A 238,086-nucleotide genomic window follows, 5' to 3' on the forward strand; every position below is an offset into this window, starting at 1 on the left:
TATTCAGCTGATCAGGCAAACGCTCATTCAACTCTCTTTTAACTGAAATTAAATCTGAGCCATTCAGGTACGAACACATCAGCGTTTGTGTTACTGTATGTGGCAGTCTGAGAGGCTTGAGATTAGGGTTCCTGATTGCTGAGCAAAATCCGAGGATAGAAATGTGACCTAATCGTGAGCTGAGCAATCTCCTTATGTCATTCTGAAAGGCAGTCGCACCTTTAGCATCAGTACTTGTACTCTCTGACTGCGATCAGCTGTATGAAGCAGAGAATGTGCTTCCACTAGTTTTGTGAACCAGGCTGAGTTTTAAAAAACTGACGACAGTTTCATTTCTTCTCTCAGAAAGATGAAGGTTATTAGGTTGTTATTATTAAGGTTATTATTATTACTACTTTATATTTATTGTGACCCACATTCACTTTTTACTTTTATGAAATTAAATATAAAATCAGTAAGAAATGAAATTAAGTTTGTCTAAAAAATAAAACATGGACTAAAGTGCATGTAGCGTTACAGGAGTTGGCCCCTAGCTTCCCTTCTTTTGTGATTACATTTAGGTCAGAATTCGAGAGTTAATATCGGAATTGGTTTGTTATTTTTGAGACATGATTTTATGTAGAAAAGGTGAGAAAACACTTTAAAATGGCTGACGTTAACATGTCTTCTGTCCAAAAGAGCAGCTGAGTTACAGAGACCACTTTTTTGTACATAAAGCGTCTGTTACGTGTCTGTTCTTGAAGAGGGAACCTTCCTTTGGTCTCCTTCTGTGGTTTCTCTTCCTTTACCCCTTTTTGTACTGTATATGCATATCTGACCGTTAATATTCAGGAACCTTGCTGATTATTGTTCTTTGAAATGACTAATTGATTGATTTATTTTTTTTGTTTCAGCATGAGATTTATTTATGGTAGAGTCATTATTTATGGTAGAGAGTCATTGCATCGCCATTCAAACCTGTGTGACTGGGATGTTTTACCTTAAAACTGTCACAGATTTGCAGTTATTTGTAGTACAGCTAGATGTGAGTACATGCTACAGTATATTTGAGACTTGGAAAACAGTAATATTAAAAAAAAAAAACAATGCACACAGATTTCTGTCTGATACTGTATCTCTAACTGCTGCACACGACCATTTAGTGTAATGTTGGGATTCAGCGAGCTGAAATTATAAGCTGATTGTTCATTTACACTCGTAATTGTACATGCACAGCCAATACTTCGCCTGCATGAGTGTGAACATCTTCACAGTTGGTGAAAAAATGGTTAGCAGTATGATAAAATGTGAAAACAGCTTTTGTCTTCATGTAATGTGGTAAAGGGTGGAGACGCTGGGTGTTGAGAGCAGCTGAGACATCCAGCTGACAGATTCATGATGAGCTCAGTAGCATTAGATCATAGTACATGTGCAAACAGCAAAATGGGAGAATTAGACAGCCACTGCTGTCAGCTATTATCCAGGAATTGACAGCGTTATGATGCTAATATCCATTAGAGCAATTAGCAGCAGCACACAGGTGACTTGCATTTCAGTTGGCAAGACCTTTTAAGCCTCAAAATATTCTTAATTTCTACACCCTGCCAAAGAAAAATCTGTATACCAGACGTAATGTAAGCAGTGGGGTGGAATTAAATAGAGCGTAAACTTAATTTCATGTTGCCACAATTCATTCTATTCATCTGGGTTTAATAGTATTGTTCATTTTCCTGCATATTTAGTGGTGAAGTGTTCATACCTGTTTATGTCTGGGGGGCATTAAGTCTGATTAATGAAATGACTCTATTCTCTGTGGTGTTTTAATCTATTCACTGGGAAAGTAAATGACAAGCCCACAGTATGTGCATTAGGATAGCTCTGGCACCAAAGGACAGCTGTCACTAAAGCAATTAAAGTGACAAAGGTTAATTAATTCTCTTCAGTTTTTACCTGATATGAGACATTCACAATGAGCAAGTTTTCATTTCCAGAGGAGTAATAGTGTTTTGAGGAGTGTAATTTATTTGTGACTTTAAAAAAAAAAAAAAAAAAAAAAAACAGCAGCCACTGTCTGATAGAGCCTTTAATATGTCAATACCTCACACAATACTGTGCCTCAGGACAGGTTCAGCCCCAGATTTGAAATGAATTCTGCAGCAGGACATGATCTGAAATGACAATTGGTTGTTGTTTTTTAAAGTAAGATACCTATTATTCCTTCTGTAGTAGCACAGACACAGTGTGATTGGTTTATAAATGAGCCATGCAAGGATGTTTTACACTTTACGGTTTAATGTAAACAAACGTCTTTAAGTGGAAAAATGAAGCTCTAGATTTTCACTGCAGTTGTGGGTCAAGTGGAAGAAAACCAAGACACAAATAATTACTATGCCAACCACCTCTGACACCACGAGAGCAGAACCCAAGAACTTTCTAATCCACCTAAATGTCAAAGCAACGTTCACAGCCCTCCCTCCGTGTGAATCTCTACAGGCTGCCAAAAGGCCAGTGGTTAGTCATCTGTTTACTCCTGCAGCTGCTGGGTGTCATTGGGACTCTGAAGGAGAAATCCCATGATTCTCTCTGCCATTTCTGACAGCTCCCGCCCAGACCACATTAATCAGGGATTGTGGGCGAGCTAGGGGATAGACGGCAGGCATGGATGGCTCCAGCCCAGGACAACTGAACCGAGGGAAAAGATCTGGGTCCAAAGATAACTTAGATACTGCTGGGTTGTAATGCTGTCGGTTTCATTCATATACAGAGAGCTTGTTAAACAGTTTCCCAAAGGATCGCTGTTTGTTTCTGTGTAAAACGGTGTCTTGAAGTTGATATAATTTTAATGTGCTGGCTTTGAAGAGGAGTTAAATAAACCCAACCTTTCCCAGTTATGCAAATTAGTGTCCAAATAAAAGGTTTGATGCCAAATTGAGGATATTAGATGATAGAGGTTGGTGTAAATGTAGTTTTTGAAAAGCTGTATTTCCTACGTTTTATTATGTAACTCTACTTTCCACATCCCTTCTGTTTGATCATTTCAGTGACTTCTATGGATGGTACAGTTAACAGAAGATTAGCCACAGTGCAGGAACCTGCTTTCATTGCCACAAAATATTGTCAGAGCTTTTAATTCTAATGGAACAGTTACATATAAGTTATTAATATTCCCAGATGCTGAACTTTTTTTTTTTTTTTAAATCTGTAATGTTCATAAATGAAAGAAACACTAAAACAGATAGATATTTGCAATTACTGTTAGAGGAGAAACACAAAATGCTGATTTTTGAGCTTTCATTAAATTCTTAAACCTCTACTAACTGATTTGGATAATTTTTAACCTGTACTAACTGATTTGGATAATTTTTAACCTCTACTAACTGATTTGGATAATTTTTAACCTCTACTAACTGATTTGGATAATTTTTAACCTGTACTAACTGAATTGGATAATTCTTAAACCTCTACTAACTGATTTGGATAATTTTTAACCTGTACTAACGGATTTGGATCATTTTTAACCTCTACTAACTGAATTGGATAATTCTTAAACCTCTACTAACTGATTTGGATAATTTTTAACCTGTACTAACTGATTTGGATAATTTTTAACCTGTACTAACTGAATTGGATAATTTTTAACCTCTACTAACTGAATTGGATAATTCTTAAACCTCTACTAACTGAATTGGATAATTTTTAACCTCTACTAACTGATTTGGATAATTTTTAACCTGTACTAACTGAATTGGATAATTCTTAAACCTCTACTAACTGATTTGGATAATTTTTAACCTGTACTAACTGAATTGGATAATTCTTAAACCTCTACTAACTGATTTGGATAATTTTTAACCTCTACTAACTGATTTGGCAATTTGGCGGCAGCACAACAATCTGTAAACACACCTCTTGACGTTAATCTGGCCACTCTGGTAGTTTTCAAACAGAGGACCTTTGGTATTCATCTGGGGATGTGTTTTTGGGTACCTGGCTATGGTGTTTATAAGTCTAATGTTAATAATGTTAATGATTCATCATGCATGTCTGCAGCTGCTCAATGCCCCGACACGTTCACCTGCTTGCAGCTGCTTTAAACCGTGGTAGTCAGAGCTGTAAAGGAGTGGATCAAATCAATAAAACTGAACAGTAACAGTAAAATGAAAATAATGAGCTAAAATTGCAGAGTCTGAGGGCTCATCACAATCAGCCACCCTGTCACATTACAGGGTCTATCGATCCATCGCTAATGTTAAAATATGGATTGGTGCAGCTTTAAGTTGTATTCAATAATACAACTGTAATTTCTGTCATCATTTCTGGGCCTTAAACAGTGCACTACATAATACGTTGCATTTACCCGCAGACAACATCAGTCAGGGAACAGATCTCTCTCTCAACAGCTTTCACACCAAACACTTTTGTGCCAGGCAGTTTACACTTGTAAGATTATGTGCATAATGAGGCTGCATTGTCTCAGCAAAGTGCTGCTTTAATTCTTTGAAGCTGAACAAACTGTCCCTGGCACATTTGGGCAGGGGTGGAGTGATATCAAAGTCACTTTATTGAGATGAAAGAACTGGCCCAAACGGCAAGACATTAGACATTAGTCATTCCTTCTTCTTGGTGACAGAAACATGCTCTCAATTTACGAGTCAGGTGCTTCCAGTGATTTCTGCCAGCCTTGTTCCTCCACATCATAAATTCCTCTTTATGCTCACTCATCCCACAGGCAGACTCCTATTCTTTGCCCTGCCTTGTCAGAAAATACACCCCATGTTGGCATATTGGATGGCGTCCAGGCTGCCATTAGCAGTTACTGTGTTGCGTATACCATAGCGTACACTGTAAAAGAGCACTGAATTTAAATAGACAGCAGTGATTGTGCCCCTAGGTGCACATTTGTACTTTTTTACAGGTTTTCTATCGGCGCTTTAATTCATTCTTTCTATGGTGTTGACTCTGCAGAGCTCGCACTTACACCATGTTCATTTGCTCTAAATGCTTCATGTGGAGCCACTGGCTCCCAATTTATGTAATGAAGGTTTAATAGCCAATTGGAACATCCAATATCATTAACAGCCAGTGTTAGTCTCATCCAGAATTTGCCTTTTTTTGATAACTAGAGGTGCACACGTTCGATAGGTGGAGTGTGTGATTAGCACCTGCTGCTTAATGCATGTCCTGTCTCCTCTGGAGCAAGAAACCACATTTTTACCACATCTTACATTTAAATAGTTTGTTCTGTTTCCTCATCAATCCTTTCTGCAACTTTCATATTGTCCTCTTCACCTGTTCTCTAATATCTATTTTTTAAAACTCTTGTGACCTTGCTTTTTCACATCAACCAGCATGTTAAATATAAATTATTATTCAATAGTTATTTTTGGACACTGCGGGGGCACTGTGGCTCTGATACTTTACTACTGGTTGCCTGTCATGTTGGTGATGCAGGAGATAAAAATTATTATGATCGACTTCTTGTGAGTCAAAGAAATGTGAGCAACATTTACATTTCTAAAATGGAAATTCAAAAAGGAGAATACAGCAGAATCAAAATAATTTAGATTTTTTTTTCTTAGAGCAGTGCAGAAAATTATCCTTTGTATTTCTGTTATCTTGTGTGTTTTTTGCAACTTTTACTTATTTATTGTGACATTCACTTGCCTATGTTTGATCTGAAGGACGCCCTCCATTTGTGTCATTGACTGCGCCCCATTCACGGCCTTAAAACACATAACACAATAAAAATAGCAGTATTTTTTTTTCTTTTTCATCCATAACATTTGTGACTTGATGAAGATTATTTCTGACAGCTGCAATAACATGAAAATATAGATGGACATTAAGTTGTTTACCATATTCAGTTCATGCATGGACATGGACGAAATTCCAACAGTAATATCAGAGAGGTATATTCATTCTAACAATCACACTGCAGAAAACAACACCACTCAAAATATGTTTGCTTTTTCCATTATGCCCTCTAATGCATACTGACAGATTCTTCTTATTTGCATTGACATTTACGTGTTTGCAATGATTACCAGAGACTGATTGAAAAAGACAGAAAGCATGATTGAGACGGAAATACACTATCAACATAAACAACTAAATTAGCAGGAGAAAACATTAATAAAATTGTTTTCTTGTCTTTGTGTGGAATCCACAATATTTACATAAATACAATCAGCATATTTTTCAGGTTGGCTTGAGACTTTCCTTTCAATGTAAGCAGCTATGCATATAATATGAGTATTGCAAGCCTATAAATGCTTCGCTAAATGCTCTCATAATACCCTCAGGGTAGGTCTTTTCATTGGAGCAATATCAGTCTTGCGACAAGGATATGTTAGCTGTAATAATGCCTGTCAGCATCTCAAATTCCAAGTGTCTTGACTCCATTTTTGTTCAAATAATTTGACATCGTTCAGGACCCAACAGCCTGTTTCTGCATCTTTTTTTTTTTTTTTTTTTTTTTGTTTCGCTTGTTTGGTCACATGATCACCCGGTGGGGAGGTAGGGGGTGTCACTGTGGTAGTTGTAGTCTGGGCACACCTTCTGCACCAGCTTATAGTCGGTGCTGTAGAAGGTGATAAAGATGCAAATGACTTTAAAGGGCTTGGAGCACAGCCAGGACACGTGGCTTTGGGTCTGCTCCTGTGGGCAGCTCTGCGAGGGGTCGTGGGCACACAGTGAGTTCCTGGTGCCCTTCTCCACCTTCTCGTACTCCACCCGGCAGTTAAAGAGCTTGGTGTCCTTGGTTTCCAGGGCTGTCTGCTGCTGCTGGTGGTGATGGTAGTGGTACTGCTGATGTTGCTGGTGGACCTGGAACTCTACAGCTTTGGTTGGAGGAACGAGTCCAACAGAAACATTGCCCTGACCGGTTGAATTATGGCGGAAATAGACGCTGAATGTGCCATTGCCATGATCCACAATTTTACCAGTGATAAGAAGGTTGAGCTTCACCGTCTTAATGTTGGAATGGAAATCGCCCCAACCAAACATCTTCTTGAACTTTCCGGTCTTGACGATTGGCCTCCTTTTTGTCCTGGATCGTGGGTCACGGGGGCTTGAAGCATTGTAAAGCCAGTTCCACTGCTCTTGTTTGGAGAGGGAGTCTGCGTCATCATAGGTCAGATCCAGAGAGGTGAAGTTCTCTTTACCATAGAGGGTCTGGGACAGAAGACGGCTGATGGAGAAGGCCTTGCTGCTTTCAGTCCAGTAGGTCTTCACTTTGGACTTTGAGCTCTCTCTTAAATCAGAATTTTCTGAATTCGTGGAATCTGCACTGCAAACCTGGAAAAACAAACACACACACACAAAATAGCCACTGGTTAGAACTTTCAGCAAGAGTTCATATCTCTGACAAGGCTGCATAACTCTCTTATTTACTTATTTATTTTTTAACTCAGACAATGTCATAAATGTTTGAGTGTATCTAAACTTGCACCAAAATGCATGTAGTTACAGACAATCTTGCAGATCGGCTGATAGTGGCCATGGATTTTGGAGTGTACAGTAAATTCTTTGTGGGAATAGTTGAGCTTGAGATAAGGATGAAATCTACTAAATTGAACTGTCTGATCCAGAGTTATATCCCAAACATAAGAAAAACAAACATATTACTCATCTGATAAAATGGTTAAAAATAATATTCTTTACGCTTAAAGGATAAAAATGCCCAGCCACTGTAGGAGCTGCAGCTCTTGACTGATGAGAACAAGGAAGGAATTCCTATGATCTTGTTAATCCGGTAGTTATTGTCTTAATTATGACCATGAATGTGTCTTATTTTAGGAAAATGGTCTGGACATAATTTGGTGTTTCTTGAATAGCAGGTGAAAATTGTAGGAGGAAAAAAAGAGTTGGAAAAATGAGTAGGCAAAAGTGATTTTCTGTTATTAAAATCCTCCACAAAATTAGAGGATTGTGCAGCCTTGACGGACCCACTCCTTGGGATAAATTCCATACACTACACTACATTAAAATTACATACACTGCCACCATTTCCTTTCAGTGCAGGAACATAACATCTTTATTTATTGAGGCAGGGTGTAAGCGTGAGATATCACATGGTTGATGGTGGTGGAGGTGAGGGTAGTAGCATGTCTGAGTTTTATACTGCCCCTGTCTTGTAGCAGTCCAAATTATGTTGGCTGTTTTTGTGCCAGTTTATTTGCTAGAACTATGGCCTTTCCTTCACCTTAGCCTCACTGCAGTTGCCATGCAGGCTGTTGTAGAAAATAGTGAAGAAATGTTTTTATTGGACATGGTCCAGTGCTTTGTCTGGCATTAGTGGTTGGTAAGCATGCATGATGAGTGCTCTGTAATTGAAATCTGGATTTTGGACAGTTGTGCTAACAGTCCACAACCGAGCTCCTCAGCAGCAGTAAGAAAACACCAACTACAGCAGACAACTTCATCCACAGGCATGTTTGCACCTACAACAAGTGATTTCAATGCTGTAACTAAGTTGTTCAGTTTGTGAAATACCTTGTGCTGGGCACCCTAATCAAGTTTAAGGTTATTCCTGCCATACATCGAAATGAATGAAGCCCTTCTTGGGTGCAGACGTGATGCAATGGCAGACTATTACCTGCTGAATGTGCCCTGAATGGATGATTGATGATTCATTCTGTGTCTCTCCTCTAACAATCACACCGATGAGATAGTGAAGACACCCCGTGCACCCCACAGAGACCCATGGCAGTGATGTCCAAACCCCAGCCGAGGAACGTGACAGCAGATCTATCTGGTCGAAGCGTTTACTTTTTGTACCTTCGCCCTACGATCAATACTCTGAAAATAAGGTCGTCTCTCATTCAAGAAGTTCACTGAATGACATTGTCGTACTGTCGGCCAGAGTGTGAACAGAGCTCTCACTGAGTAAACTGTCGAAGGAGCTGTGATCTTTCTCTGAAGCACACGTTCATTTCATGCACTTGGCTTCAGAGTGGAGGAGTTTAAAAAGATGGCCTCCAGTTGTTTTGAAGAGGCCTCGATGATGAATGACCTGATGTGAACCGTTAGTGGCATTGTGGAAACTTTGGCTTAGTAGTTGTTGTATCTTTCTCCCTCTGTGAATAGAAGAAGATAGCTTGTGTTTCTTTTTTTAAACACTACATGGTACAGAGATTGAAGCCTTTCAAAGCCAAAAAAAGACTGAAACTAGCCAAATTTGCAGATGGTTGGTTTTAAGAAGGGAAAAGGAAGCTGCACTTTCAGACAAAAATGTTTGTAGTGACAAGGTGAAGAGAAATATGAATTTTCAGCATTAGTCTTGTGCAGCAGAGCAGCTAAACTGTATTAATGAACACCTCCTTTTGCCTTTCATTGCTTGAAACAAAAGTCTGTCATGTTGGCTGGCTGGTGATGGATTGTAAAAAAGAAAAAGCGAGTGTGAGGATGAGAGAGGCTTCTTGTTCAGGATTTATTGGCACCATTATAGTGAAACATAAAGCTCCTTAGGATGTAAAAGTTCAGTGAAATAGTATCTTATAGACTGTCAGGCAGTTCTAAAGTCAATTATGACATTGTAGCTGAGTCTTTAACTTTGGGTTTCCAAATATTTCATGTTTATATATGCTTCAATTTTTTGAGGTTCATCTTAAAGTGATAGTCATTCAAATGAAAGCATTTTATAGGATCTTACAGCAACTAACTTGTAAGCACAGAACTTCAGACTTTTAAACACATTGTGTGTTGCAAGGTCAAAACAATGTTCAGACAAAAAGTGTTGAAGTTCAGATCAATGGGTGGGATTTGGCCGAACTTAACTAACACTGGTGAGTCTCTAAACAACTTTTGACTGATTATCCAAACTGTAAGGCCCAATTATTTTTCAAATGTTTTTCTATCCTGTTGTTAAAGGACTAGTCTCTGATGATTAAATGAAATATAATTTTCCTAGTGCAGTAATTACTGATGCTTCTCAGTAAATGGGTTTCAGTCTCAGTGGAGTAGGGGTATTTCCTAATAAAGTTCCTGCTTTGAGCTGGTTTAAATGGCTGTCAGGCAATAAGTGACAGTGCATGTGCAGATAGAACACTTTTAAGAGGGAGCTGTAATGAATATTTCTTAAATAGTGGAAACCAGACAGTGTTCAGAAGTCAAGTTTGGTTCAAGTTTTATCGTTTTGCCAACCAAAAAATTAGAGCCCATAGTTTGCTGCAACTTCAGGCTATGAATAATTTGTAAGAAGATGAGTACCTGCAATCAGGTTATTTTTTTCTTCCAAGATTATCAGAATTACACAGCATATCTGACGTGCGTGCTCAGTCATTATCACGCCAAATTCCTTGTTGTGGAAACTGGTCCTCTCGTCACCAGTGTTATGTATAGTCCCCAAACTGTGACATGCAATTAGCTTTCATCTAAAGCACCTGACAGTCTCTGGATTAGAGCACTTGGAGGCGCATTCACAGAGACCCCACTTCACGGATTAGAGCCCAACCTGTAATCCAGCCCGAGGAGATTAGGCAGATCAGAGGCAGTCCTGACTAAAGCAACGTTTATATTCAGAACACCCCGACTGACTGCACCAACACTCAGAGGGCCAAGATTTACCTCTCGCTGGCTTCAAAAACATGCAGGCGAGGCACAAAGGGAGCATGTGAGTGTTAGAATCATGAATGTGTTTGAAAGAGATACAGCAGAGAGAAAGGAGGGAAAGAGCAGTTGGATGAAGGACAGAGGAAAAAAAAACGACCCTGAGGACGTAAAGGTCAACGGTCACACTTTGTTAACTTTGGTTTTAACAGACATCGGTTTGTCAGTAATTAGTTTACTTAAATCTCAAATAAACAACAAATACTGTTTCCCACAGCTGAAGATCAAATTCTTCTATTGTTTATTAATCGACTGTGATCTCAGTAGACGCGACAGTTCATTACAGGTTGAGTAAAGCAATGAATTGAGAGCAGCTCAACCAAAGGGAGAATTTCACGCCTAGATGTCATGAATTGTCTTATTTAAATATTTTTCAACCTTCAGACAAATGATCCAATATTTCATAAGAGAAAGGGGAAAAAGATGATTAACACTTTGTCTCATCTTTCCCATTAACCATCTTGTGACCACTCAGGAGTATTTTGTGTGAGCACCACACTGGGAACCTCAGTGATGTTTACTACAAATCCTTTTGACTGTAAAATGGTATCTGTGATGTAAAGGTAAGACGGAAGGTCTGCAGACTGTACAGCTCACATTAAATTGGATTTTACAGGGCAATGTTTGGATCTAAGTGAGATCTGCATTACATAAAATGTGTTGTTGATCAGTTGTGGGTCAGACTAAAAGCAGTTTTAAGCTGAATGTATGATAAATTGTTATTGTTTTTTGTTGTTATTTTCTGCCATTTTATTGTTGGCATTAACCTGGTAATCAAGAAAGTCTGCAGATTAAACAGAGATGAGTAGTTGTAGTCCGTATATAGGCAAACACAGTTATCACTCAGGTGGTTGTGATCTGCATGACTAAAAGACAGATTACTCCCCAAGTGGACAAGTCAGAGCTTAGCTGTGTAACTTTGTGTAATACTCCCCACAGGGACAAACAATGTCAGGAATTTAAATTTAAAAAAATAGAGGAAAAATGTTGAGTCTACATCCCCAAAACCTGTCAAATATAATCCATGAATCGCCAAGTTATCCACGAAGGCATTAGAGTTGTAGCTACTGCAATGAAAAAAATATTAAAGAGAGAAAATAAAATATACTAATACACCACTGGCTCAAAATAGTGTTTCAGTAGTGAAAAGAAGTATAAACTAACAGAGCCAGAATTAATATTAATGCCTGATGAAGAACTAGAGAAAAACGATAAATCATGTTCAGTGCTGGGAAAAACTTAAATCATTCACACAGGAAACAATTAACTTTCATCAAAATTCCCACATAAAGAAAACAGTGCCAGTTTATGAGATTACCATGCCGTTTATAGTTTGTCCTGTCTGCTGATAGTCAGTATTTTTCCTCTTTATGTCGACGAGCCAATGAAAACACCAAAACCAATTCCTTGATCGTCCTAACAAGTGATCTTCTGTTCCATACCCCTCTAGTGTTGTCCAAAAATATGAACACACACACACACACACACACACTGTAGTTTATTTTGAATCAGTCCCACATAGACCATCTGACTGCTGTAAATACTCAGTAATGTGCATTAATCTGCAGTTGAAAATAGTCCAGACGGACAAACTGTTTTTTCTCCTTTGAGTAACGTTTCCTAAAAACTACAGTGAGCGTCTGTTTTCTAGCAAATTTCAGGAGTCTGATGTTAAATTACGCAAACTGCAGAAACCAGTTGGTGCCAATGCATCAATCTCAAACTTCCACCGATATTTGAAATTTATCAGCAAGTTTAAAGGTTATGTCATTTAGGAACTAACATTTACAAACATACTGGTATATTACTGTGCTGCTGATCTAGTTTTGTAGGTTTGGATTTCAGCGGTTTTAAGGTTAGATATACAGTGTTTTCTAAATGCACAAAATATTTTCAGCCAAAGTTTGCACAGGTTCTGTTAATGAGTTTTTTGTGACTACACACAGTCTTGATGTAGCAGATTAGTTATAGCATTAATAAACAAAGGATGTTTTCCAAAATTTTAGCAAATGACTTTTTATATTAATGCTTAAGTTAAAATATAAGCACATTTTCTGCTCATTGAACAAGAACCAAACAGAACTGTAAGAATAGAAGATGGAGGGGCAGACTTATTGGTGTGACTTTTGTATTTCCCAACATTCAGACGAAATCATATTAATTAGTTCCTATTTTACTTTCCTTTGACTTCATTTTTTTGACTTCAAGTTTTTCTAACTTTTTGACCTGCAGTTTGTTATGCAGGAGTGTCGTCCCCCCCCATATCCCTCAAACCCCATTTAGCTGTCTGTTAATATTATTCGCGGGTTCGGTGTAAGAGGCAGAATCCTTGACAAGATAACACAAGCAGCATCTGTATGCACAAGTCCTTTAGGAAACGACTCTCAGATTGCCAGATGCAGGATATAGGCTGTTGGACAAACCTAAATGCTATCTGCTCTTGGTGAGGCTGTGATAAGGCACAGGCGTCCGGCTCTTTGAAACAGGAAGATAAACAACCCCGGCTTCCCTCAGGAGCTCGGAGGATATTCTATGGGCTGGACCCCCGAACAGCCAACAAATTCCACCTTTAATTGAAGCACCGGAGGAGCCAGATGACTTGGCGGTGGGCTGTACACAAAACCTTGCAAAGAAGAATGAAAGTGTGTGTCAGTTTTCATTTCCCTGAATACTGCGGCTGCTGTTACTGCTGTGTGGGGAAGATTTGTGTGTGCGACAGTTCTAGTTTAACAGAGTTAGAATGGAGGAGGACTGGGCTGATAGCGGATTTGGGCTGCCACTTTGCAATCGTGATTGGATGCCCTGTGTTCAGAGTTCGGCTGCAACATCCAGAAGTTAACACAGTTTTTGTCCTGTAATAGTTTCTGTGTATAAATACTACACTGTAAAAGTTTGAAAAGGAGTTCTGCGGATTTATTTACTTTTCAAATTTTGGACATTAGACTGATGCTCTTATCCAGAGAGGCTTAAAGTGTGAGGAGCTATGAGAGTTTGACTCAAGGACATGTGGTTGTGCTGGGATCAAACCTGTGACCTTTGGGGTATGGGACAGTTACTGCAACCTCGGGCTTCACCTTGCAGATAAGGCTTATTTTAATCTAATTTATGATTTTGAAAGGGTTTGAGTCACAAGTCTACTATGACTCTTAACAAGGTTTATGAACGAATGTGCTTATTTTAGAACCACTTCTCTGTGTTTGAAAGAAATAGTCCTCAAGAACCGACAGTAGCTGAAGAGGCGTGTTGTGTTGATGCTGTCTTTAAGAGTAATTTCTGACTGGGCACTGGGATATGATTGTCGTCATAGTCGGTTACAGTGAATTTAAGTTGTCTCGCCTTGTGAGGTCCCCTGTAGTTGAGCTGATGGATCAACTCGGGGCATTTGACGCCCACTAAGAGTTTAGGTCGGTATTCTCCCAGTGATATCAAAGTGTTACCTGAGGGGGGTGAGAGATGATGACAAATCACAAGTGTGTCAAGACATCACAGGCAGCTGTGGATGGAGCCGAGTCCTATCACTGCAGCACTGCTTTGAGAGACCAGGGCACAATTATTACCATGACTTCTGAGGAGGATAAATACAGTACGCGGACAGACTGCGGGATATTAGAGCAGGGCAGTTTGGAGGAAGAGGAGGAGGACGAGGGAGAAAAAAAAAAAAAAAAAAACCTAGCCACCAGTTTTCCAACTTACCCAGAGGAAAAATGCATAATCATATTATTTCACACACGACTTGGTTCAAAGGCGGCCAAAATAAGTTTGTGAGGTTCCCATGGGTCTGTCAATCTGTTGAAGGCGCTGCAGGCAAAAGCTTAGGATGCACCGAGTACGAAACAATTATGATCATCCCATTAAAGCATAGCAAAGCAATTTGGCAGCCCAGTCTGGAAAAAAACACTTCCATCAAATGATGCTATGAGATCAACTCGCACTACCATGATGCTATTATACATATACCTCACACAATTGATTAATGCTTGTCTTTATATCGTGACAATGGGGGAATCCATGTTAGTTGATGTTATTGCTTCTGAAATCGAAGAATTCTTGTTCTCTTTCAAAGCAGGAAAAGGAGCGTAAAGTAAAAAAAGGGGGGGTGAAATGATTAGTGTGCTTAGTCAGCTGTGAAATTGAGTTTATGGTTTTCAAGACGGTGAATTCAATTCGATAATGGGTATTAAGTTGTAGAGAATAATTAATAGTAATTGACTTCTTTCCATCACTATGCAAATTAAACACAGATAACACCACAGGAGCTTTTTAAGGCCAGTGAAGTTTGTGCGGATTAAGTTTATGGAATTTTTGTTGGAGAGAGGAGTGGCTCCTGTTCTGCTTTGATTGCTTTGTTGACAGATTTATCAGTGGGTGAGGGGTTACTCTCTCTGAGGATTAAAGGAATTGGGTTGTCAGAAACTGTCAAGACATTGAGTTAGGAGCATTCTGGTATGTTTGTCATAATGGGCTCAGGCTGTTTCTTCGCTGTACCGTCAAATCTATTCTTATTGAATCCAATGTGGAAATGGGAGAAAGGAGGGGAAAATGCTGAGGGAGAAATATCTTGCGGGTCTGTGTGTGGGTGGATTTGTAAAGATGCAGATTTGGAAAGCTTGTATTCCTGACATTTGCTAATTTTTTTTGAGCAGTAAAACATTTTGTGGCTGTTAGATTTATCACCACAGGTATCAGTTAAAAAACATGCTTTTATACTAAAAAAAAAATCAAATACAAAATCACAGAGAAAAGGGAGAAAACAACAAAAACTAAATTCTGCTTTGAAATGTCTAGATCTTTAAATTCGCAGACAGCAGCTAACATGATCTTGAAATGATGAATTTCTGTTCGTTTACGCTGCAAAGTCCTTGCTTCTCCTAAAACTCATGTCCAAATGTCTCTCTGCAGACACTCCTCGATTTTCCTGCTACTAGATGAGTGCAATCACAGAAATCGTAGAGATGTTAGGAGATATGGAAATAAAAAGGTCAAATCAAAATGACATTTAACTCACCAGAGAGATGACTGACAGAAGCACAGCAGCAGCCCACAGACATGAGGTCTTCATGCCTCTTTGTGGAGCGTCTCCCGTCATGTCAAACTGTCCTTGATCTTCTCAGCCACAAAAGAATCTCCTTCGGACTGAGCCAGTATCAGCTGCTGAAGTTGAGGAGAAAGACGGAGTGAGGAAGGCTGTCCTGAGGCGGGAGAGCAGAGATGAATCTTCTCAGGCTCATTCAGGACGGTCAGATCTTAGGCTGCTGTTAAACGGGTCAAGTGATTGCTGGGGTGTCTTGATGCGGCTTCGGAGGCGCCGTGTGTGAGCAGAGGTGTTTGTACATCTGAGTGTCAGTGTGGACGATGTTTTATATAGCGGGCTGTGAGGTTCAGAGAGAGAGTGTGGAGGGGGAAGGGATGGAGAGAGAAACAGAGTGAGGAAGGGGGAGCAGAGGAGGAGGTTCACATTATAGACTTCGTGAAGCAACTTTTCTTTTAACGTCATCGGGGGCTGACATCTAGTGGCCGTCAGATGCAGTGGCTTCTCTTTTTCTGTGCTATGAACATCAACAGACATGAGAGTAGTTTATTTTTCTGTGGAAAAACTTTACATGGATATGAGCTTGTTATTTAAAGAAGCATTTTAAAGTCTGTAATTTCCGATCATTTCGTTCATTTATTATTAGCGGTGAGTGGACTACATCTGATTCATGATTCCCTTTAAAGCATGGTTGGTTATTGTATTTGAAAACATAAGTAAACAAAGTGCAGAAACTTTGAACACATCAGCCAGACATTGAGATAAATTAAGAAAATATAGTCTCCTAATGTCTAAATGTAAGATGTCAGTAAGATGAATGAGCTACTTTAATCATTTTCTTTAGTGATTTTTAAATATTTGATAATTGCATAGATTTATAAAACTTTGCCCATAACTACCAAAAGCTCAGAAGACAAACTTTACGTATAGTTTAGCAGATCTGGCCGCAATAAAGTAGGATTAAGATTTTTACCATACAAAACATGATTTGCGATGTCAAAACGAATAAATGTCAAATCCATTCAATAACAAACATTTCTGCTGAGTGGACTCTGGTGATGTAGCACTGGGCTTCCACAAAGTTGGGAACTTGATTATCAAAAGCAGAGGCTTAGATGTCCTGATTTGTAATCCGCAGTTTGGGTCAAGCTCCAGAATCAATAGGTCCAGTATAAGAGCTTGATAGCATCTCTTGTGTCTGCTAAACTTCCTGTCCCTTCCGTCCCTGCCCCCAGTTTGTAACATATGCTGTAATATAACTTCACTTTGACTCAAACTCAAAGCTTCCCCCAAATTGATCTCGTAATATTAGTCTTTGTTTTAGGACAGATCAGGCAAATAATTTACTGTTCCCCTAAAAGACTGATTCAGTGTAGACTACATATGGGGATTTGACTATTGCGATCCTTTAACCAGTTAAATCCATTATTATGGTACTCTTAGAGTACTCTGAACAACATGTAGTGATTTCTTTTAAGCATCATAATTTAAATGCGTTACACAACTAGTGACTTATGGTAATTCCATCTTAAAGAATAAGTCTAGTGAAACTTGTATTATCCAAAAATCTTTGAAGATCTGTAGCATAGAGCTCCACTGATGTCCACTGTTTTAAAAAAAAAAAAAAAAATTGCTGTCCTGCTGAGACTGTATATGTCTTCTTATACTAATTTGCAGCTGAAAATAGTCCTTAACAAATGGAGCTTCCTCCTGTTTGAGAAACCTTGGCTTCAAACTACAGCGCTTAGCTGCTTTAGGGAATTACCAATTACTAGACTGACTATACTGTACTGTGTTATTAAATGGTTTGTCCACCAGAGAGCACTGGCAAGTTAAATGTCCTGCTTAGGATGGATTTTGATCACAGTTCTGTCAAAAAACAAATGGAATCAGTTTTTATTTAGGTTTATAGTTTTTCAGACAGGATTTTTTTTAAACATGCAAATGTTGATTACTCTACATAAATTTTTATGCTCCTCTCAATTATTATATAGTCTTTTCATGGCGTTTGTTAAATACACAGATGTAGGTGTGTGTGTATATATATGTGTATATGTGTCAGGCTATAATGGAGAGGAGGATTATCTAATCACTTCAAGGCATTTGTCACATATATATACATCTATATGTATGTACAATGTATAAATGTGTCTATATATGGATATATATTTATGTGTATGCATATATGTTTTTCAGACAGAATTTTTTTTAATGTGCAAATGATATCAAGCTATAATGATAGGATTAATTAGTCACTTCATGGCATTTGTCACATTTCTATATCTATCTATCTATATATATATATATATACATATGTATGTATGTATATATATATATATATATATATATATATATATATATATATATATATATATATATACACACACAGATATATAATTATGCCATTATAGCCTGTGCTGTGCGTATATATATATATATATATATATATATATATATATATATATATATATATATACATACATACATACATACATATATATACATATACATATATATATATATACATACACACACACACACACACATATAATGGACATACATATTTCTATGCACAATATATATATATGCGTATTTAAAAAATGGCATGAAGTGATAAAAATTAATCCAGCTCAGTCTGACATCTTTTGCACATTGATGTATATATGTGTGTATATATATATGTACATATATGTGTATATGCATATATATGTATACATATATGTATGTGTGTGTGTGTGTATATATATATATTTATTCAATGTGCAGCAAAAGATGTCAGGCTATAATGAGAGTTGGATTAAGTTTTATCACTTCATTCTATTTGTTAAATACACATATATAATTGTGTATAGAAATATGTATGTCCATTATATGTGTATACATACACATATGTATATCTATATATATATGTGTCTATGGAAATGACTATAAGAGAAACCATCAGGGTTATCTTTTAATGCCATTTTAAGGATTTTCAATAGGATTTTCTTTGTTCTGTAGAATCACTGCCACTCGGCAGTTACTTGGGTACACTTATCCAAAAATCCTGCAAAAAAAAGGTGAGAATTTTAAATTTTTGTTGAGACTGTTTCAGAGGTTTTGATATATTTTGAAAGATGCTATTTGTGCTGCTGTTGAACTGTATTATGCTCCAGAAAGCAGACAATGTGTTGATTAAAATAACAGAATCACCTGCAGGATAAAAACACAAAGTACATCTTTCAAAAGACAAAACAGTTTAATCAACAAAAACTGAACATTATCAATTTAGGAAAAAGCATTTATTGTGCATCAAATAAAATTTAAAGAATGACCCACTAGCTTTATCTTAGTGTGTTTACAACCATGTCCTTATTTATTTTCAGTAATTCGTCCCATACATATAAACAACCTGTACAAAATGGCTGACCCTTTGACTTTTTCTGGTTCTTTTTTCACACCATACAGCTTGCATCATGATAATCATACACCCACTTTGCAATATTCAAACTAAACATTTTCTGTGCGATACAAAACAAATGTACACATACTTTGATATTTTTTTCTCCAAAAAAACAAAATTGATGTTATTTACAAATCCCACAACAAAAGTAAACATTCTCCACAGTTTGCTTTTACGTTGAACTCAGCAGAAGCATGTTCTTAACATGTATATATATTTTTTTGTACAGATAGTTTTTTTGTAAATATTTCACTTCATGTAGTGTCTCAAAAATGATAGAGCACTTATGATACGTTACTACATGAAAACCTTTTAATTATACTTTTGCTAAGTGACTTCAAACGAAAAGTAAATGTAGTCCTCTATGTGTGACATATGCCCCATTCAAGTATTAAATGTATTACAGGAAGGTTAGTATTTAGTTATTGTCAGTAAGGCAAAAATGACATTTACATGATGCTAACTGTTTTAAACATAGTGGTCTTTCCTATTGTTTAGTCACTGCAAAATTTCTGTTTCCACAATATGCTACTGTAGGTAAAAAAGTAAAGAATTTGAATTTTATCTGAATTTTTATGGTTAAAAATAAATTTAAATCAGGTGATTCATTAAAAGTCACCTGCTGGTATCATAGTTAAATCTTTAATTGCATCTGGGCAGAGATTAAATTATAACACTAGACAAAATTTACAAACCACAAAAGGTACTTTACTACAACCAAAAAAATCCAGTGGAGAAATAAGATCTATACATATATTTACTTGAGATTCACGCCTGTTTTGCAAAATGTAACACACCTTTTCCTGCTGCTGTCGTTCTCCTTTTGAATATTCTCATGTTGGAGTTAGCTGTTCCTCTGCTGTGTGGCTCTGTCTGTGGAAGAGGCAGTGTTTTATGGCAATAGAAGGTAGAAGTCACATGTGCATATCATGCTGCACTAATATAGTGCAATGTAGTGCCTGAAACTAAGGAAGGGTGGAGGCAGGCAGGCAGGCAGTAGTTTTCATGAACAACTGATTACAGGCTGTGCCTCGATCAGCATCATACAGACCAGTTTATCCCAAACACAGGCCTGTGCGCCTCTGAATCAAGCAAAAAAAAAAAAGAGGAGAAGAAATGACTCCCTTTTTGTTTGAAACTGTAAAAGAGATTTGAGTCAAAACCCAGTTGAGGATTGAGAAAAAGCAATCCAAACCTTTTTATGGAGATTTTCCTCTCCCTCTTTCTCTTCCCTGTGGTGACTTTTGGCAACATATGAACCATCTGAGCATCCTAAGCCTCCAGCTACTCAGCATTTTTAGGGACAAGCAGAAAAGCGTAGGGGGAAAAAAAATGGGAGCTCTCGCTGATGTGTTCAGAGACAGCTGGGTCTGTTTTTGCTGCATCTGAAAGAAGTCTTTACAAAATGTGGACTTACAGGGGGCAAAAAAAAAAAAATTTTTTAAAAATCGCCCAACGTAGTGGAGGTCTTGAAGGCAAAAGAAAATATATTAAATTTAAAAAAAAAAAAAAAAAAAGGAGAATGGGAGATCTACTTGAAATGGTTAAACCCAACCGGTGTCTCTGCTGGAAATGATTTTCTGTAATTTCTCCACTCTGATGTGTCCATTCACGTTGAAAACATCCATGTCCTTCACTGTAATGGCGTGATGAAGTGGGTCTCAGTGGCAGGTGAAGTGCTCGGTGAAGTGTCTCCTGGAGGACTACATGTCTGTGTCCCCGTCGTAGGCTAGAGTCAGAGGTTTTAGTCGGTTGTTTTGTTGCCTCTGTCTCTGAGGCCTCTTTGGCTTTTTGCTGTGGAAACAATAAAACAGAGTCAGAGTTGCACTTAGTATTTATTAATATTCTCAACACTCAAAGTGACGACATTACCGAAGAGCAACTGGTGTGAAGGATGTAAATTCACTATACTTTATTTGTAGTTTTTCAATTTATTCTGCAGCCCCAATATTAGCACATCCTCCAGTCTAATTATTATCATTTATTTCTCTTTTCCCTCTGAAATGCTGATCAACTAAGGTTTTAAAGTCTCTGCTTAGTCGGTGCGATGAAAACTGATGATCCCATGTTAATAGTTGGTAAAACTCAATAGTCTCTAATCTTTAGTCTCTAATTTCCTCTACATAATGGAAACCTTGCTAGTATCAACGAGTGTGGCCCATTTGATGCTTTTTTTTTTTAATAGCTTGGTCAGCTGATCTTGAAATCTGCACACCAGGGGAGAAATCTGACAAAAAAAACAACATAATTTTTGTACTTCTGTGAGGCATCAATACAACTGTAAACACAGTATTGCTGATTTGTATCTCACAGCATAATGCTGAGGAAATCTTCAGTATTTATGCTCTAGGGAATAATTAGTTGTGCTCTCTGTTGCATTATCCACTTTCAAGTGAGTGTCCTGCATCAGCCACTTCCTGGTTCTAAACAGTCCAATTATTGCTCCTAACCATGAAAAACTTTTCCCCAAACTTTCTCCCCAACCAGAGAACAAACACGTGTTATGTAACGGCCTCTGGGACATGGAGATGTTTTAAAAAGACAATTGGAAGAGCACTCTGAGGAATTTTCTCTGCACAGTTATTCTATGCAGAAGAAGAGCTGACATACCCATTGCAGACTAAACATAAACCGCCAAACAGTAATGATTTAATAATAATAATAATAAAAACCCTCTAAAAATTCAAAATATAGGTAAAATGCCTGTAAGAATTTCCCAGAGCAGGTGGACCTAAAAATAGCAATTACTATGTAAGTCGAACAGCAAATTCTCCATTTGACAAACAGGGACCAGCAAATATTCTCCATTACAGCTTAGTAAATGTTTAAAACAATACTTTCTGATTAACAGTGATTGTCTAATTGACTGATACTTTTAGCTGTGAGTCTTCCTATAGAAGAAAGTAGGTCTAATCAAACCCAATTTTATACACAAATCTCTAAACAAATAATATCAATGCATGTCTTGTAAAATGAGATCATGAGCTCTTAATATGAAAGGGTATGGGAGGAAAATAAAGGGGAACTTTGTCGTACTTCCTCTTTTGGCCACAAGAGGGAGGTGTGATATCACACTGTGTACAGGTTTTAATTAGATTTGTGGTACAGAACCACATCCCTGTGGTAATATGCAAATGTCTCCTTTATCTCATTTTCCAAGTCTGCTGTCCGTGTTAACAACGTGTATTGCAGCCTTTGGAAAAGTTGTTTTAACTACTTTACGTAGCTACACAAACAGTGACACGTCCATGAGGATGGAACACAATGTTAAGTCCAAACAATTATGTTTGGACTATACTCGTATAAATGCACAAAGTGATGTGCTTGTAGTAATTTTCCACAGGCTGGTGCTCTTGATGACAGTGGCTGAAATGTTACTGGGGGTTATTTTGCTACGCTAATAACCACGTTTATACCTCTTTGTAAAAAGGACCCATTGCTGATCTATATCTACGTGAGTGTACTCTCTACATTTGAAATGAGTTATTGCCAATTGTACTTTTATTTAATTTTATTTATTTAGCTCTGCATATGACAATTGAAAGTGTTTTATCTGGACTCATTCACCTTTAATTTAAGTTAATTTACTATACTCTTTGCTGTTATTTTAATTTTTGCCTATGTCCTTTTAACTTCTTTTATTTCTGTAAAGCACTTTGAATTACTCTGTGTATGAATTGTTTGCTACAAATAAACTTGCCTTGCCTAAACCAACTCAGCTCTTACCTGATTTAGAATAAAACTATGGTAAAATTATACTGAGGATTCAAAATAATGAATTATTAGTAAGAGACAATAACAATGACTCACTGGGTGTAGCTTTGATACTCTGTTTACCACAGCTCTCACTGAACCAGAAGCAGAAATCACTCAGCTACAGGTAGCTCCAATGAGCCGACACCAATCATCCTGACATAAATGTTTTTGGACTGTGGGAACAGTATCACCAGCACAGGGAGAACATGCAAACTCCACACAGAGAGGTCCCTGCCGGGTTACGAACCAGGAACCTTTTTGCTGTGAGGCAAGGGTGCTAAACACCAAGCCACCGTGCTGCCCCTATGTCATTTTCTAAACATTTAATTACATTAACTAACTGAGCTCAGTACTTCATACACCACTGCTTAGTATTCAAAATACTGTTTCATACAGTACATCTAAATATAAGTAAATTCCTGTTAAAACAGTGATTTGTGCATGTTTTAAGCATTTGTCAAAAGGTTCTGGTGTAAGCACAAATCAGGGTCCTTTTTAAAAGTAGGTATAAACATGATCTAAGGGATTTTATCTAAAACCTACAGGTAAACATCACCTATGTGGCCTGTAAGTGCTAAAGAAATCTACAAGGCCTAAAAAGTTTGCCCTCACCTGCACCAGCACCTTCACTCAGCTAGTCAGGCAGGACATGTGACACGGGTGCCACAGTGAAAGGTCAGGGACTGCAGGATGTGTCGGGGGTGAACCCTCCACATCCTCACTAGCTGCTGTTGCTTTGAGCCAGCTCTTTGCAATCAGGACAGGTGTAAATCATCTCATGTGCATTTTGGCCAGTCCCGACTGCTGTCCCATTGGCGTCAGACTCTTGGGCCTTAAGAGAGCGATGCACCTTGGCACAGTAGCTGCTGCTCTCACAAGAGGATGGCACGAAGGCAAAAAAGAAATGAAACAAATGTAATGTGGGGGAGGGGGTGCCTTAACTTACAGGAGGTGGGGGAAATGGGTGAGGTGGGTTCACGAATGAGGATGATGATCAATCATGATGATCAATAGGGGAGATTAAACTGGTCAACTCACCAAGCTAGGTATATCATAGACACTATGAATATGAGGAGCACAAAGGCTCCGGCTGCTACACCATACACCCACATCTTCAGCTTCCCATCTGTGGAGGAGGAGGCTCATCAGTTTTTCTGTTTACACTTCAAAACGCCACCAACAGCCACTAAAAGCTCCAACAATCACTCAGTGAAAGCTTCACAAAACCTCAGCACAGTTCACAATAACACAGCTCAGGATTTACAGTTTAAATTCATCATATTAATCAGGTATCAAGGAGACACCACTTAGTAGCCACTGGTTCTTACTGGTTTAGTGGAAAAAAAGACAACAGGGAACCAGAGAGTAATTGGAGAATCTACAGCAAAGGAGATTTTTACCAGAAGACTAAGCGCCAGTCAGGGTCAGGGTTGTATGCAATAGTCTGTCCACCACTGGACTAATTATGTTTTTAGTTGAAGTAAATGTGAATCTGGCAGCAAATGGACATGACCCAGACATGACATGTGCTTGAAAAACGTTTTAAATTATTCAGATTATCAGAATATTTGCAGAACAATTTGCTGCTGGCAATTGATTTTCAGCTTGTCTCAACTAATCATTGCAGCTCTATAACTAACATACTAAAATTGTTATTCCCTGACTTCAGTTTTGTTTCCTGGTATTGTACCCTGTAGGTGCCCAGTGTTTATGAATATACTGAAGAGGATAATTTATTTCTGCTTTGCTCTAATTGCCCATTTGCTACTCCCTTGTTCCCCGTCGTCCTATTCTGTGATTCGCAAAACAAAAGTGACCTGTAAATCGTGGGCTGTGTTATAAACCGTAACCACTGTTCTCGTTCTCAAAGGCAGAAACACACTTTAGGTGTCCCTGTAATTATGTGCTGTAAAAACAGGCAAACATTTGGAAGCTAAAGGGTACAGGGGTTATTCCATGTGATGGAGAATGACTGTGGAAGTTTAATCCCGACACATTAACTCTGCATCTGAACTTTTTATATATTTTTTTAGTTGTGCACCGTTAGACACAACAAGGTTCACACACATCTGTGAAAACGTTTGTGTCTTAGTGCAGGCACAGCTGCAAATATAAGTATGTCCAAGCTAATGTTAATTAGATTCTGTCAACACTAAATCTGCGAAACACAAACTGAAGCAAAGTGCAGTTGTTGTCGAGCGAAAACCTCTCAACTTTATGACTCAGCTTGCTTTAAGGATTACATGGATCTGTGCAGGTTGGCGCTGGGTTTCTCAAAGCCTTTCCACTTTTTAAAGACATGCTCAGAAAAGGAGGCTGTTTTTCTATCCAGCGGTTCAAGAGGAGATAGTTTCAACACAAGCTCCTGCCTTAAAACGTCCACATAAACACATTTCAAGTGGGAGCTTTAGAAATGAACTGTGTCTCTCCATCTTATCAGGATCACTGTCTACAATGAACTGCATTTCTGTTGTCAATAAAGGCTGAATTTTAACTCATTAGTGGTTCTTTGTGTTTTTATCTCTACTTCATAATGTTATAAAAGAGTATTCATGGTGCCAAAGTGATAGTTCCCAAAATATAAGAACCACTAAACTGTATCAGGGCCTCTCTTTGACTTCCTCCACACTTCACTTCAGGATTTTTGTCTGGTGGGTTTTGTAATTAGGATTTGACAACTGGAACCCAGTTTCTGAAGAGTACATTTAGCCTGAGTTAGTTCCCCTAAACATGACAGATTAAAAGGTTTTCACTTGACAGCAACAAAACACTTCAATAATTCTTTACAGCTGGCTGCATCTCTTATTTTATGTTTTTTTAATTTGGTGAATACTGTGAAAATAAGCTGTGTTTTGGGGAAAACTCATGAATTTAAACTTGCTGTGTGTGATGTGGTCTGACCTGGTCCGTAGGGCTGCAGGTACCAAGTACGCCCAGAGCGTCCAGGCTGGATGGTGGTGGGCTGGGTGGGGTTAATGGCACGACTGGTCTTCACGTCCCCCTTTTTGTCCCCTGCTGTGGGGATCTCTAGGATTGGGATGGGGGTGCACTGGTCCAGCTGCCCAGTGGGTGTCAGCACCTCAGTGAATCCCTCCTCGCACATGCAAACACCAGCCTGCAGGGGGCAGTGCAGAATCAGGATTGGCCACAGCTACATTTCATCGAGAGCGTTGAGCAGTGGGTGTTGACATGTCTATCTCATAAAAGCATCAGTTTCCAGAGAAAAACGAAACCATTTCAGACCACGGTTGCACATCGTGACCATGGTCTCTATTTCTACTAATACCAGTTTTTAATTGTTCTTAAAAGCCAGACAATATTAATGTGAAGTGCATTCAACATCCAGGTCTGGGTGGAAATGCTCTTTTAAGAAACTCCATGTCAACAGAGTCACACACATTCACCTGGAATGTTGCTTGTTTGCTGCAACATGCCAGCTCAAGGGCATTTTAACAGGATAAATGCAGGAAGGTGCTAATGCTGCTAATGGACTCCCAACCTGCACTCACTGGTTCACTGTGGTCTTGTGTATATGTGCAGTAAGCCATTACAGAACTAGAATCTATTCACAAGTGTAATTGTTTTTAAACAGACCATGATGTAGATTTGTCATGCAGGTCCGGATATTGAACCAGTGACCTCAGAGACCCTCAGCCCACTTCTCATCAGACCATTCTGACCTGCTTATTCTGTGGCTATAACGTCTATAACTCTACCAGCTGCTACACTGCTTGGTCCAACAACATACTGCACACACATCAAAATGGATAAAGCTGAAATTTAACAGCTACTGTATCTGATAGACAAACACTTTTCACATTTTCCATATTTTGATGCAGCAAAAGTGAGCCACACTATAGATAATTGCTTTTACATCTTTGTGCTGCCATAATTTAATTCTGTGTTGCATTCAAATCCATTTCTGGCAGCAGTGTGCCACAGTGAGTACAGAGGGCCTGTGCTTTCAGGTTTAGGTCTCGTGTTTTTTTGATTCTTTGTACCGTTTTATTTTGGTCTCCAGACAAAAATTTTCTATTATTCTTTTCTTTGTGATTAAATTGGTGATACAAGAACACGCAGCATCTTACCTCGCTGCAGAAAGACTTGGGCATCAGACAGGGAGGGTCACAGGAGCTGTTGTCCGTTGGAGGGTTCACTGGAGGACAACCTCCTACAAGAGACAATCAGAGGGTACAACATGTTTTTAAAGGACTATAATGTCCTGGTGGAGCCACTGCTTACTGCTGCACATTGGATATTTTCATATTAAAACAAGTTACCTATGATTTTTACTGAACAGCCTCATTTTTATATATATATATATAAAAAAACAAGCATCATTTTTAATAGAGGTGATGGAGCAAGATTTATTTTTGAAACTATTTTGGGTGAGTAACCACATGTTCATGTGCTATGCAGAGTTGAATAGCTGATGCCATCACCCACCACCTTCTAATAGAAATAAGTATGTCGTCATTCAGAACAGTGTGTCAAATTTCTGACATAGCTTGTGTAAATTTTCCCTCCTACATAAAACTGCTGAGAGTGGTTTAGGCTTAGTGCTGTGAGCAGATAAATTAAGATACACATTTATTATCGATACGTAAAAATACCAGGGGGCAGTGTTTCTCAAATATCTGAGCCTGTGATTCCTTAAAACAATCCAAAGTCAACTTGTGGACACTGTCAATCACTCTGCAGTTTTCATAATCAGTGATATGTGAGCTTGAGCTTTGGGAAGTTCAAATTCATTGACCAAACTAATTAATTGATTATTCAAGACATAACCAGCAGAGTAACTGATAATGAAAATAATGATTAGTTGCATCTCTGGATATTCTTAAAAACATGTACATTCACAAGAAAGGAGAAATTAAATCAAACTAAAAAATGGTAGAAAAATAATTTTTCTGTTTTCTCATTTGGTTCATCTCTGTCTGACTCGTTTTGGCATCACCTGGTAAACGCCTGGGTAGGCAATAAAAGTGTATTTATGGTTTTGATACATATTTACATATTTATTGGCACCAGCTAAGGACTGCATTTCATTTTGTTGTTCTTCTTACAATGACAGTAAAGATATTCTGATGGTTCCTTCATACGTCGTCCCAACCTCTGTGAACGTACCGCGAGGGAGCCTTACCTGTGACGTTGAGTCCATCTGAGCGCTGACACCAGATGAACGGGCGCGTGGAGTTTGGTCGAACACTGCTGAACCATTTGTACTCGTAACACTCGCCCCCTGACAGCAACATGAAAAAACAATCACGACTGTACAGTTTATAGTCTACAGTGAACAGCTATTAATGAGTCATGGATTAATAAAGCAGCTGCTAAATTATGGTTGTATAATAGGCTGCTGTCATATAATATTACTATCAGTGTGTCTTCACAGAAAGGTCTAGTTCACTGTTTTAATCTGCAGTAAGAGCTTTTGCTTAATGACTTTCTATCAATTATATTATGACTTTATCAATATCTCCATCAGTGCAGTAAATGACCATATTTCCCCATGGAGTCCTGTGTAACCAGTCATCAGTCCAGCCCATTCAGCAGCATAAATGAACAATTTAACCTTGAACAAAGAAAAGATCTATTCTCCACAGGCCTGGTACAGTATCACAGCTCCATCCGATGGCACAGCTCTATCTGCAGCTTTCATGGGACAATCTGTCTGCAGCTCAGTCCACTTCATCGCTTTATGTTCTTCACTTTTCTCATTTCTTTCCTTTTTCTTGCTGTGGTACAGCTAAAGTCGTTTTTCAAATGTGTTAAGTTATCACTGAATCACTCACTTCAGCTGCACTTCCCACCATCTTTTATGAGCAGATTGGATTTTTACTGCCACAGAAGCATTTCTCCAAGGAAGAGTCACTCTGGAACTAGCCACATTCACACACTAATGGAGGTGAAGGTGCCGTGTGATGTGCTGGCCAAACTTTGTAAAAGACATACTTTCTACGATCACCAAGTCCCATTCGTGGTGTCTGGTCTATTGGATGGATTAGCTCTAAATTTGACACTCGTAAGTTTGGAGGTGATTTCTTAACTGATTAAAAGTATAATTTGTCAAGTACTTGGGTTTCTGACCAAATACATGAGAACTACAGACATTCATCAGTGTTTACTGCTAATAATCAAATGTTAACATGCTAATACAGTAAACTTAAGATAGTGAACATTTGCAGTGCAAACATGCTTCAAAACATCTTTATAGTAGGGAGGTGATGTCATGGCTCCTGTGGCCCAGACACACCCTGACAGCAGAGCAGGTATGAGGGATTTTGGACGAGGCCGACCCTTTCAACCAATCAGACAAGGGCAAACTTTACTGTACTCCTCACACTCAAATTAGCAAACTCCCAATTCTGATATTACTGAGACAATGTGCAAGAACCAAAGGGCAACAAAGACAAAAGGAAAGACAAGAAAAAGAAAAGCACTTTAGTTTAGACCAGCAGTGTCACTTTCAGCAGGTGGGATGAGTTCAGAGAGAGAAGGAACATCCCAGTGGACAGTAATTTCACATAATTTAAGAGCTACTGAACAAACAATGACCCACAGTGCACAGGAAAATCATTTTTGATCCAATTATTTATCTGTTTTCTTCCAAATCTCAGGCCTGGCTGAAATAAACTAAATAAAAGATCCTCTCCTGGTATATAAAGCAGAATTTAGATTTTCTTCCCTTTTCCTCGTTTTCCTCCCCTCTACCCTCTTATTATTAATGTTGTTTTTAAGGTTAACATGAGCTAATACCATTATTCCGACTTCCAGAGCATCTCTGACTGAAAGAAACACTGAACAAACCTGTTCTATATGTATGTTTCTACATGCACTGAAGTATATACAGCAAACTATCCCCCAATCCTCACAGTGCTGTGTTTTTGTGGTTCACTGGCCTTGACTGGGACATTCTCCACCCTGAGTCTTGAGTGATGCTATGAAACCAGGTCAGGCTGGTGAAAATGGCTGTGGGGCTGTGTACAGTAGCCATGGATGGAGGAGAGGAAGACTGTGAGGCTGCTCTACAGACTGAGCTTATTGGTACTGTATGTTGAGCCTTTGTGGTGGTGAATCACAGCCCACGCTGCCCCTAATGGGTGATTAGCAGGCCTGGGGAGCTGCAGAGATCACAACAGTAATGAGCAGGGGGCTTTTCTCCGTTTGGAGCGCTGAGGCAAGAAATCCCATCTGGGAGAGTGCCAGTTAACGCAGAGTGAAAACACAGTGATGGTATCCATCCATCGCTTTAGTTTCTCAAATGATAGTAGCAATCCAGTGCTTTGGTTTATCTGAGTAATGTTTGGGACTTGGTGCCAAAGAGTCTCAGCAGCTAAAACTGTCATCTCACAGCAGGAAAATCTTCATCTTCATCCTGTCTTAAATCCCTTCTCCACAAACCCAACACGCCCTTCTCTGGGGGTTTCTACTGGTGTTCCAGTTTCCTCTTACTTGAAACATGCAGGTTCAGCTGGATAGGAGAATGAATAGCCTGCAGGTATGACCCTGAATTTATGTCTTTCTCAGTTAGCACTCATCTTATTTCCCTGACTGAGACTGACTTCAGCTCTCCATGATTCTGTGTATATTAGAAAAACTTGGGCAAGAATATGAATGAATTCACTCACGTTTGGTGCTAACAGCTGATTTGCATGCGGTAAAAGGGAGATTTCTTCTGGGAGAAAGTTGCCACTCACCGGTGCAGGGCTCGGATTCCCACGACTGGTCTGGACACAGCTGCAGGTTTTCAGGCTCCTGGGCCAACACAGCTCTTGAGCGAACCTGAACTGAGCCAAAGTCCACGCCAGCCCCTCTGACACAGATGCTCACACACGAGCTCCAGTCTGACCACTCCATCAGGTAGCACTCACCTGCAGATGTAAGGAGACACAACATCACTACAGCGCTTCGTTCCCATCCACTCTGAAAATTACCTCTGCAATTACACTGCCTACTGTTTTTCTGCACACTTGCTGGTTTTCTGGCAATCAGCATGCTCAATGAGCTGTTAGCAGTTCCTGTTTGCAGTGAGCCCATGGATGTACGGACAATTATCACTGGTTACTCACAGTTACACAACGATACTGAAGGAAACTTTCCAGGCAGATGCATGGACATTTATTTGCAGAAACCATCTGAGATAATGACATCACACACCCACCACTGTAATTTTAAGTCGCACCAAATGATTATTATAATTAGTTTCATGTTTATGTGTTAAGATTTGTTAAGTTTTGACTCTGTTTCACCTCACACAGTATTTCTTTCCCTCCACATCGTCCCTTCAACTCTCCTTTGGGGAGGCTTTTTTTTCTCTTTTGGCCTTGTCCATGTCTATTACAGAACATATTCTATAATTTCCCAGTGGTTAAAATACCATCTGGAAAGATGAGTTAAATTAGAGAGTAGCACAGTGAATATATTACTCCCCACATCCCCCTGTAATGTTAATCCTGTCTGAATGGGGCTTAGGATGGGAAACGTACAATGTGTTTTTAGCAAAGGAACACCCTGCTGGATATCTGTGGTTATGAAAGCCTCTATCAAAAACCTTCAACTCAAGACATTACAGCAAAATTATAGTTATATTAAATATCACAAATAATTAATGAGAATTCAGAGAACTGAAACTATTTTCATAACTGATTATTCCTCATGTCTTTTTTCATTTTATATCACGCTAAAATGAACATTTTTGGGTTTTGGGCTGCTAAGACAAAATAAAACATCTGGGGAGCTCACACTAGTCTACGGGAGCTGGTGCTAGGCTTTTTTTTTAATAAGGCAATACATAAAAAATAATAGCAATAATCATAAAAGATTCATCAATAATTAAAATAAGTTGGGTTAAGTCCAGTTTTGCAGTTTTAACAGGACATTTAAGATCTGAATTAGAATTTAAAACAAAAAATATCTCAACAGTAAAATCACAGCTCCTCATTTAAATCACTTTTATATTGGTAAATAAAGGTGAAGTCTTAACATCTAAGACCATCACTTAATGGTACAACAACCACACTCACATATTAAAGCCTTACATATAAAACTACATCACTCAGACATCCCTTCACTGTTGCCTCTTTCAGTCTGGACTTTTTAAAATAACCAACCAATGAGCTGTGAAACACTGTTGGGTCTTTCCTCCAGTCATATCACTAATCTTTTAATTTCCTGTAAGTCAGTGTGCACCCTCAGATGCTCAGACAGGGTGGCCCTTCTGCACCTTTTTGAGTTTAAGACCAAAAAGTGATCAGGTTTTTGGCATCAGGGCTGCTCTGCTGTGAAAGACGTGGCCAACAGGATCAGTTTTATCTCAGCATTCCCATCTAGATATACAAGGTTTATTTTTACCTTTGCTAGGAATAAACAGGTATAGAGAATTGGATGGATGGATGGATGATTTTTTGTCTTTTTATCATTTGTATCCCCAATCTCTTCTTGGTGGTGTTAAGTTATTTATTTGACTGTTAGACTTGTTTAAGTAAGATATAGTATCTGCACTGCACTGCACCAGCGTGGGCATCCCTGGTGGAAATCAGATCTGGCAGCACTAAGCCATTTTCTACCTATTTATCCATGGATGAGAACAGTTTAATCTGGGTCATACGTGAATGTAGGCAGCAGTGATGGGAATGTTTTTTATATATCATGTGATGGCAGGGATGTTTTGAAGAGTTTCAGGAAGAAGGTGTAAGTTAGCGATGCCGGGCGGTTTGGTTTTGATCATAGTTGACAACTGCAGCTCATCAAACAGCAGGGGAAACAGATCACAGGTCAAGGGTGGCAGTGCATAAAAGTGTGTGTAGTGTATATGTGAATGTATGTAACCTGCCAGAATCCCCAAGCTGTCCCCACTCCTGCACAAACAGCCCCTTTCCTCCCAAATCACTACAGTACCTCCCTGCACAGAAAGCAGTCTGTGTCTTTGATTGCTGCGTGATACTTCAGTGCTCCTGCAGCTTGGCAAAAGGGGTTGGACTGACTTGTTATCTAGGGCAGCGTTTCTCAGGGTTTTTTTTTTTTTTTCCATCTCAGGGACCGGCAGACATCTGATGATTTTTTTTTTTTTTTTTCTAAAATGAGAAATCTTCCTGTGGCAACACAAGCTACAAACTCTTAAAATATAAAATGAAATCAAACTGTGGTACTTTTAAGCAGGCAGTGAGCTGGAGAAAAGCTATCATTTTTCTTCCTCTGTATTTTAGAGATACTGAGTCATGGACGATCAATGATGAACTAAAATAGGCACGTAGCATTTTGGAAATGAACTCCACATTTGTATTTTGTCTTTCGGCACAAGTAAGGAACAATAATTCCCCCTTCAGGGACACCTGACACTGAAAATAACAGATTTATATTCCAGCAGCACTGTGTGAAAACACACTCTCGTTATCAGTGTGAATCATACAGCAAATTGGGGGATCAGCCTTCCAACCTTTCTTAGTGAAATGGTGCAGATTTGCCTTATTTCCCCCAAGGAAACAATCATGATCACCTCTCTATGTGCAGCATAACACTGAGAGAGCTTCTTCACAGAATGAAGAGCACTGTTGTGGTTGTGGAAGGAGCAGTCAAGTGTGGCAGCTGCAGACCTCATGCAGTCCAGCAGCTGTTGGGCAGAGCTCACCTGTCTGTCTGGTCTACACTGGAGGGCTACATGAAGCTCAGCAGCCGACAAGCCTCTACCACAAAACCCGACAAGTCATTAGACCTAACATCTGAAGTGATAATCCCATCTGTGGGATTTTTTCTTCCAGTGAGGGTTGACGTCCTTGGTGCTAAGTTGATATTGTTCTGTTTTCGTGCTACAGTGCTGAGATATCACCTGTTAGTCAAAGTCTGGTTAATAGGCTTCTATGGTCGTCTTTTGTTTTATATTGCTGAGTCCACAAAGATCCACTCCTCCTTATTTCTAATTAAAAACTGTTAGTGCTCCTGGAAAGAATCCATCACTAAGACCTGTGATACTGACTTTTGAACAACACTCTGCACACTGTGTATACCCTAAAGCAGCGTAATCAAACTACTCACAAAGACCCTACATGTTTATGAGCCATTCAGCCTGCAAATATTTTTCAGTCTTGTATCTGAGAGAAATCATTTTCCAATATCTGCATGTCAACATAAATAAAGGCTGTTATTCAAAGACCAGCTCAGTCTCATTGTAGGCACAAACAAGTCATGGCCAGATGCTAATAAAGGCTGAGTAAACAGAGAAGGAAATGACCTGTACTATAAAGCAATCACATCTTCCATGTTCACATCTCGTCTCGACAAATTCAAGTCAAGTCACACCACCGCAGCACTAATTCCATCAGTATCGCGTATCTTATATTCAACAATCTGCTGCTCTCAATCTGTTTTTTTACACAAACACTGTCACTTTCAATCACTAATTAATTCTGCTTCTACTTTGCTGTTTCTTTTTATTGCTATTAATCTGCTGTCATTCTAACCGCACATGTCCTGCAGAAATGTCAGTCACAGCAACTTAATGTTGAAAGAAAACTGTCAAAATAAAAGAGAATAAAAATAATGAGTAAGTGAGCTTTACTCCTGTAGTGAGGGGTGGAAATGTATAATACCCTGCATTTATCAAGGCATTGTGGAAACTTGTAAAATCTTTACAGCATCAACAGATCAGATTAACAAACAGGGAGAGGTCTTACTGTGATCAAATGCAAGAACAGCCTAATTATCTCTGCAGGTCCTTTAAATCCAGAATTCACATTCAGATAAATTACAGTTTCATATGAAAATGAAAACTTCATATGAAACTTAAAAACCAGGAAACAGACCACAAGGAAGCAGCAGCTCACTGGTCTCCTGAAAGTGATGTTTTGGAAGGTGGGGTAGGCGACTAAACACTGATCCACTTCTGGTTTTAAGATTCTCTTCGTTTTTTTTCTAAAGAAATTACTTTTACATCAGACTCTAAACTACCACACGGCTGTTGCTTCACAGCACAATGACTTAAAGGGATGAAACATTTGTACTGTATAATAATTAAACACATTTGGCTTTGTTTGGTCACGTATCGTGTATATCACACCAGATGTCCAGCTCAGCAGAAAGACTGTGCCAAGACCTAATCACTCACCGAAATAATAAAGCCATCCTGTGCAGGTCGCTCGTGAACTAACACTGCCAGCTTTGAGGGGTGGGCACCCACTGGGGTCACTCATGCTGAAAATGTGCACACATAAAACGCTAACACACTTTGAGTGTAAGCAGCCATCAAATGGCACAAGTTTCAGTCCCAGTCTTGGTTCAGGTTTTTGTTCTGCGTTTCATCAGTGTCAGCTTAACAATTATACATGTAGAGTTTAGGCTTTAATTAAACACAGGATTAAATATAGCTCAAACTCACTGTTTGCTAAATCATACTCCTGATCGTCCAGTCATGTTTTAATAGCCGCAACTTGGCACAGCAGGTCTGTCCATGGGGTGGTGTGTCTTTGTAATCGCCTTTGTAAAACTAAAAACACTGCACAGAAATCAAATGCATTCAAACTATGTATTAATCTGCTCAAAGTTAAACTGCCCTCAGTAGCATGTTCAGCTTACTGCCTTAAACAGTTAACTAACCAAGCCCAAGACCTGCAGCGTAATGCTAAAGGCGTCCTCAGGCAAAGCCAAAACATGTGGTTTGACAATACAAACACGTGACTGAGCTAAACTGTCGAACAGAAATCTGTCAGCACCAATTAGCACACGGGTCCACAGGTCTGCACTTTTCTGACATTTCCTATCATGGTACAATAACAGTGGAATCCTTTATTTCCAGTCATCAGGACACTGGTTACACTGACTGGTATTTGCTTTTCCTTTTTCATTTCCTTAGTTTAATTCAATTTACATACATATTTACATATTTGGAATTGATTTAAAATGTTGCTTCTATTTTTGTATTCATTTTAATGTATTTTATTTAATTGCTTTTTATGTAACTTTGTTAATCCCCAAGGGGAAATTTAGGATTACCTGCATTAACTGTATTAACTGTATCCAATCTTTTCTCCTCTTAGTCGGCGTCTCCATTCATACACGAGCTGAATAACTGCATGAAATCTATACTTTGTCATTTACAGCAAAGCAGATTGTTTATCCAGTGAAGTTGTATCTCATCTTGACATCTTATAAACCCTTAGGCATTTCATTCTCACCCACACAGATTATTGATTGCACCCCTTTTGTCTGTGTTATTTGATCTGTATGTGTGTGTTTTAATCACTTCGCTCTTTCTTCACTGTACAAATGGAATAAATTGAATTGCAGGGGTCATAGCTTTCATTTGGATTCGCATTTCAGTCTGTTTCACTGAAAGAGCAGGTGGTTCAAATATTGTTTTTGTTCCACAGAAAACAGAAAATAGCCGTGATAGCGGTGCCTCTGGCTCGGTCGGGCCCTTCAACAAACAACTAACAGTGCTGGCTGGTGGCAGGCCTGTGAGGGATCATCTTTGGACTGCAGCACCAGTGAAAAGCTCAGTGTGTTTTATTTACACACTTTATGTGAGACTTCTCACTGTGGGGTGAAAACAAGTGGCTTCTGACTTACATCTCAGCTGCTTTATGGTAAGAACTGGAGATAGACATCAAGTAAACTGGGACGAAATGTGAAAAACTGGAACTGACAAAGCCAGAATATGAGATGCAAATCTGCGAGTACACTACAGTGGAACATCTATCATGATTTACTTAGCACCCAGGCAGAGGGAGTCAAGGACTCTCTCTGAGTTGCTACCAGCAATGAAATACTGTAGTCCATTAATTCTGCCTTCAGGTAAGCTTCTAACTTTGACTTTAGAGGTCCCTAACAGACACTGAGTTCTATTGATTAGTGATGATACAGCCCACCTGGAAACAGCCCTGCTAAGTCAAATGAAATGTAATGGGTTACTTATATCTTTGTTAGAGTTCTGCTGCTGCTTTTATGGCTAAAACTCTATCTAAGCCTCAGCTTTTTACGGCTCCACAGACCTCACAGGGAGAATTGAGTCAAATTCCTCTACTGTAATGGTGAGTGCAATCATCTATGGATATGATTAATCTTAGATTTCACTATACTGTTGCAGATTCTACAGAGTCGACCAAATTCAAGTAACGTTGCATTAGGAGCTGATGCTACTTCTAGCTGCCAGATGAAGCCTTGAGCTGTCTTACAGGGACAGGCGTCCCATGCTAGTATTAAAAAAATCCTCCTCTCTGGGGACTGACTAAGCAGCTTGTATACCACTGCTACTGTTTGTTAAAGTGCCAGTGGATATACTGCTCCAGGATATCAAGGCAGTATTTTTGAGGCATATTTAAAAAAAACTAAATTGGAAAATAAATTCTTCTCGTTATCGAATCCTAATCATTGCATCAGCTTTGAATCATAGTGTGTTTCAGCATTACAAATGTCTCTAATCAAGTCAATCTGCCTTGATAATTGGACTGTGTATCTAGATACAAAGTGGATCTTCAGAGGGAGACACATGCACATACTGTCGATATGTTTGTCAAACCTACACCACTTCAGGGTTGTCAGAACATTGTTAATATAGTAAACCTGCTCCCACTCTCTCCTGTGCTTGCACATTTCTTTGCAGGGTTGCCCACACGGCAAAAGGAGCTCAGAATTTCCATGTTGTGAAGAGGATCATTACCTGGACAGGGAAGGGTACAAGCCTCTGTCAGTTTGATCTGCTTGTCTCCATCGACCGCCAGCTCCAGGCTGCTGCACAGCTCCTCATCCACCAGGCTGCTCTCGTCATTGCCAGAGCCGTCCGACACGAAGCAGGAAAGGTTTCTGTAGCGCATGCCATGTCCGCACACCACACTCTGACCGGACAGGAAAACCACAGAGGACAAAGGGGGAGGAGGAGACTGGTGAATTAACACAGTGACAGACACTTGGTGACAGGTTACTACAGGTCAAGTTTGCTTATGACTGGAGTTTTGTCTACCTGACATTTAAATGAATATTTTACTGATAAATTAAAGTTCCAAAATGACTGATGTGACCACTAATGAAAACACCACTCTAAATGTTAAGCACTGAGAATATTCATTACACGTTAAAGCTATTTAAAACTGCAAACTGTGACAAGATGACACTGTCTGCCTGACTCTTTATGTCAAAGGCACTGACGTTAGTCACTACCCCCTTATTGACCCCTATTATTGAATCAATACCCAGCCATGGGGGCAGGTGTAGTGTAAAAGCAGGTGGATGTTGCTGACATTCATTTAAACCTGTGTGTGAGTTTCTTAAATGAAAGAAAAAACCACCCACACATGTTGTGAACATCTGCACAAAGATGTTTGTTATTTCTCGCTCTTCTTGGCACCATTTTCATTTCATTCATCATCAGAAAAGAGGATTCTGTCATGTCATGGTGGACATACAGTAGCTTAAGAGTCTCTATTCTAATGCTTAAAAAGGACTCCTTATTACTGATAACTACATCTAAGTAAGTTTCTTTTAAAGATAAATCAGATAAAAGCTTACATTGAAATAAAGTTCAGAGACAAAATCAATGTTGTAAAGTCTACCATTAAAGACTTTTTAAAAGTTTAAAGTTATTATTTTCATGAAATCTGGACAGAGTATTTCTATTCTTTAGATCTCAGCCTACATATGGGGCTTTACTGTGCCGTTACACACATAAGGGATTCACATAAATATGCTGCAGCTACACCAAAACACGATTATAAGAAGATACTAGTTTTCTTTGGCTTTTTTTTTTTTTTAATACATACATGAATGTACTCATGTCTCTTGTCTGTCCATACTAAAATGTCATTTGTGGGTCAAAAACGAGACAACAACATTACCCTATTATATTTCAAATTTAAAAAAAAGCAGAAAATATCTATTTTCTTTCTTTTTGGTTTAAAACTAAACCATCTTAACTGTGGTACGACTAGGAGTAAGGAGATCACACCGAAGGAAACTCCAGACTATTATCTTTTCAATGATACTATTGACCTTCATGAGTTGGAAAGGTTTGTGGAATTAAAAACTTAAAAACTAAATTATTCAAAAGAGGACTCAAAAAAGGCAGAAATGCAATGCACTCTGAAGGGTTTTAAAATAAGGAGTGTGTTTGGCTGCAGTGCAAACAGACAGAACAGCATCATTTGCTGGTACATGGTAACCATGGGTGTCCTCAAATCTACTACAGCTGAGTGATTAAAGAGTAACTGCACCCTCACTCTCTGCTGGATGTAAAACCGGCCACTGCTCAGTGTAGAATGGGCAGAGTGAGTCAGAGCTAAGAGCCATGAAAACCTACTGTCAGACTCGTCTCTGCTCAGGAGATAGAGAGCCTGGTGGAGCTTTGACAGTCACTACAAGCATTTTTACAGAGAGAGTCACGGGGTGAGTTTCTGTGCTGTAGTAGATCTAGTAGTTCTACTATAAAACGCTGTCTGGGGTCTTTGGGGAAAGTGTCATTACGTAGCTGTAGCCCAGCTGTTTATCACCATAAATATACACACTTAGATGCTGCATGAGCTGCTGCTGTCCATTACAGTGATACATTACTGCAGCTGCAATACTGAACAGGCAATATCAAGCCTCGTAATATAGGTATGTGTATAAGTGTAGAAGGTTTGTCACAATTAACATAATCACAACACATCCATGACACCACAAACACTCCAGTATATTGACTTTTTGTCACTGCTGTGCAAAGAATGTTGGGAGAAGTGGGGCGGCGAAGGATCCAACAGTTGAAACCTTTGTTTCCCGAGGAAAGGAGGCCGCATTTCTCAGCTGTATTTGAAGAAGCCTTCAAAATGGGACAGCTTGTCGCAACTCTGACACAATCAGCCCGTGCTATTTTGCTTTAGTCAAAAATAAATAAATAAATAAATTAAAGATATTTTAGTCTAGTTTTCATTAATGACATCTTGAGTCTTTTCTTGCATATTTAATATAGAACCATTTTAGGGCCACAACTGTCACCACCTTTGTTGCTCTGACCCAGGCATGATACCCTTGTGATGGGTATGACACACATCACAAAGCCCTGTATGGTTTGTCACAGTTAAATTTAGTGTCTATCGGCCCTAAATACCATGTGTACTACTACATCTCCTTCACAGTCGTTTGGCTCCTGTCAGGCCAGGGTGGTGAAAAAGAGCCTCGTCTGTCATCACGTTTGAGAAGAGGCCAAAAGATTTGACTCAACTAAAATTTCTAATTCAGGCAAACAGAAACTAGCTGAATTTGAGCAGAAGGCTGCACAAATTGTTTATCAATCAGTCTATAAGTAAAGTTCACTATCATATGTGAAAACTCTCCCAAAGAAAGAAGGGGTTACAGAGCAACATGGCTAACACTGTCGTTTTCCTTTACTTAAAGAAGACTGTGGCTGTTGGACACTGGATAGATTTAATTAACTTGAACAAATGATCTATATTAATTGTGAGGGGTGAAATGTATCCTGATCTTCCCATAAACAACACATGACATTTTGTATTGTGTCATAAAGCATGGCAGCAGACGTCTTTAGTAATCTGATCTGGTGGCACACAATGCAAAATGAAGTATAGAAGCTGCCAGATTTCTTGGCAAAGGTATTACTTTCCAGTAATATATCAGCATTAAAGATGCATTACATTGATTTTTACTGTCCATCTCTCAAAATAACTGTATGAGCAGGGATTTGATGAGGTTGTTCATCAATAGTGAAGACTTCATTATTTTCCCAGGTGCTGAGATTTCCGTTTTCCAAAAATCCACTTTCTGGCTCAAACTCTTATGTGAATTGACCTCAACTGAGCCAGAGGCCTGTCGAAACTGTGTTAGTTATAGCTGACAGGGGTCAATAACTATTATTATTTAATGTCCCTTGATTGTGGTATCATGTTGTAATTTATCGACCTACCTCTACCCGACACTCGGACCAGGGGCTGTACTGCCAGCGGTAGCAGGGTCGGACAGGACAGGGCTTCCACTGCTCCATCTGAGAAGGGCAGGGCCGGCCGTCGCCCTGAGAGGCCTGAACCACCGACCGCCGTCTCCACATCTTGCCTGGAGAAAACACAAAGGAAGTGACACAATTTTTATGTTTCCATCATTCATTTTCCTCTGACATTCATGCATTTTCCTACTAATTTTCTTCTGAAGGTTCATAATCTACACTGATTACTGTGCATGCTGTTATTTGTACTGCTATGGCTGTACAGCCTAATTGTTTGTAAAGACATTATTGAATTTAGCAAAATTAAAACATCTCAAGGAAAAAAAAACAAAAACCCAAACGTGGTTCTTTCTGACCAATTGTCCACTCAGTATCAGACCATGAGGCGTGTGATTTAGCAGTGGACAGAAGATAAATGCTCTGATCTTTTTGTTTAAATATACAGGGTGCTAATTGGCTGTTATGTTATGGCACATGCGGTGACCATTACAGTTACTACACAGCAGTCATCCATTCCCTCTGTAAACAACTCATTTTAAAGGCATATGTCTTTGTCTGGGATGTGTTATGTTAATCTAACTGTGCACAATGGCACTGCACTTTTTTCTAAAAAGCCTGAAATACAGCACTTTGTCTCTGTCGTCTCAATTGTGTATTGGTTCACTTGAATAAAATAGCTTTTCTTCCACATCAATCAGCAAAATCTCTTTAAATAAATCCAATGCATCACAGTGTCTAACACCTCAGAGACCCTTCGATTTAAGATGCTGTGAATTAGCTAAAGAAAAAAAAAACCTCAACAAAAGACTTCAACACGCACATTTCAAAATAAAACCTTCCTGTCAACCTGTTTTAAACCACCTACTCTCAGATATCAGAGCCCTTCATTTGTTGCATATCCCACTTTCATTTTCACAAGGCCTAGCCAGCAATCTGTTCACCTCAGAATTCACCTTTGACAACCTAAAACACCGTCAACGCATAAAACACAAAGCAGCCTTCCCACACGCTCCAACACAAAAATGTACAACCTCATTTCCTATTCCAACAAGAGAACATCCCACACACACACACACACACACACAACAAATAAGGTCCCCTCTTGCTGCCTGAGCCTTTCCTAAACTTTTATCTTGTGTTCCTTGTGATTTAGCAACTATCTCTCTGCCCACAGCCCTGAGGAGCAGGAAAATTTAAATGGGAACAGCCAGTTCTGTGAACTGCCAGAACAACAGCCAACGTTAACAGGAGAGCAAATTTTTTGGTGTTCATTTGGCAAGACTTTAATGCAATCACTCTCTCTTAAATAAATATTTCCTCTCTTGTGCTTGGCTTTCGAGTCAGATGCCTCCAGCAGGAGGAGGAAGTGCCTGATATGGAACTTTCTTAGTTATTCAAGCACAATTTGCTGAGCGTTCCTGTTTGAACTTAGTCACAATATGCTTTGGTGTGAGTGACACAGAAAACAAATGATGCAGGAGTCAAATGGTACTGCACAGTATATGTGAAAATATTTTTAAAAATGTTATGTGTGCATGTTTTTTTACTTTTACATATACTGTAAGTACATGGATACATTTACAAATGTTGACTGTCATGTACAACCACAATCTTCTAGTCTCCTATTGGGAACGATAAAGTTGCATTTTCTGCATTTGAATATGTGTTTAGTTTATCTCATTCACTGAAGACACATGATGATGGATTTAAATATCATGTCCTACGACCAAAAGATGATTTTTCATGGCTGCAACATTTCACCAAATTGAAATATTCTTAATGTTATGTGCGCACAACATCAAAACTGGCAAAAATAACCCCATTTCAGCTGGATCACAGGACCCAGTTATCTGTTGCAAAGTGAAGATTTAAATCTAGATGTGTTTTGTCATCAAAAGTGTGAAGTGATGAAGCTCAGTCTGGCTAATTTCACACCAACTTTTACATCATGTCTTAAAAAAGCTTTACAGACTAGCTGTGATGCTAAGACATTGAATTATCTGTCCCTGACCTTGCATGTGCTCCTTTTCCCTTACAGTGCCTAGATTTTATCTCATTATTACACATGAAAGGTGCTGTATAAATAAAAATATAAAGTGTTTCTGTTGACTGACCACAGTGACGAGCAACATATTATTAAATTTACCTTCTAGTCCGCAGGTCTGCGAACACTCTGACCAGGCTGACCACTCCGACAGCTGACAGTTGACGGGACACTCGACCATACAGAAGATGTTCATCTGCCACTTCTTCTCCAAATTCAGCTGCAGCACATGTGGAATTGAAAGGAATAATTCATGACAAATCAATCCAGCCAGTCAGCAGCTTGACATCTCAGCACTACAACTCCCAGAAGCCTTTGTTCTGGCAGGGAGCAGATGACTGCTGAGCAGTATCAGGCCAGCAGAGTTGGAATATCAGAGCTGCTGCGAAAGTCATTCCAACACAAGGTATTTTTGTGAATGAGCCAGATGATGAAGTGGGCCAGGGGTTAAATAGCTGTAGGGATGACTTTGCCACGGCCCGCCGGCTACAATTACAGGGAGCAGGAGACATATTATGAATGAATAAAATGCTCAGTCTGAAGCAAGAACAAGTTTTGCATTGGAACACTACTGTTTATGTCGCTGTGGGCCTAATACTACAGCAAACATATTAGATTATATTCTAAGGAGTGAAGTCATTAAAAAAAATGAACGTGTCAAAGAAAAAAAGCAAAATTACACAAGAAACAAAACTGGAAGTACGAAAGGACACTTTCTGTGGTTCTCACCTCTTCACAAAATTTCATATCAACAGATTTGCCATCACTGCGAACACAGTCGAGCATCCGGGTCTTGATGCCGCTCCCACACACAGCATTAGGACTCAGCTGGCATGTACTCCAGTCTGACAAGAAACAAATCATATACACATTTACATTTTTGCTTACTGTTGATAACTCAGAGTGCATAATATATAATATCACAGATGCATAACATACTGCGCTTCAATTTTATGCTTTTCCTCTTTTCTTTCTTGAATAATGTGAAGCACTTTGAGTTGTGCACAACAATGCACCGTGCCAACAAACCAATAATACCAAAAATTCCCTCCAATATAACTTAATTGATATTCTTTGTAATCCAATACAATAATACATTGATGCTCAATACAGACACAGAGTTCTAGCACCAGCCCTGGAGCATAATCTGAGTCTGTTGCATTTCATTTCTTCATGTTACATCCAAATTATATGGAAGAAATTTAAAAAAGAAGCATTTATGTCACCACGCTTGGATGTCAGGGCTCTCTGAGCTACATCATCTCTCACCCAGTGAATAATGAATAATAATAATAATAATAGGATGAATAAATATGCAGTGAAAAATTAGCATCTATTATCCATCACTAATTTCATCTACTTTCTTCAAATAATAATTCAAAATAAATTTCACTGAAAATCCAATTCATGCTGTCAATGCTGGAAAGTTTTGCTCTTAATATAATTAGTGCAACTCAAGTCAGAGCTGTGTGCTTTTTCCATCAAAGGACACATCAGAGCTTTTAGGGCAAGTCTGAATCAAATCTCAAGGCATTTGGAGCACATCTAAAGTCTTCAGTCCAAATCTTAAAAGGTAAACTCCAGTCAGGATGTGCCTCTTTCAGGTCTGAACACCGATCATACACATATAGAATCACATGCCATTTGAAAATCTATCTAGAAAAACTGTGATAATACTGTTTTCGTTTGTCCTGTAATTTAGATTACGTTTAGTGTTTTGTTTTTTTTTTTTTGCTGAAAACAGTCCAGGCCAGAGAACCAGAACAACGAGCTGAAAGATGCTACACGGCTCAGTAGGGCTGAGGGGGAGCTGATCACAGCAGGTTTAAGTTTAATTCACATTCAGTTCCTGAATCAACAGTTTTAGCTACTTTTTTTTTAACACACAAGGGAGAACAAATTGGCCATATAAAAACAACTTTCAATTCAGTTTATTTGTATAGCGCCAAATACAATCATTTCACTTTACACAAAACCAAAACCCAACATATCTCTTATAAGCAGCACTGAGCGACAGTGAAGAGGGAAAACTGCCTTTACTGGAAGAAACCTCCACCTGCCTCCACCGGATACAGGAAGGAGTAAACAACAACAACAAACAACAACAAACACTGTGCAGGCTGGTGACGTCACTCACCGGCTAAGCAATGGCCGTCACTTCTTAGTATCGACTCGGCACTAAAACTATACCTGCTACCAGGTACTGTCCCCTAGTGGAAAACCAAAACAACAACAACAAAAAAAAACAAAAAAACAGAGTCCAGTCGGGTAGAGCCGAGCCGAGTAGTGCCAGTGGAAATTTAAAGAGCCACCGACTGAACGACGACACGTGGCTAAACATGTCAGGACGTGAATAAGAATCTGACCATATTTCCGATCAGCTTCAGACCAGACTCCATGTGGCTCTGGCCCCAGGGAACACTGCACTATACTCGCTAGAGTCTCTTAACGTGATGTTTCTGACTATGCAGCTGCTAATTACCAGAGTCGGTTTCTCAGAATCGGTTGGAAACCTGAACAGGCCGGTGACGAGCTGTGGGTTTCTGCTCAGCAGGATGTTTCCGTCCAACAGCCAACATGCTCCACACCCGCTGATATATAAGCTATGCTAGCGGGCTTTGGTTTGAAGGTGCGGAGCTTCCACTTATTACGGGTGTAATTCTGACTAAAGGATGCAGAGGAAAAACCAAACATGTGGCACCGAGCAGGAGAGAGGCCATGCTAGCAGCTAACTGAGCTAACGAGCGCCAAGTCTGGAAATAGCACGAAGTAGTGGACAAGAACGACGGTACTCGACTAGTACAGGGATATTTAACGCTTTCTAAGTTGTACAGAGGATCTAGTTAGTCTTTAGCTGGGTTAGACTGGAGCTAATCTGTAAACAACATGTACCGAAACACACGAACAACCGGAAGTGAATTCGCTTACCCAATAAACACGTCACCAACAGCCACGGTCGTTCGTTATTTTTAATATTCACACTCAGTAAATAATCGCAGGTGTATGAGTATGGATGAGACATTAAAATGTTTTTATATTTGTACAGTGCAATATGAGCTGTCAAGTAACTGCAAATCCCAGAACTCATTTCATTTATCATTTCATAATAGTTCATGACCACGTGACCCCGTGCTCTTCAAGCTGGCAGGTGTTTTACCACCTATAGCAAATATTTATCCCTGCTGGGCAGGTTGGTGCTGCTGATATGACCAACCTGGGTGCACGACTTAGATGGGAGTGGTTAGGAAATGGAGAGGAGGATGTGTTCAAGTCACAAACAGCAATTCACTAGTGTTCTGCTTCTGTATGTTTGTGATTAATGTAGGATGATGTTCTGGGACAAAGGAGAGAGAGATACTATTCAGATTCTTTAGATTTTACACTGTGGTTTAGCTCAGTGCTTCCAAGGTGAAAGTTGTTTAAGGTGTTATATGCTGATATACACTAGATCGTACAAAGCACAAACAACAGGATTCTTTTATTACATGTTAAATACTTTGTAGATTTTTGATCAGGGACACTGACACGGTGCATCACCCATGAAATTAATTACCAGCTACTGTACTTTGCTGACAAACTAAAATTCTCATGCTTTCACCTCACAGCGTCTGGATGGATCTTTAGGATGGATGTGCCATGCATTCAAATGAAGCAGATCACGGCCATATGCTAAGACTAACTTCAGCCTGCTGGATGACACACTTCTCCCTCTGCCACCCCTTTCTTCTACCACCACATCCAGAAAAGCACTGAAATGCCTTAAAGTGAAAATCCCATGCATGTTTTTTTTTTTGCCTGGAGACTCTAAATAGATTCTGGCTGGTAAAAATTAGTTGATAACAGATTACAACTTTGTCAGCAAAGAAATTGATGAAGATTTAAAACAGCTCTCTTAAATCCAAACAGGTCTGGCTGCCACCAGTATCCGTTTATGCCAGCATCATACACAAGCTGTTGGTCAGATAGTTAGTTGAATCATATCTTTTGAAAAGTAACCACAATTTAAAAGAATCAACAATAATCAGCCCATAACCAGTTTCCCCAATGAAACTCAAGAGCAAAGAGGATGAACTTTAGCCCCTGAAACAATTATATATAAAAAGTTCCATAGCTAAGGTATGTCGGTGCCTTTTGAACCACAGTGTTCATGCTGTTGTTCAAAACACTGCAAAAACAGGAAGGTTGAGCTGAGGTATCACTCATGAAATGTGCCATCCACTGACAAAGATGAGTGGCTGTTTTTAGCTGCAGTGAGCTAGTTTGCTAGTTCAACTTGGGGAATTGTGTCTCCTTCTGCCGAGGAGCTTTGTGGCACTCTGGGGACTGAAAATAGGCAGATTGCAACAAGAAAGAACAGTAAGACACAGAGAGAGATACCAAGAAAGGAGAGAACTGGGAAGGAACAAGCAGCTTGGATGGTCTCGGCATCAACAGTGAAAAACAAAGCGCTTTACCCAATAATAATCTCTGCTCGTATATTATGTACGTATACCCTAGGATGCCTGTATGGCACTGTTAACCCAGCAGCAGGGATTATAAGTCACGTCTCCCAGTGTAACACAAAGGGAAGACAGAGGAGAAGGCTGGGCTGGTTGAGAATTTCGGGCAACAGCAACGTAACAAAAATATTTAAACGTATAGGAAAGATGCCAGTCTCTTTCTGCTCATTTTTATGGAAATGATTTGTTTGGCTCTGGAATGAAATGTTGAAGAATAGTAGCCGCTGTGCTGCATGATATGGAAGTTTAGATTAGAGAGGACAGCTCTACAAGGCTGCCACCTCAAATCTCTTAGTAGTTTTGGAAATCTTAATGTTTAAAGTAAATCAATCATGTCTTCTCTGTTTTCAACCACCACCACCAGGTGCCACTGAGCAAGGCACTGACTCCACAGCGTCCGACAGGCTTTAACAAAACCATGCAAGGTTTGCAATTACCTCACCAGAAGAAACAAAGTGATAAGACTGGACTGGCACCAGAAAAAAAAAACAGATGAGTCTGTTATTGATTGCTACTCATTAAAACAAATGAGGAGCTCATTCAGAAATGCAGGCTGTGTTTGTGCTAATGTAAACAGTGGGTTTTAAAGCTCCCATTACAAGAGCTGTTCTCATAGTGGTGATTAGGTTAATGCTGAGAAACATTCAGCTTGACACACCCATGTACGCAGCACAAATACCTGCTCCATCCAGAATACAAAGCATGAGCAGTACTGTCACTGCGAGGAGAGACACTTTTACCAGACCGTTCAGACAGAAGCAGCTGAAGATCATGAATCATTTCACATTGTCTGACGTTTCCTTTACCTGTGATGTTGTAGAAGTAGTCGAAACAGTTGAGGTTCAGGCTGCAGGGCTCCTCGTCAGTCGTGTCCGGACACTGCCTCCCCACACTGGGCGAGCGCAGGGTGTAAGTTGTCCGCACTCGATTCTTAGTTCTGGTACAGGGCTGAAACAAAGACTCCTCATTAACATCTAGAGCATTTAGGCATGCATACATGATTAAACAGTCCATACTGCCGAGAATGATATAAACTGAATACAGCCACATCACTGAGTTGGAACCAAGTCGTAGAGCTTCTGCCATGTTAATGTCCATTTTATGTTTCGTGGACATTAAAATAGTTAATTGTGTGAATTCTGGATTACTTCCTGGTATAATTGGACACAATTAATTTAAGATTTCTTGTTGTACCATTATACAGTCTGCACACGCCTGGTCCTTTGGGAAAAAACTAAGATCCTTCCCTTCCTCTCTTTCCTGGCATTCCCAGAATGTGGAGTTTGAGTTTTTATCCAGCGGGAAATGGCAGGACATTCTGCTGGAACGGTAAAGTACCAGATTCTATTCAGTCACTGCTTGCAGAGGAGAGAAAATAACAGCCTTTGAATAACTCCATCCCTGGCACAATGAATAAAACATGTGAGAGGCCCCGCTGGTGCCACTGCAGATTCCATGTAGAGAATGGAATTGTGGGAAGTCAGTGTGTCAAGCACTTTGGGAGAGAATGGGGTGTGATTAACAATAGCCAGGGTGCTACTGTGAGAACAGCAGGTAAAACCAGAGCAGTTAAATGGCTTTTTACAGGAATCAGAGTTGTCGGAGGCGGAGGAGCTGAACACGATGTTCTGACGCCTTTAACATGTTTTTGCAAAAATGAGAACAAAGATTGTGTATGTGTTGTCGCCTGTAGGTGTGAGCTTTGTTGCTGTGATGAAACCGGGGGTCAGAGTCTCTTCACAAATCTCAGTTTGTAAGGTCTTCGTATTTCAGTGAGCTGTCTCAGGTGGTAATATAAAGGAAGATAAACTCCAGGTTTGATTCAGTTTCTCCTTAACATTAAAGCTGAAATGAACGTTTCTGAAATTCAATTCAAATCAATTAGAGTTTTACCATCAAACTGGATCATAAATTAATATGTTCCTAAAAATATAGCGTATTATGCTCAGCTTACAGTTATCTGCCAAATGAAAATGACACATTATTGGTCATATTTTTAGCCTGCACTATGTTTACCACTGCTGGAATTTATGCAGATGTGTGAGTGTGTATCATGAAATGTAAATTTGGAAACCTGCTCAGTCTGTGTCTTTATCATAAATCATCTTCCATCCCTGCTGAATGCACAGTGAGTACAGTGTAATATGGCAGATATATAAGCCATTTTCTCCCGCTTCCCAGTTCATATATCTCTTTTATTCCTCCTTGGTGGACAAGAAATAACCTGTTGACAAAGATTCACACAGTGCTCAAAATAATACAGTGCAGCTACACTTTGAATTCCTTAAGCCTCAGAAAAAACATTTCTGACAAGAAAAAGATATCAAGATAAATCTCAGTGGGTTTCGCTGATGCTCCCATATCTACTCTGTGCCAGGCAGCTGAGCTCCTGCTTTCTGCTCTCACCAGGCTGCAGCGGCTCCAGGGGCCCCAGTCACTGAGGACACAATCTTCTGGGCAGGGCAGTCGGCTCTCCCTGGCTCCCAGGGGCATCTCCTCTGGATCACATAGGTAGTCCTCCACGGGCTCCGATGGCCCGTCTATGGTGTTCAGCATGCATCTGTGGGAATGGAAGGGAAACATACTGAAACAGACCTTATTTTTAGCAAAGCAGATATTCTGCTTCAGAGAACAAAAGAGATGTTTGATACTTGACAAGCTACAGTATGTGCTTCTCACGCACTAGGAGTTCAATTTTTCAAAAAAGATAAAAAGTACAACCTCCTGGCTATAGTTAAAAGATTACACTAAATAAACAGATACAGAACATTATTTTTATGCATGTGTTTTTATTTTCATCTGAATTTTGGCCTCTCACAACACATTTTTAGAGTTTTCTCATCCAAATTACGGCTGTTTACACTCCAGTAGACACAATAAAGAGGAGGCCACAATTTTCACTCATCATTTCACTGGTTCGGAAAAACAAAACTTAGCTGTGGTCATTACAGTTTTTATTCACTGTGACTGCACATCAGCTATTTTAGCACCGAACCACCAGGAATCTTGGAAATGTGCTAAATGTCACTACAAGGGGGTACGGAGGTAATATGTTGTCTACCAGTCACATCCTGTACCTGTTTAGTTGTGTATGTGCTTGTATGTGTTTGTATGTAGTTTGTGAGTGTGTGTATGATAATTTACTTGTTTTAGAGAACCAAGAGGTTTTGTTTCATATGTCTAAGAAACCATCTACTTACTTTTTATTTAGATTATTTTATTAATATTGTGTAGAACATAAATGTAAAAGTCTGAATTCCACCTGTAAAGATCTGTCATTGAGATTTTACTGTCAGCTAACCCATAATAGACAGGTTAGCCGCGTAATTGAATTGTCATTGTTATGTTTTTCCAAAAGCATGAAACTTTATAAAATAATTAATTAACCCTTCAATCTACATTAACAATAAGAGACATGTATAACACAAACAGGACAGTCTGAGAAATACCTGACTTTTCTTGTCTGGACGCCTTCACCACAGTTCTCTTTCAAGTCCACGTTACTGACTTTCCACACACTCCAGGGCTCGGCCACCCACACATACTGATTACAGTCACTCTGACATGGCACCACCTCATATACCTGAGGGCAGAATAACCTTATTTGTGTTCTTAACATGCTCTTCATATCACAGACACTGTTAAATTCACACAGCAGGAGTTTCAGTTTTAAATGTTCTTATATAAAAAGATAAGCCTTGATGGGTGGGGCAAGTGACAATCATGATTTGTGTGGTCATGAGAAAAAGAAAAAGTGTGTGGTCTGCAGAATTAATTTTTTCATACATATTTCATCTTTTTTTTTTTAGAAAGTTTTGCCTAATACGCAGTGATTCTTTGGCTCAGCTCTCTGAGGTTTAACTCAGCCAGCGAGATTATTTCTGCTCCCAGAGCAGCTCTGCATCTGACAAAGTCTGTATAACTAGAAGTCCAATCCACCACAGTACCCTGTTTACTTACAGTGAGAATACTGCGACTGTGTACATCTATTTGTCTGTGACCCACTGACATCGGTGACATTTCACATCTGTGACTACATTACAAATAGCAGAGGAAAGTAGCTCTTACCTGGGCCTGTAGCAGAGTCATATCCAGAGAGCAATGGAGTGGATTAAAGGAAGACAGATGGATTAATGAACACATGCCAACTGTTCATATAACGCAGAACCTATGATAAATGCAACATTTTAGACGAAGTAAACAGAAAAGCCTCTGGTATAAATGTCTGTGTGAACAGGCCAGCACACACACACACCACCAGACACAGATCAACACAACCTTAATCTGCATTTGCTCATATTCATGGACCTGAAAGCAGTTCATTTTTAAAAATGATCTAAACCTTAAGGAATCAACTGGCCCAAACTGTCTGGACCTCGTCCACCATAATAAAAACAGTGGATAGGCTCCATTTATAGCAGGCAGCAATAATGAGGGAAAGGTAAAGCCCTGCAGACACAACCTTATTATTCATTAATAACTATTATTTTCTCCACTCTATGTAATTATATGCATCACCCTTGTAATTATAACTATATTGTAGCACAGTCCATAAATATACTTCCACCCTGGAACGTTTCAGTTTTGGTGTACGTACCTGGTTGATGTGATCTAGTTTGGGACACGGTCGCCCACCGTTGTAAGGCTTCTCTCTCAGCCACTTAGAGCGAACCTTAACTCCGCTGCCACAGGACTTGCTGCAGCGTGACCAGTTGGACCATTCACTGAGTTTACAGTCTGAAGGGCAGGGGATGATGCACGCCTCTTCAATGTAACCTGAAAGATGGACAAACACGACCGTGTTAGTGGGAATCAAATGTAATTTTATGGTGGTACTTCTGGTGTTTGGATTCTAACTGTCTAATGTGATTATTATTTGTGAACATCACAAGAAATACTCAAAAGACAAAGTGAGGATTTACTGCGTTTCAAGCTGTCAGTTGTTGGAGAAGTCTCTTATATAATATTACAAATGGAACAAGCATTCACCAGAAAAATGACTCTCAAGAAATTAGCTTTGAAAGTAAATCTGTGTTCTCCCTGCAGCCCAGCACCAGGATCTTAGACACCTTGAAAGGAAAACATCCATGACTGTTTCTTGAATATCGTTTTCTTTCTCCTGTATGAAACTACATTCGTTCATTTTCCCAGAGCTTAGTTTTTCATGTCGATCTAACAAACAACTATTAAAGTTAAAGGACTCTTTAAATGAGAACTTTCCCATCTGTAAGAGCACAGAAACCTATTACCGTTAGTTTATAAACTTATCTAAATGCACTTATTGATTTTTAGCCCAGTGGAATGAAAACAGGATCCACATCCATAGGCCTCATTTTAATGTCTGCTATATAAAAGCCTAAGAACATAGCAAGGCAGTGGCAGGTTCTAGCAGCAAGCTTCACTCTTTCAGTCCTTCTTCCTCAGCTCATAGGGTCACGCCACAGTCATCAGGGCAGGTTTTAACCATCTCGTGTGGCTTGTTAGTTGTGCTGTGTTTTTGGTATTTCTTCATCTCTGGGCTGTGATTTCCTCTGAGCTTGTTTTTTTTTCAGTACACAGGTCAAATGTGTTGAAAGACCCTATTCTTCCAAACCTTTAACTCTGTACAAAACAACATTTTTCCCATGATTCTTTTCCCTAGCTTAGAGCAAGCCTGTTTCGTAGATGGAACCTAATACAGTGCATCTTTCTGGCTTATGTAACAAGCTCTGGCCTGTAAATCGGTTTAGCATTTGATTAAGAAAATCGATGGGGTGAATGAGCCGGGAAAGTGGGGTGTCTCATTGAGTGCCTTACCACTTCCACCTTCTGATGTGGGCTCTTTCAGTCTGCTCTGCTTTTAGTTAGAGACATGTGGTGCTCCACTGACTGACAGGCCTGCTGTAAACACACTCCCCACTATAGCGAGGAATCCCACGCAGCCCAGTCAGTCCTTACAAATCACTGTTGTCAGTGTATCATGTGAGTATTTCTCTCTTTTCTGAACCTGGGAAAAGCCTGGATGAGCGCATATGTTTCTCTGTAGCACCATCAAGCTTGGCAGTGACAAAATGAACTACTGGGTACAAGCTGGTCACTGAGCTCTGCTGGAGCAAATAGGGGATAACTAAAGGCGGCAGCAGTAGTCATTCATATTATTTGTTCTGAATTTCTGAACAATGTTCCATTATTGATTTGAGCAAGTGACATCCCAGTCTCAAAGCCAGGTCATGTTCAGCCCCAGAAAATAACGGCTTTAAAATAAATAAATGAAGAAATAAAATCATAACTACAGCGTTTGGCTGCATTGGAGTGCTATTGAGAATTTAAAACACTGCCAATAAAGTCTAGTCTGGGTAATGAATTCAAGCGTCTAATGTTTATCTGACATTAGAACACAGCACAGCTATAAATACAGTGAGAGGATCCCACAGCTTGGGAAAGAGCCTGATGACTTTATAAAGGTAAACAGTAAAATTATGCAATTCATGTTGCTAAGCTGCTAAACTAAGTTGGTCAAACCCAGCATAAAGATGAGTGTGACATTTTTGCCAGATGATTTAGATTTTTATCACAGCAGTGACAGTGTGTTGTCAATTTTCTGAAGAGAATGTTTTTTACTTGTGTGGTGACCATTTCTTTCACTTAGGCTTTATAAGGTCACTGGCAATAATGGTTGTTGTACTGATGTTTTTTTGTTGATGCGGTGCAGATGTTGGTCCGACCACAGCCTCAGCACAGATGATGACGATAGAGGATTGTGGTGATGGTAGATAACAATGTATGGACGTGAGTGAGTCTATTAATGAGTCTGACAAACGAAGAAAAATAAAGTTTCCTTACACTTAAACTAATGTCACACTCACATGAGTCCTTTCAGAATAGATACAAGCCACTGTTTGCCTAAAGACACTTGAGTTAGATGGATAGTTGTGGCTTAAACCTGGACTTTAAGCTTGGCTCAGCTGGAGAGGATGGTTGAAGGGTGAACCATCCACCCACTCTGCTGGCCAAAAACTGAGCAGTAAGATTCCTTCAAGCTAATATGATTATAAAATAACAACTCCTCTTAATCCAGTCAGGACTAGAGTTCTGGCAGCACTTTGACACCAACAGTGGCATAATGATCCTCTCCGTACACATGCATGTACACACACACTCCTGCTTGACCTCCGTACACCCTGGAGCCCCTGAGTCTAGACAGCATCTCTACATGGGTTCAGCCTTTTTTCTGCAATAAGCTTCATCACCTTCAGCCTCCCACTGTAGCCCCGTCAGACAAGTCCACTTATTCTAAATCATGACAGAGTCATTAGAGGGTCCCTGACAGTGCAAACGCTACAGCGCCTCAGCCTGCAGTTCACTTGCAGTTGAACTGATATAAATGTGTTCTGTTTCTTTCCAAGCTGAGTGAGATTTTTGGGTTGACTCCAGGTAGGAGATCACTCCTGTTGCCTTTAGGATTCAGCCTGCGATCTGGCACATGTCTCTGCTGTAGTTCCCAAAGCAGTTGTCACTGCAGCAAGAAGCTTTCCTAACCACTGACTGCCCAGCTTCCCCTGAAATGTTAACAGTTCCCCTGCCCAACTAGCCCCTGAACCCAAGCGACACCTGGGATGTGGACTGAAATGGCACTAGAATGAGAAAAGCTTTCCAGATACAAACTAAATCTGTCAACATTTACAACACAACCGTGAAAACTGTGAAAACTGATAATTAATTAATTTTAAACATGTTCTGCTATTTTATCTCGGCACATACAAGACCTTACTTGCCTTTCTTGCATTTTGATAGCATCTTTAAACTTGAAAGGGAGAAACTGATGCAGAAATAGAAGACAACCACATTATGTGGCAAATATGGTTCAGAAGATTAAAAACCTGCACACTGATCCACTGGCCAAATTCCCTGAAGCTCAATACTGTAGCTTCTTTCAATCCCTGGCATTTATCCCAGAGACTTTCTAAACTCAGTCACATTTTAGTCTTTTCAAATTTGTAGAAATTGCTTTCATAAGTAAGAAAATAAATCTGGAGTTGCAGTAGGCGCAGCTGGGTTAAAAACTGGATGGGCCATGACATGAGACCAAGCAGTTTGTTACAAAAATGTATGTTATGAGTATGTTATGCTAATTCCTGGGATCACAGAAAATAACTAGAGGAATGAGTCGCCAAAAGCCTGAATGACCCCTTTGCTGTGTATTACTGACATTATCAGACACTGGTCTTAGTCCTCAGACCTTCACAGCACATTGCTAACAGGCTGTAACACTCAGCACAACATTAGCTCAAGTATATGGCGTAGGCTCAGCAAGATGTTCGGCCTTCAGCCGTGACCTTCATGGCCCCCTACAGCGAGTGCATTCCCTCCTCCTTCACCACGTCCTGCTAAGACGAGGCCGGTGTCCTCTGAGCCATCATGTAATATTAAGTTATAGCAAAGGCCAAAGCATCATCAATCAATTGTAGTCATTTAGATAATACATGAGTAATGTCAAATACATAGCACATAGCAGACTTATTACAATACTTCCCTATGACTGGGCCGTGGCTTTTGACACAGTGTCGTGGTATTTTATCATTCAAACAATGAATTTAGATTCTTGTTGAGTAGCTACTTACCTCTGGACACTGAATTGTTTGATTCATAGTTATACTGTTGAGTACAGTTCACTTTAATACATATGTCTAAACGTATCATTACACCACAATCTTTACTTGACAAGTTTGTGTTTTTTGTTTCACTCTAGTGCAACACAAACATGACGTCAGTTCTAACTTACATTTTTATGGTGGGCCAACATAATTTTAATCACTGTCTTGAATTAGTATGTTGAGTCTCGACTCCCCTGCATCTCAGTTTTGACTTTGTCTGGACTATACTGAACATGACAACATACTAATTAGATCTTCTTGTTGCTGACTTGTCATCAGTGCTCGGAACTAATAGAATCAGGACTTTGTCATTTGGATGTTACCCGCTTCTTGTTCTGTAGATTATTAGATCCCTAAAAGCTGAGTTTGATTGTACAGCTAATGTAAAATCCTGTGCTAACTCAAATGTGCTCTCAGGAAAAGGGCAGATTCAGACATATCCTCCCTCATGACATTTGCTCCTCCTCATTGAGGAACAAGGCCATCACAAAACACAGTTCAATGTACACGTTTAATGATAATCCCATTTTTGCTGTTGCTGTCTGTGCAATATGTGACTAACAATGGCACAGTTTGTCTGATTGACATCATGGCCGAGGGCACTGTCAGCTGCACAGATGAAGGACCGTGTCTCCTTCTCCATGCAGTTCAAAAGTGATGATGGCTGCAATGGTACAGAAACTAAAGGAAGGGGTGGCTAAGAGAACAGGGAATGAGTGACTGAATAAAGGTGATAAAAGAGACTTTTAATGATATGTCTGAGATCCACACTCACTAACACCAACCCTCACAAGTGTGTTTTTGTGTGTACCTCAAGGAACATTTCCTTCCTCTAAGCTCAGTGATGCTTGAAGATGAATGCATGGATGCACACACATACACCAATATTCATATAGGTGTAAAAACACACTGACACACACACACACACAAGCCCATCCTTACGATGTGCTCTTGTCACACCCACATTCAGATTATCTGACGCATATCTGAATCTGTGACTCACACAAGGAGACTAAAATCATGTTTATATATGCACAACACTGATGTATTCATTTGAACATCTCCCGCATTCTATTTCACAGCAATTTCACAAGGAGTTTCTGAGCCCAGATTCTTTGCTTGAAGTATTCTGGATCTAAGATAAGACTCTACAACAAGGAAACAAATGATTCTGACAGGAGTGTGCCAGAAAAAGGCCTGCTTACGTGAAATTAAGTATTCAAAATCAGTCGCTAACCTCCATGGGAGAGGCTCTTGTAGGTGCACAAACAAAATCTTTTCTTTCAGATGAATATTTAACAGAACAAAAAGTTATTCTTGCATCTGCAGCATTCCAGTGTGCTACAGTATGTTTCTCACCTGCAACAGAGATTGAAAAGTAAATCTGATTTACTACATCTCAAGACTTGTACTTCCTTAATCCAGGTCTGTGTCAGAGGTGACTACATCATCAGAGGTCAAATTGTGGCTTTGCACTTTTCAATTTTTTGATGAGTCATAAAAACATGACTTTCAGCCTCTTCCCACCTCCAGCACACATCAGAAAAGCAAAGGTGGGGTCTGTGCTAAACTAGCTCATTAGCACCCCCAATAAGCTTGCTAATGCTACAGAGTGTGACACAAAGAGGCAAACCAGGTTTTTGTCAATGTGTATCATAAAACTTAATCCTTACAAACTCACCAAAACTAACACCGACTCTTAATGTCTTCCAACCATCATGTACTGCTTAACCCGGAGGATCTGGGGGTCTGGACCCATCTCTACTGATATAGCATCATGCAAGCACCTGATTCCTCCTGATCTCAGAAGCTAAGCAGGGCTGGGCCTGGTTAGTGCTTCGATGGGAGACTGCCTGGGAATACCAAGTGTTGTACTTTCTCTCTCCTGTAGTTTATGCTCTCTGTACCATCCGCAGGTGTCCCTGGTCCTGGAGCTGTAAATTACTGATGTGCAGTTACTGGCCCCACCAACCTGCACATTGTTTATTTGTTGTTTATTGTTGTTGTTCTTCTCTCTCTGCTCTATCCACTCACCCCAACCAGTGGAGGCAGATGGCCGCCCAAACTGAGCATGGTTCTGCTGAAGGTTTCTTCTGTTAAAGGGATTTTTTCCTCTCCACTGTCACCAAATGCTGCTCATAAGGGTATTTGTTGGGTTTCTATGTGAAGTGTCTTGAGATGGTTCTATTGTATTGTCTTGCCTTTGGTGCTATACAAATAAACTGAATTGAAGCCCAGCTGACAATGGGTGAGAGGCGGAGTACATAGTGGATTTCACAAACAAATCTAACCATGTGGGAATGAACACACAACCAGTCTGTGCTACAGCCCCTCAGTAACCAAGCAGAATTCAGATGTGAACCCGAGCTATTTTTCCTTAAGTGTTCTAAATCCATATTATCGGAGTGGCAGCTCAGAGTGATTTGTTAAACTCACCGTGGCTGTTGCAGCGCAAGGTCTCTACCAGCCTGTTGTCCTGGTCGTAGCACACCATGGCCTGGTAGCGGTAGCCCTGTCCACACTCCTTGATGTCTCCCTGGACCTTCATCCCCAGGGTGCTCTCCACTCTGCCTCCTTCTGGCAGAATGCAGTCTGACCAGTTCCCCACTGGCTGGGCGTTGTACTTGTCACAGGGGCAGTACTGGGTCTCGCTCAGAGGGTACATTTGTGTGTTCTTGCACTTGTCTTTCCTCTTGCTCCTCCCTAAGGAGAGGAAAAGAACAGAGATGAGCCAAACTGCTTTTGCAGAGGTGACTCCAAAAGTCTGCTGGTGTGGGTGTATTTATGTCCATTAGGCTGAAGTGGCTGTGACTCCTAACGATTTGCTGGAGCTGCTTTCAAGACTGTGTTTAGTCACTGAAAAAAGGCTGGATGCTACAGGAGTTGCTGCCCTCCTGTTCATGCATCCCAAATGTATAGAGGGGGGCGGGGGTCCGGCAGCTCCTCATGATAGACTATGCTGACAAGACTGTTTCAAACAGAGAGCTCTTTTACAGAAACAGCTTGACATTTTTTTATCCTCAGACAAGTCGAGCATCGTTAATCACAGATCACCAAGCAAAGGAACTTTTTTCTTGGGGAAGTCAATCATTAGGAGTTGTCACAGTGATCATCAAGCAGTGAACAGTTTAATGTGAGTTTTCTGTGTTTGCTTGATCCAGTTTAATTCAATGGCAGATTTGGTATTTTACCCGAACTGATAAACAAAGAGTTAGTGTAACACAAAAATACAGCCAGAGACAAAAAGAGTAGCATTCATTTCTGATCGACTCATGAGTCTCCACAGGAAATACAGCTTTAGAGCACATGCACCTTCCATTTAAGTTCACTGTTGATCTGTTGAAGTATAGTATAGTGTGACCTGTGCAACAGACTGATTATAAATGATAACTTGCCTGTTGCCCTCTGTCGAGCTTTGGTCCTCTGTCCTGCTCACACTCAGTAGAAGCCGGTTGGCGTTGCACAATGTACAAACTTCTCATTTCCCAAATCCCAATTCACATATGCACGGCCCTCCTCCCTGTGGTAACACTAAGACCTATTTAACCACCTCTTCAAAGAGAGTTTATATGCATTACATGACCGCTCCACTCTTTTACACTCAGGTGAATGGATGAAAAGACACTCAACTTTCCCATCAGGGGAAAATAAAGCCATTCAAATCCACTTTCTCACAGTTTAAAGTTGACTTTTCCCTCCCCAGTAACTGCTTATGGAGGTGCACTAATGCACTGCACCACTCTTGTCAGTTTGCTTTTATGACTGTGATGTACAAGGCAACTGTCTGGGGATTCGCTGTTGGATAGCATATTGCAGATATGTGACTTTAATCCCACTGGACCCGGCAAAATCAATCTAAATAGATTTATGAGTGTGTGTTTAACTTTATTACTAGTCTCTGGGGGCACTGCCCACCAACATCACCCCCTCACCAACACTTAAACTACAGTGCAAACGGGTTCATCTAAAAAGAGTTCACAACAACCGCCCATGTTTATGTAGTGCCATGCTCTGTTCTTACCTATCAATGCCCTCTTTCTAGTGCGGACCCCCACACAGTCAGCTGTGCAGGACGAGAACTTGGACCAGTTGGTCAGCTGGCAGTCATCCTGGCAGGGGAGCTGACAGCGCTGAGTGATGGCAGGCATGGCCTTGGCAAATTTCAGACACTCAGTGATGTCGGCCTGTGTCCCGTCCAGCTGGCGACAGGACACAGCTGGAAGAATCGGAGGAAGTGAGGTCATAAAGGCTCCATTATATTGTTTAAGACATATGCATTTCAGTTGGTTTGAAGCCCACAAATCAATTCTTGTCCTGCTGTTCTTTCTTCTTTCACTAAAGGCTGTTACTTGCATTGCTGCAATATTTCATTTTTCTGGTGACGCAGACGTTCTGCAGGGCTGTTCCTCTACAGAGAAATCAATCTCTAAGCACATTTTTGCTGAATCCCCATGGGCACTGTTACTGGTTTGGAAAGCCTCTGTCTGGGTGTGCGTGAGGTCAGGGCTTATTTTGTGTGTGTATGTGCAAAAGTAGGAGAGAGAAGCATATGCTGTGTGTTTAATAGTGCCACTACAGTGTTGTTTAAGGACAGCCTCTCTCCAAACAGCAAAATACACTGTCAGAAAACACAGAACAGAAAAGACATTGTGTCTTGTTTGGTTTAAGTCAATGACAAAATTATTTCTGCCATTTACAAATGTCAGAGGTGTGAAAACAAGTGCAGAAGGGCCTGGAAATCAGCTGTCACATGGTATCATATCAGTGAACAGCTGCACAGAATCTGGAACAATGTGATGAGTCTGAGGTGTAATATCTTATTCTCCTAAATAAAGCAGTTCTTCTGTCTGTTAATGTAAGCTAGTGAAGAGGATGCAGAAATATAAACACTGTACTCGAGCTGGAACATAATGAAACTGATCATTCTGCATGACCCCCTGAAATTAGATTTTTATGAAAGCCTCCCAGGAATACAGGGTACATCCATCATCTATAAAAGGCAGGAGGAAATATGCTTTTAAAAAATAAGAGACACAACTCAAGCTGGAGGATCTGGATCATTTTCAATGTGGACTAAAAACCCACCAGTTATGGCCTGGTTTATATGTAGTCTTACCATTTTTATGATTCTCTTTTATGATAGTTCTGTCCTTTCTATTAATAATGCCATCAGACATATTTTGAATTGCATTTGATGTGTATGAAAGGTGCTATTATAAATAAAGCGTGAAGCCCATCTGAACAGGTGGTTGGGCTGTCTATGCTGTAGGACAGGTGCAGCATCTTCTCCTAAATTTCAACAAGAGACACTTGATTAAAATTGCATGACAAGAGTCTGAGGTGAAAAAAAGCCACAAACAAACTGTCAAACGAGTCTCAAGAGGCACTGGGATCAGTTGTGAACACATTTCCTTGCCAAATTTAGGAAGATTACAAAAAATAAATATAATGTAAAATAACCAGTTGTTGATGTTTTGGGGATGTCAGCTCCAGTTTGGGATCAGTGTGAGGATTTGATGTAGTAAATTGGCCTTTTCTCTAAACCTTAGCGCAAACCTTGTGGCCAGGCTCCAGATGCATCGCAATGAGCTACAATTTAATATACGGTGATTAGGAAGGGCTTAGTGAAGATGCAAAGTGAAACAGGAGATGAAGAGACGGGTTTCTGAACCTCTTGTTTGTAGACCTGGTCCACAGGTCTCTTGAGCACCAGGGCTGTCCTGTCTGAGGAACCAGGGCACCAGCTGACATTTCCTCCACTTGTGGGTTTTCCACCTGGAAGAAATTAGGACGGGAACAGTCAGTGTTGATGATTATATCACCAACCTGCACTTCAGTCAGCCAGTGAGCAACAGAATCCTGTGTACACATTAGGGCTGATATATCATTAGTTTTTCAGTCATAAATCATGATTATTTTCTATAAATTAACCACAAGCTGGAGCTAAAGATTGTACCAAACATTATAACTAACTGATCTTGTTTCGACATTAATAGAAACAGATAAAATAATGGAGTTGTTTCATGTTGAGGAAGAAAAAAGTCAGATCAACTCAGCAGATCAGCTCACATTTACTCAGATATTACAGTAGCAGCTTACGTCACATAACTCTGTAACATCTAAATTCCTTGACATTTAAAGCTGATGTTACAAATTTTATACCAGAGTACAATCCAAAGAGAAACTTGTGGCTCAGAGTGGCTATCTCTTAAAGTACTCCTGGCTTGTAGCAGGAAAGCTATCCACAAGAGGCTTGGACAGCAACTGTCGATGTAAAACTGCATGGAGAAAATGACCTTTACTATAAGACTGTAAAATACAGAAAAGACCAGTCTATATTCAGTCCTGTGTAAAATGTCACTACAAAAATGTCACAGTCTGGAATTGAGGAATTGACTTTTTAAATGATACATATAATGAAATTCTTACAAAATAATCCATTTTCATGGCAGGATTAACCTGTTAAGGAGCTTCAAATATTTACTGTGAGGATTCACATGATGTCAATAAAACTAGAGTGTGACATATGTTCACAAGGCAGGGACAGATAATAAGCTATTACTGCAGCACCCACCTTGCTCCATACTGTATTCCAGTCCTGCAAATAGGGTAATGTGCTTGTAAATAAATTAATTGCCACAAACAGTTGAGATGGATGAACCTGTGGCTTCTGGGGGCCCTGGGCAGGTGCTCACTTTCCCCAGTCAATCCTGATTAAAGAATTCATTAAAACACACTACACCACATCTACTGCCTCGCAACACCGCTCTCCAGTCCAACCATGCCGAGCCAATGAGTTGGCAAGAAGCACCGAAACTCAAAGCACCAATGTATCAAGCACTTTTTATTACTGTAATTTCAGTTCAATGAGCTAGTTGGTGAACAACCTGCTCATTATGCTGGTCGACAAGAAATAACAAGACTGTGCCTTTTTTTATCAAAATAATTCATCACAAACAAAGAAACATAGACATTAGTGAGTCTGGTGAGATTTACCCAGAATCATTTGCTGTATTAAATAAAGAAGAGGAAGGAGTTTAGGCCAAAAACAGCAAAATGATAAGTAGCTTGTGCTCCCAGAGTTTGTGTTCACTCTCTCTCTGGACCTTCTGCAGGTGTCCCTGGTCCTGGAGCTGTACATTGCTGATCTACAGTTACTGGCCCCAGCAGCCTGCACATTGTTTATTTGTTGTTTATTGTTGCTGTTTTTCTCTCTCCTCTATCCACTCACCCCAACCGGTCGAGGCAGATGGCCGCCCAAACTGAGCCTGGTTCTGTTGAGTTTTTCCTCTCCACTGTTGCCAAAGGCTGCTCATAAACGATGTGTTGAGTTTCTAAGTCCCTTGAGATGATTTTATTGTGTTTTGGCACTATACAGATGAACTGAATTGAACTGAATTACGTCTCAAGGTTTTTACCACTTAATAATCCACTTAAACTTAAAAACATGCAGTTTGCCAAAACCAGCATTATCTATTATTATAATGCTTTTACCTGAAACCTGGACAGACTTTGGGGACCTCACAGTCCCTCTCCTCCTCCAGCAGCTCAGGACAGTCCTGTCCTCCGTTGGATGGCAGCTGGATGATAAGACGTTTCCTTGATTGCTTTCTCTTCACAGCATTACCAGCTGAACAGACACAGACAGTTATTGAATTAAAATAAGAAATGTCTGCATGGCAAAGTGATGAGAAAAATGTCAAAATGATAAGCTAGGCTGCTCCGTTAATAGTCCTTGAAGAATAGACTTGAAGACTACTAATGCCAAATCTAATTGGATCGCCACTGTAGATAACGCACGTCTGATTATTTGTGATATCAAGCCCACAACAATGATGCAGAAAAATCCTGTTAGACCTTGAAATTGATTCAGATGTAATTTATGGTATTTACACATGTGGGGATGCACTCAAGAAGTTCATTAAGATGATACAAGTCCCTGGATAGTCCCGAACCTACTTTTAAACCGTTGGTTGTGGGTGGTGAGTAATTCTCTGTACAAGGTGAAGATATCAACAGCATCACATTAAAATTCAGAACCACTGGTACAGCAAGCTCAGAATGGAGAGATTTATGCCACAGTGTCATATGAGAAGGTTATCAAAATATGGACGATAATAATTTTCAGTCATAAATCAATATAATGTATTTGCCCCTGCTCAGAGGCTGGGGTAACGTCTGCCTGACAGAGGTGACCTCATCTGGATATTTTTTTTCTCCACAGCATGAGAACAACAACAATGGCACGCACTTGCTGTCACTTGTAGCTGCGGGAGAGTCGTTTTGCCGGTCGCACAAAAAGAGATCATCCCTAAGGTTGTCTTACATACCACTCTGTCAAATTAATTTGTGTTTAGTTTTTCCACACAGTCAATTTAAACTCTGTATATTGTACTTTTAGGCTGGGAAAGAGTCATTTTTGTGTATTTGATTATTATTGAAATTACAAACTCAGTCAGTCTATTTTCACACTAGGAACTGTAAAACTACCAAACCAAAACTGAAAACTACATTAAATTCAACAAACCTGTAATAAAACTGTTTGGCACATCTAACAAAGGGAAATAAAACCCTGAATGTTAAATAACAAGGACTCCTTTTCAGTGATCTGTATCACAGCTGGATCGTCTCTTTACAGGAGGTTGTCTTTCCACCCTACCTTCATCACAATTAAGAGGACATGGTGTCCAGTCACTGAATGGGGTCACGATACAGTCTTTCTTGCAGGGCAGCTGACACGGTCGCACCGTATTGGGCCGTGGACCGTCTGGACACCTAGAGCAGGACACAAAAAACACACAGCGCGGCCGTGGAGTAACACTGCTGGGAAATCTTTACACATTCACCGAAACAAAACTGGTCTGAGGCCAAAAAACAGCAGCAGATTCACGGCATCAGCATCAGACTAGGAAAGACTCTATTTTATTTATATCTAAAATCAATGGGTGTTGAACAAGAACATCAGGTATAACTCTCCAGCTCTTTGGAGGGAATTGTATAACACCCGAACACATCGTTTGGATACCTGGCCGTTTTAAAACTGCACCAGAAATTTCATTGAAAATCAGAATATAATGCAGGAGTAGAGCCTGTTCACTTTTACACTCACAGCAAGCAACAATTTAGAAAGAGACAAACGCTCAGTGCACAGTGAGCAGGAAGAGGCGCTGGCAACAGCAAGATAAAGACACAGTCAGAAAAATACAGCACAAGCGTTTGTGTAAGTCGCCACACTGAGCCCATAAAAATATATGGTCAAGAATCTTTTAATAACACTTACATTTATAAGACCAATACGTTTCGCTCAGTGCTTCAATGGCCTTATGAAAAGGCACCTTTTCATAATTAAAAGATCACTGAACTACAGTATATTATTATGGGCCATGTGTGCTGCAAAGTGTAAAACTCCAGTGACTTTCATACAGAAAGGACTCAACTGTCAAAAATATAAACCATGCATTCAAGCTTAATAAAGATCTCTGTAGTGGTTTAGCACACTAACCATCTGGGTATTGCTTGAATACAGAATGTAATTATTTGAGGCACAATCTAGGGCAATAAAAACTGATGAATACCTTCGTAATCACATCCAGTTTATGACTGATGTATGCCATCTGGCTGACAGTACTTGAAAGATACAGAGAATATCTCCCAACAGAGCAATGTAGGCATCAGAGGAAATGTTTAGCAGATCTACGTGTGGACAGTTTACATTCATTTCTTTCTGCCGAGGAAGCCATAAAACACAGAGCTCTTTAAGGCTAAAACCAGCAGAAACTCCACTGTTTAACTGGATTGTGCTGTCACTGAGGGATAATCCTTCTGGTGACACAGAATACAGGGTCAAGCAGTGTTTTTTTTCCAAGGGTTCAGGCATTTAAGCACCTAGAGACCCCTGTGCATACTACTGGATAAAGATTAATAGGTCGAGATAGACCTGCTGGAAGTCATCTTGCAATCTGATCTCTGCAACATTGCATCCCTGGTCTTGCAGTGGGATGTTGCCGCTCTGTTTCCTCATCCTATGGCTGACACACCGATCATCTGGCTCAGGTTTAATGTTGCTAAGGCTGAGTGTTCTCCTCTGGGCGTTGCTTCATCCTGGTTAGCATGGTGTTATTAGGGAAGCGATAGGGGGCCTCACAGGCAAAATGTAATAATGTAACTGCTACACAAGGAGAGATTTATTTTTAATACCAATAGAGCTAAATCCCTCTTGAGTGGAACAAATCCTCTGGTGTCGTCATACAAGTGAATGGCTCCCAGGCAGAAAAAAGAAAAGGAAAAAAAAAAAAAAAAACTGGGGAGACACATTTACATTCTCTAATGCTCATCTGCGTAAAGAAATGAACAGGGGTCCCTCTCGAAGTCACTTCAGCAGGATACAGGGCTGTTCTGGTCCAACCTGTGAAACGACCACAGAACAGTCTCTACACTAGACCTCTGTGTTAACAATGATTTTATCAGTTTATATATACATGCATATTAAACCTGGAGTCTCTAGTGATCAAGAAGCTCTTTATCAAGAGAAACCTGGCACAGAATGAAGTTTGGAGACAAAAATAGAAATGAAGAAATTTGCAATACCTAATTACAATAAAAGTGCCTACAAAACACAGATAAGAATTTATTATATAAGCAATATAATAAGCAGGAGACTGCAGGCTTATGAATCAAAGTTATTTAAGAAACACAAAATAAACTTTTCTTCACACACCTAATAGTTCAGCCTCAAAGTATTCATCAAAGAGGTAGCACAGCAGATGAAATAAGTGATCAGTTACTAACAGAGTTGTTTTAATCTGCAGTTAAAGGATTAAAGGTACAATATGTGAAAATTTTAGCAGCACCTAGTGGTGAGACTGCAGAATGCAACCTTCTGAGCAGATCACATCATACCCCACAGTCTGTTTCCAGGCATGAGGGCAGATACAGTGGCTGTCACCTTTAAAACGAAATGTGATTCCCTGTATACAGCCAGTGTTTGGTTTGTCCATTCTGGGCTACTGTAGAAACATGGTGGCACAACATGGCTGCCTCAGTGTAAGGAGACCTGCTCCCTATGTAGAGTTACAAGGCTCATTATAAGATTAAGAAAATGTGATGGTTGGTATTTTCCAGTGATTACACACTAATGAACATATTTATGAATATCATATTCTATTTCTGCTAATAGATTGATCTAAATACCACACAACCTTTAAATGTAATATTTATCAAATACATAATAGAATATCAGCTTGTTACCTATGAAGCTCAGTCGTTAGCTGTTTGTAAACTTTAAATAATCCCCTCAAATCTAAATCTAATTTCTAAAATGAATACAGGGATTATATTTAACTTATTTACTGATTCTTGATTCCTTCCAAATCTGCCTCAGTGATGCAGCTCTACAATATAAGATGCTTTGACACCAAGACCTCTTTGACAAAAACTGCAAATGTCTGAGGATGAACTACAATTTAACGCTCAGATCTTCAAAGCACGTGAAATAAAACAATATTCCTATTTCGATAAAACACTAAAAATACAACTTGCTTTATGCCTTTGATTCAGATGGAACACACTCTGAATACCAAACCTTAGTGGACTGAAATACACATTTCTGAAGTGAAGTGAAGCTTGCCTTTTAGATTTCACCTTTTCACTCACACACACACACACACACACACACACACACACACACACACACACACACACACACACACACACGCACGAGTAAATGTGTCAGACTGTCCTCAGCAGCAGGGCTGATTGTTGGGTTAAATGCTTAAAACAGACTGTATTCACATTTAGCCGAGAAGAAAACAGGTTTGTCCTGATTGAATTATGACTGCTGTCTGTCAGAGGCAGGTGGAAACATTAGGGAGGAGGTCAGGCTGTATGGCCGGGCATACTAAGTGACTTCGACTGGCTTTTTCACAGCCTGTCTCTGACTGACAGCAAACATTGGTTTTCTTCAAGAGTAACTACAATGTTTCCTGAGCATTACCAAACATTTGGGGCCTAAAACTAATCTGTCCTTAAACCTGCACTAACTGATCAACAAGTTTTATCCATGGATGTGAATGTGAAGTGTGACAAGTGTCTTCAAGACCATGGAGATGCTGAATAAGATCAGCTGGTGCAGTAAAGACTGAATGGATAGTCACGTCTGTCTCCAAGTCTGACACCTATATTTAGGTTTGTGTGGACTTGAATTGCTTTACATATAGCACAATGAGTTGACTCATATCAGGTTTCCACTCATTTTGGCGTAATTTTATTATGGCTCTGCTAATCATGGGTATTATCCAAATTTAGGTGATTAAAATGTAATCGCAGTCCAGTTTCTGTAGAAAAAAAAAACACACACACACACACTGTTGACAGAACATAATACCAGCCAGAAAACATGCAGCACAATGCTTGGCTAAAAGCTCTGTCGGTGGGGGTGTGAATCTAGTTGTAATATTGTCATTTATGCATTTTTCTTATTATGTATACATTTTGCTCATCCACTGTTTTCCTCCTTTGTTTCTCTTGTTTTCATGTTTGTCTTTAATATTCAATTATTTTTTTTTCTTTGGTTGTCACATTGACTTTACTGTTCTTTTGTAGACAAAAGGATTATTTACCAGGCGCTTGGGGTATTTTATCCTTACTGCATTATTTTCTCCTCTGCATTTTTTTTCTTTCTATGTCTTCACTTGTGTTTTCTCAATAAGGAAATGCAGTGCACTGAGATGAATGAAGCTATCCACTATCTCATAATGATGTTTAAATGTCATGATTTGCAGCGAGGCGAAGATACACACAACATGGCACTGGGAGCTTGTCCCAAAGCACGACATTAAGATGAGCAGCCAGGCTAACGCTTATGTTTTGCTTGCTGCTATTAGCGTGTTGAATAATCTGTTCGGCAAGAGGCTGTTTTCGAAAAATGAGCAGATGGTTGAGCGGGATCAAGAGAGAAGATTCAAAGCAAAGAACTGTCAGTAGTTTTAAGAGAGTACACACAAAAAACAAGGTCTGGTGGGAAAAGATAAGGCCTAATTAATTTCATTATCAAAATTACGGACTATAAAACAAGAACACTATTTGTTTAATTTAGCATAAATCGCCTGCAGTTCTTCAAGGACCCTTTCTGTGGTGTCTTCGGCCTCCGTCTCAAGGGCTTTTAGCTATCTATCACAGTCAAAAACAGGGAGTAAACACAAGCTCCATTAGAAAACACGGCAGGGGCATGATTGACTGGGCCTAATACAGCTACTGTTGAACATCATAACCATGAATCATTCAGTTTCCTTTTTCACAAATTCCACAGCATCAATTTGATTATACAAACACACATTTCGCACTATTCAGCACACAGAGTGTCAGAATCAATAAGCAGACCTTGTTGTTTTTTCCTCACACCACAACAGCTTTCTCGATAGGATGGTAGCAGCCCAAGCCTGAGGCACTGACACATTTGTTTCTGCTGTGCCTCTCAATTCTACTGGCCCCTGACAGTCAGTGTTTATGTGTGTGTATGTGTTATTTGTATGTGTGTGTGTGTGACATGCACTTGGTGAGGTTCACTGCCTGAGGCTGCAGGAGGAAGACAGCTCAGATACATCTGTGAACGAGACAGGGCACATCTGCATATGAAGGGTGCAGGCAGCCATGTTTGTTTCTTCTGCTGGGATCTCATGGGTGCACTGATCAAGAATACCTGCCAGTTGGACTCTGCCAGATGAAGACATGCAGGGCAGGAAAGAACAACTGTATCCAGTCACTCTTCAGCACTAGGCTAGAAAACGCTGCATCTGAGCAACAGATGGCCAGGACACCGGAGCGGTTTCATCTTTCTGCTGCTGCTTTGGTCAAAACATGTTTAAACCAAGGTCTTAGGAAAAGTGAAATGCATGCCACTGTGCTCTGTAAATCTACAGGGTAATACAGTGCACAGCGTCAAAACTTCTCGAAAGAAGGCACTTTAACCTTTGCACAACTACAGAGAGGTGACAAATTAAAAGGAAACCTGAATAAATGAGTGGAGAAACTCACAAATCACGTTATATTCTTCTTCACATAAACCAGATATCCAGCTGAACACCTATGGGAGTCTTCAGAGTGACACGTTAGACAATGCTCTCTATCTCCATCAGCATCACAAAACCAAATCTGGAAATACCCTTTGAAATAATAGCGTTTAATTCACAGACTTGGAGATTCTAAGGCCAAAGAGCATCAATGCTGTGGTGGAGTTTAATTTAGCACGTGAATATCACAGCTGTAAAACACTCTCATCTATCTCGTTTATCATTGTCTCTTAATCTGCTGATTCTTTTCTTTTTGCTCGACCATTCAGTTTATGAGAAGCAAGGGCATCGTATTATTATACAGTACTCAAAGGCCTGGGATTAGAACATTTGTGGCATTTTTCATGCAGAATGGCTTAAATTTGACAGAATAGTGGGCAATAATTTCTTGCCTTTTGTGAATTATCTCAGGGTGACACTTCTGGCATACACTACACAGCAATTAAAGGGATAATTTTTCATCTTCATGTTTGTCAATCCATTTTTGGGTCCTAGATGTTCAGATCAGTACAGGAATTAAATGTTTGTCTGAAAGCGTTATTGTCTGTTAATTAAATGTCTTCCTGGTGCTCCTGCTGGTTGAGAACAGATGATTCAGCCTTTTAGGAGTTCTGTTGAGGTTGATTATTATAGTGCCGAATGCAAGGTGCAAACAAAGTAACATCAGCTGCAGCCAAATGTTTTGTGATTCTGAGGAGTCTGGGATACATGCCATTGTGGTGTGTCACATTTGCACAAATAAAACACTGAAAACTACAGTTTCCTCACAGTAAAAACACAGCAATTAATGAGCATCCTGTTAAAACAATGAGTTCCTCAAAATAAAGGACGGAAAATGGAATTTGGCCTAGAAGGTCATACAACTGCTTCCTGATCTAATGCCTCTACTGCCAAGACATCAGTATTGTGCCGTCCAAACTTTTCCAGATCACTGCTAAAAAAAAAAAAAAACAGAGCCAATTTATGATGGGATTACAATGCTGTGCTTACAGTTCAGTTAGGTTTAGGCACAAACAGGACTTGGGAGGACCTGAGATTAAGTTTGAAATACTTCAATCCTGCATGTACAGTAATATATGTTTGTTATATATTGTTGAAACTGCTTAATGTTACTGCTATTAATCCTAATCATTGGCGTTTATGCTGGGCTTTGGCACCACCTATGTGTTTCATGCATGTAAATCTATACTGTTCCTTTGTGTTGCTCTGTTTTACCAGCCTCGGGACTACAGATGAAAATTAGCAACTATGCTGGCTCATTTACAGTCCGTACACATCTATATGTTATGTTGTTCATTAATGTGCATTGTCTCAAATAAATAAATAAATAAAACAGAGTGTCATATTTTTAAAACGGTTCCTTTCAACATAATAAATGAGTTTTATTGGCTGTGGTGTTGTCTTCTTTTTACAGTGATGCTCATGCATGTTGAGCACAGATAATTTGGCTTCTTCCGGCTGTTAATTGTCTCATGTTGCTTCAAAAACTTGCTTAGCACAGTGTTGATTGCCAGACATCTTTTATAACTGACAAGTGTGGCTAATTGGTAATCAACCTAATAGGACCATTGCAGTTGGCAGCGTTTGTCATTGTGAGTCGAAGAATCAAAGTCATTTCCCCTGGAGGTGTTCAGATTATTTTATATCCTGTATGTGTGTGTGTGTGTATGTGTGTCCTTGTTTGCTTACAGCCTGTTACTGGAGCCCTGCCAGCGACAGTGGCCTGAGGAAAACCCTCCTCAAGACTTTGCACAACAAGTTTAAGGGGCCGTAAAAGGCCATAGTGATGGACACTGAGCCATAGCTGAGAATGAAGAGTCAGAATGAGGGAAGCTTCTTCAGCACCATGGACAGCCCCGCTGGTCCATGAAGACAGGTGACAAGAAGCGTCACAGTGTGAAGAGAGGCTCCTGTTTGACAGCACTCACAGTATCTGTCATTCTCTGCTTTTGCCTCCAGGCAGATGGAAACTATGGCTGTGATGACACATCAACCTTTTTTCTCTGCTCTACGTACAAGTGGACAGTTTTTACTTTGTTGTGTTTTGTCCATTAAGTTCCACACTTCCCAACTAGAAGCAAATTATAATGTGCAAACAACATGTCTCAAGGATTTACATGATTTTAACTTAGGGAACAGTCTTAACAGTATTTTAAGATGCTGGGTTGGGAGCTGGGAATCTTGATAATACAAAGTTCCTGCCAAACTCTGCCAATCCATTTCACTGGGAAACCCAGGATTTTTAGGGTGTGTGCTCTGGTTGTTGAATGGAGAAAGGAAAAGATGCCTCCTCCAAATCTAATCAATGCTAACACACAATTGACATAATTACAGACATGAAATGTCTTTTTACAGCACTAACTGTTACAATGGCAGATTGCAATTCAGCTATGTGGTTAAATAATGTGAAATGCTGGATGAAGATGAGAAGTCTAAAGTTTTCCCATGAAGGTCTGTACAAAATGTGATGGTAATTCATTGATGAGTTGAAATATTTCAATCTAGACCAAAATAACTGACCAGCTGACACTGAGCAGCACCATCCAAGTACATCCAATCACACACAGCTACAACAAGGACTACATGACAAAGGCAATTCATGCAGCGGCTCTTCAAAAATCTACTGAAGTCTGTTGGCACAAATATCTCAGCAACTCGACAGCGATTCATCCATCACAATCAAATACATACATAAATAAATAAATAAATAACCACAGCCTTTAACAATATAAAAGAGAAAAAAGATTTCCCATGGTAACCTCATGTCAGATAAGTCACCTGAAAATGCTTCCTGAATTAAATGCTGTGCAGGAAGAAAATGCCAAACTCCTCCTGCCATATTTTAATAAAGTGTGTGACCTTCATTTGCCACAACCTCAGTCCCGGGGTCAACAACAATAACCGCCTGAACGGGTGAGGGTCCACTTTGAGAAAATTAGTTTTTTCAGTCCTCATTAGTGATACATGTTGTTCTTTTGCCCTTAATACAAATGAATCTTGATTATATAAAGTTATTGACCAATGAAAACAAAAGATAATGGAGGCAAATTGACTGAAACCTTTTTATGTCAGTTATGTGATTACCCTTGACGCCTCAACCCCTTTTACTCTCCAACTCATTAACTTGTGTTTGTCTCTTGCTCCAGCTTTGCCACTTTAAAACATAACATACATACATACGATAAAAGACATCCTGGACTTCGACCTCTATTCAGCAACTCCATAAGTGCAGAAGCAGTGTCTGGGTCAGCTGCTGAACCAGCCCCCACTGAACTGGACATTAATCTTCATTTTATCACATGGTTTTTGCTATGAATCACATTTGTCTTGTACACACACTCCAGTTCTTTAAATAATTGATGTTCCCAGCCTCTCCTCGCTGACAGCTACGCTCAGGAGGTTTAATACAGGAGAAAGAGTTTCCTGGTCTTAAACTAGAGAGTTAAACTGAATGAATAAATTGAACATACATAAGTAGGTTTTTCTCTATTTTTCTTTGGAGTAAATCATTCTACTTTGGGTTTTTACCCCTATATAATCTGATAGAAACACATCTACTCCTTTATCTGTAGTTGTCAAGTGAATCAGTCAAGCACAGCTGACACCAGACTGGAGCTGAACTTTCTGGCAGATGCTAAAGTAAACTTGACAGTATATTCTGATTCTGCCTCATGCAGTGTGGTCTTCAGAGCTAACCACAAACATCTTGTCTCTCATCTGCCTCATGATTAAATTGCCTTAAAGTATCATTCCCATTTAATTACTGTCATTATCATCAATGAGAAATTACCAGCGCCCCAAACGGCAGGGTTGATTAGGCTTTCAGGGACAGACAGATTATTTATTTATCTGTGGTCGCCTGTGAAGGGAAGATATGAATTGGGAGGTAACTTCATGTAGCGTCTGCTCAGCTTAGTTAACCAGCTCTGTGGCTCGTTGCTTCCTCTGACTTTACTCTCCTGCTGTCACTTTGCTTCTCACCATTTCCTGACTCTTCTTTGTTTTCTTAATCATACAGCACACACATCTGCATATAACGTTCAGTCTTATCACAGATGAGTTAGCCACTGATGTGTTTTCAAATAGACAAACAAAAAGTACCTAGTGTCTTGTCAGTGCACTGACTCATAACAGATGCTTAGAGATCACAGTTTGACCTAGCAATGTAAGAAATGTGTGCTTGAAGAATGACTCAATCCTTTTTCAACTCAAACAAAAGAGGTTCTTTGACAAATGGGTTCATACATCAAAAGGTAACTGAAGTTCTCCTTGTCGCTTATTGATGGAACGACACCTCTAGATTTCACTGAAGTGTTTCTTCTCTTAGGATGAAAGTGTCCAAATCAGTAAAATCAGCTGTTGTAGATGAGTTTGAGATGAAAATGGGCCTAATCTTGGAAGCTAATGATGGACATGTGACTGAGAACTGCTGCTAAAAGCAGGTGGATTTTGCCTCGAAGACGTAAGCAATCTTCACTTCAACACAATAACCCAGGAGCTGATTACATGCACCTAAAAATCCTGCAGGCAAGAAATAACCACAAAATCTAAATAGGCCTGCTGCTGCCGCTGCAATGTTTCATTGGAAAATACAGCCTGCACACCTATTTATGACACCGGAGCAGACACCAGTCAGACATAAAATAAGTCAGAGGAGAAAAATAGCTTACTTCTTGGGAGGCACCTGTCCTACATTGACCCGGACACAGATGACCTTGCGAGTCTGCATTCCTGTGGAACAGGTACCCTGACTGTTGCTACTGGCACGGACACTCATGGAGGTGTTGAGTGATGAAGAAGAGGGGTCTTCGGCACAGGGGCCCCAGGCCCCGGTCTGCCAGTGGTAAACTGTACAGGCATGTTCGTTACAGTTCCGCACCTCCTGAAGGGCACTGCTGTTTGGGCACAGGGAACCACCTGAGAACATCAAAACACAACAAGCATCAAAAAATGTATTAGAGGAGTAAAACCTGAACTAACCAATACTTTTATTTTTACAGTGGACTGAACGATGTGCGATATGAATCTAGTCATTTCTAGTGATGAACCAACAGAGAATTGTGCAGCTCACTTTAGCTCTGCAGACCTGTATCGAGCACACAGCAAACAGCAGAATAAACAACATTACAGATATAAAGATGTGTTTACACATCCCCCAGCTCTTTTCATGCAGGCATTTTTGGTCTGCAGCGACTATGCCTATGAGATCAGTTTAAATAAATCACTTCTACTTCAAGTCACAGGTCTGACTTTCAGTGTAGAGCTTTGGTGTGTACATCCTCCGTCTACTGTTTTCCCACCTTCTCTGTGCCCATCTCTCTCATTTCTTTTCCAAGGCTATAGATAGTCAGTCAGTTTTTGGGTCGATGAACTAAGACAGCCCTCTATCATTTAGAGTAACTTCTGAGACTTAGGGCTTTGTGCAAAGACCAAGAGGCTTTGTGGGACAGAATCCTTCACACCTGTATTTTGCTGTGAAGTTGACAGAGAGGCAGTGTAGACACAGTTGGGTCTGAATCACAGACTGCCAACTCAGACAAAACTCAACCTAATGGTTACTGAAAAGATTTCCTTTCTGCTGACTGCACCACGCCGCTTTAGCTGACTGACATCATGGCAATACTAGTCCCAACCCTGGCAGGACATAGCTCCTCAAATGTTCATGTGCTGCTGCTGAACAATGACTTCGACAAAAAACTGTAAAGGAGCAATGACTGACAAAGTGAAAGGGGGACACCAAACTAAGCCACTCTAGGTTATTTAAATGTATTCATGCTTGCATGACAATTTATAATTCACTGGCAAATGTACAATGAGCTAGAGCAATTGCCACTTACAGTAACATGCATCTTGAATATCATTTAGCTGATGGAAGTCAAACAGTAAGAGCCATGGGCTTAATAAAGTCCCAACATAATCACCATGTAATTAACTGCAGTTATGCTAAATAGGTCATTAATTATTCCTATTGATTTATCAAATATGCAATCCTATATAGGTGGCTGGATATTAATATCAACCCTGTATCTTTCAGCTTTGACTAGTTCCTGTAAGTTTTTCTTTCTTCATTAATATTCAACAACGAAGCTGTAAAATCTGCCAAGAAGCTCAAAATCTAATCAGATAATCGGCTCTGCAGGGGGAACCAGCGGTGGAGAGACAAAGCTTCTTCAGCTACTGTTGATGAGTGTGTGTTCATAAAAATCTGTCTGAACAGACAGCAGATTATAGTTTAATATAGTTATCTTTTGTATTTCTCAACCAAGTAAAGCAACTTCAAACACAGCTACTACTTTCTACTCTAAATTTAAAGATTTACCGAAAAGTTCTGGAAACTTTGGCACCCGTGAAAGACCTTTGATAAATACAGACGTTAGATATGTTAATGTGACAGGCAAGCTATGCACTACATAAACCAATGCTACAGCAGGACAACAGGAAACAGCTAAAACAGTGAAGCTATTTACCACATGGTGAACAAGCCTACACTGTATTATAGCTGCTTTAATAAATCTGAACTCTATTATAAGCTACACTAAAGTTATGTTAATGTACCAGTTTTTAGAACTAAAAACAGCTAACAGTTTTCATTTTGCTATGTGTTGACACATAGCTGAAGGTTTAAAACAGCTACCAGAAACTTTAATTACACGTTACCCTCCATCACTGTGATCCATGCCACAACCATGGCAGTGACTGTGAGGAAAACACACAGTCAGATAAGACACTGGAAGATTTTCTGCTGAAATGTTTGGTGACATGACAAGAAGACAGACAGATGGACAAGCAGACATAAACCAGAGAGAACAAGTATATGCACAGAAATGATCTTAGAAACAGATAAACAGTGAGTGTCAGGCAAGGAGATATACCAACAGAAATAATCACCAGGACAGATAAGCAGACTGTTTGAGATAAGGACAAATGTGCATGCAGACAAGTGTGAAATTCAGACATTCAGTGAGTGACAGCAAAGGACGACTTGAAAAGCCATGACTAAGCCAACATCCAGGCCTCATCTGCATATATTTCCATGCATGATGGTGCAGAACACTGTCAGCAGGTGGAGACTCACCTTCTCCGGCATTGTAGGCCAGAATGGAACGGGTCCTCATCTGTTTGCCCTCTATGGTCTTGCTGGAGCAGGTCTGAGAGCAAGTAGACCAGGGGGTCCAGTCACTGAGCACACAGTCCCTTGAGCAAGGCACCTCACAGGGGACAGGCTCTGGAACCGAGGAGGACGAGCAAAGATTTCTGTCCACCTCCCCTCCTGAAGAAAAAGGTGACAGAAACAAACAAGATCAACACTGGTAGAAAAGTTTAACAGACGTGGGCTGCCCTTCAGAGTAAAAGCACATATCACGTATGTGTACAACTCGCTAATAAAAAGTAAACTAAGGATAATATGTAATAACAGAATACTAATAATGAGGTTTCACTTTTGTAATAACATAAATACTGCAAAAAAAACACATGGGGAAACATCCATAGGTGAATGTGAAACGTGATATAAACATGAAGAGACAAGGTTCCTAGAAATACTACAGCCACATTTAACATCACTCCACTCAGGGAAACAAAAGTTATTATGAGACAACTGATGCTGAAACTGAGAAGATTCAGTCCCAATTAATCGTCATTACAGAAAAAAACATTTCTGTGTTTACAGGTAATGATTCTGGGTCTTGTTTTTATTTTCAAGGAGGGACAGTTTTGTTTTGCAAATAATGCAAAAGAAATGTTGGGTTTACTTTCTGGCATTTACCAATGATCCTTTCTGGGAAATTTTTTGTCGCAGCAAAGAAATGGATAGCCGAATATTACCATGCTAACACTGTGCAATAAGAGAAATCATCTAAGTCATTTTATAAATTACTAAAATGAAACCTGGATATTGGCAAGAGTTTTAGTATTAACCACTGTAATTATTACAGTTTTGCTCCTTCATTACTTTGTGGCATATAAGATGCTATAATTTAATGTCACCATTTGCTAAATTATATATTGATTTATTTATTAAACATAATGTGTTTGTGCCACCATCCTTTATTCACCAAATGTGTTGGGCAAGAGGCTATTTCCAGTGTCCTTATCTACAGTTTACTGACTGATTGATCGACATGTTACCATAGAAAGTCAAAACATTACAATCAATCACCTTTTTCAAAAAATACTAGTCACTGTACAAACGACCTTTGCCCTCAGTGGATACAAACCTTAGACATCAACATCAACACAGCATATGACATGTTTTTCTCTTAACCCATCAATGTGTAAAAAAAAACCACACAGACTTCATAAAATGACTGGTGCATGAAACAGTGTACTGGAGAACAGATGTTTAACATCATTTTTGCACTGGTTTGCACCTTCGTGTGTTCATTCTCAAAGTAATTTCCAAGTCTTCAACAATATATTTTGTGTAGACTGTAATTTAAGAAAAGAGCACATACACTATGAATGGTTTCCATGCAGCCATGCAACAAACCAACAACTTGGACAATGAAATAAATTTGGAAGCTAAAATAATAATCACACTCCAGCTACACTTCAGTACAGAGACAGTTGGTGCAGCTGGAAACATGAACAGCTGTGCATCTTAATTGATGGCGCAATGTCAAGCACACAGTCTCTTTCAAACTGCAGAGACATGTTTGTTTTCTTAAGACGTCTGTTCTCCCTAAGACAACCGGGGGAGGCTATTTTCCAGACTGGCACTTTGATCGTGTCACATTTCTAGTACAGAAAAAAGAACGTGCAGATGTGAAGTGAAGATTTGAAAGTAAGAACATGACGCAGAGCGAAACAAAGAGCTGCAAGTAATTATTCTCTGCCCAGGAAGTTACTGTAGTTTTGGTCCACCAGTGATTCAAAATACCTCAATTAAGTACTTCAGTACTGTAGGTAGTTTTGATCCGTTTAAATCAAATTGAAGTTTTTTTACGCTACCGTATTTACTTCTTCCACACTACATTTTAGGGGTAAATACTGTTCACATTACTCCATTCCATTCATGTTACAGCTGTAGTTACTAAGTACATTTCAGAGTAACATTTTTGAGGAGCCTGACATCCATATAATAAAAATATAAAGTAATTCAAACTGGCTCAAGGTCGAGCAGCTACAACAGCAACAGACTGTTTATCTACTGAGAGATGAGGAATAACAATCTGATCATGTCAGAGCAGACAGTCAGCTATTGGGTACGCATACTTTTGAAAGTTTGCTGTTAATACTTCTACTTCTGTACTTTTTAAATATGATTTTTAATACAGGACTTTCACTTCTAAAGAAGTATTTTTACATTGTGATACTGGTACTCTGCAAGTACAGGATTTGAATACTTTTTTCACCACTGCCCTTTTGACTCTTTGCAGTTTACTGGGATTTGATTTTAATATTTCTAGATAATGTCAATATAATTTAGTAAATAAACTCAAAAGGGTATTTTTGTTGTCCTCGGGCTGTGAAGTTGCTTTAAAATGGAACTTGCTAAGTAGAAGAGACAGTTTAATAAATATACTTGTCTGAAACTACAAACATAATCAAGCTATCTGGCATTAAAAATCCAAATTCAGAACAGCAAAGAGCAGCCAGCATTTTATCCACTGACATGTCTGATGTTTGAGTCAACATTATTCCTGGATTTACCTAAGCTCTGCTACTCCACAGAGGTAATTTGAAACATTTCACATGTATTTTTCATTTTGACAATTGAATATGATGCTTTTTATAGATCATTTGTAGAATATTCACACTGCTGCACTCTTGACTGTGGCTCGTCTCTATACGAAAGCGTCACTGAACACAAAAGAAGGGCTTTTTTTTTTTTCGCACTATTGTGCATGTTTTATTAACGACCTAGCATCAGTAATAATGAGGGGATTATGTTGACCCAGATATTTGTCTATGTTGCTTCATGTGCTGCCATAAACCAAATAGAGAATATTGCATTCTGTAAGTGAAGCACCCAGCAAGGTATAAAACCTCCAATGGTTGAATTGAAATTTCAAGGAAGGGAGAATCACTTGAGCTTCAAAAGTCAGACAGGGCCTGACTTCGCATTAAGATGTCACTGCAGTGAACCAATCACAGCTGAACTGAGGGAAGGCATGAAAATAAAAAGTGACAAGGGATCCGAGCAGTTTTTCAGCTTACACAGTGAAAACATGAATGAACAGAAAAGATGAATGAAAGGAAAACCTTTATGCTTGGTGTGCAGAGAAGAAACAACTTTCTGCAAAACAGAGCAGTTGTTCAATATGGGGAATATCAAGCAGCCATGTTTCAATAACATTTGTATCAAGCTTCGCCTGCTGTCTGGGGCCCAGCTGTGTGGCCTTTTCTTTTATGACTGGGACACACTTGGAGAAAATATACAGCTGACATCGCAGTGAAAAAGCTCTCAGGCGAAAAACAGAGTGAAAATCCAAACAGAACAAATCAATTTTCATCAGATGAGGGAGTGAAGGTGGGGGAGGGGATCAATCAACCGAAGTCAGGGGGGAAAGAACAGTGCAGAGTTTCTGTTACCACTGCAGTACAAGGGGGGAGTATCCATCAGACCAACCCCAGTGAATACCTGGAGTTGATGCCTGAACTGTGATTTGTGGGAGACGTTAGAAGGACAAATCAAGTTCTCTAGTGGGGAACACATAAACAAAGTCACTGCACGGGATCATAAAATGAAGATTTACTGAGTACATTTGGAAATGAATTAGATCCATAGAGCTGTAGCACAGTCTAAATTTACATGCTGAATAAACAAGCATGGTATGTTGTGTAGTACACAGCTTACCAGAAAAAAAACAAAAAACAACTGGCTAAAAATCAATAATGTGTTGTGCCTTATTTTGTATGACATTTCTCTTTAGCCTGAAGCAAATAGGAAATATGGAAAGAATCACTGCATCACTTCCCCTTATATTTAAGATTTATAGTAATAAAGAGTAGCAGTAAAAATCAGGAGCAGCAAAGGGCACAAGATACTCAGAGACCCAGGACCACGAAGGATTGATTTGATTTAGTGAGAGTAAGGTTTAATTGTGCGTGCAGAGAAGAAGACTGTAATGAGAGAGACAGCCTGAGAGAGGTGGCGATGCTGAATGAGGCAAGTGTTAATGTAGGAGAGTTTAAACGGAGGAAGAGAGGAGGGAGGAGTGAAGCAGAGGAGTCTGGAGAGAAAGTTGATGAATGGCGACCAGGGGTCCAGTCATAGAAATCTCCTCACGTACAGCGCTGTGCAGAAGAGTTGGAGGGTCAGTAGACAGGCAACTTTGAAAATATAGGATTTTTCATACAAGGTCAGACCTGCACTTCATTGCAAACAGAGGTGAGCCAAAAGCACAACGCACTCTAAGGATGACTAAATAGCAAGTAGGACTTTGCTTGAAAATGTCAGTCCAGAAACACTGCATCTGTAGTGCAGAGGTACAGTGGGTACGGAAAGTATTCAGACCCCTTTAAATTTTTCACTCTTTGTGTCATTGCAGCCATTTGCCAAAATCAAAAAAGTTCATTTTATTTCTCATTAATGTACACTCAGCACCCCATCTTGACAGAAAAAAACAGAAATGTAGAAATTTTTGCAAATTGATTACAAAAGAAAAACTGAAATATCACATGGTCATAAGTATTCAGACCCTGTGCTCAGTATTGAGTAGAAGCACCCTTTTGAGCTAGTACAGCCATGAGTCTTCTTGGGAATGATGCAACAAGTTTTTCACACCTGGATTTGGGGATCCTCTGCCATTCTTCCTTGCAGATCCTCTCCAGTTCTGTCAGGTTGGATGGTGAACGTTGGTGGACAGCCATTTTCAGGTCTCTCCAGAGATGCTCAATTGGGTTTAGGTCAGGGCTCTGGCTGGGCCAGTCAAGAACGGTCACAGAGTTGTTCTGAAGCCACTCCTCTGTTATTTTAGCTGTGTGCTTAGGGTCATTGTCCTGTTGAAAGGTGAACCTTCGGCCCAGTCTGAGGTCCTGAGCACTCTGGAAGAGGTTTTCTTCCAGGATATCTCTGTACTTGGCCGCATTCATCTTTCCTTCAATTGCAACCAGTCGTCCTGTCCCTGCAGCTGAAAAACACCCCCACAACATGATGCTCCCACCACCATGTTTCACTGTAGGGATTGTATTGGGCAGGTGATGAGCAGTGCCTGGTTTTCTCCACATACCGCTTAGAATTAACGCCAAAAAGTTAAATCTTGGTCTCATCAGACCAGAGAATCTTATTTCTCATAGTCTGGGAGTCCTTCATGTGTCTTTTGGCAAACTCTATGCGGGCTTTCATGTGTCTTGCAGTGAGGAGAGGCTTCCGTCGGGCCACTCTGCCATAAAGCCCCAACTGGTGGAGGGCTGCAGTGATAGTTGACTCTGTGGAACTTTCTCCCATCTCCCTACTGCATCTCTGGAGCTCAGCCACAGTGATCTTTGGGTTCTTCTTTACCTCTCTCACCAAGGCTCTTCTCCCACGATTGCTCAGTTTGGCTGGACGGCCAGGTCTAGGAAGAGTTCTGGTCGTCCCAAACTTTTTCCATTTGAGGATTATGGAGGCCACTGTGCTCTTAGGAACCTTGAGTGCTGCAGAAATTCTTTTGTAACCTTGGCCAGATCTGTGCCTTGCCACAATTCTGTCTCTGAGCTCCTTGGGCAGTTCCTTCAACCTCATGATTCTCATTTGCTCTGACATGCACTGTGAGCTGTAAGGTCTTATATAGACAGGTGTGTGCCTTTCCTAATCAAGTCCAATCAGTTTAATTAAACACAGCTGGACTCCAATGAAGGAGCAGAACCATCTCAAGGAGGATCAGAAGAAATGGACAGCATGTGAGTTAAATATGAGTGTCACTGCAAAGGGTCTGAATACTTATGACCATGTGATATTTCAGTTTTTCTTTTTTAATAAATTTGCAAAAATTTCTACATTTCTGGTTTTTTCTGTCAAGATGGGGTGCTGAGTGTACATTAATGAGAAATAAAATGAACTTTTTTGATTTTGGCAAATGGCTGCAATGACACAAAGAGGGAAAAATTTAAAGGGGTCTGAATACTTTCCGTACCCACTGTATCATTAGCACCAAACTCAGCTCCAGTAACCTCCCATCATCTACTTGAACCACGAGCCTGGATTCTCCCATCTCACCGTTGCTGTTGACGCACCGGACCTGCGGGAGCTGAGCGCCGGGGCCACACGGCTTCTCATCGTCAGGGACACACTGATCCAGACTGACCAGCTGCCAATCATAACACGAGGGCTCGTCACATGGCACCGCCTCCACCAGGTGTGGGCAGTTTCCAGGACCTCCCGTTGGCTCGTTGATGATCTGACGCTTCCTAAGTTTGAATCCTGCAACGAGACAAGAAATGCAAAGACAAAGGCTCTTTTACATCTGAATTACAGCAAATATATAAACAATATCTTCCCAGAACAATCTCAAGTGTATGAACAGCAGTAGTGGAAAATACTGCATTTTTACACCACTACATATATTTTGACAGTTTTAGCTACAAGGTAGTTTCAAGATTTTATAATATTTTACATTAAAAGCTCAGAATTCATTGTGAAAGATTAAATCTGTGGTTGGTAACTACTTGTTAGAAATTTCAAAAATAAATTGTGACAGGTTGCAACCCATAGTCACAGAAATTAAGAAAAATGCAAATATGTATATAAGTTTGAGTAGCAGAAGGAATTTTTTCTACATCATGACCCTTCAGGTTGATCTGGTGATCTGGCTCCTTGAAAAGAGCCTGACCCCCAGGTTGGGACACATTGGACTTTTACTTAAGTAAAAGTAAAAGTAAAAGTAAAAGTACTTAAGTAAAACATCTGTTTCAGTTATGTTTCTTCACAGCTGACTTTATAAAACAGCTTATAGACACTAATGGGAATATGAGGAAATCTCTTGACTTCCCCACTCAGACGGAGCTTGAGGCCGCCTGTCTGGTTTTTATTCCCAGTAATGTCACACAAACTGTGCAGAGAAACATTTGCTGACCAACCAAACCAAGTCATAAACAATTCAGCCTTTGACATTATTCTTTTAGTTTTAGTGAAACAGTGTTGATCACTTACTGTAATTGCTCTTTCACATACAGACGCTTATATCACATTAGATTTATATGTAATTTTGCTTGAGTATTTCAATTTAGTCAAACTATGAATTTAATGATTACACGGCTGCTAAATACTGCTAATACATTTTATACTAAATATGCAATTATAATGAGGCTGCAGTACTTCTTACAGAAATGTTATATTTCCTGAATATTTTTATAAGATAACCTCTGTAATTACATTTAAACATGAACTATTCATTGGACATTTCTGAAACTATACAATATAGAATTATAGCCAGTTTAAAAATCACAATAACATTATGCGATAGCTATAATGAAAAATACTTTCAGACTGATTAATAATGTGTATAAAAATATTATTGTTGTGTTGGATGGAGAATAGCAATAATAACATTTACCACAGCGTAAAAAAAAGCACCTAATCTTTTACAACCAGTTGTTTTGTTTACTCCAGTAAAAGCCACTGAAATAGCTTCTGCATAATAATATATTACTTCCACATTAAATTTCATACATTAGTGTACTTAATAGAAAGCGTGAAGGAAGAGGTCGGTGATTTTTCATCACAAAATAAAACATCAGTGCCAGAAGGACGGGCGGATGACAGATGATGGAGTAATTACTTACCAACATCGTTAATAGAGCAAAAAAAAGACAATGAATACATGTGAGAGGGAAGGGAAGGTGGTGAGTGTATTTACAAAAACCTCAAACACCACAACTGCCCTGAGCCAGTGGCAGTTACAGTCTTTAATCAATTCAACACAGTAACTTTGGAAAATAATAAAAATGATTAAATGATGCTTTTACACCATGATGTTATCTATTTGTACCGTGTCTTTGTACCTTTCTTTCCAGCCTGATCATCACAGTTTTCAAAGGTGCAAGGTCCCCAGGCACCCCAGGGTGACACCTCACACTCGATGGGACAGGGGATATGGCATAGCTGGGACCTGTTGGGGACTGGACCCTTGCACAGTTTGTTTTCCACTGGACAGGAAGCTGTGAGAATGAGCAGGACAGAACATAAAATAAAACAGCAGATAAACTGAATGTGTTTTTCTTTGATCCTATTCTGGTTTGTCTTTGTGTGAGGCATTTTTACCAGCATTACAATCAACACCAACAAACGAGACAAAACCCTTATTTACTTTTTTTTTGTGGAATTAAAATCCCTGAAGAGAGCAGATGAGTACCACAGTGAAAGAAAAACATGCCAGTGAAGCAGACATTATTATCCTTTTGTTTTGTTTATCGCCATCCTGTTAGCATGTCAGAATGATAAATTAGCAATGATTATCTTGTGCAGCACCTTGCTAGCAACATAAAACATTGTGTAGCCCTGCCCACAACTCTTAACGGCGACAGCAGAGAGGATTTAACAATATAACACTAAAACCATGAGAGAACAGAGACAATGTCTGGGCTCATGTTTATTTCATGAGGTGTAATTTGGCATCTACTTTCCCTAGTCGTGCAGTGTTGTATTTAGAAAGCCCTTTCCTTGATGCAACTGGTAAGTGCATGTCTGTCTGAACTCCCACTGTGGAACTTTTTAGAAATGAAAAGGAGAAATGCTCTTGCCATGCGAGGCACAGCTCTGTGACAGCTGTGCAGAATACATTCCTACATGTCTGGCGAACCTCGTCACGATAAATAGATTTGATGTGTGGTGTTTCTAAAGATACTGAATTTATGCATTTATGCATGCACATTTTGTATGTATGTCAGTGTCATTTCAAAGTAGTGCCAATGTTTATTGCAGTTAGGCATGCTGGGCTTTTTTCACCCTGTCTTTATTCAATACTACAAAGTGGAGACTGTCAGAAAATATGAGGCCAGGAAAGGAGGAAGAGCTTACGGTCAGAGTAAATCCCCTGGGTAAGAACTAGTTACAAATTATGGACCTTAAAGGAATAGTTTGGGAAATATGTTTCATATGTTTTCTTGCTGAGAGAAAGATGAGAAGATTGATACCACTCTCATGACAATATGGTAAATATGAAGCTAGCTGGGGTAACAAAATCCACCTACCCGCACCTTCAAAGTATGCTAACTGTACTAATCTGTAGTATTTTGGATCATGTTTGTTATCTTTAAACAAAAAGCCATCCTAGCTGTTTCCAGTCTCTGCTCAGGGCTGACCAACCTCTGGCTCTAGCTTCATTTTCTGAAGACGGATGCAAGAGAGACTCAGCAAGAAATCAAGTAAGTGTATTATACAAAATGTCAAACTATCCCTTTAAAGCACCAACTCAACAGTATAGCACCTCCACACGTCCAGGTCGTAAGTGGTGATGAGAGTGAGTCCAGACAGGAGCCGCCCTCAGCCTGGAGCTCCGTACTAAGACTGACACTTCTGAGTCTCCATTCTTTTGCTGCTACCCACACACACACACACACACACACACACACACAGCAAACACCTTAACATCCTTAACATGCACTCTCAAGACTAATGAACAACATAAAAATATAGAAACACTCTTTGTAAGTCAAACCTAAAAGATGCTAACACCTAAGAGCTTAACTAGAACTAAAGTTTATAGTCTGTAGTTTCACTTTTTTACACCAAGAAGTGTACATGCTGTACCGAACAGCAGAAGAATTTACCTCCTACACTGCAAAAATACTGGCATGTAAATTAAGCTCTGGGGAGCATTGAAAAAAACAGGAGAGCCATATTTGAAAAAATACTGTAATACAATATAGTGTCAAGTACTTTTGTCAAATCAGTATCACCTCTCTAGAGCCAGTGTCTAATTTTGTTTCCATCTTCTGTGATCAGCTCATGACACTGAGGTAGTCCTAATGTGAGCAGACTTAATTTGATGCTACTGGAGACTAAAGACTGAACTGGTACCATCTGTTGTGGTATCTGTTACTTGGCATATAGCAAAGTCCCCCCTCCTCAAAAAGGAATCCACCTCCTTCCTTTAAAGCATCAGTGGCGGCATGAAAGTTAAAAATACATGCATGCATGTTCTGAGGCTTGTCTCCACAAAGTATGAGAAAGGATTGATCTCCACTTTTCAATTGAGTGATCATTTTCACATACTTTTTACAGCGGATATTTGGTAATGCACACAAAAAATCTCTTCACATGTTCAACCTGAGGCACTTTATTTCCTGTTCCTACAAACATCCAAGAGCTTAAAGTCTCATATAGTCAGGAGAGCTGAATCATAATTCCCTCAGAACTGTAGAGGCAAAAGCAAGTGGGGCTTTTGAAATGCAAAATGGCTAATTCCTCTAACAAATACACTGAAAGTCAAATAGTGAGTTTGCTGAGCCACTGTTAATCCACGTCTTATTGGGGACCTACACTGACTGCAATCTTTTAACATCACTCCATTTGTGAATACAAAATTGAGGACCAGCAGAGTATTGGTCTCTGTGTGATAAAGAAAAAAAAACTCTCTATATATGCTGCTGCTGTATTAGTCCATTTTATAGTGTATTCTCCAGTGAGCTCATTTTTCTATTGTGCTGAACTGACAGCAGAGGAAAAAAAAGTCCCTAATGTGAGTGTGGCTTACTGTCTGCAGCAGTGGAAAATGCCTCGCGTCTCACTATTCGTATTCTGTTTATGGGAGAACAAAGTTTTCCTTATGGTCCCTTCAAACTGCTCTTCTGCCTGGATTTTTATGGGAGAATACAAGACTGTTGAAATACTGTGCATCACTTTGTTGAATTTGGCAACAACGCTAAACGCTTCAAGCTGGTTTGTAACTTTGTTGAAATTTGTTGTGTACACTTAATGTCTTTATAAATCTAAAGCATTACAGCAGTGAAGAGAACCTTCAAAGACTTGTTAAAATCAATGTTTGAATTATTTTGTTTTCTTTTTCCTTCGTGGCCCATAGTTATGTTGATAAGAGGAGAGGAGAGGAAAAACAAAACCATCATGGGGTAGATGAGGTTAAAAAGAGGAGATGAAAAGCTACAAGGAAGGAGAGAAGGAGAGGGGACAGGGATGGACGAGGAGAAAGGACAAGAACAAAGAAATAAGTGGAAAGAAGAGAGGAGACAAGGGCAGAGGAAATGTTTGGAAGGACAAGAAAGAAGAAATGAGAGCAGGAGAACGGAAATGAGGAGGAGGGAAAAGAAAAACAGAGATAAGTGGAAACATAGAAGGTATGAAGAAGAGAAAAATATGAGAAGAGGAGAAGAAAATAGAGGATGTGAAAGGAACAGAAAAATGGGCAGAAGAGAGGAAGGGAAATGAAGACAGATAGGGGTAAAATAGCAGAAAGGAGACAGGACAGGAAAAGAAACAAGGACAGAGAGAGGAGACGAAAAGAGGATAGTTAAGACAAGACAAAAGGAGAGAAGGGAGGAAGATAGAAGAGGAAACATGGATAGGGGACAAGACAAGGGTAGAAAATAAGGACAAAGGTGGAGAAAATAAGTAAAGGTGAACTGAGAGGATAAAAGAAAACAAGGATAGAAAAAAGGAGAATAGATAAATGAAGGAGAGGAGAGTGGACAAGGCCACCGAAGAGGAAAGAAGAAGGAATAAGGAGGAAGAGAGAGAAAACAAGGAGGGGAATATTGTAGAGAGGAGAGAAGGAAACAGATGAGGACAGAGCTGAGGGTGCTGACAATGAGAAAGAAATTGGAAAAAAGAGGAAAAACTAAAAGACACCTGGGAGTCATAAAGCAGGGGGAGGCTGGGGCTTTGTTATCAGCGTGACGAAAAACACCTACCTGTAATCTGGAAGGTGATAGAGAGGAGAGGGGGGACACTAGGCTTCTGCTGTCTTTGGGTCTGACCCGCTGCAATTACAGGGGAGATAGCACTATTAGCTACGCACACACCGAGGGGGCCGAGGCACTTATCAAAAAACACAGAGAGTGAAGGGAAACAGCACACCAGAGACTGGCAGACAACACTGCAGCAGCAACAGCAGGAGCTGAGCCTCATCACCCAGACTTGTTCACATTCAAACGCTCTAATGTTTCAGTGACACTGGAGGATCATTTCTGTTCGTGGTCCATCACCTTGACAGATGCAAAAAGCAACATAAACCGTTGGTGACCAAGTCATCGCATCAGGTTGGAGATGCTGTTGGTGGATCAAATGAAATCTGATTACAGTGTTTTTAACTTCAGTGCACCAGACGTATCTTGGCTCTTTGACATGATTTAACGTCTTTGTTTTCAGAGCAGCTAGTTTTGGTTTTATGGCTGATTTTTAGGGTGAACTGTGTTACTGTAGCAGTGAAGTGTCCCTATACAACCTATTGAGCTGCACTTTTCTTAGTTCAAAATGTCAGAACTAAGTGGTCACAAAAAATAGTATAAGCACATATAATCACAAACTATTGCTGTTACATTTCTGCTTGTGTAGAGATACAGAAAATATCACAGTCTAAAAGAAGTTTGTAGTTATATTTTAAGAGGCTAGTACTTTTCCCTGGATGATACTGATTTTCTCATTTCTAAGAAACATTGTGAATAAGGCCAAAATACAGAAATACTCCTTAAAATTCTTCACTTCCATCAACCACATTTGGTTGTCCAAAATTTTAATAGGCATTGATCTAATCCTCATATACAGTATGAACTTGAGAACCTGTAAAAACTTCTGTTAATGCACCTTTAATGGACTTTTAAAGTCAGTCTTCTTGTCAGATCCTGGGAAAGGTGACAAAAATGTCAGCTGCCACAAGGCTTGAAGTAGTGCTTCAGGGATCTTTATGCTCCTGAAACTGAGCATGCTCAAACCTGTAGTTATACAGTCTTAGCTGAGGGAATAATGCTGTGATACTGATCTAAGGTCAAATTGGAGCTACTCCTCCGTAAAGATTAGGGTTAAGATTTAGGAGGTGGTAAGCTGGTTCCAGATCTTAGCCTGAGGGTATCTTCCACCCTTTTTGCACGGTGATATTTATGCATAACACAGGGGAGAGAGCAGGCGCTGGTTGCAGTAAACTTCAGTCAGCCACTCTCTCTGTGGTATGCTGAAAGTTTACCCCCCAACGGAGGGAAAAGAAATCCTGTGCCAAGAAGATAAGAACTTGGTGCATGTGTATATGTCACGCACATTTTAGCACAGCCGACCCTGGAAACATCCCTCTTAACAGATCAGCACTAGCACGAGGGACATACGGTCCCATATAGTGTATATTAAACATTCTTCTCTCTGTTATACAATACACTTTGTCAGTGGCTACCAGACTCATTTTGCTTTAATTAGAACCAAAGGACTGCTGATCAATTCAGACTCTGAGGAGTAATGCAGCAGCATAGCAAATGTTCTGCCAACCTTCCATTCATAAGTCATTAATCACTAATTTATCCAGTATCACAAAAATGACTTTAAATTAATAACAAAACCATATGAAAGAATAAAATTTAATCTCCAACAAATTCATGCAAATAAATGTGAATTCTGATGCTGCCCATCAACACAATAAAACGCACAATAATGAATAAAGTCAGGCAGCACAAAAGAACCTTCCAGCTGCAGGTGCAATCACAAGAACCAGGTTGTTTCTTCCTAAGTTGGAGGACAAATAGAACTCGCTCAAAGCAGAAGCCGAAAAACACATGTGACTGTACTTTTATTTTGCGTGAGAGCAGCACTTCTCCACATTTGGCACAAGTGATGACTGGGAATCTCAGCTTCTCTTAGACTTCGTCACTCTCTCTCACGCGATCAGCACAGTTGGTCTCCATAAGCTTAGTCTCAACTAATGTCTTTAACACCCTCTTTAAGATGGCAGCTTTGACTCTAAGCTGGCTTGACAAGTGTCAGAGTGGAGGCCTTTGTGCTTGTGGTCATGGACAAGTCACAGCAGGAGACACAAGCAGACAAATCCCAGTTCTAAACAACTCCTGATTTAGTTTGGAAGGAGAAAAGGGCAGCAGATAAAAGACCGGTTTTTCTTTAATTGTTCAAACATAAAGCTGGAAGCTGACAACGTAGCCGCAGTGGGATATGTCAAGACAGAAGATTTAAAAATACTACAGTGACTATTAATGTATGTATGTCATTGTGTATTTGGACATTAACTGAGTCAACATCTCGGCTTATGTCTTATGTTTTTTCAAGCATCTGACATACAATTATCTGCTACCAGTCCACCCAGGGACTGCTGCTCCTCTACACTGTGTCGGGGAATTGGAGGATGTAAGTTGTCATGTAACAATGCTTGATCAAATTTGTCTGTATTACACTTGAGAATTCAGCTGATATGTTTCTGGCTATGCTGTGTGATGCATGTATGAAACTGTGGTGTTGACTCTGTTTAAAGCACTGATGGCTGACTGCCTCCTGAGATCAGTACAACTATAATGTGCAAAACTGGATTTCTCAACCAATTTACAAACTGCAGGAGACAGCAAAGGGGCAGGAGGGTGCCATTTCCACTGCTGCTTTTATTGAACACTGCATTTTGAAGGTCACGAATGTCCACTGATTCACTGATCTTTTTTTTTCTTGAGTTGGCAGAAGTTTGAGTGGCCTCAAGACTCAAAACCTTCTAAAAAAAAAAAAACCTTGATAATTAATTCTGCCCCAAATAGCAGCAATTCCTCCATAAATAAAACTATAAGTGACAATATATCAAATAAAATAGTATATTATTGGTAAAATCAAAGTTTTACAGTCACTGTTATTCTTTAAGTGTCCTGCTTCTTACCCTAACAGATATAGAGGGTAACTAAAGATCTGAAGCCAGATTTTTGGGGCTTTAACACTTTGTATGTGGTGCAAATGATACTGCTAAATGTGTGTTCGGACTGAACTGTAAGCAGATAGTAATATAATCAGTAGTGCATATTACTGCATATCAAAACAATGCAAAGAAGTGAGTGGGTGCTAACAGAAAGAAACATGCTCTGCAGATGCATACTCTTAAGTTAAAGTTTGCACTTATCCTGCGGGTTTTTGACTCCGATTCATAAACATATGGAAACTGGAGAAGTATGAGAGCAGAAAATAGCAGAGAGAACTGGAGTTCAAGGTAAGTTTTGATTCAGAGGCTAAGTTGTCGCAACAACATTTCACAGACACAGTCTGTGTCATCGCTGACTCATAATAGTCAGTGCCTATGTTGCCAACTACCTACAGTTAATGTAAAATAACCTGTGATGTAATGTAGTTGGATTTACTGGCTGTTTCACACAAATAAGCTCAGACTGCAGAAACATTTCAGTTGTGCAAATAATGTGAGGATAAGGTGGAACTAAACTAAACTAAACTAAACTAAAGTGATAGTTATATTCTTACATCTTTATTGACGTTTGACCTTCCAAACTATACAGTAAATGTAGGTGAATATTTGGTCCACGACATATATCTAAGCTTGAGATGTGACTAATGTGCAAATACATCAGAATAACATCTTCAGGCCTTTCATCCTGCAGGACGCTGAGGTATGATTTTAACTTTACCTTTGTCTTTTTCTCTCAGGTCGCTCAGGTACTTCAGAAACTCAACATTGGCCTGGACGCAGTAAACCTCTCTGGTCTGTAGGCCTCCTCCACAAAGCCCCGTCAGGTTGCTACGCCGACGGTCCTGTTGGCTTAGCAACAAGTCAACGCGGCAGTCGCTCCACTCCGTGGTTCTCCAGGTGTAACTAGAGAGAAAGAGAACGGGGCACAGCAGAGACAGAGGAACCAAGAGTGTGAGAGTTCTGTGTGGGTGTGATGTTGTGTCAAAGCACAGAGCATTAATAACCTTGCAGGACTAACTTTAGCACAAAAAGATGTGTCACACAGTTATAACCCAATTTATGCTTCCTATGAAATGGGCCTTTTAATTTAAAGTATGGCAGAACTTTGATGGATATGGAGATTTCCAACCCACCTACTTCTGTTTCTGTTGTTTATTTTTTTTATTTTTGTTTATTTTGGTCAATACTACTACTAATAATAACATTAGAAAATAATATTATTTACTGAAACTGCCATTGATATCATAAAGTTATAAAAAGATGCCTAAAACCATCAAATGTGTAAGGGGCCACATGTGACTGGTCTGACACAAATCAAAACACTTCAGGATGACAGTAGGAAGTATAGTGGCAGTGTGTAAAGATGCTATATGATAAAACAGAGGAAACAAAAGGCCATCTGTGAGTTTTCACTCTGTGTGTGTGTGTGTGAGTGAGTTAGTGCGACTCAAATATCCTTTGCAGTCTGCCTCCATTTGTCTTTACTTTGTGTCTGGCATGAGCCCAAGCACTTACACTAATCTATCTCCATATGCCGTCTCTTACACACACACACACACACACACACACACACACACACACACACACACACACACACACACACACACACACACACACACACACACACACACACACACACACACACACACACACACACACACACACCCAGGGGCCACCCAGGAGAGAAAAATAACTTGGTGATGTGAGTAAAGAGAAGTCAACAGGAAGTGTGCAGTGTCGGTTAGACTGAAAAGCAAATAGTTTGATTTTACTGTATTTTTGCCTGAGCTCTGTTTGAATGCAGAATGAACCCCTGCAGTGTGATTCTTACTCTAGCAGGGTTTTCATGTGGTAAGCAAGTACGAGGGTATTATCCTATCCCAACATACGATTGTATCTCTGTGAAACATGTGTTCCTGTCTAGTGCAAAGCTTTGAATCCCATATCTGCACTTTCACTCAACTTCAAAAAGCATCTGCTTGCTCCCTGCTGTACCCCCTGCATCCCCCTCCCCCCTCATCAGGAGGAACTCACGTGGGGCAAGGCGGTACGCCATCACCCTGAGGTTCACAAGACTCGGACTCTTCCAGTGGTGGGCACTCAGCACCCTCGTCCACTGGGAACTGGAGCACCTGTCTGCTCCGAGTGCGCTTTCCTCTGGGAGTCTCAGGGTCCATGCAGGTTTTGGAACAGGAGCCCCACTCGCCCCACTCGGTCACCTGGGAGTCCTTGGGGAGGATGCAGGACTGGACGGTCGGCGGCAGGTCCCTCAGGATGCATAAACTGGGAAATGAAAAAGAGGGTGGGAGGGGAATTCATGTTAAGCCAAGACTTCCAGGTAAAAATACAATGAAGGAAATATTCAAGAAATAGTTAATTGACCAGTGAAACCAGTTTGTTGTATTTACATTGTGTTATTTATACCAATTGAACAAATTAGTTATGAGAGATTTGCATGTAGTGGTAAGGAAAATTATTTTAGCTTTGAAAGAGCCAGACCAGCTATTTATCCCCTGCTCCCACTCTTAAATTGCTCCATCTTCCCATTCATCGAAGGTAACCAGACATATTTGTCAAACCATTTCTTTTCAGTTACAGTGAAATAAAGCAAAGAAAAACAAACAGCCAATCGTATCGTTTGAGAAGCTGGAACCAGTAAAAGTTTGGCATTTGGTTCTTTCTCTTAGCCTTTTATCACCTTTGGTAATGATTGTCTATTGACACCCTCAGTAGTTGATAAACTAATCGTTCCACACTTCTCCAGCTGCACTAAGTGAGGAGCCCAAACCTGAGAAAAGAAATGCAAACAATATGCAAACAATCCTTTTCCTTTCTTTTCATGTCTGTATTATCCTGTGGCTTCAAATGGTCACAGTCCATTTTTATGGTAAACAGAGTCGCACAGTGTGCAGCTTACTGACACCTCATTACAGCAAAGCCCCATTCTTCACTCACCTTTCACTGCCTCTTTAATATGTGCCAAGAAGCTTTAAAGCAGCGGTTTATGGTCTTTGAACATGTGAGAGAAATAGATATGTGACACCACAATTGATGTGCAAGGCTTCACTTTAAACTGTCTGCCGTCGACTGGTGCCACATTTGGTCATTAGCTACTTCCATTAGCATATACAATCCATAACCATCCTCACATTAGGAGTAAAACAGGAATGGTATGATGTGGTGTGTGTATCCCAAGGTCTTAAGTGTTAAAAAAGCTAAATAAAACCAAACAACCTCTGATCATTGTTCACACACATCTTTTGATCATCTAAATAGCATTTAGATGTAATGAATAACCCGTCCTCTTTAGGCCCCTACCGAATCATTAGAAATTTGTTCTAACTGAAGCCGACTGTTTTCTGCTGCTCAGTCTGGATGTCTTTCCCCTCGGGGCGATGCAGCTGACGAGCTATTAGTGCTAATTACAGCTCTGCTTCATTTAGAAACCTCTCATTTAGACGTTGCCACCACACTTCACCTCCAGCAACTCAGACTTGCGGTATACATGAGAAAATGTAGGAGCTGAGAATGAGCTGTGTGTGTGTTTTTTCTTTAACTCCTGTGTCTTTGCAGATTAAAAACACCTCTGCAGTCTTTGAAGTGGTACTGAAGCAACGCTGTGAAAAATCTTGTTTTTGTGCCAAACACGCCGGCTCATATTGCATCGGTAGAAAACAATGAGGAATTTAAACAGCGAATGCAATGCACTGAGGGTGATGTCTGGATTTCCTGTCTCAGATGGAATTTCTTGTGTTTTAAAAAAAGCCCCTAATGCAGCCAATGACCCATTTTCACTGCAACTGGATCCTTTGAGTCTTTGTCATTTGTTGCGTGTTGCCTGAGCATTTATGTGGAGATTTCAGAATTGCAAAAAGAAGTCATTATTTCTTCATCTCAGTCATTCAGACAGAATGAGGGCGCAATCATTCTGTATTTAAATAAATAAGGTGATGTCTGAAAAATGTTCATTTTTAAGTCTTTTGGGTTTATAAAGTAACTTGCAACAATGGAGTCTAAGGGCTTTCAGACAAAATAAAATCAGTCAGTAGGTGTTTCAACACTTGTAAGCATTTATCAAAACACTGTGCTGCAGAAATTGTATAAAAGCATAATTCTATGTGGGTCAAGTGATTAAAGAAGGTTTTTATAACTTGAAAGCTGTGGAGAAAGAAAAAGAAAACACTAAATTAGTGCATGGCACCATGGCTTTAAATGCAATGATGTAATGTGATACACCCCCTCAGTGGCACAGCACAAAATTCAAAAGGGCATGATGCATGTGTGATTAATAGGACACAAGTTATGAGGAGGTGGCCCATTTGGGTTGAGCCGAGGACTACGGAGAAAGTGATAGCCCAGCGACAGATGTTCGTCAAACAAAATTGGAAATGAAGTGAGCAAGATGTTCTGAGAGCGTCTGGCTAGAATGTGACTGGGTTACTGCTTCACTGGGAAGTTTGTTCCACTTTTCCAAAAGTGGCAAAAACAACGATGAATATTTCAGAACAAGAAATAAACAAGTCAAGGATTAATATTTATGCTCCTAAGGGCATGTGAGTTGTTTTCACAGTTCCTTTGAAATATTTGATCCGAGTCACTCTTGAATGCTCGGTGCCAACAAAGCATTAATGAATATATTTAGTTCATAATTGATCAAATCTTAAAGTACAGTGGCATGTGGCAGATATGTGAGGTAAATGGAGGTTTGCTCTACTGATATTGTCACCAATTCTTTCCTGGAGATCGGAGATCTGATGAAAGCTCCACCTCTAAGTTTCTGGGAGTTTTAAGTTACTGTCAGTCGAGGAAAAAAAAAAAGAGACGGCAGAACCAAGAGTCATCTTTTTGAAGAACTGCTGATAACCTTATGTCATCTAATGAAAAACTATTAGCATTATTATGACTCTCATCAATATATGTTGTGATAAGAGCCATAACACCATTTTTATCAGGTGTTTGTTGATTCTGGTCATCCGTGGTAGACGGATCTACCACTGCTATGGTTTGTAAGCTGTTTCTGGAGACTGAATTGTACCAGAGTGTTATAATAAGTTGTTATATTCACAGTAAAAGTGAGTGGGTCAGTTTCAAAACGCCTCCACAATTATATTTGAGCATCAGCTCATTTAAAAAAAGCCTCACACAATACTTCTTTTGATAGGCAAATACTACTTTAGCAAACATGCAGTACTGTGCAATAGAAAAAAAAATAGAAAACTGTAGAAAAACTAAATATTTTTTTACTTGTTACTTGATATAAAGTGCAATAAACAGAAAAAAAACTAAATCAAATGCATATTTGTTGTGACTACCCCTTTGCCTTTCAAACAGCACCAGTTCAAACACCTGCATGCAGTTTTTCAAGGTAGGTTGTTCTAAGCTTCTTGGAGAACTTGCCAGAGTTTTTCAGGGGATTTCAAATGTCTCAGTGTCTTCTGTTCCAAAATGTAATCCACTTGACATCAAGATCTCATATAATCTGTTGCAGAACCCCTTGTTCTTCCTGTTTAAGATCCAGCAGTCCTTTATGGTTCTGTCTGAAACTTCTAAACATCTAAAGTGACTAAGACCTTTTCACATTACACTACTTGATAATACATATTATAAATCTGACTTCATCTGTCTTGGTTTTCTTCTAGATAGATGCAAAATAGAGTCGATGCTCCTCCAGTCCAGAAGATGAGGGTAATCTATCTGCTAATGGCTAAAAGGCGAGGAGAAGCTTGTGTGCTTTAAGTGTTTACTTTCACATTATCCACCTAACAGCTGTATCCATGGACAAGATACCCCACACAGATACTGCATTCACAACGACACAAATCAGATAGATGTTATGCATGTTACTGTATGTGACTGCTGCTTTCTTCCTACCACTTCAGTCACACAGGGAAAGGCAACTATTTCTGCTGCAATTATCACAGGGCCCAAAAAAAAAAAAAAGAGAGAAATTGCATGTGTCTACTTCAATGGCCACTAACATACCTGGGATTGTTACAGATGTGTCTTGGAGAAATGGATGCATTCACACCTTAATAACATCTGGCTAAAGCACGTGTCAGATTTCGGTCTGTCAGTCTGTATTTACACAGAGATATCCAACACCACAGGACGGAAGTGAAATGAAAATGAAAATGTGACATTTCAGTATGTAAATAATAACATTAACCAGTCAGTGTAAATATATTTTTGACTTAAGGATTTTTGATTCAGCACATCCTGACTTCTATAGAGGAACAATTAGTTCCACAGAGAAAAATAAACTGTTGGACCTAAACTTTTAAACACCTCCTATAAGAGTTTATGTTTATTGTGCCTTCCCATCAGACGTGATGGTCTCTGCTGCTGGTGGCAGATTCATTTCTTGGGAGTAAATGTTTGATGTGCACTTCAGGCAGAGACTTCTGCAGAGAATGAGGGGAATTGAGAGCCACTTGATCTATCTTATTTTCAGTTAGAGTGTGGCTTTGTAGCTCACGGCAATAATAATGTCAGGGCGAGAGGTTAGATCCCACACGCCTCTACCAACACGAAGAATGGAAGGAGTGATACAGTTAAAGGGCGTATTTTTGATAATAGTGTTGACTGAAAGCATAATTCAAATCAAACAGTAAATGGATGGGTTTCTAATAGACGGAGCTCTAATTTTATATTTCATATTATTGTTTTTATCTCTCGGTGACCTACATCATCTTTTTCTAATGCTTCTTAGTTGTATAATTAATTTGACTTAATTTGAAATCAAAAACATACTTTCACTCAAATCTAGTGTTATTAAGCCATCAGACTAAACTGGCAGTTTTAATACAGTATCTGCATGACTCATTATATGATAAAATACATGTTTTTTAATAAGACTGAAGAGAGATCTCTACAAGCCGTAACTATTTGCTTTAACAAAAATTCCTGTAGTAATTGCCTTTTAAGCTTAGTAAGAAAAATGATTTTATGGGTGACATTTTGAATTGTTTCCTTTTTCATGAAACATATAATACATCTACAGATCCATTCAAAACCAGAATATATAATGCAAAAAAAAAAAAAAAAAAAAGCCTTATTTTGAAAATCAGCACCCAAAGGCATGGCTAAAATTGATCTCATGTTGTAAAATGAGTTACTTTGCCATCCTGGGAGGCTGACACCAAATATTCTGCAGTAGTTGTGCCTCATTGCTCTGACAGCAAGGCTGTGACATAGACACAGCTGATAAACATCTTCCCTGTGTGTCACTGCCTGACAGCGGAAGAAAATCTTTCAGGAGGACAAATCTGGCATCGTGTTCAGCTGTTGAACTGAATTAGAGACCGGTCCACCTAAATGTCAAAACTACACAGAAATATATTGAGCAGATTACTTACTAAAATGACAGATGAATATACAGATAAATAAAGAGATAAACGCAACAATTTAAAGGAGCAAAGGACAGACTGATATATAGATAAAATGAATTTACTATATGAACACAGTAACTCACCTGTAAGACAGTGTGTGCTGTATCTGCCCCAGTTTAAAATGAAATAAGTGTTTATTGTGTTTTTAAGATAATTTTGCTGCATCTGTCACTATTGCTTAAGCAGGAAAATCAAAGGGAAATATGGCAGTGCTGTAGAAAAGGAAAACAACGTCAGCTTTAATATCACATTAACATAACAGTAATGACACTCACTTGCGTCCCACTGTGCTCCCATTCCTATGGATGCAGGTCACCTCCCGGGTCTGGTAGCCCACCTGGATGTCCCAGAATGGACTCTCTTGCCGGTTAAGGCGGTTCCGGGTTCGTTTCTTCTGGATAAGCTCCCTGGTCTCTGGATCTTTGACTCCTGCTCTCTCCCTTAGCCCCTGGCCTTTACCCTTCCTTCGTTTAACTTGGCGTGTTGTTCGAGTCTGTGGGAGGGCACAAGTGCTCCACGGTCCGACCCTGAGACTGTACATGCCCTCTGGACCTGTGCAGGCTCTGGGTTTGCAAGACTGGAACTCAGTAAGGTTGGGGCAGACAGCGCCTCCAAAAAGTGGAGGAACCAGAACACTGCGGACCCTGTTCCTCAGGCCTGTTCCACATGTTTTGGAGCAGGATGTCCATGGCGAATACTCAGAAACCACACAGTCCTGAGGGCAAGGGATCAAACATGCCTGCTCCAGGCGAGGCTTGGGCTCAAAGTACTCACAGATGGCATCCTCTGCTGGAGACCCATCTGACTTTAGTATGCAGCCCACCTCTCGGGTCTGAATGCCCTCTTCACCCCCACTGCATGTGAATGGCCGCAAGGCCCCAAAGGTCCTTGCTGATACTGGCTCACACTTATTCCAGGCACCTAGTTTCCAGTCATAAAGGTCCTTATGCCAGTCACACACACGGAAACAGTTTCTCTGGTTCGAAGGACGCTGGTCCTGGTCACAGTTGGTGTGAAGGGTCGTCCAGCCGTCCACATGAGCACACCAGACTGCACGGCTTTGGCTGCCACCTGGCCCACAGTCACTCCCCATGCACCTTCCCCATGGACCTAGGAAACAAATAAAGAAGCTCATGTCACAGTAGAGATCAATGATGCCAACTGAACCCTGTCAAGTGCCTTCAAAACAGAAACTCCTATAAGGCTAGCATTAATTGGTCGAGCATTTCAAACTGTCTAATGCTGAAGAAACAGTTTACTTCAGCTTGTTGTCCTCCGAGGACAAGCACGTCTTTGAGGCTGACACAGTAAATTCAGAGGCCTCTCTACTATAGTCCTTGATATAAAATGTGTTGAAAATCTGTTGGCAACCCACGACAGATGATGTGCGAGTGCAGAAAATATGTCAGATTCAATAAAAATAATCTGTCACCTTGTTTTGCATTACACTTGGGTCAGACTAGTGCCACCGTACAGAGGTGGGCAGGGATGATTATGCAGTGCAAATACAGCCTGCTGCATACTGTGAGCATTATACGTGATCAAAAGAAAGTGACTGAAGCCAATTTACAGGCGCCATGAGTAATCTGTGGCATTTATGAAACTCTATCGACAACTGCCACAAACATCAATATGACTTATTTGTTTGAACACACATCTCTAGCAAAGCCCCCCCCCCCCCCCCCCCCCCCCCCCCCCCTCCCCCCCTAACTGCAGTAGAAATTCAACAAAACTCTGAGAACAGGACTGAGGGAGTGAAGACACTGCCATCACACAGCTGTGTATATTTGTTTTAATTAGAAAACAACTGTGGCTCATGAACCAGGACTTTTAGCCTTTAAGGACAAGAATGGAGATTTTCTTGTATTTGACTCTTTGAAATTGCTAAGAAACTAACTTTTATGGGACTTGTTGGCAATAAAAGAAACCAGCTTTATCCTTTAACAGCTGAAATGGTTTGCTTGCTGATGGTATCACCCTCCTGCTATAGTGGTGAACAACCCTATCAATACTGTGAAGTTTATCCACTGGTCCTCTGCAGTGGATAAGAGGCTATATATAAATATAAATGCACATGCTAAAAATGTATAAGTGTTATATATAAGTGCTATAAATCCAGTCTGCACAGAAACAAAGAACGGGTTAGGCACAATAGGATCTGCACACACTTTCGTTTACAACACTTAAGCTTTTAGTCACAGACCTGCTGGTGGTGGGGTATAAATGAAAACGTAGCTGACACCACGAGAGCTGTCTTAACTCGGTAATCCCAACTCAGCTGGTGCTCCAAGCAAGTTGAAAAACATTAATTAGCACAGGGTGGCTGCACTCTCACTGTGTAATCCAAGGGCTACTGATACCACACCAGAGAAGAAATCAAAGTAATTTGGCAATGTCAGATTTCACCTCACATTTGCCTCCTAGGTAACTGATTGTATTAGGATGTGGTCTGGGGTTGACTGGACAGTCAGTGTGAGTGCAGCTCATTCACCACATTCATGGAGAGTTAAAAATCAGGCTTGGCAAAAACTAAGGAGCACATTTCCGGCACTGATTACCTCTAATGAGGCTGCTGAGAGCGTTGTCTCTGATTTCAGCTGCTGATATGGCTGACAGGATCTACTCTCTTCTGTCAGCACGATGCATAATCAGCATCAACACACTAAATCCATGTCCGATCAGAAAGTGATTCTAGGATTTTGGGGCATCTATAACACCCGTTCCATGCTACCATTATATACCTATATTAGGAATACAAAAATGTTGTATTCCCCCGAGATAACAACATTCATGCCATGTTATTTTTAATCCAATAAATAGAAAAAACACTACTTGGACATTTTGCCTTCAAAATATACAAACTGATAAATCAATGTTATCTCAAGAGTGGATATTGAACTGGGAGAAAAAAAAAGCTAATCTAAAATCTAACATGCCACACAATCAGTCAAGTTCTCCAGTACTAAAATAAAATGCCTCCCATCCAGATCTAATGCATCCCAGATAGAAGTTATCTCCTCCAATCAATTCTCCAGCAAAGCTTTTACTCTCAACACTCCCACAGCTCAGCAATGTGGAATAAAGCAGGTTCTCGGTGACTAGAGGTCACAATACATGACCATTATCAATTTGCATCATCTACACAAAGACTATAGGAGTCGTGTGTCCTGTTACACCTTGTTTCTTCTATTCAATTATATTTCATTGTATTTTTAAATAGGGAGTATAATCACTGTTATTAAAAGTCATCAAGAGTTGACTTGATTTTGATAATGATCTTTTTTTCCAAGTCTATTGAGCCAGATTTTATTGTTTCTATTAACATGCTATTATGTTGCAAAATCAAAGTGAGAAGACAAATGAATAAATATAAATTCAAATCATTTTCAGCAACACGCCACGTTAGGACAAATGTGCAGGTTCTTGCAGGAGCATAGTTTTTTCATATGGTACTGAGAGCAGTACAATCTAAATGTAAATGTAGCTTTATTGTTCACCAGCAAAAATATCCTTTCTTTGTGAGGTTCGTGATTAGAGCTGGTAGTGAAGTCACTGATAAACTCACTGAATCATGTAAATGTGCAAAAACACAATCAGAGGTTAGCAAGGTAAACAAACATTACCATTATCAAATAAATATTCAGTGAATCCAAAAAATGCTAAAAGTGTATGCAAATAAATAAAATGTCTATTAGACTGTTAATCTGTCAAGGCTGTGCACTGTTGTTCATTAAAAGTGTCCTGCTACTGGCTGCAGCCCCAGGGTCCATGGGTAAATGTTTCTGTTAGTCCTTCAAATTAAACAACACGCTACTTTTGTAACTGCTCACTAAAGGAATTTAGGCAAACGTTTAGTGATCATTTATCACTGCCTTAAAAAAAAACTGCTGTCAGTCCTTGCTGAAAAACACTGTGGCTAAGGTTTGGTTACGCTTAGGCACAAAAACAACTTGAGTATAGGACAGTGGGAGTTCATGGTGTGGGTTTTAAGTACTTGCATTAGATTACAAAAATATTTTGGTTTGGGTTAAATTTACTACTGTGTGAAGGGCAGGAAACATCGTTATCATGGTTACAGTAATAACCACTTGGTTAAGGAGCAACAGTGGTCATGGTTAAAAGAAACAAACAGTTTGTTAAAAACAGAGCAAATCTGTGGGAAGATCCAGTGTTTTTTTTTGGGCCACTTATCCACCAACATCCTCCTCATGTGGACGCCATAATAAATCACTTCTGACTTTCTTTGAGTGGACAACAGACAAAAAGCTTTGTCCAGTAAACAAATACATGTGCTAACTAATCACATGTATTTGTGAATCAATCATGACCAGCTCTTAACAGGGTAGGTTATGTTATTAACTGAAGTAAAAAATATATATAAATAAATACACTGTTTTTCTAAAACCAATGGACAACCCACAGTGCACTGCACGTTTTGGATCACGCTGACAGGACACTTACAATTTTTCTTCTTTCCCCTCATGATCAGCTAACAAAACTGGAACAAAAGACTTTTATTTAAAATAAACACTGAAACCTTGTGCTCAGTTACATAAACTAATAGTCACCAAGGAGAAAAGGGAAATTCTGTAGGCACGTTTAGGCAACGTAACTTTAAACTAAAAGAAAATTCACTAATTTTTGTTTTACTTGGGGTCCTGTGGACCCCTCAACAGGTCCCCAGTGAGTCCCCCAGCGGCATACTGGGGAGCTTTGCTTTTATGATAGGGAGCGTAATATCCTCACTGTCGGGGTGAGAGTCTGATCTCTGACCGGGCCTCGAGTGTCTATTTAATGAACAGCTTCTTTGTCCCTGCAGGGTCAGCTTCACTAACGAATGGGTCACTGTGTCGCTCTCTCTGCTTGTGTTTGTTATTATTTATCAAATCCACAGCATCTCGCTCTCAGACTCAAAGACAGGACCTTTTCCACGATTGGGTCAAAGTTTACCCATCTCAGTTGTCTGGCTGGCATGTCACTGCAATAACCTGTTGATGTGCCTTGACTTCAAATCAGTCATTTACAGCAATAGAAAGAAAACTCTAATGAGATATGAGCTGGTTTGCCTCAACCAATGAAGTTAAATGAAGTTTCTGTGAAGTACTGGAGGGTCTGTGAAGAAAAACTCCTACACACAGTGGAAACTCAGCTAAACACTGTCAAAACTACTAGTAATAAGAAGAAGTCTGCAGGGTACAAGTGAGTTAATCTATATATTGTATAATTCATGTCTCAGGATTAGTTCTCCCACACAGTTCTAGTAAATGAGAATGAATTCAGTCAATTGTCAGGTTAAATCTAAACAGGTCTGATTTTATGGATAGCTACATTTATTTCATGGGCATGGATGCTCACAAACAAACCTTTTGTAGTGGTGTGTAGCATTGTAAGGCTCGGCTGAGTCATGTTTTGCATTAACTGAACGGTGCTTTAGAGATCTTGCAAACACACCTGAAAATCGATCCGTCACTTCCACAGCAGCACTGCAAGATATCAGTTTGATTATGCAACGTTCCCTGGTTGAAGAGTCTGATGACAGTGTTTCAAACTGCACGTTCCTGCTGTTTGAGTTAAAAAAGCAAGTTCACGTTGAGTGTTCATCTCTATGTGGCTGCACTGTTGAGGCAGAATTAACCATATGAATTACAATACGATAATTGCATGTTTGCATAGCCTTTGGGAAAACTAAGCATTACCACACTGAACTTGCCATGTTGAATCACTTTAAGCTCAACAGAGCATTTGTGTGCCAAGAGCTACAAAACAAATCTGCTGTGCATGAGGCAAGGGCCAACTGTGCATTGTTATTTTGTTTAAAGTGCACAGCCAGTTATAAATTCTGTTCCCAGACTGAAAATGTGCCTTTCACATCATGCTATTCTTTATAAAGCACAATCAAAAAGTTGTGATTTAATACCAGACGGACATTAGTCTTTTGGTCCCAATGGACCATAGTTTGCATCAGAGGTTGGTGTTATAAAAGAGCTAAAGTTAAAAGGAGAAAGGAAAAGGACCAGAGGCTAATATTTAACATCTGAAGGAATACTTTGAGCAGCTTAGCATTCATGGCTTATTGTTAACCCTGGCCTGCATTCAGCATGATTGGTGCCCTGGGCTGCACAGCACTAAGCCACATTGACTAAGGCTCTTCGCTCACACTTGATCTAAATTTCATTAGCTGTAATACCATGATTGTGCTTGCATGGCTTGAAGGGGCTTCTTTGATGAGTCTTTATTCATCATGTCCAGCATGCAACTGTGACACAAGCAACAAGTCACACAATGTTAAACAGTCTTTTACCTTTGCTCCTGTTCGCACGCTGTGTATTTTGAACTGAGTAGCAATATTGTCTTTGTACATAGATCTTTTGAATGAAATATGTGTATTACAATAATGAAGTTTCACTTCTTTGAACTGTCTCAGTGTATTAATGTCATTCAACCATCGAATTGATCTCACATGGTGTGCTCACGTCACATCTTCAATCGAGCTGTAGCTAAAAGCCTGTAGTCTGTAAAGCTGCTGCAGCAGCCCAGCTTTACAGGACAGGACACACCTTTTAAATACACAAATGTCCATGCATACTCTGAGATAATGGTTGTTGTAATTATTCCTCCTGCTCGTACTGATTGTGAAAACATCCTTTTCTAATTCTATTGCAGTGTTTCTGCATTCATGAATGATTGCTAATTGAGGCTCAGGTCAGTCAAATCAAACGGGCATCTTTAGCAGTTATCAAATCAAATCCAACAGTTACAACCTTAACGACACATCCAAGCAACTGTGTCGTTACTTTTCCAAGCAGGAATATAGCTGAAGCAAAAGTCATGATAAGTAATGGGAAAAGCCAAAAGTGAGAAATTGGAACATTAGTTTGTTGTTCTGTTGTTTGCAGATAGGTTGTGTTTTTCTCTTAACTCATAAACACCCCCAGAGAATGGAGGAGTGACAAGAGACATTAGAGAGAACATGCTCCAATCCTAGCAACACCCACATGCTCGCTGGTGACGATATCACTACTGGCAACATCAAAGAAGTTTTTAAAATCCTTTGAGTCCAAAGGGTCAGGACCAGGCACCGGGCCAGAGTGAAACACCTGCAGCTTGTAACGCTGCATCTCCATTTCTCACCACAACAATGGCAAAAAATTGTCTGACTTCAAGTGAGCCTTTCTTGCTTCACAATGTCTGTCTGTGTCTGACACAAAGACTCAAAGCAAAGTTTTGTATGGAATAATGCTGAGATTGTCACATTTCTCATTAGCAACTTTCATATTTCACATCAACCAAATCAGTGACACACATGACAAACAACATGCATGCAAATAAACCTTAAGTGCAAAAATGAATACTGTGCAACACAACAGTGCATTACTGCACATACATGCTCCATTAGAAATGCCTGGTTACCTTCAACAACAATCTGGTTAACCTTTATATACCTGAGACAACAATAATTATCTTCCAACTTATGAATGTGGCCTGCATCTTCTGCCCTATTACACTGAAAGACTCAGAGGCCACAGCCACAAACACTCCATTCTTCATACTGCACTTTTATTGCGATTACTATTACTGAGATCCTTTAAGTAAAAGTTGAAATATCAGAGTGTAAAAATACTCTGTTACATGAAAAAGGCTGCATTTAAAATTTTACTTATTAGAAAAGTAAGTATTAACAGCCAAGGTCAAATACTCAATGGCACATTTCACATTAATGTATTTTATATTATTGGATCACATTTATTGATGCATTATTGTGATCATGAATTTAATGTTGAGTTAACAAACATATATGCTTTTAATTTGAGGTCCTTCACAAACTGCTGGGTACTTTATGATTTTATTCATTTATTTCACTATCAGTGTGGTTTAACTGTTTTATTCATCTGATTCCAAAAAGCAACTAGTAAACACAGTAATAAACAAAATGTAGTGGAGCAAAAGTACGACATTTACCTCTAAAATGTAGTACAGTCGAAGTATGAAGTCTCAAAAAATGGAAATACTCATTGTAAAGTACAAATACTTCAAACTGTACTTGAGTAAATTCACTGAGGTACTTTGCACCACTGTGAATAACAGAATGCGGTTACGCTTCTCACCAGCTCAATAACTCAAATATGACCACATTTTAACTTTGTCTTTCAAATACAGAGACAAACAGATACTGTACATCAGTTGTCCCCAAACAGCAGCTGCAGTGTAGATATAAATGTAAATACATGCTTTAGTGCGACACTGAAGGAAAAGTGTGGAGAAGTTTGTGAAAAGACTAGAAAGTACATTTTATGTAGTCAAGGAAGAAAGTGGCTGTTTCAGATGAAGAGGAGGATGAAATGAGGCTTGATGCAGACTTTTGGATAAAACATGTCATGCAGCTAATTGTTGAAATTTCAACCTGGTGTTTGATCCACAGTTCTGTCTGAGCCTGTCTCTGCTTTGAGTCTCTCACATCCACACCCAGGTCTGACTGATTAAGCCATCAGTCTCCACTTTTCCCACCTGGTAAAAACATTTTCTTTTTTTGTCTGCGACTGTGCTGCACTGTTTTGATTAATTACTGTGAAGTAAACGTACAAGGTGATAGATAAATCAATCAATCATTATCACCCACTGAGCTGAATCAGACAAATCATGATGGATCTGGTCTCTTAGTTGTTTAGTCTCTAGATGATAATGATAACGATTAGCTCATTAAATAAATGGCCTATTACTGACTGTAAAAATAACTTCCTTTGCAAAACAGGGCACAGTTGAGAACCACTGCCTGTCAGGTAAACAACTGTTCTCCTACACACAGACATTCACACTTTCTACAGAATGTTACCAAACTATATCAGAGAGCAGCATATTTAGAAGAAAGCAAGAGATGCAGGCTGATATTACTAATTACACTTAGTTTTTCTGAATAATATAAATCTATATATATCTATGCATTTCTTGTATTACTATATCACAAGATGGCAACTGTATGGAAAAATGTACAAAGCAACGATGTTACACAAATGAAACTCAAAGTTCAAAACCATAAATGCAATGCAAAACACTGAGGAACTCACCCAGCTTATAATCAACTTGGAAAGATTATACTGTAATACAGTGGCAGCTACAGTGGAATTATTAATTATTTGGACAACAGAAACAATTACACAAATGGAGCCTATCACTCTGACACCACTGGCAGTGTTTCAGAAATGTGACATTTTTAACAATATCTATGCAGGGCAGCTACAGTACAGAGAGTGATGTTGGTAATGGTTAATAAGAAGGAATGGCCATCCATCACCTCTGCCTCCACACCCTTATTTCCAACCTGGTTGCATAAAGTGTAGGGCGCACTATCTCATCTACACTGACACTGAATAATGCACCTTTTTTTTTATTTGGCTGGTGCTGATGGTTGTGCTGCAGTGATTTTTTTTAACATATGTTTTACAAATGCCTTATTGAATAATGTAGTTAATAAAATATCTACTCTATGGTATTCTTAAAGATTAGCAACATGTAAATAAACACTAGCTTTCAGTAACAGAACAGGGATGGGAGCTTCATATGCTGTGTGCTGTACTCAAAATGCCACAGCTGTTTGAAGAGCATGATGTCTAACCATCCTCAACAACAACAGTGCTGGTGTTTTTGACATGATGTGCAGTAGCCAGCTTTACTAATGGGAACATATTTTTTCTTCTTAAAATGCCTGGTGGAACACAAGAAATTACTGCTTATTGATATTATGACAGGAAGCATGACTAACAAGAGGTTTTGTGCCCTCTTTGGAATAAACCCCTGTGTACTGCATTGAAAACAAATAGCTTCTTCCACAATTAATAGTTTCGTTGCTTGAATATGTATAAAATTTGCGACATGGCATTTTTCTTCAAATCACCTTAATGTGTGTTAAAACAGAGGCTGGGTGTCATGGGGACAAAAAAGGAAAAATCAAGACACATGAATAATAACAAAATCCCCAGAATAATCTTTAAGGCTGTGACAAGAAAAAAAAACAAAAAACGTGCTGTCTGAATTTTAAGTAGAGACAATGAAGAGAAAGCAGAAAAAAAAACGTGGCTGTACCCATCATTGTCAAGGTAAAAATAAATACAAGTGTGTACTGTGACACACTGTTTTATCTTTATTTACCAAGAAATGAATGCTCTTGTTCTACAGTGAGGCAATACAAACATTATAAATATATTTTCACCCAAGAGATGTCCAGCACGATCTAAATCTTCCACTACTGTCTACCAAGCAGCTTCACAAGTCTGGTTTTGTTGACTTGTTGACTCAAATCTGAGCTGACAGGCCCAAGGATGTGTTTCCTCAGGGGGTGTGATAGTTTGGCAAAGGGTCTGGAGGTATGGGTATGAGGGTGAAGGAGGTTTCAGTACCACACAGGGAGTGTCTGAGCCACAGTGAATCTGCTCTGTGGATGAAAACCTCTGGCCAGTGAAATGTTGCACAAACATGAAATATATATGCGACCGGTTGCTGCTTTTTGAGGGAGGACATAAGAACAAAGGCATGATGACATTTACTATCCCTAAGCTCAAATTAAGTGTCAGCTAGGTACCTCCCAAACCAGACTAACGGACATAATCTGAACTTCTCTAAAGTTTATGATACTGATGCTGAAAACATCAGTACAATGTTCACTGATGACATTTTCTGCCAAAACCTTGCAATCCAAAATCCATTCACTACAATATTGGCCTATAGCAAGGTTAGAGATAGACATGCTCTTGATTTATTACAGAAAAGGTGAGGAGTGACTTGAAGCACAAGACAAAAAGTGTTTATAAAGTCAATACATCCCCATCCTTAACCAAACTACTTTGGTTGCATAAACCTCACCACATGCCTGCACTGTATGTTCACCATACATCCCAACCACCTTCCAGTAATTCAACTGAGAAAAGCCCCACTGAAGATCAACATAATCCAGGCAGTGATTATTCTGGCAATAACAACGTAATTAGGAAAACAATTTAGTAATGGAGAAACATCATTTCTAGGAGTCAGGGCTGGTGTATGAGTGGTGTTATTACTCCTGACATAAAACCAGCATGTCCTGCTGATTTTCATTGCAAGTCTTCCATGGATGAAACAGCAGGAGGCTCATTCATTGTGAAGTACCTAAAGGAAATGCAATGTATGTTATGGTGGTGCTATAACAAGAGAGTGAATGGGCATACTCAGCACTAAGTGTTTTACTTTAAGCATTGCAGGGAGGAAAAGAAGTAGTAAACAGCCAAAGTGACACAGGAGCAGCTCCAACATGTCATTAGCACCTCATCCCGACTTCATCCCAGCCAGGCTTAAAAAGTCAGGGCTGGAAAAATCCAACCATCCAGCTGAACACCTTTCTGTGGCGAAGTCTGAGCCTGCTCTAAACAAACTTATTTTCTCACTTATTCTTAGTGGTATCTTGCCATACAAAGATCTGTCTGAGAGTTCTGCTCACTCCAGTCCAACAGAGGTGCAGAAAGTTCCTCGATGCTTTGAAAAATTACATTTAAAATATGCAACAGACACAATGCTCCTATTACTCAGGATAATCCAGAGACATCACTGTCAACAGATTTCACTGGTACTACTTTTAGAGTCATAATGAAAACTGCTGACAGATGAGCAGGGACACTCTTCCTGGAAAGACACACCACAGTTGAATATACACTTTCAACTGAGAAATAGGCAAAACACATCGAAACTACTAGACCGAATGTAGCTGCATGCTTTGACACCACTGAAGATAAGTGAGAAAATCTGAATGTCTTTTAATTAAAGGCGAAATGACCCTTTAACATGACCATATGTTTAAAGTAAACAGAGTTAGTACAGTAAGTTGCAGGGTTACTGAGACTCCTGATAATGTGTATCTCTCTCTATATTCTCGTCTGCTGTTAGAAATCCCCTGTTGGCTGTAATATCCAAACATGTGCATATAGTAGTTGGATAATCTTTTTGTGGATTAAAAGCTCACGCTGTGTGGATTTTCTTGATGGGGATGCAAAAGAACTGAAATCTGTGAATGAATCTATACTGGAAAGCACAAGCCGGATAAAAGAAGCTGTCTGCTCTTGTATAGCGATGAGGAACGCAGGTCACAGGTGTACTTTGTTTTTTATATGTCCTTGCATGCATGCCACACTATATCTGCATTCTGCATGTGTTGCTCTATGCAGGTGCCACCACTGTCCCTGGGGGCGTGGGGGGTGGAAGCAGCCTGATGATGTAGCTGTCACTTTATCAAGATAAATCTTCCAATCACATGGCGAGATCTCCCACCCTCAGGAGTGCCAGCAAGGGGGATTAGATTACGACCTCCCACAATGCATCATGCTTTACATCACAATCAAATAGGAAAGTAATTCTAGCATGGGGATACTCTTCAGTCTTGCCTTTTAAAACAAGTCTTTCAAAATTAGCTTCAGGGACATGCACTAAATCACAACTGTGAGAATCATCTGAAAAACACTATTAGGAATCAATCTAAAAATGTGACGCACATGTGTGTCAGGTACATATAACTGTAAAATTAGTGGTGTTCAAACACTAATAAACAACTGTGGAAATAAATGCATTATATACAGTTGTTATTTGTTCTGATCTGGACCAAATAATAACAAAACACTGTTCTAGTGAAAAGCAAATGATTTGGCAGCAGGAATAACCTCACAGGGGATGTGCAGTGGAACGTGCCACCGGTGGTTAATTTTTACTGTTCACTCAAGACTGATAGTGTTAAGAGGAAAGTTTACACAAGCTGCGTTCAAGAAAAACAACCACCAATTTCATTATTTCAGTGTTGCACTCAACTCAGCAATGGGATCCACGTATTCCCACACAGGCAATTCATATCAAGTCATGTGTTATAACTGGAACATTTTCATTTTTCTGCTTCAACAAAGCCTGGAATCACTGAACAATACAATTACAATGATCTCATAATCCTGTAACAACCAACCATAGAACCATGGAAGACAGTTTGAGTAAATGGAGTGACGCCAAGAAGCATTCCTCAACTTCAAAAACTCACATTTAAAATGTGCAGTAAAAAATAAAAAAGCTCTTAGTTCTTTATCATCACACAGAAAGGACTTGAGCTTCATTACTGAACTTAAGGTCACAAAACAAAAACCGGAATTGCAGTTGCCACAAAGGCTTAACAGGAGTCTTGCCAGCTGAATCTATGGTGTTGGTGTTGATTCATAGTTAAACTTTGAATCTCATCCACTGCTTTTACCTCTGCAACGTTAGATACATGTGTTATATATGATCGGGTCATGTCATGCTTTATATTAGTAACTAACTGTAGCTGTTTCCATTCATACACAATGCCAGTCATGATAACTAAACAGTAATGCATGTTACTGAAAAGGTGAAGACCACTGTGAGACCATTGTTGGCTTCATTAATATCATTTTCACTCAACACAGTCCATCAGCATTAGAGGCATGAAAGGAAAAGTGGTATGGACACAGTAGCCCAGGTGCCATGAGGGTCTACAGCCATGCTAATTGACTGTACATATTTATGATCCAGTGCTGCTTTGACCGACATGCCAATGACAGCATGCATGCTCGTTATGCTAACATAATGGACAATGCATAATGCTAACATGCTTATACTAAGCAGGTATAAGGTTAACCATGTCCAATTTAATTAAGCATGGTAGCATGCTGACATCTGGTACCACTGAGGCTGATCGAATGTCATTAGTTTTGCAGGTATTTAAGTCAGGAACCAAGATACTGGGCGATTAGAAAAAAACGTTAATGGTCTGGACCATATTTCATGCAATTCAATTCATGGAATACAATATTTCAGCCTGGAACAAAGTGGTGGACCGACCCATTCATGGAGCCGTTCTGCTACTGTATCTGACTACACATCCGTCTCAGTCTAAATCAGACAATGTAGCTGTAATCTCTTTTGTGCTCACATCACAGTCTGGTCATATCAGTAAATGTTAACATGTGAATATGTAACAAAAGATGTTTGTGGTCTACTGTTTTTCAAAATCTTGGAGGCGTACTAGTGAGAACATGGCAACAACATGTATAAGACTTTTTAATGAATTTGTCTTGTGTGGACTAGAGAAGCTTTGTTATTATTTAAGATTCAAGAAATGAAGTCTACTACATTCTTGTTTCAGTTAATTAAAGCCCTGGTGATGCAACATTGATGGAAAATTACTGCCTGTCAGGTTCTTAATTCAAGAAAACAGTGGGGTTTTGCATTATATCAATCAGCAACACAAACTGGTTTTAAGTAAGTAACACTTCTAGGCCAGTTGCTGCTAAACTTACTGAGGTGCAGGCCCACTTTCAGGGCCTATGGGGGATCCTTCTTGGACACTGATTCAGCAGCAGTATGGAGGTGGGAGGTATTGGACAGAGAACATGGATATTGGAGCCAAGCTTGATTCAAGGCGCGCACACACACATATGCACACATGCACACACGCACACACTGAAACATTCAAAGACAAACACACACACACACACACCATGAAAGCACACATACACATGCACACAGCAGGCCAAAGCACAGACCATGATCGTACCACCACATCAACCCACTGCCTTCTGTTAGCTCTTTTCACGCTTGCCTTCATTTCATGTCACCCTGAAGTGTATGATGAAAACAGAGAATAAAAAGGTGAAATCAGCGTGAAACCTTCACATTTCATAATCAGCCCTCCAAATTGCAATCAGAAATATTACTTTGTTTCATCTCTGTGGCTTTTGATTGCCTTTGTTCTTCATTAATGTGCGAAACTCTTCATGCCAAACTAAGTACGAACACATTGTACTTGTCTTGAATCCCTCATGAGTAAAGTAGGTCATATGCCCTAAACATGCTGCAAATGCCAGCAAAATTCAAACACTGGTGATGTAATCTCATTGACCTGTACACCTATCACCCATACATACTTACACCAACTAGAGGAGAGATACATTTGTGTGCAGACAGCGTGTGCAGTGCGTGACCTTCCATGACCCCCCTCGACTGTTTTTTCTTGTTGCAAAAATACACCGTAGGTTAATCATTCTGGAGGCTAAGGTCAGGGAGAGGTAACTGATCCCTTGGGTTACTCCTCTGAAATGACTTTTTGGGCAGGATGGTTCACATAGAGTTAACTGTGCTTCAGTGAGAGGACTTTCTGCGGCTTGTCCTCAGCAGAGTAATGAGACATTTCCAGCCATCCCAGCTACCAAATTGACAGCATCACTGACTGGTGGTCCCCTGGGAGGTCTTGTTAGGATGTTGAGCTATAATTGCACAATATGTTGGCGGGGAGACATGAAGAGAAAAGGCAGATGGAATCTATCTTAGTATCTTGTGGCTAAGTTGCTAATATTACTGGTATCTGCCATGAATGGTTAACCATTTAATATTTATATTTTGTCACGTTATTCCTTTTAATCCTCTGAAGACTCTCGCCTTTGATACCTTCCAACACTAGGCTCCTTTTATTTCTCTTTGTCGCTGCTCGTATCAAATTGTGAAACAGCCATGGGACAAATGATTGATTACTATAAAACCTGTCAAACCCCATTACTCCCTCAGCAGTATGAAGACTCCCGCAGCCAAGAATAGAGCTGAAGACTGACAGATGCCTCTCCCATAGGACACTGGCCTCTTGGTTGTGCTAATTTGTGCCAGTGCCTACGCATGTGGAGGTGGGAGCATGTAATACCACAGAGGTATGGGCACACTTGTCAGAATCAGTCAGTCTGCCCTGACTGAGGGAAAAGAATAGGTTTCTGGTGCAGCCGCTGCTTTTACAGCTCCATGTTTATTATGCAGCATATGTACATTTCTAAATGTGTCATGCTTAATATAGTGTACAGAACAGAAGCCTTTGTTCTGACACTCAGATTTGCATACAGAAGTGTAGTATAAAATGCTGCACCTTTATGTCATAATACATTGTCATTGTACAGTTGTCCATGGAGGATACCAGAGATAAAGAGATGACACTCAAACAACTCAATGTCAACTCTGCAACTATACGCACAAAACCTCTGAATAATTCATGGGCGCTACTGCATGCATCCTATGTGCCAAAGAAGAAGAGCAATACTCCCACCATGGCATCCCTGAGAGATAAAAGAAGCACAGGGTATAGAGCATTGACGTTATTGTCTGCCTTTCACAGGAGTGGTGAATAACTGTCAAACTGTGGAGGCAGATGAAGGCCTTCTCCAAGATAGGGGTGAATTTGATCCAGCGTGTACCTGAACGATTCTGCCAGATGAAGGCGGATCCAACAATTCTACTGTGAACATTAGCGTTCAGCAGCACACCTCTCTGTCAATCCAATTTAGTTCATTTAAGGAAGCTTGAGCTGTGCCCTTGTTTAATACATTGCAGAGGAATGTAGAGGTTAAGCTTGTTAGTAAGCATGTTTCTGTTTTTGTATCAAACACCTTCATTTCAGGTAGGTAGTCAGAGCTGGACACACAACACTCTGGAGTGGTGCTGTACCTCATCAAGAGGCAGAAAGGAACACGGAAAGATGCCACCTGGGCGACACAGTCGAGTGAAAGTGATGAAGCTGTGATCTCAGTCTCAAGCTTTTCCATCCAGAGTATGAAGCCAAGATCCCAGTCGGTGCTCCTCTGACCCCCTACTCCTCTGCACTGCTTGTTAATAGGCGAGAAGGGACAGATTATAAAGCCCCTGGGATGTGGTTGCTAGGATATTGATGACAGGACGGACATGGCTCTGGACATTTCTTTCCTCTCTTTGGGGTAAAGGGCTCCACGTCTGATTTACTGAGGCACATCGATGGCTGTCCTGTTCATTTTAAAAATGCATATTGTATTTACATTAAATAATGATAGAAACAGCCGAATAATTATACACATAAAATGCACTTTTATCAACATTAAAGTTCTTATGGCAGGAAATAATTTTTAAAGTCATTTTGAAAAAAAAAAAAAAAAAAACAAAAGCAAAAAATGATTACTTACTTTAAAGGGGTTAAAATATGATCATATTCCTTTAATGAGGAGATTTTTTTAAAAAGCTCCCCAGAGATGCAATTTAGTGAAAGTAACGGATTGACCAGAGGGCAAATCAATCCCAGAAAATGACTATTTGGACACTTGAGCAGAAGCATAAATCTCTGTCCAACAACATGAAGTGCCAATGCAGTCACACAGCGACAGGTTTAGTGTGTCTTCAGAGCTACTCAACTGCATGAGTGGTGGGGAATGTGCCATCACTTCCATATGGCAGCTACAGCCATGTGCTTGGACACATATGCTTACAGTAAGCCAGGGTGGAATAGATTGGCTGTGACTGCGTTCTTCTAATGCTAACATTTACCATTAGCACGGAAAAGTAGAGACTGCCAGTGTTCAAAACAGTGAAGTGATTATGTGATCTGTGAGCAAACGGGTAGAGAAGGCCAGTGTATATTATTTTGATCGCTCATTAATTTATGTGATTAATGTGTACAGTTCGGAACTTTTAATTTTTGTATCTAAGCAACTGGAAATGTTAATGGTCATCCATCTTTCTAATATCTTTGAATTTACCTCTTTACTGTGAATAAAACCTTTTATCATGTGCAATATTTATTATTTTATTAGTCTCATACCAGAAACTGACACACTGTAATATATACTGGGGTTTCTGCATGACATGCACTTCAACAGTTGCTGAGATTTCTGACTTTCAAAACTCACTTCCCAGCCTATACTCTGTTTTAGAGCAAGAACTTTTCAGAAAAATTGGAGTTTCAAGTCACTTTCAAATTCTCTTCCTGCTCACCCTGTCAACAGTTCAGTGCAGGAGGACGGTGCCATGAACAAGCTTCCGGCATTACAAGACATTTCATTCTCTGGCACGGAGAACCCGAGAAAGAGGTAAACTATTTTTATTTCTGTATTTTGCATAGTAATATTTTCAGATTTTCTGTTTCTACTCACTACAACAAAAAGGTGACCTGTTAATTACTGTTTACAAACAGTAAAAAGGTCAAGAAATCAGGCAGGAGATTTTTGATTTTTACTCATTCAGATTCAATCCTATAAATGTGGTTTCTGTCTCAAATGACTTCTTCCCACACTTTCATCTTTATCAAATTAGAAGAATTTGTTTCAAGCTCACACTGGCTTATTGTCTGGTTGAGAGTCTTAAAGTCTTAAAAATATAGGCAGGGATACGTGCACACCATTTTCCATTACGTACACTTTCCAATTCTGACGTTTAATAATATTTGCTAATACTGAACAACAGTATGATTATAGTTATAGTTTGACTATAGTGAAAGATGGTTGTAATGGAAAATAAACCACAGTCTGAACCACAGGTGGTTTGTTTACTTACACCTTATGCTAATTTGGTCATGATTTGGGAAAAACTGTGATCATGGATTAGTCACCTGGTTGCAGGCTGAGGAGTAAGCTCACTAGAACAGTCAGTGTTTCCAGCAAAATCATTGGGAAGCGCTGGATGAAGCTGAGTGAGGTGGATATTGTCAGACAAGAGATGAAGCTTTAATCAGCTGACAGACAGTTCTCTTTCATTTTCTCAGTATGAGACTCTGAACTCTTGGAGGTGCTATAGTGTGCCTTTAGCAACCATATATTTTTAAGAAGTCTTTCATTCTGAGCAACAAATCTGCTCCACTGTATGTTGTGTTATGTTTTTATTTGCTTGTAGACCTCAAAGTTTTCTAGACTTATGTGTTTTTCTTTATTTTTGGCTGCTTTTATTTTGGTGATTTATTTTCCACTTGAGTAAAAACTAAAGTTGTATTCTTTTATATTCTATAGGACACAATCAGCATTTGCACTGGACATTGGTGTTGGACAAAAATCTTAAATGGAAGTAATTATTTGTGAAACTAGCCTAGAAAGTATGTACAAATGACAAAGAAGACTTTAAACAAGGGAAAAGGAATCAAAAAGCAGGTCAAAGTAAGTCCTCGCTCAGAACAGGTTGCTGTCTAAATCATCCTCCAAATGGGGGAAAGACCGAGATTTCAGTGAAAATAATAACAGGCTTGGGCAGAATAAGTCTTTCTTGTTAAATTTAAAACAGACGACAAGCTGTCTAGAAAGAAAATAAGGAGCAAAGCAGGTGAGAAGATGAGACTGGACAGGATGCTGCATGTCAAATCTCTTTAGAAGCACCTACTGTATAGATTACAGGCCTGCTCTGGGACTTGTTATACTCATACAGTACATGCATTTCATCATGTGGCTCATCTTATCTTCCTTACTTATGCCCCGTCTTCTCAGTCAGAGCGATAACAAGAAGTGACACCACAAGGAATATCATTATGTATAAATGAGCCACCAACCGGCTCAGCTTCCTCCATAAATTAGGAGGCAAAAAAGAATAACACTTTCAAGGAACAGCAACACAATTTTAAAATCCTTCCTCACACACTTCCTCTGTAACAGCAGCTAATGGACAGCTCACAGTGAGATGCAAGAAGGCTATCACTCATCTGACAGATCAGGTAGAGCAGGAGGTCCGAGGTGAGGGAGAGCTCACACACACACACCGCCACACACATGCTGAGTGTTATGATCACACCAGGGGGTGTGAGCTGTAAAAACTGCCTCCCTCCATCTGAAGCCGCTGAGATAAATGAGCACACAGCTCTGTGTTTCTGCCCTTTGATTTCACTGCTACGCCGCTCCAGGTAAACATGAGAGGAGAGAGAGCAGACGAGGCCACAGAGCATGTGATCGCGCACACACACACATGCCACACATACAAACAAGGACAAAAGGGAAATGGGAGTTTGGAGAAATTGCACTTTCTCTTGCATTTGCAGACTCTTATTTATGCATACATACTCTGCCAGGATCTTCCCAAGGACGGTTTGTGTGAGCTTTGGATTTTATTTCCTCACAATGATCCAAATTTAGTGAAAACAATCAAGGACATCATTTGGACCTGTTCTATATTTACAGCTCAACACACCACCATCATCAATAAAAATATGAACATTTTCCTTCTCCCTGTTGCCCATCAGCCCTCAGTTTGTGAAAGCAGAGCAATCAAATAGTTTTCTTCGGAGTCCATGTTATAGAGACAACAAAACCAGATTAAACACATACAAGATAATAGCTTCTGTGTGACTGTGACTGAAGAAGACCCCCAAGGAGCTAATTGATTCTCTCAACTCAGACTGGAAAAAGTCTGTGCTCAGACTCATCTAATGCAGGCAGCTTTGCCTGTTCCTTGATCCAGCTGTAACATCTGGATTGTAATACAGTAGAGGTTTAATCAGGGGCGAGCATCAGGACAGGAGGAGAATGTGTGCTGAATCCATTAAATATGGATTAGCGTAGTAATCGCTGGAGAGTGGGACAGTAGGGCAGAGGGGTGTGGGAGAACAGCCAGGTGGGCGAGTCGGCCTGTCATGAACCACAGCAGGGGGATAGGGGAAATGAAAGCCAGCGCAGGTGTGGTAGCCGCACCTTTAACATGCAGACTCAGTGTTAGCATGAAGGGGACTACATGGTAACTTATGGTTGCATCTGTTCAAGAGCAAACAGTGAAGCAAAGGAGGAGGCAAACATGAATGACTGCAGGATGTGAGTGCTGATAACAGCAGGACAGAGTGGGTGTTTGGGATGTGTTTGTTTGTGTCTGTGTGCCTGTACATGTAGCCTGCACAGGGCATTTTCTGCGACAACACTGTGCAGTCTGGGAATGAATGTGGGTTAATGATGCTGCCGACCAGATGTGTCAATCACATATTGGGCGCTATGCAGATGCTACTGAAAAGTAAATAGCTACGCAATGAGAGCATATTTTCACAATGTTTGCTTAATGTGTTATCTCAGTGTGGAACAGCACAGGACTAGAAAGTCGCTCAGCGATTACAGATCAGTCCAGTGGTGAACATGAAAATTTTAAACGCAGTGAAAGATTAATTTAACAGCAGGAAAACGAAAGCCTTTGGTATAATATTTGAAATCAGATTTAACAAGATTGTTAATTTTTCACGCCTGTCTGTAGAACATATGAAAACTCTGTGGTCACATGGCAAACTGAATATCTTGACCTGATATGAAGAAGAATGTGAAGAAGTTAGTGCGAATTCTGGAAAATTAAATTAGGTGTTTTCTTTTCTAAAATTTTAGACAAAATGTTTCGGTGGGAAAATGCTTGTAAGTTGCAGCCCTGCTTGAAATAATTCATCCACAAGTTTCAAGGTTTATAAGATGAAAACACTGCAGATAAAGGCAAATCTCACAAGTCACTATGGCAGCACAGTCATTTCATCCTGCACTGCAACAATCCTGATGTTAACAGTATATTTACACCATTAATGTCACACAGTTACACATGAAGGATGTGTGCTTGGACTGGCATTGTAATGTAATGCAGCAAAAGTTGAGTAAGATTCAAATCACATCTACTGTGGTTGCAACATTTAGATCGGATCATGAAGGTCTAATTTTCAGGTTTCATCAAGTGCAAGAAACTGGTTTTGTGACTAACCCAAACCTCGACCACACACGACTTTAGAAAACATCTTAGCCTCATCTTTAACCTTTGCTAAAAAATCTGACATAGACAGAGCCTTGAGTCACAGTTGGCAGGTGTGTTTGCAGAATCAAGAAACCTGTTTCATTTTAAAAATTTGGCTGTGGGTGGAAAAGCTTTCCTGATGAAACGCAACCCCACATGAAAACCTCCATATCTGAGAAGGTAAAACCTAAAACCAATTTGGAAGATTCTGTTGGACCTAGCAAAGTACGCCTGCTTTGCCCACCTTTGAGTGTTTCGCTTTAATCACAGTGCGCAGCAGAGTTTTATTTTGTAGATGAGACCCTTGACAGAGCGTTCTTCACTCCAGAGTCACTTTCAAAGGCACCCCAGTAGGTGGAGGATCAAAGCAAGTCAATAGCTGCCCTGGACCATCATTTTAAATGCTATGTTTTTTTAGAGAATCAGACAGTGCTCTGTAATTTCTCCCCCCTACTCAGCAATGAGACTGAGCAAAGAAATATGAAGAAATGAATGGTTAATGTGAACTTCTGCTTTGATATAGGATTTGGAAAGAACATAAGGCTTGTGAAGTGGAAAATGGCTCTCTGCTGTGGAAATAAAATTCTAGATTTTAGATCCCAAACTGAATTTCTAGAGAACCGATCAAACATAACTGGTATGAAACACTTTTGCCTTAAAGGCCAACATGGTATCTACGAAGGGTGTTTGATGGTGGCAGCTTAAAAGTCAGCCAGTTCTTTTGACAAGGAGACTTTGACAGACATATCAGGGTATACTGGCAATATTGTGGATAAATTGAAACTGACAGATGGAAATAAATTTCAGATGAAATGGAAAAGTGCTCTTCCCTCTCATCCTTAAAGCCATGTAATGTAGGAAAGCCCTGCTGCTGGTAATATATGATCAGCATTAATAAAGAAAGGAGCTCTGACTTGATCAATCACAGCATTTGTCAGCAGAGTACACTGAGGGAAGTCTTATTATTTCTTTCCCCTGAGTATGCTGCTCCATCCTGAGAGCCTGCATTCATTTTCACAGTGGGTCTCTGTTGTCTCTGCTGCTCTCGTCTCCTCAATCTGTTCTCTCAGGCTTTTTCTCTCTCTTTGCCTCTCATATTCCCTTTCCTTCATAAGCAGAGGTATTCAAGTGGGGTCAGCATATATGTGAGAGACATTTGGAATCTACTCTGCCAAGAGAGCATCACGATGTCAAACACCACTAAAGGTTCTTCCTGTCAATTTCCACGCTACAGACTAAAGCCTCCAATGACAGACAGACGGTGGTGCTGTTGAAGAAAGAGGGTCACACCAAATGCAGCTCATCAATTCTGAATCTTTCTGTTCCTTAGCTGTAATTAGTGGGTGCAAATAATACAAACATGGAGGGAGTGTGAAGCAAGTTGAGAAAGGTGATAAAGTTCTGCTTTTCAAACATGATGGCATGTCCCTTCTATCATTTATAACAACTTTAACAATGTTCAACACATGATTTTTTTCTGTCTATGATTTCCTTGGGTTCTAATAGGACATTAGGTTAATGCAGTTTATTCAAAAGATGTATTTGTATATTTATTTTCTGTCTCAGACAGTGACTGCAGACCATGCCTCTTTTGTGGAGTGACTTATACTCTCGGTTAAATAAAAGTAGCTGATGCAACATAGATATGAAACTTTGATGTCTTCCTTAATTTTGAGCTCTGTGGATCAAATATGGTACAAACAAGTTGAATCACGTTAAAACAACAATATATCAGCATCAATTAATAATAATTGACAAGTGTTTGTTTTAGCACATGCTGGTATCTACAGCCTACAGTTCTCTTCTCAAAGTGATTTGAAGGTTTCGTGAATCTGCTGTGACAGAAAACTCTCATCTAACAGGAGGAGACGCCCTGAAACAGTCCTTGTACAACCTTCAGTGACAAGAACGCAACAAGCACTGTGACATATTCATAGTGTGCAGTGGAACATAAAGCTGTAGAGGTCAGGATGGTGGATGAGTTTGGCTTTGACACTCATGGCCCCACTTTGTGTCCCATCTCATACTAGTAGTCGGCATAGAAGTTATGATTATAATTCTCCATGCCCATGAAAAACCTCCAACGGGAGGTGCCGAGGAATGATCCTGATCAGGTGGCCACACAAGTTCAGTTGGCTCCTATTGATGCAAAGGAACAGCAACTGTACTCCAGGTTGCCTCCACGTCTAAGTTCCTAACGCTATGTCCATGGGTGAGTCCAGCCACCTTTAGAAGGAAAGTAATGTCTTTCAATTGTATTTGACTTATTCTATCAGTCATTACCCAAAACACATGGCCAAAAGTGAGGGTTGGAATCTGACTCAGTTCCCTGCTCAACACAATGGTCTGGCACCAATACCCGCTGCACCAATCTGCTTCTTAATTTCCTGCTCCACTTTATCCTTACTAATGAGCAAGATCCAGAGTGAACTGAATTCTCTCACTGTGGCAGAAACCTACTCTTCACCCACCAGAAGGGAGCAATCCACTGTTTTTCGGCAGAAAACCATAGCTTTAGGTTTGGTGTTGCCATCCCAAACTCATCATGCTTGACTACAAATCACTCCAGTGCATGATAACGGTCAGAGCCTGATAAAACATAGAAAACCACATCGTCTGCAAAGAGCAGACACACAAATTTGAGATGTCCAAACTGGACTATCTCCTACCCCTGTCTGTGCCCTGAGAATATAAATGCAAGCTGTGATAAGGGACAACCCTGACTGAGGCTAACGCAAACTGGAAATGTGTTTGACTATCTGCTGAGAATACACACACAACTCTCACCAGTTATACAAGGACCAGATGGCTCAAAGCAAAGCCCCCAACACTGCACACTCCTACAGTACCCTTGACAAGACTCCCAGAGGAACATGGTGGTAAGCCTTCTCCAAGTATACATGTACTATTTACAGTGCCCATATTTACATCTTCAGTAGGGACAGCTGGGCTTGGGGCTAAGTGCTAGAGATGGAGGAGGGAAGTCGGAAAGTACTTAAATACTGATTTACACATGGATTGTTTTTATATTTAAAGTGATTATTGACAATAACAAAAACAGCACCACAAGCCTACCCCTTTGAAATTGAATACTGGCTCAAAATATCATACTGAAGTCAACCTCATCTCCTGGAATTTACATTACTAAGTTCCTTACACAATTGTGTTATTATGACAAATTTAAAGGTACAGATTTATATTTATTTATTAAATGAATGCATGAAGCGGTACATTTTTTAACTGTTCTGGAGTGAAAGGTGACTTTGGTAAATGTGGATGTACAAAATGGAGGACAACAGAGCCCAGGGTTTACATTGTGATTCTGTCCATGGTTAGGTTTAGTCAACAAAACACTTCGGTTAAGGTTAGGGAAAGATTATTGTTTTAGGTAAATGTTAAATCACAGAGCCAAAGTGCAGCAGCACTTTATGGAGGCTGCAGTAACAGGAGATGGACATCTGGGATGCTACATATTTAATAATTGTAGACAGTCTGTGTAAAATGGGGAAAATGTAACCTCGTAATGTAACCATATCTTTCTGTTCATTCACTGCTCCTTGATTTCATCCTCATCTACAGTCTCCAATCATGTCAACAGCAAAGCACTGCAGGGTCCTCAAGCTACAGTTCCATACGCTGGGGATCCGACTGTCAACAAGAAAGGCCATGAGCATGGAAGAGCAGGTTTTAATGATATTAATCCTCTGTAAATTAACAGTGGACTACAGGAAGATTTCCTCAGAAATGAGACACTCTTAAATAGTGCTCAAGAGGCGTGCAGAGCTGGCCCACTGCTGCTAGTGCTACCGCTCCCACGCTGCCTCTTCCTACTGTGATTTAGATGTCTTATTGCTGGGCTGCTGCACAGTATTTTTTATGACAGTAGGTATACGGAAAAATAAAAAAAAATTTAAAAAAAGCAAATGGGGTGGATCAATGGAAGAGCGGGTGCACATAAAAACCACATGCCCATGTATGAGTGCACACATGCCATTTTAGATTGTCCACAGTCTGACTGCAGGGTTCACCAGCAGGCTACAACAACAAGACTGACCTACATTTCACACAGACACACATGCACAGAGGCATGCACACCCCCCCCACACACACCAGTCTTTCCACTACAGTTTTTTTTTTTTTCCTTCATGTCAGGGGGTGAAAGCCTCCGAAACATCTGGATCAACACAGGACACTAACATTCCCAAATAATCCCAAAGTGAGAAAACTTGTTCAGTGTAGTCAGGCAGTGACCAGTTTCACTCTGGGATACACATTTTCACACATGCACACACGTGACAGCACAGTGAAGACAGGTTTGGGCAAATGAAGCATTCTACAAAACATATGTTCAAAAGATATCATTTTAAAAAACATCAGCTATCCAGACAGTGATACAACAATAACACAATTTAAATGTGGACAACTATGACATCATTCCACTGATCTGATAAAATGGTAATGATCTGATTCTGAACTTTCACTCAACAGTCCCAATATAGATCAGACCTTAACCCTCTACAACCTGCTCAGCACTAATCCCTAAAAGCATTTTAACTTTCATCCCTGAGTATATTTTATAGCCAACATGTTTAGTTTTAACTAAGCCTAAATTAGAATACAGAACTTTTCCTCCCTTAAAGAACAACACTGGGGTTATTCTAGTTTCTTTTTTCTCTAATTTCTTTTTGTCAACAACTCGCATTAAAATAAACTGCGTGTCTGACTCTCGATACTTCCCTACCTAGTCTGAAGCAGCAGGTCCATTCATGACTGTTTATAGCTGAGTTTCAACAGCAAGTTTATAATTTTAGTGAGGTAAAAAGGAAAAAGCATGGCTGTGTAACACGTGTCACACACTCGATGTAATTTTACCCAGAATTTACAGTAGAGATCAAGGTCATTAGTTAGATCATTATAAGATTATAGTATATAACAATAAATATCATCAATTAGTCTAATCATTTTTTAATTAACCTATGTGTTTAATCTATAGAATTTCTGACCAACACGTCAACAATTTGAAAAGTAAACTGAGAAAAACAGGAATTCTTTATATTTAAAAGGTTGGAAACAATTATATGGCAAAAAAATTAACTCATTATCAAAATAGTTGCTGATTATTTTCACCCCAATTAAATTGATTACGCCGACTACTCATTGCAGCTCTAGTAAGACAAATGCATTGTTGATAGTAAAGAAAAATGCTTTTTAAGGTTTCACTTTCCACTGTGGCTGTTTTTAGTAAAGCACCTTTCAGCCATCATTATTAAATACTACTACACCTATTTACAGTATTTTCTATTCCAGCAATTACAACAAAATGATAATCAGTTATGATTAGAAACGTAATGAATATGATTTCACTAAAAACGACTCTGAACTAATAGTAATAGACAAACAACAAATTGTATGTAGTGTACGATAGTCCCATTAAATAGATGTGAAATGTGCTAGACAGGTAAAGTCCCAGGTAGTGGGTCAGAGGCTCTGACATATACACAGTCATCATATTATCTCTGTTGCCATGACTACAGCTGTCAGCAGCTAAGATGGGGTAGGGACGGACGAGAGGAGGTGGAGAGGGGCGGCTAGAGCCTTGACAGACAGCTGTGACAGCTATATAATCCTGTCGGCCATGCTTTCAGTGGAGCACACAACACACACAGGCAGGTGTGCCCGGCTGAAGGAGGGCTGGGCTCGGCCTGTTTGCTCCACAGCCTCTGACAGCTGATGAGAAATCCTAATGACACACCGCACCGGAGAACTGAGGGTCCGAGGACAGAAGGACGTGGGCTGTGTTATTTCTTCCTTCTTATTCAACTCTCTGGCGATGAGCAAGACAGAAACCAGATAAATGCATGATGCATTGTCCAATATCGAGGGAGCAAATCACTGCAGACTGAATTTCGACTAAGTGACGAGAATGTGACTAATACGCCAGGAAGATAAGATATGAGCTCTAACAGTCCCATGGAGGATATTTAGCCTTTCTACTCTTTATTGCTCAATCACCAACTGTACATTCTGAATTTCTGCAGAAAATAAATAATAATGTGTTTGTCACACTGCTTTAATAACTGTGAGAATAAAAGATTCTTAGAGAGCTGACTCCAATGAAATTTCATAGCAGATCTGCTTACAACTAAGCAATGTTACTTGTATTTCTAGAGCTGCATTCGATGACAGCATTCACACAGAAAGAAAACCATAAATGAGACAATGATACCAATCTGATACCAAGTCAATGTGGGAAACAAAAAAATCACAAACTGAAGTAGAACAAAGCAAGGGAGGTTGAAGGAAGCAGGAAACCCAGAAAAGTGCATAAAATATAACCCCACATGTTGATGATACCTAACAGTGCAAGATCATCAAAGCTTGAGTTTTTCATTTAAAATAAAGGTGTGGAGCACACAGCAGCGTGTCTTCCGACAACTTCTACCACAGCTTTAAATCCACAAAAGTTAGTTCACATCCTAAGTGCGAGAGCATGCCAGAAAATAGGTGAATGCCTGCAAACTGGCAATTTTTCACTGTTTTCAGAAAAAGGAAACCTTATTCTATTCGTCCCCTTCCGCTGTGTGACCACTGGCTTTTCAATATGGGCCCTTTTCGAAAAAGAACTGGGAGCATGTAAACATGGAGGTGATGGATGACATTTTCTGAAGCTCTGTCTTGCAATTAGTTGTGGTTCAAATGCTCCAAGGCCCTCAAGAACTTTGAGACATTTTTTTGATAACAAAGATTTCCTGCTGTGGAGTTTCCAGATTAGTTTTGTCCAGCTACACAAAGATAAAAGTCTCCCTAAATTATTTGTGTAGCTCCCATTCTTCATGTTTTAATAAAGAATCTGCTGGGAGCCACTATTACTGGTTTCAAAAAGTTATAAATTTGTGAAATAAGCTTTAGTTATGAGAACAGAGCAAGAAAATTAAAGTCAAAATAATGAAATAATTAGTTTTCTCTTCTAAGCAAATCAAAACAAACATGCATGACAGTGTACAGCATGCAATCACTGCAGGGCTCCAGAGAGATTTACATTATGTGCCTGTAGTAAAGGCAGGAGTCAACATAAACATGCCACATTTGATACAATGGTTTGCTTCTAGCAATGACTAGTGTGTGATGTATGGAAAGAGCAGTAGTAGGATTAATGCTTATTAATGTGCCAGTTATGAAATATGAGCTAAAGCAACTCATAAAAGCTAAAAGGAAAGTGGGGAGACAATCAGCTCACACATTCATTTAATACAAACTGCAAAACATACAGTAATTGTACCTGAGTATTTTAATCCAGAGTAAACGATCCTACGGGGTTTAAGTATATAGCACACTCCTGTGTGACTCTTAAGGATGAAGGGCACAGTGAGAACAGCCCGTGGCACAGAGGAGAGAGGTCACATGTGCCATGATGAATTACAGCAGCCGGGTTTGTCTTGTCTGCTTGCTCATTAATGAGTCCTCTTTGGGGAGTATGTTGTGTTCTTATGGTGCACAAAAAAAAGACACATCAGCACCACATCAGTCCTCGTCTACTCTCTACACTGTGTCTATAGTGTGCTGCTTGTTTTGGATCTAATTGTGTGCTCTCATAATCAAGTACAGCTCACCTAATCTTACAATTACAAAAGCTAATTTGCATATCATATGGCTGTGCTGTAATTTGATCACAACACTTAGGACTGGAAAGCTGCTGACACATATACCAGGCATTATCAGTCTGTATTATTTTACTTTGAAAATGAGATTTGATTATTAAAATTCATGCCTTCAAGCACGTCACACACATTATATGAAATACCTCATTGCCTGTAATCATTATATTAGTAATATTGGTGAGATCGCATGCTGATGGCTTATAGTGACTCAATATCTAAATATGCATTAAATTATTAGACAATATTTCTCAACAAAAACATGTTGGACTTCAAACTAGAATATTCAGTTGTAGAATATGGCCATTAAATAAGTGTTTAATGCATTAATGCAAAATAATTCTGTACTATGTGCACATCATGCACCACCCACCAACTTTACAACAATAGGAAACCAAAGGTTGACTTGTGGTCTAACAAACAAAAACTATCCTGTCTATAGTAAACGCCAATTATCATTAGACTACATTAGATACTGCTTAACATGAGAATCCCTTTAGTGAATATATCACAACTTAAGTGGACTCAGCTGCAACTATTGTAGGTGATTATATGGGGCCCTCATTAAAGTGTCTTAATGCACAACAATTTATTTGAACTACCTGTTAAATCATTCATGTTGTTTGCATGTTTTTTTGTATTGCATTGTGTTTCCTGTATGCAATAATCATATGCACCATATGTAAATTTATTTTGTAATTTTTTTTAAACATCTGATGTGATGCTTTATTATGTATCATACATTTTTTAATTTCATCTTTGAAGCAGATCAAGAAATTACATCTGAAATTAGTGTTTACATTTGGTCTTAGGACATTATCATTGTGCTGCTGCTTTTGAATTGTTAGTTCATCATGCTGTTGCCTGCTGGTGTCTTTATTATGGTTCATTTGGGTTGCCTGCATTTTGGATTGAGTCTAATTATTCTCAGGTCTATTTGGAATTGGTCTGACCATGACTGACTGTGAGGTCCTCAATGCATCAGGTCGCTCTTTAAAAAAAAAAAAAGAGATGTAGAGAGATATAAATATATATGTGTATATATATATATATATATATATATTTTTTTTTTTTTTTTTTTTTCTTTCACACCCGGTTTGGTGTGAAAGGTCTGTTTTGGATTGAGTCAAAATTGTAGCCCCAGAGATTTCTCTATTAGAGCAATTATGAGGAGGAGGGAGTTCAGGATAAAAGCACAAGGTTGATAACGTTGATATTTAGGGTGTTGACTGTGCAGCCGAGTGGGTTGATATAATGAAAGGGATGGGCTGTATTTTGGTCCTTGGTCCTAAAGCTGCAGCAGTATTTTAACTTTTTTCTATGATGCTTTGGAAAATTAATGAAAGATGATGCTAAGACAGGGAGTCTCAGCCTTTATTCTTCTGCACCAAAGATAAATATCTTTATTTATTATTTATGTTTTCTCCATATTCATCTGACTGAAGTTTAAACATATTGGTGTGATAAATGTACATGGAGTCAAAATCTATGGGATATAAAATCTGGCTATAATCAGCATAATTATAATTGATGATTTTAATGTTTAGCATAATTTGCTGTAATGGAAAAGTTTAAATAGAACAGGCTCAAGCACTGAGCCTCTGCTGTGATGCTGGTTCACACTGAGGCACAATTAACAAATGACACAACTGTTCTGCAGTGAAAATGATGTCGTGGTCAGCACAGACACCAAACCTTAGCTACTGCAGGAACCTAATGAGAGTGCTCTCAGTACAGACTGAACATGGTCAAGATAACCACTCTGAGTTTAAGTAATGATTCACTTACTTGGTGCAATATGTTCATATTTGTACCTTGAGATAACACAGACATTAAAATGGCAGGTCCAGAAAGCTGCTGAAATCAATCAAATCCAGGTATGTAGAGAGATAATAGGGAAGTGCATCTTTATACTTTTCCAAAGAATACTGTTGGCAGACACACAACAGAATAAAGACTCAAAAAAAAAAAAAAAAACAAGTTGAGCCCTCAGATCTATAGCATCTGAAATATTCAAGCAGATAAAAGCATATAGACGTGAGTCTGACTTCATAGGCAATGATTTTAGAAAGCCTAATATCAGATACTATTAAAGGCCTATTTTGTCTCACTCAAAAATAAACCACAACCAGCCTGGTGACTGACTAACTTCACACAAAGATGACATGCGATTAGAATGGATGAGAAACAGCCTCTCTCACAATCTGTCACATGCTAACACTGAGCTATATATAACTAGAGGTGCGACCACTAAAGAATTATTTTGCCTGACTGTAACTGCTAAAACAAATCAAAAGCAGCCTGGGTATCGACACTGTTTTAAAGAGGAATGCCAGCTTTCTCCCTGGTGATTACAAGTGTGGTCTTACTGGGATTCACTGTGTGTGTGTGTGTGTGTGCGTGTCACTTAGGGCGAGCTTTTGCCAGAGACCTGGTGCGTTAAGTGACACCCATGAGTGCAGGCCCACACCAAACACCCACAGCACAACGGGTTGTGAGAGGAAGAAGCTAATGGACAAACAGATGAATAGAAACGTGAATCAATGAGTGGATGAACAGTTGGATGACATTCAAGGCTGTAGTTCTAGTTATGGAACCATTTAGAGGCAGCAGGAATAAACTCACTTAGGCATCACATAACAAAGGAACCAAAATCATCTGAAACACAAGTTAACCAACTGATAAACTTAAACAATGTGTATTAAGAGTAGAGTTTTGCCTTTGGGGAGAATTGCCTGGGTCCTGCTTGAGCCAACACAACACATCTTAAATGATATGGTATTCGTGGTAGTAATACTTCCTACAGAACATACGCACTCAGATGTAAAAGTGTACTGAAACTGAATGTCCTCTCCAGGTGTGTATATCTTTGGGAAGTACCAGTACCACAGCCACACTGTTTATAATGATTAAAGCAGCTCTGACCAATATTTTTATAATAAAACATGTACTAAATGAGGTTGTGAAGACAGTATGACAATGTGAAAGCATTTTCCTGTAGTAATGAACCTTTAGAAAATGTTCACCTGTGGCTTTGCAGAGCTTAATGAGTTTCTGCTCATTGTTTAGCTGTCTGGCCCACGACTTTACTGTTCTGATGCACTCTTACTGCTCTTATAACACCATTTTCATCAGGCAGCTGATTTCAATGCAGTATGTCAAAAAACCAACTGTACACTACATGTTCAGAACAGAAATGCAGAGAGACACATTTAGAGACAAGACGGTGAACAAAGTGGAGCATTTCTCAGCTAAAGAACCAGATATTTTCCTCAGGATAGAGAACAAAAACAGAGCTAAACCGGTTTGATACAAACACAACGATAATATTGCTCCCTAACTGCTGCATGTGTAAATAAGCAATTGTTTATTCGGCGATGTCAGAGAGGGAGACTGAGGCTACTGTCAATCATCATCATCATCTTTTTAAACAGCTGGGAGAGAGAGGATGGAGCAGAGGGTCAATTGACAAAATATACCTCATATACCTGTTACATCATGATGAGGATGGGACCAAAAAATGTGGTTGAACTGAACATTCAAAATCCAGCACACACAACTGTTGTACAAGGCATTGTTTGCATTATGACCTATACATTGAAATATCTTTAAATAACTAATTAATAAGGTTGTATAAATACTGGTGGTAAGAAAAGCTTGTTATATTCTTGTAAATGAAATAATCGGGGTTGTTGTTTCAATGAATAAATATATCTTATATTTCATTACATTTCTTCTTTGTAAAATGTATGGGTGGGCCGTGACCACCAAAACACAAACACTCTGCCCACACCAGGCTTGTCTGCTGTAGGCATGAGGAGTTAGTGAGCCCGATCAACCTACTGAGATATTCATATATGGTCAGCCGTGCCCTGCCTGGGGCCATCTGCTGCCCTCCCTCTAATCCAGGAGCTTGTCACTGGTGATTAGCCAGGCACTCTATCACTCTCACTCTCCCTCCACTATTATATATTTCTGGCTTATTATGTTGATACTACAGTTAAGGCATGTTGTGGTGTGCCCTCATCCTAAACTCCTTTATATAGATTTTTGTGGCCTATAAATCCTCTGTTTTCCTGCTCCATCTCTCTCCCTCATTATTATTTCAGGGCTATTATATTCATGTTGGGGCTTAAATGAAGTGCGTTCTCTCAAACTATTTCCTCTTCTATGCATTTTTAAGTTGGCAAATTAACCACCTTTTCTAATTTCTGTTGCCACGTGCATCTTTAAAAGGGCTAAGTATTTCTTGGCACAAAAGGACTTGAAATGCAGATACATTTCAGCAGCAGATCCAGGAATACAGCAGACACTGCACTGTGTAACAACCTGAATGCAAATGAGGTCAATATTATCAATCAAATGCATAATTGTCAGGTTTACTACCAACTAGACTTTTAATGTGTGCTTGAAATCTTTATCTCTCTTGAACTATCCCTGTGTGAGTCGTAAGCACTGCCTCTTAGTGTGAAGGTTAGTTTTTTGGAAAGCACCTACATGATAATAGGTGGGATTAATAATAATCTTGCACTGTCAATGTCCCCTTTTGTTTACATGCACAAACCATTATTTTGCATTCTATGGTTTTTCCCATGCTGGTGGTGTGGCCCTACAGATGGCGACATCAGTCAGGTGACCATTTTACTCCAGACTGAACTATCTCATCAACTATTGGATGGATTACATTTTGTACAGACAATTATCCAACTAGAATTAATACAAAGAATGAATGAGGTTATGACTTCACATTAGCAACACTTTGAGGTTGCAATTACAAAAATACTCACCTAGTTACAAAAGTAATTGTGAGTTAAATCAGGTGAGTATTTTATTTGCTAAACAGGTGCATGTTTGCGCTGAGTGTGCTTGTGCACTAATAATGCTGCCTATGATGAAGTAGTGAAGTATATCTTATCCTGGTGTCAGAAACCTACCTGGAGCACTCCTGTAGAAACCAGAATACTGTGGCATGTATTGTAAATACAAAGATGGAGCTGCACACAGATTTTGTACATTGTTTGACTGTGCAGTCAAAACTATCTAAAACCAAAGGACAGCATGTACAAGTCAGAAGACACGGGGGTCAACAAACCAGCACCATCAAATCAGTGATTGGCAAACACCGTCACAAACAATTACCTAAAAGTAATGTGGTTATGTAAGATTCAAACCAGCACCAGCTCAATATTCTAATGTGATGTTCTCATAATATTCAGATTTAATAGCTTTGGTATATGATTCCTTAACTACACAGAAGATTATAGCAGCTTGTGTTTATAGTTCATCACACAATCTAATGACAAATTAATCTTCTTACCACACAGCAATGGGTGCCTTCCAGAGCATCCAGTTCTCCATCAGCTTACCCACCAGACAGTAAAGCAAAAACCCAAACTACAAACTGTGGAACGAGAAGCTAAAGAGTATGTAAAATATACAAATGACTACACCACAAATGAGTAAAAACAAGTGACGGCCAGTATGAGAGGTGATGGATTATTGACAGGGCTGCTAGATAGACAGGAGGATTGTTACTCCTGAGTCTCCTCCATCCCTGTAGCTGTATTAGACCAGCACAGGCTCGTTTCAGGTAAATGTCACTGCTTTCTTCAATGATTCTGCCTTTCCTCTCAGCCCACTGAAGCCGCCTTGTTGCCTCTAGTGGGAGTCAAGGGCCTGTTTTGAATGCCACCCCCCAACCATGAAAGTGTTTGGTTTCCCCAGTATGGGTACAGGATTTGTTGGTGTTTCATATGAGCACAGATTTAAGTCCTTGTTTGTGAAGAGCCACCGTAGGGACATGACTGCTGTGAAATAGAAAAACACAAGCTCTCTCTTTTTTAAAGAACACAGAGAAGGGTAAGTTTAAATATGACTCAATACGTGATGTTAAAATTGAGAGTGCACGTTGGGGAAAATTAAAGTTAAAAAAATGGCAGGTTAAACATGTTTTCACAGCAACACGTGCCACTTTGATATATTCTGTCAGGTCAGGTCTAATAATCACTGCAAACACATTCCTATATAACTCTAAATCTATCACTGATCTGCTTACTCACGCCACGACCATCAACAAAGTAGTTGCTGAATGACACAGTGCCCGATCTGAAACATGTTATGAGCTATTTGAATATGGCAAAATAAGGAAAATAAGGCAGTAGGAATCCTCTTATGTCACTCTAAATAAAGCATTTTGGATGTGTAATCTTTAATCCTGCCATCCCTCCTATATCAATAATAGCCAGGTCTTAGTGTAAGCTCTGCCATTTAGATTAAACAAACTCCGGCATCTTTCTCTGCTGAAACGATTGTCTATTTCAGAAACGCAGCAGTCTGGGGAGAGTGGTGGAGTAATATATCTAAAGCCACAAAACAGATCAATCTGGGTCAAACCCAACCTGCTGCAAATGCTTTTAAAAGCTAGTGCAATGTCATGGTACATTGTTGGCTAGCTCTGTATCATTTCTGCTGTGGTGACACTGCACTGCAGACCACTGGAGCTTGAGCTGCACTCATTCTTGGTCCACTGAGAGAAAAAGTAACTTTGAAAAATAGCTTCCTTCCTCTCCTAGACAGACGGATGCTGAGGCCACATAGCTACTGCACATGGCTGTTGCCTTTCCTGAACAAGGCTCCACTGGCTGCTGAGTGTTGACTTTCAGATGGTTGTAGGGCCAGGCACAAAAAAAAACAGGCACAATTAGCCTTCATTTCCACTCCCAGTGAAGTAAAAATTAAAACAAAAACAGCCATAATAAATTAAAATAAAAGCCATTGGCACACTCTGTAATGAAAAATCTAAATCCCAAGGAAATAGTCTTAATTTATATGCATGGCCTAAATTTGTTGCCTGTTGCTAAGGAATTTAAACAGTGGCTAGCCAATTAGGAACCAGACTCTTGTTTGCCCTCAGGTGCTATGCTAATTAGGGTCATAAAGGATCACGTTGAAATGCACTTGCTAAAGCGAGGCAGGAATCACCAAGGGATATTCTCATTTGGGATGATGCCATTCACATTCCTGCTTCTATCCAAGCTACAGCTATTCAGGCTGATGGGTGTTTGTTTCTGTCTCAGTCATACAGGTACGCAGGTATTAGCACGCAGCTATTCAAGGCAAAGGGCTTATAGAGATGTATAGAGACAGGAAGTTCTAATTTAAACCTGGAACAATAAGTGAGGCCAGAGCTCAGGTCAACCGAGATCATGGATCAATCAAACATGCAGACAGAGAAACCTTTTTATGGAATTAATATCTAAAAATAGGTACATTTAGTTAAAGTCATTCCACATAAATGTAGAGAAGGCAAATGTGACCAACCTCAGATTTATTTTATGCCAGAAAATAAAGCAGGAGCAGCAACATTAGGCCTATACTTAATTACTCCCAGACACATGCAAAAAACCACTTTAGTTCCTTCTATCTTAAGGCTCTACTTTAAAACACAGTTCGTCTTATGTTGTATTACTTGAGTCCTTTTGGCTGAAGACGTGGTGCCACGTTAATGCCGTTGGCTTGCAATTTTGAACTTGTGAACCCTTCACACCTGTTCTCTCTCAATTTGCTGCATGGCCTCTTCAGTGGGTCTGCCGTAATAGCAGGTGATTGTGGGAGAGCCACTAACAATCATCAGCAAAAGGGACATCCTTCACTGCAAGTGCCTCTGTGAGGGGAGGGATGTATTCAGCTAACAATGGGCTGTCAGCACAGGCCGCTCTGTCCCCATGCACTAAAAGGTGACATCAGTAGGACGTGGTGACGCGCAGCAGTGCAGCCTGAGTGCCGAAAGCTGGTCCTCATTGTGTGACACTGTGTGGAACTAAAACTCTATTGTGTGTGAAGTGACATGTCATTATAGATTCAAGGATTTAAAAAAAAAGTATTAAAAAAATATATAAACCAACACAAGACATCTACTGTGTGATTAAAAACTGACACAATCCACGTAGATGATCTAATAAAGCACAAAAAAAGAACATTTTTATTTCATTATAGCCTATCAACAGGGATGTTCAAGTTTGTTATTCATAATTTGGTTTATTAACCATCCAGCAACCAAAACTTTAAATGCTGTGGAGAGCTTATAACAGGTGGCCAGTCAGGAGCCTGTTTGGTAGAAAACCATTGTTTTTTTTGTTTTTTTTTTGGTCAGCTGAAAAAGTTCCACATCAATGTGACAGCTAAAGTTAGTCAAATTTTCCCAGCACTTTGCTGTAACATTGATGTTAAGTAAGTTGGAGCAGATATTTTAACAGTGCATGACTCAGGTGACTTAAGCAGTAGTCCTGCTACAGCAGAGACACGTGCTGAGAAGTGTGACTTAAACCCAAAACCTGGGACGACAGGCGAGACGAGATTGGCTTGAGCAGAGGTTAAAGGAGACTCCTGCGTAATCTGAATGATAGCTAATCTGGATCCCGGGAAAGATTATGGGCTCACATTCATGTAAGGTGGCAGTTAATCAGAACAAGATGTCAAAACAGACTGATAAATCATTTGACATCTGTTGATTCACATTTCAACATAATAAAAAGACCATTACAATGTAGATTTTCTTTGAAAAGCTCAATTTCATTTTTTATTTAAAATATTGAAAAATCCACAAGAAAATGAATCTGCATCTTCATGTGAAGCTGTAATGCTGTGTTTTTATATATATTTTGGGAAGACTTGCAGTCTGAAACTGAGTATGTTGAGATGGAGACATTACAGCATGTGTTTTCTTAAATACTCCATCACCTGCTCCACCACCTTGCTTTGCTTTGGCCTTAGGCAAACCTGTGAGGTCTTGACAGCTCAAACCTGGCAACTGTGTCACTCAACAACAAACTCTAATGAAGCTTGCACCAGAGTGGGAAAGTTGCACCTGCTATGTGCGTTTGTCTTCATGTACCGCACTTAGTGGTTCTCTATCACACATGAGCAAACAGGATACAGCTGTATTTGTTAGAGCCATTATCATTTTGGCAACAGAAAAGGATTATCTTCATCAAATTTTACTGCTGCAGTGACTGGAAAAACCTGCAGTTCTTAAAAGAGCAATTCAAAATTTAGCATTGAATGCTGGACAGAAAAAGAGTGATGAGATGCAGAGGAAGAAGAGAATGAGAAGTGCACATTTGAGAGAAAGCAACACAAAGAAAAATGGTGTGAAAATAGCATCTGAGAGGGAGATAAACTCCTGGCAATCTTTCAAAGCCCCGGAAAAACTGTGGCATGTCATTATCACCATCATCATCATCACCACCACCACCATCGTCCTCATGGTGGCTATAATCATTTTCACTTCTTCTCCAGTTATCCTCACCGCCACCTTCTGAAATATCACTTGCAGTGTCTGGCGGAGCCTGTTGTCTCTATCTGCCTCATTTGAATAGTATTCTTGAAGCAAAAAAACAGCTCTGAACTGTCTCACCTTCCAAAACAGATACATCATATTTTCACACAACGCAATAAAAGCAATGCAAGCCCAATTCCCCACAGTTTTGAAGACAGGGGCTGTATTTCAGCTAGACTCATCAATATGCAAAACATCAGAGCATTGCTTGCCACAAGAATATTCCCTCCACTGCACACACTGCAAATGTGCACAAACATCATCACATTTTATGTTTTTTTTTTTTTTTTTAAAACAAGCTACGATTGGCAAGAAAAAGTATGCAAATCTTGTGCAAACATAATCACATTTTGATGAAAAGCACTGGGATTCAAAGCCCTAAATTGCCCTATGTGGCTTTAATACTCTACAAACAATTGTCAAACCTAAAAGGCACAGAAAAAAGAAGACTCCGGGTCGGAAATCAATGTGTTACGTTTTATTTAGGGATAAGTGAACAAACTACCAATACTGGATTATATTTCAAAGCCCAAAACCTAGAGCTTCCAGTTGAGGAGCACATATAGTGTGGGAGAAAGGTGCTGTAGCGTGGGAGAGAGGCATAATCACTATGACCTACAGTAGGGTAGATGTAGGTTAAGTTAGTCCCTCTATCTGCCTGCAGTGCTCACTCTGCCTTTCTCTTTCTCAAGTCTGTTCCCTGGGCTGTCTTTCCTGGGTTGTTAAATCCCTGCTCCTTTAATCTCCTTACTCAGCTACATCCTCTTTAAAGATGCAGAATCACAGGAGAGACGTGGGATACGTCAACCGGGCACGGGTGCTGGGCAAGGCGGGGCAGGACAAGCAAAGTGGGTGTGGTTGAGTGAGGTTTAGGGAGAAAAGTTGTTCTACTATTGAAAATATAGTTTTTTGGTCAAATGTTTTTGTTGAAAAAAAAAAAAAAAAAAAGCACAGTATGACCTCCTGAGCTTTTCTGCCTATTTCAGGATTAACATCAAGTCAAAGTTGATTGTTGCCAACTGTGTGGCCTTTGAAGGACTTCCCATATATTAAAAAAAACTGCAGGGATTATTATATACATTTTCCTCTGGGTTCATTAGCAAACACCGTAATATTCATGGCTCACTGCAAGATCACTGCTCTAGAACCTTAAACTAGTGCTCAGCATCCATGATTTATAGTGTGCTTCTCATGCATGACTCACTGATAATATGTGTAGTGTAGTGTATGTGTAATATGTGTCCAGTATTAGTCCATATGACTGTTTCAGCTACATTTAATACAAAAAAAATAAGCATGTGCAAAATAGTGTAACCATTGATCCATCTACACATTTCCCACACAACCCCTGATTATTCAAAGCTGACGTTATATCAATACCGTCAAAAAGCATTCCACTCTGTTTCCCTCAGCAAACAATGGTGTGCAGCAGTGTCTATCAATCATCTCCATGCTGTATTACACAGCAGCAACATTTCAATAATGGTGCATCACCTGAGACACAGGGAGATGAAAGTAATCCATTCAAAAACGGATCACAGATGTCCTGTGTGCCACATGCTATTCAGCATGAAGACACAGCTCTACTGTAGATTTCTGGGTCATCTTTCAAGAGTATGTACCTTTGAAGTTCAGCAGCATAGAGTTGTATACCTCAAATAACACATTTATGAGACAACCAAAGTGTGTCATCTGGAAGCACTGTGGACCTGTGCAAGTCAATTAAGCATGGGGATGTGTCCGTTTATGTAGTGGTGCCAAAAAGCCGATATTTCCATGATAGAAAACCTCCTGAGCTTTAGCTGGATGCACTGATTTTAAGACTACCCTGAAATGTGAGATTTTTCATACCATTCAGCATACATTCTCCACAAATAATGAGCTGAGAGCCCATATATGATTAGATCTGAATGAGTATTGCCTATGAGTGTGGGAGGTCACATTCCAACTGCACACACTTACTCACCAGCAATCACCATAAATGCTCTATATGTAACACAAGGGATCAAACATAATCTCTAATGAGTGGTTTAGTGGTACCTGTTTCCCAGAAGTAGACAGACCTCCCATCGTCTGTCTGTGTGTGAGCCTTCCAGAAACCACAGAACAGCAGCAATGTCACCAAAAGGTACCAGCTCCCCTCTGTCCATTTTCGGAGGGTCGTTGCTGCACCCCTCCACCCCTGCCCCATGGTCCGCCACAGGATAAAAGTAAATCCACTCAGCTCAGAAGGTGAGTAAAGGAAGTGAAGAAAAAAACAAAACAACAAAAAAACACACTGGTCCAAAAGGCAACGAGAAGTGAACTGCGCTTCAGTTTGAGAGAGTGAGGGTGTGAGTGAGTGTATGTGAGTGTAAGAGAGGAAAAATAATGAGGTGTGCAGTGTGTGTTATCAGTCCTGCAGGAGTTGAGGTCCAGTACTTGGTCTTGTGAAGGACAGACAGAGTAGTTTTCCTCTTTTTTTCATTTAGCTCCCAACTTGGCAGGATGGTCCTGGGGGGAGCCTGTCAGTGACGGGGACTAAGCTGCAGATGGATGGTACAGTCTTCCTCCTCCATCGTATCTGCTTCCACTGGTGCTGTTGCTGCCTCTGTCCTCTGGCTGTGGAGCAGTGACAGTGGGCGAGTGTCTGCAGTGTTCGCTTCCCTCCCTCTTGCTTGCTCTTGCTCTCTCTCTCTCTCTCTCTCTCTCTCCCTCGCTCTCTCTCTCTCTCTCTATCTCCTATTTGCTCATTCTTTTGCTCCCCCTGTGCCACACTACTCTCTCTTTTCCTACTCCAGTTTTATTTCTGTTTTTCTCTCCTACCTTCATCTTCCTCCTTCGTTCCCATTTTCTCTTTAATAACCACTCTGTATCTTTCTTATGCTCACTTCTTATTTTCTCTCCCTTTCCTCTTTTTCCTTTCTCCCGCCTAGGGCATGGGGATAGATACTCCCCTTTTTCCTCCTCCTCCTCCACTCATCTTCCACTTGCAGTGCTGGGAAGGCAACTGGATACCAGCAGTGTTCACGCTGGTCTAAGGAGCTCCCATAAGCACAGCTCCCAGGGATCAGAGAGGCAGGGAGACAAGCAGGGCTTAATGCAGGGTGAGGGAAAGTGGAGGTGGGGTGGATGGGGGAAGCAAGGAGGAGCAAAACACTAAAGGATAGAGCGAGAGAGCAAGAGAAAGAGATGAGGGAGAGGGGGTGGGTGGGTTGTGACAGTGAATAACTGAATGGAAGAAGTGACAGTGACGACTTATGTATATGTATGTATGTATATATATATATATATATATATATATATATATATATATATATATATATATATATATATATAATTACTGCACTGATTCAAATATATAAACAAAAATGAGTTGGCAGACCTATCAACATTTTGGCTTTTTACCTACTTGCCTCTAGGAATAAGGTGTGTGGCTGAGTCTTCAGTACCAAAATAGATGAAGAGTGCCACCATCATCAACTACATCAACAAAAAAATCCCGGTAAAGATAGAGCATATGTTTTCACTGGCATGTGATTTTTTTTTGGCTTCATTGATTTAAAGAATAAGTTTTCCATTAAAATGTTCTGACTTTTCTGTTTTTTAAAATGTATTTGTTTTATTTTTAAAAAATGATTCTTCCTAAAATAGCAGGGCTTTGTAGTGTATAGCAAATGTAACTGAATCCAAAAAAAATAGTGCATTTGTTGTTTCAGCAGTGGATTAGTACACATTTGGTGCACTAGTAAATATTTATGGCGGCAGGATAGTGTATGTGACACTGACTCAAAACAAGCAACAGTGCCCTTGTTCATAGTAATAAAGGAACATGTCACCCAGTACAACCATTTGGATAACTGATGTATTTTTGTTGGACAACAGTAGAAGCCATAACATAGTGGAATGGGCTGTATCAGGCTGGCTGCAAACAATAGGCTGCTTACAACAATACTGACATCAATTCATTGCTGATTTGGTTGTTTTGTGGGATTCGTTGGCAATAATTAAAATACAGAACACTGCCACTCTTTAATGACAATATTCATCGTAAAAATTGTATGATGCTTTAAGTGAGAAAATACGTAACTTAGTGTGTGACAATGTCAACATATCAGCAATAAGCTGAGAGTAACTAACATAATATATGGATGAGACTGTCTTTAAATGATGAGAATAGCCAGCACACAAGCTTCAATCAAAGAGACAGCGAGATTAGTGGGGGGGGCAACGCAGGTGGGATTTATTTGCCTGAGTTTAATGTTCCTGTGCTGTCCCAACTGTTCTGTCTGTGCTCCCGACAGAGCAGCCAGGGCGAGGTCGCATCAGGACGTTGACTGGCACAGTCAGCCCGTCATACCTGGTTTTAGCTTGGCTTTACTTGGACAAGGCAGTTAGAGGGATGCAAAAGCCTGATTAGTGCCAGATTAATGCAAGACTGAACAAAGCCAAGTCTTCTGTTATTTATTATCATTTGACTTTTACAATGTATCTGAAGAAGTGGAAGAGACGATTAAAGATAATTAAAATCTGTGTCCCTCCATGGCTGCCTCTCTGAAACAACGTGATAAGATTAACTCACAACTTCCCTTTTGTCATACATGTTTATTATTATTTTTACCACAAGAGGTGGGGACATGATACGCTCGTGTCTGTTTGAAATCTATAGTTTTTGGAGACAATGACATGCATATTATAACATATAGTATGCCTGAAGTTTTTAAAGCACTCATTTATAGCTTGAGTGTCTCTCTCATCTTTGTACAAATTGAAAAGCATCTCTCCAGTAAGAGTTAACAGAAAACAGTAATCCAAATGAGCATATACAAGTTCAGCTGTCGAAACCTATAGAAACATCACCTGAACACTGCGATGTCACTATATAATCATTATCAGGCACCTGCACACAGCGTCATCTTCCAACCCAGGGAGCCTCTGATGTTTCATTTAACAGATTGCATCTTACACTTTGCAGTGATAAACATAAAAATATTGGGTTTTCATCTTTTTACTGGTGAAGGCTTTTCTAGGAAAGATTATGCATGAAATCACTGACCCACTGACGAACCTCGCATTCAGAGGACTGTGCATATTACGTGTGGAACTGTGAACCGACTCTCATAAATATACTAGGTGGGTCAACATGCGGATGTGCAATATTCGTGGAATGGGATCTTTAGGCATAGTCAAGGAGTAGACGGTGTACCATGTGGAGACCTCATTATTAATTTTTTACCAGTGATCTGGTTCTGCTGGCATAAATTTAAGAAAAACATTTTCTGATGCTCAAAGTTGAAGAATCCAAACTTTGAATCTGTTTATAAAGAAGAGTGATTTTCTTTGACTCAACTTATTTTAAACACAAAAGGTCTTTCATCTTTCCATCAGTCTATATGACATGACAGTATAACAATAGCATTATGTGACAGTAATAGTGTCAGCTAATCACATAGTGTCTGGATGTCACTATCTTTGCCATTAAATATCATCTGTGAGCAACGCACTGCATTCAGGCAGACAGATAAGACAGGGCAGATGTGGGTGCAACTGGCAGAATGAAAAGTCAACACCAGCCACCACCTAAACACTGTCAGCCTAATCTTTCTTAGGAGGTGACAAATGAGTCTACAAATCAGTTTTACCAGATATCTAATCATCAACCATCCTTCAATCAAGGAATCTAATTTGTAAAATAGTGAAAGGAGCAGTCAGTGGAGTAAAACCTGCCTTTAGAAAAAAGTCACTGACAGGATGAAGACAGCACCTGAACAGTCTGACAACACCTATCACTGATCCATATCAACACACAATCAGTGCTCAGCATCAGTGAGCTGGCAAGAATGAATACTGACTGAAATTTGAATAGGATGTCGAACCATTATCTGGCTGCCAACATGAAGTGAAGCCTGCTTTTAAAAAAATAAGGAATTTCCCTATTCCTCAACATTGGCTGTCATGCTCTAAGATTTCTTTTTAATGACTTTCTTTCAAAAATGCATTTTATAACATTGGCTCATTTCAAATTAGTTTCACAATCATGAAAAATTACTGATAATAATATCAATATTTGTATTGTGTCCTGATACCAATATGTCTTTATGTTATGGGATTATGAGACATTTACAAATAAACCTTTTGAGAAACAAACCAGGTCAGGTAGATTTGTTTAGCTTTTGGTTTACTGCTTTAAAGATTAACAGTGATGCTTTACTATATTTAAAGGTCTATTTTTCACATAAAGCCCTGGAAATATTAATAATTTCCTAAATATTAGCTGCTATTCAGCTATTAATTACTAGGATATTGCAGAGAAAGACCGACACTACTTGGTTATAATCATAAGGGAGAGGGGGAATTGACTGCTATAGGACGTTACACAGCAGGTATAAGAGAAATAAATCATAAACAGATGACAAAATACATTTCTAGAAAGACAGAAAAAATCTTAATTTTGGTTTGGTAGTTTTATAGATGTCATGTATTATTTACATAAATAGTTTAAGGTTATCAGTAAATATGAATTGATATAGTGTTAATACAGTGTCTTGTTTACTGTACATGTTTGTACATAGGTCGCCGGTTAACAAATAAAACACAGCCCATGCTGTAAAATATTCAGTATTTATTAGTAGTATTTATTACGGCCATATTTCAATGCAAAAATAAAAAATCCAGTGACTCAGACGGGCATAGTTTACCTACCTTATCAAAGATTTATAGATCACATGGATCTATAAATCACATCTTTTCATAAACTATTTTTCACTAACTACAACTTTATTTCCTATTTCTTTATTTAAAAGTTTGATATTGACAACAGAGTGTTTAGGAGACGTGGTTTCCCACAGTTTTTAAGTATACATACATTATTTGCTACAGCTGCATCTGTAACTAAAAAAATGACCAGGTGTATTTTTATAATGCATATCCAATAAGGCCTGTGCATATTTATGAACATCTGTAGGTTTATTAATATGATGCATATGTTGTTGCAATTTCATATATCAGCTGCTTCCATTGCATGAATGCTGCAACATTCACAGTGATTACAAAATTACACAATGTTTCATATTTATATATTTTAATGTTGTCTTTTTATAAGTTTGGTATGCAGGACAGGAATGCAGAAGGACAGATGGTGGTAGACTTCTCAAAAAGGATAGAAACGGCTGTAGAGAACAAATTTTCCCAGAAAAGGGAGGAGCATAGGGTGACATATAAGAGTGAAGGAGTGGAGAATCACACAAGTTGATTACATCTTGTGCAGACGTTTCAACCTGAAAGAGATCAGTGACTGCAAAGTAGTGGTTGGGGAGAGTGTAGCCAGACAGCATAGGATGGTGGTGTGTAGGATGACTCTGGTGGTGAGGAAGATGAAGAGGACAAGGGGCAGAGCAGAGGACCAAGTGGTGGAAGTTGAAAAAGGAAGAGTGTTGTGTGGCTTTCAGGGAGGAGCTGAAACAGACTCTGGGAGGTCAGGAGGTTCTTCCAGATGACTGGACAGCTACAGCTAAAGTGATCAGGGAGACAGGTAGGAGGGTACTTGGTGTGTCATCTGGAAAGAGGAAAGCAGGTAAGGAGACTTGGTGGTGGAATGAGGAAGTTCAGGAGTGTGTTAAGAGGAAAAGGTTAGCTAAGACGAAGTGGGACACAGAGGATAGAAGAGAACAGACAGGAGTACAGGGAGATGCAGCGTAAAGTGAAGGTAGAGGTGGCAAAGGCCAATCAAAGGGCGTATGAGGATTTGTATGATAGGTTGGACACTAAAGAGGGAGAGGTGGATTTGTACAGGATGGCGAGGCAGAGAGACAGCGATGGGAAGGATGTGCAGCAGGTTAGGGTGATCAAGGACAGGGATGGAAATGTGTTGACAGGTGCCACAAGTGTGATGGAAAGACGGAAGGAATACTTTGAAGAGTTGATGAATGAAGAAAATGTTAGAGAGCACAGAGTAGAAGAGGTGACTGTTGTGGAGCAGGAAGTAGCAAAGACCAGTAAGGATGAAGTGAGGAAGGTGTTGAAGAGGATGAAGAGTGGAAAGGAAGTTGGTCCTGATGACATACCTGTGGAGGTATGGAAGTGTTTAGGAGAGGTGGCAGTAGAGTTTTTGACTGGGCTACTTAACAAGATCTTGGAGAGTGAGAGGATGCCTGAGGAATGGAGGAGAAGTGTACTGGTGCCCATCTTTAAGAACAAGGGAGACGTACAGAGTTGTGGAAACTACAGAGGAATAAAGCTGATGAGTCACACAATGAAGTTATGGGAAAGAGTAGTGGAGACTAGGCTGAGGTCAGAAGTGAGCATTTATGAGCAGCAGTATGGTTTCATGCCAAGAAAGAGAACCACAGATGCAATATTTGCTTTGAGAATCCTGATGAAGAAGTACAGAGAAGGTCAGAAAGAGCTGCATTGTGTCTTTGTAGATTTGGAAAAAGCGTATGACAGGGTGCCAAGAGAGGAGCTGTGGTTTTGTATGAGCAAGACTGGAGTGACAGAGAAGTATGTTTGAGTGGTGCAGGACATGTATGAGAGCTGTAAGAGAGTGGTGAGGTGTGCTGTAGGGGTGACAGAGGAGTTCAAGGTGGAGGTGGGACTGCACCAAGGATCGGCTTTGAGCCCCTTCTTGTTTGCTGTGGTGATGGACAGGCTGACAGATGAGGTTAGACAGGAATCTCTGTGGACCATGTTTGCAGATGATACTGTCATCTGTAGTGAGAGCAGGGAGCAGGTGGAGGAAAATCTAGAGAGGTGGAGGTTTGCTCTGGAAAGGGGAGGAATGAAGGTTAGCCACAGTAAAACAGAGTACATGTGTGTAAATGAGAGGGACTCAAGTAGAACGGTGAGGTTACAGGGAGTAGCGGTGAAGAAGGTGGAGGATTTTAAGCACCTAGGGTCAACAGTCCAGAGCAACAGAGAGTGTGGAAAAGAAGTGAAGAGACGTGTGCAAGCAGGTTGAAACGGGTGGAGGAAAGTGTCAGGTGTGATGTGTGACAAAAGAGTGTCAGCAAGAATGAAAGGAAAGGTGGACAAGACAGTGGTGAGACCAGCAATGTTGTCTGGTTTAGAGACAGTGGCACTGAGACAAAGACAGGAGGCAGAGCTGGAGGTAGCAGAGCTGAAGATGTTGAGGTTCTCTCTGGGAGTGACGAGGATGGATAGGATCAGGAATGAGGACATCAGAGGGACAGCTCATGTTAGATGTTTTGGAGAAAAAGCCAGGGAAGCCAGATTGAGATGGTTTGGACATGTTCAGAGGAGGGACAGTGAATACATTGGGAAAAGGATGCTGAGGTTAGAGCTGCCAGGAAGGAGGCCTAGAGGAAGACCAAAGAGGAGGTTCTTGGATGTAGTGAAGGAGGACATGAGGATAGTTGGTGTGGGTGAGGAGGATACAGAGGATAGGGTTAAATGGAGGCAGATGATTGGCTGTGGCCACCCCTGAAGGGAGCAGCCCAAAGGAAAAGAAGAATGTTGTCTTTTTATAGGTAATCCATCATTGCATTCCTGTATTCTATACTGTGCCTTTGGTTGTTTTTCTGTCCAGCATTTCATTTAATTTCATATCATCTACAAATTGATTAGATTTTAGGCATGGATGCATTGTCCATTGAGACATACTGGGAATGAATGTTCATATAGAAACATCAACTTAAACATGTAAATAATTTAGATTTCCTTTAGATCACCCAGGCCACACTGTCATAGTTTTTTGCTGCTCATGTCACTATTTTCCTGGCTTTCATACAGGTTTTGCAGTATCTCCAGTTGTGTAAATTACTGTCACTTAATTCATCCTTAACCCATAGTTTGTTAGGGTTATCCTTAACTACTCAAAATGCTGCCCTTTATGTTCCTCTGAGTGATTGTTTCTCAGGAATTTGGGGTTCCTTAACTTATAATTGAAGCACTGAGGTCACAGTACATCTGGGCCTCTGTACAAGTGGGTGTATGAGTGATTGTATTCACTTTTTACTCTTTTAGAAACCTCCAATGCAAGCCTGATCAGATGTTATATAATCTTTGTATATATAATATAGGAAACTAAAATCAAACTAAATAATGGGTGGTAAATGTTTTAAGGTTTAATTGCATATGTTTTTTGTTTATCAGGGTAATTTTTTACAGATTTAAAAGGCTAAACCTGCCCATTGCAGTAGAATCTGCTCCTCTGCGTGTGTCTAGCGATTTGTTGAACAGCAGGTCAAATTAGGTAAATGTGGAGAAAAGAGAAGATGATTAAGATAAACCAAGAAAACACAATCACTCAACAAGAGACTGTAACAACTAAAGTTGATTAATCAAACACAATGAAAAAACATTATTGCTCTGCTTGTAGAGAATAATAAATCAGCACTCAAGGAGCCCCTGCAGCATGTTATTTGGTAATCAAAGCAGAGCAACACTAAGATCAGGCTTCTAAAGCAGCATCTTCAAATCTGGCCTATGCCTTTTACACAACTGAAGGAGAACAAGGCGAGAGTCCACATTTATAGTAAAAGGTAATTTTATTAATCCTTAATTTATTTTATAAGGATTGCTTTGTTTTTAAACTAAAAATACACCACTTGATAGAGCTGATATTGACACGGTTTGAAAATGATTGATGGAAAGACATATACTACAGCCCCTTTAAAATGACAGCAGATGAAAGGTGATGCCCTTGAGTCACTGTTGTCTTAAATATATTAAATATCAAAATGTCATGAGTTGACGTTAGCAATATTAATGTGACCTTGTGGCATTTTTTTCTAAAATAAGTATGTTTTTTGCCTCTTGTGATTAAAGCTTAGTGCTTCTCAGGCTGGACTATTTGAGCATTGCTGGTTTATAAACACAGACAGCAATCGGGCAGATGGATGACATCAGAACATTATTATTCTGAAATTGGGTTTGTTTACATTCACAGTTATGATAATGTTATTGATTAACAAAAAATTATTCAGATTATGCAAATAGGCCTTGCTGCAGAAAATAGGTTTGTCCTGTTGTCAGTGATGTTTCATCAACAGAGTCAACAGTTGACAAGCAAACAGTTGTGAAATCAACCACCTACTGAGCACAGACCAAAGGGCAAAGAAGATGGTTTTTCAACTGTATAGCAATTGCCTCATCATCTCATGTTCTGCTAAACTGAATCGTGCATGTACAGATGGGTTAAAGAAGAACCAACTGACCTGTGGTCAACCATTTGGATGATCAGTGGTGTTTCTTGAAAAGTTGACCCACTTTAACTTCTTTTTTAGCTTGTACACTTCAAAATAAAGCCACTGAAGCTTCAAATTGTGCTCTACTGTAGTGAAGGGGACATCAATCAAATATGACTTTGCAGAATGAAAACTCAACACCAGCCACCATTTGTAGGACATTCAATAACCAGCCATCATTTGCATGTTCAGAAGTTATAATACTCTTAAGGTAATATACCTATAATTAATCAGCAACCAAAAGAATATTTATTTTTTGTTATTTGACTAATCTGGGAAATTAGCAAACATGCTCATAATATCTATCTATCATTAAGCAGGTGTAATGTTTACCGTATACACTATACAGGGTAAAATTTGCAATGACAGCATCTGTTAATTTACAGTGAACCCATATAACAACTGAACCTACTGCCAAGAACTGACTCATTTTACAAACCAAGTATTGGTATTGACATGATGGAGGGACAAGTTCGAATTATAACCTCTTACACATTGATGGTAAATGGTCCTATATTTGTATAGCGCTTTACTACACTCAAGTGCCCTCAAAGTGCTTTTACTCCATTTTGCCCATTCACACATACAATCACTCATACACCGATGAAACAGCCACTAGGGGGCAACTTGGGGTTTCATGTCTTGCCCATAGAGACTTCGACACTTTGGACTAGTGAAGGCAGGGATCGACCCACCAACGCTTTGGTTCATTGTGGACCTGCTCTACCACCTGAGCCACACAAACAAACTTGACAAACCTGTTAGGAAACAGTTGCTTAGGGGAACATTATCATTCTTTTGGAGTGTTTGTGTCCACCTGCTGAATGAAGTCCAGTAATGACTCACTTTTAAATGATTTTTGCTCCCCCATTGATCATATACATTAAAAATTAAAGATTTAAAATCTCCTTTTTGGTAATATTATTTTTATATTGTCTAGTTCAGGATTGATTTGCCATGGGTGACAGCTAACAAAGCAAAGGACAATGACAGTGACATTAATGCTCAAGACAGAGCAGCAAGACCAGGATTCCCCTGAAACTAGGTCTCGAGAGGATGTGGGGGACATGATGATTCAACATCACTTCGAGTTCTCACGTCAACACAAACCCTTACACTAGTGCCTTATGGAATTGGTGACCATGCTCCAGTATATGAGTATGAATGTACCTCTTGTGACACAATGAGATCAGTGTACTTCACCCCAGTGCAACGGAGAATGGAGCTCTGGGATGGGTACCGACAAATCCCATGACTATTCTAAACTTAAGTTTGTTTGAGACAATTTACTTTGCACAGTGATGACACTGAGGTGAACACACTAATGAAATACAACAACAAAAAAATCTATGAGTTTATATCATATACCACCTCTGGCAGTGTGTTTCACAGTCACTATATTGTCCCCCTTCATAAAACCTGCTGCAATATGATTAACAGCTGAATGAGTTTAACTTGCCTGGCAAGTTTATACAAATAATTAATTTTATCGCAGATGTAATAAAAACTGTCTTTGCTTTGTTTAGTCAAGATTTAATAGGTCTGTGAATCAGTCGATTTGGTGGAGGACTTTGCTCATGATATTATGCAGGTTTTATTGTGTTTACTTAGTGGATCTGTAGTTATACAATACTCATTTTGGGACAGCGGTTTCGTTGCTGAGGGGTCTTCTGAATTGGGTTTCTTCCAATTGGTTTTTAAGTCGCCTTCAAAGGAAGGGGCTGGAATAACTATGTAGTCATCCTCAACATGCTGTGAAGGTGTGCAGGGGAATGCTAGTAAGTTGTTACCTATAAACATATGTAATTCTGCACATTCATGTACAGAGTCTAATGTCAAATTATGTGCATAATGAGTGCTTATTGTTTTAGTGTTTGCTTGTTATCACTGCCTTCGTTGCTGTTACTTGGTTTGTACAATCTACACTGAATAAGCTATTGGATTTCTAAATTTCCTTAAGGAATAATAAAGTGTCACCCTTTATAATTAGTAAGGGAAGGGGATGATTTGGAGTGGACCTCCATCTCCAGATATAGTAATTTCCTTTAAAAAAAAAAAATCTCTGTCAGCGATGTTTGGACTGTTCAGAGTTGTAGCCAAAGTGTGTGGTGTTTGTCACCAGAGGTCATTCAAACATGGTAAAGAGTATTATCAAGCTGGAAATGAGACTGTGGTGCCTCAAACTAAAAAGAGCATGGTTGAAATGTGTTTTCCTATAGCAGTGAACATTATTATGTGAATGAATAATACCGACAGAGTTATTTGGCACATAGGCTCTAATTTCGTTGCTTCCCATAAAGATGCACCATTACTGGGGAGTGATGATAATGTGTTCCCTGCAGAGGAACTTGGACTCAGAGCCTACAGGTGGAAGCTGCTGGGGCTTATAAAATACTACATGAACAGCAGCAGTAAAAGGAAGTGATTGCAGCAGTTACAGCAGCAGCAACTATTTTTGATTGAATCCTAAAAAAAGATAATAATATGACATTGAGGTAAAAATATCACTTGAGTAATAATTACAATTGTAGGGTTCTGATACGTTTCAGCAAATCTGAACAAACTTTAATTTTCTGTAGGATTGATGGCCTTCATTTCCTTCTGCAGATTACACAGCCTGACCTTCTGAGCAAACTTGTATGCTTGCTGAGACTGAATCCATATTACATTGTAAAAACCATAAACAGCATTGCACAGCTAGCTATCTAGCAAAGGTAAGGGGTGCCAAGCTTCACTGACTGTATTATAAAGCTGATTACTACGCACCCAAAGCTTATTTAAGAAGTTAAAAATTTGCCACATGAGCATTGTGAAATAATGAAAGGAATACAGTATACTGTACACAAACATTTGAGCTACTGCTCCACACCTGATTCAACCAACATAAAGCGAAAAACAATGACTGCTGGCTGTACTGCAACAGTTATTTCAGAAACCCTGTGACACTGACTTCATTTAAAGATTGATGGAAGTGACACCATCACTTGTAAGACATTCAGTTTGCCTGGAGCTCTGTTGTCATAGATGGTTGGATAATACTACATTTCATTTAGACAGACCTTTTTTAGGATTTAAAGCTCACATAAGCATAAAACATAGATACACCCTTAAACATAATCTTAATCTTTACATGTAAATCTAAACAGAAAAAGTATAGTGTGGACAACACTGCTACTGTACCAACAAATCTGGACATGAAATAGAGAACATACACATCCCATATTTCAACATCAAGATTAAACTGTTTATATTTACAGGTACAGTATATTTGTCTGAAGCCCCTTCCAGTAATAAAAAAAAAAAAAGATTCCAGTAAATTGAAGCCACACACGCCGATGGCCTACCAAATGGATTTAACACTGCAATGCTCCATTCTTCAGAAGGAGGAGGGAGGAAAGCTATGTTTGATTCGTTGACCACAATGTTACAGAACTGATTAAATGCTGCATTTTGTGAAATGGTCCCCTTACCTCTTTGGTCAGACAAAGCTGTTATTGTGATTGCTTTCAGGTAAAAGTAAGCACCACAGTCACCAGAGACCGTTTCACAGTTAGGCATCCCACATTAAGATTAGCACAAACTGCTGTATTATTCTTGAGCCTGAGATGATTCAGCTGAACTGGGCTGAGTAATTTTTGCAAGTAAAGTATCATTTTGTGTGCTGCAAGGACCAGCGATAAAGGATTTGCCAGTCAAGATAAAGCAATGAGTACCAGAAACATAAAAAACCCTGAAACTATTTTAACCATATCTCTCTGATTTATAGGTGTATAATGTATAGGGTCTTAGAGGCCCAATGACTAAAGGTACTCCTCCACAGTACAGCTCTGTACCTTGTTTTCACAGAATGCTATTTAATGTAGTCAAGACACACTCTGACCCATCATGAGTGATTAGTGGCCTAGCTCAGAGTACTTCCAAGTCTTCTGCAGAAGTTTTTTGCAACACAAATCACAACTAACAGAGCAAAGAACAGTGGCATTGCTAAACGTGTGAAAGAAGCTATACAGCATGTGTTACATATAACATCTTTAACCATACAGCAAGACATGAGATCACAGTTCAGAAACCATCTGAACAAATCTGCTGTAAAGTGCATGTACAGTGAGTCTGATCATGTGAACACTAATTCTTTCTCACTTTCTGACATTAGCTGTGGCTGCTAATCTTTACCCATCCTTCCACCTCTGTCTCTCTCTCTCTCTCTCTATTCCTTTCACCATTTGGAAGTGAAAAGACATCTGGACCAGTAGGTTAAAAACATGCTAAGGTTGGATGAAAAGGTTAACACAAGACAAGATTAGATTATGTTAAATTTGCAAAAAATCAACACATCTGTGCACTTTTCAATTATTTGTTACTTCAATTAAACCAAAGCTGCCAAGTACAGCTTAAGGCATGTCAGGCTCATCTGAAAAGGCAAATGAACTAAATGGTTTGAATGAGCAATTGATCCTACTTTTAATTTGATTACATTTAAAGATGCCTGTTCAGATATGTCATTATGTTTGATTTGCAAACAAGATTTTCTAAAACTCCTTCACATAGGTGTAAAACAAACTAACATCAGTGGCCATCAGCAGTCACAAGGCAGAAATAATCACTTTGTACAGGTACATGCCATCTGAAATTACAGCCTGCTACCTGTTCTAAATGTTTCACAAGTTAAATGGGTTTTTAACTTTCCTAATAAGCAATTTTTAGCACATCAAGTTAACTTTTCTATACTCGCCAGCTGTTTTCATAAATAACCGTGTGGGAAAACTGCTTGTATAATCAACATATATAATTAAAAATATGTTGAGTTAAGGAGGTAAAAGGTTGATAAAGGAAAAGGAGATGCAGTCCACACACTGAAATTTGCAACATCACACGTTTTCATTAAATGCAAAGTTTCAACCTGCAGAGTCTCTGTCAGGCAACAACTCCACCTATAATTAGGAGATGACATGATACTTTCTACTCCGTCTTTAAAACACTGAAGATAACTAAATATCACACGATGTGTAAAGCATGAGGATTAAATGTCCTATGTATGTATGTATGTATGTATGTACACTGTACATAGCAAATTGATGAGGCTGAGATCTTCTTGTTGTAGGTTGAACTGCTCATCAGCTGAAACTTTTCCTCTCCTTTCCCTCTTTAAACTCTAAAATTCTGTTGTAAGTTTTAACACTAAATAGTTTTTTTTACACTACTTGGAAAGTGGCTATCTAGTTATGCCAGTTTGTGTTCAGTCTCATTGGGATCCCTCTGCACTCATTTAGATAAAAATGTCATTTTGAAAAGTGAAAATTTGACTGTGTCCTAAACAAAACCATCCATGAACAGTCACAGCAAATATGGGTCAGAGTCATTATCAGAAGCGACCAAAAAGGGGCCGAAGCAGAACGAGGTCAGATAGAGCTGCTTTTTTAGTGGCCTCTCTGCCAAGCCACTGAGAATAAGAGGGGGGGGGGGGAAACTCAACCCACATGCCAAATCTCGGCCTCCACATCATGCCAGCATACACTGCACCTTCATGGCTGAAAGCTTTAGAGGCACAGCCAGTATCATCCCTATTGTGAATAACAAAGAAAACAGAGTGACAACTGTGGAGGAGGGGTTATATTCCAGTAGTGCTAAAGATTGCCACTTGAACCTTACAGCTACCTGAGCTTTGAAAAACACTCTTTAGATCCTACTGACAAGAGATGCACAATTTATTGAATTTGATTAAAGAGATTTTCTGACTGTTTATGCTCACTTTGCTGTGAACACCTTGTTCTTCCAGGGTATGATGAAGTCTTGGCACAGATGACTTCAGCAATTTAAAAAATAAAAAAATAAAAACAAAAAAACTGGCATCACAGTTTTGTCTATAACATTATTGGCAAAACATGACCTAGATAGAAAGTCACGATTTTGACATCTGCCAAATGTCTCTAATGTGATTAGACTAGAGGATCCCTGAGGGCGTATTTTAGATATGTGACAATGTGTGATAGAAAGTTAACACACAACACTAATAACACTGGAACCAAAAGTAAAAACATTACCATGTGTACTATTTTTGTTATGCAAGTGTGGATTATTAGTACCTTATCATCATTTAAGTTCTGTTCATATTCTAATTGAGCAAAATATTCTTATTAGAAATACAGTCCACTATAGGAAAGGGAAAGAGAAGAAGCAATGACTTATGTACTTCAACAGTGAATCTGGTCCTTTGTGAAATCAACAACCTCAGTGAGAAATAGTAACAGAATAAACTTCATTCTAGGATTTTATAATACTGTAATGGTTATATGTAAAGGCCTGAAAGGTTTTGACCCCTTTTTGCAATGACAAATGAGCACTTTAGTTATTCATGAATTTTTCAGTCACACTCTTACATTACATTAAGCACAGTGATGGGAAGCAATCTCTAGTAGTTACACCAATCTTACTGCTGCAGCCCTGTTGTTGCAGACGTTTATAGGAACGGCCCAGAGACGGCCATTTTTCTCACTGCTGCCATAGCAACCACTTGAAAAAAAAGCAGCCTGACCTGATGTTAATATGATTTGACAGGCAAGAATGTGCATGTTTGTGCGTGTGGGTGGGTGTTTTATTGAGAATATATACTTTTCTTGTGCATGCATGTTCTTAGTTCTACTCTGGGTGTTTTCAGTGTGCGCGTATGCAAAGCTCATTAAGTCCTCAATGTGCCGTTGCTATGCTTCTTAGCCGAGACTTGAACAAAAATAAGAGTGGAGACAGATCTTAGTCCCCGCACTCTCCCACAAGGTTATAATGTTTGCGGACAAGTGCAACTCAAACTAATCTCTGCTTTTGTGGAAAAATCACATCAATGCAATTTAGGACATTTTCATCTTAAATTGTGTAAATGAATCGTATCCAGGCCCAAAGGACAAAATGAACCTAACACTTCCATGGAGGTTAAAAGAGATATTGATCGATAATTAACCCCATACCCCCTCATTCTTCCCTCTGATTGAGACTCCAGCTAGTGGCCAGTGTTACAAACATTATGAAGACTGCACAATAAGTTTAAATTAGTCATGCTATCTCTCAGTAAGCTGGATACAGTAAGCATAATATTTGAATGGTGATGCTAACTTTGCACTTGAGCCGTCTGCTGTATAGAGTTTGGAAATACAACATGTGTAAATGCGGTCCCTTCCTCCAGAAACAGAGCCTTATGCAGTTGACCACAACAGCCAATCCAGAAGACTTACATGTAGTGATTATTTTGTCTGAATTATGGACAAGTGAAATAATTTCTATGAAACTATGAAGTTTATTTGAAAGATTTAGGGTGGCTTGTGATTTTGTTTTCACTCCACCTAAGTGATGCCATAGCAATATTTCGTCTGTCCTCAGTCCATGTAATCCTCTTAAAACCACTTCAGAAACGTGGTTAACTGTGAAAATAACCAAGAAATCAGTTTTCTTTCCTTGTTCTTCTTTTTAAGCAAAACAGTAGCTGTGTTCCCTGGATTTTTCCAATCCCTCATCCCTATTAAGGAAGCAGGAATTTTTTCATTACGTGATGTTTAAAAAATGCAGGCTTTAACAGAGACATGGCAATAACAAGGTTATATATGTATATACACATATATACATGTAAATGCACAGTAAGTTAGAGGGGGCTCCTTTGACCTCTACAGGCAATGTTGTACACACAGCAACACCGCCCCGAGAGCTCAGGTCATTTGGGTCAAAGCATGACTGACAATCACCCAGCCAGCCCTGCATCAATGCTGTGCACTGTTCTATCTTTGTCCTTTTCCATGAGCAAGCTGCAATTTGGTAAATTAAAAGGTGATCACAGAGATTAGAGCAACTGTAAACTGTCACGTTCCACTTACTGTGCTAGCAACAAAATAACCTTTCAAGACAAAACAGTCTTTTATTCAATGTTTGCAGTGGCCATAGGAACTGTCAACAACAGCGTTTCAAGATCAGGACTTCCTACACCTTAATCATATAGTGCTTTTCTCTAGTATATTCCTCACATAAGAACACTGCACACACAATTTGTCACATTTATTTTGCAATATAAACGCAACTGCTCTCCATTAGACTTGGATTAAAACATCAGCAAGGCTGTTACCACTAATTAAGACCAAATGAGATGCGGATGGTATTTTGTCAAGTTTTAAAGTGGCAACCTGCAAGACAATAGTTATAAAAACAAAAACAAATTTGTTCCAAAAACCAACGTGAAGTAGCCACAGTTTGACTTATTATTTAGCCACAACAACTAATGACTGATGACAGATGTTTATAATTATGATCATTTTCGTACATTTTGTTAAAGCTAATTTAATTCACTACATTTGCTGATACCAAATTTAACAAGGCATCTGCACCACAGCTTTGCCCATATTGGGGCTGTCTACATTTCCCTAGTCCTGATTTGAATACCACTAATGACTGGTGCCACTGTCTGGCTCCACAGTGGGAATTATCTCAGTAAGTGATGAACTTTCTTGTATGCCATATTTTCAGCTAAAACTTTTACAGCTTGTCAGAAACTTTGGGTGTTCATTATACATTTCTCAATGGCCAACAATTTTCATGGTAGCCTCAGTTTTGAGTGTAATTAAAACCCTTCCAATATATTCCAATAGTAGCTGCAGCCTTCAGTGCTCTAAAGGAAGATTAATGTGATGTAGAACCAGATGAATGCCCAGGTAATTGACCTTGACCTGTGTGGGAACCCATTTAGACCACCCCACAGAGAGCTACAAGACAAGCAAGTGATCTACACCACTAACAGCTTCCTAAGTGTACTAAAAATTTGCTAAAAGGACTATCTCGTGCAGTGGCTAGTGCACCCTTGCCTGTGCTTCACTATATGAAATAACTCTCTATACATACACAGTTTCATTATGGTACTTTTATTGTAATCATACACCCTGACTAGAAAACTATATAGTTTAATAACTGGGTTACTTCTACCGTCTTCCTCTCTCATATCTGTTATCTAACCCTCTTTGTAAATCCCTCTGATATTTTTTGCTGCATTCTAACCATAGAGCTCTCTTTTTTTTTTCTTTTTTTTTTTTTAAATAGAGCATCAGATTGGATTCCAGCAGGAGTTAATCAGAAATACTGCATGGTGCTCAAAGATGACATGCTTTATAAGCAGGGTGGAAAATAACCATCAACCTCCAGCGTCCAGGTGAAGTACTGGCAAATTCGGACAGAAACTTGTACGTGCATCAACCAGCCACATTCAAAGGCACCAAACCATTATGTGATGTAATGTCTGATTTTAAACATTTTAAAAACAGCCAAAGTGGGCAGTCAGCTTTACAACACTGCAGTGGCTTTTGGCTTATTAACTTAAAGCTAATCCCAACCGTCAGGCAGGATCTTTTCCTTTGGTGGACGTATCTTTGCCAGAGTCTGACAGATGTGAACACCGCTGGCAGAGTTGGCCAGAGTTCAATCACAGGTCAGCTGCATCAGGCAACAACAACCAAAGACAACAACAACTGCCCAGACATGGTAGACCGGCCTGAAATTATTTGACAGCAGCCTTGCTGCATCCTAGCCCTTTGATTCCTTTCTGCTGCATCATACAACTGTTTTTTTTTTTTACATTTCTCATGTCTTATGATAAAAAAAACTACACAAGGAAAGACAAAAACAAATGTTCTTGTTTTGAAAAGAAAGAAATGTTCTAGTTATTAGATGAAATAATGAACTGATTTGTTTTTATATTTAAAGAAAGGCAGTTTTTCCAATAATGATATACAATCACAAAAAAGATGAATCCCTGTTACGCTCTGTTCAATATGCTATTTTTCCATACTGCAGTTTTTTATGTGTTTATCTCTACTGGGTACATAACATTCCAACTGAGAATCAATTTTATAACAGCAAGATTTTGCGGTGAGTAATCCCACTTTATGATAATTAATGGGATGATTCCACTCTGTCTATACATTTATACGCAGACAAATATCCATGATGATCTTCATTTATGCTGTGACCAGCCCAGGCACAGTGATTCTTATCTATTTATATTGATGTAAGATCATTATAATTATTTTTTGAGATTAAAAATTTTAGTTTAATCCATCTTGAACAAATTTTAGCAGTTTATTCAAAGCAATTAAAGCCAAGTTCTTAACAATTCACTCGGATGTTGATTATACTGTGTTTAAAAGTCTAGTCATTGCTGTTTATGTTCACTGTCACTACTCGGTTTATTAGCCCTCCAACAGCTTACAACGGGGATAGATGGTAGGTGTGAAGCTCAGGAACTTCCCATTAAATTGAACAGATGGTGTTATGTCCTACCTTACATTTGATCATGCATAACAACTTAAGTTTCCTTAAATATGTCGATTAAATATGAAGTGTATGATTTTGCTGCAACACACTAAAGAAAGAAAATTGTCACAGCAAGCTATTACAAGTAGGAGCCCAATCAGCCACAACTGCGGACTCATTTTTCATTTTTTTTAGGTTAAGTTTGACAACAGACATCAAGTCATCAAATAAAACTCAAAATATCCTCCACTTCTCTCTCTGCACTATGGAGTTTCACACATTGGCTCTGAAGCTGTGTTTCTGGTTTGAAGTGCTGACACCTGAAGTAGGCTGATGTGTCCTCACCACTCACTCACCCGCTCTTATCGGGGACACACAGGCAGCTTCCACACACAGCAGACTGGACTAGCGCTACCACTTTTAGCCTGCCTCCCCACACCAGTGCTGAGGTGTTTCATATGCTTAATGGTAACTCAAAATGAAGTACTCCACTCTGCGTAATACATGACTGTATTGGTACTGTGAGTTGCAGTGACGGGAGAGGATTCTGAGATTAGAGAAGGCTACTGCATGAATAAACAAGGCGGAAAGTTAACCCACAAGCAATAAGCTTATAACAAGCATGTTGACAGCACATTTTCTTCTTGGGTTAGATTGTGTGGCAGGTGGTGGTATCAAATTTCCTTAGCATTATGCCTGGAAAATACAGTTGTCAGTCTTCTCTCGCACAAAATGCAGATTGGTTTGTTGAGAGTCAGAAGGTGATGCAAAATAACTGCAAGAAACAATGAAAACACACAAGGTTTTATGGCTTAAAGTGGATAAATACTGACGTTTGACAGCCAATTCCAAGCACTTTTTCAAGAGTTCATCATTGGAACGAGCATCAGCAAAGCTAGGAGTACAATCCATAATGTTTGGCTAAAACATCAGGGAATGGAAATCAAAATTTAAAAATCTCTAACCTAGTGGGTGGAAAGCCTACCAAAACCAGAGGACCTTTCCACACTGGTGCTCATCAGAAAAAACAAACTGCAGTAATAGTCTCCTTTGGATGCAACTAGAGCTATGAACAATGGCTGATTCCCTGCCAAAGTGCCTAGTGAGTTGACAAATCCACTACCACCTACTGGTATATAGCTGGTGGTAATTTCCAACTAAGTTAATAATACAAGAGGAAGTAGTATACTGATCCCAAATCCTCATTTCAGCAGTGGCAGATCTGCAGTCAAAATTTTTTAAGGATACATGTTCCAATCCTCCAGGTTCCACGCTAAGTTTATATTGTTTCTCATTGCACATTCACCACTTAATTACTGCAAAACATAAGGGAATGCACAGTCTATATGTTAATAAAACATTCAGAAAATAACATGAACGCATATAATTCTCTAAAGTAGAAAATCCGTATTTAAAGGGATAATCAGGCCCACTGCTGATGCTGATTTCTGCCATTAAGAAGTGGCATCATGACAAACATGTGGAACATGCCAAGTAGGCCATTTTTAAAGTCAACCTGTGTCAAACAGCTATTTGCTATTTTACCACATTTGTAATGCGACTGTCAGGTGGTTACTGCACACAGCACTGTACAATAACTAATAAGTGCCAGAGTGAAACAATCGCAAGAAAATGTTAAACACTGAATAGATGTATCGTCCTAAATCATTAAACCAGATCCATCTGGTACTCAAAAACAAATTGATATTTGCGAAGGTCGGTTTTCAGCACAATTGGAGCTAAAGCTTGACTGGTTATTCACTATTTTTTAAGAGTACTTTTCCCTTGCTTGCTGTGGTATGCATTATTCAGTGTGCTTGTTCGGAAGTCATAGAGAGATTAAGCTGATTAAAATAAATCTATTATCACTATAATTTGATGTTTGCTCACAGACAGTAATGGCCATGTTGTTGTTGACAAGAGGATTCACCCAGCTGAGTGCTGCTGAGTCATACATTCACACATGGCAGCACACTGCCATCATCTGGCTGGTATTAAGCACATCCAGATGCTGCCAGGAAAACACTAAAATCACCCAAGTTGCTTTAAAACCAGAGTCTGAAAAAATGCTGTGCTCTGGATCCAACTGCAGAAAAATATTAGGACTCTATAGGTTTACTACACCTTTAAATGCAGTCAGCATTTTAGTTGAGACGAGTGGTTGGTGTGAAAAATACACTGCATCGTACATATAGAGAATGCATTAAATGAAAAACAAATGGTAAACTAAGTTTGAGATGCAGATTTCCAGAAAACATAGTTCTAGATGAGTAAGAGTTATATTTGTGGTGCTGGAGTCAAAACGTGCTCACGCCCAGAGTTTGTTTGACATGTTTCTGCCATTTGACAAGATTTTCCAGGAACTGCTGCTGTCCTTTATCCAGGATGTCATCTTGATCACAGTAGGTGAGACATTTCCAAGAATATTCTTGTCTCAGTTTTTAAATTCTTAGTGATATTCTTTGCTACTTATGCCGATGAAAAACGATTTATGAATATTCTTAAAGTAGGGCCTAAATAATCCTATAGAACCATAAATATGCTTTTCTACACTCAAGCACACCTTTACAGTATTTGCCAATTCACTAAACTCACACACCAATGGAACAGCCATCACAGGTGACCTGTGGTTCAGCGTCTTGTTCAAGGACACTTCAGGGTGTGGACTAGAGAAGCCTAGCATCAAAACAACAACTGTTCAGTTCATGGCCAATCTGCTGTACCTCCTGAGCCACAGCCACATGGGAGAGTCTTGGCATTAGGCAAGACTGGTTCATAAGCCAACAGAGCTAGAGTCAAATAAAAACTGTACATGAAAACATGGGTAATATTCAGTTTATTCACATTGCTAAGAGTGAGCTCTCTCATTTTATGGTAATTCAATAAATTGACAAAAATCTATTCAGTCACTGTGACCTTTCTACAATACCCACGGTCAATTACAGCATGTAGATTCATAGTATTATGTCTTTATTTTGTGTTTCATAGTATTCCATGTAACAATAATCCAATAAAACATCATATAGGGGATGTGCTTGTTCTAAAGTACTAATGTGAGGTACAACTGTACCTTATTTTGGCACTAATATGTTAGTTATTCAAAGTATGATTTACGAGTATTATTTTCATGAACGTGACTAAAACAATTACGCATTTCTAATAATAAACCTTATAAGTAACTGCATAAAACAGAGGTAGCATTTTTGGCACTAAAATCGATTTTATTCTTAATACTTGGACTTTTTTCTACAGTACTGTGGAAGTGTTACTTTGACTTAAGAAAAGAAATCCTCCACCACCACTGTTAATATTAAAAAAATAACATGAAAATAATCCCTCTACTCAATGAATAAGTGTGATTAGTTTATATACATTTCAATAATAATAATACCACTTAAGCAAAAGTATAAATATTGGAATATTTTTACAGTGTGGTTGCATTACACGTCACTGTTTCTTACCTTCTGATAACAAATATTACCGGTTACCTTGAATGCAACACCTTCAGTTAAACACTTGAACTATTACTGAACTACAAGCGGATCTATGTCTATAGTAATTATTGGAATGTAACTTATCAAGTTCAGTAACGTCTGCGGTGCTGCAGCCTGCGGGATGCTGGACATGTCGGTCACTGTGTGGCCAATGAGGAGCCGCGGGGGCGTTTCCTCCTCTTCATTCGTCACCGGTGCCTGAACCACAACAAAACAGCGACGACACAACGAATGGCAGACAGAATATAAACCGCGACACAGGTAAGAGGGTTGATGTGCAGAAATGTATGTGGTTCACCACACGGGTCGGGTTTTACGGTGTACATTGGTCTGCAGAACATCCGACGATCGGTGCGATTTGCTTCGTAAATGTTAGACCAACATGGCGACACGAGATGTTGTTTAGTCTGCTATGCTGAAATAACCATTTTAGTTAAACCCCAGACATGGCTGCTGGTGCTAAAAATGAAGCCGGGATCGCCGTTTTTCTCCGGGCGGTACGTTTTGTTCTTGGCTGCGGCTCAGCAGCATGGCGGCCTGGGCCCAACACCAGACATCTGCTGTTTAATCGTGACATTTCTTTCTATATTCACTGTTTCCTCTGTGCTTACACAACGTTTGCAATTATCACCAGCAGCTGCTTTGGCCTACGATGCGACATTTAGGTCGAAGTTTTGTCTTAAAATATGGTTGCGTCTTCATCTAACTCATAAAAAAAAACTAGGTGTTTTAACTAAACACACGCAAGCCATTTATCTTATACTTTAATCATATAATATAAGAGTTAATTGGTTGGAAAAAGTATGTGAACCTCTGGACTAATCAATAAAGCCTAATTAGAGTCAGGAGTTGGCAAACTAATGGAGCAAAATGTGAGGTGTGGGTTAGCCACGGCCATGAAGCTGATGTTAGCTATGGCCCACAGATAAAACATACCAGAAGGCTTACAAGCAAGACCAGGGGTTGGTCCTGTGGGCCAAAGCCCTGCTTGTTTTCCAACTATCCCTGCCCTACTAATTCTGATTACCTTAGTCATGTGTGTTCTGCCGACCAGAAGCTGGAAGGTACCAATTTATGTAGTCCCCCCCACTTCCACCCTCAGCTTCCAACTTGGGATTGGCTGAGTACACCTGATCCAGGTAATCAGCAGTGCACAGGGCAGGGATAGTTGCAAAACAAGCAGGACAGTGGCCCTCGAGGAACAGTAATGTCAGGAGTTTACACAGTTATACAGCTCTGTATGTGGTGGAAAAAAGGCAAAGCATCAGGACCTGTAGCTGCTGTGTTGTCTCTTAGCCTGGACAGTTTGCCATCATCAAAAGGGAAAATTAATTCCCATTTATCAATGCATAAAACAGGATAATGTCAGCGTGAATCTCCAACAGCTGAAGCTCAGAAATGGGTGGATGCTGCAAGACAATAATCCTAGTAAATATACTACAGAATTATTTCAAACAAATTAAAAACACATTCTGGAGTGGCCCATTCAGAACTAGAAACCTGTCATGAACTCAACCTGTCTGTTGGCGGTCGGGTTAGCCAGCACATCCTGCTGCACCTACAATATAGGTCAGGACCTCACTCAATGCTGTGTTTTATGTGTACAGATAGCTGCAGCTATGGGCAAGTCCCAGTCACACTTGGCCAAGCACAAAGACGACAGTCAGGACGCGCTGACGGCTGCTAATGAGTACGGAGACAGTCAGACAGAGGATGGAAAGCATGGAGACGCATCACAGTTCCCCTACGTGGAGTTTACTGGACGTGACAGCGTTACCTGCCCCACATGTCAAGGCACAGGCAGAATCCCACGAGGTAAACAGATGTAGTAATTACTGCTCAATGACCCTAACTGGTCTGTATCAGGTGTTGCCCCTAAAGCATTCCAAACTTTATTTCACCACAACAGTAAATGTTTGTGACTAAATGAGGAACCTTTGAAGTTAAGTATCATTTCAAAGAGTTTAAGTCATAAGAATTGCTAATCTGCATCACTAGATGTGGCAATTTCAGGCAAACAGAACTATCTAGACACTTTGATGCAAAAAAAATGCTAAACTGTGATTGTAGCAGATAAATAACTCCAAATCTAGATTTGTCCACTTTAAGGCAGTAGGAAAGACAAAAACACATACAGAAGTCTCTCCTGTGAAATAACCAGAATTATTCTAACTTAACTGCACAAGCTAATAGTTAGAAATAGTGTGGAAATGTTTTTGAACTTGCACACAGGTATAACACTACTGCACTTGTTTGTATTGGTAGGTTAAGAATAAGCTAGACACTGATAAAATTATAATTTGAAAGTGGGATAAAGTCCTGCAGTGAAATTACAAAGATTTCGATTCCTTTATTTAAAATTATACACCAGGTCAAGAGAATCAGCTTGTGGCTCTGATCCCATACAGCGACCAAAGGCTCAGGCCAAGCAGGACGTAAGTCAGATAATTGCTTTTTTTATATATAAATATATATATATATTACAGAAAACTTTGAACTAGTTACAGGGTCTCACTGTTCTGTTCCCCTTCATGCAGAAAGCTGTATGTTATGATATCAGTTGTCCTTTGCCTGCTGCTGTGTGGCCTGGCTGTTTTCTTCCTATTCCCTCGCTCCATTGATGTGTCCTATGTGGGAGTGAAGTCTGCCTACGTCTCCTATGACACGGACAAACGAATTGTCTATCTCAACATCACCGTAAGGATTATGTAGCAATATTCCCCTCACTTAAAACTGTAATGATACCCTGTAGGATTTTCATATTTTTTCTAGTGTATGGTTAAAGTGGATTTTATCGTCGTCCTGTACATAAAAGGGATTATAGTGAGAAACAGAATTATCACCTGACTTTGCAGCTCTAGTTTAAAAAGCTTTATCAGTTCTGGCTCAGTCTCACTGCTCCTATTGCTGTTTTATTTAGTCACAGCAGATGCTAAATACGGCATAAAACTCTATATAAAAAAAAAAAAAAACCCATATCAAACCAAAGATATTTTGCAAGTGAAGTGCCGGTGAAGGCTGTGAAGCATTCAGCAGGTAATGAGCCAGGTGTTTCCCTCAGGAGTTGGTGAAAACCAAAAACAGAGCTAAAGGAGATATGGGATCTACTGTACATTTTCCAGGTGGCCACATCTCCAAATAAATGCTAATGTGGCTCCAAGTACACACATCCTACTTAAAATGTAAAAAATCTGATTCATAATGCTTAAAAATATCTGTTGTTGGGTTAAAAATGTTTTTCTGTAAGGTTGGTGGTTTTTCCAGAGCACTATGTAATGCAAAAATCTTTCTTCCCTCTTTCATTCAGAGCACTCTGAACATCACCAACAATAACTACTATGCCATATCTGTGACTAACATCACAGCACAAGTGCAGTTCTCCAAGACAGTGATAGGCAAGGCCAAGTTTAACAACAGCACGGTGATCATACTGCTCGATGAAAAACAGGTAGGTAGAAACAAAGAAAATATACAAGAATTCTGTTGTTACAAATTCAAGGCTTGTAAGATAAAAACACTTCTTATTCCAGATTACTGAACACAGAACCTCTGATCCACTTTAGCATCTTGCACAGCCTACACAACAGTTCTTTGTTACACCCACGATCACAATACCAAGAAATCTCCTCCAACTGCACTCACTTCTTATCATGTGACTGTAAAACAAAATATTAGTAGTGTTAATTATGTTCCTGAAAAATTCTGATCTCATATGAATCTTTTAAGAACCAATAAAACATTGGCTTGTGACATTACAAATTTTGGTACTACTAACCCCTGATTAAACAAAATGTAGGGTTTTTATTTGATTAGCAATATGTTTATATCTAATGGAACAGAATCAGAATAATCTTTATATTTTCACATACAATCTGACTCTGGCTCTCGATATGCTTTTGTTATAGCTGTATGTAAAGTCAAAACTGTTTTCTAAATTCTGTTACTGCAGATCGACTACACAGTTCCCACCATCATTGCAGATGAGATGAGTTATATGTTGTAAGTATCTTACTAGAAATCCTACAAATGTACCGTTTACCAGTGATCACTTTTTAAAATCCTAAATTAATTCTTTTCTTACAGTGACTACTGCACCTTGCCAACTATTAAAGTTCACAACATAGTGGTCATGATGCAGTAAGTATGTCTTGATGTGCAGTATTATATATATATCATTTCCAATTTGATGTTGTAATGAGATTAATGTCTTGATTAATTGTGATTTTTATATTTTAACTTATCATGGGAGACATGACTGAGCATCAGACTTTTTTTTTTGGCACATTCTCATACTTCCACCCACACATACAGAAGAACTGATCAGGGAAAAAAAAAAAAAAAAAAGCCTTCTGCTACACAGTACTGTTCACACACAATGGGAGATGCATGGGCCTTTAGGTGTCTTGCTCGTTTACATGTCACCGCAGATATTAAAGCACACATTCTCTAGGGCAATAAGATTTATTTGTTGAATTAATCCGCTGTAGTAAAAAACAAGTACCAACTTTTTGGCCAATAATCATTAGACTAAATTCCAGTGGAAAAGCATCAGAGAGGAAGCAATTAGTATCATCATTAAGTGATTTTAGATTGTAATGCCCTAAAGGCCACTTGCAGGTGTGTTTCTGTGTTGCAGGCTTGGGTTTGATGCATTTAACAAAATACTGTGTTTATACCAGTAAAATGGGTGATGACGAGTTTTAATTGTAGAAAGTCTGTTTAGTCTGTTTCTAGATATTTTGGGAGGATGTGGCCAACATTTTCCCAGGAAAAACAGAAAGGAAACGTAATTATGAATTAGGGCTGCAACTATAATTATAACACTGATTAATCTGAAGAAATATTCTTGATTAATTACATGCGTTAATAAAATATTAAAAAAAAAAAAAAAATTGAGAAGACTTTCCCATTTTAATCTAGCTATACTTTCTTATAACGAATTATTCATAGACAACACCACTGGTTTTTGGGATCTAGTCATTTAGATTCTTGCACTCTTTCAGAATTAGAACCAACGATCTACCTAAGCACCTCAGTTTGACTTACTTACCTTGATGTTTGATGCATGGTAATTGACTCTGGCTGTTTTTCAGGGTGACTGTGACAACACTGTATTTCAGCCACACGGAGCAGGTCTCCCAGGAGATGTATCAGTATGTGGACTGTGGGGGTAACACCACATCTCTGCATGGGCATGTGGAGGTCTACCAATAAGGCAAGCGATCGAGCCCAGGGGTCAGATACTGCTGCACCAGTGGTTCTCGCGGAGGTTGACTGGGCTAATTTGCACGTATGAAAATATACAGGGATACTTCATGTTTTTAAATTGGTCACGGTGGCTCATCCCCTCTTAAAATCCCAACCACTTTCTTCCTTCTACAGTACAGATGATTAAAATAAATATTTTGCAATAAAACATCCAACTCATGGTCAGTTACTTGTCAGACAGGCTGATTTTAAAAAGCAGACAAACTTACCTGCTCGAGTCTTTTACAGGATTTGCCTCATTGATTGGAGTAATTTTTCACCCTGGTGCCAACAAAACAGACAGATATAATTAAATATTCACATCACTGAAGGCAGTCACATCATCTTTGCAATTAAATCATCAACAGATAAAAACAGTGCTGCAACTGCTACTGCCCATCCTAGTCTATACCACTTTACAATGCTTTTATTAAAAACAAAATATATTAACAAGGCTAATGAGATTGTTTTGTTGTTTCAGACAGTGATAACCACCGAGTGGTTCCTAATCACTTTTATCCCTTCTTTCCATTCCTTCCTTGAAGCATCCTTTCACTTTGTGTTTAGTTTCATAAAGAATAAATCTTAATATTGTGTAGTGTGATATCAAAGCTGTATTTAGTGTTGGTTTTTGGTTTTATTAATGACTTAGTTCTTTACGTTCAGTTAGAATAAATATAGTATACTTATGTTTTTTCCACTCGTGATTTAAAAGCTAGTGTGTGTGTGTGTGTGTGTGTACTGTGAAGATAATTATATGAGCATATTTCATTCAGTTATTGAAACTATTCTGACCTTTTATTTCAGTTTCATAGCAAATGTGGGCACATTACAGTGTTGTGTAACATACAGGACTGTATAATGTAAAATACGTACTTAACCTGTGGTTTACTTCAAAACACATTACATCATGACTAATGTCTAGTTTGGAAGTAACTTTTTTTCCTTTAATAAGGTTGTTCTATTTTTGTGAGCTAAGGCATCATGCTATTTTAACATATTATTATGCCCCTTTTTCACACAGTATTATTTCTGATTGCTCTTTACCAAAAGTAAAACATAATTTTAATGCTTGAATATTTAACATTTGTAAACAGCACATATTTTGATTACAGAGGAAAGATATGCTGAGAGTTAATACAGCTTCTACTCTTCATGAGGAAACTGTAATAGCCTTATGTTACTGACTAAGCTACACAGTGGTTTTGTGTTTTTTGCCATGCATGAAGTTGAAAATAAAATGACTCATTTAAAATGCTTTTTCAGTTTCTTGGTGTGCTTGTAATATTCCCAGTGCACACTGAGTGGTGCCAAACTACAGTATCATTCAGCTGAAATTGTGACTAGCTATTTCTCTTTGTGCATTATTAAATATTTATCAGGTATAAATGAATATCAACATAAATTATTTATACTGCATATAGATAAACATCCAAAAACCCAAAAATAATAAGGACCTATGAGTCAACAACTGGCCATAACTCAATCACCCTAAAGACAGCCACAATCAATGATTTTTACTATCAACTAATTTGACAGTCAAGCCTGAGAGTTATAAAAGAGTTGTAAATCTTTTGTATCTTTGCACTGATTAATCATTTGAACACAAATATCAGGCAGACTAAATAAGATGGCACATTCTACTCTTAAAGCCTTTTCAGTAGTGGGGCTAAACCTGAAATTTTTATTAAAGGGTGTCTCAAGAGGAAACACCAGCAATGCAATAAAAACAAAATAAGTTTAACTTCTTTGTTGGCCTTGGAGGAAAGGTCCAAGGGACTAAAAATGCACACCCAAGCTATTCCTTCATTTAAATTCCATTCAATTCTGAAGATGCGGAAGCTTCTACCAGACAGTGGTGCTAGAGAAAACAATGACAATGTTCTAATCAAATTATTGGATATTTGCTGGACAGACCAGCAGACAACATACAGAACTCCCACCACAAGAGGGCAAAGAAGTGCAGAAGAATAGAGTCTACCACAATTTATCTACTGTATTTGGTCCAGTGAATAATCACAAAAACATAAAGACAAATATGTATGGTTCAACTTTTGAGCTGGGTAAATCTATAGTTAGAGATTTGTTCCCTAGCTATTTTATTGTTAAATATCCAGTTTGCTTCCAACCAAGGAAAAATGAATACTTAAAGTCTGTGTGTAGGTTTTTCTTTTATGTATTTGGCCACATGTATTCCAGTGTAGATCTGGTCCAAACCATTGACCTGGATCTTAGACAGGAAATGAACTGCTTCTTTAATGAGTACAACAGATGTGAACATACTGTGATACACAGGAGACATTGTGTGCTTCTAGCTCCAACAAGGAGCCAGTACTGAGTACCAGAGAGACATACAGTACAGTACAACCAAGGCAAGAAACAACAAGCAAATACCAGAATGATTTTTGTTTATGCTTAATTCAAATGACACAAAACACAATAAAGCTAATTTAAAATCCCAGCCAGCATGTTAGTGACCAATTGTATCAGAAAAATTGTTTAGCGAGGCTATGTTAGTGTCAGCATATACATTTCTATATACATTACAGAAGTTACCGTACATGAGAATTTTTTCCTGATTACCAGTAAGGTTTATTTCCCAGATTAGGCTTTTTTTATGTTTTGTTTTGTTTTTTTCTGTTAATCTAATCTTTGACAACCGATTCAACATAAATGTTCTGCTTCCGTACATATTTATCACCACTATGAAATTAATCGATCTTTGTCCAAAATGCAAAACTGTATTAAATCTAAACACTGAATAGTGGCAGATGTTGCATTACCAGATGATGTATAAGCCTTAAAATGACAGCATTTGTCATTTGCGTACATATCGTCCATTATGATTATTTAAGAGTTTTAGAATTTTCATTGTGTTTATATGTAATTTTTTTTCTTCTTTGATATAAAAATGGACTGATATCTTTCAGCATACACTGGGTGTGAAGTCATCCTACCCTTAACCACCAACAGTTCAGGACATTACAGTACAGGACATTTATGAACATATCACAATGTGTCATGGAGCAAATGAATAATTATGTGACTATAATTCTGTGCTAATTCACCTTCACCCTCACCATGTTTTCTAAAGTTTTCCATTTGTTTGGCTCTAAACAGAAACCGATACCAACAGAAACAAAGAACTATCTGAGTCTAAGTTGTCTGAAAAATGAGATTAACTTGCTGTAGTTTCAAAGTTTTTTCTCGCTGCTAAGAATGGAGTCAACACTGTACAACAAGCTGTTTGAGACAGTGTTTTGGGGTGTGCTGTCTGATTTGTATTTCACTGGAGCTGCTTATCCAGAACTTTGTATTAACTGTCACTGTGAATTATTGTGCATAAGCAGTTACAGACCACTGCCTTTTAAGGAAAGATGACTAGTTTTGAGCAAATGCAAGCAGAATCTCATGGACTATCGTCTTGTTAGATCTGGTCAAGAGGTTTGATTGTACACAGGCCAGGTACAGAAGACAGCCACATCCATTACTGATTTGGTTGTGTTATTGCCATTACAGCAGACCTACCCTTCACCCCACAGCTCATATAGGCCAAGTCCTTCCTCTCACCAGGTAAAAGGAAATGGCTTTTCCACATGTGCTCCAGATGAGCTCACATCTTAAAACATGTCTCGCTTTCTGAAAATAATGACTAGATGGCTCCACAGTTATCCCCTTTTCTGCCTATAACACTCAACTGGCCATCCTTGCCTCTCCCTTTGTGGAGTTGACAAAAACTACATAATGCACAAAATGAGCACATAAAACATTTGGACAATCACATATAAACATAATAAAAAAAGGACTAAGCAGTTTCAAAAAGCTGCTCACAGATCATCTAAAATAATTTAGCAGGTGGGGAAATCACACAATCTGTGTACAGAGAACCAAAACTATCTATATCTATCATAGTTATATCCCTAAAGATCCATTAAAACCTTGCATTCTGTAAACATACACATTGGGACTACTAGGAAACTAGAACTCTTTAAAAGCCGTTACTATATATTCTTTGTTTTCTGGATTGAAAGGAGAACAGTACAGCAAAGTGAACTATTACAGCCATACCAATATAATCCTAGGTGTTCGCCTGTAATTTCATGGGTGTATGTAGTAGCTATACATATATAGTACTTGGCAAAACTTTAAGTCACTAAATGTAAAGTTAAAAAATAAAAGGCATGAATATTTTTTTATCAATTAACTCAGTAAAAAGTGTAGTAGACAGAATGAGCCTGAATCAAATCAATAGGTTACTTGTTGCGGCTTTGCCCTGCACTTCACAGGTACTGTACTTAGCTTTATCTAAGCAACTTGGAGCAGTGACCTGGTTTTGGCTGTTTGTGTTTTCTGTTCCTTCATGCAACCACAGACCATCTTCATCCGAGCTATGTGGGAGCCTTGATATCTTCTGCAGGACTCTGTTCTGTTTTGCTGCTTAAGCTTAAGCTCTTTATGACTGTGGCTGTATGTGTGCACTTGTCATGCTGCAGAATGGATTTGAGACCTCTGACATGCCTCCCTCATGGTACTGGGTGATGGGTAAGGATCTAAATGGATCTAAAATAGCACTAAACCGCCTCAAGCACCACACCCCTTCAGATTTCCACTTCTTACACCAAGTAGTTCATTGAGAATTATTTAGGATTATTAAAATACCTGACAACACGATAAATATTCTGTAATATGTTATTCCAACTCTTCACTGAAGCCATTAGAAACTCAAGACAGTATTTTTATCGATGCAAGTTACTTTTCCATTTATACCGCCCCACATAAAATACCAGTCAAAAGTTTGAACACAATTTACCATTGAATTGAATGAGGAAGTGTGTCCAAACTTTTGACTGGCACTGCGTTTTGTGTCTTTAAACACTTTAAAAAATAAAGTTCTGTGAGTTTTAACAATATTTGGCTGTGCCAGCTTGGTTTTTTTAAAGACATTTGCTCATTAACGTTGGCCGAGTTAGCGTTAGCTAACGTTAGGTTAGCTAGCTAACAAATTAAACATCGCTCTTCAGTTAGTAAACATTTCGTCACGAACTACACTCTTATTTTTCAACCCTATGTCGACACTCTTTGTTCGGGTCTGTAGCATCATTTTGTTCAGTTTGCTAAGTTAAATCTGATATTACTTCTAAATTAAATGAAAAATACAGCTAGCTAGTTAGCTAACCTAGCTAGCTAAAATGCTAAAATTGCCGTTAACAATCTGGACGCCCCGAAAACTGCTTCGACAAAAGTTTTGTACAAACCGAATGTGATATGTCTTTGTTTGTTTGTTTGTTTGTTTGTTTCTCTGTGTCCAGTTTCAAAACTTACCTCCCATTCATAGCCTGGACGTCAGCAGCCCCCACACCAGGACACTCCCCCGGATCTAACCTGCCTGGGTTTTGTACATCAGCGGCGGCGACGTGGAGAGGACTCCCCGGTGCTTTAGAGACTTTCTCCTCCGTCCACGTCCGTTTCCTTTCGTCCTTCCTCTCCATATTTCAGAGACCAGCCATGGGCTTTGTGGGTGTCGGCTCAGCGGTTCTTTGTTTCGCCTCCTTGGTGACTAATTTCTGCATTTGCTCCGCGGGTTCGGACGCGCCCCGGGGAGTCGCGGTCGGCTTCGTTTTCGACCCCAAAGCGAAGTGCGACCCGCCGTGCGAACACGCCGGAGTGTGCATCCGCAACAACACATGCTTCTGCTCCAAGGGCTACGAAGGAGAGACCTGCCACTATGGTGATGTTACACAGCTTTCCTCTGTTTCTGCATAAGTTAGGAAAGAATAAAGACTTTTATTGGGCCAGACAGCGCTTATGTCGACAATACAGTAAAGACCCGAGTCTGTGATAGGAAATGCAGAAAAACAAATAAATTGTACTGTATTTTCAGGAAAGCATATTCTCCCTTGAGGCATGTTTTGATGTAAGGTGCGTCAGTTTAATTTGGAAACCTGTGGCTGATTAACACTTGATGGGAAAAGTGTCTTGATTGACAAAATTTGCTCTAATCACTAAACCTGACTATAAATTCACTTCTGTTTGTGCCATGAGAATATTTGAATTGGCTAAAAAAAATCAATCAAAAAATCAAAGACTATTTCTGTTAAGATAAAGATGCTATGTAAACTATGTAATGTCATTTGTGTGTGTCTGTACTATGTGTATTTGTTCCTGTGTGAATGCAGCTACATGTTATCCAAAATGTAAGAATGGAGGAGAGTGTCTTCGCCCTGGAAAATGCAGATGTGCTCCTGGATTTGGAGGAAGATACTGTCACAAAGGTAACCGGGTTTATTTGACCGAACTGGAAATGAAGAATGGCTCAACAGTTGCCTGAAGGCATTTTTCTCTATATTTTATCATGCCTTTATTCGAAACCTCCTGAACTGCCTTTATGTATACAGTATTTTTCTGAACACCCTGTGTTCACAGCTGTCCCTTTTTACCAGACACACAGCAGATTTCTTCCAACCTCAGCCAGAAAGTACAGCAGCAGGATTTTTCCCAGAGGCAATAGTGCTCACTGAAGTTCAGCAGCAGTTCAGTGAGCATGCAGTAAAGGCTTGATGGTTATATTTTATCTAACAATTTGCATTTTACTATGAGTGTTTTTAGCAAGAGGTTGAAATACCAGAAAGTTGTAGAAGAAAAAACAACTTTAATGTGAGACTGATGTGCCAGAAATCACTTTTTTGATAAGAATGAAATGAAGGGATTTTAACTGTCTCCATTAGACATGTACTAGACATGATATAAAACACACAACATTATGTTTAGTGTAGCCTTCTATATGTACCTGATGAAAAGGAACTACTACTACAGTAGACACTGCTGTATTTTATTTGGTAACCAGCCCAAAACACTAAGCAAAACACTGATATGCAAATACAATTTGAGTATTTTGGTGTCTAGTCAAAAAAAAATCAGGAAGATTGAACTTGGGTATTAGAATAAAAACATCCTGATCAGTTTAACTATTTGTAAAATCTGTGCCGTCAAAAAGACTTGAAGACAGGTAAAAGGATTTCATCAAACATCACTGCTGACAGGTGTGATTTGCATCTCTCTTTCGCAGTGACGTGTGATGGAGGATGTTGGAACGGAGGGGAATGTACTGCTGTCAACAGAGTGGCCAAATGTATCTGCACCTCAAGCTGGACCGGCTCGAAATGCCAAGAGGGTCTGTTTAAATCTGTGTCTAGTTAACCCCAAAGGTCAAAGTCACCAGATGAAGCTCCAGGCTCACTCAGCTGGAGTTAGTCATCACAACGTGTTTAAAACTTTTCTAAGGCCTTTCCAGGTTGCTGTCATGATGATGTCTAACCTACAGCATTTAATCTAATTTTGTGGTCATGGGTGATATTTAAGTTTTACAGCCTGACCATGATTATTAAAACATCCTGAGCTGAACAATCATTTTTGGTAACATGCACGAAAGTGCACTGAACTAGACATCACACATATTGTATAATTTCCTATTAGTATAAAATGGAAAAGTATGTCAGTACTGTTTTATGATAACAATATACAGTTGGATTTAGGACATAGCTACAGGGCAATGACTTAAAAATAAAATCCATGTATATGTTGACTAAGTAACCTGATTACAAAATATCTGCTTCTAGAGCAGTGCTGCCTACATTAGATCAGTAACTTCTGGATAAAACTCAGATCTTCTTCCTGGCATGCTGAGAATCTCTCTCTCTGTGGTTTGTTCTCCAGCAATTTGTCCCCAAGGCTGTAGGAATGGGGGAAGCTGTGTAGCTCCAGGAATCTGCAGCTGCCCGGAGGGATGGTTGGGTGGTGCCTGCCACACTGGTGAGTTCAAGCTGGTCTTAAAGATCAAGCACTTGAATGCTCATCAGTGCACTTTAGGCATTCGCTTAGTCTCTTTTCTTCCTCTCAACATCGACATACCTCTAACTCAACGGAGTACCATTACAGATCAGTCTGCCATACAGACAAGCATCAGATTTATATATAATATATACAGGTTTACTGTTTTTCCTGATGTGGCCAAACCCAGACATGGAAACACTTATTACTTCTGTAACTCTGTGGTGTTAGAATTTACAAGCTCTTCTCAGTCTCTTCATGTTCCTGGGTTTTACAAATTAACACTTCTGTGTTGTTTGTGTTTGTCTTGACTGTAGCCGTGTGCACTCAGCCCTGCCTGAATGGAGGAAAGTGTATTTCTCCCAACAAATGCCGCTGTCGACCCCCTTTCTCTGGCCCTCGATGTGAGGAGAGGAAAAAGTCTCACTAGCGTGACCCGGCTGGGGTCAGGGGTCACTGAAACCCAAATAGGAACCTAATGCTCATGAGGACACTTTGTTTTTTTTAAAGTTGAACATTGGTAGTTTTTATATTTTTTACCATATATTTCTCTTTTTGTTCAATGTTCTCATTTTACTGTATAAACATGTTCTGTACTATGCTGTTTTGTTTTTGTCACTAAATGAATAAAAGTTTGAACTGCATGTCAGCTTCAAAGCTCATTTAAGAAAAATGCACAGAAACAGTACATTTACTTTATTTTGTCACAAATCTCCTGCACCACAGTGTAACGTGTTGACAGATCATCATTATTTTGATACATGCTTGGTATCAGTGTAAATGGAATCAGGTTAGAACCATTAAAAACAGGACTGAACTAACAATATATTAATAAAAGCAATGAAGAAAAATATACAAATGTAATTTGTGTTAAACATAAACACTTGGGTCTAAAATTACTGATGTGTACCATCTAAATTAGGCATATTTAGGAAGCAGATTTGGATCTATTTGAGACGAAGTGCACATCATTTTGGTAAAAGGTAGATACAGCTATAATTTGGCTACACTGAAAATAAAAAAAAATAAAGCCTGCTGGGAGCAACCTGCAGCTTTTGGGGAGATCATTACTAAATTGGATTCATGTGTCACATACTTATTTTACATAATACTGTGCAGCAACAGTCTGAATAATGTCTCTGCGGAGTAATGATGCATTTAACAGATTTGTTGCTTTGAGCCTTGAGGTAGTGATATACTGGGACAAAAAGACAAGTGCAATACATCAAGTCCCCTCTGTTAGTTTCCAGTTTGCACAGAGCCACACTGTCCTGCACATGCTAATCTCCCCCATCACACACACACACAAATACACACACACTTACATACACACAACTTATGGTGCTCTCTGTGCATTTTGCAGCTTCTTCCAACTTCTATCCACTAAGCTTGTGATGCCTGTGAAAGTAAACATACATTCAATATCATTAGGTTTCCAACACTACGTTTTTCAAAATATTCAACAATGTCTTTTCATACTTAGTATCTTGAGTACATGTGTCTCTTGTATTAGTGATACATTCCAGTCAAAGAACTAAGCATCCATTTCTCTGAAAGATAAGCCATGTGTGGAAAAACTTGTTGCAGCTCTGGAGGCCATTTCATCATGCTGTGGATGAAAAAAAATATTCCCTCCACAGCATGATGAAAAATATTTCATTTCTCCCCATCAGCAGGAATGCAAACTTTAACGCAGGACTTATCACTGCTCTTGCCAGCTGAGCTACAGAATCATGCACTGCATATAAAATGTGATCACACTTCTCACTTTTATTGCGCAGGTTTGTCCTTTGTAGCCTTTCCGACAGTGGCAGTAGTCAGGTAGCACACACCTCCCTCCGTTCAGGCAACGCTGTTTACACACCGCTGCAGAGAAAATTATTATTACAGGATTCCTTTAAACTAATTGGGTCTAATTCCGCTTCTCGTAACACATTTGAAAACATTTCATTTTGGACAAAAGGGGCCTAAAATAAAATAAATTTAAAAAAAAAACCTGAATCACTACTGAGGGATACTATCATATGATTAGTGGACTCACGTGTTTGACACTGAAGGCCCTCCCAACCAATGGGACAGTGGCAGGTGTTTGGTCCCACACACTCACCCTCATTTCTACACCTTTGCAGACAGACGGCTACAATAAGAACAGAGAAGATGACATGAACAAAGTCTACAGTGGTTTGTCACACATATCTATAGCACTTTAATGTAACACTATTCACTATTTTGTGTATGAATAAAAGATGGAGTCACTCACGTATGCTACACCTCTTCCCTCTCCACCCTGATGCACAGGAGCAAGTGTTGGGTCCTACACACTTGCCTTTGTTCATGCAGACTGGCTCACACACACCTGGAACGCATTTTATTTACATTAGGCCTCAGTGTTATTTCCAGCATACATTGAATTATAAGCTGCCTGTGGCATCACTTTAAATAAGCCTGCATTCAACCAAGCAGGCAGCAAACTTACTCTTTTGACACCTTTTTCCTGTGTAGCCTTCAGGGCAGGAGCACACGTTGTTCCTCATACACTGACCGCCGTTCTTACAAGGAGGGCTGCATACAGCTGAAACATGTCATATTTAACTGTGAGAAGCAGGAGACAATCTGCAAACGGCTTAAAGAAAAGCAGATTTAGACAGTTACTATAGTGGTTGCTACAAAAAAATCATCACATCTCTCTTTTCAGCAATCCTATCTTAGCTAGTTAATAGGGAAAAAAAAACCCTTTTAGCTGGGTCTGTGTACCTGACCCTGACCTCTGACCTCTTTGTGCAAAGGGTTCTCTCAAATGGATAATTCATTCATTCATAAAAAAGCAATACAAGACTGATAATCTGTTGTGGCCACAAAGGAATCTCCATAACAGAGAAGGACTAACAACAGTATAACTTTAAGAAAAAGCCAGTGAACCAACCCTGATTGTTAGCGTTTTGAAAAGCGTCTTTTAATCGTGTAGTGAATGATATAGAGACAGGACCAATTGTTTTCTCTGAGGCAGAACAGCAGAGCAGTAAAATGTGTCATTGTGTTATGAATGAATATCACTAGTCTTACCAATCTGACACTGAGAGCCATAGAAGCCACTGGGACAGGCACAGATGTTTGGCTTAACACATGTTCCTCCGTTCAGACAGAGAGGGTTACAGACAGCTGCCCAGGACACAGACAGGGAAAATAAATCAAATACATTTCATTTCTTTTCAATCCACAGCATAAATTAAAGAAGGGCTTGCATGTTTTGCTGTGTCAGGTGGTCATGGCAACAGTGGCAGGTATCAAAGTGAGTGTTCAATTTTGTGCCACCTGGAAATGTGGTGAGCAGGGAAAACATTTAAATGGAGACATTACAATTTGTTCCCTCAGTGTGAAGTCACACACGTACCTGAGTGACATGTTGGTCCGTACCAGCCTGGTTTGCATTCGCAGACATCAGGAGAAACACATTCGCCTCCATTTTCACAGTGCCTGTTACACACCACTGAGACAGATGAATGGTTGTTATGGACAATGGAAGAATGAAACTACAAATGAGTCCATGGAAGCACCAGTTAAGGTTTAAGGTGATACAGGACAGGCCTGAACCACATCCACACTGCTGATTTACAGGCGGTCTTTAAAATGTGTGAGCACATGTTTTCTCTTTTATTAAGCTGCTGACATTCACACTTAAGGATGTTTTAAGGGCGTTCACATTTACTGTGCAGTGTGTAGGACTCAGAGAACCATTCACACACAGAGACATCTTCTTACCATCAACGTTTCTCAGAAATGTGGGTATTTGATGTGGAAACTTTCCTTCGGAGTCACTATTCAAACCTCACAGTCATTGATTTCATTTCTAATTCAGTGTTGTGAACATGACGTTGGTACAAGAAAATCACTGCCATACTGTTTACACACCGCATCTTAACCCTGTCAAAGTATATAACAATATCTCACTGATTTCACATCTGGGTCCCACGTAGCCATAAGGGCAGGTACACAGGTTTCTGGCCAGACAGGTGCCTCCGTGCTGACAAGGTGGGTCACAGCTCGCTACACAACAACACAGGGATATAAATAACACAAAGATACTCATCAGTATTCTTTGAGCAGTCTGCGTGTGCGAGGCAGAGGGTTAGACAGGCTGATTCATAGGAGTTCAGGTTACCTTCCTCACAGGTGGGTCCACTGTACCCCAGAGGACATTCACATACATTGGGTTTTACACATTTCCCGTGGTTCTTGCAGTCAGGTCGGCACAAAGCTAAGAGGGATGAAAAGTGGCAGCTATAGCAGTAAGTTCAACAAGTTAAAACTCTTAAACAGTAATGTATCACATCAAGGTGCTCTGAGATTAACTTCCTTGTATCCAAGTGGTTTGTGGAGGTTCATTAAAAGGTGATTTGACTGAATGAGCTTTGGCCTCTAGGACAAAAATAAGCAAATCAGCCTCTGAAGCATCTCTGGCCCTCACCTATATGACAGTTGTAGCCAGTGTACCCTTCCTTGCAGGTGCAGGTGTTGGGCAGGGTGCACTCCATGTTCTCCCCACACTGATACCTGCACACAGCTGGAACAAATAACAGCTGGTTTACTTAAATAAATCCAGGAGATACTGGAGGACATGCGTGTTGCATGCATACACAAGTTGACACTGAAGCACAGAGTATTGAAGAGTAATTACTTCTTTAAGTAATTTATCCTGTGGGAAAAATAAGAAATCTTGAAAATGAGAGAACCAGGGCGAGTTTCTTGCTGAACAGCTGTGACTGTGGCCACAGGTAGCACAAACACACACTGGTAACAAAGAGTCACAATCTGTGCACTCAGTAACTCAGTAATGATTTTTATGGCCACCTGGGGGTAGCACAAACAACCTGTGAATGCATCACTGATGTTCATCACCTTGTAAGTTTTAATGGCAAACAGTTGTTTATTTACACATGCAGCAATTAGAGAAACATTAGCATTCAGTCTTGTTTAGCTCTATTTTCTGTCTCTACCAAATCCTACGGGAAACATTTGTCTCTTCAGTTGCTAAATGCTCCACTACCTTTATCAGCTAGTTTCCAGCTGTATCTGCTGAACACATAGTGTGGAGGTGCTTTATACTTTTTAGTTGAATACAGCTGCTGCTGAAAACAACTGTGCAGCAAGAGTGAACCAAAACTGTAAAGGTTTAAGCCAAAGAGCTGAACAATATATTAGCTAGTAGCCACCATAGCTACTTTATGTTTGCTTGGCCTCATTCAAGACACTAATTTTTGTGTTGCTGTTTGAGTGTGTGAACCCACATATTTCATTCCTGTGTCACTTCTAAACTACCTTTACACGTGACTCCGTCTCCAGTGTAACCATACGGGCAGCGTCCACACCTAAAGGACCCGGTGACAGTGGGCTCACAGGGAACACCAGGGAAGCAGGGAGAGTCAGCACAGGTCATATAGTGAGATGATGACCCCCATTTAACCCTGGTGAGGGTGGGGATCATCTCCACCCCGTTGACTCTAGTTGCAGTGTGATTTTGTGGGGTTGCTGTGGTCTTTCTGTCAGTAGAAGAAGTTCTCCTGATAGTAGAGATGGTGGCATCTGGTCTCATTCGCCTGTCAGTGGGTCGTCTGGGTGAGGCGGGAGACGAGGAAGAGGAGGAGGAGGTGGCAGTCAGTTTCTTGCTGGAATTCGATTTGATGATGTGAATATGACCATCTGCTCCGCTGGCAACAGTTCCCTGAACTGTAAAACACTGGAAGTTAGAGGATAAGACTTAAAAAATAACACAAATAAAGCTTTGGTCTGTCAGTATTACAGCATTCAAGTCTTTCCACATGCAACAGAGTTAAGTCACATTGTTTCCTATCACGCTGCCTCGATTTCATTTTATTTAATCTAACATGCAACCACTGTCATGATGTGACACACACACACACACAAACTTCATTCATTCATTCATATACCATAAATAAACCACGTTACATGGCAGAATAAAATAAAACATTTCCCTTCACACTCACCTGTTGTGCATGTTTGTCCATTTCCTTGCAGACCTGGAGGGCAGGGCCCACAGACGTAACCTGCAGAGACATGGGTGCTCTCAAAACACAGAACCCCCGGGTGACAAGGTCGTCTGCTGCACGGCGACAGGCCTGAGGGTCTGGGCCTTAATGAGCCCTGCAGTACTTTTGGTGGTGTGGTTTCCTCTTTGATTTGAGAGTCATGGTTACCTTGAAAAGGAAAAAATTAGAACAACCTTTAACCTGACAACCTTTAATTTTCTTAGTTATGTACAAATGTAAAACAATAGAAATTCTGACTCTCACATACAGGACACTGTTCTGTTGCTATAAATATCTGCTACTGAAAACAATAACATTACTTACTTGTGTTTAAGTCACATTTGCTAAAAAAACTACAGTACCCACCAGTTTTAAGTTGCATTTGCAAATTGCATTTGTGACCCAGTTTTAAGGATTTACACCTTTAGTAAGAAGCAGTGGGGGTGGAACAGAGAGCCAGAGAAAGGCTGATGTATTGTTGGTTCTGGCCTTTTTATGAGCTTGTTAAAAAAAAAAAAAAATAAAGAATACCATCAATCTTAGCTTTCACATACGAAACTCTTACTGAGACACAGGACTTACGAGTGCAGTTTTTTCCATCACCACTGTATCCTTGTGGGCAGACTCCACAGATGAAGGAGCCCAGTGTGTTGTTACAGGTCGCTCCGGGGAAACAAGGCTGAGAGGCACACTCATCTACATCTTCTCTACATGTACGACCTGAAAACACATTAAACACCAAGTTGCATAAAGTGGGAATGCTAAACAACTCTTACATTTTACAAATTAGTCCTGGGCATGATGTTTTTTATTCTCAGTAAAAAATGCGCCAACATAAAATGTACAGCAGGTCAAAGCAGCAGCAGCACATGATGTAAGATGTACTGGATGTTTTTAATGGACAGTATGATCAAACCAAGTATTTCTTTTGATTTGACTTACAAGCTAGTGGTTAAAACACTATGTTAATGGAAACGTTAACCTGTCTTCTCAGTGTGTAGCCCAGGATCTATTTTTGTATCTTAGTTTACTGTCTTCTCTCTGTTGTCAACTGTCTAACAAATGCAAAAATGCACAAAACACTAAAAGAAAAACCTAAACTAAAAGAAATGGTTGCCGCTACAGTAGCACACCTTGCTAAAGAAGCATCTAGCAGGCATATCTTTGCATTTCTCAGTATTGCACTGAAATGTTCTGAAACCAAGAAGAATGACAGCCACATTATCAAAAACAATCCTAGGGGTGGTCGGACTGGCAGGTAATTTGTCATGAGCTTTTGCAAAAGAATCACTGGACAAATATAAAGGTCAATAAGGGTCACAGATCATTTAATACTCCTTCAAAGTGCAGCTTCGTGCAAAAGTAATTGCTCTGTGCGCTTGGATAGTTTGAGGAGCTTTGATGGTCGATCTCTACCTGTCATTCCAGGTGGGCAGATACAGGAGAAGGAGTTGGGGCCATCGATGCAGCGGCCAAGTCTGCAGGGGTTTGGTTTACAGTCGTCAATGTCCACCTCACACCTCTCCCCTCTAAATCCATTGAGACACACACAAAGATATTCCCCGCTGCCGGCAGGGAGGTTGATGTTGGTCACACAAGAAGCTCCATTCAGACATTCACAGGAGCGCACAGTCACCTGGGTATAAACAAAAGAAAAAAACACTGGTCTCAATGGCACAACTTTATTCTGACTCTTCTCCAGTTGACAATGATTATCGTAACCAAAACAATATTTTGGCAGCCCAGTGTGTTTTATGTCTATTTCCAACGCACTATATTATGAGACAACGATGTCCATCAAGTCCAAACTGAAAATTAAGCAGATCTAGTACGCAAATTGACATCTTTGACTTACTTCTTTGACTTACTTCTTTGTGTACAAACTAAACAGACATATTGAAAGCCTGCCTAGGATTAATATGACAGTGGGACATGAAGCACCTTTAGTAGAAAACTACTCTAGCTCCCTCTAGTGGGAAGAAGCATCCGAGACTAAAGGAGCCCTTATCAGGTTATCCCCAAAGAATTTACTGGCCTGACAAGCTGCCAGTCACTTTAATCGACTCAAAATACATAATTGAGTGGCTGCTGAACTTGTAGTTAACCTCAACAGCTGTAGTGGAGCTGCTCAAAGTGTAAGACAAACACATCCTGGGTATTCAACACATTTAAACTAGTACAAATTAAACATTCCTTTTTTCCACACTTCTCAAACATACGTTCTGTGAAAACGTCCAAACCTGTAATGTAAAGACGTTTCAGGTTAAACAAGCCCAGTCTTACCTGTACCAAGGCTCTGGTTTCAGCATTACAGTCGTCCGACACAGTGAACTGGAAAGTGTGTGTGTCTGTGGTTTCAGCAGCGGTCGTCCACATCAGCAGGCCAGCTGGAGACAGAGCTGCACCTTCAGGACCTGATACCAGGGTGAAAAAAACTGCAGAGCCCTCTGGGTCCTGAGCTTGTAACTGGTAGATGAAATTCTCCCCCTGAAAGGACTGGAGACGAAACGGCAGTGACTGCATCACCGGGGGCTCATTTTCTGAGGGATAACATAAAGGAAGGAAAGAGTAAGAACTTTGATATCACCTTCTGAACAAGCAACAGTGTGGTAGGTTCTCCTCATTTCAGCTTTATGAGAGTATGAACGAGCTGTGAAGCAAACCAGATTGATATTTTTGCATACATACTCTCTGTTATGGACCAGGTGTGTTTGGAGGAGTCTGGGCGACATGTGAGGCAAGGGCTGCTGGGATTGGACTCTCCTTCACTGTAACACAGACCATCAATGATGCATGTTTTCTCCTGCAAGAGGAGCAAGATGAAAGACTCAACACATTTGGTTTGAGGGAAACCTAATTGCTTCCTGTGTTTAAAATGCTGTACCTCTTACATTCAGTAAGACTACATTACAAGCAGATCAGTGATTGAACCACTACAGTTTGCAACACCATGGTGAATGTTTACTCTGCAGTAGAAAACATGGTTATAATTACAAACAGCAAATTATACTCAAATTTCTGAATTTAGAAATAATCCAGGGCAAATTGTATTTTAAATTACACACGTTACATAAATAATAACAGTGACAACAAACATCTACTAAATCTACCTTTAATATTTTGGTTATTCAGGATGATTGCACAAATCTGAGGGTGTAGCTGGTTTTGAGCTGGGCTAAGTTTGGATAATTCTACAACAGTGATGTTAGAAGTGTCAGATTCACCAGGCACAGAAGGCAAAAATGCTCTAAAACCTTGTACAGTTTTGGAGCTCAGGGTGTATTGGAAGCGGTCACAGTAAAAGCATGAAGAAAAGCAGACTGCATAAAATCTAAAATCTTTGGATATTGCAGTGCTCACCTATATATTAAACAAAAGAAATCAATATCAAGAAAGACATTTTACCCTCAGGGTGCAAAAGACTTCATTGTTGAGGCTGCAGATCTGGCAGGCTCCGTCGTACAGAGTCAGTATTTTGGCGTTACTGTAGCTGTAGCCATCATTGGAAACCTGCCGTTAGATGATCACTGATTACTGTGGACCAATGGCTAAAGGCATTAAACAAACAAACAAGTCTGGCTGTATTCACTCACACTGGGTCAGTTTTGACTAGTTTTATATTTAAGAGCTACATATAAAGTAGAAGCAATTTCAAGTGTAGGTACTGTTCAACACTTTACTTGGTATTTCAACAGGTAAATCAAGCAGTTTGCTCTGTTGAGCTCATTTTCCCAGAAAACATCCATTTGCACACAGTAGACTCTTTCCACATCTGTAGCCAGCAGGTAAAAACAAGCAAACTGTCTGTGTCCAATTACCCCAGTGTGTATTTTCTGTGGGAGCATTCTCACATCATTATAGCTCTTGAAAAATAACCACATCCTTAGTTTTGACAACTTGGGTATCAGACAGGAGTGGGAGAGAGAAAGCGGGACTGATAATTGTATTTTCACCAGTGCACACTGGAAAAATGACTGGAGATGTGACTGACTTTGATCTGCCAGCGGGCCAATGGTCTGTTTGTCTCCGTCCCCAGGTCTAGGACTGTAGGAGCCTGGCTGTCCTCCAGGGGCAGCAGGCACTCCAGAGCTGTCACATCCATAAAGGTGGCAAGGACAAACTGGGGCTCATCCAGAACCCACTCCCCTTCCACAAACTTCCCAGGGGCAGAAGAAAGAAAAGAGAGAGAGAGATTAGAAATAGGAACAGGGAAGATAAAATAAAGTAACATACAGTCACAAGACAAGAAAGTGACAAAAAGAGAGAATAAAAACAAGAATTCATAATTTAGCTGGAGTAACATATAGATCACATCCTGACACTGATCAGTTTATTTCTGACCACAACACTGTGCTGATGAAGGTGCATGTTGGCTGTAATTCTAATTAATGTGGGAGCAAAAGTCATCAAAACATTTCATTTTGTTATTGATGTTGATCTAATGGTATCAAATGCACAAAAACCCCAAATACAGCTCTATAATATATTTTAAACATTAATATTTTTAATTTACATATGGATCAAATAATGTGTCTCCTTTCTTAACTGGTCTTCAATTCAAAGGTACAAACTAAATTTCTGAAGATCCTGCCCATTTATTAACTGAAGTCATAACCTCAGTGTAAACAAACATAGATCTGATCCAGTTTAGCTGTCAGGACTTTCTTAGCTACTGAGTAAGTGCCAGAAAAGAGAAGTTGTGGGCTGGTAAACACAAGCAGGAGACAGAAAAAACAAGCAGAAACTCAAAGTACCTTTTCTTTAACAAACTCACACTTGAGCTCGTAGGAGTCCTTAAAGCCCTGACCGTAGACCTGGACGGTGGCACAGTCATCCTGTCGGACATCACACAGACCCCCTCTCTCCAGCTCGGCGATCTCTGGCATCTGGTCTTTACAACATCAACAGCAAGAAGTGCAGATCAGCATCAACTGTTAACCCTGGGAATTCAGACCACAAACGTCTGTGATCATCTGAGGTGCAATGGAAAGTTAGTGACTGCTAAATGTCCATCTCTGATGTGCCTCTACTGCAGTTATTATGTCATATATTCCATTACTGATATATGTGCAATAACCTTATTTTGTCTGCTCTACTGGCTTTAGACCTCTTTGGGACTAGTGTTTCTGTTTTGGTGTTTCGGCTTAGTATATTACCAGACAGCACACTGCAGTCATAGGATCCAAATCCTGGGAAGCAGACACATCCCCACTCCAAGCACTGGCCGTTCCCGTTGCACATGTTGGGACACTTGAGGACGGACAGAATATCTTGGTACTCTTCTTCTCTCCTCCTCTCCTCTACCAGCCTCCTCTCACACTCGTTCTCCAGCAGCGGTATTGTTGCATTCAGCCATGACTGCTCATCCTTCAGCTGTAGGTCAGTAACACACATAGTCACCACAAGGCTCACTACCATCTCTTGTAACAGGGGCCTGCAACCTAACGCTATGCCCGAGTTTGCTACAGCCTGCTGGCACTGTGTCCTGGCCTGCTGCTCAGTCAGACCAGAAGGTGTTGGCCATGTTGAGGAAAAGATGGGTTGACCTGATGGTTCATGGTCCTCTGGGAAAAAGTAGGCAAAGCCTTCCAGATCAGACTGGCTGAGGCTTTGGTGAGGGGAGTTGGAGATGTAACGGTGGGTCTGCCGTCTGCCTCTGTGCTGGTGAGCTGATGTCAAAACACCATCCCTGGACGTTCTCGGAGGGAATCCTCTTTCACGTGGCAGCATGTGACTTCCATGACGGCCTGGAGGCAGCGACTGTCCTTCGTTTCCTTCACCTTTGGCTACTTCCACAGAGCCAATATACTCAGCTGTGACATCCAGAGTGGGAATGACATTGAGGAGCTGCAGGTTGCCTTGATGGGAGCACATAGAGTCAGAGGAGGTGACAGGATGAGATCGGGCTCTGGGAGATGTGGGGCGTGGCTCGGTCTGACAGGTACAGTAATTACGAGGGGTCAGTGTACTCAGATGGGACGGCGTGGTGTCAAACAGGCTAGTGCCTGGAGGGAGTCTGACACAAACAGAAAAAAAATGGTCAGTGAAGAGAAAACAGGCCTTCACATGGTAACATTAACCTCATAAGGTGATCAAGTTAGAAAAATAACTCTTAATCTATATACGTCTTTGGTGAGAGTAACAACTCTTAACCACTCCAAAATGTTCCTATCATGTGATCTCACCTCCATTCAGAGATAAAGGCATGCAGGTCCTCCAGTGTGGTGCCCACTGCTGAATGGAAGTCATTGTCTGACTGTCCATCATAAGTCCCACACAGACCCTCAGTGTGACTCCTGTCTGAACTGGGGGCTCTTAGTGTCAGACTCATTCCCCAGTCAGACACATCTGCACGAACAAATGCTCCGGACGAGAAGGTCATCTGCAAACAGTTGAATGTTTGGGATGAACATATGGAGAAAAGAGAAGATCTTATTTTTAACAATAAGCACATCAAGCAGCAGTCAAATTTGGGTTGGTTACATTTGTTTACAGATTTCAGCAGCTACAAGGTAGGTGACCTTTGGAGAAACAGATCAACCTTTTAGGAAACAGGACAGATCTTTGATGTGTGTCTGACTCGTCCTCACTCACAGTGACTTTGCGTCCTCGGTAGGACTCTGTGATCTGAATGCCACTCTTGCTCAGGTCTCTGTTCTTCACAGACAGATGTGGTTTAGTTTCGCCTAACTCTCCGTTGCACATGTCAAAAGAGATAACATCACCACCGTCCCTCGCCACAAAGCCGCACACACATGAGGCAGCATGCACTACGCTGCCACACTCCCACTGACGGACGTGGACCTCAAACGGCCAGAAACTGCTCTTATATAGAACAAAGGTGCCGATTTGGTAGTTCTCATAATGCCTGTTGGTAAACAAAGAAAAATATTGAATTGTTTTCTGTTCACTTCCTGATATAAATTAGTTCAAAAACATATAGATTCAATCATTCACTATTGAACTCCCTCATATTATCACATTGGTTAACCTGCAATAAAATGTATTATAGTCTATGACACATATTGCACGAAATACGTTTCCTGATCAGCTGAACTGAAGTACCTGCCATCGAATGTGATGATATGAGGATCGGTGAAAGAGTAGCAGTAGGCCGAGGGAACATCCTTTACTGTTATCTGGAAAAAAGGACAATGAGTTTGTTCCTTCTTAACATGAAACATTTGTGTTGCATGATTAGGGTGCAAGACTGTACCAGTCCTTAAAATCAACAAATGGAAGGGTCAGCAAGGCTGACCTCCACAAAAACTGATGGAAACAAGCACAGCCACAAGGAGCTCATGGAGATGAGAAACTTTGATTAATAAAAATCCAAAACACATAAATGAGAAAACAATAAACAAAGTATCCGCTTCACAGATTGATGCGTTTACCTGCACGGGTTCTGGTGAGTACCCGTTCCACAGAAAACTACGCGTGACGATGGGTTTGACAGAGATCTGTGTTGTCCTGTTGTCATCTTTGACAAAGTCAGTGATGGCACTGAAGTGGACCAGAGCCTGGCCACAAACTCCGTCCCTGCAGGGGCTCTGGGACAGATCCAACACACAGGAGGACAGAGACAGGTCTGCACCCAACAGACCTTCTACAACAAGGCAAGGGTTTAATGTTAGTTTATTTGCAAAATAAGAAAAAGGACAGAAAAGGTAAGATTAACACATTTATTACCCTTTATAATGGAGGATCAAATTCAAGGTGGGCAGTATGTCAACAAGAAAAACTTTAACAGACTGCGGTGAAATCATTAAATCACTACTGTGTGATGTCTATCGGTGATACATATATCTTGTAGTAGAAAGTGCGATTCTTTTCTGTACATCAGTGCAAACATTTGTTAGGGCTTTTGCTGACTCCAACAGCAGGAATTCTGAACGTCAGGAAGTTTATTTTAGGACGGTTAAAAGACATTGAGATAAAAACTTAGGTCTATTAATAAATAAATAAATGCAATGATAGTTTTTATGTTTGTTCTAACATCAACAATCATAAAATCATCAGGAACATACAACGTGGAGGATGTACTCACCTTGGCTGTTTGTTATGAGCTGAAGAGACAGCGTGCACTGCTCAGTAGAGGAGGAAGAGTCTTCCAGACACGGGACAGGAACCGTGCTCTCAACAACCAACTCATACAGTCTCCCATCCTCAGGTATAGTGTCCACTTCTGGTCTTAACTGCACGAAACAGAAAAAGATTAATCAGCCTTGATTTAGAAAGATAATTTGACATTCAGAGATCTAAGAGTCACATATTTGTTCACAGTTACAGTTCAGCTGGATATGCACCGTAGAGATCTGAGCAGCTGTAAGTGTGTGTGCACACACACACTGACACAGTTAAACAACTTCAGGTTATTGTGAAATACCTTAATCCCAGCAAAGAACTCCTGACTTTCCACTGAATCACTCCGGATGTCCGGTGAGTCTAAGAAGAAACTGGAGCTGGAGCAGTAAATCTAAAAGAGAGGAAGAGTCTAAGAATTTGTCTTTCCTTTATTTGAATATACTACATATTAATGTGCACACTATTTGTTGCATTCTATTGAATTATATTTAGACTGCAAACCTTGCACAAACCAAAAAAAACAAGGTCATGTCAAAGGACATGTCAAAGGAAAATTGCATTTCAACTGGAAATTAACAGCAAATAAAACGGAAACTCCTGGATGTTTTATATAAAACCAGGTCACAACCAGCTCACAGTAAAACCAAACTGCATGTTGACATATTTTAATAATGCTGCCTTAAAAGGCCAAGAGCCACATCTTTGATTTACACAATAGCTCTTATTTCCAAAAGAATGGAAAGGCGATTACTGGGGGTTGCTGGAATGCTGTACTGACAGTGAGTCACAAAATTCTCACTGAAATTACTCTCACATTTTTTATTTGTTCAGTTTTCTTTCCAGAAATCCATTGGATCTATCCTGGAATTTCTCTCTACCTATGTAAAAACTTTCAAATGTCAGAAAGTGTCTGTCCACTAACTGAGAATAAAAGAAAACTCAAAACTCTAGTAGAAAAAGAAAAGCAACTTAATGTAATTTAAAATATGCAAGTCTGAATTAAGCTTAATTTGGCCTTGGCACATAGTTTTTACTAAATTACTAAATTAGGATTATAATTAGCACAAACAACAAAACAACCAAATCTAAGTAAGCCTCATTTCCATCCATCCATCATCTATACCCCCTTATTCCTAAGTAGGGTCACAGGGACCTGCTGGAGCCTATCCCAGGCAGGGGTCCGCCCTGGACAGGTAAACCTCATTTCATGACAGCGAATACAAACATCCAGACAGATCTTGTTAGAGCGCTAAGCTTTAATTTGACTAGGGTCATTATTAGTCTACTGCTAATAAAATCATAGACTAATATTAACTATAGCAAACAGGAAACAGAAGGAGCATCTCTGCAGAGGACAAACTGTTCAGACTCGTCCCCTCTGGGAGGCGCTACAGAGCACAGTACATCAAAACCACCTACCCCAGGGCTGAACTCTTAATGTCATAATGGCAGAAATAACCACTGTGCAATACGACCACATGCATATTTACACATCTGCTACCAAGCTCATGTAAGGTGTCACATTGTTTTGTAAATACTAGACTGTGTTAGATTAGACCTGGCTGTTGGCTCTATTAGTCCTTTATCAGCACAGACCACTTTAACCACCACAGCCCTGGATCTCACCTTGTCCCCCAGACGGAGGTTGAAGCCGTCCAGCTCGATGAAGGCGAAGGTCTGGATGGTGGTCTCCTGTTTGAGCTCCTCCTTCCTGCCCTCAGGTGAGAGGCGGGACCAGGCCACCACATAGCCCAGCGAGCTGTTGGAGCTGCTGTCAAAGCTGCACTTCAGGTAGATGGTGTTACCTGTCACCTCTGAGACGATCACTGGAACAGATGGAGTGGGAGCCTGCTTGGCTGACGAGGGAGAAGCCGCAAGAGGATGTAGATTAGTGGGAAATCTGATTATATTAACACCGGGAAAAATAAAGCAGCTGTTAAGAAATCAGGGCTGTGTCCTAACCCAAGGTCCACTGTCCTGCTTGTTTTCCAACTATCCCTGCTCTACCCACTGCTGATTAGCTGGAAGACAAAGTAAACTGGTATCTTCCAGCTTCTGATTGGCTAAGTCCTAAAGTGAATCAGGTCATCAGTGTCTTTTGTCCAACCTCCTCCTACAAGCGTTTCTTCATATCTGAAAAATATCAGTTTTTGACCACATTCATGGTTTAAGTCTATATTACATGTGGACACACTGTCTCCATACACCCAGCAGCTTATGAAAGCTTCCCTTCTGTTTAAACATGATAAAGACAGAGCCATAAACTAATGATTTTCCCAGTTTGGTGTGGAATCATTTAACAGGCTTGTACAGAGATCTGACTTCAGCCTTATCCAACACATTTAGGGTGAACTATAACACAGACACAGACGAGCCAGGCCCTCTCTGGGAAAGGAAAACAACGACTTCATCCAAATAAACGTGGTCATGAAAATAAATGAGGAAAGTACCTTAAGCTGATGAGCATGAACTTATTTATATGAGCTGCTCCAGCCAGAAAGTGTTCAGCAAAGCCTGAAAGTAGGAAAGTGCTCAGGAATCAGAGCACAATGGATTCCACAGTTAATGAACTTGTTCAGTGATCTTTCATTTATCTTTATTTAAACCTCCCTACTCTTTCCTTCCACCTCCACCAGTTTCCTAAAACCTGCCTTGGCATAATTCATGGTCTGGCTGAGGGCCATCACCATGGAGACGAGGCCCAGCGGACGCCGAGACACATGCTCGGCTCATTAAGAGGAGCGGTGAGGGGGCCGGCGGTGAATTCCTGACTGCATGGCAGTTCCCTGACCTCCTGATTGTTTTGGTGTTTGACCTAGAATAAGGAGACAAACACTGGTCATAAAAACAGCTGCAGGATCCTCACTTGTACATGTTCCATCGATGTTCACCTCATCTGGGCTGCAGGTCAGCGACGTTGTGGGCAAAGAGTCTGACATTTCTGTTAGCAGGTAGGAGAGCAATCATAAATCAGCATTACGTAACATAATAAATTAGACATGGCAGACTAAAGACTGTGAGCTTGGTGCCAACATACACTTTGTTTTGAAGATTTTATCTGTGTTTTCTGTTGCAGAGGGCAATTGTTCTGAAAAGGCTGTGATGTTGCTTCAACTTTTAATCTTCGTTTCTCACCATTTTGAGCTTCTGTCACATGCTCGTAACTCCTCTTTAAGTTTAAGGATTTTAAAGATGTATTTTGTTTTGTATTCTGTTTTCTTCAGAATGAAAACTGTTACTACATCTGCAAAATGTTACCAGGCAGCATATCTAAGTTGTCTTCCCTTTACTATCCAATAACTGCCTATGGTATTTAAAGCTCAACTAATGTTTTTCACAGTGATGTTTGGGCCCTGGCAGCATTTGGTTAATATAACAGAGATAAATCATGATCTTTGATTAAACATTAAAAAAGATGAAGCACAGAACAGAGGGTTTATTTTGTCAGATGTTTATATTCTTATGGAATATATAATACCATCAGTGTAATTCAACCCAAATTAATTCTGCAGCAGGACAGCCAGAGTCCACAGCAGCCAGAAGAAGAAGGAGTTCTGCAGAAGTTGTTATGGATTTCAGCCTCATTTGTAGCTTTGTCCCACATTGGCATCTGGACTAGTACAAAGTACCTGATACACTGTATGAGCTTCTGGTCAGGGTCATGAACTTAGATCAGAGTCGAATCATCAGCACTGACATACCTTGAGCACAGTATCCCATGCATCCCTGTGTGGGCTGGAGCAGGTAAATATTAAAGTCTCCACAGTTGCGAACGGTGACTGGGATGCGAAACATACAACACTCTCTGCTGCTGCTTGGGAAGAACTGCCAGGCAGCGCAGGCCGTCAGCTGTCTGACCTCCAGAGGCCCAGGCAGCGACTCGCCCTCACCAAGAGACAGCCACACTGGGGCCTGGGTCCCACAGTGGTTCACCTGGGTGTTTAGACAGAGTCAAGAGTCAAGAGGGGTGAACAGTCATCCAGTCAGATAAAGGTGCACATTTTCTGGACATGTAAGTTGAAAGTTTTATGGTTGTGAAGCTCAAAAAAACAAACAAAAAAAGTTTTGAGTACCAACAAACATTAATCTGTTTCTGAAAACACTCCTAAACTATCAAACCAACCAACCTAAACTTCCAAAAAGAAAGTGAATCCATTACTTGACTTAAAAAAACAGGAAGAAGACAAACAAATGCCTACTCTGCACTAGGAATGTCACAGTGCACAACCACTTTGCACTAATGAATCTGGGTATGTGTTTGACAAAGTTACAGTTTGTCACAGTTAATTCCCCTTTGGGAAAATATTAGCCTGACAGGTCTAGTCATTTCTCAGCTATCATCATAAAGACACAGGCTTATTATGTAACACATGTTCACAGCGATCCTCTCTTCCTCCACCCTCTCCTGTGGATATGCTTCACCCAGGGAGAGCAGCGATGCCCTGGGAAGGCAGAGGGAGGCTGACACTTCAGATGGATCCTGCAGGCTCCTCACAGCAGGCCGCCCGCAAGAAATGAGACACATTCAAGCTCTCCTTGCACTCTCCTTCATAAATATGTACACACACACACACACACACACACACACACACACACACACACTGATAACTGTGTGTATCCTCAAAGTCTAATGTGTCCACAACCACAACAACAGAGGCCACCTCAGTGTTCGCCCAAATCCCCGCAGTCTAACAAGACTTCCATGAGTGATCTATTGATATTTGTAATTAAGACAACACTTTTTTAATAATAATAACAATTTAATAATCTTTCTGTGACCTCACCACAGGATCTCAAAAAGCAAATACTCAACTCTTAAAGTCAAAGTCAGGGCTACCTTAAGTATGTCCCTGAGTTCTGTTTCCACTCTCTCTTACAAGACCTAAAGCTGTGCCATCATTTGAACTGTGGATTAAAATGTGACAATTTTTCTGCTGAGGTTCTCTGAAAAAGAGCGTTTCCTTACTTCTTGCTCATTATGAACTGGGACACTCCTCTCCAGCACTGAAGAAGGTATCATTTATGGCTCAGTAGCCAAAAGGAAAAGTTAGAAACTTGTAGCTCAAGTAGCTTAGTTAGAACTACATTTTACCAAGTACCATGGTAATACCATAAAAAAATGGTACTATACCCTGGTAGTGACTAAGTCACTGTGTAATTATACACCCACCTGTACCGTGTTACTGTGCCATCATGGTAGTGACAACATGGTCATTTATATCACCCATTACTGTATCACTGTGCTTTTTACAGCTATCAAACATGAAACTAATTGAAAAGTTATATGAATAAAAAAATAATTAAAAAAAATGATTTAATGTTTGTGCAGCCTGTGGAACCCAACAGGAGGAACATCTGTAGAGATGACAGATGTCGTTTCCAGATTTTGTGCCAAGCCTAAATATCTGGGTATATTACTTATATAACAGATCAGTTAAATGATGATGATGATGATGATATGATCAGACAATGCCAATGCACAGGGTAATAATGTTGACGAAGTAGTTTCATAGGTCTTCCAATGTAGTTAAACTAAGGCTTTTTAAAGCTTGTTCTTTAGCTCTGTACACTGCTCCCCTGTGGACTAACTTGAAGAAGGCATTTAATGATTGCCTACAGATCCTGCTGAGACAGCAGAGATTTTGTAGTGCCAGTGAGTTGTTCTGCAGGGTAGGATCTTTAAGCTACAGCACACTGGAGATGCCACTGAACATCCTTTAGTTTACATACGACAGACTACACAAGACATGTAGACTGTTCTCACTGTTAAATACTGAGTCTATGTCTTTGTGATTTACCTCCACACACTGTGTGGGCATGCTGGCCGGCTTGTCAAAAATCTGAAACTGGTACCAGCCTGGAGTGAGGGAGTGGTCACAGATGAATTCCTGCAGGGCGGACTGCTGCAGCCAGCTGGAGCTGAAAGTGGTGCTGCGGTAGGGGTTCTGGAGGATGGAGTGACCACCCGGCACACACTCTGGAGGGAGCACTGCAACTACAGCCAGAGAGACAACATAAGCACTGGATGTTCACCAAAACTGTCAGTACCAATGATCAAATATCTGGAAGACTTTCTGCAGGCCAAAGAGTCGGTTGTGGACGTCCACTTTCCAGCTGGTCTGTATTCAAAATAAACATTTCCATCTGAATTACAGAAAGTCATTACTGGCACAGCACTGCCCAAAGCACAGGTCATACTACCGTACGACATACTAACACCAACGTACTGGAAATCAGTTTCAGAAAACAAATTCTCAGATTGAATAATAATGAAGACCTGAGCTGCAGCCGAGCATGACTGTATTATCAGTGATGGATTTTCCCAGCAGGAAGTGACCCATATGGAGCATTTTAAGGTACGGTTTCTCAGGACCTGTATCATAAAGCACTTCTTTAAAACTTGCTGGGTGGAAGGAAGTCCTAAAACCGCTGCAGAGAAGCAAAATGTCAGCAGGTTAAAGGTTAAAGGAGAACTCCTAGACACCCAGTATGAGCACTTAGGTGTCATTACAACAGGCAATAAAACAAGAACAAGGACATCTGTGTACAGAGCTTAGTAGGTGGGATTAACTTTGGGATGTCCTCTTCCGTCATAGCTAATAGCTTTTCACAACCATGAGTGAAATTTTTTGGAAACAATTATTTACAGATTTTCAGAAAACCAGGGCACTCAAGACCAAACCCAACTGCTCCTGCAGTTTCTGTGTCAATTGAAAATGATGTTCATTGGACGCACAAATCACTTGCTGCTGATTGGTTATGACCACACAAATCAAAATGACCTCCTCCCAACAACAAACACGAACACAGCGTCAGATTGTATGAAAGATGTGAAACAAAAATGTGGGTTTTTCTATGATGCACTGCAACTTTGTCTGCAGGTTTGTTTGCACTATATTTATTTGGTTTTGTTGCTTCACGTGTTAAAATGTCTGTGAAGAGCCAAAGGAAAGACCAAGAAGCTGTGTCTGCTTGTGTCTTTCAGGCCATTCCTGTTTGTGGTGTAGACAAAGCCAGAATAAGTTTCATTCTCCTGCCCACATTCCAGTTGTGACTGTGACTCAAGGTCAATACGAGGCAGTAACTCAGTGTGACCGTCAGACAACTAATGGCTACAGGGGCTGGGAAATGATTCAAAACTCAGGATTAGGAAGAAGACGTGTAATTAAGGTCAAAACACAGACAGAGGGTTGAAGATCAGAGAGGAACAACCAGCTTTCTGGCCCTGACCTGAGGTCAGATGAAAAGTGATACCCTGACTGATCCTGTCTCAGTGGTGATGGAGAGATGGGCTGCCTATGCATCTTTAATAAGTCAGCATGTGGTTCCTTTATTCCTTATCACATGAGCAGGAACTGTGAGAGCCCACATCCAGTCTGTCTGTCACAGGAGGCAGCTCAAGAACCACAAACCTGCTCTGTTCTTCTTCCTAAGACACATTACACCATGAGACCATGAGACTGAGATATGTGACACTGGGTGACAGACACTGTGCATGATGGATGAGAAGGTGTCAGCTTCTGTTTGGGAACCCCAGGACTAACAGTATATACAGTGATTCAGCTGAGTTTTTAAAAATCAGACCTTTGGTTTGTAGCTGTTTTGGTTCTCTGGCGCAGCGAAGGGAAGGAGGCAGTCAGTGAAGCAGTGCGCATGCAGCTCCTGGCTGAGTGTGTGAACGTAGCGAGGTGAGCTTACCTGTGTGAGCGTGCATGGCGTTAGGAAGTAAAAACCCAAGGCACAGAAGAAGTTTCAACACCGCTTCACGTCCCATCGTCCTGCAGAGAGACCAGCGTGGGTCCAACACACAGAGGCGCGCACTGGCACCGCTTCCCCAAAGGGCTGGAGCCGTCTTTTCCCGTTTCCAAGTGAAGCTGGGTGAGATCCGGAGGAGCTGCGGGCTCGTTAAAGTCCCTTCTTGTTCAGTATCGGACGAGCTGTCGGCGGGTCTGCAGCGGCTGCCTACAGACTGTTGCAGCATCACGTCGTGTTAGGAGGGGCATCAGCTGTGCACCTTCTCATGACCCAAACCCCAAAACATCTGCACACAGCTGCTACTTGGCTCAGATAGACTTTTTAAAAAAATCTTAATTTGCCCTTAAAATTTCGGCAACATGAGCTTTGACACGTTAATATTTCTATTAGTCGACATAAACACTGCTCATATAGCACCTAGTGTACAAAGAAAGTGAGGAGGCTTTCAAAAAGATGCCCTGTTTTGCCTTGCACATGTTTTTGCATATAGGAACCTAAATATCCACAGTGCCTAAAGCTTTGCTCTGTATTAAATGACAGTGTGACAAATAAAACCTTTAAATCTTTAAATAAATGCTCACCTTTCAAAATGTTCTGTACAAATCCTGATTTACTGTGGGATATCACAGCATTACTGAAACTATTACAAATTTAGAAATCCAAATTCATCTCATATTAAAACTAAAGTTTACAGGATTCGCAGAGAGACTATGACTTTATCAGTCCACATCCACTGAGCCTGCTCTCATTCTCATTCAAAGGAAATTCAAATATTTGATGCGACACAAAAATGCAAACCAACTTAAGCCTGTAAAACTCACTGCACCAAAATTTGTTTTCCCTCTTTCTGAAAGGTGGGAACAGCAGACTGATGATCGAATCACCAAAGTTTACTATTGGCCACTGTGTGATCTTTCATTAGTCACCACTAAAACAGATGTAGCCCACATGCTGCATTTTTCAGGGAAACAGCATCAGCCAAACCGTGGGATTTTCAATCAGCCAGAGATTCACCTCCTTTCCCAAACTGCTCCTTTCACACACTTTAACTGCAGTCGTGCTCCCCAGATATAGTTTCACTGGCAGGAACAGAGGTTCTGTCAAAGTCCTGAAACTGATCCCTTTGGAAGGTCAGACGTGAACTGGGTGAAGTGATGGCTCAATTGTAAAGAACATCATAAACTTTGCAGCAGTTTGGAAAAAGTATAGATATTATACTTTCAATGGGTTAAAACAGAACAAAACCAGACCATTATTTTTGTTTCAAAAGTGACAATAAATTATTAAATAGTTGCAGATTAATGTTTCAGCACTGCAATAATTTCCCAGCTGTTAGAGATGATTGTTCTCTGTTCTCTGTAAGGTGTGAGTGAACGCTGCAGGACTGTTGCAGAAATGCTTTATCTTGAGTAAACACAGATAATACTGTGTGATTAATGATGAATAAACCTTCTGCACGTATAAAGGAGACCACTGGGAAACTGGCAGCTGTGCAGGCTATAGACTGCTCCTCTTGCCTTCATGAAGGTGCCTGACCGTCTTGTTGAGATGTTTGCCTATTTGACTCCCAGGAGCGTCGACACAACCTCTGCCTCGTAAATCTCCTGGACCATCAATCCAGTAAGAACCCGGGATAGCCATCCGGTACAAGCCCACTGTCTTCCCGTCTGCTCGCCCCTTGTCTTACACAAGCAGCAATTACATCTCAATCAGCCTCCTGGATGGAAAACATGAATCTGTGTCAGCAGAACATTTACGTACATGATACGAATGTTCAAGTGAAATACTGGGGTCAAAAAGTGGTAAACAATTGGGGATAATTGCCTTCTTTAAAAAAAATGTTAATTTTAATCTACACATGAGCTCATTTTGGGCAATTTTCTCTCATTATAATCAGTTATGCAGATGTGGGAAAAATGGTAGCACTGTAGTGTCCCCTGGGAAATGGGATATCAGCTAAATGATGCAGGGAATGCAAACTGTTTATAATTACCTTAACTTCCACCACTGACAGGAAAATTGCTTGCACAACTTCATGTGTTCAAGCCTTTAAGTGAACATAAGAACACAAGAGAAGAAAAGCCCAGAAGTAATACACTTGTTTGATGTCTCCTTTGCTGTTTCACATACATGAAAATCACAAACATCAGCTAAATCGATAATTCAGCACCAGTACAAGACAAAGTCACTGCTTTGATTTACAGCCCAGATGAGTGAAACTGCGCTGGGCCCCTGTGGAGAAGATGTGAGCAACAACATGCAACGATTTACCACTTTGTGTTTTGGCTAATAACCTTTTTACAACAAAAAAACAAGAAAGAATAAGCAATAAATACACCAGCTATAGTTTTTAATCATCTGGGTGGGATGAAGTGATTCACGTTCAATCTTCAACTCTCAGATTCATGTAGAAGTAACAAGACAGACTCCTGCACTAATATAAAGAGATTGATAAACAGATGTTAGTAAGTTTGACCTGAGAAGTAAAACAACAGTGTAAAGAAGAACAGAATGAACTTTGCTGATTGGCTGAAAACCTTAAATGTGATTTCGGAACTTTACATTTTACACTTTGAAGTGTAAAATAAAGGTGGAAGAACAGAAGAAGGGAATTAAAGAAGTAGAACAACTGTAACAAAAGAAGGGAAAAAAACAATGAGAGATCAAGCACAGCATTTCAGAACTGATCAAATATTTGTAGTTTCCACCTTCTGTTGCATGTGTGTTTGTTGTGTAATCGGTTCATGCAGCAGAAGGAGCTTTAGGTTCAGTTACTGTAGACAACACATGTGACCTCAGAGCAGCTGGGCCATAACATGAGCTATTCCTGCTTCCACCCCCGACAGTCGTAAAACAAGTTACAGTTGAGCTACCTGCTAATTTTGGAGCTTTTTCTTGTTTGTTGGTGTTTTTTTCTTGACTTGCTGAACCTCACAGGAAGTAAAACAGTCGTGGTAAACATCAGCACCTTCAAGTAAAAAGAGCAAGAACTTTTTGTAACTGATACTCAACAAATACACAGGCAGAAGTAGAAAGTACAGTGTAAAGATACTTACATATACTTACACAGACACAAACACCAACAGACTTTAGTGAGTTTAAAGTGAATTATAAAAACCTCTCTGTAATGTGTCCCACTGAGCGTCAGGCCAGCTGCCATCTTAGGTTTCATGTAATGTTTTGTAAAAAGTAACATGGTGTTTAGTGTAGTATCTGAGCGGACGCACGTCAGTGGGAGTGTGAAGTAAACAGGTGTAGTTTTTAAAGCAGCAGCTCACAGTTCTGGTTCACGTGCATCAGAGGAGTCGGTGTTAGGGTTTGTGCAGTAACTATTGCAGGAAGGGTGAGGTGGTGTTACTTGTCTGCGTCAGGGCCCCATTGTTTCAAAATCCACCCATATGTGCTCACATTCAGACAAAGGTTGTGTATACAGACAAAGTGTGAGACACTGATTAGCCAAAGCTATGCACCATACATCAGGTGGTGGTGGAGTCATCGATGTCTTTACAATTACATTTTTGGAAATTTTCTCAAAAAGCAGATGACATCACATGATGAAGCACATCCACCAGTGTGGTAGTTTGACGAAAAGTGGTGGTACTATAAAAGTACAATTTAGGATTTTTGGTTACAAATGTAGTCTGCGTTACAAATTCATCACTGACAGTATGAATGTCCTGTGTATCCATATTTATCCATGTCGTTTTTGGTTAGGCCTGATTTATTGAGTACCTCCATCTGAGACCAAGGAGAATAAAGCAGAAAAGGAAAGAAGGTCTGATCCGATGGGATGGCAGAAACCACAACTCTTTTCTTGCTTCAGTGACGTTTCTCAACCAACAGTAAAAACAGATGGAGGCCTTGACACAGTCAGATGCTGGAAAAAGATAAAGGAAAGTCCAGAAATGAGACCAGTAATTTCCACGGCTCAGTCTGGATTATGCTTCAGCTACTTTCTGTTTCCTCCAGCAGTTACAGCCACATTATTTACAAGCTTCTCCGTGTTACAGTGGGATTTATCTGCAGTACTTTTTCTCTCTGTGTTCGTCTTAGTGTTTCATGTTGCCAGTGTGACATGGAGACATCGCTAAGGCCACTGGAAGGAAGGTCAACTGCAGGGTCTTGTGCTGACAGAAAGCCTCTGTAATTGTTTTAGCTGAGCCCCTGACTGCAGTGTGGCTGTAAATGTCACTGGTTACAATGGAAGGAGTTGTTCAGACAGAGCTGAGGGGCCAGAGGTCGAGAGGAGCCTCTCCTGGTTTTACAGGGGCAGAGAGGTTAGATTCTTCTGTTTGGTCTCAGCTCAGGTTTCCTGTTGTCTTTGTCCCCTTGTGTCAGCTGTCTGTACAAACACACCCACTGCTGCAACAACTGTGTGGATAAACTCTCCTGCATACAGGTCAGTGTTTACACAAAGGGATCTGCCTCTTGTACATCACAGCTATGACCTTTGACCTTCTCTGCTGTCTGCTTACAGAAACATTTATGTATAAAACCTATTTGAGGCAGTATTTGTTATCTTTTTGGCCACTTCGGGGCAGATAAACAAACAGAACTCAGCATTTACATATTCATGCATTGTGTGTTCAGAACAGTGAACTATGAACAGCAGAAAAGCTTCAGAGTTTAAAAAAAAAAAAAACACAGTTCCCCCATCGCTACAGTCTGGAACACCAAAACAACAAGCTGAAAGATGCTAAAATGCTCAGGAGAGCTGAGATGACAGTAGAGTTTCATGTTAGATATAGTAAATGTTTCCTTAATACCTCACAATGTTGAAAAAACACAGTATATTAGTCTATACTACTTGTTATATATATATATATATATATATTGACACGTGACCATTTAGGAAGCCAGATGTTCTGTTCTAATCAATAACACTCTTGGCAAACTATTTCCCAGAGTTTTCTAGGAGGTGTAGTCTGTAAAATGTCCTAAGGAAGGACAGCAGACAAAGTGTTGAATGACTGTAGCATGAATCTGGAAGAGGCGTCATCTCTGCAGACCAGGCCTGAGGCTGCCTACATACAGTACTGTAGGTGTCCAAGATGTTGGTACATGGACAGTGTATGACATACAGTACTGTAGTGTCCAAGATGGACAGTGTATGACATACAGTACTTTAATTCCTGCCTCAGTTATGTGACAGAAAAGGAAACTACTGCTCCCAGCAGCAGTTCTTGGGTATCTACTGCCCTCTGGTGGACTTAATTGAACATTACTAATTTATATAATTATTCTACACAATTATGAATACACCACTCCCTCCAGCTCAGAGGGGTTGGTCCGAGCTGATTATTTCTGGTGATATTTTATCTGCATCCTGGGCAATGAGTTTTGTTCCTCATTGTTCCTTTGGTCTTGTTTTGATGGATTTGGAAACTTGTTCATGCATTTTCCCCAGATATCGTTTGCTGTTTGTAACATCAGTCTAAGACTGTTTATATGCTTGTATTTACTGTTGTATGCACTGAGGCTTGTTCTCATGTCGGCCTCGGGGCGAGCTGCCTCTTGAGAAAGATTTGGATTGATAAAACAGCTGTAATGTGCCGTGACTTCAGCTAATCACAGAGCATGTTGTTTGCACTGTTGCTAAGGTCCTGTTTTCTGTTTTTGTTGAATGTCCTACTGAGCTCAACCCACTAAACTTCATTCTTAGGAGCAACAATACTAGAGCTGCTTGTTACCAAGCAGCACGTTTTATTGCTGTGGCTGCCGACACCCCTTGTGCATTACCACTTTCTCACTGACATAATTTACACAACAACTTTGATTCTGTGGATTTAAAGTTGGAGAAACTGACATGGCACAAAAGTGAAATTGCAGGTAAGCCAGTACTTTTCTTTCACTGTTAAAAATGGCTTCATACCTTTTATTGCAGCCACTGTCCTCAGTCTGCTTTGGAGGAAAAATCCAGTTCTCTGCAAGTCAGGATCTCTCTTTTGCAAGAAGCAAATATTTCAAGATCGAAGAGACTGAGAGCCCAGGACATGTGTGGAGCATCAAGCCACCGGATTTCTCTCTCAAACTGTACAGTTCTCTGTCAGTTCCTCAAAAGATAGAAAGAAGGAAAGATTCAAATCAATCTATACCTCAACCAAGTGAGGCAAAGAGGATAAGTGGAGTTTATTTACCAGATGTTTTACGTGAGAGTAACAAGAGAAAAGAGCCTCCAAAGTTCATCACATCGTACAGGCCTCCTGGTGCGCTGGAGTCTGAGCTGATGTTTGTCAGGACAGGAAAATATCCTTCTGAACCCTACAAGAACCCCAAACCTCACGACTTCAGACCGGTAAATATCTGAAAACACAAAATATGCTTCATTCACACATTGTGACAGACATTCAGACCAAATACCATGAAGGCCAACACATCTCATCCTGTTACCCAGACTGTAATGTCTCATTTAAACACAAGATGGCAACAAACACAAAAGAACTGACCAGAACATTTAACGCTCAACTCTTTGCTTCAGCTTGACGAGACCTTTCCAGACATTGTGACGACATATGACAGAGACCCCGGTAACCTGAATTTAAAATTAAAGCACTTGGACACATGTAAGTGGGTTAACATGATCATTTTTCCCAATTTTCCATTTTGGCTAAAATTCATTTTCTCTTGTACCAGTGCAAAAGAAGCAATGCTTCTTGTTTTGCTGATGAGTTTAAGGTTTGGGGAAAGCAAAAACCTGTTTCCTTTAATTATCAAACATGAAATAAATACAAAAGCAAAAATAAATGAACTAATTTCTTTTGCGTTCCAGTGCGAACCACTAGACCCGAGTCAGGTTTTCACAAGACAAAGTCAAAGCTGGACACACATAAACCTGCAGAGCCTAAGTGGGATGCAAAGCTCTTACTTCCTCAGCTGCCATGGCCTCCAAAATCTGCTTCTTACACAGTCAGTATATGTGTTTTCACCTCTTATCTACATAAGTGCAAAATGCAAGGAGCAGGCCTAATGGAAACACAGATATTTACTATTTACAGTTTATATAGCTTGGACTTACAACAGTATTAACACTGACGATGTTTCACAGCGACACCGGCGAAGAAGAGGAGCACACAGTGCATTCTTGGACCGTGTGGAAGAGAAACTCTCAAGATCCTGGAAAAATAGATCGTGACTCTTTCTTTTTAAATACACATTTCATTAGTTTTTCATCTGCAGCTGTTTATGCATCCTTTCTCAGTGTGATGTGATACATTAAAAAATATTTTCTGCTCTTTCTTTTCTAAATGACATGCCTGCGAGGTTACATATAACCTTTCCAGGATCCCTCACAGTAAACGTAGTACCTTCACAGATGATCAGTTCATTAGAGGCCCCTGTTACTTTGGATGTACTCAAGAATATCAGCTATCAATACGGCAGAGATGGCATCATACTCATATTTCTCATTTCAGCCAGTATTAGGAACCCTGTAATTTTAAAGAGACAACCAGCTTCCTGCTCCAAAACTGCCACAGTTTTACCATCTTGCAGGGACCAACATAAACTCTAGAAATGAAATATGAAACATACTCCAGTCAGGGTTATCTCCTGGTTAAGCTGTGACACAGCTCAACGTGCACAGTAAAGTGAAAAGGAGGCAGATGTCAGAAATAGCATGAAAATGAAAGGCACAAAACAGGCAGTGACTGATGTAATGAAGGTCATCACACCACATTATGAAGCCCACTGGTCCCCAGCAGCTGCTCCTTTGGTGCCCCAAGAATTATAAACACGTGAGGAAGGTCTGCACATGTTTGTAGCATATCTGTAATGCACATATGTGTTTAATGAATGCATGCACTCATGGACTAAATATAAAATGAAAGGAATATCCCTGCATTGAAGTGCACGATCCACTGGCAGTCATGTGTTTGACTTATTTTAAACACTTGGTTTTATTTTTTCAGGACTGAACAATGTTGTAAATCTTATACCTCATAAAAAACATGTAGGTTATTTCAGTAATGCAAATGAAGCTTTATATTTACTGGTGTTATGGTGTTTTACAGTGTGTGCAAATATCCTGTGCCAACTGGGACAAGCATGCACAGGAAAAACACTAAAAGGGTAGATAAAAATAAAATGTACAGCACATTTTATCCATGCCTGTCCTATAACCCGCCTCTATCTACAATAGGAGAGATTTTAAATTTGTTTTAGCAGTTTATGTGCAAATTTCCTGCTATTGCATCGGCAATAACTTTAGGTGGAAATAAAATGTGGCTATGGGCTGGACGTTAGGCTTTACATCCTGTGGTAGAATTTATCCAAGCTATGAAGCAAAACAAATAAATAAATATAATATCACTGAATTAATACTCAGAGTACTGACTGATCTACTAATCCCTGTGCCCAGATGGTTGTGTGACTGGGTCCGTGTCATGTCCCATATTTCTCTGTGAAAATCCAGAAATCAGACGGAGCAGAGTGGCCTAAAACGGTTGAGAAGCTGCAGCAGGTTATGTAAGGCAGCCACTGGATACAGGCCAGTTACTGTTTGTTATCTTCCGTGCAGATGGGCTGCGGGGCGCACGGTGCGCACAGTGCGGTTCCTGCTCTTTGACCAATCGTTTTAAAGAAAAACACACGGCTGAATAGGGCGGCGCTGTTTCTGCACACACACACACACACACACACACACACACACACACACACACACACACACACACACACACACACACACACACACACCCTCTCTATCTCTGAACACACACACTCTCTCTATCTCTGAGCACACTCACACACACGGACAGAAGGAAGAACACACCGAGCTGGATGGACGGTAGGTTAAATAGGAATTTTATATCTAGCAGCTTTTTCTATCTGTGTTTTTTGTTCCTGTTTGTGGTTGACTACAAAACACTGACACTGCAGACCCGAATCGCACCACAGCAGGACTTAGAAACGTATTTGCGCTGGTTTATCATGTTTTCTGTTAAAATCCTGCATGTTGGCTTCAGACTGAGCACAGTTTCATCTCTGGGCTGTTTTGGGTGGAACATAATTGCTCTTAGGGACAAAAATCAGATAATGGTACTTTTATTTTCATGCCACTTTCTACTTCTAACGACAGAAACGGAAAGTTACGAGTTTTCTGCATCGAGCACGTTTAATTAATACACACACACACACACACATATATATGTATATATATATATATATATACATATCTCTGTATATGATATGTATATGATAGTGAATCTACAGATTGTGGCTTTCTGGTCATTTTGGAAACGTCACATTGGGCTGTGAACTGTTATTAGTTGCATTTTTCACAATAATATTTATGTTGTTTTAGTCAAAAGTAAGTAGGATAAGACATAAGTGACCGTCTTTAGTTTCTTTTTGAAGTAAATCGTATATCTGCGCATATACAGCTGTGTGACTGTCTCTGCAGCAGCTTTTAAACGGATTTGACTGAGGGTGAAATAAAAATTCAGTAGGTGTTGGTCAGAGCGTCAGAGCAACAGGTGATCCGTGCTCCTGGGCAGACGCATGATTGACGGCCGCCTTAGCCAATCAGCTCACAGAGAACCGAGCGCATGCACCAATCGCAGGCGTCCGCAGTGTCCGTGTGGGCGTAGCCCCAGACTGGGCTCACAGCGGCGGCGGAGCCACACGGGACACCGAGCACAGGCGCGGCGGGTTTATCCGTCTCTTTCTCGGTGGGGTTTTTTTTTTTACCGTCGTTACCGAAATAAGAGGTGGAGGTAACCGTGAGCTGAACTACAGGCGGTGTGGGCACCGGAGAGGACCGGGTTTCTGGTCAGAGAGGCTGAATGTGGTCTAGCTCAGACTGGTAGGTAGCCGGTTTGTTTAGGCTGGAATAGATTTATACACCAAATATGATGTAACCTCATTAACCAAATATAATACAGAGTCTAAAGTCTATTTTTAATGTAATGTTAGAGTCAAATGACAGTAGCAGTTAAACAGGGCCCTATAGGAACGATACCATAGGAGACAGGTTCCTGCATAAACACACTGTTCTGATCTTCATTAGGTTTAGCTCAGTAATGAAGCTGTAGATGTTTAATTGAGCAGCTTTAGACAAACATAACCATAAAACTATTTTCTGTCTTACGTATTGGCTCGGTCACAGCTGGGTGACACTGTGTATCAATTTAATATTGACACTCAGATACAAGACCAGATGCAGATACAAGATACTAGGGCACAAACGGTTCCTGGTATTAAAGGTCGCATCGATTACACTTGAACTGAACTTTGTTCTTGTTTGCTCATCGTGTCCAAGTGGTTTCATCAGAAAAGCACCAGGAGTTAAATGTCCTGGTATCGTCAGAGAAATAGAGCTGAAAGAGGCTAAAGAGCAGTGTTGAACTGAGGAACTGCAGGTGTGGGATTAGTCTCAGTGAGTTCAGGACACTAGGATTCACATCACGCCACCCTGTGATCTGCTGACTGATGACATACCATTGCTCGTTGCAGCTTTGAAGCCAGTTTTGAAAAGGTTGTAACACAGTGTTCCTCTTGCACACCTTAGCAATAAAACTAAGCTTAGCTCCGAGGGTGTTCTTCTACAGCCTGACCTGCTCTGGTATGAGCAGTAACTCATAGTGACTAATGTAAGCAAACTGTACAAAGGTGTGTAACTTCCTGACTCAACAGTACTAGTTTACTATGTATTAGCTCGTTCAAATAACATGCTGATGATCTCTTTATATTTTAGTGAATGTTCTGTAGGTCTGTGTTTCACATACAATAATGTTTGACGTGCTCACAGGTAACTGCTGCAGACACAGTGGGATATAAGCGACTCTGAGGATTATCATCATCTTCGCCGGGTGACTGGATCAAACTTGCTAAATCACCAGTCTTTCCTCATGAGGAGAGATGGGGAATGGATTGTCAGAACAACCCAGCTTCCTGTCAAGCGTCCCGTTCTTCCAGTCATTTCACATCGCCATTCTTGGACTGGACTCGGCAGGAAAGACCACCGTTTTGTACCGACTGCAGTTCAATGAGTTTGTGAACACAGTGCCCACCAAAGGTTTCAATGCAGAGAAGGTCAAAGTGTCTCTAGGCGGCCACAGGACTGTGACGTTCCACTTCTGGGACGTCGGGGGTCAGGAGAAGCTCCGTCCCTTGTGGAAGTCGTACACACGATGCACGGACGCCATCATATTTGTGGTGGACTCTGTGGATGCAGAGCGTATGGAGGAGGCCAAAACCGAGCTCCATAAGATCGCCAAGACATCTGAAAATCAGGGGGTGCCTCTGCTGGTGGTGGCCAACAAACAGGACTTGAGACACTCTTTGGGATTGACTGAAATCGAGAAGTTGTTAGCGTTAAAAGAACTGGGTCCTGCAACTCCCTGGCATCTGCAGCCAACCTGTGCCATCATAGGAGAAGGACTCAGGGAGGGCCTGGAAAGACTCCATGACATGATCCTTAAAAGGAGAAAGGTGCTCAGGCAGCAGAGGAAGAAGAGATAAACCTATTAAGAGATAGACTGGTCTGCAGTTTTGTGTGAAGCAAATGTAAAGGAATTTCTCCTCCAAGCTTTTGCCACAGGTCCAGATTGAACACACTGAGTTTTATCAGTCTAAAACCGAACTTTAGGATCCCCGATCTGTGGTGACGCTGTAGGTCAGGGAGTGGCACATTAAGGAACACAGTATGAAGATGAGAAAGTTTCAGACATGTGTGGTTAAGATATAAAATGTTTATATGGATTCAAATGCACAGACAGAGGGTTTGGGGTCTGGAAGGGTGACAGAAGTTGTTTTAAGGATGTATGTTATTGTCATTAATGGCTAATGGCTGTTCCAAACAAGTTTACCAAAAATAATTTAAGAAAAGGCTTTGACTAGTTGAAGGATTATTTGGTAAATGAGTGAACATTGTTAAACCAGAGGGGCAATAGCATGAACACCAGTTTTATCTGATATTTTTATGTTAGTTTTTTTTTTTTTTTTTTTACACTGGACTTTCTTCGTAAAGGAAAAGTATTATTGCATTACTGACGTGCTTGCTGTCTTATATATCATTTTAAAAGCACTTTAGAATCTCACTTTGTATGAAGTTTACAGTAAAAATAGAATATTGTGAAAATGTAAGCGCAAAATGCAGACTGCTGTACAGTAGGTGGTCCTCATTGGCCACGGGTTATGCATTATGTTTTGCTAAATAAAACATATTTAGAGCAATGCTGCAGTGGTATGGAGGCTATTATTACGTGCACTGTTATTCAGGAGCTTGTATTTAAGGAGCAAACAGGGCAGTGGTGTTCGGGATTGTAATGTTCAGTTTATTTTGGCGTTAACAGGTCCCAGCAAGAAGCTGTGAAGCAGAGAGGGATTATTTTTTTGAGATAAGCACGAGAAAACTCAGCTAGTCCCCCGGTGGTGCTGATAACCTGTTGACATTACAGGGCTAGTTGTTCTCTCGCAGCTGAATACGATGCAGGTTTCTGAAAACACAAGACAAACTCAGTCGACCCACCCTCTAATTATCACTTAAAGTCTTCATCTCATTTTAAGCAGTTTGCACAATTATGTTGACAGGATTACACACAAAACCTCAGAGGGCCCATTTAAATGTCTGGATGCGTTTTCTGCAAGGACAGCACTGACATAACAGATGTCATAGCTTTTAACCACCAGTTTAACCCCAAATTATGCTCATATACCACACATAGAACCCGTTTCCCCACTTTGGTTATCATAAGATCTGGCTGAATTATGCAACCTTTTCTCTGAATGAGGCACTTCATTGATTAAAGGCAGCTGAGTCACTAGGAGGTTTCCTTTTCTGTCACACCACACACAGGGTTGTACATTCACAGTACTGTCTGTGGTTAGGTTTTAGGTCTTAGGCAACAGAAACATTGCAGCAATGCTGGTTAAGACTTTGCCGTTGGAACATGTCCCACCCTGTCCTAGGTCATAAATATTCTCATCATTAGAAAATATAAACCAGGCACAGAAGAAAATCTGTACAGAAACAGGCAAAGGTGCTCAATCTGATGCTTAATGCTAAAAAACATCCAAAGCTCTCCACAGTGAAAATTGCCAAACACTGTACACAGTGTTCAGGGCTAAGAGATGCGTTAATGCACCGCAGCAAAGACAGACCATCCTCAGGACTAGAAAATGTTGTCAGTGCAGTCTGAGAGCCAAACCCAGTACAACAGGCTGGGGCAGGACACTGTGAAGCCAAAGTATTTTTGGACTGAGCTGTCCCAGTGTATTAAGGCCATTTGTTCACCCATTCATTTAAAACAATTAATGACTGTAAGCTCACCAGGCCAGTGCAGCTGCTGCGTTTCTAAAATAACTGCATAAGGCAGATTGGGAGTTTGCGCCGCTCACTAGCCATCGTATAAATATCTGTTCCAGTTAACGGTGATAATTTTGACCTTGATGTGGGGCTTGGTGTTGCATCTCAGGGGGTCTACTGCATTTAAAGAAAGAAGAAATGTGTCATTAGCACTAGATTTAACACGTGTGTGTGTGTGCGCGTGTGTGTGTGTGTGTGTGTGTGAGACTTCAGGGCTACAGCAGAATGTAACTGACGATTTAAACATTTTTAGGATTTTATGGCTTAGCTACGAGCAAAGGGGGACCTGGAAATACAGCAAAGAAATGACATGCTGCAAGGTTCTGGATGAATCTGAACCCAAGAGTGTTGTGCTCAGATAATTGCAAAGCTCCCAAAGTGACCTTTTTTGTCACATGTTGATGAATCGTGTTGTAGTGTCAAAAGCCCAGGTGCCTCTTGGCAACTTGTTTAGGAACAGACCCCTGCCAAACAAAGGAAACTCAAGGGCAAAGGCATATTAGCACTTTTCCTGAGTCTACTTACTTTTCTTTGGAAGCCGTATCAGCTCCCTGTGTCTGCGACTGTGTTAATCAGTTCAAATGTGGAGTCCTGCTCTCTGCAGGCACCTCATTTCCTCTCATCTGCTGAAGCCCTCGCCGGGAGGTTGCTGTTAGTTCTCGGCTCTGTAAATCGAAGAACCTATTCCCTCTCTAGTACTTTGTTTTTGCTGAGTCAGTTTAGTGTCTAAAACATAGGGAGCGACTATAAGAACCACAACCACTGTTCTTATTCGTATGTTACTTTCCTGTTATGCAGAAAGGACTCCCTCTGTCCCATCTACACTACATGTAAACTCCTCAGTGAACGGTGGATTAGGGTAATAAATCCCTTGTCCAGGGGTTCTCCATTAACCCATTAACCTCTAATCAACATGAATAACAGCATGTTGCAGAGCCTTCATGTCTTGCTTGAAATTCCCACCCATTACTGCATTTTGCTAGGAGACACCTCAGGCATGATTGACTGTGGCAGTTATTTTTACAGGTTTGGCAGCAGACGGCTGAACACTGTACAAAATGTTCTACCGTGCTTGGTGAGAGCATGTGTAAAACTGTTTGGTTCTTTTTACAACAGATGATGAAACTGCAAATTGGAAGGAGCTGCTGATTATGGATGGATTTCCACACACACTGGATTTCCATGTCAAAGTTTTTTTTTTTAATGATAGTCTTCCTCAAGAGAGACACACCCGTGAAAGACCCAAAATAGGAACATAGATTATCAGGGATTCTCACGGTGATTTAATGACAGTATACTGTAGTTTAACATCAGGTTCATATGGCAGTGGCTGTAAACACTGTGGGATCCATCAACTTTAGTCTCTGCCTCAGTCAGAAGCTGTAGCAAACACTGTTGCTAACATTGATCACCAACTGGTAAATGAATTGTTTTTTATTTTTTAACATTTCTGTCACCTGCTGGTTATCATGCATGCAAAAGAATTTTAAGATCTGTGACTAAAATGCTCTTTGGGAATATCACTGTTATGTACAAACACTTGCATATTTTTGAAATCAAAGAATCCGATGTTTTCTAGCTCTAACAAGTTGTTGTACTGCGACTCAGCCAGGAGAGATGCATGTTTATCCTTGATTAGACAGCCCAGCTACGTTCTACACAAGTGCAGAAAATTAACAGGAGCCTTACATCCTCCAGCACAGACACCCCAAATGACTCCTCATTACCTCACTACACTATAGACCTATGATTTCCATGGCACCGCTTCATTATTTATACACCACAGAGGTTTTCTGTAAATAGGACTAGGAGTACTAATTTATTTTGAAATAACAAGTAGAATAAGATCATGAGAGTGAAGTTAACAGCCACCAGCTGTGACGCAGACTATCCATGATCCTGGTTGCCATACCATAGTTTCACTTAAACTAACCTCTGTTCCATTTGTTTTACCCACAAATATAAAAGATGTTTGCTAACCAGCAACACAGTAATTTAAACACTGTCATTATACAACATATTTAATGAGTCTGGCCCACAGATGTGTCATAGCTAGAGCTGTAGTTGCTGAATGCCAAAAGAACTTATCTTTTCATTTAGTTTCCTTAGAGAAAACAAAAAAATAAAAAACATGCAGACAAACATAAATTACATTGAGCAATAAAAGCTAGAAGCCAATCACACAGAATGGTGGGAATTCCACACGATGAATTAATGTGAAATTCAAATGACCCTAACAGGGAAATAAGGCTACACAATGTAAGAGCTAAAACTGAGCTCGAGTGCATGCATGCAGTATGTGGTTGCGTGGGTGAGCCAATGTGTTAAGGCCCTTTTTAACTTTGAACCCTGCGGTACAGTGCTTACAGCTGTGCAGCCTCCACAGCTCATGCATGCTCAGAATAAAGACGTTTATAAAGAATTCTGTGAAAGCCGAGGGCTTCTTTTGGAGTTGACAAAATGGATATGGGCATGTTTTAGAGTAATAGAACTGCTGGGAGAAGAAGGGGCACAATTTAAAATACATGCCATAATACATTCATTCTGCATGGCCACGATAAAGGCAGGTTTGCGTCAAAACTGCACAACAGCATTTTCCTATAAACCTATCACCACAGGGTTCTTTTCCAACACAGAGTTTTTAGATTTATCCTGTTTTGTACAGGGTAATGGGGGCATTGCTGGATATGCATATTCCTAGCCTGCTTATTATGCAAGGTTATCATGACGGGATTCATTTTTCTTCCCCCATCCTATTGAGAGCGAGTGGCCTATTTACATGTGAATTCGTCCTGCAGCCTCGCTCAAAGTAGTGAACGGGGCCACCTGCAAGGGGAGAGGGAGGAGGGAGAAGCTGTTTGAGGAGCTACAGAAGTGCACTCCTGTTTTCTCTGGCGCAGAGAAGAGAAGCTGGTTTCATTTATCCTTAAGATCCATGGAGATGCAAAGTGCAACCTAGTGCCAAAGCTCTTTTTTTTTTTTTTTTTTTTACCTTAAAGCATTTATTTAGAAATATATTTACTAAAATTAGTTTTTATGGTAAAAAGCAAGTTTCTATTAGCATAATCTGGCCTAAAAATGAGATATGCATAAATATAGGGAAAATATTTCCATTTAAATAAAAATGAACAACCAAAAGCTGCTTTGCATTAAATGTTTCACAGGAAAAACAACTGCTGCTTAGGTTACATTAAAGATGTTTCAGTCTGTTTCAAGTCAAGTACATGTTGGATAAGTGTTAAACAGCATCTGAAACATTCTTCACAAGACTTTTTATCACAAGTATTACGCAACGGATACAGGGGGGAAGAGCTGTTTCAGTGTGTGTGTATCATTCTTCAAACTAACTGGTTTTATCACTTAAGTGCATTTTCCCATTTGAAACTTGCATTTCGACTTTTAAAATTACATCATCCTATTTATTCTTTTTCTGCAAAAACACCTGACACAGTTTTGCCACCAACACCTTTTGGACATGTGGACGGATGTGACCATTTTCTTTTGCTATAGAAATGGGCCAGATACAGGTGTCTAAAGGGTAATAACACCACATACTTTAGGATAATCTGTCTTCCACTTCCAATGTCTAAACTGAGTAACTAAACTGAATCTGCAACATTGTTATAGGCTGTAAATAATACAGACTGTAGCTTGCACCAAAGTCTGATAAACAGTCTTCAAAGAAATCCAAAGATTGGTAGTTACTTGGACAACAAGCAGTAAAGTGTTGCTTTATTCGAACATTAGGCACCACTTGTGTGCTACAACAGTGTCTTGTGCCATGGATGGTTGACAGTGTTCATTCAAGGACATTCCTTGGTTCAGCCTAAGTGAAAGGCTCATTGTTGAGGATTGTTGCTCTTTCACCTCAGCTTCTGTCTCAGAGCACATGACTTTCTGTCACTGGAAGAGGAACAGCTGAAATCTGTGTGTGAACACAAGATGGACAAATTACATCTTCATTTTCTGGCCTTGAACCTCGGGCTACATAGCTACACCCACAACACACCCATGTCCAGACCCACATCAGCTCCACAAAGAGCTGTGTCCCCTCCAGTCTGGGTATTGTGAGGCACAAGCCTGTGAAATCTGTCTTTAGTCTTGTTGGGGCATGTTGGATTATGGTGGGTTTATACTGTGGTCTCTAAAGCTTTACGTTCACACACACACTGACTGTTGGGGAAATTCATGGTGAGCATTGGACTCGGATGTAGAATAGTTTCACCATTCGACAGATGAGAGGCTCGGAAATAGTTTAAAGATTAGGGATTCAGTGTTTTTGTGGAGCCAGTGAGGAAACTACCACAAATGGCTCAGTGCTAACACTCTCCAACTTTTATTTAGCTTTTAAATAAAAATGTTCTTGTAGTTGCTTTTTAATGCATCTGTAATAGGGTCCTTGATGCAAATCAGATATTGTGATTCACCTAAACTCTTCTTAGTTGTATCAGTTCTGAAATTAATTGCCAAACCAAAGAACATTGCCTTTCCAAGGGTTCACACAGGGGTGATACACAACTTGTCCTAATATCATAATTGCTTGTCTGCTTCATGAGATAGTGTGACGTCCAGAGGGGGACAGGGTTGAAATGCACACAAGGTCATAAGTGGGATTCACATGTATGTTTTACAGGCATTTGGACACAGGATTAGGTTGCACCACCTATTTCTAGATCCATCATAGAGTTTCCTAAGCACATGGTTTATTAAATATCCTTAGACCAGTAAAAGCTAAAACATATTGGAGCTAGTAAAGACTTCTGTAAGTAAATCAACCCTTCACATTGTAGGTATGACTTACAGTACTTTTAAAGTTAGTTGTACTTTTACAGCTTAAAATTTGAAACTGAAATATCTAGTAAAACTAACACTAGCATCAGCACTGACGTTTTCAAAATAGAAAATATATATTAGACAGTACTTTTGAAAAAGTAGTTGAGTCTTTCTAATTCACATCAATAATTAAACTCCCCTCATGAGCCTTTTGGGACATCAAATTTAGTTTCTTATAATCTGACACTTCTCACATTATCTCAAAATCTAATTGTTCTTATTGGACTCACATTGGGCCATAATCTAATCTGCAGTGAGGCCTAAATGACACCACTTCACGCCACCTCTAAACAAGAGCTGTTGATGCTTCAACTAGTTTGTTGTTTTTCCTCTCCTCCTGTTGTAATGAAGCTCACTGCTGCTGACCTCCTCTTGGTATAAACAGCACGACTCCCCTGATATTGGCAATAACACTGACAGAGGTATTTATACAGCCACAACATGAGGCTCTAGTAGGAGTTCATTAACTGCAAAGAAAGGCAGGGCAGAATAATGAACTGGGCCCTTTTTAGCAGGGACGAGGAAGGGGCGGGGGTTTTATATTGATGTTTCTCAATGATTAACACTTCCGACTTCCTACCCAATGGTTCTCTATTTCCATGGCATTGAGAACTGAGCTTTCACTAAAGGAGCCTGTAGCTTTATAATGCTAAAGTTTTCTGCCTGGTCACACTGATCAGAGATATTTTGAAGGATGGTGCGTTTGTGGACCATCTGCCCCACAGCCAAGCACAATTAGCAGATAAGAGAGGATTGACTGGGCTTTTATGGAGTCGGAGTTTCACGGTTGTCAGTGTGCAGACATGCCCCTTATCTGCATCACAGTCTCTGGGGTGTCTGCAGATACCCGTCTCACCTGTCAAGGTGGAGAAGCTGCACTTTGTCTCGTGAGCTTTGGGGTGTCAGGACAGACCTAGGTTAAGCCATTATCAGAACCAAAAAGTCAAAGTTTCAGTCCACTAGAAATCTTATCAATCTCTCCATGCTGCTGTATCAGAGACTGGGTGTGGAGAGGAATGCTCACGTTGCACGTTTTCTATGAGAACCAGACTCCCAATTCCTACATGGTGTAAAACCTTTGGGGAGGGGAAAGGGGTGCACGCAGAGACGGGCTGGGTTACGTCCCCTCACCCTCAGAGCCATAAATCAAAATAAATTAAAGTCAGGCTCCCCAGCACATATGGTACCCTCAGTAACAGGACTTTTCTAAACCAGGACTGGCTTGTACCAGAGTTTTTGTTTAGTTCCCTAGTTCTTAGCAACTACCAGCTAGTTTCAAACCAACCATTAAATGTTGCAGTTCAATTTAAACTCAAATGTAAAGACTAGTAATATGTGAACTGAGTGCCGGGAAAACAGCTGTGACACAGTTTTATCAAAGGCGAACCACTAGCAGGCAAAAAGTCAAAGAAGCACATCACAAACTATAACTTTTAAAATACAAGTTTCAGGGAGACAAAACACATGAAACTTTACTGCCAGGTGCATCCCTTTAAAAAGGATCAGTCCAAGTAATGCAGCAGACGGTATTAGCAGAATGTTTCTTAACTCTAGGTATGTTGGGATAGACAGAGTGAATATGAAATGTCATTTAAAATATTCCCATTTTACAGCATTAACATTTTGATCAAGTGTCAGGGAACGTGTTGGCTGTAGGTATATATGTGCATATGAACAGCTCATATATTAGGATGCAATTAGCAGCTATATACTCGCTCTGTCAGTTGGTTCGTTTAGCTCAGGAACTCTTTTAATGGGTGTAAATATTGAGTAACAAGCAATCTTGATGTAAGAACTCATTTGTGTGATGCAACCTTAAATTAGTCATGTGTAAATCTCCACTGGGTAAACACAAGGCCAGGTTTGAATTTATGCAAAGCTGATGCAAATGGCTCCAGGACCCGATTAAGAAAACTTTCTTGTGCAGAAATTTATTGCAGCAGTAATTAAAGGTCAGTTGGGTGATATTTTGTCTAATTCTCTGATTATGGAAACCTAAATGCAACTTGCACATATACAAGTTAAATACTGTGTATTCTACATCTGGTTAATTTTTAAAAAAATCGCTTTATGAAAAGTAGACATATGGCATGTAAGTGGAGAAGTATAACATGGAAACAGCTGCAGTTACACTGATGCAGCCATTTTTGAGAAGTTTTCACTTTGTGCACCAGTTTTGAGAGTAAATTATTCAACAAATCAATGCGTGTATTTAATTTTCTTAATCGAAAAGGACCCAGATAAACCAAACACATAAAGTAGTTCTGGAACAAAAATACAGCTCACGCTTATCGGGACTGAAGTACACTGCCTCCCTTGTCCTGCTGTCTCATATGGCAGTAAGTGCACTGTAGAGAGCCTGCAGTGTCATGGAGTCAGTGCTAAGCCTCTTATCACTTTTTCTCCCACAGTGCTCTTTTGTTTGTGCTCCTTTTTCTCTCAGTTAAACCTTTCAGAGCTCATTGTTTGAACAACGTACCTGCTTAAAGTGAAGACAGTGCTAACATGTGAAAGGCCCATCAACATTTGAGACAAAACCATCAGCCTGTACAGACACACTGTATACCTTTTTGTGTGTGTGTGTGTGTGTGTGTGTGTGTGTGTGTGTATATATATATATATATATATATATATATATATATATATATATATATATATATATATATATATATATATATATATATATGTATATATATGTATGTATATAGGTATGTATATATATATATATACATACCTATAGTCATTTAAAATATGACGTTCAGACTCCAGATTGTGCTGGGACCACTCAGTGAATCTTACAGCTGAATAGTTTTTAAATTTATCTAAATTCATCTGATCATCTTTGTAGTTTGCAAACTTTGTTTCCATTTTTAGGAGCTAACTCACTCACAGATCTGTAAGCAAAGATATCTAGTTGGATTAGCGGCTGCTACGGGGAAATTCCTTTCCATGTGTATGACAGCTGCACAAACAATTCCCATCTTTCTATAAACAAGTGTGTAAACAGACCTGTAAAATAACATAAGCTTCCATATAATATGAAACACTAAACTGCACTTTTGAAGAGCCTTACTATTATATATTCCATTCACTGTGATGTACTGACTAACCTGTAAACAAAAGGCCAATCCTGCAATCAGTAAAATCTACAAACCTGTTTACTTCTGTTGTTTGCATTTTCAGATTCATTTCCTTTTAGATTAAATCATTTTTTATTCTCTGTCACTAACCATAACGTTTGTTTCCCTTTATAGGTGAACAGGTTGATCCAGAGATTTTTTCTTTTCTTTTTATCGATGAATTATCTCAGCAAACATATTCACTTCCACGTTTGTACAAATCTGTTTTCAATAAAGAAAACAGCAAATGATTTTGGATGCCAAATGCAGACAACAAGGCAGGCAGGTGAGTTTTAACAATTCATTATCAGACAGCACAGGGAAAAGCAGAGGCTTACTTTGTGTCCAGGGCAAACAACGCTGGGCAGGGAGAGTCCGAGGCTGAGTCAGGGTCCAGGCTGGGGTCAGAGGTAAACAAACAATCCAAGATGTTTTAAAAAAACCAGGAAAGAAACTGCAAGGGAAACATAAGGTTTACTCAGAAATACGATGAAACTACTGTAGATGGTAAGAGACAGCAGAAACCTATGGTGAACACATCAGGACACACAAGTATATGAAAGACATCTTCATTAAGATTTACCAGATTTGATAATCTGTCAACAAAACAAAGAAGACAAAGCAGCATACACATCCTGAGGAAGCTGATGAGGGGAGTGGAGACAGGTGTGTTTGTGTGTGTGCAGTCAGAATTGGAAAATGAGGGGAATGAGTTGCAGGTCAAGGAGGTGAAAGGAAAATCTGGAGACTGGGTGCACAATGACAAAAGCCCAGAAGAAGAAAAAGTCCAGAAAAACATGGAGCAGATAAAGAATCAGGACTGGAATTATTACATAAATCATTATGCTTTTTTTTCTGACTAAGACTGCAACAAATTTATGCCTGCCTTTAGCAAACAAATTTAAGACCCAACAAAGCAAATAAACCTTAACCCATTATCCAACATAGCTGCAAATATAGCAAAGACCACTTAAGCATGTTTGTTTAAACATAATATCTGGAATCATGTGCAAACAACACAACTATCTATTAAGAAAAAAAAAAAATCAACTTCAATGCAGTCTCTTTTAATATATTCTGTGAAACCATAAAACCCGCAAAAAGCTTTTAAAATCCCTTTGAGCTGTACTTGAGTTGCAGAAAGAAGAGCAGACTGAAAGTCTCTTTTCTTGCAATGTGAGCTGAAACCCAAGACTAGAGTCCCAAAGCCAGATCTGAGCTTACAGGCTGCAGCCTCATTAGCAATCTATCTCTGTGGCCATGAAAAAAAAACAAAAAAAAAAACACAAAGTGGCTTTGTCTTTGGGCCACGTTTGATATGCTGCAGCGGGGCCCCTGAGCTCAGAGACACAGTGACGACCGAAAGGAGAGACTTCAAAAGTAGCCAGTGTCCACCTCCACCTGAGCCTGAAACCACACAAAAGACAGATGAGGCCTTGTACAGCAGACGGGGCGATCAGCACATTTCAGTGGCGCCCCCAAATTGCTACACCACAGAATGCATTAATGTGAAAATCGAATATTTGTGTGATGGTTTTCAGGAATCCAAGTCATAAAGCTTTTTATTTGCTCATCACACATGCTACAGGAGCCTCAGCCTGAGGGTTTCAGGGGAAGTTTTTCTTTCTTCCAGCTGTGGTCCTCAGTGTATGTCAGACATGTTGACGGTGGAAACACTTGAATGGAAAGAAAAGTGAATAATGTAAAAGCAGGAAGCAAAATCTAGATTGTTGTTTTCTGCTACTGGGGCTAATTTACAGTATTGTTATTTTAGCATGCATGACATTTTTAGAGTGACATCTCCAGCAATTTTAAGAATCAAATAAGTTGGTAGCCTCTGCCTAAGATACTGCTGCTGTACAATATCCCATCAGCCCTGTTAGAGAGAGCCCGTCTCTGTTCAGTGAATTAAAGGTGGAAAAGGAAAATACAAATGAAAATAGTCGCTTGCATCAGTATTTAGCTCCTGTTATCACTGGAGCAGTGAGGAGTTTGTTGTTGGCTGCTGTGAGTGGACTTTTTTCATTAACTTCCACATAGTGAGAGAAAAATAAACATTGCACCATAACAGAACCTCCTGTGACTGTGTTTCTTGACAACTGGAAAGTGTTCTACAAGTTCAGCAGCTTTTAGCACAATAGACTCCCCCCGCAGGGAACAGCTGTGACGTACTTGGTGCAGTGAAGACCTGTTCAACCAGGGCAGATGCATCCTGGTCCTACAGGAAGCCTTTACTGCAGGCCCTGCACACTCTCTGGCAGACAAACACGTGGGTAGAAGCTGTTCTGGGAAGGAAAACCCAGTAATGAACGATCCCTCATCAGCTATTGTCAACATCTGCATTTCAGTGATATTTTTTCTAATCTTAACTCAACGATGTGCCAGGAGAATTTCACAGGACATGTTGTGTGGCACGATATAGACTCTGACATTTTGGGGGTATTCGCGATCTGTTCCAGTGCTTTAAACCACAGTCTGGGATGCTGACAAAGCATGTCCTCTGTCATAAAGCATGTTCACCTTTCAGTGAGAAACTGCTAAATTCTCTGAAATCTGACTATGCATTTTGCTTAAACACCCCAAAGACCACCTGTGGACAGACATGACAACCTGAGATATAGGATCATTTTTATGAAGTTAAAAGGTAATAAAGGCTGTAAACGTCTCCAGGAAGTAAATATGTTGCTCAAGTGGATCTGTGTATCTTAGTCTTACACACCAGTGTTAGGAAGTTACGTATTTCCTCAAACACTCCACGTGAGTATACTGTATGTATGTGTCCTGTCATCATATAAAAATATCCACAGTGCTAAGCAGCTTTGTGCTTCGCTGTAGGTGTGGACTGAATTACTGCCTACAGTTGTGGCCTCGTGTTAACTTAACAACAATGCAGTTTTGCCATGTATGTAGAGCTTTTAGAAGAGTATTTCTATAGAGAATCACATGACCCTCAAAATTAAAAAGGTTATTCTCAATAAATTGTTGAGATCAGATCAAATTTGATTCAAAAAAATCTATTTTGGCTGAAGTGGCACTGAACTATTGACAAACATCTTCTATGTTTGTTCTTCAGCTTGTCTCTAACTCAGTTGGAAAGTTGTGCCCCATGGGTTTAACAGAGCCTTTTTCAGAAAATAGCTGAATCAGCACAAAATGAGGTCAGTGAGTGTGATGAGACTCAAAACAGCAAATGTGCCATGACACCAAAACAACGAGCTAAACAAGTCTAAAAAGCTCAACAGGGCTAAATGTGAGATTTAGAAAAAAGGGATTCATGCAATTGTGGATTTAAACACTTCTACTTCTGATACTAGATGTCACTGGCAGTTTCAAATCATGATGTTAATGTACAGTTTAATGATGAGTTATTTTCTCTTTTAAAGCCACTGTTGCTTGTAAATTGAGTCTAATTGCAGCAGCATCTCGCCTGTTAGCTTAGCTCTTGCACATGCCTTCATGGATGCTGCTGTTCTATTTCTGCAGTGAGAATATGTGGGTTTGTTTTGTTTCTACACAGTTGGCCTCAGCTGTCCCATCACTCAACAGGGGAGGGGTGCATACCCCAGTTCCTCACATTTTTTCCTCTTGTCTGCGCCCACTTTTCTCTTTCACTCCGAAATGCTCACAGACAAGCGCAGCCTAGACGAGACAACTAGGTCAACCTCCAGCTATTAAACTACCGTGGTCCTGTTGAGACAGCAGGACAAATGGGTCCTACTTCTCAGACACAAACAAAGGCCTTCACTTCCACTGGAGACTCAGCCCCACTTGCATCCTAATGAGGTGATAGTGGCTGCTCACTGATCAGGAAACACAAATATAAAACAGGATCCTGGTGGTGATAGGGATGGGAAAACATTTTTATCAGGACTACTCTGTTTTAGTGGGTTAGTCTGTTAGCAAATGTCATATCTGCATGCACACACACACACACACACACACACAGTCGAATCAGCACAAGTTTCCAAGAATTTGCATTTCATAATAGGGATGTCCCTTCCTCCTGCTACTGATTGATTGCAAGTGGTCTACCCCAAATGAAAGCCTGAATTATTCAAGCACAATACGGCAGATCGGACTGTATTCATTTCCTGTTCAGTCAGATGATTTGATGGGTATTTAGGAACCACTGAATATATCAGGACAGAATAATGGAAAGCTATCTTTCAGAATTGAGTCCACTATAAATAGACAGCTATCTTTAAGAGAAGAGGTTGACATTAGGCTTCCAATATAATTTTTTTTTTTTTTTAAATGTATTTTACATTTTTGTTCTTGAATTTGAAGCTAACGACACCAAACCATGCTAGTGAGGCTGCACTTGGACTGACTGGTGCTTTAAGCTAAACACTAATTGTGTTCATGTAAAAAAACTGGCTTTCAGTGGGGGAAAGGTTTCTAAAGTACTACACAAGTTTGAGGTATTATTAATTATGTGCTACTTTAGACCTCTGTATTGGCAGACTCTACATTACTTATGAATATTAAACTGAAGGGATCAGGGAACATGATTAAAATTCATCTTAGGGGAAACATGAATATCTGTTACAAATTTACTAACAATATGTCAAACAGTTGTTAAGATATTTGACTCCAAAGACAAAGGTCAGTCTTATGGTGGTGCCAGAGGGAGAGTCAGTGGGTCACCAGTTTATTAGGGTCCATCCTCAGGGCACCATGATCCAGTAGTTAGTGAGATGCTTCAGTCTCACACTGGAGGACCTGCACACGGGCTACTAACAGAGAGAAAAAGAAAACATCTCTGCTACACCCTCTCAGCAAACAAACCTCCATTACCTACTTGATAACCTACCATGATGTCACTGAGCAAACACAGTAACAAAAGCCAGTGGCCTAATAATAAAGTGCTTCCTGCCTCACACTGTGTTGACGCTGTCCTTAGCAGGTGCTGTGAGCTCACTGTGCAGGGACAAAAGTGTAACTCAAAACCCCAAATTATGGGCTGTGAAGTAAACAACAGGCATTAGGGCTGTGTTTGTGTGGGGGCCTGTCACAGGTTGTGAGTTTGTTTGTCAAATGAGGAAAATACATTATGTATTTTCATTGTTACTGAGTTATGATACATGTAAACTGAGATAGTGCCAGTAAAAATGTCATTGTTCTTCCACTGTATGTTCAGGCCATTAGAGCTTTTTATCTCTGTTATCACTTTCAGTTGGGTTTCAACATGCCCCGTAGCTAACAGCCCTTCCACCAGTGTACGCCTTATTCTTCAGGTTCAACTTTCAAACTTTGTTTTGGCTCATTTTTAAGATTAGCTAAAGTGATCTGAAGCATAAGAGGAGAGAGAAACGTAATGACAAGCAGCAAAAGTGCCTTGGGGGATGCAAACCAGGGATCGTGTCTTATGCATCTGACCTGTGTGTGTTGGTGCAGTATGACTAGTTTCACTCTAAAACACTGCACCTGTTTTTAGAAATGACTTAGTGACCAAAATAAGGAAGGTTGAGGATGTGTCTGACTGTTCCCAGGTGTTAATAGTTCCTCTGTGTATTGTGTCTCTGCTGACTTCCCCTGAATAAATCACAGTTTGAGAAAAACTTCCTATCACAACACATCAACTGTTTGTCAAGAAGTGGGAAATAAGTAAAACACTCTTCTGTGATGAAAATTCACTGCTGACATTTTGTTGTTAGCTATAAAAATGGAAAGCTGAGATCCAGCCATATCACAATGGATCACAAAACCAACATCACCTCTAAATATACTTTTAAACACTGCTATTGTCTGAACTGCCAAAACAGTGACTGTGCATCATTACACATGACCACATCTCACCTTAATGACAGCAATTTCTATATTTTAATGGCGACACACGCTGCTGAGTCAGTTTGGAAGAGGACTCGGATGTTATTTTCTCACCAGTGTTTTTTTTAACTTTGCTGAACAAGTGTCTTTGCACCTTCATACAAAAATATAAAACTAATAAGAAATAATAAGCTAATGATAATAGAGACTATGACACTTTGCTGTAGACACACAAAGCTAATATGACTTTCTACTGTAGTAGGTTAAATAAATTCCCAACCTCAAAGCCAAATGATTTAGTTGATCCTTTTACATTATTAGCCTTCAGACAAAGACCTCTGTGAAGTCAGATAATGAACTGGGTGTGGGAAAGTGTGTGGTCAATCCAAATCATGTGAATATCAAACTTAACAGTATAATCCTACTGCAACACACAATCCTAATCTGATCTCTGTGTGTGGTAAATCCTGACTGTCCCATGGTGTGTTTCAGGCTGTATTATCTAAAATCAGCAACACTTTCCACTTGAAAACACGTGAATTGTTTTTTAAGACTTGGTATGAAATGTGAAGCCGACACTGGTGCCTGATGTTAAACATGTGCCCTGGATTTCTGCAGTAGGACACACACACACACACACACACACACACACACAAAGCTGTGAATGACGTTTTCAGTCGTTATTCTTGTTTCTGTATCTCATCCTGCTCTAGTCATGCTCTTTTGTTATTAGTACTTACAAGCCACATTATTTATGTCACCCAGAAATACTTTGTCTTTCATTGTTTCAGCCTCACCTTTTTTATCTTCACTCACATTTCAGGCCTGCTAACCTGAGCTGCAGGTTTTGTCTTTTATAAATAAGTGATGCCTCTGACTTCCTCATGCCTCCTGTGTGACTTAGAGGTTCTCTGGCTGAGAGAAGCCTGGTAGACTCAGTGATCGGTCCAAAGTACGGACTTCCCACGGGCTCATCAGTAATTGGTTTAACTGTAAATCCCAAAGGTGTCAAGCCTCTATCAGTAACAACATTCCCCACATTCACTGGGAGAACGAGAGGAGAGGTGGGTGGTGTGTATGGTAACACACCGCGGCTGGTACAGTACAGTCAGCAGTCAGGTGGGACTGGGGTGCAAAAGAGGGCAAATGTTTTCTTTATTCAAGTCTAGTGATGGGCAGGGATGACAACATCATCGCAGTTATTGTTTCTATTTCTTTGTAACTATAAAACATCTGACCTATTTAAACTGCATTTCTACACTGCCCATTTACTATTCTCAGTATTCTGTGTGTGTGTGTGTGTGTACATCTTTCTGTAGTTGTGTGGACAGAAAGGTATCTGATATATGTGTGGACATCTGGGATTTTGCCTGGTCCTCACAACTTAAAATGTTTTTTTGAGGGTTAAGACTTGGATTTAGGGTTAGGATTATTATTAGGTTGGGATTAGGATTAGGGTCTAGGGAATGCATTATTTCTATAAATGTCCTCACAACTATAGTGAGACATAACTCTGTGTGTGGAGGGTGAGGAGTCAGTGCATCAGTGTCAGCTCTAATAATTTAACCTCTAACAGTCTGGTCTCCATCTCAAAAAAGGAGCAGTGAGAATGTGCAAGAACAGAGTTGAAACCAAAACAATGAGCTAAAAGATGCTAAAATGCTCTGGAGAGCTGTGTGAATCCCTGTGTGTGATTCCTTCCACATTAAACATAATTTTTTTAGCTATTATTAACCAGTTATTACAGTTATTAACCAATGACCATTGTTACTGGGTAAATCAGCCATAGTTTACATGCCACTTTCCCAACACTGTGTTCATGCCAGGACTTGGCTCAGTTTTGTCTGCACTTATTGTATACAGGACACTCCTGGTGCCACCCTTGTTTGCACAGGGTGTACTGTAAAAAGTTTTAGATTTAAGTCATATTGTATATGAATTCAATGATGAAAGGGTTGGAAATGTCTGTATTAGTGAGTTAATTCAGCCACTTTCCAAAAGTGACCCTTAAAACCTGACCTCTGATTGGAGCAGGGGAACAGCTTCGTGTCCCATCAGCCTCAATCAACTCGTAATCCTGTAAATGCAGCTTTACTCTTTTTAACAGTAAAATATCTACGTATATATTTTTTACAGAATAAGACATTAAACTAATTGTTGGTTTCGTGCCAACATGGCTTGTAAAGTAGAACAACTCGTCCCAGCATGGGGGTTAATCTCCACCCTGCCTGTGGCACTCCATTTAAAATATGTTTGTGCTGAAATGTGCATGTGTCTGCATGTCAGGAACAAGGCTTGTTCCCAAATCTCAAAGACAGTTAAGATTCCTTAAACATTAACTGTGTATGTCTTGTTGTATGACTTCAGTTAGATAACTGCGGTTTGGCTGGATGAAGCCGCAGTTTGGAAGTTACTGTACTTCATTTGCAAAGTAAAAATGTGTGAAAATTTGTGTCAGTGTTTAAGCTCATGCTGACACACACACAAGCGAAAGAGAAAATTGCCATGCTACTTATTTTTCATCTATTAATCACAGGGACACAGTAAAGTAAACCACAAAGGGTTTTAATGACTGAATACACAGACCCAAGGTATATATGTCTGTTCAGCTGATTCCCCAAGGAGGCTTTTAAACAGTTTCCATACCGACAGAGGCCACAAACCCCGACCATTAAGTTCATGCATAATTTATCGTGGTGTAAAAGGACCCAATTATAATGTGTGTGTATTCCACCATGCTGGGGCTGCAGGACTCACATTAAACTGTGGGTTTTCACCAAAAGGCTACAAACAGAGGCCTTTGAAACAAATACACTGGGGGATCAGAGATGGCAAAGTCAACAGTGCCACAGTGTGTAGGAATTTATAATCTGCCAATTACAGCCTGTGCATATATTCAAATCCCTGGTTGTTTAATACATGAGTGTCTGGAGGGAATTCTGTGTGAAATGAAAAGAACACAAGTAACAGAGCTGTGTGTTGCACTGTTAGTGTGTTTATATACAGTATGTGTGTGTGTGTGTGTGTGTGTGTGTGTGTGTGTGTGTGTGTGTGTGTGTGTGTGTGTTGGTGGAGGGGTGGGGGGAGTTGAGTTAAATGGAGACTAGTGGCTCAGCTTTCTGATCCATGGGGGGTTAACAGCAGTGGAGCAATGTTAATCGTCAAGACATTTGTTTTGAGCGCCAGAGCAAAAAGCAGCTCCCCCTAATGTTTTGCTGTGTCCTGTGAAAACCCTGTTTACAATCGGCTGACTGGCTAATTTATGTGGAATCAGCCTGTGGGACTGTGTGTAAACTGCAGACACCAGGGGATTAATAAAAAGAAAATATGTTTGCGTGAAACTTCAGGGTGCTTCAACTTAATTTTTTTTTTTTTTAAAAATGGTACTAATTTCATTTTAAAAATTGATGAAATTATGTGTAATTTGGTGTCATTCACTGTAATGAACTGCAAAGAAATAATCTCTTCAGTCTGCAGTGCCCCTTTGTCACGTATGCAGGTTTGTAGAATACAGTACAGTGTAGTAAATGACTAGATATTGTCTGCTGACATATATTGTGCATGGTTGGGACATAGCTCTGTTTGGAAAACAGCAAAATAATAAATCTTAGGACAAACGCTCCAATATGTTTTTGTGATGTTTGCCTGGCAGTAAATCTCAGTGACAAGTGATGCTCACATATTGAATCATTTTCTGCTTGTATGAAGTGGTGGACAGGATTTGCAATTACATACTGTACGGGATCAGTACGCAGCGTGGATTTGGGACTAGCAACTGTCAAGACTTTCTTGATGGATTGCGAACAGCTGGGTGTACTCTGTGTCACCTGCAGTAAATTCACATGTAGCTGTAGTTGATTGCTTACTTTACAGTCTGTTTCATGCAAGCTCTTACTCTGTTGAAGTGAAGAAAGAGTGAATCTTACCATCTCCCTAAGTGCTCCTGACCTTTAACCTTTTTCTGAAGCAATACAGGAAATATTCCCTTTAAGCAAATTCAGCTGATGCTGTTGAGCAGGTATTACCAGAGATTCACAGAAACACTTTCTGGTGCCTCGGTTTCCGTCTGATTTGTGTTGTTGTGTGTTGCTGAAGATCACGTTTGTGCTTCTGTCTACTGCATTGAAGACAATGGATATAAAACGTCAAAGTGCCTCAAAGAACAGAGAATTAACACACCGAGGCATTGTACAGTATGTAGGCTGCATATTTAAAAAGGGACATTAACGAGCTGTAACATCCAGATTATACTGATTATACTTTTTCTGCAGTTTAAGACAAAATGGCCATTTTAGTATTAGCAATGGTAACAATAGTATTGTGCGTGCTGATGTAAACAGCATCAGAGGTAAACGTAAAAACAGTAAAAGCAGCTAACTAGTAGTTCTTGCAGTAGCTGACATGGTATGTACTATGCTCCACTTGCATTATGTTATAGAAAGACTGACATGCTGTTATTTGCTGCCCTCTGGTGTTTGAGTGTTACCACCTGATCCCTACGGTTCATTTTGCTGCACTTTCTGGAAGCACCAAGTTTCTGTATAAACAGCGTTTTATTGCTGTGTCAGGCTGATTGATGATGATTGATGATCATTATCATCTGTTTGCTACAAATATCAGCACACAATGTTTACAGAGAAATGTGTATAGAGAAACCGATCTCCATATACAGCACTGTCATTTACTCTATTTATATGCCCATCATAATATTTCGAATGTTCCTCATTCACTAAAATGACGAATGGGTATTCATTCTGAACATTACAAATACTGTGGCTTTTCCATCACTTCACCTCTGTAAGATAAAGAGCAAAAACCACATAATTACTACAACAGATATGATTATATTAGGATCTTCACTACAAATTATAAAATCCTAGGATAAATGAAGATAGTATTGTTCTCCCTGCTGCTCTCATGTTTCTTCACACCAAACCCTCAAGAGGGAGCCATTGTAGTTCCAATAAACACACAACTCACCACCATCTGTCACATACTCATGTAGATTTACGTTCCACCAAAGTTTGTTTAGACGACACTCTATCTACATATTCTTTATATGACAGGAGAGATCTGTTATACCTGGCTGAGCAAGACATGAGTTATATAGCATTTTATTTTCTTTTAGATTTTCCACTGACATGCGGCTTAGAGACCAGTTTTCTGGGCTCTAAAACAATATACACATTTTAAAATGTCAGTATTTATCTGCTGTATGTTCTTAAAATAAATATTGAGCTGCAGGCCAAGATTTTACTTTCAGTTGAGATTTAAGAGAAGGACAAAGCTGCACTAATCATGTTTTTTGTTTTAACAGCACATTAAATGATAAATAAAACGATAAATACAATGAAAAATATGCTAATCTGCATTTTCACTTGTTTCTGCAGAACATTTCAGCTTCCTGTCCTATAAATTTATTCACCCAGAGCAGGAAGATATTTTTAGAAAAAAACAGCTCTGCTAAACCACCTATACACTACCTGTTCAACAACACACAGACAAAGCATCTGAGCATTAAGCAGCTAAAAAAGCCTGATGGTTTTCTCAGAATAAGTTGGAAACCAAACAGAGCTAAGAGGAGAGTTAATACTGGACTTACATCTGTCAGCTGGATAAAATAAATAAATAAATGAAGAGATGAATTCCCTTTTATGCAATAACACAAAATCTAATGACAGTTGAATAAATATAATCCACAGATAAAATGTGTTATGCTTCAGGACAAAATCATCATCATTTCTAATAAAGTGCTGAAATTACTGATTAGTGAAACATTAATATTTAGTATTATCTGCTGGTTAAATAAGGATTCATTTATTTTTCAACTAAATGTGGAAATCAAATCAGCTACTGTACTACTGATATACTGTGTGTAACCATACAATATAAACATGTATAAGGGCAGTGGAATTATGGGATTTTGTGGATTACCAGTGTGTTTTAGGATCAATCAGACAAATCAAATCTCCAGAAAACTTAAAATGTGAATTCACTATTGAAGCTATATCACAACTTTACTTTCTCATCAAAACTAATTAAAAGGCTTCAATCACACCCTTTTTAACTAGCTCGTCTAGAAGCTCCCTGTGATCACACAGTCGTTTCACTGCCTCCTATGTTTCAACCATTGTTTCCTCAGCAGACACAGCAAATCTTTGATGCCGTGCTCATCCACAAACAACACTCGAGCAGGTGGCCCACATGGCAGCAGCGTTCACCGCTGCTTTGTCTGCAGTTACACGCCCGGCCGTCCCTGTCAGTGATGAATTAGCATCCAGTTCATAACCCGCCTGAATTAGCGGCAGAGCACTCGGGGCTAATGAGCCGACTGTGAACCTGGAGGTTACAGTAACCAGCACAACTCATCTGTCAAGACTAGTGGACTCGCATGGTCCTCGGATCAGCTGGATGGTATGTCCACGTGAGCGAAGTCAGCAACCACTGACTGAACTAACTTCAGGGCATTAAACCCTGAAGGAGGTGTTCAAACACAGCTGCTGGTTTAATAAAACACAACATGACACCAATTCAAATAAAATCATTGGCTCCAGACATTAATTATATGATGATACAGTATAAACCATTTTTACTTGGATCTCATGTGCTTGAGGACACTGTAAGGACCTTTCTGACCGTCTTTGTTTAGTTCATGTTTTATACTGGCTCCCTGTCAGTGCACTTTCATTATTATACACTTATAAGCTTCATGCATGAGAACTGAGAAAACAAAAACCATTACAACACATTATGTAGCAGTAAAAGTAAAGGAGTACAGCTCTTGTTGCTGTTGTTCCTCAGCTGACGCTTTAAATTACATCCACACCCATGTGCTGCATCTTTTTTTTACCTATTTAAGTCGAAGGAGAAAGTGTCGCCCTACAGACTGGAGGGATTTACTGTCCATCCAGAGGCTAGCCTCGCCTGTGTGACCAATAACAGGGGTCTGTCCAGACCTCAGAGGTGCAGAAACCTGAGAACACCAAATTATCAATAACTTTGGAATTACCTGAGTATGTTTTTTCTACACTTGGTGAAGCTGCTGCCTCCCCCCCCAACCAACCATATCCTGAACCAGCCAACTCACTTAACCACCACCTGACTCCCAGTAAGGCAGCGAACCTAAATGTCAAAATAACCAAATGTTACTGGGATCACTCACCAGTCACTATGTTGGTGTTCAAATATCCTAATGAAGGTTTCCAGGAAACACCCCCCTGAACACAAACCTTTCTGTGCTCTCAGGGGTGAAGAATTCAGCCTTCCCATGATGCACCGCACTCGTCTGCCTCTACACTCACAGTGAGGTTTGACCCACTTGGCCCACGTTGGCCACATGGTCCGGTCCAGAGCCGCCAGATGCTGTTGCCGCGGGTGATGATGAAGATGTTGGCACAGGCATCGACTCAGGTGCCGTCTCCAAGAGAACCAGCGGGACTGTGACAATCTGATCATCTCCGTGGCGACTGACACCTGACTGCACCCCCAACCTGGAGCGACTAACACCATCAGCTGTCCTCAACAGGCCTGAATGACAGAAACAGGAGGTTTATGAATGGTATGTGACCTGACCCATCATGTCAGAGCTCTTTGACTAGAACTTAGAGTTTTTACACCCACTGGTGAATTAAAAGAAAAATAATCATTTAAAAAAAAAAAAAAAAATCTAATGAATGTGTGTTTTTTTTCTACTGTAGGGTGAAGATGTGTCAAAGTTTTTCCAGGTCAGAACAGAAATGTATAAGCAGTTTAGCTCTTGGGTAGCTCAATCAAATTAATTAGACTGCAATCAAGGCTTTATCATTATTTAACATTTTGCCTCTTTGATGTTGATGTTTTGGGTTCATTGCTCTGAGCACAGCGCGCGCACACACACACACACGCGTACACACACACACACACACAAAATCTCATACACACAGACAAGCACACACCCTCATTGCCTAGTATTCAGGTGATATTAGGATCAGTTCAACAGAGCTCATAAACAAAAATCAACATTTTATTATAAATCTAGGTCTTTTTTTAGATTCAGAATTTGACCGAAGGTTGAGAAGTGATTTACTCTTCATACATATTTTTTAAAAGCCTAAAATAAATGTTGTGTTAAATGACTCCAGATTTCAAAATGTCAAAAGGTCAAACGCCCCCTCACCTCCAGCACTCATTTGTAAATGTGCCCCCATTGATTCATCAGTGGCTTGTGTGATAACTAGGCTAAATTTAATTGGATGAAGCATTCATCAGGGGAGCTCTCATTGGTTTGCCGGCCAGTCTGTGCTCCCCTCCCTTTGACCACATTACTTCCTGTCCCCCAGGACACCGTTAGGCGCTGCCACGTCCGAGCCTGTTCGTTAAAGCTTGTCACGCTGCGCTGCTGCCACGCGTAAGAGCAGAGCGGGGGAGAAACGCATTCAGAGCTCCCTCCTTACAAACTGTAATGCTATATTTATAAGCCAGTATTTATAAACACATTTGCATATATCAAGATGAAAAAGTTGTTTGAATTGGGGGCAATTTGCATTTGGTGAAACATATGGCAGAGCCACGGAAGCCATGGGCCATGCCTTCATTACCCGATCTTCGTTTCATCAGCTCCTTGCTCTCCTGCTGAGCCTCCCCACGGCGGAGCCTTCTGTCCCTGAGGTTTCAGTGACAGGGGACAATATGTCCCCAAGGTGAGGAGCAGGGGGAAAGCCGCACGCACACCGCTCCTCCAATGATTATTTAATCAGACTCTTCACTCTGGATCTGAAAGAGGAGAGAGGTACAAAGTGGCGCTTATTACCTATTTGTTCAACGCAGGGAAAGGAGAGCAGAGAGCAGAGAGCGAGTGGAGAGAGGAGTGAGCTCTTGAAATGGCAGATCAGTTAACACAGCCGACGAATCTGAAGAGAAAGGTCCGGAGGAGAAATGAGAGGAAAAAAGGAGGTGAAGAAAGGAGGTGGGGAGAGGAGATTGGGCACAAAAGGGCAGAGGAAAGAGAAAGAAAAGCACAGGAGAGATCTGAGGACAAACAATGGAAAGAGCCTGTGATTGAAAAAAATGACAGTTAATGAAAAAAAGCGTCAAGTAAACAAGGAAACAGGATTTTAAAAAACTTTTGCTATCAAAGCTGTAGATTTTAAGATTTTAGAGGCTTAGATTAGAAATAATGTGCTATGAAAAACAACGCAGATAATAAGCTGATCAACCCGCAGGTGTTGAAAGTGCATTTACTTTAATCCACTGCATTTATTTGACAGTGAGAGTTACTTATATACACAGTCTATATACACACAGTCTATATGCACACAGTCTAGTCTATATACAGTCTATATCCAGCTTACAAGAATGATCCCATGAGTCAATAATGTAGTGAAATGTTCAAACTAGACCAAACTACCAAGTTAAAATACTGTTTCCAGTACATAAGTAAAATTACTTAGAATGAACACTATTATACAGTAATACACACACTCTGCACAATGACTACATTCTGTTTTCATGCTAGTATATTTTCTGACAATATAATTTTTACTTCAGTGTTTTTGATGATGTGAATTTATCTTTACTAACAAAAGCTGGGAATGCTCCTGCCTCTGTCGAAAGGTGAAATTAACCCCTTCAAGCACACAAACACATGATCAAACCCAACAAAGAGCAGAAAGACTAAAAGAACAAAGCGGATGTGTGTTGTGGTTTGGCACTGGGTGGAGGTCCTGCAGGTGAGGGTGCAGCCTGGCACTGCCTGTCTGTCTGCAGGTTGGCGTGCTACTCACACCAGCGCATCATTTGCATGTGCAAAAAATCCCTGTGTTGAAGTGCTGTGGCATCTCTCCCCCCGCTTCTGTGTGTGTGTGTGTGTGTGTGTGTGTGTGTGTGTGTGTGGTCGACCTGTTTGCAATTTGTTTAAGTGCTTACGAAAGCGCCTCATCCACAGTCACTGTTTCTGCCTCTCAGACCTGATATGTTGTTGTGACATGTAGTAGCTGCTTTTTCCAGGCCCCTGGGTTATGGTCCAGGAGATATCTTTGTACTGGGAGTGGTTCAAAAATGGCACATAGTTCACAGCTGTCTGTCACAGTTTCTGCCCTCAGTGTTTGTCTTTCTATTTCTATACTCTGATTCCATTTGGACAGAGCTGAATTTAGAGCCAGGTGGTTGTTTGTGAAGGTCATTCAAGGTATTTGAGGAGTATCTGTCCACAAACCTACACCTGAAGACCTCTGGGCATCTGTTTTCCTTAATTTCATGTTGTACAATTGACATGAATCATCCAATTAAAGAGTTTTGTGAGGAGACGTTTTGTGTAATCAAATTAAAGCAGCTGTTAAAGCTGATTTATTTTTACCTTGCAACTGTTACAACTCTGTTTTTGACATTTCGTTCTTTTAAATGATTATGACATTTAAAGTCCTTGTGACATTTCTGTCCATTTAAAGAACAAAGTGCTTCTTCAGTTTTGACTTGCTTCGTTGTTGGTCATAAATAGTTAAGATATATGTGAGGTTTACTGTACCAAACATGCAAAACCCTCAGCAGCTGTGACGTGATTCCACTATACTGTAATTGATATTATCGAACTAATAATAATAAAATAATGGTGAAATCAAAGCTACAATATTTTGTCAATATTTAGTTTGGTTTTGTTTAGTTTGTGTTCATATTGTTATTGTGGAATATCTTAAACTTTAAGGTAACTTTTTCAATTTCTATTGTTCACAAACCCTTAGTTACTAAATGTGGCATTCGGGAGCTAATAGTAATAGTAATTTATATTATATCAAACATCTTCAAAGCAGCAGAGGTACTGTATCGTACAGGAGCTGCTTCTTGGGTGTCACTGCTTTACACAACAGCAACAAAAAAAATAAACGTTCAACAAAAACTGAAGTTCTTTCAAAGTAATGTCGATCAGAAAACTCCTACTGTGCTAAGGGAAGATTTCACATAATACAGAACGAAGGTTTTAACCTGACAGCAGCTGATGCGGGTTAAAGCACAGGCTAGCTGTCCACTTAGGTCCAAATTATAACTGAGCGTCTCACTGAAGAAACGCCGCCATTGAGTCTCAGTCGGGCCCAGATGAAAACCACTCCTTCGCTATGTAAACAGTCGATTCAAAATACTGGTTTAATTAAATTCCCTTTATGATAATGATTTCATCTGTGCCAATAAATAGTCTTTTTGCTGTGCTTTTTTTCCCCCTCAGTGTAACCCCAATATTATTTCTGCTGTTTAGTTGGAGCTAAAACGGGGGCAAACAGGATGAGCGCGTCATTAACGCCACACGTCGACATGCAGCAACTGGGAGGAAAGCATCCAGTCTGTTAATAAGTAATGACTGCCCGAGATCACAGGAACCTTACACTACAACAAAACAAGTTAAGCACAAGCTTTGATAATGACTGTTAATAATTCAATATATGTAATTATTGCTTTACATGAAAGCACAATGGCGGCAGCTAGCTGGAGGGATGGTGGTAGCAATTAAAGACAAGAGAGATCGGGGTCAGCGGATCAAGGGAGGCAGAGTCGGGGTTCTTGAGTCGATGAATGGAGGCCTTACAGGTGTGAACGATATGGCTGTATTTTTGTTCTTTCCTCACTCTCTCTTGAAGTTACAAAAAATATTTTTTGATTAATGGCACACTCCCTTGGTTAGCTTTCCCATACGGTACCTATCGCTGCTGTCTGTGTGGTTTCTCCAACCTACTTCCTCAAATTTGCTTCTCCATTGTCCCAGAGACCTTGATTCGCACTAGCCAAATGTCGAGGTTGCACATTTGCAACTCAAAACTAGCCAGATCAATGGTGAATGTAATCACTTTATTTGTCATACTCAGATTTCAATTTCACAATGAGTGTGTAGAAAGGAGGAGGAGAGAGGGGGAAAAGCTGGAAAGATGTCTGACTTCTCTCAAAATCAATGTCTTTCAACAGCCCTCCGCTCCTCTTTGACTGGAAAGGGCATTCACACACATTTGGCGGCCATTGTCAGCAGCAAAATGACTAATCATAACATCATTGATGTGTTAAAAAAACTACTACTGACGACAGAACCATTGACAACCTTTGCTCCCATCCAGAGAGAAAGAGTTAATTTGATCATGATGACACCAGTCTCCTTCAAGCCCCTTTTCAGGCCAGCAGCAGCTGGGGCTGGAAGAGCAAGAGAAGGGATGAATCCTCGGCAGAGTGGGGGGGGGGGAGAAATAACAAGAAGAGTCGTTATCACATCTCCATTTTGGGACTGAGAGGGGTTTCTGAATTGCTCTGGATTGCAATCCTGCGTTCGTTCATTCCTATATAGGCCCTCGGAGCAGCAAATGGGCCTTGGGCCAGTGTGAGGCGCTGGAGCCGGATCAAGAATAAGATCACAATTGCATTTAAAGCCCAGAGAGGGAAAGGAGGAGAGACAGAAAGAAGGAGCCTATGAGCCCTAATTGCCAGATGGTGAATATTTTCGCTCTCTTTCAACGGCGCATTAATTGCAGGGCTGCCCGGGGGTTGAGATGTTCTGATCAGTGTGGCAGAGGATCCTGACCCTGATTATCCCCCCTCAGACTCCCCCCCGCTGCAGAGACAGTGAGCACTAGTGGGGGTGAAGGGGGTCTGAGCAGGGAGAGGAGGGGAGGTAAGGGGTTTTGCAACAGTTACTCACCCAATCATTTGCCTATTGAGCCACCTGGGCCTCAGCACTTTTAGGTTTCAATTTGGAAAGGAGGTGCTGGTGATCAGGCACTGGAGGGTCTTTTGGGGACAAGAGAAGAGAAAACTAGAGGGGCATAAAGAGGACTGTGGTAAAGGGAGGACGGGAGAAGACCGACCACCCCCCTGTCCTCCTCTCTCCTCCCCATCAGCCACCTTTCCCTTCTCCTCCTCCTCTTTCTCCTCCCCTGCTCTCTCCCTCCCAGCCCTTCAGCTCCTCGTTTACATATCTCCAAAAGATGTAATTGAATTAAATAAAGCTTTCCTTCGGGGCAGCTGCCGCAGCTGCTGTTTGTGGCATGTCAAAAGGCCCGCCACTTCAAGAGCACTTACATATGCTCCAAATTAGCAGGTCAGATAGGCGGACGCACGATGACAGGGCCGAGGCTGCCAGCACGACAAGGGGCCCACAGCTGTGAGCAATTCACTGGCAGAGTAGGGGCTCTTTCAGACCTCTGATTATGAAGGGCAACAGTGCACGTGCTCATACACACACACATTAACAGGCGTATAAGTGCATGCACACACAGACACACACCGATTCACAGATGTAGACACAGGGGTCAGTGCAGTATTTAGGAAGTTATTAGGAGGATGACCCCGAGGAATCCTTTAAAAAACACTAATTACTCAAAAAGGAAATAATGAACAACAAATCCGTGAAAAATATAAGTCAACACACATCAGTGAAAACACAAGCTGATCATGTGCACAACATTCAGTGTAGCCAGTGTAAATCATCTAGATCTGCACTAAACTGAACTTGCCAAACTACTGAAGCAAACCCATATTTGTGCGGCTGCAATGTTTCTCTTTATTG

At 40.0% G+C, this 238,086-nt stretch overlaps 7 protein-coding genes and 1 long non-coding RNA gene across 11 annotated transcripts in view; 5 read left to right on the forward strand and 3 right to left on the reverse strand.

Annotated features, from left to right (window-relative positions):
* Positions 1 to 6,472: 6,472 nt before the first annotated feature.
* On the reverse strand, positions 6,473 to 15,692 carry LOC113136522 (neurexophilin-1). 2 transcript variants are annotated; one of them, XM_026317402.1, is made up of 2 exons: positions 15,593 to 15,692; positions 6,473 to 7,275 (listed from the first exon to the last, which is right to left on the reverse strand). In XM_026317402.1, exons 1-2 carry the CDS (start codon positions 15,671 to 15,673, stop codon positions 6,481 to 6,483), a joined length of 876 nt encoding a protein of 291 aa, XP_026173187.1. In that variant the 5' UTR covers positions 15,674 to 15,692; the 3' UTR covers positions 6,473 to 6,480. The 2 variants fall into 2 exon arrangements, with proteins under 2 accessions (XP_026173187.1, XP_026173186.1); XM_026317401.1 differs by having other exon boundaries at positions 6,473 to 7,262; positions 15,589 to 15,673.
* Positions 15,693 to 20,533: 4,841 nt separating this feature from the next.
* Positions 20,534 to 140,119, reverse strand: thsd7ab (thrombospondin, type I, domain containing 7Ab). Its single transcript, XM_026317399.1, has 28 exons — positions 139,680 to 140,119; positions 99,404 to 100,238; positions 93,775 to 94,023; positions 92,459 to 92,643; positions 84,902 to 85,057; positions 83,118 to 83,321; positions 77,052 to 77,246; positions 74,647 to 74,893; positions 64,570 to 64,685; positions 63,405 to 63,540; positions 61,582 to 61,685; positions 59,932 to 60,126; positions 58,347 to 58,613; positions 51,875 to 52,053; positions 51,346 to 51,351; positions 50,727 to 50,860; positions 49,684 to 49,837; positions 48,084 to 48,225; positions 43,508 to 43,623; positions 42,881 to 42,998; positions 40,699 to 40,844; positions 37,468 to 37,642; positions 30,515 to 30,688; positions 27,958 to 28,056; positions 26,903 to 26,985; positions 25,716 to 25,929; positions 23,853 to 23,940; positions 20,534 to 20,852 (listed from the first exon to the last, which is right to left on the reverse strand). Exons 1-28 carry the CDS (start codon positions 139,828 to 139,830, stop codon positions 20,762 to 20,764), a joined length of 4,959 nt encoding a protein of 1,652 aa, XP_026173184.1. The 5' UTR covers positions 139,831 to 140,119; the 3' UTR covers positions 20,534 to 20,761.
* Positions 140,120 to 162,753: 22,634 nt separating this feature from the next.
* tmem106ba (transmembrane protein 106Ba) lies at positions 162,754 to 169,093 on the forward strand. Its single transcript, XM_026317876.2, has 8 exons — positions 162,754 to 162,852; positions 164,199 to 164,406; positions 164,963 to 165,026; positions 165,129 to 165,288; positions 165,899 to 166,039; positions 166,541 to 166,590; positions 166,675 to 166,728; positions 167,685 to 169,093. The coding sequence occupies exons 2-8, from the start codon at positions 164,211 to 164,213 to the stop codon at positions 167,803 to 167,805; spliced, it is 786 nt and encodes a 261-aa protein (XP_026173661.1). The 5' UTR covers positions 162,754 to 162,852; positions 164,199 to 164,210; the 3' UTR covers positions 167,806 to 169,093.
* A 4,145-nt stretch (positions 169,094 to 173,238) lies between these two features.
* seraf (Schwann cell-specific EGF-like repeat autocrine factor) lies at positions 173,239 to 176,309 on the forward strand. The gene is made up of 5 exons (XM_026317374.2): positions 173,239 to 173,566; positions 174,015 to 174,110; positions 174,905 to 175,009; positions 175,552 to 175,647; positions 175,983 to 176,309. Exons 1-5 carry the CDS (start codon positions 173,344 to 173,346, stop codon positions 176,093 to 176,095), a joined length of 633 nt encoding a protein of 210 aa, XP_026173159.1. The 5' UTR covers positions 173,239 to 173,343; the 3' UTR covers positions 176,096 to 176,309.
* Positions 176,310 to 176,407: 98 nt separating this feature from the next.
* On the reverse strand, positions 176,408 to 198,565 carry vwde (von Willebrand factor D and EGF domains). 2 transcript variants are annotated; one of them, XM_026316548.1, is made up of 31 exons: positions 197,493 to 198,565; positions 195,593 to 195,789; positions 193,496 to 193,727; positions 192,661 to 192,735; positions 191,421 to 191,650; positions 190,096 to 190,185; positions 189,757 to 189,904; positions 189,104 to 189,315; positions 188,775 to 188,848; positions 188,304 to 188,577; positions 187,895 to 188,091; positions 186,866 to 187,725; positions 186,464 to 186,600; positions 185,701 to 185,865; positions 185,115 to 185,219; positions 184,398 to 184,512; positions 183,993 to 184,249; positions 183,126 to 183,345; positions 182,292 to 182,429; positions 181,668 to 181,877; positions 180,982 to 181,389; positions 180,131 to 180,226; positions 179,825 to 179,920; positions 179,614 to 179,709; positions 179,057 to 179,152; positions 178,729 to 178,824; positions 178,142 to 178,237; positions 177,926 to 178,021; positions 177,707 to 177,802; positions 177,434 to 177,531; positions 176,408 to 177,063 (listed from the first exon to the last, which is right to left on the reverse strand). In XM_026316548.1, exons 1-31 carry the CDS (start codon positions 197,773 to 197,775, stop codon positions 177,049 to 177,051), a joined length of 5,508 nt encoding a protein of 1,835 aa, XP_026172333.1. In that variant the 5' UTR covers positions 197,776 to 198,565; the 3' UTR covers positions 176,408 to 177,048. The 2 variants fall into 2 exon arrangements, with proteins under 2 accessions (XP_026172333.1, XP_026172334.1); XM_026316549.1 differs by lacking the exons at positions 195,593 to 195,789; positions 197,493 to 198,565 and having other exon boundaries at positions 191,421 to 191,645; positions 193,496 to 193,568.
* Positions 198,566 to 203,272: 4,707 nt separating this feature from the next.
* c16h7orf78 (chromosome 16 C7orf78 homolog) lies at positions 203,273 to 205,738 on the forward strand. Its single transcript, XM_026317595.2, has 3 exons — positions 203,273 to 203,844; positions 204,319 to 204,455; positions 204,595 to 205,738. The coding sequence occupies exons 1-3, from the start codon at positions 203,410 to 203,412 to the stop codon at positions 204,755 to 204,757; spliced, it is 735 nt and encodes a 244-aa protein (XP_026173380.1). The 5' UTR covers positions 203,273 to 203,409; the 3' UTR covers positions 204,758 to 205,738.
* Positions 205,739 to 206,213: 475 nt separating this feature from the next.
* arl4aa (ADP-ribosylation factor-like 4aa) lies at positions 206,214 to 209,722 on the forward strand. Of its 2 annotated transcripts, none has more exons than XM_026317384.1 (2): positions 206,214 to 206,331; positions 208,294 to 209,722. In XM_026317384.1, exon 2 carries the CDS (start codon positions 208,404 to 208,406, stop codon positions 209,004 to 209,006), a length of 603 nt encoding a protein of 200 aa, XP_026173169.1. In that variant the 5' UTR covers positions 206,214 to 206,331; positions 208,294 to 208,403; the 3' UTR covers positions 209,007 to 209,722. The 2 variants fall into 2 exon arrangements, with proteins under 2 accessions (XP_026173169.1, XP_026173170.1); XM_026317385.2 differs by lacking the exon at positions 206,214 to 206,331 and adding an exon at positions 206,836 to 207,348.
* Positions 209,723 to 231,562: 21,840 nt separating this feature from the next.
* The window catches only part of LOC113136501 (uncharacterized), an 8,996-nt gene continuing 2,472 nt past the window's right edge, over positions 231,563 to 238,086 (forward strand). The window contains exons 1-2 of the long non-coding RNA XR_003296267.1: positions 231,563 to 232,131; positions 232,271 to 232,297. This is a non-coding gene — a long non-coding RNA (uncharacterized LOC113136501). The remainder of the gene's footprint in view (positions 232,132 to 232,270; positions 232,298 to 238,086) is intronic.

The sequence above is a fragment of the Mastacembelus armatus genome, chromosome 16 (genome assembly GCF_900324485.2).
Source record: "Mastacembelus armatus chromosome 16, fMasArm1.2, whole genome shotgun sequence".
Taxonomy (NCBI): Eukaryota; Metazoa; Chordata; class Actinopteri; order Synbranchiformes; family Mastacembelidae; genus Mastacembelus; species Mastacembelus armatus.

What these genes read in the sequence shown, in the direction of transcription:
- LOC113136522 (XM_026317402.1), bottom strand. Translation starts at nt 15,673, where the DNA reads ATGACGGGAGACGCTCCACAAAGAGGCATGAAGACCTCATGTCTGTGG. An exon ending in TTCTGTCAGTCATCTCTCTG is followed by an intron (nt 7,276 to 15,592) that starts GTGAGTTAAATG and finishes TTGTTTTTCCAG; the next exon opens with GTTTGCAGTGCAGATTCCAC.
- thsd7ab (XM_026317399.1), bottom strand. Translation starts at nt 139,830, where the DNA reads ATGGGGCAGGGGTGGAGGGGTGCAGCAACGACCCTCCGAAAATGGACA. An exon ending in GGACAGGTGCCTCCCAAGAA is followed by an intron (nt 64,686 to 74,646) that starts GTAAGCTATTTT and finishes GTCCTGCTCTAG; the next exon opens with GTGTCCAGACGGTCCACGGC. An exon ending in CTACTTCTACAACATCACAG is followed by an intron (nt 43,624 to 48,083) that starts GTAAAGGAAACG and finishes GTTTCTTGTCAG; the next exon opens with ACTGGAGTACATGCCAGCTG.
- tmem106ba (XM_026317876.2), top strand. Translation starts at nt 164,211, where the DNA reads ATGGGCAAGTCCCAGTCACACTTGGCCAAGCACAAAGACGACAGTCAG. An exon ending in CACAGGCAGAATCCCACGAG is followed by an intron (nt 164,407 to 164,962) that starts GTAAACAGATGT and finishes ATTATACACCAG; the next exon opens with GTCAAGAGAATCAGCTTGTG. An exon ending in TTGTCTATCTCAACATCACC is followed by an intron (nt 165,289 to 165,898) that starts GTAAGGATTATG and finishes TCTTTCATTCAG; the next exon opens with AGCACTCTGAACATCACCAA.
- seraf (XM_026317374.2), top strand. Translation starts at nt 173,344, where the DNA reads ATGGGCTTTGTGGGTGTCGGCTCAGCGGTTCTTTGTTTCGCCTCCTTG. An exon ending in AGGAGAGACCTGCCACTATG is followed by an intron (nt 173,567 to 174,014) that starts GTGATGTTACAC and finishes GTGTGAATGCAG; the next exon opens with CTACATGTTATCCAAAATGT. An exon ending in AGGAAGATACTGTCACAAAG is followed by an intron (nt 174,111 to 174,904) that starts GTAACCGGGTTT and finishes TCTCTTTCGCAG; the next exon opens with TGACGTGTGATGGAGGATGT.
- vwde (XM_026316548.1), bottom strand. Translation starts at nt 197,775, where the DNA reads ATGCTGCAACAGTCTGTAGGCAGCCGCTGCAGACCCGCCGACAGCTCG. An exon ending in AGTTCTTTGCTGGGATTAAG is followed by an intron (nt 189,905 to 190,095) that starts GTATTTCACAAT and finishes TGTTTCGTGCAG; the next exon opens with TTAAGACCAGAAGTGGACAC. An exon ending in TGGACCCACCTGTGAGGAAG is followed by an intron (nt 179,710 to 179,824) that starts GTAACCTGAACT and finishes GTTGTTGTGTAG; the next exon opens with CGAGCTGTGACCCACCTTGT.
- c16h7orf78 (XM_026317595.2), top strand. Translation starts at nt 203,410, where the DNA reads ATGGCTTCATACCTTTTATTGCAGCCACTGTCCTCAGTCTGCTTTGGA. An exon ending in AACCTCACGACTTCAGACCG is followed by an intron (nt 203,845 to 204,318) that starts GTAAATATCTGA and finishes TTTGCGTTCCAG; the next exon opens with TGCGAACCACTAGACCCGAG. An exon ending in CAAAATCTGCTTCTTACACA is followed by an intron (nt 204,456 to 204,594) that starts GTCAGTATATGT and finishes GATGTTTCACAG; the next exon opens with CGACACCGGCGAAGAAGAGG.
- arl4aa (XM_026317384.1), top strand. Translation starts at nt 208,404, where the DNA reads ATGGGGAATGGATTGTCAGAACAACCCAGCTTCCTGTCAAGCGTCCCG.